A 207,553-nucleotide genomic window follows, 5' to 3' on the forward strand; every position below is an offset into this window, starting at 1 on the left:
TTTACTTTACTTTTAACTGCCTAAAATACTTGAGATGGAGTGCCTAGTCCAGGAAGAGAACTATCATCAGAGATAACTACAGAGAATATGAGCTAAGTATGGCAGCTGTGGGAAGCTCACCAGGGCCTGTTCCGATTCCTTTTTGGCTCCATCGTCTCTGCATCCCGTGGCAAACATTTACTTACCAACTACTTGCTCTTCCCATCTTCCATGTAAATTATCTTCCTCCCCTGTGAAGTCTCAGACCTCTACCCTCATCCCCATAGCTCAGGAGGCCTATAAGCCTCAGTTGCCTTACCACCTGGGGGTCTCATGTTCTTATGGGCCTTCTGTACGTATGCAATTAGATTTCTTTTTCTCCTCTTGGTGTGTTTTGTCGATTTAATTTTTTTTTTAATGTTTATTTATTTTGGAGACAGAGAGAGACAGAGCATGAACGGGGGAGGGTCAGAGAGAGAGAGAGACACACACAGAATCCGAAACAGGCTCCAGGCTCTGAGCGGTCAGCACAGAGCCCGACGCGGGGCTCGAACTCACGGACCGCGAGATCGTGACCTGAGCCGAAGTTGGATGCTCAACCGACTGAGCCACCCAGGCGCCCCTGTTTTATCGATTTAATTAAGTGACCCACCAAAAGAACCTAAACGGGTAAAGGAAAAGTTCTTCCTCCTCTACAGAACACGGTAGAGCTTACCCTGGATGGTAAAAACATGTGGAAATCCTACGAAAATGATCAGGACAGAAAAGTAATTCCCAGGTCCCATCCTGTATAGCATAAGGTTAAGCAGACAGGCTTTAGAAACAGCCTACCTGGGTTCAAGACTTGGTTCTGCAGCACACAAACAAAGCAACCCTAAGTAGGTTCCTCATCTTCTCTGCACTTCAACTCCTTACCTATAAAATGGATATAGGAATCAGCTTGGGTGGCTCAGTTGGTTAAGCATCCGACTTTGGCTCAGGTGAGTTCGAGCCCGGCATCAGGCTCTGCGCTGAGAGCTCGGAGTCTGGAGCCTGGTCTGCATTCGGTGTCTCCCTCTCTCTGCCCCTCCCCTGCTTATGCTCTCTCTCTCTCTCTCTCTCTCTCTCTCTCTCTCTCAAAAATTAAATAAACATTTATGGGGCGCCTGGGTGGCGCAGTCGGTTAAGCGTCCGACTTCAGCCAGGTCACGATCTTGCGGTCCGTGAGTTCGAGCCCCGCGTTGGGCTCTGGGCTGATGGCTCAGAGCCTGGAGCCTGTTTCCGATTCTGTGTCTCCCTCTCTCTCTGCCCCTCCCCCGTTCATGCTCTGTCTCTCTCTGTCCCAAAAATAAACATTGAAAAAAAAAATTAAAAAAAAAATTTAAATAAACATTTAAAAAATAAATAATATGGGCATAGTTACTGCTTTACAGAATTATGGTGAGAATTAACTGACAAAATGCATGTTAAGTACTTAGAAGAGTACCTAGCACATAGTGATCAGTATTATTATGACTGATAAAAAGGGGACCCTAGCACCTGTCCTGCCTACTTCTCAAGACAAATCAATTCTCTCAGAGACTTGAGGGCTCAAGCTTCTGGATCAGCACCTGTCCATCCCCTAGTCTTCCCTTCTCATTCATTTACTGAAGTCAGAGTCTCTATTGCTGGGTTCCCCAGGCAATTATTGGGCATTTTGCTTTAGATAACAGGAAGAAACCATTATCCGGGCAGGCTTTGTTGAGGGACTGGCCACCTAGGTTTAGCTCTTCACATCTTCCCACATCCCACCCCGACAAGCCCGTGAGCTCCAGTCTGGCTTCTTTGAAGGAGTGTAGTTGAGAGAAAAAGAAATCAAAAGCTTTCACAGCCATGCAGCTCCCAACAACTTCAGGTTGTGATCTGTATCCAGAAACCAGCGCAATCTTCTCCAGTCCATAAAAGACCAGTTCTCCCTTCACAGCAGTCCTTAGCACGGTGGACAGCTGCAATATGATGATTTATAAGAAATTTACATATGGGGCGCCTGGGTGGCGCAGTCGGTTAAGCGTCCGACTTCAGCCAGGTCACGATCTCGCGGTCCGGGAGTTCGAGCCCCGCGTCGGGCTCTGGGCTGACGGCTCAGAGCCCGGAGCCTGTTTCCGATTCTGTGTCTCCCTCTCTCTCTGCCCCTCCCCCGTTCATGCTCTGTCTCTCTCTGTCCGAAAAATAAATAAACGTTGAAAAAAAATTAAAAAAAAAAAAGAAATTTACATATATATATATATATATATATATATATAACCAAAATATATTTCTCATACATATTTGGTCTTCATCCATAGCTCCTGGCTCACAGTCCCCAAAACCCTTGGAATTTCCTGAGCAATAGGGCTATGGGAGCACAGCATCTTTTGCGATATTTGGTCTGTCTTCAGTTCCTGAAAACGCTTCAGAGCCATGAAGGTAAAATGGGTGTCTTGTTGTTCATAACAACCTCCTTTCCACCACAACTGGGTTTGTTAACAAAGGTGGCTTTGGGGGCGCCTGGGTGGCTCGGTCGGTTAAGCGTCCGACTTCCGCTCAGGTCATGATCTCGCAGTTCATGAGTTCGAGCCCCGTGTCGGGCTCTGTGCTGACGGCTCAGAGCCTGGAGCTCCCTTCAGATTCTGTGGCTCCCTCTCTCTCTGCGCGCCTCCCCGCTCACACTCTCTTTCTCTCTCAAAAATAAATAAACGTTAAAAAAAATAAAAATAAATAAAAAACAAAGTTGGCTTTGGGAAAGCACTTACGGATGGGGGCTGCTTCCCAGGGTAACTAACCATGAATAGTGGGTTGGAACTTTCAGTGCCACCTCCTGATTTCAGGGAAAGGGAGAAGGGCTACATTTTTGAGTCAATCACCAATGGCCAATGAGTTAATCAACCATGTCTATGTAATGAAGCCTCCATAAAAACCCCAAAGGAAGGAGTTCAGAGAGTTTCCAGGTTGGGGAACAGAACTGTTCCATGTGCCACCATGCCAGGGTCCCAAGCTCCAAGAACACAAAAGCTCCTTTGTTCAGGACATCACCATGTGTATCTCTTCACAGGGCTGTTGATTTGTATCACTTATTCTAGTGAGTAAATGGGTTTCCCTGAGTTCTATGAGCCATTCAAGTAAATTCATTGAACTCAAAGAGAGGGTCATGGGAACGTCTAATTTACAGCCAGTTGGTCAGAAGTGTAGGTAACAACCTATACTCACAGTTGGCATCCTGAACTGGAAGGGGGTTGTTGGAGCCTCCGATTTATAGCTGGTCAGTCAGAAGCACAGGTAACAGCCTGGGCTTGTGATGGTGGTTGAAGTGGAGGGTGGTCTTGTGGGACGGAGCCTTTTACCTGTGGAATCTGATGCTATCTTCAGGTGGATGAATTCTTGAGTTGAATTCTCGGATACCTTGTTGGTGTCCAAGATTGCTCGTTGGTGTGGGGAAGCCTCCACACACACATCAGAACTGGGTCCAGGAGGGGCGCCTGGGTGGCTCAGTCGGTTGAGCGACTGACTTTGGTTCAGGTCATGATCTCACGGTTTGTGAGTTCAAGCCCCGCGTCGGGCTCTGTGCTGACAGCTCGGAGCCTGGAGCCTGCTTCGGATTCTGTGTCTCCCTCTCTCTCTGCCCCTTCCCCACTAATGCTCTGTCTCTCTCTGTCTCAGAAATAAATAAACGTAAAAAAAAAAAAAATTAAAAAAAAAAAAGAACTGGGTCCAGGAACCCAAAAGAACATCCCAGGAATAGAAACTCCAGTCCCTCCACAAACCCACCCCTCTTCCTTGTAGGCTGTCCTGGGCCAACTGTCCGGAACCACATTTGGCTGGTTTAAGCCAGAGATATCAGCTTCCATTGACTGTTTTGGTGGTAGCTGCCTTTCCCAGGTCAAGGCCAGTTGTTGGCCAGATTCCATTCACTCCCCCATAGCACAGTCTAAACCCTGCATGGCTAAGCAGAATCCTCTGTTTCTGTACCTGCTTTCTCCCAGTTGCATGAAGTCAATGACTTAGCTCTTATTATTTTCTTGAAGGAGAGGACAGGAAATACATTCAGTCATCTACCGGACATTTGTCAAAGACCTGTTGTGTGCCCCTGACCTGGATACTGAGGAATCCCAGCCTAGTGTGAACAGCTAATATTAGGGTTATGACATCTATGCAGAAGTAAGCGTTGGCTTCTATTTGACTTTTCTGCCCCATCGTTTCAGAGTGCTGTAAAGCTTCTCTGGCCCCTGAGCCTTACATCAGAATATTGGACACCTATTGTCCCTTGGGTGGAGGTAGGGTGGTAGAACACAATCTAGAATGAAGCACACTGCCTGGCTCGGGGACGTTAATTGGGTGGAATCAAAGGTGATGCGTTGCTCTCACCTGTTTCGATTATGGAGCCCAGACCTTATCCATACCAGCTAGGTGGAAGAGGAAGGAGGGAGGGCTGCAGGGGTGCATGGCATGAAGCCAACTCCTAGGAGGTAGACAAGTAAAGAGGGGGGCCCTTATTATAGCCGTGCTCTCCTTGCTCTAAGCTCAAGTGGCAGGCCCTAACATTTGTAGGCCTGAGCAACAACACAAATGAAGATCCACTTACCATGTAGCTAAATTTGTATTAAGACAATACAAATGATACAAATACGGATGATCTAGCCTTCTATCACGACAAGCATACCTTCATCATCACCTGGAAGGCCAGGTTTGAATTTAGACTTCTGGCACTCCTTGAAGTGCTAGACTTCAAGGTCTGTGCTAGAATGTTCCCCAGTCTTGGTCCCCAGCCCACTACCTGCCTTCTCTCCCCAGGTGGCAGACGCACCTCACACCGCAAAGGGCTTCGTATATACTTATCAACACTCCAGCTTGCATATCCAAACTCCATCCCTCCAGCTCTCCAACAGAGAGCTGTCCCTTGGTCATCTCTCGGGGTTAGGAATGTGCACAGTCTATCGGGACTCAGAGAAGAGGGGAGGGAAAGTGGGCTTTGCAGGGAATTCTGGGGTCCTACGCGGAGAAAGGGCGCATCCCCTTGACCTGCATTCCATGGGGAGGGTCATGGCAGGGCCTTCTGAAGTGATAGTCCCGGGCACTGGGTCTCGCCCTCTTGCAGTGGGATTTTCCAGGCTCTGAGCTCTGATGATAGCAAAGGCAGCTCCCAGATCCTTCTCTGGCCTCTCCGTATCAGCCCCACCCTGAGAGGCGAAGGATAAACGGACAGACCAGTACAAAAGAAAAATACTGTTTATTCCACACAACTACATCCCCATCTTCCCCTCCCCACCCCTCACTCCAGCCCTCAGCAGGCTTTGCCCCATGTCAGGGAATAGTCAGAACCTCAGTGTCAGAGCCTGGCTTATGAGACAGGAAGCGAATCTAGGCATAGGAAGGTGATTGGGTTTCCAAGGACACAAAAACGTCAGGGACTCTCATTCCAAATTCAAGTGTGTTCCTCAGTCCATTTGGCCAAATTCTTTCCCGGGCCCCCGCTAGGTAAAATGCTACGGATAGTGCAGGGTCACAGACCCCAGCTGACTCACCAGGCCATAGAAATTTTGGTCTTCTCTCATTTTAAAACAAAGCAAACAATGCCACACACAGACCGTTAAATCACTTCTGCCCTTTCTCCTGCCTTTCCATGGCAAAGGAGCCACTAAGCTCTGGGTTATGTCCAGAAAGGTGCTTTCAAAACAAAATTCGTATCGACACCCCTCAGAACCTGATGCTATCAGAAGCAAAACAGAAAACCCGCCTCTGGTGGAGATAGCTGTTCCCCAAGGGCTCTACAGTGGGGGGAGGGGGGGAAGCGCGAGCAGAGACAGCCGGCCTGTGAGCTCTGCCTTGGGCACTCTTCAGGGACACTCTGCACCCCGTGCCTGGGGACTTCAGCCTGCAAAAATTCTGCCCCTGGTATCCTTCCTCCGAAAGACCTACTCATCCTTCCCGCAGGGGAGAAAATGGTGTCGTTCTAACCCAGCCCCGGGAAGACAGATTTAGACAAGGGAGGAGCTGAGAAAGTGTGGCCAGGCCTGATTTAGACCAGGACTTCATTATCTTCTTTTCACAGACCAGGACAGATGGTATTCTCCTGCGTATCTACTGCCACGGACACACCCTGGATTATACGCTACTCCCAGGGCTCCAGCTGTGACCCACTTGTCTCTCTCAAAAAAAGAAAGCCTATCTGAACACAAGTGTTTGCGGGCGCAAGCCTACCTCTCTCATTTATTGACGTGTAAGTCACTGAATCCTTCACAGACGCCAGCAGCCTGGGTCTTCTTACTGAAAACTTGTTTACGACGCCCGTCCCGAGTGAGCCCCTCATCTCGTTGACACAGGCGGATAACCCTAAACTTGAACGTGAAGCCTCCCCCTTGGAGACGTATCCTCTCCCGGGAGGCTTGGGGCAGGCAGGGTGCCCGCCTGCTTCCTCGTTCCCACCACACTCTGGAAAGTTGGGGTGGTCCGAACGCACTGGGGCAGGAGTGTGTGCGTACGTAGGGGGTTTGGGGGAAATCTGACACACAACCGTCCTCTCACTGGCAGGGCCGCCAAGAGGGGGGCCACTCTGGCATTGTAGGGCCTGACAGGGACCAGCTGTAGGCAGGAAAGGGAACACCACAAGCCAGAGGAAGCGCGACCAGGAGGGGACTCTGTGCCGGTGACCAGTGGGGTAGGGCTGTGCCCTCGCCTGGCAGCCATTTTGTCAGGGTAGATCCTGTGAGGTGCCGTGGAGGGCAGCTGCTGATCTGGCTCTGTGACTTGTGGCCCTTGGACACGGTCTACACGGTGAGTCTAGGTTCACCTAAGCACACCTCTTAGTGCTCGCCCGACCTCCTGGAGTAACATACTGAGTTCCAGGGGCCGCCCAGCCACAGCGAGGCTGGGAAACTCACTGAGCAGCTTGGATGGGGTGCCCGCCTTCAGTGTGCCATCTTCGTCCTCTCTGTAGGCAAGACCCGTCCTGCTTCGGGGGGATTCTTGACTCAGAGGAGCTCTGGCAGGCAGGGGTGGGGAGGACTGTTTGCACAAACACATGGTGTAAGACTCCAGACAAAACAAGATTTCTCCTCCAGTATCCAAGGCTCAAAGTCACCAAGAAAATTAGAGTTAAGTCACCTTCCACAAGAGACTTTCTTGGGCTGCCATCCATTCTTCCTGGATGGTGGCCTTTTCCCCAGGGCCTTGCTGTCTGGTTTAGGGTTTCGTGTGCCCCTCTGACAAGGCCCAGCACTGGGTTAGGGGTGAGTGGGAGGACAAGCTCTCTTCGGGGTGCTGCGAGCTTGGGCAGTGGGATTTTCCAGGCTGCCGGTTCTTTAACCCTCACTGTCTAGTGAGGGAGAGAGCCACGGGCAGAGTTTAGATTAAAATCTGGAAGGATGGGTTCATCTATTAAGTTCCCAACCTGCCGTAGACCCAGGTCAACTCCAGGACGGCCAGAGTTCAAAGCTGCTTCCTTCCAACCTGGGTCACAAATGAACAGGTTCTGCTTTAGTGCAATTTCCCCCCAAAGGAAGCAGGGATCACATGTTCTGGCCCCAGGGCTGCGAGAACCTTCTGACCTCGAGGGCAAGGCAGACACTGAGCCTGACCTGCTGAGCAGCTCGTCACACTTTTCGGAACTGTGCCCCTTGGGTCCTTTCGGGGACAGGGTGCCTGCAGGCAAAGGGTGGGAGTTGAGGCTGGGGTTCCGCTGCGCGAGCTGCTGCACCTGCGACACTTCCACAGAGGAGCACAGGGGAAGGGAGGGTGGAGAGAGAATGCCATCAAAGACAAGAGCTAAGGGTCAGTGGTACTTAGGGGCTGCCGCAGCCCTGCCCCAAAGACGGGGAGCTTCTGGTTCCCAACCAGAATTCACCCTTCGAAAACCACCTTCGCAAAGTGCTTCTTTAAGTGACACCACTTAATGGAAGGGTCCCTTGGCGTGACCGGCCCGGAGCCTGGAGCTCTCAGGTGGGCCCCCTCTGCCCTCCCCGTGACGTGAGCTACGTGGAGGAGAGGAGGGAGGCAGTGAACGCACATGCACACAGTGGAGTCTCACGACCCCAGGACAAGCGCAGCCGCACGTGGCAGAACGACAGGTGCCGTCACGGCAGTGGCTGCAGCCAGGGGCCAAGGGAAAAATACAAAGTGCTGGAACACAGGGCCGGGGGCGGAGCCCTAAGGGATCTGAAAGACATTCAGCTTGCTGGTGTTCTTGAGCGTCTGGCGCCGATTGCAGAACCAGACGCGCACGACCTCCCGGTCGTAGTTGAGCTCCTTTGCGATCTCGGTGATCTCCTGGCCTGTGGGCAGCGGGTTCTTCTCGAAGTAGGCATTCAGAGCCTCTATGGCCTGGGGGGTGAAGGAGGTGCGGCGTTTGCGTTTCTTGGAGGGCTCACCTCCCACGAACTCCATCAGGTTCTGCTGCCCTTCCTGGTTCCGGAGTTCGGCTTCATTCAGCCACTTTTCCAGCACTGGCTTCAGCTTCTGGGCACTCTTGGGTGTGATATCCAGCTTCTCAAACCTGTGGGTGACCCAAGCCCGGGAAGGGACAGTGAGAATGCCTTACTCCCCACCCTGGGGTGTGAGTACTCTCCACGAGGGGTTGCCCCTCTGAGGACCGGTGGGACCGTACTAAATGGTCCCCTCACCGCCCCCATCGGGACCACCCTGGCTCAGCCAAGCCCAGACTCCGCAGACTATCCCGTGAGCCAGGTCACAAAAGGGAGACCATTCCCACAGCCTCAGTTCAGTGGCGCAACGCTAACAGTGCAGCTGCTGTCTGAACAACTCTTCTAGAACGTTCACACCCAAATGAGTGAGGTCCTTTGAGGAGTTATCCTAAGAGGACTTCAGAGATGGCACATGGATGTCACAAGTGCCATCTCCTCCGATTTCGTCTCACAGTAGTGACGCTGAGTCAGACCGCTCTTCCTGGCCGAGCCCGGATGCGACTACAGAACCGCCAGCGTGACACCTGGTCTAGCGGTCACTCTTGTCTAATCTGGGAGCTGGCAGGCACCTTTCGGCCATCCCTGAGCCATGCACTCATTCCTGTTTGCAACGCTTTGCCCTCCTTCGATACTGGCATCAGAACCAGTCTGAACGCCGCACATCGCTTTATAGTCATGCCTTGGGAGGAGGGGGGATGGGAGCATAACAGCGGGGAGGGTGGGTTGCGGTGGACGGCTAAGTCAGAATGGAAGTTCCCACTTTTGTGACCAACGGCATAAGCTGTAGCCTTTCCCTGTAGGGTTCCTGAAATGGATTAGGGTCTTAGGTTCCCCCCAACGAAAGACCACGTACATGCTCAGGATTGAAGAACAAACTTGAGAGGGCCCTCAGACGGACTGGATCAGCCTCTGGCCACTCTCGGTGTTCCCGTCTACCCTTGGAACAACCTTCCTGGTCTGGAAGGAGGCAGGAGCAAGAGAGAATATGGAAAGGAGCCATGCACCTGGGTCCCAATGAGTGCTTAGTGCCATCAAATGCCTGAGCCGGCCTTGACCTTGTCCAGAACAGCCTTACTCACCGGCAGATGGCTGACTGGCTGTAGGCTGGGCCTTCCGTTGCAGTCAGAGCCTGGCCCACCTGAGTCTGTGTGAGGCCCAGGGACAGCCGCCGGATCTTAAAGTTCTTGGCAAACTCCCGGATCTCTTCCAAGTTGATTCCGTCCTCATCCAGACTTGGGGTATGCGGCTCTAGGTCAGAGGAAGGGACCAGGGGTGAGTGTGTAAGACGGATGATAGCCCTCCTTACCTAGCTTATTGGCCTGGCCTGGTGAACCAGTGAGGGATGAGGACATTTGACAAAAGGCCCATATACCCTTAACACCTTCACCACCCCTGTTCCCAAAGCAAACAAAACTTGAGGAAAAAGGGCCTGGACTAACCTGTCTGGAAGTAGGGGTCTCTTTTCTAGTTCTTCCAGCTCCAGTGGCTGACCCTCCCCCATTCTCCCCGCTCCTGGCCCCAAGCAGAGCTGAGCCACCCACATTCCTCAAATACTGGGTGAGAGGCCAAACGAGAGACAGCCCGTGGATTGGCTTCTTGAGGAAGTGGCCTCCACTGTCATCATGCCTAGAAGCCAGCTCAGCAGGAATGGGAATAAGAAAGCCAATGCCTGGTAGCGGGCCTTTGCCCTTCCCCTTTGGACGCTAGAAAGTTTATTAAGGAGAGCAGCATCTAAAGGGGCTAGGGAGTCCGAATACATGCCTCTCCTCTTCTCTACAACCTTTTTCAGGAGTCACTTACTGGATACCAACTGGCTGACAGTAGGGGTCTCAGAGCAGGTGATTGGAATGGGAGCAGAGGCAGATGGCTTGGCCGCCGGGGCTGGGCTGGTGATGACCACCGCTGGCTGCGGCACGGCTGGCGTGGGCTGGATGGGCTGGACCTGGGAGAAGAGAGCCAATGAGACGCTACTGCCCACCTGCCTGGCTCAGGGGGTGGGAGTCCCTGCACGGGCCACATGAAAATGGGCATGAAATCCTCACTCCCCCAGCACACTCCTACCCGTGCCCCATCACAAAGCAAGACTAGAAGCTACTTATTACACCCACCCAACGACAGTGACCTCTGAAGTAAGGACAGTAACATGCCCCACCAAGTTGGAGCCTCGCAGCCACCCGTGACACAGGCAGGTCAGAGGCTCCGAAAGGTTCAGTACAGTTGTTCAAAGCCCAACAGGTGTCCACCCTTGAGATAACTGCTCTCAAACCTTTTCCCTCAGAACAGAAACCTACACTTGATTCTAGAGGCTCCCAGGCCCCAAATGTCCATTAACAGGGAACTGGCAAATGACTCTGGGGACCTTTTTACAATGAGATTCTGTCTACTAAAAAGAATACAGTGGGGCGCCCGGGTGGTTTAGTCGGTTAAGTGTCCGTGATTTCAGCTCAGGTCATGATCTCACGGTCCGTGAGTTCGAGCCCTGCGTCGGGCTCTGTGCTGACAGCTCAGGGCCTGCAGTCTGCTTCAGATTCTGTGTCTCCCTCTCTCTCTGCTCTTCTCTGCTCACGCACTGTCTCTCTTTCTCACGTATAATATTAAAAAAAAAAAAAGTACGCAGTTAATCTCTTAACTAACCGACATGGAAGGAACTCTGGGTCACAGTGCTAAGTGGAAGAAAAGATAAAGTGAAAACAATTTTTATAGAATAACTCCTATAAAAAATACATATGAATTTCCAGGAAAAACAAAATCTTGAGACATATAAAGCAAGTTGTCTACATCAGCTATCTCTGGGGGTGGACTTGTAAGAGATTTTTGCTTTTTTCCATTACACATAATATTGGAATTTTTATAAAAAGTGTGTGTCAGGGCGCCTGAGTGGTTCAGTCAGTTAAGTGTCCGACTTCGGCTCAGGTCGTGATCTCAAGGCCCGTGAGTTCAAGCCCCACGTCGGGCTCTGTGCTGACAGCTCAGAGCCTGGAGCCTGCCTCGGATTGTGTCTTCCTCTCTCCCCCTTTCCTGCTTATGCTCTGTTTCTCAGCCTCTCAAAAATAAATACACATTAAAAAAAAATTTTTTTAAGTGTGTATCATATTTATCATCAGGAGAAACTATAAATATATCAAATCAGTATTTTTAGTATGAATTTTTAAAGTAAAAACCCGCAGCGTGGGGCTAGAACTCAAAACCCTGAGATCAAGAGTCGCATGCTCTACTTACTGACTGAGCCAGCCAGGCACCCCAGGATGATTGTTTTTAAAAGCTTCCTGAGGGGTGCCTGGGTGGCTCAGTCGGTGGAGCGTTTGGCTCTTGGTTTGGGCTCAGGTCATGGTCTCGCAGTTTCGTGAGTTCGAGCCCCGCGGCCAGCTCCATGCTGGCAGTGTGGAGCCTGCTTGGGCTTCTCTCTCTCCCTCTCTCTCTCTTCCCCTCCCCCACGCGCACTGTCCCCATCTCTCTCAAAATAAATAAATGTTAAATAATAACAATAAAAAAATAAAACAACTTCCTGGAAAGTGCACATTTCTCTAGGATGGGTCCTATTCCCTGGATTCTACCCTTTGGTAGCTCTCAAGCCCAGTCCCTCTTCCTCCCCAGGGACTTAGCCTTAGTTCAGGGCTCCTGGTTTCTTGGTAGAACTGTTTCAGCTGCCTCCTAACAGGTGACAAGGACTCAAGTCTCGCCACAGTTCAGTTCTTGGCTCCACCTGGATAACAGGTAAATTTTTTTTTTAATTTTTTTTTTAACGTTTATTTATTTTTGAGACAGAGAGAGACAGAGCATGAACAGGGGAGGGGCAGAGAGAGAGAGGGAGACACAGAATCTGAAAGGGGCTCCAGGCTCTGAGCGGTCAGCACAGAGCCCGACGTGGGGCTCGAACTCACGGACCGTGAGATCATGACCTGAGCCGAAGTCGGATGCTTAACCGACCGAGCCACCCAGGCGCCCCGGTTAATTTTTTTTTAATACGCATCTAATTAGCCACTTCCCTTCCATGACTCTCTGCTCCATAATAACAGTGATAAAATAAAAGCACCGTTTTTTTCCAGTGCTCCCTGCGTACAGAGTGTTACCTGTCTTACGCATGATATATCCATCAACGTTCATAACCTTCTGAGGTTGGTACTCTGATAATCTCCATTTTACAGATGAGGCCAGGAGGTTATTCACAAAGCCTGGAAGCGGCATGCTGCATTTGAGAGCCAAGGCCTCAACCTCGCCCGAGAACTTGCTAGAAATGCAAATTCCGGAGCGCCACTCCAGAACTTCTGAACAAGAAACTCCAAGGTGGGGGGACGTGTGTGCGTCGGGACTCTGCATTCCAGCTGTCCTTCAGGTGCTTCTGACACACAACTCTGGGAACCCCTGCTCTGACACCTTCTAATTCCTGCAATTACAGTAAAGGGGGGGACCCACTCTCCCGCCCACCGCATCCCTTTAGATTAGTGCCGCCTCTCTTCTCTACGAAGCTTTGCTGAATTCCCCAGTCGGTCCAGAACTCCCTTCTCGGGGTCCCTACAGCAGCTTGTCACGTCCCTGTCATAGTCTTTGTCACTCTGGCTTGCAACTGTCTCCAGCAGTGGGCCACCTAAGGCTAGGAAAGGCATCTTACTCGTCCCTAGATCTACAGCACCTGGAGTATAGTAGGCACTCAAAAACTGCTCCTGGAATGAACAAATAAAGGAATAATCAAAGCCACAGTGCAAGTGAAGGGGTGAGGCGAAGGGGATGCCGAGTCACCTCCCTGGGCTTTCCTGGCAATCGGTTCACCCTGGAGCCGATCAAGGCTCAGTTTGCTCTGACTACCTCCCTGGCCCTTTCAGCATGGCACTGGCCTCTGAGGGCACATACACTTGTTTTTGGGGGGGGGGGGGGAGTGCTCTGTCCCTGAACAGAGTATGTGGGGCCTTCTACTCTGGGATTTCCCCTCACTCTGGGGAGGTACTCTGTGTGCCAGGGGCTTCAGAAAATAGTCTTGTCCTGCCCTGCAGTCTTGAGGGAGGCACCCCCCCACCCTGCCCTCATCCCAGCCCAGCCCTTGTACCTCACTCTTAGCAGGGGACTCAGGCGTGCTTGCCTTCCGGACAGCCACGGGCGGAGGCAGGGGGCTGCTGGCCAGGGTCGCGATCACCTGGCCCTGGGCATTCAACAACAGCTGGGGTGTCACAGCCTGGACCTGCAGGCTTTGGGCTGGTGCTGGGGCTGCCACACTAGCCGAGTTCACTACCCACGGAAGTGCTCCAATAACCTGGAGGAAACAAGGCAGGGACCCCAGGTGTGAGGCCAGCGTCCAGTTCTACCCCCAACCCAAATCCCCACGTGGGCAGGGGAAGGGACCTCAACAAATCGTTGAACCCTTCCGGACCTCAGTTCCCTCATCGATAAAGCCGTTTCCTTTATTCTATCCCCGGAGCCAAGGTGCAGGAAGAATAGGTCTGCATGTGATTCACACAGCCCTGGATGTGAAGCCCTGCCCTGCCCTGCCACATTTTATTGGGTGGCTTACTTTCTCTGAACCTCGGCCTTCTCCCCCCAGAAAAATGGGAATGAAAATCTCCACCTAACAGACCTGTACTCAAAATGAGGTGAGATAATGTGAGAGAGCACCTAACACAGAGCCTGGTCACAAAGTGGGTGCTCCACGAAGGAAAACCCCAGACTAGAGTGAGCACCTATAGGCTGGGGTGGAGGTGAGGCCCCTGCCGGGGCTCAGCATCAGCAGAGAGCTGCCACACGAGAGATGAACGGCAGCGTGGCACCCCATCCGAGTTTCTAGGACCCTCGGCCCAAGTCCCGGCCCCCCCGCCCAGGCAGCCTCACCGCAGCCCTCAACCCTCAGCCCTGGCTTCGACCACTTGCCTGTCCCTGAGCGTTGGTGAGGATCTGACTGCTGATCCCTGGCATGCTGGGAATGGCGTTGGCAATGACCGGAGTGGTAGTGAGGGAGCCTAGGATCTGGGTCTGTCCCCCGAGGGAAGCAGCACTGATCTGTGGGTGGAGAAAGAGCCTTGCTCAGAGGCCACGGGGTGAGAAAGAGCCCAAGGCAGAGAGGAAAAGGCTGAGCGCTTTGGGGTGGGGAGATACGGATGCTGGGCAGGTGTGAATGTGGGCTGCAGGCCTATGTCCACCAGCTGAACAGCATCGAGGGCCAGGGGCTGCGGGGAAGGGGGAGGGGCACCACCACGGAAGAGTAACTCCGGCTAATCTTTCAGGCCAGGCCCAGGAGGACAGAAGGCCAGACTGGAGGGGCCGATGTGAATCTAGTCACATCCAACAGCTCCACTGCCCGAGCCGGGAGCCACACCGGACAGACACGGGCACGGGGCTGTGAGCCTCCAGCTCCACCTTAGTTACAGCTCACGAGTTTGCAATCCCCAGACATCATCCCACCCTCCAAGGCCGGTCCAGTGGTTCAGGTTCTGGAGAATTTGCCCAGCCCTCTTGGCGGAGATTGTCTGCTCTTGTCTGGGATGGATGGGCTGGCAGATGCAAGGAGAAGGCCTCAGAGGGAGCCATCTCTGCGGATGTGTTGGAAAAGAGCCGTTTTCCGGGGGGCTGGTCCTCCACCTCCTTCCTCCCCTGTGGGAAGGGCCAGTTCCACCCTTGGCCCGAGATTCGGTCCATCCCTGGTCAGCCCTGGGTGAGGGCAGCAGCTTACAATTCCTGGACTCAGTGCGAAGCCTGCAGGCTGGACGGTGATCTGTGGGGGGGTGTCCACTGGCTTGGGGACGGGGGCAGTAGCGGTGGCAGCGGTGGGCTGCGGTAGAATGGCCGGCGTGGTCTGCAGCAGCGGCTGGGTCTGGAACAGCGTCTGGGGCTGGGCCGCTGGCCGGGGCTGCGTGGGCGAGGAGGCCTGTACCGGCGGGACAGCTTGTACGGGTGTCGGGAGAGCGGCGTTCAGCACGGCAGCTGCTACGGAGCAAGGCAGAGACAGAGGCGCTCAAATGCCTAGCCGCAGCCCAGAGCGGCTCCAATCCCAAGGGATCTGGCCCAAGAATGAGAGGGGGGGTTGGGACAGCGGGGCAGAGGGGACAGGCAGCCGTGGTTCCCTTGATCCTTGCAGGGGCAGCGCGTGGCAGCATCTCTCATCCCCCCCCTCCCTCGGGCCTGCTGGAGACGCGTAGGTTCCAAAGCAGAAGCGGAATCTTCTTGCGGTGGTCCTTCTTAGGAGGCTGGTCGTGGGGCGAACTCTGGCGCGGTGGCGGGGGGGAGGGGGGAGGGGGGCAGTCTCGGTTGGCCGGAGTGAGAGAGGCCCGCTGGGCCGGCTCGGTGTCATGGCCTAGAGTCCCGAGGTGGTGCAGCAGCTCTGTGGCCGGGTGCCTGGGACACCGGATCCGGACTCCAGGGCTGTTGCCCCGGTGGGCCGCGTGTTCTGAGTCCAGCATGGCAAGCACACGTGCAGGGACAGTAGTGCAGGGTGGTGGGGGGCCTGGTGCAGTCCTGGGGAGAGTTGCCGTTACCTTGCAGACCGGCTAAAGGTGGCTTGAAAATTCCCCCCGTAGGAGAAGCAGCTGTCAGTCCTGGGAGGGCAGCCACGGTTGCTGTAGGAATTGTCCACACGGCCAGCCCCTGCTGACCAGCCACTTGACCTGCAATACTGATGGGGATAAGAAGAGGTTGAGTAACTGCCCCTGCTGGAACCATAACTCCTGTCAGAACTGTGGCTAAGTTTTCCTGAGTCAAGACCTGCAAAAGCAAACAAGATTTCAAAAAGAAAAGAAAAAATAAAAAATCAACATTGACAGCGCAAACACCAGGTCTCTCAGACCCAGTTGAGCACAAACAAAGCATTCTGAGGGCGGTGGGGAAAAGGCCGGGGAGGGTGGGGAAGAGACCAGCCCTAGCCGGAGGCCTGACCCCGAGGGGGTGCCTGGACCAGACTATCCTGCCTTCAGAGAAGCTGCCTGAACCGGAGACGGAGACGGGGCCTGGCCCCACCCCACTCACGGGACAGCAGAGGGTGTGCCGGCCTCCTCCACCACCGTCTGCTGCCTCCCAGGCCTTCCCTGGGCCCTGGCCCACACGACCAACGCTTTGTGGCAGTCGGGAAGCAGGGGGCGGGGGATGGTGGAACCAGGAGCTCAAGGGCCTACAGAGGCTTCTGGGAAGCTCTGACGGAGGATACCCCGCTGGATGCCTTGCAGATCTGTGCCTGTAGCAAAAGGTCACAGGGAACTCAGCACAGCCGGGGGACCCGGGAGGCAGCTTCTCGGGCGCTGGGGCGGCCCCCTGGCTCTAAATGAGGACTCTGAACGATCCATTAACTCTTCCAGGCATCTCCTGGAGGGGCTAACAAGGCTATTCACTCATTTAGTCATTAGATAAACAGAGATGCCTGTGGCATGAAAGAGTTAACGTTATCTCTACAATCTTTGCCGGACCCAAGAATATTAGTTGGCAAAGACAGATCTAATCTTCCCAGTGGGCCTGATCTGGGGTAGGGGAGAGGCCAGGGGTGCCCAGGAAGGGATTCCCTCCTTCAAGCCACAGCCCCTTCCCTGTTCTGCCCCGAGAAATCCCCAGATCCCATGGCCACCCCACACTGGCTGTCCCATGCTTTGCTCCTGCCCAGGGCCCTCTGTTCAGCTCCCCGGGGGGGGGGGGGGGGCCTTACCTGGGGGGCAGCTTGTACAGCCAGTGGCGTCAGGGTCTGCGATGCCTGAGGCTGGCTTGGGGCTTGGCTGAAGGTGGCAACCGCAGGGGCAGGGCTCGGAGGGATCCCCGGGAGAGACTTCACTTCATGTGGCATTGAGAGAAAGGACAAGGAGTGAGCCCGGTGTGAGTGGAGGGGTCACCGGAGTAGAACATCTGGTTGCAGTTTGGAGTGCTAAATTCTCAGGCCTACGTTGTTTTTCTGCATAACCCAAGGCCAATCACCAGCCTTCCCTGGCCCAGGAGGCAGCTTCCCAAATGCTACCGGTAGGGAGAATGGAAGGATGGGGGACCCTGTGCCAGACCTGAAAGGTGGGCTACCCTCTTCCCACATCTAGTTGAAGAAGATGCAGGCCTATGCACAGTTGCCTATCAAGTCTCCCATGTCCTGGCTCCAGAGGACATGGTGACCTATCACATAATCAGTAAAGGGGCCCTAAGCAAACGTGTGTCAGGGAAGGAAGGGGCTAGAATTGATGGGAGCAACTTCCCTTGACTCATCCAGCAATTGAACCATTGTTACACCACCTGCAGGTGACTTTGTGGATGCAGGTGCTAGCTTGGGGAAGGGGCAAAGATTCCTGTCGGGTGAGGTCCTTGAAGTGACAGTCCCTGAAAACTGGACAGGTCTTTGCCACACCCTAGAACACAGGGGCATTCCAGGCCAGGCAGCTTTTTTCTGCCAGGGCCTGCGGTCCGAAGTCCAGCCGAGAAGCCTCACTGAGCTTCCAAAAGAACTTCTTTCCTATGAAAAGGTGCTTTTCACCCAGCTGATAGCTTCCTCTTGCTACCTTGATTTAGTCCGGTATTGGAGAACCCCACCAGGAAACCTCTTCAAAGCCACACAACAATGAGGAGAAGGGTTATTATTTAATACACAGTAAAACTTGAAAAGGAATCTACATATTGGGTGATGGACGTTAGACCAGATTGGTGGCCTCTTAATATTGGCTGGGTGTAGATTTCCAGGCCCTAATCTAAGCCTACTGAATTGGATGTCTGGGAATGGAGGTCAGTAACCTCTCCTCTCTCTCTTTTTCCTTTTAAACCCACTTGTGATACATCATGCAGCCAGAGGAGGAACCACGGAATTAGACAGCCTTTCCACCTTGCATTCCCAGCCCACATTTTCATCTGGAAAGGCAGTAACCTAACTCAGGACTATAAAGTTCACAGTATATAATGAAAAAAAAAAAAAATCCAACTCTTTAAGGAATCAGAGAGAAAACAGGCAACAACAAAAGTCTTCTAAAATACAAACAGAAAACAAAACGGAAGGTTTATGTCCACTGTGGAGGGGAAATACAGGTCTAGCCACTGGAAAAAAAAAATCAGAAACATCACGATACTCTGAACCCACAAAAACTTAAAAAATATTTTGCTTGACAAAATGTTATGAAATATATAAAAAAAAAGCCAAGTGGGAAAATGGGAATGTGATAAACATGAATGAGAAAAGCTTATCATCTAAAGAAACGAAATGTTCATTTTATTAGGATTTATTTTCAAAGTAGGACTAAGGGTCCAAGGGTTTGCATACATTTAGGGCTTTTATCACTTCCTGCTAGACTGCTTTTCAGAAAGACTGAACCAATTCACAGAACCATCAATAATGTGCCCATTTCTCCACAGTGCCACCCAACTTAGGTTTTATCACTGTTTATTTATTTTTCTGGCTTAACAGCCATGTGGTACCTTGTAGTCAATTACTGGTCCTCTCTCATTGATAGATTTTGTACTTTTCCAGGTGATAACTTCCTCCTAGGTACACAACTGATTTCTTTTCGAAAGGAATTTGAGGGGCGCCTGGGTGGCTCAGCCGGTTAGGCGTCCAACTCTTGATTTAGGCTCAACGTCATGATCTCACGGTATGTGGGTTTGAGCCCCACCTCCGGTTCTGCATTGATAGCACAGAGCCTGCTTGGGCTTCTCGCTCTCGCTCTTGCTCTCTTTCTGTCCCTCCCCCACTCTCCCTCAAAAAACTAATTAATTTTTTGAAAAAGGAGTTTGAGGGGCACCTGGGTGGCTCGGTCGGTTGAGCATCCGACTTCCGCTCAGGTCATGATCTCTCAGTTTGTGAGTTTGAGCCCCGCGTCGGGCTCTGTGCTGACAGCTCAGAGCCTGGAACCTGCTTTGGATTCTGTGTCTCCCCCTCTCTGCCCCTCCTTCACTCAGGCTCAGTCTCTCTGTCTCTCAATAATAAGTAGACGTTAAAAATTTTTTAATTAAAAAAATTTTAAAAACACACACATGGACAAGGACTGGGTAGTAATTTAGAGTGATATAAATCACTAGATTTTTCTCATCCTGAAAGTTTCCCATTACTTAGTTTCATTTTAAGAGGAAACTGTTTTTGTTTTTTTTTGTTTGTTTGTTTTTTGTTTTTTTTACTTTTTTAATGTTGATTCATTTTTGAGAGAGAGACAGAGCATAAGTGGAGGAGGACAGAGAGAGGACGACACAGAATCTGTGAGATCATAACCTGAGCTGAAGTCGTATGCTTAACCGACTGAGCCACCCAGGCGCCCAAGAGGAAACTCTTCTTAGCCTCTGCTCTGCAATAGCATTATCAAGAAAGGTTCCATCAAGGCCGCAGTCTAAGTTGGCGGCTTCTTGGGAGGTACCATCAAAATACCTCCCTTACCTACCCGATGATCACTAAAATGCCTTTACAGAGAAAAGGACTTTCGTGAAGAGGCTTAAATGTACAAACCCCTGGAAGAAGATGCACAGTACCATAAACACTGATGCTAAGGTATAAATAGTTGACTTAGCATCCATTTCCGAGAGCAGGTTTGAACAAGAAATAGAATTAAGGCACCAGACAAAATGAGATATGGAAGATCGTTAAAAGAATAAAAAGGGAAATTGCCGACCCTGTGGGTAAACCTGGGAAATCTCCTGAATTTTCTGGAAAAGAGCCCCATCCCCACCATGGAAAGGAGTGGGAAGATCGGTCAGACGTAGAATCCTGGTCTTTGCTGCCTGCTCTCTGGGGCGCTGCCCTGTGGAGCACGTGACACCCCACCCTGGTCTCAACATGGAGCAGAGCATTTCCAGGCTAGGGGAAAACGGTCAAGCCTTTTGCCGTTCCTTTATTCAAAAGGAGAAAAAATAACCTAGGTCACTAGGGTGCCAACTGAATCTGCGTGCTGATTTGCAGGCAGAGTGAGGGATGTGAGGTCTCACAGTTTTCTTATTAAGGAGTTGCATGGGGCGCCTGGGTGGCGCAGTCGGTTAAGCGTCCGACTTCAGCCAGGTCACGATCTCGCGCTCCGGGAGTTCAAGCCCCGCGTCAGGCTCTGGGCTGATGGCTCAGAGCCTGGAGCCTGTTTCCGATTCTGTGTCTCCCTCTCTCTCTGCCCCTCCCCCGTTCATGCTCTGTCTCTCTCTGTCCCAAAAATAAATAAACATTGAAAAAAAAAAAATCTAAAAAAAAAGTCTAAAATTAAGGAGTTGCTATTTCCCTAAAGCCTGTCTGTTCTCATTTGCTCTCTTCTTGGCTCCTCTTCTTGGCCCACCCCCACCAGCCCAGATCTCCAATCCGGGGAAGGGAAGATAAGCAGAAGGCTAGGGGAGATGAATCGTGGAGTTCTGGGGGTACTAACTGGGGATCCCCAGGTTTCCAGCAAAAGACGTCTACTCTGAAAGGTGTCAATGAGGGAAGTCTATGACAGGGTGCCCCACAACCAGACAGCCATGCCTGGCACCTCAGTCCCAGCCTCTAGAACAGCCCTGGCTGTCTCGCAGCTATACTACAGGGTAATTAGGAGAGATGGTGTGGGTGGATCGTCCCTATCCATTCCCCTTACAGGGGAATCAAGTTCTTGCCCAAAAAGTCGTCTTTGGAGACAGCATAAATAAGACACCAGGCTTGACTCACGCCAGCCCAGCTAGGAGTAAGGAGATGGGATTCTGCAAGGTCCTACCTAACCTACATCTTTAGTGTGGGGTAGGTAACATGCCCTCCTGTCCCCAGCCGCTGGAACCTCCCAGATTCACCACAGAAGGTACTGGGTTAGAAAGGCTGTCGGGATCCTGAAGGTCTAGTCCTTTCTGCACTCGGCCTTTCTGGCTTGGACGTACAGCCCTCTCGGAGGTTAATTCGATCCCCTCAACTGAGCCCAGCTGCTCTCCTCCCACCTCACCCTGACCCATCCCAGTTTAGATGTGGAAGTGAATGAAACCAGAACTAAAGTTCCAGGGACATGGAGGGCAGGACGGCCCTAGCAGCTGAGCAGAAGTACAGCTGTGGCCAGAGGTCGTCCAGTGGACCGGAAGACAAGACCCTGAGGCCACCCTGGCCCTAGGGACTCACGCTGGCTCTCCAAGGAGACAGAAAGAGGGACTCGGGTGGACCAATGCCAAATGGGAGCAATGGCCTCGTACCAGTTGCCTCTGCAGAGGAGTCTGGGTTGTCTGGCCCAGCTTCACCAGCGGGTTCACTGGCTTCGGCCGGGCCTCTGCTCTGGGAGCCCTCGGCAGCGACACCCTCCAGTCCTTTGCCCTCCTCCTCAGCAGAGATCTGGGCATCCACTCCCACTTCCAGCACGCGGATGGTCTCGTGGCCTGACATCACGATGACCTGAAAACAGAGGACAGGGGACATTGCTGGTGGGGAGTGGCCAGTAGGCTTCTGGCTGGGGGAGAGAGGAGAGGGCACTTGGAGATGCAGACCGCTTGCCTGAGGGCTGTGTGCTGTGACAATTCCACAGCCTGGGGCAGGCTGCAGCTCCCCGATCCCAGGAAAGAAACTGGGGCCTGGTGACACGGGAAGGGCTTGACACACGCTAGTAAAAGCCCCACAGAGCCAAACCACTTGGAGATAGTTCTATTTGCTCCCCGTCCTGGACTCAGTTCAGGGAGTGGTTAAGTGGCCTATCCCACAGCCCTGCAAGGGCGTCCTCTTAGCTGCTAGGATACTGGAGGCCCCTAACTAACACAGCATCCAGCCTTAGGCTGGGCCAAGAAGCAGATCCCTCTTCACTTCTCTTGAAACCTTACAGGAGTTTCCTCAAAGACAAAGGGATGGACATGAATGCTCCACAATGCTGAGTAACTTTTTAGGCTCATGATTCCAAAACTCTGGGGTACAGGCCAAGGTTTCCAGGCAAGCTAACTTCCTGAAATGCAGGTCAGCAATACTGTAGAAGCAGCCACTGGCCCCACCTCCCAGGACTGGAGCCCCACCTCTCCAACTGGAGCCCCACCTCCCAAGACTAAAGCCCCACCTCTCTGGACTGGAGCCCCACCTCTCCGACTGGAGCCCCACCTCCCAAGACTGAAGCCCCACCTCTCCGGACTGGAGCCCCACCTCCCCGGACTGGAGGCTTGCACCCTGTGGAGCGGTGGGGCCAGCCCTGCCATCTGCAGGCATGCTCCGACCTCGAGGGGGCCTTCCATGTCCTCAGAACACTTGGTCTTCTTCCCCTGCTCAAACAGCCAGCCCTCAGCTCTTCACCTCCAGCACTGGCATGCTTTGAATTAGACCAATCAAGAATCAGGGACACGCTGTATGTTCAAAATCTGTGTCGAGCCTCCCCTGCACTTGGCCTGTACCCGAAGGCACTCCCACAACACAGTCCTCAAAATTGAACCCAGCCAGAGATTGCTGGAAAAAGTGACAATGTGACCTCTCAGGGGAGTATGAGTGAAATACACCTCCAAAAGCAGTTCCTTTTCTGATTTAAATTTGATATGAGGGACTTCAGTCCAATTACCTTTTAAGAAATGTTAACCTTTTTTTTTCCTTTAAAAAATTATGTAATGAATGTTCACTGCAAAAAAATTATAAAATATATTTAGGAAAAAATAGAGTAAATTACCTGATGTCCAAATCTTTTCCTTATGTAAACTTATACATATTTGTATACATATTTAAACTTTTTATTATTTTTATAAGTAGACTACCCCCAACGTGGGGCTTGAACTCATGACCCTGATATCAAGTGTCACATGCTCTACTAAGTCAGCTAGGCATCCCATACAATTTTTTATATTTTAATTTCACTTCTTTTTTTAAGTTTATTTATTTTGAGACAGAGAGAGAGAGAGAGCATGAATAGGGTAGGGGCTGAGAGAGAGAGGGAGAGAGAGAAACCGAAGCAGGCTCTGCACTGTCAGCACAGAGCCCAACAAGGGGCTTGATCTCATGAACTTCGAGATCATGACCTGAGCCAGAACCAAGAGTCAACTGCTGAACCGACTAAGCCACTCAGGTGCCCCTAAGCTGTGACTTTAAAAAGTGAAATTAAGGGGTGCCTGGGTGGCTCAGTCGGTTAAGTATCTGACTCTTGATTTCAGGTCAGGTCATGATCTCGTGGTTTGTGAGTTCGAGCCCCAAGTCAGGGTCTGTGCTGATGGCGTGGAGTCTGCTTGGGATTCATTCTCTCTCTCTCTCTCTCTCTCTCTCTCGCGCGCGCGCGCGCGCTCTCGCTCTCGCTCTCTCTCTGCCCCTCCCTTGCTTGGGCATGCATGCACATGCACCTCTGTTCTCTCTCTCTCTCTCTAAAAATAAATAAAATAAACTTAAAATAAAGAAATAAATAATAAAATCACAGCTTAAATCCCTGATCTCAGCCCCTGAGAAATCCTAGCTGGTAACTACATCTGGATGGGTGAAGTCGGCATGAATTTTGGTTAAGAAACAGATACTGACAGGCTCTGTGGAGTGTTCCTCCTGGCCACGCCCCAGGGTCCATCACCCTCACTCCCCCACCTCGTCCTGCCCCAGAACATACCTGCTCATTGACGGTCAGTGATGACTCTGGCCCGGCTCCAGGATCCATGGTCACTTAGGGTGGGGTGGGGGCCGGCCCACACCTAGCACAGCCTGTGGGATGACACGGGACGGGAAAAGCAAAGGCTGATGTGACACAGTAATACAATTTCTATACCATCTTGGAGAGTCAGGAGTAGAATGGTAGGAAGGGAGAAAAATCTAAGTTCTCCCAAGTATCTGTACAAGTAAAGGAAACAGGATTCAAAGGACCTGAAAACGGAAGTGTCTTGCTTCCTACAGCACCCCAAGAGATCCTACACTCAGGAAGAACCAGGGTGACAAGAGGAAAGAGAGGGCCAGGCATCCGTCCCTGGGCGTTCCCCAGTCTGCAGGGAGAGAGCACACCCAGCAGAACCCAAGCTGACTCTGACCCAGACATTCAGAGCCTCCAGAGCCTCAGACACAGGAAAGGAGCACTCTGGCCATCAGAGGGCTTCTCAGGGGAGGAGTCCGAGCAGACTTCCTGGAAGAGATGGTAAAGCCCCGAATAAATTGAAACAGTAGTCCCAAACCTGAATGTGCGTGATCACCACTTGGAGCGCTTATTAAAAATGCAGACCCCAGGTTCCCCTGAGAGTCTGATTCAGCCGACGGGTCCCACAGAAGCAGCTCTTAAGTGATTCTGTGGCAGTGGCCTAAGGATCATCCTGGCCTTTAACACGGGAGCCAGGACAACATCCCAGATGGTAGAGCAGCCTGCCAAATGCAGGGAGAGGGAGTGGGAGGAGCCCTCGTGAAGAACAGATTCACAGACCATAGAGTCGTAAGAAATAAAGGTATAAAGCGGACAAATAGGTTTAGATACTTATACAGAAAAGAAGGCAATTAACATTGACGTTGAGCGCCTATAGGGCTAAGTATTTCTATAACACTTACTCAAGCTCATTACTCATGACCGCTGGGGGATGGGAGAATTACCACCACCACGGTCCAGATGAGGGACCTAAGCTCAGAGAAATGCGCTAGCTTCCCCCTCTTTCGCCTTCCTCCTCCTCTTTCAACCCTGGGTTGGCTGACAGGTTCTCCTTCTTCGGTTATTTTATCGATTGAGGTAAAATCCACGTAACATAAAATTCACCATTTTAACCATTTTAAAGCGCAAAACTCCGCGGAATTGAACGCATTTATAATGTTGTGCAACCACCGCCACTGTTTAGTTCCAGAACATTTTCATCATCCCCAAAGGGAACCCCATACCCATTAGCAATTCCTCCCTTTCTCTGCCACCACCGGCCCCTGGCAGCCGCCAGTCGGCCTTTTCTCTATGGATGGGTCTATTCTCCATATTTCATAAAAACGGATGCATACAGTAAGTGGTCTTTGTGTCTGGCTTCTTTTAGCAAAAACGTTGTCAAGGCATGTGTCAGGACTTTGATCCTTTTTATAGCTATGGAATAACGGATAATATCGGGTGGGCTTTCTCTCTGGGGAGGGCTGACAGAGAGGCAAACTGAGGTTCCATTTCCAAGATGGAAAGCTCATCACGCTCAGCTGTGACTCGACCAGCCCTCCACAGGTGTGTGCCAATCCACCACCTCCCCACACAAGCGGTTCAAGAAAAAACCCTGTATGGGGCGCCTGGGTGGCTCAGTCGGTTAAGCATCCGACTTGGGCTCAGGTCATGATCTCACGGTTCGTGGGTTCGAGCCCCATGTTGGGCTCTGTCTGACAGCTCGGAGCCCAGAGCCTGTTTCAGACTCTGTGACTCCCTCTCTCTCTGCCCCTCCCCCACTCACGCTCTGTCTCCCTCTATCTCAAAAATAAACATTAAAAAAAAAAAATAGGGTGCCTGGGTGGCGCAGTCGGTCAAGCGTCCGACTTCGGCTCATGTCATGATCTCGCGGTCCGGGAGTTCGAGCCCCGCACCGGGTTCTGTGCTGACAGCTCAGAGCCCGGAGCCTGTTTCAGATTCTGTGTCTCCCTCTCTCTGCCCCTCCCCTGCTCATGCTCTGTCTCTCCCTGTCTCAAAAATAAATAAAATGTTAAAAAAATTTTTTTTTAATAAAAATAAAAAAATAAAAAAAATAAAAAATCCTGTAAGTGCAACACTTAGACAATGACTGAGGAACGGAAGATTTTCATGTAATCCCTGTTACAGCATGGTAAAATACCTCAAAGCAGAGAATGAAGAAAACTATCGAACCTTTTCAAAGAAACCGGCATCTTCTCCAGAAGAAAACTGTTTGGAATCTCAGAACTCTTTTTTTTTTTTTTTTGAAGGTTACTTATTTATTTATTAATCTCTACACCCAACACAGGGCTTGAACGCATGACCTCAAGACCAAGAGTCACGCGCACTACTGACGGAGCCCGCCAGGTGGCCCTGGAACTTTTGAGACCATTTTAAACACACAGATGGTAAAGCTGAAGGAAGGAAGCATTTGGAAAATACCTTCAAGAATTATCAGCGCATGTGAATCTAATGACTTGATACTGTGTCGTGCAATGGTCTTCAAAAACGATTTGGCGAATGAGAATTCCCAAACGAGGATCTGGGGGATGAAACTAGCAGAACGTATAGATCAAAGAATGATTTGTGTTAGTTACCCTTGTCTGAAAAAGAGGCGGAGAAGCCTGTAGTCAGTTGCTTTACGAGGTGCAGTCAGCTGCATCTGAGAACAAGACTCAGCCTTGCTCAGCTGATAGACCACCATGGGTTAGAGGACCAATTGCTACACTGCAACAGAAATGAAGAACTGGGGCACCTGGGTGGCTCAGCCGGTTAAGCTTCTGACTCTTGATTTCCGCTTGGGTCATGACCTCAGGGTTCACGGGTTTGAGCCCAGCATTGGTCTCTGCACTGGCAGTGCAGAGCCTGCTTGGGATTCTCTCTCTCTCTCTCTCTCTCTCTCTCTCTCTCTCTCTCTCTCTCTCTCTCTCTAAACAACATAAATAAGTAAACTTAATTTTTTAAAAAAGCATCTGACTCTTGATCTCGGCTCAGGTCACGATCTCACAGTTCATGAGTTCAAGCCCCAAGTCGGGCTCTGCGCTGACAGTGGGAAGCCTGCTTAGGATTCTCTCTCTCTCTCTCTCTCTCTCTCTCTCTCTCTCTCTCTGTGCCCCTCCCCTGCTTGTGCTCTCTGTGTCTCTCCTTCTCTCAAAATAAATAAACTTTAAAAAAAAAAATGAAGAACTTACAGGTGTTTAATTCATATGTTTTCTCTAGACTATCTTTGAAAATGATAAAATAATTAAAAGATACACATTTTTTTGATACTTACACACTTTAAAGGGAAGATATAAGCCATTAGGGCTTAGAGAACAGTATTCTGATGAACATCAATTTAGGGCACCGTGTTATATAAATATAAACTAAATTATACAATGAAAATTTATGTTTTTGGATAAATTTGCCAAAGACAACTTGACATTTAAAGAAATGTGGGAAAAAATTAATCACGATTAAAAAATCATTTGGACAATTCTGGAATTCCGTTTTAATTTTATTGTTTTTTCACTGTGGTAAAAAATTTTATTTTAAGGGGTGCCCTGCTGGCTCAATTGGTGGAGCATGCGACTTTTAATCTCAGCGTTGTGAGTTCAAGTCCCATGCTGGGTGTAGAGACTACTTAAAAATAAAATCTTAAGAAAGTATTTGTTTTAAATGTGTGTTTTTTTTTTTTTTTTTAAGTCCAACCTGGTGAACATCTAAACCTAAACCGCTCTAAAAATGCCTGCCTTTCTCCTAATTTTATGACCCTTGTTTCCATTCATTTACCACATATTTCCATCTGGATGGTCTAGTAGGTAATTAAACTCGTAGGTCTTGAAAAAAAAATCCATTGTATGGATATACCACATTTTGTCTCTCCATTCCTCGGCTGATAGATGTTTGGGTTGTTTCTCCCTTTTGACCATGTGAATAGTGCTTCAATGAATTTTTGTGTACAAGTTTTTGTTTGAATATTTGTTTTCAGTTCTTTGGTATATATGCCTAAGAGTGTTGTTGCTGGCTCACCTAAGAGGTTTTAGGGTCTTCACCCTTTGGTAGAATGTTCCCTGGCCAAAGAGGCAAGGGGAACCATGAGGTTCCCTCTCTCCATTTCCTTCCCTAACCACCTACAGTAGGAATGAAAGTGAGGGCAAGAAATTCAAGACACCTAGCAATTTGAAAAAAGAGGAAATGAGGCCTCTCTTTTTAGGTACAAGGGGGTACAGGAGGGGCAGATGAATTTGCTGGAAGAGCTAGTAGGCATCTTCCAACCTCACTGGGACTCTAGCCTCATTCCTGGGTGATGTCCTCCTCCAGATTTTGTACATGGGAGCCTTCTATGAGTTTTGCCAAGAACTTGACAATTTACCACCACTTCTGGATGGGAACTGGGATGAGCCATGACATTTGTTACATAAAGAAGTCTGGGGCACTTGGGTGGCTCAGTCGGTTAAGCGTCCGACTCTTGACCTCAGCTCAGGTCATGATCTCATGGTTCATGGGTTCGAGCCTCGAGTTGGGCTCTACACTGACAGTGCAGAGGCTGCTGGGGATTCTCGCTCTTCCCCCCAAAATAAGTAAATAAACTTAAAAAAAGAATGTCAATTAGCAAGTCATTTGCAAATTCAAATAAAAGGCAGACACCAAACTGAGAGGAAAGGTATGCAAAGTAAATCTGGGTCCATTATAGCTTGATATGTACATTTCATGGAGGAAGAATTTCCCAATCCCAAAGGCCTTTAGGTGGGAGGCCTTGATAGCCAGTCATTGTGGGGCAAGGGGCATCTGCTCAAGAGGGGCTCAAAGTCTGCTCATAGTCTTGTTATGGTCACTGGCTCCTTTCGGCCAGCCATGGCCACTCACGGGGAGTTGTTAGGTAACTATCCACTTTTGTGGCTGTGTTATTAGGGAGATTCAAGTAGTAGAGAAGGCTCAGGTGATTCTAAGATCCCTTCTGCCCTTGAGATTCTATGAGCTTATGTGGAGCGGGCTTGGTTTCTCAATGTCTAGTCCTTTGTGTCAAGGGCAAAGTCAGTCCTGGCTCAGAGCCTCTGGCCACACACAGGCCCACTCTAACCCACCAACCAGGCTTCAGCACACCAGAAATACAGGCAGAACAGAGACAAAGGCCTCCCTCATTTCAGACCCTAGAACACACTTGGCTTTAGTCTTGGCCTTACATGACTCCTTAGCCTTGGCTCTATAGGACGCCTATCAGAGATATGCATGGGGCACAAACACATCGCTGAGAAGTAGACACTCAGCATTTTGACTCTGAGCTGTGTCCTGTGTGTTCCCCTAGTTCAGCATCTGTGCAGACTTACTCCTGGACCTAGCCCCACCCCCTTGCCAGGAACTTTCCACATTCCTCAAGCCTTAGGCTGTGGCTTGGTCTCACTGACCAGACCGCCATCTTTAATTTGCTTTTTGACCAGTTCCCTAATGACTGGGGTACATACATTTGAATGGCCTCCTTTGAGCTCATGATGCCATGCAGGGTCCACAGCCTGACAGCCAGGGAGGAGAGATGATCCACAGTCTGTTTTAAGAGAAGGGACTCCTGTGATCACTTTGGCAGTAGAACACTACACACACAGATCACGGCAGAGCTGCTCTGGGTAAAGCTGGGACGGGAGCCAGCGCCCACCCAGAGCTCCTCCTTTGTCTTCTTTCTCCAGTGAGTGGCGTGAAAAACACCTGAATCAAACCTGGCAAAGCACCACGGCTGCTTACCAGATGGCTCATTTATCCCTCACTTTCCTGTGCTAACATCTAAAAACACAGGTAGCCTCAGGGAGAGAATGAACTGTGTGTGCTCAAGCATTTGCTCACAATCCGAAAATCCAGAGCTCCAGGACCATCAAGGAGTTCCCGGGGAGGGGAATGAGTTAGGGGACCGGGTTCTATGTATCATTCTCCTTTGGCAACTGCTCCGGGCTCGCTTAGGGCAACATTCTAAGACACCGGGGAGGAGCGTTAGGAAATCTCAGACAAATCCGAACCCCCTAGAGTAGCCAGAGATCCTATTGGGAAAAATTCTGAAATGTTTCATCCCTTATTTATTCAACAAATATTTCAGTGGCTACTATGTGCTGGGTGTTGGGGCTACAACGAGGGAAAAAAGCATTTGCCAGCTTTGTTGAGAAGCCTTCAGTCTGACGGGAGTCAAGGAAATAAAAAGATAACTACGTTACAGTATGTTTAAATGTCATGGTGGATAAATAGAAGGTAGTAGAGGGTTCACAGAAGGGATACCTAATACAATCTGGTGTGGTCCCTTTCCCCTTGTTCCATGAGAGCGTGTGTTTCAGACACGAAATTTTATGTATGAATATGGGGTGCCTGGGTGGCTCAGTCTGCTGAGTGGCCGACTCTTGATATCGGCTCAGGTCATGATCTTGTGGTCACGGGATCGAGCCCCGTGTCGGGGACCCCCTCCAACCCCCCACCCCCCTCTCCTCCACTGGGCATGGAGCCTGCTTAAGATTCTCTCCCTCTGCGCCCTCCCCCACTAGTGCTCTCTCTCTCTCTCTCTCTCTCAAAAATAAACTTGAAAAAAAAAATCTTACACCATATAGAGGAAAATGGAAGTTCTTATATGGGGTTCAGACTTTTAATTCGGACGCATTTCTGTGTTTTGTTGTTGTTGCCGTTGTTTTAGAGAGAGAGATAGAGAGAGAGATAGAGAGTGTATGCGTGCATGTGAATCTTAAGCAGGCTCCACGCTGAGTAGGGAGGCTGACATGGGGCTTGATCCCATGACCCTCAGATCATTGCCTGAGCTGAAACCAAGAGTCAGATGCCTCACCAAGTGAGCCACCCAGGCGCCCCTTCATTTCTGTGGGTTTAATCCCTCCCTTAACACTTAATGTGGTTGAGGTTTTCAAGGTATAAAATGCCTTCTCATTATCCAGTCATTCGGAGGGGCAGGATACGCTGCGTGAAGTTACTGGACCCTGAGGAATGGTCGATTAAGCTGAAATTAGTTTTCTGTATTCAATGGAAAGAAAGTCACATTTGTTGTGACACAGGGCGCCTGGGTGGCTCAGTTGGTTAAGCATCCAACTCTTGATTTCGGCTCACGTCGTGATCTCACGGTTCATGGGATCGAGCCTTGAGTCCAGCCCCGTGCTGACAGCACAGAGCTTGGGATTCTCTCTCTCCTTCTCCCTCTGACCCTCTCCCACTCACTCTCTCTCTCTCTCTGTCTCTCAAAATAAGCAAATAAACTTAAAAAAAAAGTTTTTGACATAATTCCCTCAGGCTAGGTTGTTTGTGGGCATTCTACACGGCTTTTATGTTTCAGCTATATACCCACTTACCTCTTGCAAAGCTGCCATTCAAAAAGGCCACATGACAGGAAGCAGGGGATTGGCAGATTAGCCAAGACTGGTAACTGGGGCCGAGCTGAATGGTGCCATGAACTCCTCACTTCCTCGCCAGGCGCGCTCACTCGGTCACACAAGGACCAAATCTCAATCTCTGGCCGGGACCTCCTCAGGGAACTTCAGCCTCATATATCCAAATGCCTACTGATTGTTCATATCCTCTCATATTCCACCTGTTCAAAACCAAACTCTAGATTTCCACCTCAAACCTGTCCCACCTGCATGCAGCCTTCCCCACGCCAGCCAATGGGCAACTACCTCGTTCCACAGATGCTCAGGCCAAAAACCTTGCCATCATCCTTGCCTTCTCTCTTACTGGTCACATTCACTCCTTCACCCAATCCCATTGGCTCTCCCTTCCAATATGGGTTGGGTTCACAATCTCAGCCTTGATACTTACTAGCTGTGGGCCTCAGGACAAATGGTTTAACTTTTGTGCCTCAGTTTCTTCATCTGAAAAACAAACGAGAGAAACAGCACCTACTTCATAGGGTTATAGTGAGGACTGAATAAATTAACGCGTGTAGGGGCGCCTGGGTGGCTCAGTCGGTTGAGCGACGGACTTCAGCTCAGGTCACGATCTCACGGTCCGTGAGTTCGAGCCCTGCGTCGGGCTCTGGGCTGATGGCTCAGAGCCTGGAGCCTGCTTCCGATTCTGTGTCTCCCTCTCTCTCTGCCCCTCCCCCGTTCATGCTCTGTCTCTCTCTGTCTCAAAAATAAATAAACATTAAAAAAAAATTAAAAAAAAATTAACGCGTGTAACTAACGCGTGGCACATAGTAAGGGCTCAGAAAATGGTAGTTATTATAAAAATTTACATACATTATCTCATGCCACTTTAGTGTAGCAGTTGAGAGCCTAGATTCACCTCTCAGTTTTAAGAGTTCTTCACTGTGATGGGGCGCCCGGGTGGCTCAGTCGGTTAAGCGTCGAATTTCGGTTTTGGCTCAGGTCATGATCTCATGGCTTCAGGGGTTTGAGCCCCGCATCGGGCTCTGCGCTGACAGTGTGGAGCCTGTTTGGGATTCTCTCTCTTCCTCTCGCTCTCTGCCCCTCCCCCACTTGCACTGTCTCTGTCTCTCTCGAAACAAATTTTAAAAAAAAATTATAAAAGATTTCTTCACTGTGAGAACCTTGGACAAGGACCTAACCTCTCTGTGCCTCAGTTACCATATTTGAAACAGGGCTAGGGTTGTAGTAAATTGCAAAAGGGTTCAATATATATTAACTATTATTATTCAATTCTGATGCCAGCCCCCCCAGGCCATAGAGCAAATACACACCGAAGCCTGACCAATTGTGTGACCTTCCACAGAGGGGCAGGTTACTTCTCTGTTTTCTCAGGGATAAATAATAAGAGACCTCACCTTGGACTTACTGTGTAAAACACTAAGAACAGTTAGCTATTATTGCTCTCACTTTTACAGATAGAAAGTTGAGGGTTAAAGAGAAGTAAGCATATAGGCTTTGGGAGGAAACCTAGACTCAAATCCCAGCTTGGCCGTGAAATAGCTGTGTGATCTTGGACAACTGACTTACTCTCTGTGAAACTCAAGTTCCTTATCTTTAACATGGTGATTAAATGGAAAGACCTTATGGGGGTTGTTATAACGGTGATACGAGATCATGTAAGTAAAATGCTTAGCATGGTGCTCTTATTACGATTCTCGGTTTTTTCGACAGGGAAATGGAGGTAGAGAAAAGTCCGGTGATTTGCCCAAGGGCACAGGAAAGTCCATGGAAGGTTCGAAATTGAAGTCAGTGTCCACCTGCCCCAGATCCCTATCCTCCTAACACAATACCAAGCCTCCTCTCCGGAAATGGAAAGGGCCTGTTCTGGCCCCAAAGGATCAGGACACATTGGAAAACGGAAGCTCTCAGTTCTCCTCCAGAGCCACGCCCCATCCCCCCCCCCCAATGTCATGAGCAGAGATAAATGGCTTGGCAAGCCATTGGTAAACCAGCTAGGTATACACATGGGCCAGAAGAAAGGGAAAAGTAAAAAGATAGGAAAGTAGCGAATGACTTTAATTCCCCTTTTCCAAATTACCATTTATAATCTTAGACATATATCAGCGAACAGTAAACCTAGTTTATAAGGACACATTTAGATTTAGTTTCTCCTCCTGTACCCTTTCCTTTGTGCCCAAACATGATTCATCCTAGGCAGGGTGAAAGGAGGGGGCAAATGAAATGTGAAAAATAAAAAGGAGTTATATTCCCCCACCAGACTGTAAGCTCCAAGACCTGTCCACTCGTTAACATACCCCAGTGCCTAGTACAATACCTCATACATGACAGGGGGTCAATGACTATAAGCCAAAAACATAAACTAAGAAATCAGGTCATATCATTTGGCTTCCTCATATTTCCTTCTCCCTCAAAACACAGATCCTATTTCAAAATTTTTTTTGCCCCCATTTGCAGTACTAAGACTACTTAAAAATTATTTCAAAGAAGTAGCAACAGGGGCACCTGCGTGGCTCAGTCGGTTAAGCAGCAGCCTTCGCCTCAGGTCATGACCTTGCGGTTCATGGGTTCGAGCCCCACATCAGGCTCTCTGCTGTCTCGCTTCAGATCCTCTGTCCCCCTTTCTCTCTGCCCCTTCCCCGCTTGTTCTCTCTCTCTCTTTCAAAAATAAATAAAAATTAAAAAAAAAAAGAGAGAGAGAGAAGTAGCAATAAGTTCTGGAGAACCCTGACCACACCAACTCTTTCCTACTGTGGCAATCCAGTTTCCCTCCCATTCCCTCTGTGGCCTCACTGACCCACCTTTTGCCACAGAAAGAGCTTGGGGCTTAAAGGCAGAAGACCCAGGCTGAGTACTGCTTCTCCTCAAGTAATCTCTCTAAGCCTCAGTTTTCTCATCTGTAAAATGGGGCTAAATTACAGTACCCACCTCATGGGTCATTGTAAGGATTAAACTGACAACACTTAGGTAAGGCATTTAGAACAGGGCCTGGCACACAGCCAACACTATGTAACTGTTTGTGACTATTATTTTTTCATCGAAGTAAAGCACGATATAAAAATGTTTTCAACTGCAAAGTGTTAAAAAATGTAAAAGATTACTATTATGATTTTATAGCCAGCAAACTGAAATGAAAACTCCATGACAAGGTCAATTCTGTCTGTACTGTTCAGAACTTGGCACATACTGGGTATTTTTGTTGGACCAATAAACAAAATGAAGTTCTATGGCACATATGCAAAACAACAACAACAACAAACCAGGTCACAGAAATATCACCCTGAGCACCAGGACTTCAATCAAAAGGGAATATATGGAATTATTCCTCATTAGGCCCTGCTCATCGATGTTGGCTGCCTTAAAATACCAAGATAAGGAGAGGAGGGATAGATGTCTATGAACAATTGAAGATCAACCTCTACTTTTGGAACAAGGAATCGGGAAAACTAGATGAGGCTCAAATCTTTGCAAAGAACTTCTTTTCGTTTGCCCAGAAAGGCTTCCTGACAGTATTTTATTTCTCCTTGCCCTGCAGCCAAGGCTATTCTGTGGTTTCAGGCTTCCAATTATAGCTGAGTGGGGGATCCCAACGCTAAAGTGGGGATTAGAAGACACCCTGGGGCTCCCTTGGCCTGGCCAGGTGAGAATGGCCAGGAAGCACCTAACGGGCCCATTATTATGACTATTTATTAATAATAATATTGTTATTAAATATTTATGAAGCGCTCATGCTCTGCTCGATGGTGACCCTCCCACATTCCCCCACCCTTCCAGCAACGCCTGGGTTCCTAACCCTGAGTCCCACCAGTGTACTGCGGCTGGGGAGAATTATGACAGGTCGCCTAGGCCGCCTCAGTTGACCTTAACCGCCAGGAACCCAGGCGTCCAGGTTCTCCTGCGGGGCAAGAATCGGCTTCTGGTCGCCACTGGGTCTGTGTACGTAACGTCCGCTCTGATCCGTACCCCACCAGGGCTCCAGGGGCAGAAACGGGGAGGGGCCAGGTCCAAGCACCCCACGGGGTCCACCTGGCGGCCGCCCCCTCCCCTCCCCGGGTCCCCGCCGGCCCGCGGGCGGACCAGGGCGCGGCCCCGGGGTCTCCGGCCCCAGGCGGGCGGCCGCGCGCTGTCCCACTCCCGGAGCTCCCCGCCGCCCCGGCCCGGCATCCCGGCACCCCGGCCCCGCGGCATTTTTTCTCTTTATCATAAATATATAAATTATGCTAATTACGGGCATTGCATATTAACCAAACCCGAAACCTCCCCTGCCCGGCCCCCTCCCCGTCCGTGCAAACCCCTCCCCGCCCCGGACCCCGCTACTTACCGGAGCCCGAGCCCGAGCCGCCTCCGCCCCGGGTGCCCGGCGGCCACCGATTACAGATTCATCTCACAGCCCGGGCCAGGGGGCCGGGGCCGGGGCCGGGGCCAGGCGGCCGCCGCCCGCAGACAAAGAAGCCAGTGCGGCTTGGCTGGGCTCGGCTCGGCCCGGGAGCCGGTCGGGACCCGCCGCCGCCCCCGGGCCCCCAGGCCGGGCTGGGCAGAGCCGAAGGGGACTCCGCGGGCTGCGCTGGGCGGAGGGGGGGCGGCCGGGAAGCGGGGTGGGGGAGCTGGGGGGGGGCGGGCAGGTATATATATTTTTCTTCTTTTACCCCTTCCACGGCCCCCCCTCTCCCTCCCCCCCCTTTTTTTCCCTCCTTCTGCTACTTGGATTTTTTTAGCTGCTGCGTCATGAGCATAATTTATGCAAAGAGCTTTGCCGCATGCTGCACCGCGCGCGCCAGCCGCCGGGGGCGGCGGGCTGGGCGGGTGGTGGAGGAAGGGAGGGGATCTGGGGAGCGGGGAACGAGGGGTGGGGGTGGGGAGGGCAGCACCCTTAGCCCCTGGCCACGCCAGGAGGCCCCAAGGGCTCCCTTCCTGGACTGGAATGGAGGGTCCGTGGGGCGGGTCACGCAGCCCCCTCGGAGGTGCTGCTCGAGGTGCTTTCATTTTGGAAGGTGCGAGAGAGGGAGCACGGGAGTCTGAAGTGGAGACCCTGTGCCACGGTCCCTTCAGCCTGGGGTTGGGGCGGTGACTCCCCGTCGCCGCCGCCTTTCCACTCTAGGTTAGTCAGCTGTGCCCCTCCTCGTCCGGAAAGTCAAGTTCAGGTCCATTCCCAAGCCCCAGGCCGGAACCCCACCGCGACAGAGGAGGGGGAACTCGTGGGCGCTCAGCCAGCTCCATTTCAGGGAGGGAACCCAGGTCCTGAATGCACCCTCCACCCTCACCCCAGTGGCGGTTGGTTGTGGGCTGTCTTGTCTAAAGACGACTTCCCTGTCTTCTTGTCCAAGTGGACAAGAAATGTAAAAAAAAAAAAAAAAAAAAAGACAAAGTTCGGTAAAATGGAGACAAACAACGTTGTGCCTTGCTGGTGATGGTGGTGTGGAGGATTTGGTTTCCTAGGGGCTTTTGAAGGTAGGGGAAGGGATGGGAAAAGGCAGAGTTGGGGGCTGAGGGAAAGCAGGTTGGAGAAGTAGTTGCAAGTGGAAGAGGAAGGAGTTGGAAGTCCCAAGGGGGAAGAGAAGGAATGAGGGGAGAATAATTTAGGGAGGCTCTAAATTCAGCGAATATGGATCCCTCAATGTAGGCGGCCTGCTGTTGGCCTGGATTGCACACCTACTGCCCGCCCCACCCCCACCCCCAATTTGGTGGATTTCGGGGAGAGCGGGAGATAGCGGAGTGACAGGTAGCAAGGGGAGAATCTGGAGTCCTCAGCCCTCCCCCGACCGTTCTTTAAGCCCCTTAGGGGAAGACCCTGCAGGGGAGGGGTGTAGAAGGGAAGCCGCACCAGTGGCTCCACAGGCTTTTCCAGAATGTCACCGGGAGCCTGCTCGCACCCAGAGGTCCTGCTCACAGAAGCTTCCCCCTTGAGGCCTGACGTCATCATCTGCTGGGCCAGCAGGGCTCAGGTGCTGTCCGTTTGCAAACTGTTTCCGTGTGGGGGTGAGGAGTTCCTGCTGGTGGATTAGGAGTCAGATAGTTGAGGTTTTAGTCCCAACCCTTCCGCTTGCAGTCCAGGCAAGTAGTTGAACTTCTTCATTACTTAGAAAATGAGGGTAATATCTATAGGCACTACTGCCTAGGGTTAAGAAGTTTAATAGTGGGGCTGTGTGTGAAAAAACTTCAAAAACTATAAGCTCTATACAGATGTATCATTACCTGTACAATAGTCTTATATCCACTTTAATGGCCTTGTGAAACTCTGATACATATCATGGTATTCTATCTCTTGGGAGTTCAAGAAAAATTTTTTTAAGTTTATTTATTTATTTTTGAGAGAGAGAGAGAGAGAGAGAGAGAGAGTAGAGGAGGGGCAGAGACAGGAAGAGAGGGAATCCCAGGCAGGCTCTGCACTGTCAGTGTGGAGCCGGATGTGGGGCTTGAACGCACAAACCGCGAGATCATGACCTGAGCTGAAACCAGGAGTGGGATGTTTAACCAACTGAGCCACCCAAGTGCCCTTCTTGGGAGTTTTGTTTGGTCTGTAGTCTCTGTGGTCTTTCCCCTCTGACTGTAAATTCCTTGAGAGCACAGGCTGTGACTTACTCATTTTTGTATTTCCCATCACTCTCTGTGAAGAAGGGGCACGTTCTTACTCTTGAACGTTATCACACGAAGGCAGAATACCCTTAGTCTATGCGACTTGGTTTGGTACTAGACACAGATCAAATGTTTTGAATGTAAATATGAAGGATAGTTTGAAGAAAGAAATGGACGTGATGGAAGGGGTTGGGGGGAGACATACATCAAAATGTTAATTGTGGTTTTCTCTGGAAAAAGGAAACCTCTAATTTGTATTGTGTATGCTTCTGCATTGCTTAAATTTTTGATGATGAGCATATATTACTTCTTTGTGTGTTTAATTTTTTTTAAATTCAGGTTTGACATGTGCACCCAGTAAAGTACCTAAGTCTTAAATGTACAACTTGAAGTTTTACATAATTATCATCACCATCCCAAACGAGATATAGAGCATTTCCGGGACACCTGGCTGGCTCAGTCAGTAGAGCATGCAATTCTTGATTTCAGGGTTTTGAGTTCAAGCCCCTCGTTGGGCATGGAGCCTACTTTAAAAAAAAAAAAAAAAAAAAAAAAGAGCACTTCCAACACCCAAGAAGACTCAACTGTTACCACTATTCTGAATTCTATCACCATAGATTAGCTTTGCTGGTTCTTGAACTTCATATAAATGGAATCAAGACAGTATGTGCTCTTGGGTCTGCCTTCTGTCACTGAACATATGTTCCTGAGATTCATCCATGTTGTTGTGCCTAGCAGTATTGTTTGCTCTTTTTTTGTTGCTGTATATATATTCCATTGCATAATTATGCCACAATATATCCATTCTACTACGGATGGGCATTCGGGTTATTCTTGTTTTTGTCTCTTATGGATAAAGCTGCTATGAACAGGGGCACCTGGGTGGCTCAGTTTGGTTAGGGGTCCGACTCCTGATTTTGGCTCAGGTCATGATCTTGCAGTTTGGGAGTTTGAGCCCCACATCAGGCTCTGCACTGACAGTGCAGACAGAGCCTGCTTGGGATTCACTCTCTCTCTCCCTCTCTCTTTGCCCCTCCCCTGCTCATGCTCTTTCTCTCTAAATAAATAAATAAATAAACAAACAAATAAATAAATAAATAAAAAGAAGGAAAACAACGTGATGTGAAAGAGAATAACACCGGGGGGGGGGGGGGGGGGCAGGGCAGGGGAGACCTTTCTGAAGAAGTGAAATGTAAGACAAACTTTAAAAGACAGGATAGGCAGGAGGCAGAAGGAACAGCAGAGGCAGAGGCCGGGCAGAGGCCATCTGGCAGGAAAGAACTTGGCATTCGAGACACTGAAAGAGGATCAACATGTGCTGCTGGAGCACAGCAGTGAAAATTGCACAAAATGGGGCTGGGAAGATTGGCAGGGCCCACATCAGGAAGGCCTGGCCATATATACCTCTAATCTTTCAGTTTAATTGCGTCTTTCTTCCTTTGTAAACTCCACTCGAGGTTTTATCTCCTGCAAAAAGCTTTCTTGAATAATACCATGTTGTTCTAATTAGTATTATTTTAGCTACATCATTGTTCCAATAACTTCATTATCTAATTTGTAGTTTATAGGCCATTCGTTCTTTTTCTGGAGAACATATTGGTTTCCCCACCAGATGTGGGGCAGGGCCTTCTGTTTCCTTTTTTGTCTGGTCTCCACCAAGCACTCAGCACATCAGGGGGATGGCAAGAGTCTGTTGACGGCTCCCTTGGCGTGGTACTCCATTCCTAGAAAGCTCTGGGAATCGAAGCAGATAGTCCCTGGTGTCCTATCTTCCCTGGCTTGAGAACTCACCCAGTTTCAGGTTTTCAGAATTGTGGTAGAACAACCAAATTTCCGCAGGATCCATGCCTGTTTTCCCAAACACCTTCCTCGTGTCCATAGTTAATCTTGCCCCTCCCCCCCCCCCCCCCCCATCACCAGATTAAAGGCATCACTGCTGTTGCTAAGGGAATGAGGTTTGGGCAGGTGGGAGTGAGTTGGAGGATGATACAGCAGGGAGTCAGGTTGGTCAGCAGGAAAAAAAAAAACCCTCAATTGGGAGGAGACAAAAGACAGCAATGCATTTCCAAGTGCTTCTCCACCAGTTTTTCCCCTCTGTGTGCTACCTGTTTGTTCTCTCTGAAAGCTTTTAGAATTTTTTTTAAAAAAACGTCTCTGGAATCTTAGATTTTGCCATGTTATGGCCTGTCGCGGTTGGCCAGTTTTCACGAAACCAGGAAGCTGCCATCCATCTTGACTGGTCATGTGGAAGCCCTTGGGAAGAGAATAGGTGGGAGAGGGGAAGGTCGCTGAGTACTGTTAACAATGCAGGGATATTTTAAGGTGAGAAGCCAGAGGTATTTTGCTGTCGTTGTTTGCTTGTTTTCTGAGAAGCCAGAGTTTTTGAAAACTTGTATGTGACAGAGTGTGGCTTGCAAACTCCAGTTTTTACAGACCTCCCACCCTGAAATGCATGTATTTTATTCTATTTACTGTAATCTTAGCAATGATGTAGGACTGTATTACTAAGCTGCTGTCACTCTGACGGATCACCCTACCAGCTCAAAGGGTAAATATGTTTTTTTTCCCATAATTTTTGTACAGTAACAAGGTGAGGAACATTTTAGCTCATAAATTATTTACCAAACCTCACAGGCATAATAGGCTGTGTGCATATTCATCAGGCCATCATCCATTATTCATAAGAAGTTCACTTCAACTGTTAGAAGAAAATGAGGTTGTTGATTGAAATGCAGAAGAAATGTGGTCTTTTGTTCTCCTCCCCCCCCCCTTTTCTCCCATCTGAGTAAGTCTAGAAGTTTCCATCAAAAAAATGATATTGTAGGAAACAGAAATTTATTTCTGACATGCAGATGTGTAGATAAGAGGGAAAGAAAAGCCTGGAGTAGGAAATAAATTGGCAGAATCAACCACCATTCATTTAACTTGGCTAAAGGCCCCTGATTCCTGCTTGCACAGAGATTGTGCCCAGGAAGTGGCCAGAGGGGGGTATCCTTCCTTGCAATTAAAGAGCAGCTTCAGTAAATCTGATAGAGTTAATACTTAGATTAACTAAGATACAGGCTGATTTCTATAGCTCCAGAAGTATTTATCATTTATCTTCTTATTTGACCTTCACACCAAATCTGTGAGGTAGGAATAATATTCAAGATGAGGAAAACTGAGGCTCAGAGAGGTCAAGTGACTTGTCTAAGGCCAAATAGCTGGTAAGGAGCAGACCAGGAGTAGAGCCTAAATTTTCTTTTGTGTTTCATGTTCTTCATATTCTGTCTTCCTAAGTCGTCTGGGTGATAAAGACCACCAGTCCCAAGATGGAGGCATTTTACAATGTTTTCCGCAAACCATTGATTTGATTATGCCCCCCCCTTTTAAAATATTTTTATTATTTCTGTGAACTACAGAAGCAATATAGGTTTGAAAGCATCGAATAATACAAAGTTCTATAGAACAGAGAATAACGAATGTCTCTGGGGCATGGACAGCCAGCCAACCCCCATTGCCACAGGAACAACTAGGAGACATTAGAATCCAATCAGATGCATAGATTTGTGTTCAGATGTGACCATGGTCACTTACTAGCTGTGTAACCTGGAACAGGTCTTTAAGCCGTAGCTTCCCATTTATAAAATGGGAATAACATTCACTCCTAGGGTTTTTTTAAGTGTTAAAGGAGATAATGTATATAAATCCAAGTGTCAGCATTTTCCTCCTCCCCCCCCCCCATATCCTTCCATTTTAAGGGTCACCTGTCTCTCTCTAGTGTATTTGGGGAAGTGGAATGAAAGGCAAGGTTTGTCTCATGCCTGTCTCTCAAGTCTTCTGCTTGACCTTCTGTTCCATTCGGTCCTGGGCCCTTCACCTGGCTGCTGGCCATGGTCTAAAACTCCTGGTGTGGTTCCTCTGGATGAAATGCAACCATATTCACAGTGGAGCAGAGCTGTAAGTTCTCCTCAACATGACTGTACAAAGTGTTCTTTGCCGAAGGGTTGGGGGAAGACTAAAGAGAATTGCAATGAATAAGGGAAAACACTAAAAATTTGCCTTTGGGGGGTACTTGGGTGGCTCAGTTGGTTGAGTATATGACTCTTGACTTCGGCTCAGGTCATGATCTCATGGTTTATGGGATCGAGTCCTGTGTTGGGCTCCGTGCTGATGGTGCAGAGCCTGCTTAGAATTCTCTCTCCCTCTCTCTGTGCCCCTCCCCAACTCCTGCTGTCTCTTGCGCGCTCTCTCTCTCTCTCAAAATAAAAATAAACTTTTAAAAAATTTTTGCTTTTGGGTGCCTGGGTGGCTCAGTCGGTTGAATGTCCAACTCTTGATTTTGGCTCAGGTCATGATCCCAGAATCTTGGGATTGAGCCCCACATCAGGCTCTGAGCTGAGCATGGAGCCTTCTTAAGGTTCTCTCTCTCTCCCTCTGCCCCTGTCCCCCGCTCACACTCTCTCTCTAAAATAAAATAAAATAAAATAAAATAAAATAAAATAAAATAAAATAAAATAAAAAAGTAAAATAAATAAGTTTGCCTTTAACTTTCCCTATAATCCAAGTGAAAAACAGCTAAGAAATTCAATCTTTATTAAAGGGTCTGTACCTTTCATGGATGTACCCCAAACACTAACCTGGCTCCCTGTCCTCAGGTCTGCTTCCCTCCCTAGAAACTCTTTCAAACCTGCACTTCTGGGGCTCCTGGGTGGCTCAGTTGGGTAAGCATCCGGCTCCTGGTTTCGGTTCAGGTCATGATCTCGTGGTTTTCGTGAGTTCGAGCCCCGCTTCGAGTCGGGCTCTGTGCTGACAGCACAGAGTTGCTTGGGATTCTTGGTCTCCCTCGCTCTCTGCCCCTCCCCCACTCAAGCTGTCTCTGTCTCTCAAAATAAATAAAGTTAAAAAAAATTTTTTTTTTAAAAACCTCCACTTCTTTCTGGGAAGCCCCAGGGCCTTCCTCCCTCATGTTCCTCAGCTACTGCCAGCAAATTTCCCTAAATCTGACAAATCCAGTCTGGAAGAGGTGAGTGTTGCGGGGGGGGGGGGGGGGGGGGGGGGGGGTGCTATGAGATGGACCAGGGGAAAGGCGCCACAGAGCATGTGTCCCAGTGAGCTCTGGCACACAGAGTTCACCCAGCAGAACTGTCTAGGGGCCGCTGGCACCGGAGTCCAGAATGCTTCCAGTCTCTTGGCCAGACTGAGATGCAGATGAGGCTTTATTCTTCTGACTGTCCTTTGGGAAGTAAGTAACCTTCGTGACACGTACCCGTACCTCGAAGAATAAAATGAGATCTCAACCCCAAACAGGCGAATGTGTGTTAGTATCACTGCATTACTTTGCACTTTTAATAAGCACGGAATGATTCTGGTGCAGGTGGCTTGGGATTTCACACTGAGAAAAATTGGTCAAAACCCCCAAAGAAGAGCCGCTGCCCCCGCCACGGAGGATTTAGCCCTTTGTATTATTATGCAGAACGGTGTTAGTGCCTCTCCTACAAAGGCTTGCCTGGAATAAGAAAGGAGGGTCCATTTCTGAGTCATATATCTTGTAATCCTTGTTCCCTTAGTTACACAAAAACCAGCCAAAGCTTTGAAAAGGCTGCTTCAAAGAGCCTGATTGGATTCTTCCACAAACCACTACCCTCCTTCTTTGGGCTGGGAAATAGGAGGTGGTTTTGTTCTTCCAGTTACATAAGTCAAGAGCACAACACATAGTAGGTGTTCAATTAAGGTACATAAAAAGGGGCGCCTGGGTGGCTCAGTCAGTTAAGTGTCCAACTCTTGACTTAGGCCCAGGTCACGATCTCACAGCTCTTGGGTTTGAGCCCCGTGCTGGGCTCTGCACTGACAGTGCAGAGCCTGGTTGGGATTCCCTCTCTCTGCCTCTCCCCGACTCATGCTTGCTCTCTTGCTCTCTCTCAAAATAAATAAACTTTTAAAAAAAGTTAAAAAAAAAAAAAAAAAAGGTACATAAAAAAGCTCTACTGGGCCTAATTGGAAGTAGGGACCAGCAGGAAGAGGCAAGGCCATTCTCTGAACCCTCAGACCACAGCTTACCCATCTGTACTCTAGCATTTGCTAACTTCTGCCCTAATTTTGCTCCACATCCAGCTCGGAGCCCGATGTGAGGCTTGATCTTATGACCTTGAGATCATGACCTCAGCCAAAATCAAGAGTCCAATGCTTAACCAACTGAGCCACTCAGGTACCCCTAACATACCTTTACTGAGGTATAATGACACACGATAAACTGGACATTTAAGATGTACAATTTGATAAATTTTGACACACATATACACCCATGAAAACCATGATCACAATCAAGATAATTAACATATCCATTACCCGCCAAAATTTTCCTGGAATCCATCTTTCCTTCCTGTCCCTCCCCCTCCCCCAGGCAACCACTGATCTGCTTTTTGTCACCGTAGATTAACTTGTATTTTCCAAAATTTTATATAAACAGAATCCTACAGTATGCGTTTTTTAGTTTTTATTTTTCTTTGGTCTGGTTCCTTTCACTCAGCATAATTGAGATTATCCAGTTTGTGTGCATCCATAGTTCCTTTTTTTTTATGTTAAAAAAACTTTTCATGTTTGAGAGACGGCGGTTGAGTGGGGGAGGGGCAGAGAGAGGGAGACCCAGAACCCGAAGCAGGCTCCAGGCTCCCAGCTGTCAGTGCAGAGCCCGACGCGGGGCTTGAACTCACAGAGTGCGAGTTCCTGACCTGAGCCAAAGTTGGACGCTTAACCGACTGAGCCACCAGGGCACTTCCATAGTTCATTCCTTTTTACTGTATAGCAATACTACAATTTGTTTACCCATTGGCCTGTTGACAGTCATTTGTGTTGTTTCCAACTGGGGGCTGTTACAAATAAAGCTGGTATAAATATCCTTGTAAGTCTGTGTGTGCCCACGCACTTTCATTTCTCTTGCGTTAACAGGATTGGAATAGCTGGATCATATGGTATGAACTTTAAAAAAAATTGTTTTGTTTATTGTTTGTTTATTTTTTATTAAAAAAAATTTTTTTTAACGTTTATTTATTTTTGAGACAGAGAGAGACAGAGCATGAACGAGGGAGAGGCAGAGAGAGAGGGAGGTACAGAATCTGAAACAGGCTCCAGGCTCTGAGCCATCAGCCCAGAGCCCGACACAGGGCTCGAACTCACGGACCGTGAGATCGTGACCTGAGCCGAAGTCAGAGGCTTAACCGACCGAGCCACCCAGGCGCCCCTATTGTTTGTTTATTTATTTCAAGTTTTTGTTTAAATGCCAGTTCGTCAACATATAGCGCAGTATTAGTTTCAGGAGTAGCATCTAGTGATTCATCACCTATACACAATATCTAGTGCTCATCACAAGTGCCCTCCTTAATACCCATCACCCGTTTAACCCATCCCCCCCCCCCCAGCAACCCTCAGTTTGTTCTAATTAAGAGTTTGTTTTATGGGTTTGCCTCTCTTTTTCTCTCCCTATGTTCATCTGTTCTTTTTCTTAAATTCCATATATGAGTGAAATGACAGGGTATTTGTCTTTCTCCGACTGACTTATTTCGGTTAGCATGATACATTCTAGCTCTATCCACATCATTGCAAATGGCAAGATTTCATTCTTTTTTATGGCTGAATAATAGTCCATTGTATGTATATGTGTGTATATATATGTGTGTGTGTGTATATATATATTTAATATATACATGTGTATATATACATGTGTATATACATATATATGTGTGTGTGTGTATATATATGTGTGTGTGTATATATATATATATATATATATATATATATATTAAACAACTTCTTTATCCATTCATCAGTTGATGGACATTTGGGATATTTTCATAATTTGGCTACTGTTGATAGATGCTTCTATAAACAATCAGTTTTTGTATCCTTTGGGTAAATACTTAGTAGTGCGATTGCTGGATTGTAGGGTAGTTCTATGTGTATGTTTAACATTTAAAGATCCTGCCATACTGTTTCCAAAGTGGTTGGACCATTTTATACTCTTACTAGCAGCATATGAGAGTTCTAATAGCTATACATTCTAACACTTGAAATAGTCGGGCTTTTTATATTAGCCATTTTATTGTATTTTTAAAAATTTTTTTAAGTTTATTTAGCCATTTTCATAGGTGTGCCAACATTGCTTTAATTTTTTGACTTGGTAAGCATTCACATGGTTCAAAAATTTTTATTTATTTATTATTTATTTTGAGAGAGAGAGAGAGAGAGCAGAGAGGGGCAGAGAGGGACAGAGAAAGAGAATCCTGAGCAGGCTCTGCACAGTCAGCGTGGAGCCCAATGTGGGGCTCAAACCCATGAACTGTGAAATCATGACGTGAGCCGAAATCAAGTTAGACACTTAACTGACTGAGCCACCCAGGTGCCCCAATTTTTAAAAATTTTAGAGGTTATACAGTGAAAAGTCTCACTTTTCCTTCTGTTTCCCCATGCCAACCAGTAGCCACTTTTTGTAGGTAGCTTGTATGTTCTTTCAGAATTTCTTTACTCAAATACTAGAGTATTCTTGGTTTTCCTGCTCTTTTACCAAAGGCGTCATGCTAACCACACTGTTCTGAAGCTTTCTTTTTCTTTCTTTCTTCTTTCTTTTTTTTTTAATTTAAAAATATTTTGGAGAGTTTTCTCATTCTTTGTTACAGCCACGGAATATTTAGCTGTATGGCTGTACTAGGATTTGTTTTACTGCTTCCCTATTATTGGGCATATGGGTTATTCCTAATCTTTTGCTATTACAATGCTACGGTGAACACTTTATACACAGTGTTTCTCATGAGTGCAAATATCTGTAGGAATCATTCCTAGAAATGGGGATGGTATGTGTATTGATAGATAGATATCGTGTATCAATAGATATTGCCAAATTAACCCAGTAGGAGTTATACCAATTTACATTTCCACCAGCAAGAGAGTGTAGTCAGAGAAAGACAAATACTGTTATGATTTCACTCATGTGGGATTTAAGAAACAAAACAAACAAGCAAAATGAAAACATAAGGGAGAGCAAGACAAATCAAGAAGCAGACTTAATTATGGAGAACTAATGGTTACCACAGGGGAGGGGGGCTGGGTGAAATAGGACATGGGGATTAAGGACTTGTGCACTTGTGGTGACCACCTAGGGTCATAGGGAAGGCTTGAATCACTGTATCATACACCTGAGACTAATATTACACTGTATGTTAAGTGAAATTAAAATAACAGCTTAGGAAAATAAAAACAAAAAAATAAATTAGAGTGTCTGTTTGGTCACGGCCCTGCAAACAGAGCGAAGTTAGCAAATGTTTGGATTTTACCAATCTGATAATGGTGTCTGCACGGTTTTCGTTTGCCTTTTTCTTATTAAATAGAATGAAGTTGAGGGGTGCCTGGGTGGCTCAGTCAGGCGTCTCTTGGTTTTAGCTCAGGTCATGATCTCAGGGGTCATGGGTTCGAGCCCACATCAGGGTCTGTGCTGACAAGCGTGGAGCCTGCTTGGGGTCCTCCCTCTCCCTTCCTCTCTCTCTGTCCCTCCCCCACACTCACTGTCTTAAAATAAATAAACTTAAACCAAAAAAGTGAAACTGAACATCATCTCATATGTTTAAAAGCCATTTATTTATATTTACTTTTCTCTGAACTGTCTGTAAATGTCATTTGCTACTTTTTCTAGTGGCTTACTGATCTCTGTGAGTTCTAGGACAGGTTGCTTAGCCGCTTGTGATACAAACTGCAAATATCTTTTCTCCAATTTGTCATTTGTCTTTTCACTTTTTGTAGTTTTCATCCCTCACAGTATTTCTCTTAACTAATCCTGGACGTTAATCCTGAGTATTAGCCTGCTTGTTTCTGCCTCGTAAAGAGTTCTGGAACGCCCTCCCCCCACCCCTGACTTCTTTCTACCCCACCACTATTTCCGCGGGCAGTCTGCTATCATCACTCACTTAAATTACTACATTGGTATTCTGACTGCTCTCCCAGACACACTTCGACTCTTGTCCCTTTCTAATCTAGTCTACATTTTGGAGGCAGAAAGCTATTTCTAAAATTAAAACAGGATCGTGTCACTTTTCTCTGAAAGCTCTTCAGTGGCTAACTGGTGCCCTTAGATAGAATCCAATGTCTTAAGATAGGATCCTCTGTGAGCTCCAAGGTCCCTTGCGTGGTCTGGTTCCTGTTGACCTCTTCAGCATCACGTCTTACCAGTTCTCACCTCCCATTCCACGTTCCCGCCATACTGAACTGTTTTCGTGTCCTCCCTCTCTGTAAGCTCTCTCACTTCCCAGGCCTTTGCATAAGCTGTTCCTTTGAGGAATTCCCTTCACTTGCTTAACTTCCGCTCACCCTTCAATCTCAAACATCACTGCCAGCAGGAAGCCCTACTTGACCCCAGTAGAGGAGATTAGGTACCTAGTCTATGTGCTCTCCTAACACCCCATACTGTCCTTATGTCAGCGCTAGTCACACTGCATTATGATTATCTGTTTACTTCTCTGTCACTCCCATTAGTTAGACTAAGTTCTGGGAAGGTAGGGACGAAGCCTGCTTCTCCACTATTGTGTCCCTAGTGCCTATCACAGGGCCTGGCGCATAATAGGTGCTCCATAAATAGTTGTTAAATGAATTCAAGAAAGGATGTTTGATAAATGACCAAATGAACATTTCATCTTGGTTGGGGGACCCTGGAGAATGAAGAAGACAGAAAACCTCTTGACTCTTGTCTAAGAAAGTAGCCACTTTCTCCTTAAGCCCACCTGCCAGAGAAGCTGTGGTTGTACCCTTCCATTTCTCTTGGGAATCTCATTTGGCTCTGCCCTAGCTTGCTCTATGCCCAGGTCCCAGAGTGGTAAGCAAAATATCTAACATCTTATAGAGGCAGCACTGACCAATCTGAGGGCAGCTTGCCTTCGCTGGAGGTAGGGCCTGGAGGCTTCCTGGGTGTCATAGTTTACCTTTTCATCACTGGACCATGGAGAGATCCTGGGCAGGAGATGGATTCCAGTGGGGGTCAGAGCAGACAGGTGTGCTTGGGGGACAACTTAGGACAATGGCTGTTTATCATCCAGTAGAAGTATCTGTGTGTGTGTTTTAATGTTTATTCATTTTTGAGAGACAGAGAGAGACAGACTACAAGTGGGGGAGGATCACAGAGAGAGGGAGACATAGAACCCGAAGCAGGCTCTAGGCTCTTAGCTGTCAGCACAGAGTCCAATGCAGGGCTTGAACCCATGATCCATGAAATCATGACCTGAGCCAAAGTTGGATGCTCAACTGACTGAACCAGCCAGGCTCCCCTGTGTTTTTGTTTGTTTGTTTGTTTGTTTGTTTTTGTTTTTTAAAGTAGGCTTCATGCCCAGCACAGAGCCCAACATGGGGCTTGAACTCATGACCCTGAGACTGAGCCTGAGCTGAGATCAAGAGTCGGACGCTTATCTGACTGGGCCACCCAGGCGCCCCAGTGTTTGAGTTTTTAACACTTGTAGGGCCTGACCAAAATGTACAACCTGATTATCAGTTCTGCCCACTGCCCCTCTGTCTTCTCAGGCTTCCCTTTGTTCACGTCCTTCCCTAAAACAGTCTAGAGCTGGAGTGACACAAGGATTGTGTGACCTTTTTGGCAGATGATAAAACTGAGACTCTTGGGAGGCGATGGAATTTAAAACAATGTAAACAGGTTAAACAGTGTAAATAAACTAAAAACGACGTTGGACAGTCACACAAACCTGAGTAGGACTACTGGCTTTGCAGCTGTGTAACTTAGTTCAACTACTTAACCTGAGATACTCTTTCCTGACCTGCAGCTTTCTTCAGTCTGCTAAAGGCCTTCAATGGATTACACCTGTAAGGTCACCGGTGCAGGATCTGATTAAGAAATAGTAGGGAAGGGCGCCTGGATGGCTCAGTTGGTTAAGTGTCCACCTCTCGGTCTCGGCTCAGGTCACGATCTCGGGTTTCAAGAGTTCGAGGCCCGCGTCAGGCTCCGGGCTGGCAGCGTGGAGCCTGCTTGGGATTCTGTCTCTCTTCCTCTTTTTCTGCCCCTCCCCCACTCATGCTATCTCTTCCTCAAAATAAATAAACTTTTTTTTTTTTTTAATTTTTTTTAACGTTTATTTCTTTTTGGGATAGAGAGAGACAGAGCATGAACGGGGGAGGGGCAGAGAGAGAGGGAGACACAGAATCGGAAACAGGCTCCAGGCTCTGAGCCATCAGCCCAGAGCCCGACGCAGGGCTCGAACTCACGGACCGTGAGATCGTGACCTGGCTGAAGTCGGACGCTTAACCGACTGCGCCACCCAGGCGCCCCAAAATAAATAAACTTTAAAAACATTAAAAATAAGTAAGTCGTGGAGAATAAGTGGGAGCTGAGTACAAGAGGACTAAAGTCAGCAGGTGACAGAGTGAGAACAGAACTAGTGTCTTGATTTAGGGACCACCTCTTATACTCTCATTGACAGACTGCTACAGTCAACACACTTTTAGGGTCTCTGAGAGCCCACAGAGAGAAATAAGGGAAGTTCCCTTTCCTAGGTTCAGTTCTGTATTTTCTGACACCTTGAGCGTGAGTAGGGGTTGGGATAGATTAGTGACTTCTCCAGTTTCAGGCTCTGGGGTGGAATCAAGTTAGGATCTGATTTGGAAAAGTTAGGGCACAGCGAAGGTGTGATCTGACCTTCAAGGATTTATTCACTCCCTGACTTCCCAATTACTGATCGCAAACTTCAGCCTAAAAAAAGGTGCAAGGCTCTGGAGATAGAAGTCTCCTAAAAAAGGTGTTTTTCAAACTGTGGGTCCTGACTTGTTAACGGGATGGGAAATTGCGACCAGATTTGAAAAAAATAAATAGAATATAAAACACTACAGTGCAGTTGTACATACAAGGATAAGTACGAGGTCAAAAAATTTTGTTGTAAACATGTGTGTGTGCTGAGTCATGATTTAAAGCATGTTATTGTGGATTTGTGGCCAAAAATTTTGCAAGCCCCTGCATAGGAAGGTGAGCTTCAAGAGTGCAAGGGCCTTGTTTTGTTTTAGAACAGTGCCTGGCATTTGTTAAGCGTTTCACAAAGAGGCTGAAGGAGTGAATGTCTAACACCACGCTGCCTTCAAGATTAGAGGCAGACATACAGGAAAAGGTAAATATAGGCTTTTCGATACTCGTCTTAATCTGAACATTAAAAATGTCTTGCTCAGTTCCATCTCTGTACTTGCACATTGTTGGCATATTTTAAAATGAAAGATGGAAGGAAAACCTTAATTGCTGTCCTGAAGGATGACATCTTTGCTCACCAGGAAAATGAGGTTAGAGGCCAAACACCGATATAGAGAAAATAAAGACAAAGCACCATACAGGTCACCTGTAATAAGTGCCGAAGTTAACGGCAGGGCCACAAGCACTCCTTGGGGACCGCGAGCGTGCCAGTTTTAGTGCTAGCTGCCGTGGGGGACGCACGGCAGAGCCTGCATGCCCTGCCTTTTAGTAACAAAGAAAGGACACAGAAGTAAATACGGACAGCCTGTCGGTGGAACAGACAAGGCAGCGAAGACTGGACTGAGAGTCTACCACAGAAAAGGCTAGATGACAGCTGGACTGGCAAAATACATCTTGACCCAGCTGAAGCTTAAGCTGGGTTTCCTAAGAGGGAAACTGCGCGATAGGCCAAGGTTTGGGGAGCACATTTCAGGCCGGTAGAGAAGTAAGTAGCAATCTATGCCCTTTATGGAAAGGCTGTTAAGGTGAGGTGACCTTGAGTTGCTGCGCGTAGGTGGAAAAAAGTTCCGGGGAACAGTTTCATGGTCCTGCCTCCGAGCGCCCAAAAGAGAAAAAAAAAAAAAAAAATCCTGTTTTGAGACAATACCTGTATTTGGTTTTCTTCGCGTCTTGGGACGCGGGTGGGGGTTGGAAGACAAGACACAAGGGGCGGAGCCAACGCGCGCGACGGGCGGGACCACGCGAGCCCTCCCTCTAGCTACTGGAGGCCGGGCAAAGGGGCGGAGTTTCCGGTAGCAGCGGCACTCAGGCGTCGGGTGACGCTAGGCGGACGAGTCGTCACGTGACACGGAAGTGACTACGAACAGGAAGAGGACGAAAAAAATAACCGTCCGCGACGCCGAGCCGAACCGGACCAGCAGCCACCATGAACAGCAAAGGCAAGGACAGGGGGCGGCTGGGGCCGTCGCGGGGAACAGCGCTAGCCTGGAGCGAGCGGGCCCGGACCCCAGGGTCGCCAAACGCCAAGCTTGGGGCGAGATGAGCCTCGCTCCTGGGCCGGCTGCAGTTCCGGGGGCTGCGCCAGAAGCCTTCGTCATCCCCGAACTACGGCTGCTCGCTCCTTCCCGGCCCTTTCCCCCTTAAACTCTGTGGCGCAGTTTGGAGCTGCGGGCTCGGGTGGAGGGGTGGGGGGTGGGGGGAAAGGCTTGTCATGATAGGCATGTGCAGGAGCAAATGGGGAGCTAGAGCAGGGATTTGGGCAGGCCAATGGAGAGCCAGCGGAGGCGGGGCGCCGCGCTCCGGAACCAGAGGCTGGCGCCCGGGCTTAACTAGTGAGGTGCCGGCGCTGGTGGGCGGGCCAGGGGGCCAGAAAGGTCTCTTTCACCTTTCCCTCCGATGGAGGCCTGGACTTCTCCCGGCTCCTGTGATTGCACTAGTGTTTATCAGAATACGATCCTTTGTTGTTCCTCAGGACATTTACCTGCTATCGGGTCTGAAGGTTCACTTCCACCACTCACTTTATTTGGAAGTCGACCTTGAGTAGGAAATCGATGGGGTAAATAATCGTAGCCACTGTGACTCAACGAGGTCTTGGCCAGTTACAACCAGGCCTATGAAGACCACCTAGAGCAGAGGCAGGATAGACCGTTGGTACACTGGCAGGCACGGGTGCCCAGACCTGCCCTGCATTGTGAAAGAAACTTGGGCCCAGCTAGACTTTCCCTTACACCAGTATGCTAACGGGAAGAGCGCCTTCCTGTCGATTGAGCATCCAGCATCTTCGGGTATAGGCCGGGAAGAGGGTGCAAAGAGAATGCTTATTTTCCTGGTTCCAGAAATCAGGCCCTCCAGAGCAGTCTGTTCCCACATCTCCTGCTTGTTGCTGCTAGGTTGGCTACCCAATATGCCCTGCCCCATTTTGGTGGTTCTGTGTGATAGGCAACATGCATTTTTCCCCACCCCTTGTCTTCCAGGTCAATATCCGACACAGCCAACCTACCCTGTGCAGCCTCCTGGGAATCCAGTGTACCCTCAGACCTTGCATCTTCCTCAGGCTCCACCCTACACTGATGCCCCGCCTGCCTACTCAGAGGTGCTCCCAGTTTACTCGACTTGAACTGAATACTCTTCGGATCACATTTTCAGCCCTGAGCTAAGCCTGACTTCACGTATTTATTTACTCTCCACAAACAGGAGAGAGTGCTGCCATGAATAATCTGAAACCCTGTACACTTCAGCAGTTTCTTTTGGGGTTGAGAATGCATTATCTGATTATATCTTTTGGCACAGGCTGAGGTTAAGAAGATGAGTATGTGTTCCTTGAGTCTAACATTAGCTATGGCAGGAAGCGATCCAGGAGAATATTGAGTGGCAATGGAAAGGCAGCCTGTGTAACTTAGAGTGTAATCTACCTAAGGAGAATTAAGAGCTCTAAAATTGGAATGTCATGAAGTAACATGTGGCCTTCTCTTCTGCCTCTTGTAGCTCTATCGTCCGAGCTTTGTGCACCCAGGGGCTGCCACAGTCCCCACCATGTCGGCTGCGTTTCCTGGAGCCTCCCTGTATCTTCCCATGGCCCAATCTGTGGCTGTTGGACCTTTAGGTTCCACAATCCCTATGGCTTATTATCCAGTTGGTCCCATCTATCCACCTGGTTCAGCAGTGCTGGTGGAAGGAGGGTACGATGCAGGTGCCAGATTTGGAGCTGGGGCTGCTGCTGGCAACATTCCTGTGAGTATGACCTTATCAGAAAAACTCAGCTCTTGTGCCTTTTAACTTTCTGAAAAGATTACGTATTCATCCTTTCGCCACGCCTGGGCAGTAGCTGTGGTATTGGTGTGAGCACTGATATCCAGGAGTCAGGTGTGAGGGGGCAGGAGAACTGTGGCAAGTCAGTAGCATCGGGCACATTCCCTGGGGTCTCCGTTAACCAGGTTCCTTTGTTTTCCTGTCTTAGGAGTGCTGTCTGCTGCTCTTTCTGCTCCATTCTGGTACCGGGCTAGTAATACTCCTTATTCATTCCATAAGCATTTACTTCGAATTTGCCATAATCCCTATTAAGTAGCATTTGGAAAGATACTAGAGATTTTAGTTATGTTTCCTGCTTCGCTCCCCCTTGCATAAGAATTAGAGCCCAAATGGCTCTTGCTAGGGCCACCCACTCAAAACCATATACTAGAAATGACGTGGGAATGCCTTTGGATGAGTGGTAGGCTCTTTCCTGTTTGCATCTTTGGGTTCACAGAAAATCCAGACCTGCTTTACAATCCAAATTGGTGGCAGAACTAGCTCTAAGATGTGATTGGTCAGCACACTGCCGTCTTCTTAACGGATCCCGTTTTCACCTGTGCCCACTTCCCTCGTCTCAGCTGCCCTATGCCCAGTCAACCTTTGTGTTTTCCTTTCAGCCTCCACCCCCTGGATGCCCTCCCAATGCTGCTCAGCTTGCAGTCATGCAGGGAGCCAATGTCCTCGTAACTCAGCGGAAGGGAAACTTCTTCATGGGTGGCTCAGATGGTGGCTACACCATCTGGTGAAGAACCAAGGCCACCTCTGTGCCGAGAAAGACATCACATACCTTCAGCACTTCTCACAATGTAACTGCTTTAGTCATATTAACCTGAAGTTGCAGTTTAGACACATGTTGTTGGGGTGTCTTTCTGGTGCCCAAACTTTCAGGCACTTTTCAAACTTAATAAGGAACCATGTAATGGTAGCAGTACCTCCTTAAAGCATTTTGAGGTAGGGGAGGCATCCATTCATAAAATGAATGTGGGTGAAGCAGCCCTAAGGATCTTCCTTGAATTCCTCTGGAGTAATACTGTACCATACTGGTCTTTGCTCTTAGTAATAAAACATCAAATTAGGTTTGGAGGGAACTTTGATCTTCCTAAGAATTAAAGTTGCCAAATTATTCTGATTGGTCTTTAATCTCCTTTAAGTCTTTGATTTCTATTACTTGTTATAAATGAAACGCATTAGTTGTCTGCCTTTCCCTTTCCATCCTTTGCCCCACGTCCCACCCTCAACCCTAGTTTTCCAGTTCCTTCCCGCCAATCTCCATTGAATCAATGGTGCAGGACAGAAAGCCAGTCAGACTAACTTCCTTCTCTCCTTGCACTTCTCCCCACTTGCCATCTTTTAACTAGTCTTTCACAAGGATCCTCTGAAACCCCTTCTGTGCCCCAAGCACGGACCCCATCACTTCTGTTTTTTGCGTCTCCTCAGGCAAAAGTGGAGGGTGCCTCTCGGACCTTCCTCGTAGGCTGTCTCTTCATCCGTGAACTAAACCCAAATTTGCTTCGGTGCCAGAAAACCTGAGAGCTGTATTTGAACAAAGGGTATCAATGCAAACTGTACTGTAAACAAGTTTGTTTAAAATGTCGGGGCAGGGAGGGGGATGCATTTCAAAAGCCTGATGACGTTAGAGCCAAATTAGGGGACGATTTCCCATCCAAAAATTGGTCACCATTTATCGTCAGAGTATCTGATGTAGGCACTCACGGCTCCCGAGAACTCCTAAGCTGGGTTAATGGGGTCATATTAGGAATCCCTCACTACAAAATGACTTGAGTCCAGTGAAATCTCATTAGGGTTAAGAATATTTCAGGGATCCTTAATATTTTGATTTTTGTTTTCTGAAATTGGATTTTATTTTATTTTATCTTATAATTTCAGTTCATCTAAATTTTGTGTTCTGTACATGTGATGTTTGACTGTACCATTGACTGTTATGGAAGTTCAGCGTTGTATGTCTCTCTCTACACTGTGGTGCACTTAACTTGTGGATTTTTTATACTAAAAATGTAGAATAAAGACTATTTTGAAGATTTGAATAAAGTGATGAAGTTGCATTACACCTCACTTCAAGGATTCTTTACTCAGCTTGTTTTTTAGGTTTCTTCTCTATATATCTTATATCCCACCTAAAATTCAAATAGGTACTGTTGTCATTCTGTTGGGTTTTATTTTGTTTTTTAACGAAGCCTTTGAAATAAATGCAGGAGTGTAAGGCCAAGATTTGACCATTTTCATGAGTCCCGTTCTAGATGTTTTCCTTTTCTTTATTTCCTAAGCTCTTTCAGATTTTTAGAAGCCTGTTATGCCAGAGGTATTCAGAACATAAACTTAAGGGGGCGCCTGGGTGGCTTAGTCAGTTAAGCATCCCACCCTTGGTTTTGGCTCAGGTCATGATCTCATGGTTCTGGAGACTGAGCCCCGAGTCAGGAGCCTCGCTGACAGCGAGAAGCCCGCTTGGGATTCTCTCTCCTCACTCCCCCTCTCTCTGTGCCTCCCCTTCTTGCTCGCTTTCAAAACGGGCTTGAGCTCACCTGATGTAGAACTCGAACTCATGAACTATGAGATCATGACCCGAGCCAAAGGCAGATGCTTAATGCCTGAGCCACCCAGGCGCCCCTGAGAAAAATGTTTCAGTATAACAGTTTTTGTTAAGTTCGGGGTGACCTTTCGATTTCACCAAAGTTCTGTGTGGAGAAATACTGAAAGCAGATTATCAAGACTGATTCCTCAACTCCTGGGTCTTAACCGTGGGAGCAACAGAGTTTGGATGATGGAAGCAATACAATTTATAGACTTCAAAGGAGATTTAGCTTAATTCCAACTAAACAGTACCTGGAGAGCCAGGATTCCTACTGAAACACTGTATCTTTTAAACACCTCTAATTTTGGGGACTAAGATCCAAGAAGCTTCTCTGGGCTTGATTCAAAGGACATTGGTGGGTAAAGTGGTAGGGAGGTAGTTCCTGGTGCCCTCCCTGTATACATAGAATGGGTCTGGGAAATTCTGGCCCTTTCCAGGATGGAAGGTAAACCAACTCATCACCCCAGGGATGTTTCTAATGACACTCCCCTGGGACAAGCTTCCCACCACCGTTTTTGTTTCAATCTCGTGAGATGGTTCTGGAACTTCTGAAACTTCCCTGGGGTTCTTACTGCTTGGGAGAGAACATATGCAAAAGAGTTAAATAAGAAAAAAAAAAAAAAAAAGCCTGGGGGTACCTGGGTGGCTGGGTTAAGCGTCAGACTTCGGCTCAGGTCACAATCTCGCAGTTCATGGGTTTAATTAAGTAAGCCCTGCATGGGGCTCTCTGCTGTCAGCACGGAGCCCACTTCAGATCCCCTGTCTCCCTTTCTCTCTGCCCATCCCCACTCTCTCTCTCTCTCTCTCTCTCTCTCTCTCAAAAATAAATAAACATTAAAAAAATTTAAGTCTGGATAAGTCAAAATATAAAGGTAGTTATTTCTTGCACACGAGAATCGGATTTCTATTATCAATAAACATTTTTAATTGTGAAAAAAATAGTAGCATCAGTGTAAGGTTGTTGGGGAATATGGAAAGGAAGAAGGCTCAGGAGATGGAGCACATTCATCAGGAGGTGAGGTCTCCATAGTCTGTCCCTCCTGGTCTGGCCTTTTACTGTGGTATCCAGCACCTGGCAAGAACTAGTATGACTAGACACTATCTCTGCTCAGGCTGTCAACTAGTTGACCAGGTAAGGGATAGGGGAGCAGCCAGCGACTCTTAACTGTCCTTCCCTTCGACCTTGAAAACACTGAAGATGATTGGGCACATACTCATGTTGTCTGGTACAGCACCACCTTCTTGGGCAGCCACAGAAACCCGCCATATTAGAAAGGCCTGGCTAACGACAGCATGAGCAGTTTCCTCTGTGTCCCTGGTGTCAGTGACGCTGGCATTCATTTGGGCCTGTGTCCTAGAAAGAGCTCAGGTTTGCCTATATCGATCAGTGCTTCTCACTGGTTTCAGATAAAACTTGCGCCTAATAAATTAAATAGTGTGTTAACACCGGAGCCTGGATAAGCTCCTTGGGGCCCGGGAGTCATTAGATGAAATATTCCTCCTTCTCCCTGCCCTTGGCTGAGTCACTCTCCATTTGGAGGATGGCGCTGGGCTCGCCTTCTGCAGGTTCGTAGGTGACGTAGCTGCCTTTGTTCTTGTACAGGTAAAAGAAGATCAAGATCACGACCGAGAGCAGGGTGAGGAAGACCACGGTGATAACAACTTGGAAAGGAGAGGGAAAATGCAGACATGTTTCAGGACTGAGGATGTCTCAGCAATTCATGGGGCCCCCTGAATTCGGCGATTCCCTCACTATTTATAAGCACCCTCACTATTTCTAAGAACCAGGGTTCTAATTAACCGGTGGCCACTTGCAAATCCATATTCCCCAAGTCCAACTTCCATGGTGCATGACCCCCGGAGTACCTTGGTACTTAAGCTAAGGACACAAGGCTTTTGATTTCTGACAAAACAACTCCCTCTCAACCGGTTCCTGATGATTAGGATAGAAACAGGAAGGAGGGAAACAGGAAATACCTTATCCCAAGAGGAAGGCATTTTAAAACCCACAGCCTCCTGCAGGGATTTCTCTGATCCCTCCCATCCTCTTCCTCACCCACTTGACAAACCACACACATCCTCATCTCTCCCCGCATAGTGGAGTGTAGCGCCCGTACGCGCTTACATCTGTTTGTGGCCGCTTCCCACATTTACCGGCAGTGTCTCTGGCACAAAGCCTCTAAGAGTCTTTTACAGCCTTGCGTGTGTGCGTGTGTAAGATAACCTATGTGCCCAAACGAGCCCATTACTGGATTTGGTCTCCAATCTGTGGTGCTTTCCTGCATAGGGAAAATCCTAGTTCAGCCACTGGGTTCCCCATCTGTGGAGTGAGATAGCCGTGGAATTCAAGAGGTCTCTCGGATTTGGCTCAGGGCGTTTGTTACCTGCTATGAGTGCTGTGCTGGCCTCGGCTTTGGGGGACAGGGCTTCAGTGGCCTGCAGGATTGGGGTGGTCATCGGCTCTTCTGGAAAATTTAGAAAAGTGAAAAGGGAAATGGGGTGAATTCTTCTGTCCTAAAACATACATCCGTCCTTCAAATTTTACCACCCCACCTCTTCCCTAATAAAGAAGTTATTCAACTCCTGTAGTAAATCCGTATAGAAAAACCTGGAGAATAGAAGAGAAAATAAACTACCATCCAAAGACCATGAACAAGTTGATGGGTTTCTCTCTGCCTAATATAGTGGTTAAGAGTATGGGCTCTAGAGCCTAAATGATGCGGTTCGAATCTGAGCTCTGTCCTTTACTGGCTGTTACCTTCAGAAAATTACCTACCCCCCCCCCCCCCCCCGCATGTGTCAGCTTCCTCACCTGCAAAATGGAGATAAAAGTATCTACTTTATAGGCTTGTTGTGACAGGTAGTAAGTAACTCAATAAAGGTAAGCTATTGTAGGGCACGTGGGTGGCTTAGTTAAGGGTTCAACTTTGGCTCAGGTCACGATCTCGCAGTCCGTGAGTTCGAGCCCCGCATCGGGCTCTGTGCTGACAGCTCGGAGCCTGGAGCCTGCTTCGGATTCTGTGTCTCCCTCACTCTCTGCCCCTCCCACACTTGTGCTCTGTCTGTCTGTCTCTCTCAAAAATAAATGAGTGTTAATACATGGTCTTACAAACTCTTTGTAAACATTATTTTAAAATAATGAAACGAATGCTCCTCTCTTATTAAAACCCTTTCCTACACTTCCAGAGTAGGCCCTGTAATTTAAAAGGTTCCAAAACAAGGCCTCTCCTACCCTAAAATACATCTCCTACCTCCTCCTGCTATTGTTCTATCCGTCCTTTAGAGCCTGAAAGTCCCGCCACTAAGGTCATTACCTAGGGTGGGGACACTCAGAACTACAGGTCTCCAGAAGTCCCTTTTAAGTGTTTATGCGGGCAGTCAGGGAGACGGAGCCCGTTTAGTTCTCGCCCCAGTTAGCAATTTCATGTAGGGATTTGAAGAGGCACCAGGTTCAGTTAACTGCAGGACAGAGGTATCCCGGGGAAAACAGGGGGCATTATTCAATATTCATTCAATAAATAATAGCAGCACTCATTAACTGCCTACCCTTTGCCAGGCACTGTGCCAGGCACACTGGAGATGTAATGGTGAGCAAAATGGTGTCCCTTCCCGGAGCCTACCCTCCACCATGCCACGGTTCACAGTTAATGACCGCGATACATGAAACAAAGGAAATCGCCGGGCACTCAGGAAAGCATGTGACTTGGGCTTGATCTAGTCTTCCAGCAGGCGCAGCCTCCACAGGAAGTAAGATTTGAGGTGGGGGCCGAAGCAGGGGTAGGTGTTTACAGGGGAAGAGGGACGAGAGGTGGGGCACATTCTAGGCAGAGAAAAGAGCCCGGGTCAGAGCTCTGAGACAAGAGCCGGTGCGGCTGGACCACAGGCCAAGAGCGTGACTCCTGTCTAATGCCTGACACCTGCAGCTTTCCATTCAGGGCAAGTGAAATGAAGTCACCAGCGGTGGGCCTGGGAGCCTGGGAGCAGTGTTGAAAGGGGCCAATGGTGGTGAGGGGTCTTTTTTTTACACAGGCCAAGAAGAGGCCTGAGGAACCTGGTCTTGCAACAAAGCAGAGGTGAGCCGCCTACAGCACCCGCCCTCCCCACGCCAGGCCAAACCCTTCTCCACTCTTCTCCACTCTTTCTTTAGGAATGGATAGCTCAGCCACTCCATGGCCTTGGGCAAATGGTTACATCCCTCCCATTCACTCAAGTGCTCTAGTGTTGCTGATGGGGGGTGACATTAACCAACTTTGCAGGGTGAGGGTGAAGCCTGAAAGAGCTCGGAAGCGTCACAGAGTGCTTACTACTTAATATATTATTTAAGGTGACTTTGTTTATGTGCTCAGTGATTAAAAGCTGCTCTCGGTTGGAACCCTGCACCGACAAATTACTAGGCAACCCTTAAGGAAGTTACTAAATCTCTCTGAGCTTCAGTTTCTTGATTTCCAAAATGGGAGCATGGTGGGCAGCTGGCGAGATGGCTCCAGACGATCCTTGCCACCTGGTATTTACACCTTTGTGTAAGCCCCTCTCCCTGTGCGTGGGCTGGACCGAGCGACTTCTAACAAACAGAAAACAGCAAAAGCGATGGGATGTCATTTCTGATAGATGCCCTGAACTTAACCTCCTGGTCAGACTCTGACTGTTGCCTCTTAACACGTACACTTTCCCCGCCCCCCAAACCTCCCAGGGCTGGCTGCACTCCTTTGCACTCCACCTTCTAGAACTCTGTACAGATGCTCTTAGTTTTTACTTTTTCTTTCTTTCTTTCTTTCTTTCTTTCTTTCTTTCTTTTTCTTTCTTCCTTTCTTCTTCTTTCTCCTTCCTTCCTTCCTTCCTTCCTTACTTTTTCTTCTCTCTCTCTTTCTTTCTTTTAAGTAGGTTTCACGCCCAGCGTGGAGCCCAATGTGGGGCTTGAACCCATGACCCTGAGATCAAGGCCTGAGCTGAGATCGAGTTGGACCCTTAACTGACTGAGCCACCCAAGCATCCCAGTTTTGCCTTTCCTAAACATGAGAAAACATAAGACATACAAAAAGCCCTGAGAAGAACAGTTTATGTACAGAATCTTAAGTATAAAAATTAAGAGGATTCCGTTCAATCCACCAACAGCAATTTACTTTGCACCTACTGGGTACCTGAGGCAGAGTCATAGATGCTGGGAAAGGTGACAGTGATGAGGTCAACCAGGGATCGGACCATGGAGCTCAATCTCAATGAGGGTTCAGTGGACAGATACATATGACTCCCTGGAAAGAGTCTGGGGCGGAAGATGATTCCTATTTGGGAAATTCTGCAAATGATCCCGATTATGACAGCTGCTATTTCCTAAGTCCCTGCTTTGTGCTGGGTGCTTTATATACATGCTTATTAATCCTTACAACATCAATCACTTCCAAGTAGGTGTTTTTATTTGCTAATGTGGACCCGGAGGCCCTGGGGGAGTTAAGTGACATGAGTCACGTCACACATGAAGGAACAGTGCATGGAGCCAAGCTCTGAATCCAGGACTACCGCTCCAAAGCCCGAGCAAGGTATTTACACTAACACTTTCCTCTTTTTTCCAATAGTGAAGGAGAGGAGGAGATCATGAAAGGTAACCATGAGGCAGCACAAGAAACTTTCCAGAAAGTTCAAGGGTTTAAAAGATACGGATAAAGGCGGAGGAAGAACCAGCTGGCCACAATCAACGACACACTGTGGTGCCAAAAAGAGTGCATCCTTAAGGGGAACTAGTAAGCGGGGAGTGAAGTCAGCGTGATGTGGGAGCCACGTTGCTTCATATGCAACCTCCCTGACTTTAATGTTGGATGTGATCAGAGGCAAGCTGGCTACAACTAAAGGGTACATTTCAGCAATAGACCTTCGCAGACAGAAGATTCAACAGAAGTGCCTTCCTTGGATGCCGTTCTTGGTCGGTTTCCATTTACGCATTCCATTTCTGCCTGGTGAGGCAGGAAGTACGAATGAAGGAGGTACAAAGAAATTTACCTCTCCATGAAGACAATGGATTAATGAAGAAGGCAGACCCAACATCAGATTTTTACTTCTGATGCAAATGGTCTCTTTTGGAAGTGAAGGCTCTTGGGAATCTACTTCTAAAAGGAGGAAGCACACCTCGCAGGAACAAAGGCTCATCCATTTTGTTGCACGTGTCGGAATTTCCTTCGTCTTAGGGCTGAATAATGGGACACAGGAAATTCTGACACGTGTTGCAAAATGGATTCCACTTATAGGAGGTACCTAGAACAGTCAAGTTCATAGGGACGGGAAGTAGAATGGTGGTTGTCAGGAGCTGGGCAGAGGAGGGATGGGGAGTTGTTGTTTAGTGGGTACAAGAGCGTCAGTCTGGGAAGACGAGAAATTTCTGGAGATGGATGGTGGTGATGGTTGCACAGCAATGTGAATATACTTAATATACACAATATTGTAAATGTTATGTATAATTTTACGATAGTTAAAAAAAAAACTCCTTTTCTTTATACAGTTTACATTCTGAGAAGGGAAAGATGGACAATAAACTAAGTAAGTTAAAGATATACTGTATTGGATGATGATTGGTGCTATGTGGAAAAAAAGAGCAGGAAGGGGGTTGGGGCTTGCCATGTGGATAGGGGTAGACGGAGAGTCTTCCTGATGAAGTGACTGGAGTAAAGACCTATGGAAGGCGAGGAAGGCAGCCAGGCAGAGATCTGGGCAGAGGGAACAGCAAGTGTGAGGTGAGGGTATCCACAATATTGGAAAGCACTGGGGCTGTAGAACGCTTGGCATGCGTTAAGGCATGGCATGGAGGTCATGGTGGAGGGGAGGATGCCAGCAAGAGGAGATGGAATTAAAGGGGCTGTATATTTTGGCTTTTTCAGTGACTGAAATGAGAACCTTTTAGAGGTTTTTGAGCAGGGACTGGATTTATGTCTCAAAGCAGTGCTTTTCAGCCTCTGTGGTGCATAAGAATCTCCCGAGGATCTTGTGAAGATGCGGATTCTGATTTGGTGGGTCTGGGGACGGCAGGGGGGTGGGGTGGGGCTGAAATTCCTAAGACCACACTTCTCCTTCTTCTTCTTTCCTTTTCCTTCTCCTCCTTCTTTTTTAATGTTTATTCGTTTTTGAGAGAGAGCGCTCAAGGGGAGGGGCAGAGAGAGAGGGGGGAGACAGTGGATCTGAAGCGGGTTCTGCACTGACAACAGAGAGCCTGACTCCCGGGGGCTCGAATTCATGACATGAACTGAGCTCATGAACACGATTACATGACCTGAGCCAAAGTCTGTCGCTTAACCAACCGAGCCAGCCAGGCGTCCCCAAAGACCACACTTTTGAAACGATGAGACCACCATGTTGTGAAGAAGCCCGGTGTAGCCCACAGGAGGATGAGAGGCTCCACGTGGGGAAAGTGAGGCACCCCACGGTCAGCTGACAGCTAGCAGCAGCTGCTAGATGTGTGAGGGAGCCTGTTTTGGACCTTCCAGCCTGGCAGACCTTCCAGCCAACTGAAGCTGCGGGAATGGGCACAGACGAAACCAGCAGAAGTATGCCAGCAGTCCCACAGAATTGTAAGAAATAATAAAATTGTTCTTGTTGTAAGCCACTGGTTGTTGAGGTTTGTGATGCAGCAATGGGTAACTGAAACAGAAGCTGATTTTTTTTTTTAGAGCCCCAATGTGGGGCTTGAACCCACAACCCTGAGATCAAAGCTTGAGCTGAGATCAAGAGCCGGACCCTTAACCAACTGAATCCCGACCCTGCAGGTGCCCCCAAACAGAAACTGATTTTAAAGGATCCCTTTGACTGCTGTGTGGACAAGGGGCTGTGGGAAGATAGGACAGGGGTGGAAGCAGGTTGTTGTACCCTCCCCAAGGCCACAGCTGCATCCACCCAAAAGGGGTGGCTTTTTCTACTGGCTTGAAAGCACTGACTGGGTCTAGCGGCAGCCCAGTGAGAAAGTGGTGGGATTCTGGCAAGGGTGACGGCAAGGTTTTGGGACTGAGTAACTGCAGGGAGGGAGGGCATGGTGTCACCCGAGATGGGAAGCCTGCAGGAGGAACAGATGTGGAAGGGAAGATCAGAATTCAATTCTGGACACGACTGCTTATTAGACATCCAAGTGCAGATGTTAAGACTGGAATTTTGGGAAGAGGTCTGGACTGGAGGTTTAAAAAGTCAGCATACTGAAGCCCATGAGAGTGTGTGAGATCACCAAGGGAACAAGTACCAATATGCAGGCCCAAGGGCTGAGCCCACAAAGGAAAGAGCAAAGGAGACTGAGGAGTAACAGCCAAACAGATCAGGTACTAGCATTACTGGGTTTGACCACGCAGGGCTCACATGTTGTCATGACCCGGACAACACAAGCTGTGGTGAAATCTGGCGTCAAAGGCCCTGGTTTACAGTGGATTCAAGGAACAAAAAAAAAAAAAAAAAAGGAAGAGGAGGAACTGGGAGCAGAATATAGATAAACTTTTTCCTGTAAATATGAGCAGAGCAATGGGGCTGTAGTGGGAGGGGGATGGGAGTTCAGGGTTTTTGTTTATTTTTTTAAGGATGGGAGAAATGACAGCATGTTTATTTATGGATAGGAATAACTCAGAGAGGGAACAGCTGGTGATACGTGAGGGAGGAGAGTGGCTCCAACCACGTCCTTGACGGGGACGGGACCCAGTGCACAGAGAGACTGGCTGGCTGCAGGAGGAGCAGAGATCTGGCGTCACTGACACGCACAGGGGCACGGGGGCAGGCGGCAGGTGCGCGGGGGCGGTGGGAGCCTCTGGCAGTTCTTTCTGAGACGTTTAATTTGCTCAAGAAAATAGAACGCAAGGTCATCAACTGAGAGTGACGATGGGGACTGGAGTTTAAGGAGAGTTGAAAGGTGCGGTAGGAGTAAATAGCCTCTTATCACAGAGCATGGGTAAGACTGTTTCTAACGTCCTGCGAAGCAGTACAGGCTGGCTCTAAGGCCTAAGTGGAGAAGTGATTGGCCATCGAGGAACGAAGTGATGCACGTGTAACCACAGGGCCTTCCGCTGGGATCTGACCTCGGTTCTTTCTGAATTGATACTATTATGTCAAACCACGCCGGTTCTAAATTTAAGGTCCCTCTGTAATTCAAAATAAAGATCTTATGTCGTAAGATAGGTATAAGAAAGTTCAATATCATTTTTCCCTTCTGATAGTAACTCTGCCTTTTTTGCTTGCCTTGTAAGACACTGCACGGTAAATCCTTTGCAAGATCTTTAGGATCTTTTTTTGGTGATCCGCGTTACTGGTGCCTTCTACACGAGCTCAGTGTGGAAGGGCTCAGTGCCCTTTGGGTAAAGGCAGACTCCTGCAGGCCCAGGGAAGGTTCCACAAATTTGCGCAAGTCTCCAAGCAAGAAGGGCAACCAGTAAACTGATGAACAGAGAGATTTCAACTGACTGCAGAAATGGGCCAAATTGAACAAGATGAGAATTCGACAAGAGTCCTCGGTCTTAGGCTCAGCAAACCAACTACTCACGAAGAAAGAAGGGGGGCGCCATGGCTTAGCAGGAGCATATATAAAGACTTACAGTGAGATCAGTGGAAAGCAACTGGCACTAGAAGGATATACCCCAAAATGGCAACAAGAGTGATAGCTAGGTGGGGGAATTTTCGATGATTTGTAATTTCTTCTACATGCTTTCCTTTATCTTCTCAATCTCTTACGGTGATAACTACAGTTGACCCTTGAACAACACAGGTTTCAACTGCGTGGATCTACTTCTCAGGAGGACTCCCCCCCCAAAAAATACAATATAGTACTGTAAATGTATTTTCTCTTCCTCATGATTTTCCTAATAACATTTTCTTTTGTCTAGCTTACTTTACTGTAAGAATACAGTGTATAGTATGCATAACATACAGAATATATGTTCTGTGTGTGTGTGTCTGTGTGTGTATATATATATATATATATACACATACACATATATACATATGTTATATGTATATACAATGGACTGTTATTGGTAAGGCTTTTGGTCAACAGTAGGCTATTAGTAATTAAGTTTTGGGGGGGGGAGTCAAAAGTTATACATGGATTTTTGACTGTGTGGAGGTTGGTGTCCGTAATCCCCATGTTGTTCAAAGGTCACCTGTTCTTCTACAATCTTAAAAAAAGTTAGAGGCGCCTGGGTGGCTCAGTTGGTTAAGCATCCGGCTTCAGCCCAGGTCATGATCTCACAGTTCATGAGTTCGAGCCCCGCACTGGGCTCTCTCTCTCTGCTGTCAGCAAGAGCCTACTTTGGATCCTCTGTCCCCCTCTGTCTCTCTTCCCCTTCTCTGTTCATGTATTTTTTTTCTCTCTCTCTCAAAAATAAAAAAAATAAATAAAAAAAAATTTTTTTTAACTTGCTGTCATCTTAGGCCCCCGTTAATATAAATATGGTCTCTAATAATGGAGGTAACAATGTGGACCTACTTTGTGCCACTCTTAGACTGCAGAGCTGCATCAGGGTGTGACAATTATGTGGTGAGCAGCCAAAATAATGAAAGGCTTGGAAACTGTATCAGATAAGGAAAGCCTGTAAGACAAAGTCCAGACAGAACACTTAGGGAGAGCCCAGAATTTGAATGCTATCTTCAAATATGCTGATGGATGGCCTGTGCAAGAGGACCACTGGCGGAAACTAATGGGAGAGAGAGGTCTCCCCTCCGGGCAGGAAGAGCAAAACGGGTCACATGCTTCATGGGGTACTGGAGAGAGAATTTTAGCACAGAATGGGTGGGTGAACTAGCTGACCCGCAGGAACTTTCTCAGCCTTAATTTTGGAATTAAAAAAAAAAAAATTTTTTTTAATGTTTATTTATTTTTGAAAGAGACAGAGCACAAGCAGGGGAGGGGCAGGGAGAGAGGGAGACACAGAATCCGAAGCAGGCTCCAGGCTCTGAGCTGTCAGCACAGAGCCCGACGCGGGGCTCGAACTCACAAACCTTGAGATCATGACCTGAGCCGAAGTTGGGACACTTAACTGACTGAGCCACCCACCCAGGCGCCCCAATTTTGGAATTTTTATAAAGTGAAAGTGTTCCTTTAGAATTTTCTTCGAAATCAAATTTCTGAACTGGTGAAATCTCAGTGAAGTCTCTAGTTTAGTTATCAGGATTATACCGATGTTGATGTGTTGGTTTTCGCAACGTGCCATGGTCGTGTAAGATACTGACATTAGGAAAACCGGCTGAAGAGTACATGGGAACTCTCTGTATTATTTTTGCAACTTTTCTACAAATCTAAATTCCTCCAAAATAAAATGTTTACTTTTTTTTTTTTTTTAAATCAAATTTTGAACTCCACTCCACTAAAGGTCACGGGGTATCCTAGGTGCTAATGAGCTAGGGTCTTCAGGCTTCAAGTGTCACAACTGTAACCTATGGGGGTGCCTGGCTGGCTCAGTTGGTAGAGCCTGTAACTCTTAATCTCAGGGTTTTGAGAGAGATAGGGAGCAAGCGGGGGAGGAGCAGAGAGAGAGGGAGAGAGAATTCCAAGCAGGCTCCAGCCTATCACTGCAGAGCCCAAAGACGATGTGGGGCTCAGACTCACAAACCTCGCGATCATGACCTGAGCCCAAGTCCAAGAGTCAGAAGCTTAACCGACTGAGCCACCCAGGTGCCCCTTAACCTCAGGGTTGTGAGTTTAAGCCCCATGTGGGGCATGGAGCCTACATAAAATTAAAAAAACAAAACTGTAGTCTATATTTGCAATTTATAAAACATACATTATTTTCTCTCCACCCCACGGTGGTGATGTAAGCAGGGTTGGTGTTATCATTATGTACGAGCTCAGCAAACTGCATCAAGCAGCCCAGAGTTACTCGGCAGTTGGCTGAGTTGGGCTTCAAATCTATCTCCTTATTTCAAGGTTCTTTCCACCGCACAGTACCAGCTCTCCAGGTTCTGGAAACATCTCCACTCTGCTCCCAGCTAACCATTTTGTTTACATGTCCACTGGGTTTGGTTCCCGGAGTTTTACTGCAGAACGGAAAGGGTGTTCACTGTAGCACTGTTCGCAAGAGTTGACACGTATCTGAATGTCTATCAGCAGGGGGATGATTAAATAAATTACAGGCCATTCATTCTGGAAACACTATACAGTTGTTAAAAGGAATGTGGTTAGATCTGCTATTACTGACACAGGATATACGGTTAGATGAAAGAAGCAAATTGCTAGGGCAGTAATGTGTAATATGATTACATGTTTGAAAAAAAGTAAATTAAAATGAAACTATAAACGTACACACACACACACACATATACATATGTCTGCGTATACACAGAAAAGGTCTAGAAGGCTACTCCTTAAGTGGCATGTCACAGCTTTTTTTAAAAAAATAATTTTTAAAATTGTTTATTTATTTATTTGGAGAGAGAGACAGACAGAGCGAGCACCAGCAGGGGAGGGGCAGAGAGGGAGAGGGAGAGAGAGAATCCCAAGCCAACTCTGTGCTGTTGCCGGGACGCGGGGCTCCATCCCACGAACCGTGAGATCACGACCGGAGTTGAAACCAAGAGGTGGACACTTAACCGCCTGAGCCACCCAGGCGTCTTGCATGTAATAGCTTTTTAATGAAAAAATAAACAACAGGGGCACCTGGGTGGCTCAGGCGGTTAAGCGTCTGACTTTGGCTCAGGTCATGATCTCAAGGTTTGTGGGTTCGAGCCCCGCATCGGGCTCTGTGCTGACAGCTCGGAGCCTGGAGCCCGCTTCGGATTCTGTGTCTCCCTCTCTCTCTGCCCCACCCCTGCTTGCACTCTGTCTCTCTCTGTCTCAAAAATGAATAAACATTGGGGCGCCTGGGTGGCTCAGTCGTTTGGGCGGCTGACTTCGGCTCAGGTCATGATCTTGCGGTCCATGAGTTCGAGCCCCGTGTCGGGCTCTGTGCTGACAGCTTGGAGCCTGGAGCCTGTTTCAGATTCTGTGTCTCCCTCTCTCTGACCCTCCCCTGTTCATACTCTGTCTCTCTCTGTCTCAAAAATAAACTTAAAAAAAATTAAAAAAAAATGAATAAACATTAAAAAAAAAAAAAAAACAAAAGAAAAAGGAAACAACAGCCAAGTAAACTTAAGTTCAGGAAGCCTGGCAAAAAAAGGGGGTAAATGGCTTATAGCTTTCCCACCATCATCTCCTGTTCCTACCCTGCTTCTCTCCTGTCTCCCTGTCCAAATAAAGGAATAATGATGCTACTCTCTTCCTTCCCTTCTCAGACACGGAAGGACTGTAACACCATTTTTCGTGCCTGCGGGAGGCTTAGGGTACGGGACCACAGTAAGATTTGAGGCTCCACCCAAATCCTAACCAACAGCAAATGAACTTCAAGATCTATTTTGCCTACTTACCCTTTTCTGGTTCTTGTTAACCCAGATACCTGTCGGTTTCCTTGTGACCCCTGTTTCCAGGCTAAATCTCTTATCACTGAGGCATCAGATCCTTTGCCACTTCAGTCTGCCAACCTACTTATTTGCTCTAAGCTTGCCCAACAAAGGGCGGCTCCCCCAGTTCTCTTTCTATGGGAACCCGCCCTGGAAGTCTGTTCCCTTTCTCCTTCCTTCTCTTTCATGTGCCTGGGCCAACGGGGTGGAGTGAGACTCTGAGAGCGATGTAGGATGGCAGAAAAAACACAGGCTTTGGAGTAAACCAGACCTGGCACAAAATCCTGCCTCGGCCTTTATTAGGCACATGACCTTGGGAGAATTTAATCTCTGTACATTTCTTCATTGCCCCGAACGTCAGTTTTTGCTTCTCCAAAATGAGAATAAAACCTGTTCACAGGGCTGTGAGTAGGAATAAGCAAGATGAAAAAGGTGGGGGGTCTGATTCAGAGTGAAGACAACCTAGGATGTGGCTGTGTAATTAGGTGGCAAAAGAGATGGGCTTAACCTGGCGAGGGGCAGGGGGAGACACAGCCCACAATGCCAGTTTCCACTCCACCCTGCTTTCAATAGGGCGGCCTGTGTGCTGGGCATAGCAGGCACAATGCCTAGGGTCTACAGTACTTTAGGGGCCCATCAAAGTGTTTTCTGAGGATTTTAATTGTAGCAATTTTAATTTCTTTTAAAATCAGAAGAAAAAAATGGAATGTTAGGTCAAGGACACTGTCATATTGTTATATCAATCAATTATTAATTATAAATATAAAATAATGGTTTCATTATATCAATATTACGTTCTTCTTTATACCAACACGGTTGTAAAACAATTTTTCAATTAGCAATAGTCACACCTTCAACATCATAGCGTTGGCTGTGATACAGCCACTACGCAAGCTTAAAAACTACAATTTTATGTAAATGTAAATATATTTTTTAATGGAGGAATGGGCTCACAAAGGCAAAAGTACCAAGGGCCTCTGAAAGCCATAACGTGTCCTCACTTTCAGCACTCCCAAAGGATCTCCTTTAGGACATCTTTATAGATTAGGGAAAAGGGATGTGAGGCGGCATAGGTGGGGAGGCGGGGAAGCCACAAGCAAGACTCTCAATTATCCCATCCTTCAAAGTACAAGCCCTCCCCCTGTCTGTGATTTCCCTGTCCCTGTCAAGGAACTTTTGTTTGCTTGAACCCCATGAATGGGGGGCTGTACGATACATCCCAGAATACCACTTCATTCATGTCGCTCGTTGGGTCAAGAATACATATATAAAACTCAACGACAACCACAAAACCAGCCAATTAAAAAACGGCCAAGGACTTGAATCGACATATCTGCAAAGGAGATATGCAAAAAAAAAAAAAAAAAAAAAAGAAGGAAAGAAGAGTGCTGTTAAGGATGCAGAGAAATTGGAACCTTTGTGCGTCGATGGTAAACAGTATGGCCGCTCCTCAAAAAATTAAACAGAATCACCACATGATCCAGCAAGTTCACTACTGGGAATGTACCCAAAAGAACCGAAAGCAGGTACTCGAGAAGTCATTCATATTCACAGCAGCCTTATTCACAGTAGCCAAAAGGTGAAAGCAATGTATTGATGGGTGAATGGATACACAAAATGATGTATCATATATATAATGATGTATGTGTGCTATTATTCAGCCTTAAAAGGAAATTCTGACACATGGTGCAGCATGGATGAACCCTAGACATGTTAAGAGAGCCAGACAGAAAAGGACAAATATTGTATGATTCCACTTACATGAGGTACCTCATCAAATTTCTACAGATAGAAAGTATATTGCTGGTCATTAGGCGCTGGAGGGCGGGGCAGTGGGGGTTATTGCTTAATCAATACACAGTTTCAGTGTGGGAAGATGACAAAGTTCTGGAGATGGGCCGTCACGATGATTGCACAACAGTGTGAATGTTAATCAGTATTTAATACCACTGGGCTACCAAAACGTGGTTAAAATCGTAACATTTATAGTATCTGTATTTTACCACAAATTGAAAAAAGGAAAGAAAAGAATTTACCCAGGTCCTAATTCCTCAGTTAGCTGCCCAAGCATCACCTCTTTTCCCTCGGGGAGGTTTATTCTCACGGTCCTCTGCCCTCTCCTCCAGAACACCGTCCAGGACAGATGCAGTCTTGGTGGTTTTGCACAAGGCACGAACCTGATCCGGAACACCCACTGCGCCCTTCTTGCTGTGTACAAACCTCATCGATTCTTTAAGCGTAAGTACTCCATCCCATTCCCCACTCACGAAGCCCTTGCTGACCAATCTGGACTTCTAGCCACTTCTCCCTTTCCTCATCTCTCACTGGACAACGAACATTGTGAATAGTGCGCATCATCAGTTACAGAGGACACTGTCTTAGACTTCCCTGGGGTTGTCACATGCCACATCAGTATAGTAGATAATGTCATCAGTATAGTAGATAATGTCGGTCCTAATGACGAATGAGGCTGTGTATATGAAAACAAAGGTGTATAGACCAACCAAGGTTTTGTCCCCCCCCCCCCCCCCGACCCTAAATGAGTACACAACGAAAACACAATCAGTGACTATCTGATGGTTTGTCTGGCTCAGCTTGGTTACGGAACAAAAGGCGGGAATCTGTTCTCAGAGTGAGGAGAGGTGGATCCCTGCCTGCAAGAAACAATGGGTTTTGATCCTGGAGCGTAGCATCAGAGGAGTGGAATTAAAAAGCAGGCAGGGGCACCTGGGTGGCTCAGCTGGTTAAGTGTCCGACTTCGGCTCAGGTCATGATCTCACGATCTGGGAGTTTAAGCCCCACATTGGGCTCTGGACTCTGGGCTGACAGCGCAGAGCCTGCTTGTCTCCCTCTCTCTGCTCCTCCCCCGCGCTCTCTCTCTCAAAAATAAATAAACATTTAAAAAAACAAAACAAAAACAGACAGAATTCCTTTCCAGGAAAATGTGGGTCTCTAACAAGCACTTGTTTGTTACCAATGTTACTGAATGCTTACTAGCTATGAGACACTGTTGCTAGGTGTTTTATATGTGGTATCTCATAATAACCTCGCAAGATAGGCACTATTTCCCCCATTTTACAGATGAGAAAACTGGAGCTTTGAGGGTAGATCACTCACTCAACGTCACAAAGTTTTAAGTGGCAGTGTCGGGGACCAGCCCAGGTCCCCGCGATTTCAGATTCAAACCGCACCAAAGTAACCACTCTGGTTGCCCTCGGGGCCTTCGAGGCCCTTTCGAGGTGAGCACGGAGATCTGGGCTGAGGCCTCAGGGAATTCCAGGCCTGGGCTGGGGGTAGACGAATGTCTCTACCATTAGTATTAGGAAAGGCCTTCACCTACCTCCTGGAGAAGGCGTGGTTAGCAGGCTAGTCATCGCAGCAAGTGGAGAGAGAGCAGATCTGTGGGAAGAGGGACAAAGACGGCATGAGGTGGATGGGCCCCTACCTGGCGCTGGAGAGCCTTTGGGGCCAGGTTTTCGTGGGTCCCTTCCCTCATGGGGCTAGTCCTAAGCTCTTCTCTTTGGGTTTCCCTGAGCACATCTTCGGGCTGGAGGTACCAAGAGCAGAGCCGAGATCTCTGGTACTTGGCGGACGCTGCCTTTGAACGTGCCACCCCGAGATCCTTTCACTCGGCCACCAACCACATTTACCTAAGGGATCTCTCCCGGCCTGAGAAAGTTAGGCGAAGGTATGCAAATTAGCAGCGCACCCAGTTTCGACCGGCCACAGGCACGGGTGCTCTGCGCTTCGCGAGCCTGGCGGCTGCGCCCAGCCGTCCACTAGGGGTCAGGAGAGGGCCGGGAGGGCAGGACGCACCGGCTCCCGGGCCCGCGTGGGGGCAGGGCCGGGGCCTGGGGGCGGGGAGCCAGGCACCAGAACGTGGAGGTGAGGGGCCTCAGTCGCCTTCGGGCCCGTCCCCGACCAGCCGCCGTCGGGCCCTGGCCCGCTCCCCTCAGTCGTCCCTTCCCCGTCACGCTGCGCCGTCCGCGCACCCCCTGCCGCACCCCGCCCGCCGGCCACTAACGCCGAGCCCCTCTTGGCCCCGCGCGGACGTCGGGGCTGGCGCGGCGTGGCCCCGGCGACTCGGCCTCGGCCCCGCCCCTCCAGCGTTACCGGCACACGGCTCCCGGGGCAGCCCGCGGCGCGTGGGACCGGCCGTCCGGGGCGGGCGTTTCCGAGCGGCCGCGACGGGAGGCTCCGGCCGCTCTGGGCTGGCGTCGCTCCCGCGGCCGAGGCGACTGCCGTGTGCTCGCGGCCCCCGGGTTCGGCCGGGCCTCCCGCCCTCCCCAGGTGCCCTCCTCCGCGTGCTCACCTTCCCAGTCGGACGGGCTGCCGCGGAAAGGGCCCGGCGCCGCTCCGCGCGTCCTTTTGAACTCTCCGGGGGGCGGGAACGGCGGAGATTCGCCGAGGGCCGCCGAGGGACACCGAGCGGGAGGAAGCCGCGGACCGGGGCGCGGAGCTAGCTGCGGAGGCCGGCCGGGAGTGGGGGTGGGGGGGCCGGCCGACTGGGTGGGACAGGAAAAGAGGAGAGAAACCGCCCTCTGCAGGTTCCCTCTGCCCGCCCGGCCACCGCTGCTCCCCCGGGAGGAAAGGCTGCTTTTCCTCGTCCGATTGTCACTTTCCTCTCCATCCGGAGCCGCTTCCTCCCTCGTCCCGAGGCTCCAGACGGCGTGGGATCGGAACTGGGATAACTGAGATCTGTCCGCTTTCCCCCGATCGACGGAATTTGAACTCCCAGCAAATGCGGAAAATCACGTTTGCTTGCGTTTGCGTATCATTTACGTAAACAGGTCCGCGTCCAGAAAGCTTGGAGCTTCCCGCGGCCGGGAAGCCGGGAGGCTCGGAGGGGGAGGGAGGGAAGCGGGGCCCCATCCGGATCTTCCTCCTCTGACATTCTTCCGAGGCTGTATAGTATAGAGGGTAAGAGCGTCACGGACTTTCGATTCAAACGGTCCCAGCGCCGCCGCTTGTTAGCTGTATGACTTTTGGGCGAATTACTTAACATCTCTAAAATCTGTTCTCTCATCCCTGGAATGAAGCCATTTCACGGCCACACTTCTAGCACCTGGTAAGAATCTCAACCTGTTAATCAGTGCCACCCTTAAGCCATCTTGACTCACTTCTCTGTGGCAGGAAATGTTCTCATATTAATGAACTCAATGACTAAGGATGTAATAGTATAAACACAGGCTCTGCCATCCGCCCTGCTGTGTGATCTTGGACAAGCGACCTTGGTTTCATTTCTCCGTCTAGGGCAGTACCTATTTCCTGGAGTTACTGGGGGTGGTGGAGGATGGAATGTTAATACACCTAAAGCATTAGAACATTACCTGGCACATAGTAAGTGCTCAATAAATGGTAGCCATTTTTATATTGACTTCCTACTTAGAACTCAAGTGGTTTATTCTGCCTTCCATTCCAGTGATACAGACTTCCTTGCTTCCTTATTCCAGTGAGGAGTTCTCTGGTTTTGGAAATCAGTATTTATATACACTGATGGACCGATCTTGTGCATGTTCATTTGGGGAACAAAGACTGACGGAGAAAGTCTCAGAGAATAGAGGCATAGTGTGAGAAAAAAAGCAAAGACACAAATAAGGATAGTTGCTTTCATTCCTAAAGATATTATTTGGTTGGTAAAAAACAGAGGGAAAAGAGTAAGTTGATGAAATTCATTTTATTTAAATATATCTTTAAAGGCACAGTAGGTATCAGTGAGGCAAAAGAAAGCCCATGTGTGGGGAAACTACCAATCCAGCCAAGAAAAGACAAAGAAAGTCACATGGAGGCAAGATGTATATAAGTTAGCCGGTGCCTGGGTGGCTCAGTCGGTTAAGAATCTGACTTCGGCTCAGGTCAGGATCTTATGGCTCGTGAGTTCAAGCCCCATGTCCAGCTCTGTGCTGACAGCTCAGAGCCTGGAGCCTGCCTTGGATTCTGTGTCCCCCTCTCTGCCCCTCCCCCACTAGCGGTCTGTAACCTCAAAAGGTTTGCACGTACGTGATTTTATCCGTGTTGGCACATACCTACCATTCATTTTAAAAGCATAAACATGCAGAAGAAGGAGATCCAATATGCATATGCTCAGCACCTAATTGAGCATAAAACAGCAATACCGTAAGCATCTGGTGTATTCTGTTCTTCGGTATAGCCTATATATCCCGGATGTGTCATGTTTCCAGTGTTCTCTAGGTATCTCACCTAGTCTGTCAATACTGTCCTTCACATTACTGGAAGGCAGGGACTGGGTGATGTTCTTGCAATTGATTTTATATGGAGATGCGTACAGACAGATGACGAATGGAGCCTCATTGGTGGTGAGTGTTCTCTAAGGATTAAATGCTAAACTTCAGAAACTGGAGCAGCCATTCTTTGGTCAACAGACCTCAGGGGCCTCAGGGCAGGGAATAAGAGATACTCATCTCTGCCCAAGGTATTGGCTTCTAGCCCCTTCTTGTGCTGCTGCCAGGACGGCAGTCTTCTCAATCCTAGCCTTTCCCCTGGACAACTTTACCGTTTTGTAAATCAGGGTAAACGATTTGGTTCCTCGTCGGGACTATCTTGCCTAAATAAGCAAAATTCTTCGTTAATGCCCAGCATACTGGCCCTTTCTTCCTGGAACCTCCTGTAGGACCATATGCAGATGAAGTGTCCATCGCACAATCTAGTAAATATCTGCACGTCAGTAGTGCCTCTGTGGTACCAGTTACTTTGGGTGCTTCCCCTCCCCCCCCCCCTTAAGACTATAAGTCCCTAGAAGTCCTCTCTGGCACACCCCTTTCCTAGGCAGGAAAGCCTTGCGGAGAAAAGGCATGAATTGGATTTTGCCAGATGAATGTGGGAGGGGCAAGTCCAAGCAGGTCATGGAAGGCCTTGGACAGCTAAGGGCCTGTATTCCCAGCGTCACCCCTGCCGGTAGCCCTGGAGCATCGCTTCCGGTTGTGATTCTGAGTGCCGCAGGGATGGGATGCCTTCTAGGAGAGGTGTTAAAATACAGGCAGTAGGGCTCGTACAGGGCGGCGTGCAACCTCTTGTCCGTTTTGGCAGGAGCGACCTTTGGAAGGCTTTCAAATAAGACCAGCAGGATTAGCTCTTAGAAAAACAACTCCTAGGGGCGCCTGGGTGGCGCAGTCGGTCAAGCGTCCGACTTCAGCCAGGTCGCGATCTCGCGGGCCGGGAGTTCGAGCCCCGCGTCGGGCTCTGGGCTGACGGCTCAGAGCCTGGAGCCTGTTTCCGATTCTGTGTCTCCCTCTCTCTCTGCCCCTCCCCCGATCATGCTCTGTCTCTCTCTGTCCCCCCCCCCCCAAAAAAACAAAAACGTTGAGAAAAAAAAAAAAAAAGAAAAACAACTCCTAAATACGAACACTGATTTCCAGCTCCCCAACAGACGCATTTGCTGGAAGGTCCTGCAAGTTCTCGAGCTCCTTGTAGCCCGTGGTTGTAGGGGACACCCAATAAACCGCGCAGAAAGCGTCCACTTTGATCAGTTCTGACGCGTGTGGGTACTCATTAAACGATCACAATACCGTGGATGTTTCCATCGCTCTAGAAGTGTCCTTGTGCTTCTTTGTCTTCCATCTTCATTACCACCGCCTCGTCGTCCCACCACCCCCACTGGTCTCCCTGTCATCGTAGACGCTAACCTGCCTCTCCATCAACTGGGCCAGATTCTTTCTCCAGGCAGTCTGAGTCTGCAAAGGACACAGTGGCGGAAGGTGATGGAGGCTGAGTCCTCCCTAAAGGACAGTCCACACATTGCTGCCACAGACACCCATGGGCTGGCTCTTGTCCTTTCCTGTTCTTTCGGTTCTGTGAGCTGCCTGATATCCCTCCAATGTTGTGTTTTTGGTTTTGGTTTTGGTTTTTTTTTTTTTTTTGATGTGGAGCTTGAACTCACAAACCATGCGATCATGACCTGAGCCGAAGTCGGATGCTTAGCCGACTGAGCCACCCAGGCGCCGCCCCCTCCAACGTGTTCTTTATTGCTCAACTGTGGCCGTTTGTTGTTTGCAACCAGAGAACCCGCACGCAGCAACCACCTTCCTCCCGTGATCACCATTTCAGAGAATGGCACCCCCAAATCCTTGTCTCTCAAGCCTAACCCAGAGTAATCCCTGAAAAACTTCAGTCATGTGTCCTCCTCTAACCCATTGCTAAATCCTGCCCATTCTGCTCCCTGATCAATATTCTGTCTCTATAAAGTTTTAGCTTCTTCCTCATCATTATTTGTCTAGTACCTAGTACAGTACTTGGTGCAGAGTAGGTACTCAGTAAATGCTTGCTGAATGACTGAATTGTGCCGTTGTCCATAACCCCAGACACAAAAGCAAAGAGGTAGGCGTGTGTGTTTTTAGGCTGGCAGGAAGTCGAAGTGAGTTTTTAATGTTTTCACAGAAGTAAATGATAGGACGTGAATCCTGGATTTCGGACTCTAAATTCAATGCTGTTTCCATTATATTATTGTATTTTGTCGGGAGTTCCATTTCTTCTTCCATCCTGCTGAGATGCCTTTTTTTTTTTTTTTAAGTTTATTTACTTATTTTTGAGAGAGAAAAAGAGCATGCAAGCCAGTGGGGGAGAGGCAGAGACGGGGACAGAGAATCCTAAGCAGGCTCCGCAGAGCCCAACGTGGGGCTCAAGTTCATGAACTATGAGATCACAACCTGAGCCGAAGTCGGAAGCTCGACCAACTGAGCCACCCAGGCGCCCTTCAGATGCTTATTTACGCCAAGGACCACATTGTAAACACTAGACACAGCTCTAAAATGCAACCCCTTTCCAAGGGCATTTGCTTATTAACTGAAAGTGAGAGAGGGCATGCAGTAAAGCGTCTGGATTGAGGAAAGGAACCTGTGCACCCCTACCCCCCCGCAGCATTCTGACCGAGCTGGGGGTCAAGGATGGGACTGACGCTTTCTGAACAAGGGGTACATGCAATACGACCTAAGCGGAGAACAGTGCGCTGGGCTGGAACAACTTTGTGTTAAAATAAGGATCCACACACGGTTCGAATGATACTTTTATTTAACTGTCTGCAAATCTGTTCTTCTGGCTCAAGGTCTTGCCAATGAGTGGTGAGTCAAAGATTTGTCCGCTGTTCTCTGAGTACGTGTGGTTATGGGTCTCTGTGCGGACGTGTCTGTGTCTATAGATGCTTTTGCTAATTTATGGTCATTTTCCGCCTACTTTAATTAACATATAAAGTCTTCTTATTTCTTATTCTGACAATGCTAAAGCCTGAGTTCAATACTCCCCGAGTCTAATGGTTTCTTCTCCCAAGCCTGCCTCCCTCCCTCCCCTAAGTCTGCTCCTCAGCCCCCATTAATGCTAGATCTTAAGTCCCTCTGACCTGTATACCCTTGAGCTGAGGAGCTTCTTGGGGAGGTGTGTGCTGCGGGGGGGGGGGGCACTCGGCAGTCCCTCTTCAGAGTTAGTCATTTTGCACTGTAGATACCTGGAGAACAAACAAACGTGATTGGGTTAGATGCCGACCTGCCCTCTCACCAACCACTCCCGGGGAGGAGGGGGTGGAGGAGCTCAGTTTGCTTCTAGCAAATTGTATTTCTTGTAAGGCACTGGACTGTACCCAGGGAGGCGATGTAAAACTGGTTGCTGGGATTACTGTAAAGACTGGGTGCAGATACTGTTCATCGCATCATTCGCCATCTCTTTACGAGGACTCACAGGGGAAACTTCTTTTCGTCTTAGTAACAAGAGCGGTTGCTCTCTTGAGGAGTGGGCAGCACGAACTAAATGAGCTGGTCATGTTTTCCTCTTCTCCTTGGATGTTAGAAAGTGTTGCAACCACCTTTGTGGTCCACCTTGGGTACTTTTATTTTATAGAATGCTTTTTTGTCTTTCCCTAGTTCATGGCTCCATTTTATGTCATGGTTACTAATATACTTCTGAGTATGCTGTGCGTGTGTACGTATTTACCTTTTTGTGTGCCTTTTATATATATCTCAACTCCTTTTTGAAATAAGTTCCCATACAACTAAACACATATTTAGGAGATAAGGCTATGGCGAGAGGTCCAGAGGTTCAAGGTCAAGGGCTGGGAAATGGGCACAGAAACCACAAAGGCCCAGGTTATTCTTGGTTCCTCTGGCTCCCACCTGCCTGACTTTGCCCGGAGGATACCGTTCACTGCTGGCTTCCCCCTGTAGCCAACTGTAACCAAACCTCTGTTCACCCCTAGTGCCCAATCTTCCTGCTCATCCCATTCTGTGGATCTGGCCTCCTTACCTCTTCTTGAGGCTCGGGTGCCATGACGTCGCTCTCTTCTGGAACTGCGGAGACGTGAAGCTGATCTGGGCTCTACAAAAAGAAGAGTTCTGCTGGTAAGAGGTGGATCCACCTCCCCAGCCTCTCCCCAGCTTAGAAGGGTCTTCTGTGCCCTACACTTTACAAGGGGCAAAGACAACACAAAGGGCAAACGTACAGTGTTGTTTCACTATGGCCTGAGAGCATCGGGGAAGGCTTTACTGTCATGCTCTGTTACAGATCAAGAGACCCAGATCCAAAGGTGAAATGACAGGGAACCGGGTCTTGGGACTCCCGTTGTCTCCCTGATCAGACACTGTGTGATCCGTGTGACATGCATCTGTATATAAATCTATGTGGGAGTCTAGGAGGGAAAAATGTAGGTCTTTTTTTTTTTTAATTTTTTTGGAACGTTTTATTTATTTTTGAGACAGAGAGAGACAGAGCATGAACGGGGGAGGGGCAGAGAGAGAGGGAGACACAGAATCGGAAGCAGGCACCAGGCTCTGAGCCATCCGCCCAGAGCCCGACGCGGGGCTCGAACTCACGGACCGCGAGATCGTGACCCGAGCCGAAGTCGGATGTTTAACCGACTGAGCCGCCCAGGCGCCCCTAAGTGTAGGTCTTAAAAACACTACCCACCACTTTTAGACTAACCCTCCTTGAGAACGCACTGCGGCTCTCACGCTGAGATGATCGTCGGCTGTGCCGGTTTGGAAAGGCCAAGTGGTATGATGGTTTCTTTGGGGAAGAGTTCTGGGTTCTGAGATGGGAACCCGAGGTACGGAAAGCCCTGTCCAGGAACTGCTAAGCCAGGGGGAGACCTTGGCATTCTAAGGTTTGGAGTGAATGTATTTTTTTAATTGAAATTTAACCTACACACTATAAAATTCACCCGCTCGAAAAGCAGGACCAACTGTCTAACAGCCACTTGGAAGTCTGTGGTTTCTCCTTTCAGGGATCCTTCTTCTTCTTCTTCCCTCCTCCAGGTCCAGGCTGTGAATTACCCCAAAGGTAATACTGCCTCCCAGAAAAGTACTATTCTTTCAGAGACCCTTCGTTCTCTCTCAGGCGATTAAGCAAAAATATGCCTCCTTAGCCGAGGACTGAGCAATCCCCCAGGAGAGGCTGGGAGTAAGGAAATACTATAAATCTCAAACATAAGGAGGGGAGGAGCGGGGAGCAGGTTGCGTCCTATATCTCTTTCCCAAGGAGGACAGTGTTACTAGCGCATTCCTCAAAAATAGACAGCATCTCGGCCCCTAGAATCGCCCCTCCAATAAGATTACTCCAAAGAGGCAAACCTGTTTTATCCGCCAGAGCCAAAGAGGCCATTCTATTGCTGACCCCATACCAAAATCACGTAATATGTTACAGTCACACTTAAATTGATCTTGGACCTTCCATGCCATTGAATTGCTCTTTGTGGTGCAGACAAGTGAAAAGTGGCTACACTTTACCCATTCAAAATCCCACGGTTAGCCTGCACTTATTCACCGTCCACAAGTCCTGCCTATTTCTCCCAGTCAGCAATAGCTTCCTCACACGAGAAGCCAACAAGGGGCAAGTTCTAGATCTTGCCCCGTTAGGACCTTCAGTGCCTCACGTGGATCAAGACCGAGGGCACAAGGGCGTTGACGACTTAGATGTTAGTACCTCAGGGGAGTCAGCGAAGCCCAGCTTCTTGTTCTCTTCCTTGTCTTCTATCTTCTTTGCCTTGTCAGACTCTGAAAAAACCTGTGGATCAAAGCGGACAATGTATGAGGAAGTCCCACGCCTTCACACCCTGGATGCCACCCTGGATGCTTTGTCTGTTAGCTGGTGCCCACAGTACTGGCATGGTGCCTATGTCCAGATACCAGGAGGCTCTCAAGGCAGCCTGGTCAGCCCTCAGTGAGGCACAGGCAGTCACGGGGTGGTGTGAACCGAGGGGCACCAGGAATCTCAGACTCCCAGATATCCACGTGGCTCATGCCCCGGCCTCCTTCATTGCCCAAATGTTTCCTTTGGCCACTCCGTTTAAAACTGCAATTTAGCCGGGGCGCCTGGGTGGCTCAGTCAGTTGAGCGCCTGACTTCGGCTCAGGGCATGATCTCACGGCTCCTGCGTTTGAGCCCCGTGTCGGGTTCTGTTGCTGACAGCCCGGAGCCTGGAGCCTGCTTTGGATTCTGTGTCTCCCTCTCTCTGCTCCTCCCCCACTCATGCTCTGTCTCTCAAAAATAAGTAAACATTAAAAATTTTTTTTTAAAAACCTCCGATTTAGCCTTCGCTCCCTGTGCCTTCCCCTACTTAATTTCTCTATCTCTTATCAACACTAAATTGTAATTTACTTATTTATCGTTTCTTGCCTATCTCCCTTATTCTCCCTACCCCCTAGCCACTAGAATGTAAGATGCAGGAAGGCAGAGAATTTTGTGTTTTGCTCACTGTAATATCCCACCTCCTAGAAGAGTGCCTGGCACATAGCAGGGACTCAGTAAGTAATTATGGAATGAATGAATGAATGAATGAATGAATGAATGAATCTCGGTGCCATCTAGTGAGGTGTCTCACCATAATCTTCTCTATAATGCACCTGACAGGTGATCATATATTCTTAGCTTTCAACAGCAAGGGACGGGGGCTATTTCTCAAGGTGGCCTATCCTATTTTGGTTTTTGGAAGTCCCTGTGCTTCCTTCTCCCTATATTTGAAATGGGTTTTCCATATCATTTTTTTTTTCAACGTTTATTTATTTTTGGGACAGAGAGAGACAGAGCATGAACGGGGGAGGGGCAGAGAGAGAGGGAGACACAGAATCGGAAACAGGCTCCAGGCTCTGAGCCATCAGCCCAGAGCCTGACGCGGGGCTCGAACTCACGGACCGCGAGATCGTGACCTGGCTGAAGTCGGACGCTTAACCGACTGCGCCACCCAGGCGCCCCTCCATATCATTTTTTAACAGAGCTAATCACTGAACGTTTATCTTATATTGATCCAAAATGTACTTGAAAAAAAAATTACACACAGTTCTGCCCTCAGAAATCTCATAGAACAAGTCAAATCTCTCTTTGATATGATATAGCCTTTCTGTGTAATTTGAATACAATACAACTTGATTTCCAGATCCTTTACAGAACTGGTCGCTCTCCACAGGTCTCTTTCTCTATTTTAACACAATCCTTTTCTCATCCATATCCTCACCTTTCAAAAGACAATCCCTTTTGCCTTACTTTCCCCTGTGAGTTCCTTCTTCTACGCCTGCCTCTCTCATCACAGAAGATGCACCTTGGACATTTGCAGATGCCATTTTTCTTACTGTAGTCACAAGCATGATGAACTGGAATGAGACCCTCCTCCCTGTCCCTACTAAAAAATGTAAAGCTCAGGGTGCCAGTTGTAGATTCTTTTTCTTTTAAAAACATTTTTTTTAATCCTTATTTATTTTTGAGAGAGAGAGAGACAGAGTGTGAGCAGGGGAGGAACAGAGAGAGAAGGAGACACAGAATCTGAAGCAGGCTCCAGGCTCTGAGCTGTCAGCACAGAGCCTGACGCGGGGCTCGAACCCACAAACTTTGAGATCATGACCTGAGCCAAAGCCGGACCCTTAACCGACTGAGCCATCCAGGAGCCCCGTTGTAGATTCTTTACCTTGGGAACTCCCAGAACTTGGGAGCAAAAGAAAGAAATGAATAAGAATCTGTTCATAACAAATGGGGCGCCTGGGTGGCGCAGTCGGTTAAGCATCCGACTTCGGCCAGGTCACGATCTCGCGGTCCGTGAGTTCGAGCCCCGCGTCAGGCTCTGGGCTGATGGCTCAGAGGCTGGAGCCTGTTTCAGATTCTGTGTCTCCCTCTCTCTCTGCCCCTCCCCCGTTCATGCTCTGTCTCTCTCTGTCCCAAAAATAAATAAACGTTGAAAAAAAATTAAAAAAAAAAAAAAGAATCTGTTCATAACAATAATAATAATATGAGAGATAAGCCCTTTGCAGAAGTCAACCACCCTGAGAGTACAGGTCACTAAATTAGTCGCTATGAATCTGTGAAACGATGCCCAGGACCAAAAAGGTGTCCGAGAATATCCTCGAAACTGTAACCTAATGACAGAAGATCTTATCACCTGGGGCAAGCTGACTGTAGTAAAGGTGATCTACATGGAGGGTGTAAGAGGGAATAAAGACTCAACCAGACCCAATCTCACCTCAGAGGACGTCAAGGTAGGGGAAGTACAAAGTTCTTCTGGGTCCAGATTGCCGATGTTCTCCTTTTCTCTGGCCTCAGGAGTTCTTACTGGCTTCTCTGGTGGCTGGGGGTCAGGAGAAGCCTCCGAGAGGGCCCTAGGACTGGTGGGCGAGCCCTGTTCAGAGGCTGGAGGGCTGGAGGGGAGGTTCCCCAAGGAGTGCCTGGGGCTGGGAGTGGCTCTGGGCGGAGGCGGCCTATTAGGAGGTGCGGAGGTCCTCTGGACAGGGGCTCTCTTCTTCGGTTGTTCGGACCCTTCACTTGAGGTGCGGGTTCGGAGGACCACTTCTGGGGGAGATGAGGGCTGTTCTGAAGGGAGAAGGGGTCCGCCTGGTGATGGAGATGGGGAGCCGGGGAGCGCTTCCTCTTGGGACTTGCCGTCCTCAATGGTGGGAGAGGGCTGGGCCTGGGCGGGGCCGTTGCAAGCTGGCAGAGGCTCTTCCTCCTCGGAGGAGCTAGCTTCAGACTCTTCCACTTCTTCTTCCTGGTCTTTTAAGGGCTCTTTGATCTCAGCATCATCTTCTCGCTGGGCCAGATCAGATGCCAGCTCTTCTTCACTTGCTGAGATGGAGTCCCCTTCATTCTTCAAAGCAAGCGCGGAGGGACTGGTAGGTGAGGTGAGAGGGCTGGAGACTGCGGATGTTCGAACTGGGGAAGAGATGACTAAAGAGCGTCTGCTGCTGCTAAAAAAGTAAGAGCGTTCAGATTCAGAAGAGCTGAGACCTGGAAGCAACCTAAATACCCCCACGTAAATAATGATGCATGCACATCATAAGAAAATAGAACAAAGCCATCTAAGATATGAGAAAGCTTGGGGATGGCCAGGGTGGCTCAGTCGGTTGAGCGTCCGACTTCGGCTCAGGTCATGATCTCACGGTTTGTGAGTTCGAGCCCCGCGTCGGGCTCTGTGCTGACAGCTCAGAGCCTGGGGCCTGCTTCGGATTCTGTGTCTCCCTCTCTCTCTGCTCCTCCCCCCGCTCATGCTCTGTCTGTCTCTCTCTCCTTCAAAAACATTAAAAAAATTTAAGACATGAGAAAGCTTGTATACTTTGCGATAATGCTTCTGTTATATGGTGCAAAAGAGGCTATAACATGTTATATATATCACGATCTCAATTACGTAAAAAAATATATAAAGAAAGCAAGACTGGAAAGAAACATAGCAAAATGCTGACAGGATGTTTTCTCTGGGGAAAAGATTCACTGGTGATACACAGTTGATTCTTGTGGACTCTCTATTTGCAAATTCACCTGGTCCCCAAAATTGATTTGTAACTCCAAAATGAACACTCACGATGCTTTCTTTTGCAGCCAGCCACGGACACGACGCGAGCTTTGAAAAGCGGGTGCCTGAAGGGCACTTTCCCAGCCAAGGTCTAACCAGGCAGCCCTCCGCCTGGTTTCAGCTCTTACAACCGCAAACATGTCCTTTTTGCCATGTCTCTCACAGTGTGCTTTTCGTTGGTGATTTTGCTGTTAGAATGGCCTCCCAAGTATAGCAGTAAAGTGCTTAGAGCGAGACGACTGTGATGTGCCTCACAGAGGAAAAAATGCCTGTCAGATAAGCTTCCCTCAGGGAGGAGTTATGGTGTTGTGGGCTAGGAGTCCACAACAAGGTGTCTTTCAACAGAAACACACACAAGACAAGGTTACGTACCGATTGGCTGATGAAAATGCTAGGAGTGGGGTCTTATGGGAACCTAACTCCGTGTCTCCCTTAGGAGTAATGGTTCAGTATTCGCTAATCCAGTGGTCACGGTGACTTTATGGAACACAATGACCATGAATAATGAAAACTGACTCTATGTATTCAGTAGGCCGGGCACTGTGCCGCGTGCTTGTATGGCCAACGTCAGCTTGAGTCCTCCTCACCTCAGGGGCCTCCTATGTACTGTCTACAAACTGATTAAGCAACCCACAGATATTTACTCGACAGATACCAATTATGCTGGCACAAGGATGGGAGATGGGAATAGGCAGAGAAAGAGAAAAACTTCGTTCTGGCCTTGTGGGAGTTTCTGATGTGAGATAATAAGCTGAGCGACAGAGGTTATTTCTAACACTGCCATTCTAGGGTCAGAAGCTTTAGAGGCCCAGGACATACATAGCCAGAAAAAAACCACATTTCCCTACGAGGTTCTGGGACATCTTGGTGTCAGTGCTAGTAAGTTGCAGACAAATGGACCACTACAGAGAATTCTGTCTCTAAATGCTGAGAAATGGAGAAACAGAATTTTTGGAGCAAAAAGGGAATTTGTCTAGGAAATCTACACTGACCCTTTAGTGATGATTTGTAATCACTAAACAAATTGCTGTAACAGATTGCTAAATGGATAATCCAAATAACAAATGTGAGCCTGATGCTTCCTTTAAGTCCCAAGATCAGTTTCACCACCTCCTTTAAAAGTCTACCCTGACCATCCCTGCAATGGCAGATACTTACTTCTCTGGAATTCCTACTGGTCTCATTGAGTACTTATGTGTGCAAGCTTATATTGTTCCTTGTCTCCATGGGTACATTTTCTGTCCTTTCAACTTTTGGTAAATCACTTCAGGGAAAGGACAAGTCTCCTATGTCTTTGGGTCTCTAACTCTCAGCATAAAACCTTGTACGTAGAAGGAATCAAAGGCTCCAGAATGAGAAAGTGATCACATTCTGAGGGACCACTGAACTGCTTATGTTTACCAGCATAAAGAATGTATGAAGGCAATAGACAACACACACACACACACACACACACACACACGAGAAGAAAGTCATAAAATTGAGAAGATATTTGCAATGCATAGCATTAAAGTATTAATATCCAGAACAAACACAAAAAATACCTCCTACAAATCAATTTTAAAAAAGGGTAAACAGGGGCGCCTGGGTGGCTCAGTCGGTTAAGCATCCGGCTTTCGCGCAGGTCATGATCTCACAGTTTGTGAGTCTGAGTCCCACATTGCGCTTACTGCTATCAGGGCAGAGGCGGCTTCAGGTCCTCTGTCCTGGTCTCTCTGCCCCCTCCCCAGCTCACGCACTCACTCTCACTTTCTCGAAAATAAATACACATTAAAAAAATTTTAAGAGGGGCGCCTGGGTGGCGCAGTCGGTTAAGTGTCCGACTTCAGCCAGGTCACGATCTCGCAGTCCGTGAGTTCGAGCCCCGCGTCGGGCTCTGGGCTGATGGCTCAGAGCCTGGAGCCTGTTTCTGATTCTGTGTCTCCCTCTCTCTCTGCCCCTCCCCCGTTCATGCTCTGTCTCTCTCTGTCCCCAAAATAAAAATAAACGTTGAAAAAAAAAATTTTAAGAAAAAGGTAAGCAATACAAGTGAAAAATGTGAAAACAAGGTTAAACTGGAAAGTCACAGAAAGGAACCTTAAACGGCCAGTAACACGAAAAGATGCTCAAGGTAACCAGCGATTGTGGAGTGTGAATTAAATTGCAAAAATTCCACTTCATACCCATTAGTTTAGAAAACTAAATAGGGCTGACAATGTCATATGTAGCAAGAACATGGAGCACTGGGGGGCTTTTACTACTCCTGGTGAGTTGTAAATTCCAGCAGTCACTTGGGAGAGCCATTTGACAATGACAATCCCTAGCAAGGCTGAAGCAGCCCATGCGCAGACTATGACTCAGCAATTCCCCCCCAAATGTACACCCTAAAGAAACTCTTGGTGATACACACAAAGAGAAATGTAAGATGTGTCCGCTGTAACATTATTTGTAATAGCAAGAAAATGGAAAACAACCCAGATGTCTATCAGCAGGAGGACAGAAAAATAAATTGTGGACAGCCACACAACAGGATCCATCACAGTCAGGGGAAAGGAAAGACAAGAGCTGGTAACACGTAGCAACAGGATAAACGAATGTCACAAACGGTATGAAGAGAACAGAAAGAAGTTGCAAAAGAACACGTCAAGTATGATTCCGGTTTATAAAGTTTGAAAACATGCAACACGGTATTTTCTGTGCATGCGTGTATGTGTATAAGAAAAGTAAAAAGACATGCATGGGAAAAAGAAATACGAAATTGAAGACAGTGGTCACCTTTGGAGAGGGGGCAGGAAGAAAAAGTGAGTGGGGAAGGGACACTGTGTGCTTCAATAATACATATAATAGCTGATTTCTTAAATCTGGTGGTAACTGTATGGCTATTTATTGTATTATTCTTTTTTTATTGTATTTTTTTATACCTTTAGTGATAGCTGAAATATTTCATACAAAAAAAAAAGAATTTATAGGAGGCATAATACAAACAACAAAGTTGGGCGCCTGGGTGGCTCAGTTGGTAAGGGTCTGACTTTCGCTCAGGTCATGATCTCGTGGTTTGTGAGTTTGGGATTCTCTCTCCCTCTCTCTCTGCCCTTCCCTCCCCTCTCCCCCCTCTCTTTTTCTTGCCTGTGTGTGCACACGCGTGCTCTCTCTCAAAATAAAACCAAAAAACCAAAAAACCAAAAAACCCAAACCCACCCAAACTCTTTACAAAAAACAAGTAACAACCAACATCATGCACATGACCGTGAAGGGAAGGCCAGGATCGGGGATGGAAATGGGAGTGCTCCGAGTGTTCACAGGACAAGGGAAGCAGCCAAGAGTCTCAGAAGTTGCTCACCTTGATACTCCCTTCACCACAAAGACCTTGTTGGAATGTTGCTTCTCCAGTTTGCTCATCACCTCGTAGAGACTGTGGTTCAGCTAGAGCCAGCAAGAGAGACGGGTTGCTAGCCAGAGGGAACCTGAGACTGGCATATCCCTTCTCTTCTCCCTTTCAGACAGTTCCCCAGATAAAACCTCCCCACCCTTAACTATAAAACTCCTCCTCATCTCTTTTGCACTAGTGTCCAGGGTCCTGTCCTGCCACCCCTTCTTCCTTGACTTGTCTGTGTCCTAAGTTCTGTCTCTTCCATCAGACTGGCAGCTCCCTCCCTCAAGGCTGGGTCCTTGATGTCTGATGTTTGATTTGAGGTTCTAGCTTCTCTCAGGTAATCCAGGCAATAAAAACCCATTGTAATATTAACGAGGCAAACCATAATTTAGCTCAAGAAACTGCGGACAGGAACATGTGGATGTGTGCACGAATTCAGTTAATGTCATAATAGCAAAGAGTCTTGGAATCCCAGGACTAGAAAAGACCCCATGAGGTCATGTTGTGTGGCTGCCTGTCACTGCACAGGACTGGCCTTCTCCATTCACGTCTAACTACCTGAGAAACCGACCTGTGTTTAAACACCGCCCTCCTTGGGGCGCCTGGGTGGCTCAGTCGGTTGAGCGTCCGACTTTGGCTCAGGTCATGATCTCACAGTCTGTGGGTTCGAGCCCCACGTCGGGCTCTGTGCTGACGGCTCAGAGCCTGGAGCCTGCTTCTGATCCTGTGTCTCCCTCTCTCTCTGCCCCTCCCCCGCTCTCACTTTGTCTCACTCTGTCTCTCAAAAATAAATAAATGTAAAAAAAATAAAAAATAAATAAAAAAACCCACCACCCTCCTTGCTCCCTAGCAACAGAAGATAAAGATTTCCACAGCCTGGGACTCCTGGCTGGCTCAGTCAGTAGAGCATGTGACTCTTGGTCTTGCGGTCGTGAGTTTGAGTTCTGCATGTGGCACAGTGTTTACTTAAAATAAAAAATAAAGGGGCACCTGGGTGGCTCAGTCCGTTAAGGAGTTCGTGAGTTTGAGCCCCACATCGGGCTCTCTGCTGACAGCCCAGAGCCTGGAGCCTGCTTCCGATTCTATGTCTCCCCCTCTCTCTGCCCTTCCCCTGCTTGTGTGCGCGTGCTCTCTCTCTCTCTCTCTCTCTCTCAAAAATAAATAAACGTTAAAAAAAATAATAAATAAAATAAATAAAAATAAAAGATTTCACAGCTTGGTTCCCCATGTCAGCTATTCCTTCCAAAGGCCTACCTCCTTTATTCATCTGAAGCTCAAGTTTGGCTGCCATTATTCAGTTGTTAATGGAGATGGGGAGGGGCCTCTGAGGTTGTGTACAGGTGCTTTAACCCAGTTCAACAATGTCAGTCAAGTGCTATTATCTCCTCGTGAGAAAAAGGTAAAAACCCGTGCTGCCAATATCAATATTTAATGAGCTTATGTAAGTTAGGGCTACTTTCACATTTCCTAGGAAGACCCACCTAGCTGTCCAAATTCGCCAAGATGTTTCTCACCTTGCTCATCTCCCTGTAGAAGACATCCCTCAGGTTGGAGATGTTCTGGAAGATGGTCACGTAACAGCCAATACGACTATCAGGGGCCAAAAAACAAAAACAAGACCACATGCAGGTGAGCGATGGTAAAGGAAGTCTTTGAGATACAAGGGAGGAGCTTAAGCCAACACCAGAGGACACGAAGAGTCCTCAGAGAAAAGCACCCTGCACCGTAGACTCAGGATGTGATCTGGATTTGTCAGGGTGAGGCCAGTAGCACACTGGGCTCTCAGAAGAGTGGGAAGGTCAGGGGAGACACTTATCGGCCCAGCCTGATGCCAAAACATGAGACCTCTAGGTGCGTGAAGCTATCTTGATCCAGGCCCTTTAGGTACTAACGTAGATATGAAAGTACTCTAAAGACTTTTTATTTCTATTTTTATTTTTTTAACGTTTATTTATTTTTGAGACAGACAGAGACAGAGCATGAACGGGGGAGGGTCAGAGAGAGGGAGACACAGAATCTGAAACAGGCTCTAGGCTCCGAGCTGTCAGCACAGAGCCCGATGCGGGGCTCGAACTCACGGACCATGAGATCATGACCTGAGCTGAAGTTGGCCGCCCAACCGACTGAGCCACCCAGGCGCCCCTCTAAAGACTTTTTAAAGTGCTGTAAAAATATAAGGCCATGCCATTATAATTATTATCATAAATAATTATTCTTTCTCATTGTGCAATACCTGGGCTTCGATGAAGCCGAAGGCAGACTGGCAGAATTCTACTGTGAATGAATGGGGGAAATTTACATTTAAAGAAACTGTATGAAATTGCAACGCTATTTAAATTAGGAGTCACATAACTGGTGTCTTAGAATACGTGTAGTGATTAAAAAGTCTCCACCAGGGGCGCCTGGGTGGCTCAGTCGGTTAAGCGGCCGACTTCGGCTCAGGTCATGATCTCACGGTCCGTGAGTTCGAGCCCCGCGTCGGGCTCTGTGCTGACAGCTTGGAGCCTGGAGCCTGCTTCACATTCTGTGTCTCCCTCTCTCTCTGCCCCTTCCCTGCTCATTCTGTGTCTCTCTCTGTCTCAAAAATAAATAAACATTAAAAAAAAAAAAGGCTCCACCATACAGAGACTGATATTAAGTGGCAATATAAAATACCGACTACAGCTGCCATTACAGCATATCTTGTACAATGAAAAGTCGGACACAAAGACAATTTCTACTCAGACGCCTCCTCCAAATGTGGGAGATTTATGTCTACAACATGTTTACCTCCTGTGAAGCAAAGACATCATTAATAGAAATAATCATCCCATGGCTTAGCGTCTCCATCGAGCCGGATGTTCGTGAGCCAAGCCGGCTTAAGACAGTACACACGGAACCATATACTCCTGGCTCGCGTGATGACGGCCATCTACTTGCCAAGATCGCTCCTGTCCAAGAAGCACCTTGCCTTTAAACTGGAAAAGCTGGCAGGGCAGGCGTGGTTAGCTCCGTACCGCCGGTGAAGTAAGCAGGGTCTGGGGCGATAAGGCAGCTTGCCTAATGTCACCCAGCAAGGTAGTGGCAGGGTTGAGGCTACACATCCCACTCTTGCACCAGAGCTCAGGTGACACATTTGGGTTGCCAGGTAACCCGGGCCTCCAGTGGCCCCGGGGGTCCAGGCCTTTTCTGAAGGTCAATCATTACCTGTGATACAGAGCGGGCAGTTCCTCCAGCAGTTCCTGGTTCAGGTCTTCAAACACACTCTGGGCTTTGTTGAACTCTTCCTCTGCCTAGGGGGTGAAACAGACAGGGCCATTGCCCTCAGTCCCGGGTCTAAGGCTGGAGAGGCTGTGCCTCCTTGATCCTCTGCGGCTTTTCAGGGACTTCCTGGGAACCGAGCCTCTCTTTCCCCAGACCCGTGCCCTCCCAAGCCACGAGTGTTTGACTATCCTGAGAGCATTGGTATCAGGGAACACAGGATTTCCTTCAGGACACGCTGGATGCTGGATTTATCGTTTCTTAAACCCAGCCTGGCCCAGCGGGAGGGCAGGAAGGTTTTATCAGGTTTTTTTTTTTTTTTTTTTTTTTTTTTTTTTACCTTGGCAGTCTTGGCCTCATCTTTCTTCTTGGCATTCTGCAACGCCTCCAGGTGGTGTCGGGCACTGTCATAGTCCACAAGTTTCCGACCCCGCTTGGCAATTCTTTCCTAGCCCAGAGGTAGGAGAGAGGCCTCGAGAGTCACTTTTCGGTGGCCAGGATGCAGGTGACAGAGTGTCAAACACAGAGGCACGATGACTGGGTCTTATTATCGCACTGCACTTTCTAACAGTTTTGTGCCCAAGGGATCTCCCTCGCTCTTTGGAAAGAATGGGAATTCTCGGGGGGGGGGGGCACAGTAAAGGGAAACCCTACAGAGCATGTGGAAGCCTGCACTAAACATCACTACTTCCTATAAACCCACTAGAATCTGGTTCAGCCTCCAGGAGACATGGCCTTGAGAATCTAACTAAATTCAAAGTCAGGGGTGCTGGGTCTTACTCCCAGTGCTGCCACTTATTAGCCCCATGATGGAGGGCAAGGCACGTCTCTTTTGGAACATCAGCAGCCTCATCTGCCCCTACGGTGTTATTTGAAAGCTCAAACGCGGACTATAAAGTGCTTTGCAAATCCTGAAGCATAATAAAAATAGTAACTTGTTACGTGCACTGAGAGACCATCTACTCAGTCTCATCCAAATTACATATTCAATCATGGGTTTTATTTTATTTTTTTTTAATGTTTTTATTTCTCTTTGAGACAGAGAGAGACAGAGCATGAACGGGGGAGGGTCAGAGAGAGGGAGACACAGAATCTGAAACAGGCTCCAGGCTCTGAGCCGTCAGCACAGAGCCCGACGCGGGGCTCGAACTCACGGACCGCGAGAGCATGACCTGAGCCGAAGTCGGCCGCTTAACCGACTGAGCCACCCAGGCGCCCCTCAATCATGGATTTTCAAAGGACTAGTGATGATCTGGCCCAGCTTCCCACTGAACACGTGGAGCTGCAATATCCCAAATAAGTAGTTTACCAATTTCTGCTGGAACAGAGAATGGACAATTCCCAACTTCACAGCAGATTTCATTTTTTGAAAGCTTGATGACAGACTGAAGTCAGGACCCCTCTAATTTCTCCCTATTAATCTAAAAGCAGTGCAGCGCCTGACAGAGTAGATGTGTAATAAATAGGAGTTGGGGCGCCTGGGTGGCTCAGTCGGTTGGGCGGCTGACTTCGGCTCAGGTCATGATCTCGCGGTCCGTGAGTTCGAGCCCCGCGTCGGGCTCTGTGCTGACAGCTCAGAGCCTGGAGCCTGTTTCCGATTCTGTGTCTCCCTCTCTCTGACCCTCCCCCGTTCATGCTCTGTCTCTATCTCAAAAATAAATAAACGTTAAAAAAAATTTAATAAATAGGAGTTGAATGAATAAATGAACTCTAACTCTGCTTTCTGGAACAGCTTAGAAGAGGTTGCATCCCACTTTTACCTAGCAGACTTCCAAGTATCGGATGTAGTTATCATGACTCCTCCAAGTTTCTTCTTGTCTACAATATACAGATGGGCTGGGTTTTTTTTCCACAAGTAAAAGGGATGCCCTGACCTAGATCTAATTCAAAAACAGCTCCAATCTTCTTCACCCAAATCTAATTCTAAACATGCCCTCCACACACCTCTAACCTTCCACCTTAACCTCCCGTCTGACCCCAGACTTTTATTTATTTATTTATTTTTTCAACGTTTATTTATTTTTTGGGGGACAGAGAGAGACAGAGCATGAACGGGGGAGGGGCAGAGAGAGAGAGAAACACAGAATCAGAAACAGGCTCCAGGCTCCGAGCCATCAGCCCAGAGCCCGACGCGGGGCTCGAACTCACGGACCGCGAGATCGTGACCTGGCTGAAGTCGGACACTTAACCGACTGCGCCACCCAGGCGCCCCTGACCCCAGACTTTTAATCCTCTTTCCTGAGCTTCATTCCCAACCGTGGGCTCAAACTCTATGTAGGACGTTTACCCTGTATGTTCTCTAACTTGCAGGGGCCACCCGTGACCCATCCTTGACTCTGCAAACCGATTACCTTGACCTCGCTGAACTGGGCTACGTAGTTTTCCATGGTTCTCACTGCCTGGTCAGCTAATTTCTCTTCGTAGTCTTCCCAAAGGAGATCATTGTTCTGTGGGGGCAGAGGCAGAGGGCAGTGGTGAGGGCCCCACTTCTCAGCAACAACCGCCTACCAGGGGAAAGCCCAAATTCTGCCTGCCACAGACTTCCTTTTTTGGAGCGCTGTATTTAGAATATCACGTTGGGTTCCGGTGAAGAAGTCAGGTGAAGGAACAGCCCTTTCCCCAAGGGGCTGCCCTATAAGACACTGGACGTACATTCAGGGATTAAGAACAGGAAGAGATGGTCAGAGTTTTGGACTCTAGAGCTTGGAGGACAGGCAAATTTGGGAGCACAAAACTGCATGAAGTTAACTTTCAAAACCAACCACTTGGGTTTTATGGAACGGAAGCTTCCGTAAGGTTTTAGGAGGGGGAGAAGGGCAACAACGGAGGAATCCGTAGACTAGGGAAAACTTGTTTTGACCTCCATAGTTATTGCTTTTTGCTACCGCCCGTGACCGAGGCTACATAAATGAACGATGCGGATTGGCTCCTTTGTTTATCCATTTGCTGGGATAGAGAAGCAAAGATGAGGCTGAGATGAGGGCAGGAGTCCGTGCCAGAAGAGGTGTCTAGCCCAAACGCTCTTACCCCTACGATGGCCTTCAGCTCGTCGTGACCGTCCCACTCGTTGCTGTAGATCTCCTGCAGGGTTTCTGACACTCGTTTTGAGCTTTCGTGCATCACTGAGAGGAGAGAAGTCACGTCTACCGTAAAGTTTCCCCCAAAGTAGGCTGGTATAATCATACGGGTGGACAGGCAAAATCAGTGGGTCTACTTCAGAAGGACGCAGACCAAGAAGGTTTGGGTTATCCGTGAGTTGCTCTTGCTCTGCCCACAAGCCCCAGGACTCAGGGGCAGGCAAGTAAGTGATCAAACGCCTGAGAATGGTTGTTTTTCTTTCCACGCTCAGACTTCTCAGGAGCTCGAATCCCCTGTGCTACGCAATACCCACCTTTGACGGCGCTAAGGAAGTTCTTCAGGTCCTTGTAGAGCTTCTGGCCTTCTGCCTGAAAGGGAGAAGTGCTTTCAGTGACTGAACAGATACGTTTGGAAAGACGCCTTAGAGGTCAAAGTTGAAAAGTAGGTTCAGGGGCGCCTGGGTGGCGCAGTCGGTTAAGCGTCCGACTTCAGCCAGGTCACGATCTCGCGGTCCGTGGGTTCGAGCCCCGCGTCGGGCTCTGGGCTGATGGCTCGGAGCCTGGAGCCTGTTTCTGATTCTGTGTCTCCCTCTCTCTCTGCCCCTCCCCCGTTCATGCTCTGTCTCTCTCTGTCCCAAAAATAAATAAAAAACGTTGAAAAAAAAAATTGCAAAAAAAAAAAAGAAAAGAAAAGTAGGTTCAAAGCAGACGTCAATCCTGGAATCCGCAAATGTTATAAATGAGCCTCTGTTCTCTTTACCAAGAAGTTGTAGGTTATCTTTTTGGGGGCGATCTTTAAGTTGGGAGATTGTTCCCATGGCACTGGCAGATTTTCTTTCCTCTGTTTGTTCTCCCATCCAGTGAACAAAAGCCTACGCCCCGGGTTCCTCTGCTGGAAATATGTGTCCTCCGTGACCCTGTGGGTTATACCTTCCTCTCTGGGTTAAGTACACTGCTACCATCTTCTTAAGACAGTAGGTCTTCTCCCTCCTCTGCACCCTGGCCATTCCTCTCCTCTCCTGATGTCCTTCTCTGCCTTGCCTCACTTTACCCTTCCCTCCCATCAGTTACATGCTTTACACTCTCCTTCAAACAGCCTCATCACTGATTCTCCTCCTGTTCCAACACCAATAGCTTCATCCATAGCTCTATCCATCTACCCAATTCTTTCTTTGTTCCTGTGTCTGAATTCTCATTTATTTATTTATTTATTAAAAAAAATTTTTTTTTAACGTTTTTTATTTATTTTTGAGACAGAGAGAGACAGAGCATGAACGGGGGAGGGGCAGAGAGAGAGGGAGACACAGAATCGGAAGCAGGCTCCAGGCTCTGAGCCATCAGCCCAGAGCCCGACGCGGGGCTCGAACTCACGGACCGCGAGATCGTGACCTGAGCTGAAGTCGGACGCTTAACCGACTGAGCCACCCAGGTGCCCCTGAATTCTCATTTTTTAAAAATGTTTATTTAATCTTGAGAGAGAGACAGAGACAAAGTGTGTGAGTGAGTGGGGGAGGGGTAGAGAGAGAAAGGGGGACAGAGGATCCAAAGGGATCCAAAGTAGGCTCCATACCGACAGCAGAGAGCCTGATGTGGGGCTGGAATTCATGAGCCATGGGATCATGACCTGAGCCGAAGTCGGATGCTTAACTGACTGAGCCTCCCAGGTGCCCCTGAATTCTCATTTTTTAAGGCTAGGACTCCCAAGCACAGATTAGATCTCCTCCCTATTAAAAAAAAAAAGGGGGGGGGGCGCCTGGGTGGCTCAGTCGGTTAAGCAGCCGACTTCGGCTCAGGTCATGATCTCGCGGTCCGTGAGTTTGAGCCCCGCGTCGGGCTCTGTGCTGACAGCTCAGAACCTGGAGCCTGTTTCAGATTCTGTGTCTCCCTCTCTCTGACCCTCCCCTGTTCATGCTCTCTCTCTGTCTCAAAAATAAATAAACATTAAAAAAAATTAAAAAAGGGGGGGGGAGAAAAGAGAGGAAGGTATCATTTAAGTTGGGAAGTTTTTCTCTCAACCCCACAGGTGACCCACTTCTGTTTTAACTCTGACAAATGTTCATTGAGCCTCTGCTTCTTGAATCCAGCAACCAGAAACTCGTGACTTCTTGCTGAGACTGTGCTTCAATTTAAAATAGCCCTAGGGGCACTTGGGTGGCTCAGTCTGTTAAGCGTCTGACCCTCAATCTCAACTCTGGTCGGGATCTCTCGGTTCGTGAGCTCGAGCCCCGTGTCGAGCTCTACACTGTCGGTGTGGAACCTGCTTGGGAGTCTGTCTCTGCCCTTCCCCCTGCACTGTCTGTCTGTCTGTCTCTCTCTCTCTCAAAATAAATACATAAATTTCAAAAAAAAGGTTCTATTAGAACTTTTGCCCACTGGTCTTAGGCTGGCCTTCTGTCCTCAGAGTAGATCTGCTTTCTCTTGCACATATGCTTGAAGACATCTGTCACATACCCCGCAGCAAGTCTTCTCTTTCAAAGGCTTCCTCTGTTGTTCCTCATGGTGTTATTTAAAGCTCCTTCCGACTCTGGTCTCTTGCCTCTGTGTGAACTCCAGTTTCTGGGAGTTGAGGCTAGACCATTGACCTCTTGGAGCCTGACTTCAGGAACGTGGGCTTGGACTGAAAGGTGCAGCCCACTTGAGGGGGTTTCCTGGGGCCAGACCTGTGGGTCAGGACAGTGACCTTCACGCCAGCTCAGGTGAAGGGGTATTTAAGTTGCAATGCATTATTATGAAGTATACCCATAAGCTACTTGTGAACTTGCTCATATATTTGTTTGTGGTCATCACTAGATAGGCTATTGAGCATACCAAAAGTATAAAACAAATGTATGGGAGGAAAAACTGAAAATTCAGAAAAGTCTAACAACTTAAACTTTTTTTTTTTTTTAATCTGTGGAAATCTTTGCAGGAAGGATGATTACTGTGAACACAGCAGAAAATCTAGGTCAACTTGGGGTCAAAGTAAACTGGACTAATTATTTCATCCATCTTTTTGCCTCCAGCGCTTACTTCTAAGCCAGTCCAAACTTAAAATTTTTTTTTTTAGCATTTATTCATTTTTTGAGGGACAGAGAGAGAGCATAAGCGGGGGAGGGGCTAAGAGAGGGGGAGACACAGAATCGGAAAACAGGCTCCAGGCTCTGAGCTGTCAGCACAGAGCCCGATGCGGGGCTTGAACTCACGAAACGCGAGATCACGACCGGAGCCAAAGTCGGACGCTTAACTGACTGAGCCACCCAGGCGCCCCAGCCAGTCCAAACCCTTCACCATACTTCAGGTTGAAAGTCCTGGGAGCTGGGATGCCTTTAAGCATCTGACTGCAGCTCAGGTCATGATCTTGCAGTTTGTGAGTTTCAGCCCCACATCGGGCTCTCTGCTGTCAGCACCGAGACCACTTTGGATCCTATGTCTCCCTCTCTCCCTGCCCCTTCCCTGCTTGTACTCTCTCTCTCTTAAAAGTAAATAAACATTGGGGCGCCTGGGTGGCGCAGTCGGTTAAGCGTCCGACTTCAGCCAGGTCACGATCTCGCGGTCCGTGAGTTCGAGCCCCACGTCAGGCTCTGGGCTGATGGCTCAGAGCCTGGAGCCTGTTTCCGATTCTGTGTCTCCCTCTCTCTCTCTGCCCCTCCCCCATTCATGCTCTGTCTCTCTCTGTCCCAAAAATAAATAAACGTTGAAAAAAAAATTAAAAAAAAAAAGTAAATAAACATTAAAGAAAAGAAGAGAAGAGAAGAGAAGAGAAGAGAAGAGAAGAGAAGAGAAGAGAAGAGAAGAGAAGGAAAGGAAAGGAAAGGAAAGGAAAGGAAAGGAAAGGAAAGAAAAGGAAAAGAAAAGAAAAGAAAAGAAAAGAAAAGAAAAGAAAAGAAAAAAGAAAAGAAAAGAAAAGAAAAGAAGAAAAGAAAAGTCCTTGGAGCTGAATGCCAGGGCTCTAGGGACATGAACACGCAGTCTCAAGGGCATCTAAGACACTGTCAGGGAGGTGGGAAAAGAACCTGCATTGTGCAATATTTCACAGCAAGTGAGGATCAGGAGAACATCAGAGAAATGACTGGGGGGGGGGTGGGTTCAGATGTTATAGAGAGGTTAGAGTACAGGAACAACTGGTCACAGTAACTGGACTTGGTAACTGGAGGTCACTGGTAATCTTGAGAAAGTGCTTTCAATAGCATGATGGAGACGGTCAGTCAGCCACCAAAATTCAGAAACACTCAGCGTTCATCAGGAAGGATGTTTCACTTCCTTCTTGCTTTTTCATTCATGGGAAAAAAGTTGACACAGCCTAAGATGTTAAACGTGCATAAAAGCTTTTAAAGATGGAAATGGTAGGTGGGTGTAAGTTTGAGAGTTTTAAAAATGTGACAGCCCAGGTTTGAAAGAGTTTTGAGGATTATAAAAATTAACAAGGATTTCAAGTTCCTTTTTTTTTTTAATTTTTTTTTTCTTAATGTTTTTTATTTATTTTTGAGACAGAGACAGAGCATGAGCAGGGAAGGGGCAGAGAGAGAGGGAGACACAGAATCGGAAGCAGGCTCCAGGGCTCTGAGCCATCAGCACAGAGCCTGATGCGGGGCTCGAACTCACAGACCGTGAGATCATGACCTGAGCTGAAGTCGGATGCTCAACCGACTGAGCCACCCAGGTGCCCCTCAAGTTCCTTTTTGAAAGAAAACAAAATGAACTCAACTTTTTACTTCACCATGAAGATTTGGTCTCCAAAGTACATATTGGAGTAACAAAACCTGTTAAACCATCTTGCATAATTTCTTTTTTTAAAAATTTTTTAAAATGTTTATTCATTTTTGGAAGACAGAGACAGAGCACAAGCAGGGATGGGGCAGAGAGAGAGGGGGGACACAAAATCCAAAGCAGGCTGCAGGCTCTGAGCTGTCAGCACAGAGGCCGACGCGGGGCTCGAACCCACGAACCGCGAGATCATGACCTGAGCCGAAGTCGGACGCTCAATGGACTGAGCCACCCAGGCGCCCCCATCTTGTATAATTTCTACAAATGAAATTCAAATTGTTTTTATCCCATTAGACATTATATGGCCCGACAAATCCGATCAGTAATCAAGGCTACCGTGCATGACCATGCACTTGTATGTATGCTGTTCAAAACCAGGGGGTTCTACTGATACCAGAGTCCATAAAATGTGAACGCCTTCTGCCTTCCGTGGCACCTCACAAAAGCCTAACTCCCCTTCTGTGTTTTAGGATCAAGCTTCCAGGTCAAAGTTCTTCCTTTAGGCTCTTGCTCTTTCCTTTGAGGAGATGAAGTGTGTGTGTGTGTGTGTGTGTGTGTGTGTGTGAGTGAGTGTGTGTGTGTGTGTGTGTGTGTGTGTGTGTATGGGGGGGGGGAGCGGTAATGGGAAGTGGGGTAGCGGGACGCCAGTGGGTGTCATTTTATTTCACTGACCTGCCTGCCCTCCTACCCTGAAATGTCTCCAGGCTGAAGAATCCTAGCCTTCTTCTTCAGGTGTGACTTTTACGGTCTTAGCTTCCTCCCTGTCTGTGAGTCAAAGACTTGCAAGTTATTCCACTTTTCCAGTTCCAGTTTCCTCATCTATAAATGTCGGTCAGACCATTTCTAGCCCTAAATCTTATCATTTTAGCACTTCCGCTCTCTGAATACCCGGCCAAATTCTCGGCATCACCATAAAGAGTCTGACTCGGTCCTTCCAACCCCTATATAAACAGCCCCAGCCTTCAGGTCACAGACCATTCGCTGTGGAAGCTTGTCCTAAACCCTCAGGTAGACAGAGCTGTGTCCTAAGAGACTGCGGTACTGAGGATGGAGAAGAAAGTCCCTGTCCTGGGGCTCTCCACTTGCTGGAGACAAATGGACTCAGAGAAACCCAAACGCTCAGCACAATAGTAAGTAGCCTGAAGGTCCAGGAGCAAGCTCTAGAAATGCTCCATCTAACGGAGGCCCAGAGCGGAGACGAGAAGTTGGATTGTTGGGTTTGATTTTAAAGGCAATGAATTGGAAGCAGCTGTCACTACCAGAAATAAGAGATTAAAATGCTGCTTGGGGAAAACAATTCTTCCTCTATAATATGTTTTGAAGAGGGGAGGGGGGGGAGATGGGGAAGTAAACAAAGCCTTCAAAGAAAACTTACCTATGGAAATTTGATTAGGAACCTGGGCAAGCGGCCAGGCCCTTGAAATCAGGCTGGGAAGTTTGGGAGTGATATTTATTTATTTATAAAAAAATTTTTTACGACGTTTATTCACTTTTGAGAGACAGGGAGAGACAGAGTGCAAGCGGGAGAGGGGCAGAGAGAGAAGGAGACACAGAATCCGAAGCAGGCTCCAGGCTCCGAGCTGTCAGCACAGAGTCCGATGTGGGGCTGGAACTCACGAACCGTGAATGAGATCATGACCTGACCCGAAGTCGGATGCTCAATGGACTGAGCCACCCAGGCGCCCCTGGGAATATTTATTCATTGATAAAAAATATACCTACAAGCTGACTGCGGTAAGGGACGGGGTACATGACCAACTGGTCCAACTTCTGGAATACTTCACTTTCAATCTCCTTGACCTTGTCTTTCCCCCCTCTGTTCGTCTGAGCTATCCGAGGTCCCGTCTCAGAGCTGACTGTGTTGTTACTGTCTTTTTCCTTAAACGGTGAATGCCTGAGGGCAGGCGTATTGTCTTCTTTGTGTTGAAATACCAGGATCTAGCCTGGCATACAGCAGGCTCGCTTGTTAAGTGAACTTTTCAGGCAGGCTCAAATACCAGTCACTACGGGTAAATCATTCTCTCGGGAGAAAAGCTTCCCTTATTCCTAACCTACCTCCATTTCCTTTCTCAAACAGACCTCCACCCCCCCTTCAAGTGACGTTCAGCTGGTGGGCTCACCCAGGAGATTCTGAGGGGACTGTCTCATCTGATCCTCTTACTCTTCTAGATGGCCCTTCCTTCATCGCTGACCCTTCCTTCCCACACACCTGCCATTGGTAGATCCAGCCTTTAAGGCCGAGAGGAGGAGAAAGGACCGAGCTACAGAAACCTGTCAACGTGGGTGTTGACTTACTGACTCCTGTTCTTCTCATACTGGGGTTAAAAGCCGAAGGGTAACCTTGATTGAGCAGAGGCCCAGGGAGGCCTCCTCGTGCGGTCCAGGGGGAAAAGCACCAGGGTTCACGCTTGAATCCTCGCTCTGTAGCCCTTGTGCTGTACCTTGATTAAATCACCTCCCTCTCAGATCCGATTCCCCGCCCCCCGCCCCCCTCCCCCCCAATTCAGACTAAAGTCAGTGGTTGCCAAATGCTGTTCTCAGACCGGCTACCACCTCATAATTACTAGAAGCTTAATATACAACATAGACTCTCCAGTTAATGATCAACTATGGCTGTTAGTGTCACATAAAAAAAAGATAAGAACACGTTATGTGCCTCCAGATGAGAGAATATCCCACCTAGAAAAATATCAAGTATTCCTGCCACCCAAACAAACAAAATCTGAATCTCATCAAACCTCTAAATCTATTCATTTATGGAAAATACAAGAGACACAGGATCATGTTAAACAGTACCACGGGGATTCAGTCAGCCTGCAGGAAACTTCAGGAAAACAACCCGGGATCAGCAAGTAAACCGCAAAAAGGGAGGGATTAGAAACCTGCAGATGAAGAGATTTAACTTTAAGGGACTTAAACATGTCCACAAGTTGCTGATTTAAACAAAACAGGGGAGGGGCGCCTGGGTGGTTCGGTCGGTTAAGCGTCCGACTTCAGCCAGGTCACGATCTCGCGGTCCGGGAGTTCGAGCCCCGCGTCAGGCTCTGGGCTGATGGCTCAGAGCCTGGAGCCTGTTTCCGATTCTGTGTCTCCCTCTCTCTCTGCCCCTCCCCCGTTCATGCTCTGTCTCTCTCTGTCCCAAAAATAAATAAACGTTGAAAAAAAAATTAATGTCAAAAAATAAATAAACGTTAAAAAATTTTTTTTAAACAAATCACGGGATTAAAAAAATAGGGGAGTGAACATTGGACATTTTGAATTATGAAATTATTGCTATTTTTTAAAAATTTTTTTAACGTTTATTTATTTTTGAGACAGAGAGAGACAGAGCATGAACGGGGGAGGGTCAGAGAGGGAGGGAGACACAGAATCTGAAACAGGCTCCAGGCTCTGAGCAGTCAGCACAGAGCCCGACGCGGGGCTCGAACTCACAGACCGCGAGATCGTGACCTGAGCCAAAGTCGGACGCTTAACCGACTGAGCCACCCAGGCGCCCCCAAAATTATTGCTATTTTTTAAAGGTATCACTTAATATTATGTTTTAGTGGGGTGATTAACCTGAAATATCTGAAAAGATATTTGTATTACATTGTTAACTGAAAAGGGCAAGTTATGAAACCATTACAAACAGAATAATCTCACTATTGTGAACCTTGTATTTATTTATTCTGGATTTACTTGGCTACCATACACATACATAGCACAGTGACCGTAAGGATATGAAACAAAAGTGGTTGTAGCATGGGAGGGTGCAAAATCATGATTTTTTAATTCATGTTTTTCTTGTCCTTTCTGGTTTGTTGTAATGAGTAAACGTCTTACAGAAAAATATTTTTAGGCGTGATAATGGCTCTGTGGTTATATTTTAAAAGAGTCCTTATCTTGGGGGCAACTCAGTGGCTTAGTCAGTTAAGCCTCTGACTCTTGATTTCAGCTTAGATCATGATCTCACTGTTCGTGGGTTTGAGCCCCATGTCGGGCTCTGTGTTAGCAGCATGGAGCCTGCTTGGGATTCTCTGTCTCCTTCTCTCTCCTCCCCTCCCCAGCTCTCTCTCTTTCTAAATAAATAAATAAACTTAAAAAAAATGTAAAAAACTGGGGTGCCTGGGTGGTTCAGTTGGCTAAGCATCCAACTCTTAGTTTTGGCTCAGGTCATGATCTCACAGTTTTGTGAGATTGAGCCCCACATCAGGCTCTGCACTGACAGTGAGGAGCTTGCTTGGGATTCTCTCTCTCTCCCTCCCTCTGCCCCTGCCCCTCCCCCTCCCCACTCACGCTGTCTCTCTCAAAAAAATAAATGAACTTAAAAAAAATTAAATTAAAATAAAAAAAGAGTCCTTATCTTTAGAGATTAATAATGAAATATTTATGGATAAAATGATATGATATGCAGAATGTCCTTCATAGTAGTCAAGGATGGGGGAAAGTGGGTGGAGACATAAATGAGTTGATTAATTATTAAAGCTGGGTGATGGGTACATGTGGATTAATCATACAGGTTTTCCTATCTTTGTGTATATTTGAAATCTTCCGTTAAAACAAGTTTAAAACTACGGATTCCCAAGCCCTATTACAGGTGACCTTGCATTTAAAAATATTTCCCAAATGATCCTGATATACAATTAACTGCTGAATTAGATTATAGCTAGGGGCGCCCGAGTGGCTCAGTTGGTTAAGTGTCTAACTTCGGTTCAGGTCATGATCTCATGGTTCACGAGTTTGAGCCCCCCATCAGGCTCTCAGCCGTTGGGGCAGAGCCCGCTGCAGATCCTCTGTCCCCTTCTCTCTTTGCCTCTACCCCGCTCATGCTCTCTCTCTCAAAAATGAACATAAGACAAAAGATTTCTATAGGATATAGCTAGTGTCCCTTCAATAGCATCATAAAGAATTACTTTCCAGGGGCGCCTGGGTGGCGCAGTCGGTTAAGCGTCCGACTTCAGCCAGGTCACGATCTCGCGGTCCGGGAGTTCGAGCCCCGCGTCGGGCTCTGGGCTGATGGCTCAGAGCCTGGAGCCTGTTTCCGATTCTGTGTCTCCCTCTCTCTCTGCCCCTCCCCTGTTCATGCTCTGTCTCTCTCTGTCTCAAAAATAAATAAACGTTGAAAAAAAAAAAAAAAAGAATGAATTTGGCTGGTCTTTGTCCCCAATCCTGGGAAGTTAACTTCTAAATCCTTGGGAATTCCTGAGTGATGGGAGTGTGTTCATTTTTCATGGTGGGCCTCTTCAATCACGTGTGACTTTATAATAAACAAATGGCTCAGGATGGTGGCTGGTCAGGCGGGAAAGATGAACCATGTGATTAGAGGGCTGGGGCTTTGAGACAGGTGATATCAGCCTGACCTCCAGCAGAAGGGAGGGAAAAGGGAGCTACGGATTAAATTCAATCATGTGGCCCATGATTCACCATGTAATGAAATCACAACAAAAAACTCTAGACACCTGATGCTTGGGTGAGCTTCCTTGCTGGGTAATCCTATATCAACGTGCTGGGAAGGTGACACATCTTGAGAACACAGAAGCTTCTCGTTTGGAATTCTCCTGGACCTCACCTCATGTCCCTCTTCACTTGGCTGGTCCTGATCGGTGTCATTTATAATAAAAGTGTAATTGTAAATAGAGCACTGTCCTGAGTTCTGTGGGTTGTTCTTGTGGATTACAGGAACTGAGTGGCTAGTAGGACCCCCCCCCCCCCAAATTTGTAGCATTGGTCAGCAGTGTGGGTGTCCTGGGAGCTCTGGAGCCTGCAGCTGGTGTCCGAAGCAAAGCAGTCTTGTTGGGGACAGTGCCCTTAACCTGTGAAATGTGGCCGAACTCTGAGCAGTTAAGTGTTAGGACCACATTACAACCGGGTATTCACATGAGTCAATAACCCCCTTCTATTACAAAGAGGGGACTGCAATCTCCAGGGCTCATGTAAGAATTAAGTGAGATCACGTGTGTAAAGCACCATGCACAATGCCTGGCACGTGGAGATGGAAAGTGAAATATCTTGGGGCACCTGGGTGGCGGGGGGTGGGGCTCAGTCGGTTGAGTGTCTGACTTTTTGGATCACGTCACAATCTCACGGTTGGTGAGTTTGAGCCCCGCATCAGGCTCTGCACAGACAGGGCAGAGCCTGCTTGAGATTCCCCTCTCTCTCTCCCTCTCTTCTGCCCCCCCCCCCCATTCGTGCTTACTCTCTCTCAAAATAAATAAATAAACTTAAAAAAAAAAAGTGAAATATCCCATGGAAGCCTACACCTATTGCCCACTTCTCAATGTAGATTTTCTGTAAGAGAATTACCCGTAGCAGCCAGTGAAGGTAGAAGGAACCGAGACAATAGGAGGTTTGCTGGTGAGAATGACAGGTGAAAGATGGACGGATCATCTAGAATTCTGGGCTTCGGCGAGGTAGATGTAGCGGCCAAAGAGGCAACAAGGAAAATCGGAGGCTACTACGATGGGAGAGCCTAGGGTGGGAGAGAGGCACCCTGAGGAAGTGATCAGCCAAAGACTAAAGTGGCAGGGGCTCGTTCCAACTTTGTCCAAGGACCTAGGGATGCCACTGTACCCCGGGGGAACCACTAAGAGGAAAGAACACTTGTCTGTCTCCCAAAACCCAGGGTCGGTGGGAACAAGAAAGGGAAGCGTCTCTGGTTCCCAGAGAAACAAGAAGCAGCAGGTTACTCCGTGGCCCTTGCCCCTCAACCCCGGGGGGAGGGTGGGGTAGGAGGGATGCCTGTTGGCTTGCCCAAACCTACTGTTCTTCTGCTACCCGGCCCTCAGGTCTCCCTTCTTCCTCCAAGCTCCCCCTCCCCACCCTCCAGATTACCTGTTGCTGGTGGAAGTTGTTGGCACTTTGTTCAAACCGTTCATCTTTGGTTTCCACAGTCTTCCCCAACTTCTGCAGAACCTGGGAATGTAAGTTGGAAAGGTCAGTGAGGTGGAGTCAAGTCCCTCTCATCTGTTGGCCTCCTATGACCCTAGCTTCTCAGAGTCTCAGATGCAATTAAAGGGCTGTACTCGTATCAGCCCAATGGAATTTAAAAAATATAGAGTGCACTGTTGGAAAAAAAATCGTATTTGGTGGTTCTTCTCAAATTGGGGTATGCCTGAGGGTATCTGGCAGTGTGCAGGGGTGTATATACAAAGCCCAGAATAAATATGGCATACGTGCCTGGAATGACATTATTATTTACAGTGGGGTTCCGGGGGTGGGCTGGGATAAAGTATTATATTAAAACAAGGATTAATAAGAATGTAAAATATGCAGCCCTAACGATAAAATATGAGCCTTGAAGGTACTTTTCACTTGAGAGATGGTCTTCCAGCCACAGCCCCAGATTCCTCTAGATAGATGAGGTTAGAGGCAGGCAGGAGACTGTTCTCTTAGGAGAGCCCTTGTGGAAAACGCTGAAGAAGACCGACACAACGCATTTAGAACCCAGCTCGAAATGAATGCTCTCTATCTCCTCTGTCCTGGGAGCCAACCACCATATTGGTCTCAGCACTAATGCAAAGGACAGGAAAATGAAAAAGATACGGTGCCTCTTCTCACAGGGGACACTGACTTGTACACAAGCAAGAAAGCCCTGCATCTTCCACCTGTAGCCCCCATGTTGGGAGGAGGCACTGTCATCACGCTGCCCCCGGGCCGAAGTTAGAATCTCAGAAGCTGCCCTCAACTACTTCTCCCTCACCTCCTTCATCAAATCCCTCAATATGTCCATCTCTGGAAACTGTCCCATGCTTTCTAGTCTCGCGGTCATAACTGTGTTCCGGGCCCGTGCTGTTGCTCTCCTGTATCTGCTTAAAACCTTCTAATGATTCTCCACTTGCCTGCTCAACAAATTTGCATGAAGTGCCCATATGTGTCTCAGTTACTCTTGATCTTGGGGTTGTGAGTCTGTGCCCCACGTTGGCTATAAAAGTTATTTAAAAAAAATTTTTGAACATGTATTTATGTTGGGGAGACAGAGAGAGACAGAGCATGAGTGGGGGAGAGGTAGAAAGAGAGAGGGAGACACAGCATTGGAAGCAGGCTTCAGGCTCTGAGCTGTTAGCATGGAGCCCAATGAGGGGCTCAAACCCATGAACTGCGAGATCATGACCTGAGCTGAAGTCAGATGCTTAACCGACTGAGCTACCCAGGTGCCCCTAGAAATTATTTACATACATACACACACTTTAAAAAAATTAAAAAAAAAATTCATACTCTATATCCTTTATGACACTTAACCGCTTTATCCCATTAATCGAGTTAATCACTCCCTTCTAAGTGTTTGCAACTTCTACACCTTGTAGACATTTCTATTACTGTTTTTTTTTAAATTTTTAAATGTTTTTATTTATTTTTGAGGCAGAAAGAGACAGAGCATGAGCAGGGGAGGGGCAGAGAGAGAGGGAGACACAAAATCCGAAGCAGGCTCTAGGCTCTGAGCTTAGCACAGAGCCTGACGCGGGGCTTGAACTCACAGTCTGTGAGATCATGACCTGGGCCGAAGTCGGACACTTAACCGACTGAGCCACCCAGGCGCCCCTCTATTACCATTTTATGATTTAGGTGTATCTAGCTATGTCTCCTTCTAAACTGTAGGCCCCTTGAGAACTGGGTACTTGCCTTACTCATCTAGATTTCTCAGTACCCAGCAAAGAGATACTTAATACTTCTAACAGGAGGGAGAGGGGGACTGACAACGGGAGGGGACCGACCAATGGGCTGGGACTAGAATTAAGATTTCGCTAGACTGGAATAGAGCATAAGGGGGGAGGGTGGAAAGAGGACAAAGTCACAGAAATACCCACCCACATTCACACCGCTTTGTGAGATGACTCAGCACGGCTGGTTTAGGGTGTGTTATGGGGAGTAGTGGGTAAGGGAGCCAGAAAGGGAAACTGGAGTCTCGTCATGAAGGGCTTTGAATCACGTGCAAGAGTGCCCAGGTCTTGGGGAGTGAGGAAGGCTCTACATAGATACTTGGGCCCACCTGTCCCCATTCTTTCATTTTTTTTTTTTAGAGAGAGAGAGAGAGAGCACACACAAGTTGGGGAGAGGGGCAGAGGGGGACAGACAGAGAATCTTAAAAAGGCTCTGTGCTGAGTGTGGCTCCATCCCACTACCCTGGGATCATGACCTGAGCCAAAATCAAAAGTTGGAGGCTCAACTGACTGAGCCACCCGGGTGCCCTGACCATATGTCCCCGTTCTTTTTTTTTTTTTTTTTTAATGTTTATTTATTTTTGTGTGTGAGAGAGAGACAGACAGACAGAGTGTGAGCAGGGGAGGGGCAGAGAGAGAGGGAAACACAGAACTGGAAGCAGGCTCCAGGCTCTGGGCTGTCAGCACAGAGCCCGACGCGGGGCTCGAACTCATGAGCCTTTGAGCCGTGAGATCATGGACTGAGCAGAAGTTGGCCGCTTAACCTACTGAGCCACCCAGGCGCCCCCACCCCGCCATGTGTCCCCATTCTTTTTTTTTAATTTAATTTTTTATTTTTTAAAATTTACATCCAAATTAGCATACAGTGCAACAATGATTTCAGGAGTAGATTCCTTAGTGCCCCTGACCCATTTAGCCCATCCCCCCTCCCACAACCCCTCCAGGAACCCTCAGTTTGTTCTCCATATTTTTGAGTCTCTTCTGTTTTGTCCCCCTCCCTGTTTTTATATTATTTTTGTTTCCCTTCCCTTATGTTCATCTGTTTTGTCTCTTGAATTCCTCATATGAGTGAAGTCATATGATTTTTGTCTTTCTCTGACTAATTTCACTCAGCAGAATACCCTCCAGTTCCATCCACGTAGTTGCAAATGGCAAGATTTCATTCTTTTTGGTTGCCGAGTAATACTCCATTGTATATATATACCACATCTTTATCCATTCATCCATCGATGGGCATTTGGGCTCTTTCCATACTTTGGCTATTGTCGATAGTGCTGCTATAAACATCGGGGTGCACGTGCACCTTCGAAACAGCACACTGTACCCCTTGGATAAATGCCTAGTGGTGCAATTGCTGGGTCGTAGGGTAGTTCTGTTTTTAGTTTTTTGAGGAACCTCCATACTGTTTCCCAGAGTGGCTGCACCGGCTTGCGCTCCCACATGTGTCCCCATTCTTAACCCAGCGGTTAGCATCTCCAACTTCTGGAGCGCTCTCTGTAGTGGTTACGATCAAGGGCTCTGGAGTCTGACAGATATGTGCCCCATCTTGGCCTTTCGATTTATGGCTCTAAGCCTTTAGGCAAATAAGCCTATCCGTCTCTTGAGCCTCTGTTTACACAACAGCATCTCCTGGAGTTGTCCGGAGAATTAAATGACATACATTCTCAGCGCTGCCCTTTGGCGAGTGCTCAATACAAATCCAGTGGCATTATGTCCAATTGCACTCCCTTCCCTATGAGTGCCTATTTCCTTCTCAGTTCAGCCACATGTTTGTCTGTGTCTCTGACTCCAGCTCATCGAACACCTGACCCTGGGTACACCCGGTCTGCCATCTTCCCTGCCCCCCCTCCACCCCCACCCCAGACAACAGAAAGTTGCAAAACCACCTTGTCTAAGTGGTAATTGCAGCTCTCACTTCCTTCCTGCTACTCCTCCCTTCCTTTGCCTGGAGGGGCTGGGGGGTGTTCTTAGGCGGAAGGGGCTGAAAGGGTAGTCAACCCCGGCTAGAGTAAATGTGGCATGCCCAATATCCCCAACCCCCAAAAGGCTCAAGGCAAAAAGGCTTAGAAGGGGTGTGAGTATGTGAACTGAACACTCCCACCTTCAACTGTGAAACTGAAAGACGAGTGTGATCGCCCTGAGAGCATAACCAGTGCCCTGGGCCCCAAGTCCTTTGTTGCCCTAAGCAACAGGGCTGCGTATCCAGGCACTTACGCCGTGTTGTAGATGTTCTCCCGTAACGAAAGTTCTCTGACGGAAGAGAATGTAGAGTGCTGAACAAACATCTGAAAGAATTAATACATTCTACCTTTGGTTCACTTCCTAATGACAGTGCACCCAATGCCAGTTCTCTGAAGTTCTACACTAAGAATTCTGCGTTTAGAGAGAAAGAAGAGGAACAAGAGAAAAAGCGATTACAAAAAAATTCACTGCAGATGTTTGGTGGCTATAGGTCCCTACCAGGACCCTTCCCCCTAATCATTTATGATATTTTAGTTAACTCTCTCATTTGAATAGGGCCTGGCTATTAGGGATGACAGATTTTTGTTAAAATTTTTTTCTTAGGTGTGATAACAATATTGCAGTTTCTGTGAGAAATCCTCATTTTCGGGATATACGTGAAAGTAGGCTTTTCCTGGGGCACCTGGGTGGCTCAGTCAGTTGGGCGACCGACTTCGGCTCAGGTCATGATCTCGCAGTCCATGAGTTCGAGCCCCGCATCGGGCTCTGTGCTGACAGCCCAGAGCCTGGAGCCTGTTTCAGATTCTGTGTCTCCATCTCTCTCTGACCCTCCCCCGTTCATGCTCTCTGTCTCAAAAATAAATAAACGTTAAAAAAAAAAATTAAAAAAAAAAAAGTAGGCTTTTCCTTAGCGTGGTCCTAAATTTACTCTCCCGTCTTTTCTGCCACCGATGCCTGTACTCCAGCTCACCTGCATTTCTCACTATTCTGCCTCAACGGTTTTCCACACTCCCTGCCTGGCTCATGCTGGCATTTCCTCAGCTAGAATGTGCCATCCCCCCCACTTGCCTGAGGAACTACTAATCGGCCATCATTCCTACCGCAAATTCCGCCTCTGCTATAAAACCTCGCTCAATTCTCCTCAGTTTTTCTCTCCTCTGAATTCCCACAGACTGCAGACCTCTCAGGTGACTCATTTCACCAATTTTTAAAAAAATTTTTTTTTTCAACGTTTATTTATTTTTGGGACAGAGAGAGACAGAGCATGAACGGGGGAGGGGCAGAGAGAGAGGGAGACACAGAATCGGAAACAGGCTCCAGGCTCTGAGCCATCAGCCCAGAGCCTGACGCGGGGCTCGAACTCCCGGACCGCGAGATCGTGACCTGGCTGAAGTCGGAAGCTTAACTGACTGCGCCACCCAGGCGCCCCTTTTTTTCTTTTTTTAACTAGACTGTAAGCATCTGGCAGGCGAGAGTGCCTCTTATTCATCTCTAAATTCCTTCCTGGGTCCAGCCCAGTATCCCGGGGCAGAGGAATTTCTCGGTTAAGTATTGTTGACAGAACCCTCTGGGAGACCGGTTGAGTAAAAGTCAGTAGAGGAAAAGACCAGCAAAGGAGGGGTAACACAATGCCCCTTCCGAGCCATTTGCCACAGAGCAATCGTGGATGGTGAAAGCACTCATTGGAACTGTGAAGACACATCTTCCTGTAAAGACACAACTCAGTCTCATATTGCGTCTGGGTGGAGACTGGAAAATAAAACAAGAACGCTTCATCTCCCTCGTGTGTGACGGTCACTGGACCTTCACGCCTAGATTTTCAGAGGAGGGGGACTGAGCAAAAGGTGTTTCTACTCCCAGCTTTGCTCCTGAGAGAGAGGGTCAGCAGGAAGTGGGCAGGCACAGATGTCACAGTGGTTTATCAGGAGGCTCGTAGAGAGAGCGGGCCTGAGGTTGGGATCCAAAGGCAGGACACCCGGGTTTCAGTGACAGTTCTGCCATTTGCCGATCTCTTTTGAGCCTCGCTTCTTCATTTCTAAAACTGGGATATTAATAACATGCACAAAGGGCGGCAAAGGTGAAATGAGATCCTATCACGAGAGCGTTGGCTCCATAAAGAGAGAGAGATCGGGTCTTTCCTGAAGTCCTCTGCCTCGACCATAATCGGCACTTGATATCTGACACATCTATTTGACACTGTGGTTGCTACGTATTACTTAGAAGATTACAGCCAAATGCTTATACAAAAACTACAAATTGTTCCAGGGAGTCCTTTCTTTTTTTTTTTCTTTTTTTTTTTTAATTTTTTTTTCAACTTTTATTTATTTTTGGGGGAGAGAGAGAGAGAGAGAGAGAGAGCATGAATGGGGGAGGGGCAGGGAGAGAGGGAGACACAGAATCGGAAGCAGGCTCCAGGCTCTGAGCCATCAGCCCAGAGCCTGACGCGGGGCTCGAACTCACAGACCGTGAGATCGTGACCTGGCTGAAGTCGGACGCCTAACCGACTGCGCCACCCAGGTGGCCCGGGAGTCCTTTCTTTTGACTGTAACTTTCTCCCTCTCTCTCTTGCCTTCAATAACGTGTCAAGACTCAAGGACTCGGGCAGGCTGGGCTGAGCTCCTCCTCACATTCCAGGCCATTCCCACTCTATCCAGGCAGCAGCCGCTGCCTCTACGGCGCCAACTGTACTGCTCCAAGTTCAATGTCTGCCTGCCCTTGTGTTTATGTCTAGGTTCAGAGCATCCTCCCGTTTTCTGCCTTAACCTGGAAAGGTCCCCAAGGCAGAGGTGAGGTAGCTCCTCTGCATTCTCAGGGTTCAGACCAGGAAGAACAGGTTACCTGGGTGGCTGGTTCTCCCTTTGGGGAATATTTGCTTCTGTGGTTCAAGGAACCCTCTCCCCTTTTCACTCTTGCATCCTTACTGCGTTGAATTTCCAAATCACTAAGCATCACCGCTCTCATTTTTACATGTGCAGAATCTGAAGCCCAGAGCAGGGACATTACTTATCTAAAGCTTTGGAGTCCATGCTTAGAAAAGGAGAGAAATCCCCAAGGGCATAGTGTTGATGATAGGTTGGATGAGGACAGAAGGTGAAACAGTGAGGTAAAGTCAACTGCTGTGTCTTTTAAAAATAACTATTATTGGGGCGCCTGGGTGGCGCAGTCGGTTAGGCGTCCGACTTCAGCCAGGTCACGATCTCGCGGTCGGTGAGTTCGAGCCCCGCGTCAGGCTCTGGGCTGATGGCTCGGAGCCTGGAGCCTGTTTCCGATTCTGTGTCTCCCTCTCTCTCTGCCCCTCCCCCGTTCATGCTCTGTCTCTCTCTGTCCCAAAAATAAATAAAACGTTGAAAAAAAAATTTAATAAAAAAATAAATAAATAAATAACTATTATTGGGGCGCCTGGGTGGCTCAGTCCTTTGGGTGTCCGGCTTCAGCTCAGGTCACGATCTCACGGTTTGTGGGTTCGAGCCCCACGTCGGGCTCTGTGCTGACAGCTCAGAGCCTGGAGCCTGCTTCGGATTCTGTGTCTCCCTCTCTCTCTGCCCCTCCCCCGCTTGTGTTCTGTCTTTCTCTCTCTCTCTCAAAAATAAACATAAAAAAAAAATTAAAAAAAAAACCCAAACTATTATCCATGAATTTTTTTGTCTCCTGGGTTTTCTTGTTTTTTCCAACCCGTCACGTAGCTGGTAGCTCCTTCTCTTCCACACCACTTCTAACTAGACCTTTCCACAGGCTCTGATCTCTATCAGATTTGTAATGAGACAGCCTTCGAAGAGGCTAAAATCGTGATCAAGGTGAAATCAGAGCAAGGTGAAGTAATGAAGTCGAGCCACACAAAATCTTGCCTTTTCCTCCACTCTTTCATACGACCCCAGCTTCCTCAAAGGCAGAAAAAGGAGATCCATCTATCAGAGTGTTGCTACGTGGACAGCAGAGGTTCAGGTTAAAAGGGAAGGACACACCCTGGACAGGTGGAAACAAGAATGTCATGGGGCGCCTGGGTGGCTCAGTCAGTTAAGCGTCCAACTTGGGCTCAGGTCATGATCTCGCAGTTTGTGGGTTCAAATCCCCACCTCGGGCTCTGCGCTGTCCGTGCGGAGCCTGCTTTGGATTCTCTGTCTCCTATCTCTGTCCCTTCCCCACTTGCACTCTCTCTGTCTCTCAAAAATAAATAAACATTAAAAAAAAAACAAAAGGGGCGCCTGGGTGGCGCAGTCGGTTAAGCGTCCGACTTCAGCCAGGTCACGATCTCGCGGTTCGTGAGTTCGAGCCCCGCGTCAGGCTCTGGGCTGATGGCTCAGAGCCTGGAGCCTGTTTCCGATTCTGTGTCTCCCTCTCTCTCTGCCCCTCCCCCGTTCATGCTCTGTCTCTCTCTGTCCCAAAAATAAATAAACGTTGAAAAAAAAAAAATTAAAAAAAAAAAAAAAAAAAGGAAGAAACAAGAATGTCACTAAAATGTGTCGAGGAGCGCCTTGGTGGCTAAGTCAGTTCTGCCTCAACTCTTGATTTCAGTTCGGGTCATGATCCCAGAGTCTGGGATGGAGCCTTGCCTCGGGCTCCAGGCTCTGGGCTGGGGGTGGAGACTGCTTCAGATTCTCTCTTCTTCTCCCTCTGCCCCTCCCCAGTTCATCCTTTCTCTCTCTCTCAAAGTAAATAAATAAACAAAAATAATAATGTGTAGAGAAGGGTTACAGGCGGACAGCCTACCTCAATGTTGACGCTGGAGTAAGGCCACCCAGAACCAACCAAGGACCCAATCTAAAAAGAGATGCTCCTTCATCATCCTGGACCGTGTACTTTCCAACGCACAGAAAGCAGATACGGGCTACTGCTCACATCAGCTTAAACACTGCCCAGAGGCCAGGCGGGGTTAGGTGACGGAGTCCTTGTGGACTGGGCGGTCCCCGCTGGCAGCACAGCTGGTCATCGCTGTCGTCACTTTGGGGGAGAATGCCCTCTTGCAGCCTTCAATTTCATCCTCTGTGAAACAGCACCCTGGCTGGGTTGCTAGGACAAATCTGCCAACGTTGGTTCCTTTCTCCCACCTTTCCTGGATCGCCTGAGCGTTACTCAGGGTTCCCGAGGGAGACTGTGGTCTCCTCTGCTTCCCTACCCTTGCCCAAGAACGGGTAGCTTTTTTCTGTTCTCTATCAACTCTTTGTAGTTTAAGGAAAATCCACTCCCATTCCCGTCTGCCTGGGACCTTCTGTTCAGCCCAGGCCCCCCGGACACCCCCCCCACACCCCCACCGCACACCGCTCTCTCGCAGAGCCAGGCCGGCCGGAAGGGCAGGTGGTGTGACCCGGCCACATACCTTCTCCTGGGCCCTGCTGAATTTCTTCTGCACCTGCTTGGCGAAGAGGCCGGCGGCGCCACCCGCCTTGCCCTCCGCCATCCTGCCGGCTCCGGGTAGACTGGGCCCAGCGACCTGTGGTTTTCTGGAGGCCCCCAAGGAGGAAGTGCGGTTCCCAGCATGCCTCGCATCCGGCCGTGGCCGTGGCCGCCCCGCCCCACGCCGCTCGAGACCCCCGCGGGCTCTCCGAGAGGCCCCCTCCCAGCGCCGCCACGGTGGCCCTGAGGCCCCCACGCCCACCGCCGCTCAGCACCCCCGCCCCGAGGCCACCGGACACTTCTGGAGCCCAGGTTGGGGGCTGCACCTGTTCAGGAGGAGGCTGGAAACTTGGGCCTGCCCTCAGGCGGCGCTCAGTCAAGCCCAGCGTCAGTGCTGCGCAGCCCCGAGGGACAGGCGCGCCAGCCCCAGGGAACCGAGTTTTCTCCTGCGAGCCAGGACACGTCGGCGCCAGAAAGCCGATTCGCCGAAACCCTCAGCACCGGGAGGCCACTGGAACGATGGGGTAGAAAAGATCGCGATCTCCACTTAGCACGGGAATTGACCACATCGGGGAAACGTGTTTCACGACCGCGGGCCCGTCTCCTGGGTTGTCAAGTAAAATGCGCTTCTGGTGCCAGGGATTTTCAAGATGGAAAGCCTCTGCGGAGAGGTTGGCAGTAAGCCTAGAACTGGAGGGATAGAGCGCGGAAAGGGACAGGACTCCACAGGCGGATTTGAAAGGGAGCAACAACTGAGCCAGAGGTAGAAATGGGGGTCCCCGGGAAAGGAGAGGATCTTACTGGAAAAGGACTGGGGAGGAGAGAATGGAAGCTCCTGCTGGGGTGGGGGGGAGGGGGCCTGTACTGGGTGGAGGCAGAGTGAAGACAGACCAGGAAAGTGGGGACGAGGCTGCTGAGATTACATCTGTGCCTTCCCGAGGGAGAAGGTTCCCGAAAGGAAGTTACTTCCTGTCTCCCTTGAGGGGATAGCTGGGAATTAGGAACAGTAGGTTTGGAGGAACCATTTACTCATGGATTTTACAGCGGAGGTAACATTCCTCCAGGAAGGGAAGAGGATCAAAATAATTTCCTGAGGAGTGTGGAGAGGGAGGCTTGTCTTCGATTGTTTTACAGGCCATTCCCCCAAACAGACATACTGCCCTCAGGGTCAGCTGTGTGCCGGGCATTGCTGGGTGTTGGAAAACCAAGATAAAATTAAAAAAAAAATTTTTTGGGGGGCGCCTGGGTGGCACAGTCGGTTGGGCGTCCGACTTCGGGCCAGGTCACGATCTCGCGGTCCTTGAGTTCGAGCCCCGCGTCGGGCTCTGTGCTGACAGCTCAGAGCCTGGAGCCTGTTTCAGATTCTGTGTCTCCCTATCTCTCTGACCCTCCCCCGTTCGTGCTCTGTCTCTGTCTCAAAAATAAATAAACGTTAAAAAAAATTAAAAAAAATTTTTTTTTTTTAACATTTGTTCATTTTTGAGAGGCAGGGGGAGAGGCAGAGAGAGGGAGACACAGAATCCAAAGCAGGGTCCAGGCTCCCAGCTGTCAGCACAGAGCCCCACGCAGGGCTTGAACCCATGAACTGTGAGATCGTGACCTGAGCCGAAGTTGGACGCTTAACCTACGGAGCCACTCAAGCGCCCCAAGATAAATTTTTAAAAATGCAGTCTCTGACCTCAAGGTGCTTGAAGTCTGAAGGTGGAGATGGGCTGGTCATCAGACGATTATAATATTATGTGCTTAACGCATTTATAGAGGTGGATACAAAATTGTCAGGTTCTACATCATTAGGGTTTATTCTGGATGTTCTTCGTGGGGCTGTTCTAGAAGGGGTGAGAGTACAGAAAATGGAAGGACTTGATGTTGGATGGGAAGAAGAGGGGAGAAGGCCAGAGGATGGCGGTGCTGTGGGAACACTGAGAGAAGATGGTGATGATAACAGGTCTGTCACTAGCAGAAGGAGGGCAACACCGATGTCACTCACAGGAGTCCACGGCATCCTCAGCCACACAGCCCCCAGCCACTGCTTCCTAAGAAACTCTCTTCCATGCCAGTCTCTTGGGAACTGAAATTGATGATCACCAAATCCTGTGGTTTTAGAGCACGGACGATCTTCAGAAGTTAACTAGAGGAGGAAAGTGAGTCAGAAAAAGCTGGTGACTTGCCCAGAGGCTCCCCGGTCCCTTGGTGTTGGAACTGAGATGGGGACGCAGACGTCCTGACCCAGCTTCTTACAGTGCATGCCTACGCTGTTCCAGAGGCCTCTGCTGACTTTGCAGCCTGCACATTCCAGGACCAGTCTTAGCCGGTTTCTCCTGTTACAATGTTAATTAACTACCTATTCCCTCCCGTCTGGTCCTCTGTGATCGCTATGAAAAGCTGCTGCTCAACCTCTTAGCCTTCTTTCGGTTCCCTGTTCGGTCGATTGTAGGCCACTCCAACAGACTGAGCCCCGGCCAGGATGAGGCAGAATTATCAGCTTCCCAGTTCTCTGTGGTTTACAGAACCCTGGATCCGGTGGTCTATTTCAGTCCTGGCCTTGACATGCTGACTCACACTTAGCTGGAGGCCCTGTATTGCGGTCTCTTCTCCCTTTTTGTTCTGCTCAACCCTTTCCTTTCTTCGTTCAGTATCTTCTCCTTTTTTTCCTATTCTCGCCTCCCTAGCCTCCTTTGTAATTTGTCACTTTCTTTGTCTGCTGGCATCTGACCTACTACTGAAGCCTATCCTCTGATCTGTAGTGTTTCCTAGCAGTTACCATCGCCCAGAACCGTGGGGCCAGCGCCTGTTCTAGGCACTGGAGGGGGGAACAAAAGAAGGATGAGCCCACAATCTACCTGGGAGAGTCAGGGCACGCTTCGTCACTCAAGAACATTCGAAAGCACTCTGTGCCTTTGCATATAGCAAATGTACATGGGAGAAAATACCAGGTGGGCAGATTAATGGCTAGGTGGGTCCTAAAAGGATGCAAAAAAGAGTAACGTAAAACCACTCCCACTTGGCGTAGTTTGTGAAATGGCAGTAAACAGAAGATCCAGCACAGAAATGTGAAATCCAACTTGGGTCCTATAACTCCATTTCCTCTAGAGGGCCTAATGGCGAACAAAAAGACTCAGGATGATCATGCATATTCAGTTTTATTTGCTTTTCTGGATCTGGCTCAATGGCCTCTCAGAATGTTTTTTTTTCTTGATGGCCTCAAGTCCTTTCGTGGGTCTAAGCATCATCTTGGGAAGGCCATGGGATTCAGGAAGACGTTCAGTTGGAAGCAATGACCTGAAGGAAAAGCCAATATGTCCACAGTCAGTAACTCCTGCCTCCCTCTCTTCTGTTTTCTTCAGGGCTCCTGGTTGAGTGTAGCCCGGCCCTGGGTTTCTGAGGGGAGTTGAGGGAGTTGGGTGGGGGTGGGGGGGCAGGGGAGGGAGGGTAGGGGTATGGTAGGAAGTAGGTCTCAGCTGTGTCAGGACAATTCAATGTTCTAGGCACGTATGTAGCACCTAGTGGCAAGCATAGGCCTTGAAATGGTTGTGAATCAAAGTTCACGCCACGAGACTCCAGAGTGTGTTTGAAGGCTAGAGGGCATAGGTAGGATGATTGTGAAGCTACCACTAGGTCAGTGTAGGTAAAGCCTCATCTCACCTTCAAGCATCATCTAAGGTAGTAAAACCTCTTGCTAAAGGGTAGAGCAGATTCTCATAATGCCCTTAGAAAGAGCTCATGGGAGAAAATGTTAGTGACTCTTCCCTTTCCCAGGTGCCCACAGGACTTTCTGAAGCTGTTTTTCTCTTGGCTTTGACTTAGGACAGCACTGCCATCTGCCCGGTTGAGGTCTGCTGTTGTCACCACCTTACCCTAAACAGTAAGCACTTGGGTGATGTCGGCTGAGCGGGTATGCAGAGGGGAACTTGGGATGGCAGCGTTATTGAGGGGAGATGCGTCATGGAGGCAAGGGAAAGGAGTAAACGAATGTCGTAAGGAAGATGATGGCCTCCCTGTCCAATTATCGCTCCCCAGCCCCGCCAGTGTATGGGGTCTCCAGGTGACCCTGTTTCAACCTGTCACTTGAGAGCACTTACATTATTGATCCAGGAGATGTAAGCAGAGACCCGTGTGAAGACTGTGGGCTTCCTGGAGACGTTACAGCCCAGACTGGACACGAAACTGGTCACTCCATGGACAGCATACTTGCCGTTCACAAGGCAATGGAGAGGGCCCCCAGAATCACCCTGCAGGGAGGAGAAGGAGGGTCCTAAAACTCCATTTAAAAATCTTTGGACCTTTGCTTTTGCTTATACCCTACTTTTGCATGCAAACCCTGTGCAGTTTTGAAGCTCCAGTTCAAATCCCTACTTCCTTCATATCCCCGCAATCCAGATGAATCTCATCTTCCTGTCCTTTCTTTTGCTGCATTTAGGTGATGTTCTGCCTTGTATTTTGGTTTCATAATTTGTTTCTACCTGCCACACCTATCTATGAGCTTTTTGAAACAGCTTTTTGAGACTGTGTCTTACTGACACGTTTCCTCTCCACAGTGCTAGCATAGAACTTTGAATATCTTTTTTTTTTTTTTAATTTTTTTTTTCAACGTTTATTTATTTTTGGGACAGAGAGAGACAGAGCATGAACAGGGGAGGGGCAGAGAGAGAGGGAGACACAGAGTCGGAAACAGGCTCCAGGCTCTGAGCCATCAGCCCAGAGCCCGATGCGGGGCTCGAACTCACGGACCGCAAGATCGTGACCTGGCTGAAGTCGGACGCTTAACCGACTGCGCCACCCAGGCGCCCCGAACTTTGAATATCTTAAGCTCAATAGCTTTTATTGACTTAAATCGAACCTGGGAGTGGGGGGAGTAGGGTGTCCTCATGATGTCTTCATCCCCAGCATTTAGACCAGTGGTTCTAATTAGACTTAGCCTTTAGACACAGGGTAAGTAGTCAACACATGAAACTAAACTGGGGTGAAGGGGAGAGAAAATGATACATTGGGTAATGGTTACATGCTCAGGCTTAGAATCAGAGGAACCTGGGTTTACCTGGACACGCTCCTCCTTACTCAGCTCCCAGGATGCCAGTTCTGTAATTCCAGACGGAAAATCAAAAGATAGTTCTCTGGAAAATCTGACCAGCACAAGAAGGAAGACCTAAAGATCCTGCCATTAGAGGTCCTCCACTGAAACCACCAGACCTTCACTAGGTCACCCAACAGACCAGTTCAGCGTGGATGATCCCACCGAAGGATCACGGCTACTGATCAGCTTTTTATTACCTCACTCTGAAATGAAAGCAGATGGTCAAGGAGTACCACACATCTGAAGAAAGCCTCTAAGATAAAAATAGAATTCAAAACGAAGAGACAAAGAAATAAACAAAAAATGAAGGGGCAGCCAAGGGTATGCAGGGAGAAGGAAACAAGCAATAAAAAGCTGTGATTAGTATTGCATCCATGATGCAAGAACAGCATACTGCAAAACGAAACATTCAGAAAACAAAAAGAGCCTTCGGAAATTATGAGTATGATAGTAGAAATGAAATGTTGCAAGGATTGGAAGATACAGTAGAACAAACAAAATATAGAGAAACTAAGGAAATAAGAGGACCGTCTAAGGAGGTAAATAGGTGAATAACAGAAATTCTAGAAAGAGACTATAAAAAATGGAAGGAAAGAAGTCATCAACAAACAAACATTTTCAGAACCAAAGTTCTGGAGTTTCTAAAATGAGAAAACCCACCAAGGCTCTCTCACGACGAATGCAAATAAACCCATACAAAAACACAAAATACTGGGGTCAGGAGAGGGTAAAAGAAGTCACTTAACAAATTAGTGGGGAAGTGTGGGGCCGAATCAGTGATAAAATGGGCATATTTTGCCGATTTAAAGACAGTTTTTAACTCCAGGGAAAACAAAGTTCTGCAGGAAATGAAAAGTGATTTTATTTTATTTATTTATTTTTTTAATTTTTTTTTTCAACGTTTATTTATTTTTGGGACAGAGACAGACAGAGCATGAACGGGGGAGGGGCAGAGAGAGAGGGAGACACAGAATCGGAAACAGGCTCCAGGCTCTGAGCCATCAGCCCAGAGCCTGACGCGGGGCTCGAACTCACGGACCACGAGATCGTGACCTGGCTGAAGTCGGATGCTTAACCGACTGCGCCACCCAGGCGCCCCAGAAAAGTGATTTTAGAATACAACATGGATAAGAGCTCAGGCCTTAAAACAGAAGGAAATCTTGCCATTTGAAACCATGTGGATGGACCTCGAGGGCAGTGTGTTCAGTGAAAGCAGTCAGAGAAAGGCAGATGCAGGATGATCCCTCTTACTGGTGAAATCTTAACACAAAACAAAACAAGCTCATAGATACAGAGAACAGAGTGGTAGTGGCCAGAAGGGGAGGGGGGAGGAACGGGAAAAAAAAAACAACCCCAAAACGCTTCCCTTTCTCATGAACTCACTGAAGGATTTGCAGCATCAAAGAAGAAAGAGAAATACAGGAACACAGGACTAGCGACCCACAATAAAGCATATGCGTGCTAGTGTGTGCCAAGCCTGTCTCTGAAAGGATGGAGACAGCCAGGAACAGCCGTCAACTCCATGAAGATATATGTAATCTCACTTATAATGCTGCTTTTGATCACAACGCACTCTTCCAAAACGTTCCAACTGTTAAAAAGGAGACAGCAGGCCCAAAATAAAGTCACTTATGCTAAACTCCACCAAGACTTAATACCTAACCTAACGGTAGCTTCAGTTTCTCCCAGGAATGTGACCTTTAACCAGCCAACCTGGAATTTTTAGGTCAACGCTAGGCTGCAGTGTGCTGATAGACCCCTTAGGAGGGCCACTTTGCCTAAAACAAGGCATTCTTTGCCACAGCTCAGTGAAGCTGCTTTCTGTTCGCTAGAGGAGATGCTATCTGATTCATGAATCATTGAATGAAGCTACTTTGATCTTTAAATTTACTCAGCTGAATTTTTGTTATTTAACAGATTTGGTGGCAGAGGCCAGAGCAAAGGGCACTTCTGACAGCTTTGGGGACACCAAGAAACAGGCATAAAACTCTGCAAACACTGAGTTTACTGTCTTTCTCACCATTTCCAAGGGCCATGGGTAAGTCCCTCTGTCAATTCCATTAAGAATGAACTCTCATCACATCTTTAATAATGGGCATTTCTGGTCTTTTATCATGTACAGAGAGTTACTGTTTTACAAAAGCTTCCTGCAAATGTGTTTTATCCTCAGAGAAATTCATGGAAAAGAATCTAACGGGTACTCTAGAATACAGGTTCCTGATAACTTTCAGATCAAGCAACTGAACTGGGGGAGAACTTCCAGAACTAGTGGGAAAAATGGATTCAAATAGGACAGATGTTAATTACATGGGCATGAGTGAATTGAGGAGGAGAGGATGATTATCATTTGTATGACTTCTTGTTTAAAACACTACTGGTTGTCTAATGTTTTCTTTTCCAGATTTTAGGAAACCTTTTTATCTTTTCTCTTAAGCTATCAACAATTTGGTAAGATATACATTTGTGACCAAAGGTGAAACATTTACTTGTTTTTTCCCTACCTGATCCCTCCAGAATTCAAAAATTCTCAAGTAGTCTTTTCATGACAATATACAGTTGACCCTTGAACAACATAGGGGTTAGGGACACTGACTGTCCCTCCCGGTGTAGTCAAAAATCCCTGTATAACTTTTTATTCCTCCAAAGTATAACTACTAGTAGCCTACTATTGACCGAAAGCCTTACTGATAAGAGAAACAGTCAATTAACACATATTTTATATGTTAGATGTGTTATATATGGTATTCGTGCAGTAAAGTAAGCTAGAGAAAATAAGATGTTATGAAGAAAATCATAAGGAAGAGGAAATACACTTACTGTTGTATATCTATTGAAAAAAGAATCCACATATAATGGACCCACACAGTTCAAGCCCATGTTGTTCCAGGGAAGCTACAGTGAGTTGTTTACATAGGTTCAATGAGAATCTGATCTCCTTGTAACAAGACACAATTAGAAACATTGGTTATATTACCAAAGCTCTGACTGGAATACCATATTTGAGAACATTATGCGTAGGCTCAGATATGACCAGACACTTTCAAGAAACTAAGATCAACTTGGGGTGCCTGGGTGGCTCAGTTGGTTAAGCATCTGGCTCTCGATCTCGGCTCAGGTCACGATCACACAGTTCGTGGGATCGAGCCCCACATTGGACTCTGCACCGACAGCATGGAGCCTGCTTGGGATTCTCTCTCTCCCTTTCTCTCTGCCCCTCCTCTTTCTCTCTCTCAAAACTAGAAAGAAAGAAAGAAAGAAAGAAAGAAAGAAAGAAAGAAAGAAAGAAAGAAAGAAAGGGAAAGGAAAGGAAAGGAAAGGAAAGGAAAGGAAAGGAAAGGAAAGGAAAGGAAAGGAAAGGAAAGGAAAAGAAAGAAGGAAGGAAGAAGGAAAGAAAAGAAAGAAAGAAAGAAACTAAGGTTGACTTTACAGAGCCAATAAAGCCTCATGGAAAGATTGACCTGGCACTTTGCTTGTAAGATTCCAGCAAAGCAGTCTTAAAAAGAACTTACGTGGTCAGTCACTATTCTTGCTGCACTTCTGTAAATAATCAGGCAAAGTTTAATGTAAACAAACTAATTCTTCTGTAAAAAAATGAAGGTAAGTGTAGAGAGAAGAACTTATGTTTACACTATCATCTGTATTAGATTCTAATCCTGTTGTCTCCGAGGTTCTATTACATACTTATAAACTGGATCCTGAATTCTTCTAGTTTCCTAAAAAAATCTGGCTCTGGCTCTTCAAATTAACATTTCCAATGCTCTCTCACCCTTTTGATTTGGAATCAATAAGAACACAGATTGCTCCTGAAAGTCCTTGGAAGGGACTACCCCAGGTCCTCCTCACCACCCAGATGGTGGTCAGACTCCAGGGACTTGGACATGCGTCTCACAGCTGAAGAAGGTCCCACCTGACATCGGGTCCTACACAAACACTGGAGATGTTCCAGCCAAAGTGACTAGGAAGAGAAGTAGCTGACATGGAGGTAGACTTGCTTCCTCCCAAGATGCCAGATCAAGACTTCATACTTTAACTGACTAAATACGAAACCCTTTCTTCTTCCCTTTCTTTCCTTCACCCTGGAGCTGGCATAGAAAGATAATGCCATCATCCATATCTCCTGGGCCATGGCTAAGGGGGATAACCTCTGGAACTTAGAACAACTTTTTATTTCAGGCTGAGAGAAGACCTGACTGACCCCTGGCTTGAATGGACAAATGCAACAATCCCTGAGAATGAATCCATTAACAGTGCCATCTTACTGAGAAGTGTTTTGTGCCCTGAGAGGGGTTGTCTTTGTGGTAATTATCACTCCCCTTGGGCCTATGAATGACAAGATAGCTAGCACATAGCCAGGAAATGCCTTTTAGGTTATCCAACCGTGCCCCTGGGCTTTCCACAAATGAACTAAGACACCTCATTGTACAATTGCCCTGGATTTACATCACCGAGTTGGAGAAAGAATTGAGTTAGAAAGGAGTCATCGAGTTAGATCATTGAGTTAGAAAGGAATTTTTCATGATTCAGGATTCACTTCCTTTGGCAGGGCTACACTTCCCTGGTTAGGAGTAAAGGTACATGAGCATATGATCAGAAACCTCTCTTTAACTCTTAAAGATATTGTAGAATCTGTTGCCAAGACAATAGCTGCCCAATAACAATCCTTAGACGCTCTAGCCAAAGTTCTTTTTTTTTTTTTTTTTTAGGGAGAGAGAGAGAGTGAGGAAGGTCAGAGGGAGGGAGGGAGGGAGAGAGAGAGAGAGAGAAAGAGAGAATCTCAAGAGGCTCCACACTCAGCACAGAGCACAGAGCCCAATGCGGGGCTTGATCCCGTGACCCTGGGATCATGACCTGAGCCAAAACCAAGAGTCAGACACTCAACTGACTGAACCACCCAGGCGCCCCATAAGTTATTCTTGATGATAGGATAGTCCTTAATTATCTTTAGCTGAGTGAGGGGATGTCTGTACTGTGGCCAATACCACCTGTTATGCTGGATTAACACTTCTGGAGAAGCTGAAACTCAATTATGTAGGATCACTGAGCAAGCCAACGTGGTTTACAAGGGTGACTGCTACAACAGGGTCTTTCTTTGACTTGCTTGATTTTGATTGGTTTGGATGTTGGGGACCATGGCTCCAAAGTGCACTCTAAACACTGGGAATTATTCTGCTTATAGTAATCATAATAGTCTCTCCTGTCCATTGTTATTCTGTCAAATGTTTTAAATGCATGTTCACAGCCACTAACCACCAAGAAAATGATCTCCCCAAAACAGGAACATCAGAAAAAGAATGAAGAGAACGAGCAACTTACAGATCGTTGAACCTGAAGTCATGGCCTGTGAACATCACAGAGATTAAGCAAAAAACCATATGACCTGTGAATACCACACAAAGGATCAACAAAATTTCACAAAAAGCTGTGAGAACTACAGGGCAGTTGCTGAGAGTAGCACTAAGGCCATAAATTTTTATCGTACCTGTCAGCTGAGAATCTGATCAAAAGCGAGGAATTGTTAAGGAGACAGTAGATCCAAAACTGAGTCACTTGTGCTAAACCCCACCAAGACTTAACACCTAATCTAATTGCAGCTTCAGCTTCTTTCAGAAACGTGACCTTCAGCCAGCCAAACTGGAATTTCCTGGTCAGCACGAGGAGGTAATCTGCCAAGAGACCCTCTCTGTTCCCCTTGGGAGGACAACCTTGCCTAAAACAAGGCATTCTTTACTAATAATTTCCTTTATTCCAGCCCACTCTCTGCCTTTAAAAACTTTTCCCTTTCTGCAGCTTGATGGAGCTCCTTTCTATTTGCTAGATGGGGTGCTCCCCAATTCCTGAGTCCTTGAATAAAGCCACTTTGATCTTCAAATTTACTCAGTTGAACTTTTGTTATTTAACAGGTACCTCTGTGAAAAAGGAAGAGAGATCCACATCACCCATAATGCCTGAACTGAAAAGTAGGAATACAAGCGTTTATTTTTATAGAGGTATGGAGACCCCAAAAGAATCAGCTGACAAGGGTTGAAAGCGGTCCCTTCTGGGGAGGGAGATCTAGAAGAGTGGAAGGAACACAATGATTGTTCTTTTCCATCATTAAACTCATAGTTTTATTTGTCACCTGAAGCAAGTTAATACATACAGCCTCGTTAAAAACTGAAGCTTAAAAGGAAGAGACACCAAAAGTTCAAATGGGGGATGATTCTTTTAAAAAGGAACTAGCCGTACCACACCCCCAACTACTGCTTAGGAAAAGGGGATGTTTTCTTTAGACTACTGCACTCAAAACAAATCAAACAAAACAACCCAAAAATCTTCCACCCAAATTCTAATAGAGGGTTGAGAGTGTTTCTGGCCTAGAGGAATGGAAGGTAATTAAATTACATATAACACTATCATCTTATGCTAATTGACTTGAAAAGAGACACAGGCTCTGGAGAGATGGACGGTGTGGCTGAGGATCTGAGGGCAGAAGGAAGAGCTGGGAAGGAGCTCGGGGGGAAGGAGTGGATCCATTCTGAGGTGAAGAGTCGGGGGACCCAGAAGTCTGAAAACCCAGAAGACACACTCTTGGGAAACTCCAGTGGCAAGGGATCTGGAGACACAACTGCCTCAGAGAGTTGTCAGTTTAGAGCGGCTGCAGAAAGAAAAGTACTCTACTTATTCAGACTTTAAGACCCTGAGAGAGCAGAGGGAAAGTGAATTAACTCAGAAAGGTTAAACCTTAGGGTAATAGGGGAAGCTGGCCGGTGAGGACCTGGAAGAGGACTGCTTAGCTATCAGTCTCTACCTGCATGTAGGGCTCCCAGGATACAGGACTTCTATATGTTTTCACACTAGCAAGGTCCTGGGCAAACTGGGATGAGTTGGTCACCTTACTTCCATGGTTCTAGGTGCTCACCAGAAACATTTGGTCCTTTGATTCTCCTCTTTCAGTCGGCCTACCATCCTACAGCTGGCTTCTCTTTTTCCACTTAGCTCGGACCTCGCATTTGGTCTGCAGTCTTGTCCTTTAGCTCCAGTAATGCAGGAAAACCCAGCCCTGGATTAACGCATCCCTGCAACTGGGTCTTGAGTAAAATGGAGTGAATCACACGCTCACTTGGTCATTGTGCGGTCTGCAACCTCACTCTATCAGTAACATCTTGGAGGTCAGTCATCGTCCTACTCACTTGAATTAATCCAGACCCATACAACCTTTGCACCTTCATTATCAGCATCCAACCCGACTCCTATTTCATAAGTACATAGACAAAATAATGCAAACACCTGCCATGCTCCAGCCACCCAGCCTGCATACTCTTTCATATCCGCGCACATTTTGGTGTCTCTCTTCCTGTGCTCTTGGTTCCATCGCTCCTCCTCTGGGATCTTGTGCTATCCGTTATTTCCTCTCGCTGACTCTACAAGATGCTTTCTTCTCTGCCTATTAACACACTCAATTTTAACATACTATATTCAGCCCCTCCATGACTTGTCATCCTCCTTAAAGCTACCAGACTTTTTTTTTTTTTTTTTTTGGTCCCTCTCTTTCACCCAAGATTCTTGGAAGAGCATTCTCCATTCCCTACTATGTTTCTTGTTGCCTCTTCATTTCTTACCTTCAGTAAAACTTCTGCCCCCTCCAGTCTACTGAAACTGTTCTTGCCAGTTACCAGTGATCCACCAACTGTCCAAGTCGGCACTTCAGTGATCTACTGTGGCTCCTGGATGCACTGTGTCATACTGTGTATGACACGTTAGTATTTCCTGAGACTCTGGAAAACCCTTATCACCTCTCATTCCTCTTAGGTCTTATGGGTTCTTTGTCCTCCACCTACCCCTGCAGCATTCAAGTATTCCTGTTATCATAGTTTTTCCTCAACTCACTGTTCTTTCCTCATTCTACAACCTTTCCCCTGCAGGATGGGGGTGGCTGGGGTGGGGAGTGGAGCTCATCTGCTGTATCTCTAGCCCAGCTCTCCCCACACTCTCTTCTTCTTTATATCTAATTACTTACTGGTTAATTATACCTGAATGTCCCATTGGGATTTCAGACTCAACTTGTTCAGAATCAAGTTCATCACCTTCTTTCCCAAATCCTATAAACCTTCTGTCATCGGAGGCAGCAAACCCCTCCCCTAAATCACTTAAACCGGATGCCTGGAAGTCACTCCAGATCCTCCTTCTTTCTCCCTCCTCTCCACTGCCCTAGTTCAAGCCCTCAAATTTATTGCCTAGATAATTACAGTAGTCTCCTAACCTGTCTCTCGTCCACCCTTCCCCTCTTCAAAGACACGCTTACCTTGTCATTAGACGATACCTCTAAAAGGCAACTCTGATAATGCTATTCTCCTTTTTAGAACTCTTCGATGGTTTCCCGGTGCCCAAGAGATAAAGTTCATGTCCCTAAGCATGTGATGGAGATTTAGGGCAGGCTGCCCCAAAATATACCACCTTGGGACATCGATTATTTTGAATTAAAGTTACTTAAGCACAGACAATGTAAGAAGGATATTCTAACCCTACTTTGTTTCTCGGAAAGCAGAAAATAAATGTCCCATGTGAAAGGTACCCCCCCCCCCCCACCAGGAGGTAAGGAGACATCCTTATGGCTGGATATAGGGAATTCAGGGCTATAGAACAAATCCTCTTACCTCACCTTGTTGGGTCTTCACTAATTTGCACCAAACCCAAACTTCTTTGTCTTGCCAATGCTTCACAGATTTATTATTTCTTTGTCTAAAAGGTCTTTGAGTCTCATATTTTTATGAGCTCCTGCACATATGAGATTAAATTCGTTTTTCTCCTGCTAATCTGTCCTATGTCAATTTAATTATTAGGTGAGCCAAAGAACCTAGAAGGAAGAAGGAAAAATTTTCTTCCCCTGCACATGGCACTTGAAGCCCTAAGTCATGTGGCTCCTGCTTGCCTTCAGTGTCCTCTCCAGACCTTCTCTGGTATGGTAATAGTTTATTTCTAGCCCAAGGATCAGCCAACTTTTTCTATAAAGGGCCAAATAGTAAACATTTTAGATTCTGCAGCCCGTGGAGTCTTTGTTTCAACTATTCAACTCTATCAAAGCAGCCGTGAATAATATGTAAATAAACAAGTATGGCTGTATTTGTTCCAATTAAATGCTCTTTAATGAACATTAGAATCTCATATTTTTCATGTGTCATGACATTATTTTTGTACATTTATTCCCAACCATTTAAAAATGTAAAAAGCATTCTATAGAATGGTTGCAGAGAAACAGGCCGTGGATTTGGAGGCTTGTGGGCTCTGACCTCTGCTCCAGCTGTAGGGAACGCCCTGTAATTCTCTAAGTGTTCTAGATGGTTTCTTGGCCCATGCCCTCATTGATGCTGTTTCTCTCTCTCTCTCTGAACAGCTTTTCCCCTTTATGCCTGGCTTTCTCCCATTTAACCATCAGGACTCACTACAGGCTCCACTTTCTTGGGGGGAAGCAAGTCTTTTCTGACCCCAACAGGTACAGGTAAGTGCCTGTCTTTTGGGCTCCTATATCACCCTACGCGTATCTTTATTATGACACTTACCCACGTTGTATTACACGTTCTATCATATGTCTGCTCCTGCCATTCCTCCACTAAAACACTGTATTTGAGTCATCTTTGTATCCCTAACACTTAGCACAGTGCCTGGCCTCTGATAGGTAATCAAGAACATTTGTTGAACTGCATCAAGAAATCTATAAGATGGTACGCTGCTGACTGATTTTGTCTAAAGAGAAGAAGATCCCATGTATCATATATATAAATGATTATAACACTATTTTGTGCGCTCTCCCCTGCCCCATTCATCCGTATATACTCCTGGAAATACTGCTGAGGTAAAGGGTTGGTGGAGAAGGAGGTACAAGGAAAGCTGGGATCGATGGGAACAGAGCTTTCTTATTCACAGTTACGACCACCACCACTCCAGGCTGTAAAAAGTCTAGGTGACAAACAACTTCCAAAGAACGCACACAGACACCAACACGCAAATGTTGGGCCACATCCAAGCCTCTGAGGTCAGGGTGAATTTCAGGAGATTCCTTGAGTGCCGAGTTCCTGGCACAGACTCATTCTCACTGAGACGCCAGAGTAGCAAGCGGAGTCTGGACAGGGGGTGGGAGCAGGTGTGGAAAAGGGAGTGAGGAATAGGTTGGGGGCGGGGGCTGGGAGGCCAAGAGGGGAGGGGCCCAGCCTGCGATTCCTGATGCCTCCTGCATGTGTTCACCTGGCATCCAGAGCGAATTCCGTCTCCTCCAGCGCATACCATGGTGCTCTTCACGGTGGAGCCCCAGTAGCTGGAACTGGAGCAGGTGGCGTAGTCCACACTGGGCAGGTAAGCCTGCTGCAGGGCCTGGGCCAGCTGCCCGTTGGCTGCACAGGACACACAGCGTTGGAGGTCAGCCCCAAACCCCCTCGGGGGCGGGGGGAGCCTTCCACACCCTCCCAAGCCTTCCCGAGCTCCAGTGAAAGCTGAACTCAGGGCAAGCTCCTTCCAGGGCGTGCCACAGATCCTCTCCCCTCCCCACTTTATATGCAAGCTACAGGCCCCTTCCTTCAGGGCTCATCCTTGATCACTGTTCCCAAGCTCCAAACCACCAACCTCCAATCTCCCTACTGCTGCTTAAAAAAAGGAAAGCACTTTAAAGTCACCGGAAGGGTCGTATTTGTCGAGAACTCCCCTGCTTTCACTTCACACTGTAAACCCCACGAAGCAGAACCGGGACCATACACCCTTCTTTTCATTTCCTAAGAGCTTGCTGCAGCTTTCCTTTATCTGGCTCTTTGGACTTTTCAAAGCCTTTGCACATGAATTACTTCTCTGCATCCTTACAACGATGCTTTCATGTTATAGAGATCAGGAGGTCGAACCACTATGATATTAAGTGAACTGAGAGCAGCTGCATTAGAAGCATGTCTGTCTGTCTGTCTGTCTGTCTCTCTCTCTCTCTGTCAGCTCCAGGTTTTCCCAGCAGACTGGCTGCTCGTGGCAAGGCCTTGCCTCTCCCCCAGAGCTCAAATACCGCCTCCTGGCTGACAGATGTCTGTGTCGGTCCTGATGTCCCTGCCTGTCTTAACCATCTCTGCTCATAGTCCGTCCTACCTTTCTGTGTTGTCTGGATGGCATTGCCTACCAGAACTCTTCCCGCGATGAGCAGAAGAGAGCTGGCTGAGTTCTCTTTTGCCTACACTCCTCTTGGACCTACGGCTACCTCTGGTTTATTCACCCCAACCCACAGCCCGGCGACTTTGGAGGTAGCGTGGTGGTTGTAACGACCACCAGAGTGGGAGCCAGGATACCCGGGTCCTGGCTCCAGCGAACTGGTTACTAACCAGTCACGTGGTCTTAATTTTCTTGGGCCTCAGTTTCCTCAGGTTATAAGGTGAGAGGCCTGTAAAAATACGCCGTGAGGGAAGGTGGTATGTTTTATTTTGTTTTGTTTCTCAGTTATAAGACTCTATGAATCTCTGACTCGACTGTTCCATGGCCTATTCTTAGCTCGATTTCACGCACCAGTTCTTCGATCTCTGGTTCCTCGTCCCTGACTAGGGCTGCGACCTAGGGCTACAGAAAAATGCTCCCTAGAAGCCCAGCTACCTACTCAAGCCCCGTGTGGTGGATTTTGCCAACGCAGGCGACTTACTCTTGGTCATGCCCCAGCCTGTGATGTAGCAGGGATTGTTGTTGGCCAGGATGGTTCCCGCCGCTGGCAGGACACCCAGCTGCACATAGTTGTTGAGGGTAACTCTCTGGGCCAGGCGCAGCAGGGCAATGTCATAGCTGTGGGAGGAAACGAGCCTGCTCAGGCCTTCCGTCAAGGTCGGCACGCGGGGCGGCCCTCACTAAGCCTTTGTGTGCCCATAGAATTCGAAAGGAACAACTCGGAGAAAGGGGGAGGCTGGTTTGCTCGGCCTCCGACTCAGTCAAACACAGCTGGATTGTAGGATATTACTTGTCGAACAGCAGCACCTGCTGGTGAGGTCTGGTGTTGTGGTCTAGCTGTGGCCTCTGTGACCTCGGTGGTGGTAGTGGGGCTTCCGTCTCTCAGTTATGAATGGGGAATCAGAAAGGAGCCGAGTGCTGTGATCTTGGCCGTAGAGAAGAATTCTCAGGGAAGAAAGACCTACCGTGCCGCGTGGGTCTGAAAACTCCGCGGCGATATCCCGGCTCCTTGAACCCGCTCCCCGCCCCCCACGCCCCCCAGCACTGACCACCATTTTAACTACCTCCTTTCCCAAAGCGTACGGCTCAGTCTGGCACAAGTTTTCTCAGATCGGATTCATTTTAAGACATTTACTTTTGCTGGCGGAGTCGATTCCCTAAAATGAATACTTAGTAACAGCAGAAATGGCAACCTTGAACGCCGCAGAGAAGGAGTTTCAGGGGACCCAATCACGCAAACCAGCCTAGATCAAACAAGTCACAAAGGCCTGCCAAAATTCTCAAGCCTCCCAAAAGCTAAATTCTCAGAGTCCTTCCGAATGAACGTGAGGGAAGCCAAGCCCCCGTTGCTGGCCAGTCAGCCCCCTCCCTCCAGCCCAAGGCCAGCCCAGCCCTGTCCCTACCCGGCGGCCACGTTATTGCTGTTCCAGTAGGGATGCACCACGATCTTCTGCACACTCACACGCTGCTCGGTGCCATCGTTCTGGCTCAGGTTGTGCTCTCCAGCCACCACACGGAAGGTCATTTTGCTGGAGCGAGAGAAGAGCAGGAAGCCCTGAGCGATCCGGGGGGGCTCTTTTCCCTCAGAGAAAACTTGGGGAAGCCATCTCACATCTTATCTTTAGAACAAGAACTCATCGTAACTGGCCCAGGCAGAGGGCAGATGAAAAAGCCTGGGAAGACGAGGAAGTAACAAGCCCCCTCGTTCTCGAATTTACTAACCTGTGGCGGTGACAAAAACTACTAGCAACTTCACTGCCCCGTTTTTCTTTTCTTTCTTTCTTTTTTTTTTTTAACGTTTTTTTTTTAATTTATTTTTGGGACAGAGAGAGACAGAGCATGAACGGGGGGAGGGGCAGAGAGAGAGAGAGGGAGACACAGAATCGGAAGCAGGCTCCAGGCTCTGAGCCGTCAGCCCAGAGCCCGACGCGGGGCTCGAACTCACGGACCGTGAGATCGTGACCTGAGCTGAAGTCGGACGCTTAACCGACTGCGCCACCCAGGCGCCCCTCACTGCCCCATTTTTAAAGCCCAGCAGCAGAGGCTGAGTATCTCATAACCTGGGAGAGGTATGGTGAACATAAATGAAATAATGGCTCTCAGCCCACAGAGAGATTTTGAGGGAAGGATAAAGAAATAGTTTAAAGCACGATCCCTGGGCCAGCAGCGCCAGCATAACCCGGAAACTTATGAGAAATGCGGATTATCAGCCTTCAACCTGAACCCACCAAATCAGAAGCTCTGATTTGTGCCTTCCAGGTGATTCTGATCCATGCTCAAATTTGAGAACAGTTGCTCAAGACACATACGAACAAAAATGATTGCCAGCCAGGCATTGACCAGGCACTTAAATATTTACCTACTTAATCCTCACAATAAGTCGGCAAAGTGGGTATTATGACCCCATTTTAGAAATAAGAGAATGAGAGCTTAGAGAAGCTAAGGAAGTCATCCAAAGGCACAAAGGTAGAAGGCGAAACGGGATGGGAACCTAAGCTTGCCTGATGCCAAAATCTGTACCTTTCATTATAGTCTACTACCTCCCCACAGGCCCCCCAACACCCCCTTAAAGGCTTGTCCTGAGTGCTCAAAGATACATCTTCCTCCAGAAAGGCCAGACTTCTCCCCTTCCAGAGGCTCAGCAAAGCTGGGGTTTGTTTTTCTCACCGGTCCACGCAGTGAGCAGCTGTCATCACCCAGTTCTGTCTGATGAGGGTCCCCCCACAGGTGTGATACCATTTGCCCCCAGAGAGATACTGGAGGGAAATCTAGAAAGGGAGGAGAGAAAGGAGGGAGAGGTTGGCGTTTCTTAAAAGGCTTTGCCCCAAACTGCATATTACACTTCTTTCCATTCCTTCCATCCTTCCAAACATTCTCCAGCTTTGTGGGCCAGAGATGGCAAATGGGTTTCATTTGACCTGTCAGTTTCTGCTGATCGGTCGCTATTGGCTCCTCGGAGTGGTGGTGAGAAGGGGTGTGGAGACGGCCCCGGGATCAGCAGGGAGTGCTCCACCGTTGGGTGATGTTTGCTGTGTACGTGGACGGGGGAGGAAAGGCACACACACAGCGTATTTGACATCCCCACTCGGGGTTGGTGCAAAGGGCCGAGAACCCAGGTCCTTTGACCTGCGTTCCCTCTTGGAAGGAAACGTGGCCATGGAATGGCTCCATCACCTAAGCCCACAGGCTTAGGTCTCCAGAGCTCCCCCTCCAATGACCTCCAGACATGTCCTGTCCCCCCACTTCAGGGAATACTCAGAACCACCACTGGAATATTCATTTTTATCAGTTCATGTCTTCCTCAGCACCTCGTATTCCACCATCGCTCTACTTCCGAAAATTCGGGTGCAAACTTCGGTGAACTGAATTGAATTCCAATTGGAGTGATTCCTCTCAAAGTGTGGTTATTCACCAGTTAATTTGCCAGTTTTACGCATTTAGAATTGCTTAACTCAAAGCCTAGCTGCCCTGTGACGAAAGTAGAAACGCTTTAAATAGCCAAATAAGCTACATGCTCTACTTGGGGGTGGGATGGGGGGTGTGCTTGAATGCAGAGGCACACAGTGCGGAGTGGTGTGTGTGTGTGTGTGTGTGTGTGTGTGTGTGTGTGTGTCAGGGTATTGGGACTCGGAGCTGTGGGTCTGGCATCCAGTCTTGCGCGTGCCACTGGGAACATACATGTGGTTTGGGTTTGGGTGCGTGCCTGGGAAAGTAAGTGTGGCTGGTGTTCAGATCCCCTCCCCCAAACCTTTTGTATGCTTTTTCCACCTTAAGCCTGGACCCGTTCAACCTTTTACCTCTAGAATCCAGACAGTCAGGGAACTTGTGGGTAAGGATGTGCACAAACACACATGATGTTGTATACCAGCACACATGCAGCTCTCGTTTTGTTGGAAGTCTGGGGCTGTGAAGGAACACCCACCTGCGAGGGCCAGGAATTCTTCCGGGCCTCGGTCCCTCCAACTACCCGGGCGTTGGTTTCTGGAAAGTCCTGGGTGCTGTGTCCTTTGTGGGGCAGAAGAAAAGTGAGTGATGACTAAGCATGGGGTCAGCTCAGGGTGGGGGGCAGGGTGGCTGTTGTGCTTTGTCTGCGAATTCACAGTTCCTCCCTAGCAAGTGAGGGGCCCAGCTGAGAGTTATGGGAGCCCTTTCGCCAAACAGGGGAGTCTGAGTGGCTTCTGCTTCCCCCCACCCCCCAGGTGTCCCCAGAACTCTGGCATGCTACGAAGGACCCATCTCACATCACTGGGCTAGGGCCCCAGAGGCTCCCTGTGGTCTCAGCCTTGCTCGGGGTCATCCCAATGGCCCGAGGTGACCTCTCACCCCTCTACCCACACATACGGTGCTTTGGCAGGATTCTCCAGGGGGCAAGGACGGCAGTGCACATCCCAGCCAGACACCTGCTGAGGATGTCTTCCTGTCGATGAGGGTGGTAAGGAAGCCCAGACCCATGAAAGGGGCTTCTCTGTTTCGTGGCTCAAGGCCCTGCCATCCAGAGGGTCCTGCATGGAGAGTGGCCCTCACTGCTCCTACCCTGGATTCCAGGAGGGTAAAGTTTTTGCTAGACCCACAGGGTGTCCCATCTCACCCTGGGATAGAGAGCAGGCCTGGACTTCAGGATAGCTTTTGGCTCTGCTGTCCAAATCCTCCGCCCTATAGAAGTCAGGCCCGAGGACCCACTTACCATAAAGGACCAGGGTGGCGAGCACCAAGAAGCGTAGCATGTTGCCGGCCGAGTAGACCACTGCCCCCTTGCCATGAACCAAGCCCTCTTTGTACTCCTCTTATCAGCAGCTTTGCTGACCGTCTTGCTGCCAGCTGTCAGGGCTGCAGATGGAAGGCCGGGGAAAATCACAGGTGACGTGGAAATACAAATGAAAAGATGTATTTTCAAGTAAACTAATTTATCTGTTGTTCAAAGGCAGAACAAGGTCAGGTTAGGGCTGACTTAAGCATCTGCATTCAGTGGAAAGGCATCCAGTGAACTCTTTTTTCAGAAAAAAGAGAGGGAACCAGGGCTGGTCTTTCCATCAGGGTGCTCCCTTCACAGTCTGTCACTGCCTTACTGTCCTCAGTGACACTGTAAGTGCAGAGATCCATTCAGTGCACCAGGAGGTGGAGGCAAGGGGTGGGTGTGGAGGAGGGAAGAGTAGTTAGCAAAAAGAAGAGACCACGACCTCCCCCTGCCCAACGAGGAAGGTTGGGCTATGCCTCCAGGACAGAGGTGTAAATGCAGGAGGACTAAACCAAGTAGGGATGGTGGAGAGAATTCTGGTGAATTCTAAGAAACAGGTTTGGGGAGACTCAGACAGAAAGCCAACCAGAGAGCTCCCAGAGAAGGAGACCATGAGGTGGGTTAGAAGGGGGAGCCGCAGGATAGGGAGATGGTCTGAGCGCTGTGAGCATGGAGGGCAGAGGGAGCAGGTGAGGAACAGGCCTGGCCTGTAGGTGATGAAGGGCCCTGACTGTCAAAGTCAGGAGAGGAGAAAGGAGGGAGGGGCAGGGCAGGGCGCCTTGAGGCTGGCAGAGGACTTTGGGTCGGGAGGCCCCAGAGCAGAGGGCCAAGAGCGGGGCTGTGATTTAGGCAGAGAGAAGCCAGGAAGCCTGGAGGGAGGCAGGAGAGTCATCCGGTTCACCTGGGGGTCTTTGTGGCCTAGACACTTTCCAGAATCCAAGGTTCATGCCTGCAGTTGCAAGAGAGGCCTGGAAAAAGCTGTAGGAAGGAGCTCCGTAGCCCATGCCATAGAGTTCGGGGCCATCACATTATGGCTCTCGGGGCACCCGGAGGACCCCCTTTCCAGTCTGACTGCCAGGATTCCAATAAAAGCAGATGGGGAAGAGGCTGAGCTGAGCTGGGCTGGGGAACTGGGCCTCTTTGGCCATCCTCTCCCCACCTCCCTAGTTAAGAAGCCAGCTCTAGCTTCAGGATGAGAAGCCCAAGAGGAGGCCTTTAGGGCCACCTAAACATTACCCCTCAATATCACATACTCCAAAGTAAGCCTCTAAGGGCGCCGTGGATGTCACACTCACCTAACCCTAACCCTAACCCTTGGCCTAGGGCCACCCAATCTGTGTTTGCATAACAACCAAAGTCTTCAGGGATGACACTTAAGGCCCTCGCAACCAGCAACCGGTGCCTAGTCTGCATGCCCCAGCCTCATCTCCACTTCTGGTCAGACTCCCATTTTCACCGTTCGGGCCAGACGTAGACAGTAGTTGTGGTTTAAATGTTGAGGCACTGTGTTTCTTCTGACCAAGCAATTCTAATTCTAGGATTGCAATCCTTTTGAAAGAGACACAGGCACAAAAATAAATGTACGAGGACGCGGGTTATGGTAGAGGTTGTCACCAAGTTGTCGCAGGATTGGGAAAAAAAAAAAAAAAAAACCCAAGTGTTCATCAGCAGGGAAAGGTGAAAGAAATTAGGTGTAACCAAATGATGGGGCACTCTCCAGCTTTTAAAAAGAATGAGTTAGACTTTAATGAACTGACATGAAAAGATGTCCTTGGGATATTAGATGAAGACATCAAATTGCAAATGATACGGTACTGGGTATGTGTGTACTTGTTATTCACAGAAAAAGGGCTGGGGCGCCTGGGTGGCGCAGTCGGTTAAGCGTCCGACTTCAGCCAGGTCACGATCTCGCGGTCCGGGAGTTCGAGCCCCGCGTCGGGCTCTGGGCTGATGGCTCAGAGCCTGGAGCCTGTTTCCGATTCTGTGTCTCCCTCTCTCTCTGCCCCTCCCCCGTTCATGCTCTGTCTCTCTCTGTCCCAAAAATAAATAAAAACGTTGGAAAAAAAAAATTTAAGAAAAAGGGTATGAAAGGGTTTATACCCGGAAGTTGGTACTTCTAGGGAATGAGTCAAGAGGTATGGAGGCATCGTGAGGATCAATTTCACTTCTTAAACTCATGTTTTTCGGTATCGTTTGGCTCCTCTACACCATTACTTTTGTAATTAACAATAAGAATCTCTCCTGGGGTATTTGGCTATTTTGGGCAATGGCGCCAATATTCTTCAAGTAGGAAATAGAGCCCCAGGAGGGACCAGCCATTTAATGCTACAGTGAGAGTCTTCGGGAATCGGGAGAGTAGCACAGCATCAAGGTTTTAAGCAAGATGTAAGCAAGGTGTTAAGGTTTTAGGTGAACTCTGAGAATGAGCAGAGGGGTGAATTTTAAGGAACAGGGCAGATACTGGGGTAGGGTGAGGCCAGCCCCAGCTAAGGGGAGGCCACAAAGTCTTGTATCACCCCATCAGTGCCCTCTCCCTCTCCTTGACCACCTATCTCCCCTAGTCCTCCCCTCACTCCCCAATCTGGACCTACTCTCTAGGTGTCGTATGTGGTTTCTTCCTCTCTTCTGCTGCACCTCTCATTCCCTGTGAGTTACTCTTAGCTGACTGCCCCTGGGAGAGATTATACTGCTTTTGCACAGGGGTGAGGAAACTTGGCACTCAACAGGCCACCTTGGTTGGGCGTGTATCGTAACATTGGCTGGAGAGCTGTTGAGTGAAGCCATAAGAGCATGAAGGATATGGGACAAATGGCAAACAATCAACACCTGATAAATGTTTGGACCCTTAATGCAACCAAAGATAAAGCAAGGATTAGAGTTGGGATCTCTGGCTCCCTATGGTTTACCCGAATTAGCATGGCCTTCAAAGTCTTCTCACTTGGGTCCCAACCCACTGTTCTGCAGGCCGACTTATCCCATAGGCACAGCAGGCACAGTGCCTAGGGCCCACAACACTTTTAGGGCCCACAAAGTTTTCATTTGTTTTAAAATCAGAAGAAATAAAATGAATACCATCGGCCTGGATTATATTCATTTTTATACCAATGCGGTTGTGAAACGTAATTAAAAAAAAAATTTTTTTTTTTATGAAGACAAAAGGGCCTAGGTCCCATGAAAGTCACAATGCGGTCCCCATCCTCTAGCTTCTACATCCACCACTCCTTCACCCTGATGTCCCCTTGGTTTGTCAGATCCACTTGTACCTTTGTCTCTCTGTGACTCTTCTGAGTCTCGATGGTTGCTTGCGCGGGATCCCACCTAAGGACCCACCCCTGAGGTCAAAGGTCAAATGTCACCATCTTTGTGAGGCCTTCCCTGACTCCCCTAAATGGAAGGAGTCGTTCTTTCCATCTCACCTGGCGCATCTCTGAACATCTCCAGGCTGGTCCTGACTTGCTTGCAGCTGCTTCGCCAGCTCTAGGGTATGAGCTCCATGGAGGAGAAGCCGCATCTTACACCTGCTCGTGTCCACATGGGCTTGACACACACTATGTAGGCTAGATTAGGGGCCACAGGGATGTCTGGGGACAAGAGACAGTGATGTGACAGAACTTTTCAGAGGTGATGTGTGTGGCTCTACACAGCCTGAGCCAACTGATTCTCCAACAGATCAGCTAAGGGACACTATGGGGGAGGAGGAACCAGTGGTAAGTTTCCTTTACCAATGCCATAAACCATTTGTTTTCCCTGGGACCTCGTGTCCAATTTTTGCCAGCAAGGAGTTTTTACTTTCCCCACCCCTGGCCACATCCTGGCCACTCTCCACTCTCCCTCTGGCTAGGCTACCCCCAGAATGTTTTCTCCACAGGGTCCTGAAGGCTCTCAGCAACTTAGGAGACCTCCTGCTGTGGGAGTTGTGCAGGGAGAGGCAGCTGCGGTCCCATGGCACCCTCCTGTGGTAATGCCCAAGATGACAGCCTGCTATGGAAAGTCAGAAGCCCTTCTGGAAGGAGTGTGAGTCTTCCTCTAGGCAGCTGGGCTCTCTAGTTCAGACAAGGTGGCCACGTATGGTGGGGTCCAACTTGCTCGGAGAAGAGCTGACATGGCATGCTGGGTCTGCTCGACGTGGAAACTTCATGTGGGTACAGCACTCAAGGCCAGTTAAGCAGTCATGCTCAATTCTACACACTGTCCCTACTTCCTCAGACTTCCCAGGGCCTCAGGTTGCCAATACCTTGCTGCGTGGCATTGGACAAATTACTTCCCTTATGTGGCCTTGGTTTCACAATATGAAAACGATGGGGCTGGACTATGACGATGGTTTCAAATGGTGCTCACAGACCTTTAGAGGTTCAGGGGCTGCTGGGCATTGCCCTCAACTTCACCCATTGCCACTTGGCTTTTCATCTACAGTATAGATGGGGCACTGAAACAAGGCTTCTAGGACTTAGACCTGAGAATCCCGGGCTCCATGAGCTGGCTTTCAACACGAACATCCCAGGATCCCCAAATATGGCCTCCCTCATGGCTACCTGGCTCCACCGTTCTAGGCTTTACAGAGACCCGCCAGTCAGAAGTGATCGGCATGGAGGGAAGAGAGAATGGGAAGGCTGATGGCTAGGTGTCTAGCATTCCTGTGGAGTGGTGGCAGGAGCGCTGGCTCAGCCGGCATTCCAAATCAAGTCTCAGTCTCCGCTCCCGCCATCCACTAGCTGTGGGACTACAGACAAGCCCCTTTATCTCTCCCTGCCTCTACTTTCTCATCTGTAAAATGGGCAAGGTGGTTCCCCTCCTGTCTTTCTCACAGGGTTACTATGCAGATGAAGTAAGCTAAAGGATTCTTGTTAGGGTGCTTTCTGTAAATTACTCAGCTCCGATATTCGCAGGGAGACTGCTGTAGACCTCTGTACTATTTCACTAGTTCTGTGGCTGCTCTACATGACCAGGGACCCAGGACGTGGCCTCAGAGGTACTTTTCTTGAACTCAGCATTGCTGCCCTGGGCCCTACCCAGCCTGTCTTCCCTGCTTGGAAGTATGTTTCTAGGACAGAAGGCAAGCTCTAAGCCAAGTATCACGTGTTCTGACTGTTTCTTCCATCAATGTGGAGCAAAGAGAATGGGCTCTGTGATGCTGCAAGGAATAGGAAGGTCCTGCCTTGATATCCACTGGGTTTACAAATCCATCTTTATACTCGACATGGAAAACCCGAAAGACTCCACCAAAAAACTGCTAGAACCGATACATGAATTCAGCCAAGTCGCAGGGTATAAAATGAACATACAGAAATCGGCTGCATTTTTATACACCGATAATGAAGCAACGGAAATCAAGCAATCGATCCCATTTACAATTGCACCGAAAACCATAAAATACCTAGGAATAAACCTAACCAAAGAGGTAAAAGATGTATACACTGAAAACTATCTAAAGCTTATGAAAGAAATTGAAGAAGACACAAAGCAATGGAAAAACATTCCATGCTCGTAGACTAGAAGAACAAATATTGTTAAAATGTCGATACTACCCAAAGCAATCTACACATTCAATACGATCTCTATCAAAAGAACACCAGGATTCTTCACAGAGCTAGAACAAACAATCCTAAAATTTGTATGGAACCAGAAAAGACCCCAAATAGCCAAAGCAATGTTGAAAACAAAACCAAAGCTGGAGGCATCACAATTCTGGACTTCAAGCTGTATCACAAAGCTGTAATCATAGAGACAGTATGGTCCTGGCACAAAGACAGACACACAGATCAATGGAACAGAATAGAGAAGCCAGAAATGGACCCACACATATATGGCCAACTAATCTTCAACAAAGCAGTTAAGAACAGCCAATGGAAAAAAGACAGTCTCTTTAGCAAATGGTGTTGGGAAAACTGGACAGTGACATGCAGAAGAATGAATCTGGACCACTGTCTTACACCATACACCAAAATAAATTCAAAAAGGATGCAAGATCTAAATGTAAGACAGGAAACCATCAAAATCCTAGAGGAGAGAACAGGCAACAACCTCTTTGACTTTGGCCACAGCAACTTCTTACTAGACGCGTCTCCTGAGGCAAGGGAAACAAAAGCAAAAATTAACTATGGGACCTCATCAAGATAAAAACGTTCTGTAAAGCGAAGGAAGCAATCAACAAAACTAAAAGCCAACCGATGGAATGGGAGAAGATATTTGCAAATGACATGTCGGATAAAGGGTTAGTATCCAAAATCTATAAAGATCTTACCAAACTCAACACCCAAAAATCAAACAATCCAGTGAAAAAATGGGCAAAAGACATGAACAGACACTTTTCCAAAGAAGACATCCAGATGGCTGAACACGCACATGAAAAGATGCTCAACATCACTCATCATCAGGGAAATACAAATCAAAACCACAATGAGGTACCACCTCGCACCTGTCAGAATGGCTAAAATTAACAACTCAGGAAAAAACAGATGTTGATGAGGGTGCAGAGAAAGGGGATCTCTTTTGCATTGCTGGTGGGAATGCAAGCTGGTGCAGCCACTCTGGAAAACAGTATGAAAGTTCCTCAAAAAACTAAAAATAGAATTACCCTATGACCCAGCAATTACACTACTAGGCATTTATCCATGGGATAAATGTCCATCAACTGACAAATGGATAAAGAAGATGTGGTATATATATATATATATATATATATATATATATATATATATATACACGCAATGGAATATTACTCGGCAATCAAAAAGAATAAAATCTTGCCATTTGCAACAATGTGGATGAAACTAGAAATGTATTATGTTAAGTAAAATAGTAAGTCAGTCAGAGAAAGATAAATATCATATGATTTCACTCATATGTGGAATTTAAGAAACAAAACAGATGAAAATAGAGGAAGGGAAGGAAAATTAGATAAAAACAGAGAGGGAGACAAACCATAAGAGACTCTTAAATACATAGAACCTGAGGGTTGCTGGAGGGGAGGCGGATGGGTGGGGGGATGGGCTAAATGGGTGATGGGCATTAAGGAAGGCACTTGTTGGGGTGCACCTGGCTCAGTTGTTTGGGCATCCAACTTTGGCTCAGGTCGTGATCTCACAGCTGGTGAGTTCAAGCCCTGCATTGGGCTCTGTGCTGACAGCTGAGAGCCTAGAGCCTGCTTTGGATTTTGTGTCTCCCCCTCTTTGCCCCTCCCCTGCTCACACTCTGTCTCTCTCCTCTCTGTTTCTCAAAAATAAACATTAAAAAAGAGAAAAGGACGGCATTTGTTGGGGTGAGTACTAGGTATTATAGTTTAAGTAATGAATCATTAAATTCTCCTGAAACCGTTATTACACTATATGTTAACTAACTGGGATTTATTTATTTTATCTTATATTTATTTTATTTTATTTTATTTTATTTTATTTTATTTTATTTTATTTTATTTTATTTTATTTTATTTTATTTTAATGTTTACTTATTTTTGAGAGAGAGAGACACACAGAGCACAAGCAGAGAGGGGCAGAGAGAGAAGGAGACAGAATCCGAAGCAGGTTCCAACCTCTGAGCTGTCAACACAGAGACCGATGCAGGGATCGAACTCACGAACTGTGAGATCATGACCCGAGCTGCAGTTGGATGTGGCTAAGCCAACCAGGCACCCATTAACTTGGATATAAATTAAAATTTTAAAAAATTATACAAAACTTGTGGAAAAAGTGTTTAATCACCAAGAAATGCACATTAAAACAATAATAAAATACCTTATTTTACTTTAAAAAAAAAAAAAAAAGAAACCCATCTTTAAGGCCTACTGAGAAGCCGATAATCAGGTTCTCAAACATCAGGTTCCCCAAAGTCCTGTTTCCTGAGAGGCTTGTGGGAACTCCTGTGGGGGTGATGAGGAGCTTAGACGAAGAGCCAGTGCTGGTGGGGGTCACTGGGATTGCAGGAGGCCATGGCTGGCTTTTTGTTCTCAGATGTCAAGCAGGTACCAGATCCTGAGTTCCTGATTAACTGGTCCTAAAAGATGACACAGCAAAGGGTCAGCCTGGGCCTCAGATCTCTAACGGTGCTACTAGGCGGGGAATTAGACAGGGGGCAATAAATAAAAAGCAAGGGAAATGCAGCAAGGCCCAAAGAGGACATTTCCAAATTTCTTTCTTTGGATGCCAGATACCCTGACGGCATGCATTCCTGAGTTTCCACCTGTAGCCAGTGTCAATTCCCCACTGCTGGCTTCAGCCTGAGCGGCTGGACTAGAGGAAGGCAGGACCGTGGGGCTCATGCTTCGAGAACCCCTCCTCTGGACGGCCAGGCTCAGAGCCCTGAGCCGCTGCTGCATACCCCCACTTTCTGCCTTTGATCATATTTTGACTCTTCCCTTCCGTGCAGGCCCAAAATTAGGTTCCTTTTCCCCTAAGCCAAGGCCTGAAGATTGGGGTAGGGTGGGGTACGGAGGCTCACTGGCGGTGCTAGTCTGGGACCAGTGTTGTAGAGATGACATTCGGTACCCTGAGGCAGTGTGGTGTACTAGAAAGAACCTGTGCTTTTAAGCCAGAAGGGTCTTGGTCTGAATCCCAGGCCAGCCATTTACTAGTGACGGGGCTCGGGCCAGTCACACACTTGCTGAGCTCCAGCTGGCTCATCTAGACACGTGGGGGCACCACCCACTTGGGAAGAGGGTCTGCAAGATCACCGACACCCAGTGTATGTACCGGCACACGGAGGCCAGACGGGAACCATAAGCGACTTCACCTTCATCTAGTTGGGTTCGGCCTAAAAATACTGGAGCCACGACAGAGATGGCCACGGACCACAACTGCTAACCCCAGCTCTCTATCAGCCGGAACTAAGACTTCACCGGACGCTACCTGGGCCCTGAGGACCCTGCCTGTGACCGAGCCCACTTTCTCCACACTCCCTCCGTCATTTTTTTTTTTTTTTTTTTTTAACGTTTTATTTATTTTTGAGACACAGAGAGACAGAGCATGAACGGGGGAGGGGCAGAGAGAGAGGGAGACACAGAATCAGAAGCAGGCTCCAGGCTCTGAGCCATCAGCCCAGAGCCCGACATGGGGCTCGAACTCACGGACCACAAGATCGTGACCTGAGCCGAAGTCAGACGCTCAACTGACTGAGCCTCCCAGGTGCCCCTCCCTCCGTCGTTTCGATCCACCGCACGGCATCTCAGGCACAAGGTGCAGAAAACGAGGAGGGGGGGGGCAGTCGCGGCCTCAGGTTCTAGATTCCGAGCCTCCCGGGGCTGCTGACTCACCTGGGTCAATTCCCACTCCTCATCCTTGGGGACTTGGCTGTTTTGGCCAGTGAAGTGACAGCTCCGCAGGCCCAGAGTGCCGGCACTGGCGTGTAGACACAGCTGCTTCGCGATGTTATGGCGTAGGTCCCTCTGGGTTGTGTACTCAAAGTACTAGGAGTCAAGACAAGGGGAGGCGGAGAGTTTGCCCACTACCTTCCGGGGCCAACCGCCCTAAGATTCCAGCCAGAGATGGCCTCTGAGGGAAGAGAGTGACTGAGTGCCAAGACCGCCGCGATCCCCGCGCCACCTTCGGGTCTCTTTACCGTATCGAGGCTTTACCAGAATCATCGTTGCTTAAGATTTTTTCTTTAAAATCATTAAAAACTGAACTCCATTTTACATGCGATCTGTGAGATCGTGGGCTTGATATGCTAGTTCCTTGGTTTAAAATTAAAAAAAAAAAAAAATGCTCGCCAACGTACCACCTCAAATCATCACGCACGCCAGCGGTACAGGAAATGGCTTATAATGATTTTGTTTGGATTGCGTATGTTGGCAGCCTGTTCAGTGTCCCTTGCCTTGCTTTGGCTCCGTGTCAGGTGCCTCTTACTTACCAAACACTGAGGGACTGGGCGGGGGGGGGGGGGGGGGGGGGAGGACTGAGGACTAGTTATTGCTCAGGGAAGCTCTGGGCACTGGAAAGCACGGGGTACATTCCCAGGATGCCAGGTTACTGTGACATGTCGGTAGATGGTTGTTTTGGGGTCACTGCTGGGTGCCAGAATCAGAGCGCTAGCTTCTGGGCAGGGGAGGCTTTGAAGCAGAGCGCAGGGGAGAGCAAGTGCTCAGAAAGTTTCCACAGTTCCTCTCAAACTTCGCTCGGTAGCTGGCACCCTCCAGAAGGCCTTCCTGATTGACAGTCGTCCCCTCCCACTCCCTCTCTAGCACCTACCACCGATGCCCAGTGCTCCCCAGATGTCCCTGCTTCATCCTTCAGACCTTGTCTGCCTGTATCATATATTTCCCCTCGGACTGGGAGCTTTCTGAGGGCAGGGGCGGTATCTCCTCCTTTCCCTGGATCTCCCCGACCCCAGTCCTCAGGAAAGGATGATTCTGAGCGGAGAAAGGGGACTATGAAAAGAGGAGTTGTTCAAGAAGCAAGCTTCTCTGGGGCCTGCCCGGTAAGGTGCGGCTGCGTACCTGGTTGCCACCAAGGCCGTGGCAGGTGTACATGATGAGGGGTTTCCCCCCATGGTTGTTCTCACCCACATCCAGGCACTGATCGACGCCGAGGTTCCTGATCTGCAGAATGGTGAGGACAGAGGGGAACGAGGATAACACAGTTAGGAATTTTCTGGTGTGCGGTGTGGGGCTCAGCTGGAATAAATTTGTTAGGGCTGGATTTCCCCTCTGTGATTTTCCTCCTCTGCTCATCAACCCAGATGCCAGGAGTTCATAGCGAAGTGAGGGGCTTCGCCTAAAGGCTGGGCACAGGCAGGCTGGGCAAGCTCCCGGGCTGCCAGGTCTCTGGGAGAAGCCCCTCAGCATGTGTAAATTTCCTTATGAGCAATGGTTCTCAAAGTGGGATCCCCAGACTGTCAGTGCCACCTGAGGACTTGTTAGAAACGGGAACTCTCAGGCCCCATTCCAGTCCTACTGAATCAGCATTCTGTGTGTGTGTGTTTGTGGGGGGGGGGGGGGTGGACAGAGGGAGAGAGAGAGACTGAGGGAGAGAATCCCAAACAGGCTTCGTGCTCAGCGTGGAGCCCGATGTGGGGCTCAATCCCACAACCCTGGGATCACAGCATGAGCCAAAATCAAGAGATGGATGCTCAACTGACTAAGCCACACAGATGTCCCAGCAATCTGTGTTGTAACATGCCTTCCAGGTGATTCTGATGCAGGTGAATGTTTGAGAACCACTGCTTATGGGCTGTTTCCCCCTTGCAAGGTTTGAGCTATCTCTAGAAGCCCCAAAGTAGCCTTCCAGTACTCCTTTGGATAAAGGAGTGTAGAGAGTAAAAATCAATTCTTGTTTGCCATCAGTCTGCGGGTAAGTGGTCTTGGACCACTCCTGGGGCTTCTGTGATGATGGGTGGGCAAGCTGGTTTTTAAGACTTACAGCTCCGTAGAAGGTGGGCTTCAGGTCGGGAACAAACATCTCTGGGTAGATGTTGTGCAGGAACCAGGAAAAGTTGCGACAATGTAGTCGTTCCTTCAGCTGCAGTCGTTCCGAAATGTCACCGAAGGATTTCTGTCAACCGAGCCAGCCCCCAAAGGGTGAGTACCACCAGCCTTGACCTTCTTGTATGGTTGAAGTAGGCAAGAGTTTCTGGGGCCACTTTCTCCCAGAATGGGTCTCCTGCTCATCCCTGCTCAGATCCTATTGGGGCTACTGGCTTAGCCCCACATCTAAACCCAGGCTCCCTGTCTTGGCTTTGGGATGCCCACCCATAGCTCCCTTCCTCCTGCATCTCCTGACTTTCCTATCAGTTTTCTCCCAGACCTCAATTCCGAGCCTCTCAGAGCAAAGCCCTTCTTAAAATGCCAAGACTCTCTAGGCGGGACCAACAAAAGCTCCTCCCACTCACTAGCCTTCAAAATCTGGCCTCTCTGGGCTCTAGCTCACAGGGTCTGAGGGGTAAAGGGAGGCACCAGATGGTAGCGATGGGTGGGCCTCCACCATTCAGCCCTTGACTATGGTCTGGGATTCTGCACTTCTCTTCACCCAAACACGTCCCGAGCACCATTTCCTCTCACCTCTTGGGCCATCTTTGCTGCCTGCAGATTTCTCCGATAGAAGATCTCCTTGTAGCTATCCATCCAGACCTCAGCCAGGCGCACTTGGTTGCGAGCAATGACACTGATGCCCTTGGGGAAGGTGTGAGGGCTCTTGGTGCGGAACACGTGGCCTACCACAGAGCAGGGGATGATCTCCATTTGGCCCCCACACTGCCACACCTGCCACAAGAGGACACCAGATAGGGCCTTCAGGGGAGTAGTGGGTCACTGTCCCCTCCCCCAAGTAGCTCTGTTCTGTTCCCAGGGTACTAGGGTCCCAGGTCTAAGAACTCAGGGCAATGTTGCTCTCTCTCCCAAGGGGGGAAAAAAAAAGGACATTGACCAGGATTCTTCCTAGGCCGTGACTATGCAATTCCTAGCTCTAGTGTTAGTTCAACTCCGATTTAAGCGAATGGAGATTTGTGGGGTCCTGAGGGTTGTCAGGGCCCACTGTAGAGAAAGGACAGTCGCCTGACTTTGTGTCTGAATACCTCCTCTAAGCTCTAGGCGCTTGGCGTGTTGACCTGGGAATGCTGAGTTTATCCGCTCACCCAGGCGTTACTGAAAACTCAAGCTCCCTCAAACCAAGAGGCTTGTGACCCCATCAGAGCCCTGGCGCATCAATCATAGCAAGGGTAGTCAACTCCCGGGTGCACTGTGGTAGTCGCCCGGACTTCTAGCACGTTAGCTGCCTAGGGAAGAGACTGAACAGAGATCTGAGGCTCATGGATGAACCTGTAATCAGAATCTTCTGATTCTGGTGACTGATCTGGTGACGCTTCTCTATGCCAGTGGGCTGGTTTAAGACATCCCTCCCACCCGTGTCCTCTCTTTCTTAGGTTTTAGATTAGTAAGCATGTTGTTATTCGTTTTAGTATAGCAGCGGCAGAGCTCCATGACCACAGTCACAGTCACACAGGCATCAATGATGTGATTAATCTGTGCAGGCACGGCGAGAGGTGACTTCATGAACGAGCTCATCTACTTGCTAATTACCTCTCCCCCGGTGCGGGGATCTGTGTGGATTTCACGGAGAGGAAATTCTTTCTTCCTAACCTAGTCCTGAGTTGCCTTATTCCTGGAATCCCTCAGAGTTCTGGGGTCCACGAGAGTTTGGGCCATCACCTTCAGTAACACAGAGCTTGCTGAGCAGAGGGTAGGAAACTTCCAAGGCTACCAGGGCCTGTGCCCTCTAACCTGGAAAGGGAAACCCGACTTTTCCTGAGAAAGGACAGCGACTGCTGACTGCCCTGTTCCACCTTTATGCTCACACTTTTCCCACAGACCTCACAAAAAAAGATGTCTCCAGTCCCCAGGTGTCCAGGTCCTTTACCACTAGTATCCCTTCTCTCTGAGGAGGTCTGCCCAGTAATTTGGTCCACGTTGTCCAATCTGATTGCCACGGACGGGGGTGGGGGAACCGAGGAAAGGGGTCGGACACCAGGACAGGAAACAGCCACCCTTCTAAGCCCTCTTCACTCTCACCCGGAAGGACATTTCCACGTTCTCCCCTCCCCAGATCTCCATCTGATTATCATAGGTACCGATGTGCTCAAAGTAGGACTTGGAGATGGAGAAGAGGCCGCCAGCAAACGTCGGGGATCTGGGGAGACAGAGGGAGAAGCATCTTTTGGCGGGGACGACACGTAGAAGCCTGGTGCGGAAAGCTGAGGACCCGGTGTTAGCTAAAGCCCGGCCACTCCCTGCCTCCTTTCTTCCTTCCTGGGATATGCCTTCCATGGACTCATTCCTTCAGCAAATATTTACAGAGCTCTGTTGTGTTCTCTCCACCTTCTGGGACCAGGTCAAGGAGAGATGTGATTATCATCACTCCTTCTGAAAGGCACTGATGCGTTCGCTCAAGGTAGGATCTATTAAGCACCGGCCACCAGGGCCCATGTGCACGTTAGTCACGCAGCCTAGAAAGCTCTCACTGTCTGAGAGCTCAGTCTAGAAGCAGACGGCAGAAGCACCATTGTCTGCTTTGGGGCAGCAAAGTTCCTAGAGCACAGTAGTAACTCCGTTATCAGAAGCCGGGTGAAATGGTCTTTGGAAATAGGATTCAAACCACGAACAAACGAATATGACCTGGATGGGCCCCCTTCTGTTTCAGAATCCCCGGTCCTTTCTAGGGATTAGAAAGGCGTGTTAGTAGGGCCTAGTCCTTCCGCACCAGAAATTTTAGCTTTCAGGAAAGCTGCCAGCTGCTTTGAACAAAGGAAACCGGTAACCGGTGCTCCTGGAAACAGAGTAGGAAGTGAGGTGAAATTAAGCTCAATTTGGACTAACGGGAGCATTTGGAGGTTCCAAGGAGCTTCTGGCTTTCAGACAAAGGCAGGGAGGTACAGATCCACTGTAGGGGAAACTGGTAGAAACGTCCCATTTCTAGAATTCAGATACCACGTTGCTCATAAGACAGGCGGGGCCAAGAGTTGAAGGCAGGGTCGGAGACTGAGGAAGACAAGGGGAGGAGTCTATATATAATCACTAGCTGTTGGCATCTGCACCCTGGCCAGCCTGGCTTGGATAGGGCTTTGCTGCCCTCAGTGGGCGGCTCCGTGTGCTACAATCAAGCAGAAAGATCCTAAAACCTTCTCTATCCACCTAGAACCTATCAAGGTGCTTTCTATGCAGCAGGGGCTCAGTCAGTGCTCACTGGACTGATTGGTCAAGGAGCCTGACCTTAGTGTTACCCTATGGATGCTCTTGCCACCCTGGAGTAGGAGTTGGCTCCCAGAGCCACTTTCTGGAAGGACTTTCAATCAGGAGTCATGCTCAGGCAGGCCTTCTGTCACTGCTTCTGACCTCTCCCAGGCATCCTAAGCCATCCCAAGTAAGGCCCGGAAAGCCTCAGAAAGCCCTGGGACTCAGGTGAGCACTTTGGAGCTAACCTGCTTCTTCTTGAGGGTCTCCCTCAATTTACTTATTAAAATAAAATAAACTTGTGGTCCCTAGCAACACCAACCGGCAATCCGGAGAGGGAAGGACAGGAGGTGAATGAGGGGCAGGCCCAGCTGGGCATTAAACAGAGGGTAAACTTTTAAGCATCCACCCTATAGCTCAGGGGTAGGCAAACTATGGCCTATGGGCCAGAGCTGGCCTGGCGTCACAAGGCTCTGGGCAAAGAAAGGTTTCTGCCTTTTTAAATGGCTGTTAAACGAAAGCAAACGAACAACAACAAAAAAACCCCAAACCAACAGAGAGTAACGTGCAACAGACTGCATGCAGCTGGAAGGTCCTAAACTATACGCTATCTGGCCCTTTACCAAGAAAGTTCAGGGCAACTGTACCCAACTGCAGAACACTTGTCCATTTTCTTTTAATACGTTTTCAGTCTCTTCAAAGGTGGTGACCTACAAGAGTTATTCAACAGTGACCTCTACCCACCATCTCTCAGCACCTCTGCAGGCGCCAGGCACAGCCTTCCACGTGTGGAGAGGAATAAACAGAGAACCTACAGAAAGCCTTCGGTCAGCACCTGGCACACACTAAATCACTAGGAGCCTGTACAGCAGCCCGTACCCACCTCAGAGGGGGTGAGGATTAAGGAAAATATGTCAAGTGCTTCCTAGAGTGCCTGATAAATGTGGACGTAAGACGGTCCAGGTCCCCCGGGGCCGGTGTGGGGCTCAGCAGGCCATGGTCCTTACTTGATGGGGTAGGTCTCATCTTTGCGCCTCTGCTTCTCATGTGCGGGCAGAGCCTCCCAGCCAAAGGTCAGACTCCAGTCAAAGTTGCCACGGCTGTGGACCCTGCCCCTCGGGACAGGCTTGGAGAACTCGAAAGTGTTCAGGTCGATGGTGACGATGTCTGGGCTCACCACCACCGTCTCGTCCTCAGCAATGCGAGCCAGGAGGGGCTCCAGCCAGCCATGGAAGCACTCGCCTGCAAGCCGGGACCGGGAGACAGCAGTCAGGGTCGCACCCACAGCCAAGCCCAGGCCCCACGCCCGCAGGGAGACTCGGGAGGACGAGAGAACCTTCCACACACTCCCTAGTGTTAGAGAAACATAGGCAAGCTCCACAGCTATAGGAAGCAGAGAGAGGTCTCCCGAGACCCTCCTCTCCGGCCCCCGCCCCCAACCAAAAGGCGGAGGTAACTCTGAAGAGAAGGGTGGAGGGCTGGCTGGGAGTAACATGGTCAACTCAAACGATCCAAAGCACAGGGAAGGCCCCAGATGGGTGACTTCAGGGTTTCTACCTATCCACTGTGTGGATTTCAGAAGGGGGTGTCTCCTGTCCCAGAGGGACCGCACCCCAAGCTCCAGCTCCACTTGTGGAATAATAATCCCTTTCACTTGTCTGGCCCTTTGAGATCTTCAGGGAACTGCATAGATTGCTTTATTTGGACTTTGGAGTAGTAAACCTGTTGGTGAGTAAGGTCGACATCCTCGTTCCCACTTTACAGATGAGGAAACTGAGGAGGTTAGTGACAGAGTCAGAAGGCAAGCCCAGGTGTCCTGACTCCCAGTCTAGAGCTTTCCCTAATACATATCACCACTTCTAGGGAACAATTTCTTTCCAGACAATGGCAGGGAGGTGTTTGGGTTTGGGGCAATGGGGGGGGGGGGGACCTTTTTGTCCCCATGTGGCCCTGCGGGAAAGCTCCACGCAAACCGCTTCCCAGGGGTGACGGGAGGCCTGAGGGGCTGAGCTCAGAATGAGGTACAGAACAAGCAAGGGAGGGAGAGAGGAGTCTGGGGCTCCAGAGCACAACGCCAGCAATTGTGGGGTCACCGTTGTTTTAAGGCCATGGGTGCCTGCTGGTTAAACATCCTTGGGATTGGGACGAGAAGAGGGCACGAGAAGCCGACGTGAATCCCAAGCCACCTCCAGTCCCAGAACGGCAGGGGCCTCGGGGATGCCCACCAGGGGGCGGGGGAGGGGAGCAGCCACTTCCCCACCCCCACCCCCTACCAGGTCCCCCCATACTCACAGTGGGCGTCCAGGAAGGTGAGCACCTCCGCCTGCGCCACGCTGGCGCCCAGCAGTCGGGCAGTGATCAAGCCCTTCCGCTCCTCCTGCCGCACCACCCTCACGATCTGCAGCTTCTTTACGTACTGGTCGAGTTGTTCCTTTAAGTACTCTGGAAGGGACAGGGGCATCGGTGCCAGCTCACTGCCGTGTGGCAAACCTAACCCCCTGTGAGCGCCAAGCCGGGCGCTTTCGGGCCCCCAGCAGGCCTGAACCCCTACCGACCTAAGCAATCCCACGGGCGCCGAGGATGGGAGGGGGTGGAAGGAGGAAGTCCCGCGTGTGGCCAAGCAAACCCTGCCACCCCGAGCCCACCGTGCGAGGAGACTGGCCGTGCCGTGCCGATCCTGTGCCTGTTGACCTAGGAACCTTCCCTAACCTCCGAGCCGGGGCCTCCGAGCTGTGTTTCTTTGGTCTCAAATCAAGTTTAAACTTCCGACAGAGGCTCCCAGCTGCCCCTTGGTCTCTGCATCCTCTGGGTCACCATCTCTGGGAACCGTGATTCCGGCCTCCTTTCCACACCTGGAGGTTGTGGCAGTCATGTCTCGGTATCTAGGACTCCCCGTCTCCCAGGCTCCTCTGAGCGAGCCAACAGAGCACACACCAATGTCGATTTCTGGCTTGCTGGATCGGCAGCCAGAATCGTACTCGAATCCTCTCTATTACCTCCTCTGCATGGAGGAATCTTTAAGAAGATGAAAAGACACTGAGCCGCTTTTCAATCAAATTTAAAAACCAGGTACCAAGGGCCAGCCCTGTGCTGGGCACAACGGTGAGCCTGTTGCCCAGGGAAGTGGCGATTACAGGGCAGGTAATCAGTGACCTGCCGGAGGTAAGTGCAGGGCTGGGGGTAGCCTGCAGCCGTTGCAATCATCCTGGATTTGGGGAGAGGTGGGGAAGGCTCTCTGAAGGGAGGGAGGGACAGCTCTGCTGAGATCTCCAGTTCCTTCTGAGTGCGGGCTTACTTCACAACCCTGTTATCCATTCTGAAATCCTCAGGGCTTTAAAAATAGCTCTATTCTGAAACAATCCATCCTGAAACCTATTCCAGATCCTCCTTACGTCTTATTAACTGCTATACTGCAGTGGCCTACAGTTTCAGAAGAGGAGGTTGAAGGCAGATGTGACAGATGAGTGTGTCCTTTCTGTTTTGGGCTGTGGGATCAGCCCAGGGCTTAGGCCTTGCTTTACATGCAGTGTTATTACACAAATTGTGGGGCCCCAAATCAATTTGGGGGATGTGTGATTGATATCTCTCTCTCTCTCTCTCACACACACACACACACACACACACACACACACACACACGCTATGCCCAAATACCTGAGCGCCTACTATGTGCCAGTCATTGAACTAGGTGCTTGCACGTTGACTTTCTTAATCTTTTCTACGAAGATTAAAACGTTCTGAAATATGGAGTACTGTCCCTGATGTTTATAAGTCAAAATTAGCCTCATTCGGCAGCTTGAGTCTAGCACTCACTCAGCAAACACATGCTAACACACTGCCCAGGTGTCAGACATTATCCAGGGCAGAGTCGGGCCTGGTCCGTCTCTTGCCCTCAAGGGGCTCCTAGACTCATCATCTAACCATAGCCCCAAGGGTCGGCTCTAACAGGAAGGAGGAGGGAGGAACCCCAACCAGGAGCCTCACCTTCTCAGCATGGCTGATGTTTCCCCTTAGGGCTTAACTGCGCTCAGAGGAAGTTCATGGTGGTGGAGATAACCCAAGGACAAAACATCACAGGAAGTGGGTTTTGTGGTAAGAGACTGCAAAGTGCTGAGCTGTGAACCCCACGGGGTGCTGAGCTCTACAAAGCCCTTCTCCCACGCCTTCCTTCCAGTCTCAGGTGGTTAGGCTGGACCTGGGGAGTCTGAGCATCACCCTCAGGCCCTCCTAGGGGTGGGAGACAACTCCCCTCCTTCCTGTCATACCCTTGGACCCACTGGACACATGCCCCAGAGATGAGTATAGCAGAGCTGAATGAAGGTGGAGACGCAGCTGAGCCCATCCATACTCTCTTACGTCCCCTAGATGTTATCCTCCTAATTCAGGTTCAAAACCCCACCACCCCAACCCAGCTCCGTTCCTCGTGGCTGGAGTCTATGAGACCCCTGTGAGCTCTAACACACCTGCCTGACTCAGTCCCATGGTTTGAAATACCATCTCTCTGCAGATGGCTCCTAGGTCTTTTTCTCCTGGCCCTGCCATCTTCACTTGGGTGTCTAACAGAACCACAAACCTACCACGCCCAAAATGAAACTCCAGATTTCCTCCCCTCTCTAGTCTCCCCATGTCAGCCTGTGGTAGCGGCATCTCTCCAGCTGCTTTAACCTAGGAGTCACGCTGGACTCTTCCCTCTTCTCACCCACCACAATCAGTGCATCAGCCAGTGCTGCCAGTTCGTTCTCTCCACCCCCACGGTCACCCCAGCAATGATGTCTTAGCTGGCCTCCTGGCCTCTACTCTACACCACTCTTTCCAGTCACTCCTGACATAACAGCCGCAGTGAGCAGCAGAGTTATCTCTTCAAACTATAAATCAGATCATCGCACTGCTGTGGCTTAAAATTGCACTTAAAGGGGTGCCTGGCTGGCTCAGTTGGTGAAGTGTGCAACTCCTGATCTTGGGGTTGTGAGTTTGAGCCCCATGTTGGGTGTAGTGCTTACTTAAGAAAAAAAATGCACTTAAAAACAAATCTGAACAGTATGGGGGCTCCTCAAAACATTAAACACAGAATTACTCAAGATCTAGCAAAGGGTGGATGAATCAATAAACAAATGTGGTATATACAAGCAATGAAACATTCAGCCTTTAAAAGGAAGGAAATTCTGCCATAATCAATTGAGATTTACCCCAGGGATGCAAGGATGGTTCAATATATGCAAGTCAATCAACAAGATACACCACATTAACAAAAAGATGGTTAAAAATCATACAGTCATCTCAATAGATTCAGAAAAAACATTTGACAACATTTAATATCTACTCATGATAAAAATTCTCAACATTAAGTCAGTAGAGAGGGAATATACCCCAACACGATAAAGACAATACATGACAAACAGACAGCTGACATTACACTCAATGATGAAAAGCTAAACGCTTTTCCCCTAAGATCAGGAATAAGACAAGGGCACTCTCACCACTTTTATTGCACACAGTACTGGGAATCCTGGCTGCAGCAATTAGACAAGAAAGAGAAATACAAGACACCCAGATTGGTAAGGAAGAAATAAATCTGTCACTGTTTGCAGACACGATATTGCATATAGAAAACCCTAAAGACTTCACCAAAAATCTATCAGAACTGATAAGGGAATTCAGTAAAATTGTGGCACACAAAATCAATAAACAGAAATCTGTTCTGTTTCTATACACTAATAATGAAATAGCAGAAAGGAAAATCGCAAAGACAACCCCATTTAACACTGCAACAAAAAGAACAAAATACCTAGGAATAAATTTAACAAAAGAGGTGAAAGACGTGTATTCTGGAAACCATCAGACATTGTTGAAAGAAATCAAAGATGACACAAATAAATGGAAAGATCTACCATGCTTATGGGTTGGAAGAACTAATATTGTTAAAATGTCCCTACTACCCAATGCAATCTTCATTAAAATACCAAAAGCGTTTTTTTCACAGAACTAGGACATATAATTCTAAAATCTGCATGGAACCACAAAAGATCTCAAATAGCCAAACCAATACTGAAAAGAATAACAAAGATAGAGGTACCACAATTCTAGATTTCAAACTATACTGCAAGCGATCGTGTTCAAAGCACAAAAACAGACACATAGGTCAATGAAACCGAACACAGAGCCCAGAAATAAACCCATGCTTATATGGTAAGTCGATGACAAAGGAGGCCAAAATACACAGTGCAAATAAAATAGTCTCTTCAATAAATGGTATTGGGAAAGCTGGACAGCTACATGCAAGAGAATGAAACTGGACCACTTTCTTACACGGTGCACACAAATAAAATCAAAATGGATTAAAGACCCAAATGTGAGACCTGAAACTATAAAACTCCTAAAAAAAAGACACAGACAGTAATCTTTTGGACACCAACTTTAGCAATATTTTTCTGGATATGTCTCCCCAGGCAAGGGGAACAAAAGCAAAAATAAACAAGTGGGATAACATGAAACTACAAAGCTTTTGCACAGAGAAGGAAACCATCAACAAAATGAAAAGGCAACCCATGAAAGGGAGGAGATATTTGCAAATGATATATCCAATAAGGAGCTAATATCCAAAATATATAAAGAACTCCTATACCTCAACACCAAAAACCCAAATAATCTGATTAAAAAGTGGGCAGAGGACCTGAATAGACATTTTTTCCAAAGACAGATGGCCAACAGACATATGAAAAGATACTTAACATCGCTACTCATCAGGGAAATGCAAATCAAAACCACAATGAGATAATCACCTCACACCAGTCAAAATGGCTAGTATTAAGAAGACCAGAAATAAGTGTTGGTGAGCATGTGGAGAAAAGGGAGTCCTTAAACACTGTTGGTGGGAATGTGCACTGGTGTAGCCACTATGGAAAACAGTCTGGAGATTCTTCAAAGAACTAAAAATACAAGTACCAAATGATCCATTCATTCTACTTCTGGGTATTTACTTGAGGAAAACAAAAACACGAATGCACCATTATTTGCAGCATTATTTACAATAGCCAACATATATATGGAAGAAACCTAAATGTCCACTGAATGATGAATGGATAAAGATGTGATATATATACACAATGGGATGTTGCTCAGCCATAAACAATCATGAAATCTTGCCATTCTTTTTTTTTTTTTTTTCAACGTTTTTTATTTATTTTTGGGACAGAGAGAGACAGAGCATGAACGGGGGAGGGGCAGAGAGAGGGAGACACAGAATCAGAAACAGGCTCCAGGCTCCGAGCCATCAGCCCAGAGCCTGACGCGGGGCTCGAATTCACGGACCGCGAGATCGTGACCTGGCTGAAGTCGGACGCTTAACCGACTGTGCCACCCAGGCGCCCCGAAATCTTGCCATTCTTGATAACCCAGACGGACCTAGAGGGTATCATGCTAAGTGAAATAAGTCAGTAATAGAATGCTAAGTGAAACACTGTCTGATTTCACTCATGGGGAATCTCAAAATCAAAACAAACAAACAAACAAACAAACAAAACAAAAGTAACAAAAAAGAGAAAGACTCATAGACACAGAGAACAAACTAGCGATTGCCAAGGGGAGAGGGGTGGAGGAACAGGTGAATAGGTCAAGAGGATTAAGAGGTATAAACTTTCAGTTATAAAACAAGTCACAGAGATGAAATACAGCATAAGGAATATAGACAATAATATTGTAATAAATTTGTGTGGTGATAGATCGTAACTATGCTTATCGTGGTGAGCATTTCATAATGTGTATAATTGTCAAATCACTATGTTATAAACCTGAAACTAACAAAATATTCTATGTCAACTATACTACAATTAAAAACTTAATAAGGAAGGAAATACTGACACATGCTTAAACACGGATGAATCCTGAAGACATTATGCTAAGTGGAATAAGCCAGAAACAAAAGAAGAGATAGTGAATAATTTCACTTACGTGAGGTACTTAGAGTAGTCAAATTCATAAAGAAACAAATGTGGAATACTGGTTGACAGTGGTTGGGGGGAGGAGGGAATAGGGAGTCATTGTCTCATGGGTACAGAGTTTCAGTTTGGGAAGATGAGGGAGTTCTGGTGATGGACGGTGGTGATGGTTTCACAATAATATGAAGGTATTAAATGCCACTGAATGGAGGGGCTCCTGGGTGGCTCATTCAGTTAAGTGTCCGACTTGGGCCCAGGTCACGATCTCATGGTTCGTGAGTTCGAGCCCCGCATCGAGCTCTGTGCTGACAGCTCAGAGCCTGGAACTTGCTTCGGATTCTGTGTCTCCCTCTCTCTCTGCCCCTTCCCCACTTGCACTCTGTTTCTCTCTGTCAAAAGCAAATAAACATTTAAAAATATTTTTTAAATGCCATTGAATGGCACACTTAAAAATGGTTAAGATGATAAATTTTATGTTATGCATATTTTACCACACATACACATACACACATGAAACATCCAAACACTGACCACTCTTTACAAAGGTGTTGGGATTCAGTTTTGCTCATCTTTGAGCTCACTCCGTACCGGTGTTCTTTTTGTCTCCTTGCTCACTTCTCTTCAGCCATGCTTGTCGTATTTCTGCCCTATTAACACACCTAGGCTGAAGGCCTTTCTACTGGCTGTTCCCTTTGCACGGGACCAGAGTAGTCTTTCCTGGCTACCTTGACTAAAAGAGCTCTGTAATTATTCACGAGCTCATCATCCTGCATCTTTTCTTTTTTTTTTCCCCCTCTAATTTCTTCATAGCCCTTATTACCCGAAATTATTTATTTTCTGTCTTTCCCATTAAAAAAGTAAGCTCTAGGGGCACCAGGGTGGCTCAGTCGGTTAAGTGTCTGACTTCAGCTCAAGTCGATCTCACGGTTCGTGGGTTCGAGCCCCACATCAAGCTCTGCACTGACAGCACAGAGCCCGCTTTAGATCCTCTGTCTTCCTCTCTCTCTGCACCTCCCTCACTCATGCGCACACACACGCTCTCTCTCTCTCAATAAAATAAAATAAAATAAAATAAAATAAAATAAAATAAAATAAAGGGTGCCTGGGTGGCTAAGTCGGTTAAGCTGTGGACTCTTGGTTTCAGCTGGGGTCGTGATCTTGCGGTTCCTGAGTTCAAGCCCCACGTTGGGCTCTGTGCACATAACACAGAGCTTGCTTCAGATCCTGTCTCCCTCTCTCTGCCCCTCCCCCACTTGTGCTCTCTCCCTCAAAAATAAAATGTTAAAAAAATTAAAAAAAAAAAGAAAAAGTGAGCTCCAAGAAGATAGAGACCTTGCCAAACTGTTCACTGCTGTACCCCCATGGCCTGGTGCCTGGTAGATAACTAAAAAAAATACTTATTAAGCAAATCAGTGAATGCCGCCTTTATTTACTGTTCTCTTGTGGGCTGTCCCCCTCTTCCTTGGCTTCTGAAAAATCTAGAAAAGAACAAGAGAAAGCCTTTCTTGTAGGGAGGACTTCCTCACTAATTTTTCCTGTTTTGTTTTTATTCTGTGTTCATGCCCATCTGTGTTTTATTCAGCCTTGAATCCAACTGCAACTGGGAGGTTTTTCTTGATGAATCCATTGGGAAGGATAAAAGGAGAAGTAAACGAGTGTGACACCCCGTGGGAATATCCTACAATTCACGGGTCCAGATAGAACATGTGGACACAGGGCCGTACCTTCAAACCTAAATCAAGATTCGCTGTCGGCCGCTTTCCGTTTCCAGGTGTAAGGAGTAGACTGGCAGATGAAATTAACATGTGGGAACAGAATTTCTTTATGGGCAGAAACGGAAGAAAATGTGGAAATGGAAACCTTCCCAGAAAATCCAGGACATAGAGTTACTACGGAGAAGTCTTCTTATATTATAAAACAAGGACAGAGGTAGGAGATAAAGGTGATAAAGCAACTTTACCTGTTGAAATACACACCTGAAGTTGTAATTCAACTAAAATCAGAGGCTTTGAATAGTTTCTGACTTGCATTGCTTAGGAGTTTAGGAGGCCACGAGACGACCTGCTACTTCAGTTCTGAGCGGCAAGTGGAAGTGAGGGAACTCTTGGGCTAAACCAAAGTGCTCCCCAAATGTCTCCTTCCCTGGGCTTTGCAGTGTATTTCCTGACTTCAGGGCTGCCTTTCACCTGCTTCCCTTCCTACAGCACCCCCTGCTGCCCAACGGCACCTCCTAACTCCTCTCTCCGTGAGCAACTTGCTCACTGAGAGTCCTGTTCATTTCCTGACTCTCTGGGTCCTAAGTGTGTCTGATTTCCTCCCATCCATCTAGCAAATTCCCACAGGATGAAGGTGGAGGTTCTCTCCCCCTCCCCCTCCCCCAGGGGCGGGGCAGGACTTTCAATATAGGGATGCCCGGTTGGGGGCACAGTAGACCCATGGGCCTCGAGGGCCAGTTTCGAGAAGCTTGTAGAGCGTGCCAGACCGGGAGTGGACCTGGCCGCTGACCTGGCCATGCAGGAATGAAATATGTGCCTGGGCTTCAGACTCCAAAGTGGGAAAGAAAAAGTTCCCCAGCCTGGCACCAGGCCTCATCTCCCGCACCCTAGTATCAAATGCCTGTATAGTCATGGCCATAAATCTGCTGCCAGGTGCCTGGGTAGGAGGGCAGGAGAGCATGGACATTGTGTTTCAGCAGAGACACAGCCCTTGTTTGTGCGTGTGTAATGAGAGCCAGTTAATCTGATCAAACGGCCAAACACGGGAAATTGTATCCCGCGGTGGACTGTGGAGATTTCTGACCACGGATCTGAGTTTCTTCCTTTTCCCCGCTGATCTGAACGTTGAAAGTATGTCTAAGAGTCCAAAAGCCCTCAGGGTGGGGTTGTTTATCGTAGGGTCCACAAATTCCCTGGAATCCCCTGCAAAAATGTGGGTGTGTGCACACTGATGTAGCAATTGTACACTATTCTAGGGAGGGGGCATAGTTTTAACAGAGTCTCAAAGAGGCCAGGACGTAGAAAAATAAGAATGACTGCCTTAGTTTTTCAGGCAGGTGATTCTGAGATACTGGACCAGGCTCTGAGACAACCAGAGAGAATGGGAGCACGCATCCGGTGGCCGGCGAGGGGCAGGCCCTTTGGAGGAGCCACGGGGGTTGCTGCAAAGTCCATCCTACCAGGCATAGGCTGCTGTGCCATTCATTCATTCATTCATTCATTCATTCATTCATTCATTCTTCATCAGAGAGAGCACAGGCAGTAGAGGGACAGAGAATCTTAAGCAGGCTCCGAGCTCCACACCCAGTGCAGAGCCTGGCAAAGGGCTCAATCTCACAACCAGGAGATCATGACCTGAGCCGAAATCAACGGTCAGATGCTCAACCGACTGAGCCACCCGGGCACCCCTGCTGTGCCCTTTAGACACCACCGATGCCAGGCTGGCCTGATGTTGCTTGTCTTGCCTGGTCGGAAGGGTTGTCCTTTACGGACGCCCAACATTCTGGGTGGCAAGGTGAAACAGTTTGGAACTGCCACCACATGTGAGTCAAGCTCAGCAGCTTCTGCGGGATGGGCAGCACAGGGTTGGGGGGAGAAGGGTTTCCTGTTCGAGAGGAAGGGCAGCTGGTCCACCTGCTCTCGCTCCAACCATTCCATTGCTACCGAGTTTCCCTGCAGGAATCTATCAAGAGATCCCTTCCATCTCTGCTAAACTCTTTGTTCCTCCCTTCTGGAAGACTGATCTCTAGCTCCTTGTCCACTAGACCTTCCCGTTGCATCCCTGAAACGGGCTCGGTCCTTGCTTTGTAAGTGCTGCTGCCAGGTGTCTGTTCTCCCTGGGGAAATGTGAACACCCTGACTCAGTGGGGCTCACACTCAGTTCCTTCTGCTGCCTTCCCTGGCCCTGTTCCATTTTTTGGCATCAGTCCTACTCGAAGGCAGGAAGGAGACTGGGGAAGGTAAGGGGACAGCGGCTCTACTGGAACGGCCCCCGGGCACACACCGGGAAGTGTGGAATCAGTTCCTGCCCTTGAGAAGGGAGTGTGGGCCCTGGAGGCCAAGCTGGGAGAGCCACAGATGGCTGTGGGCCGCAGAAAAAGGAGGAGAAGATGCCCAGTGCCACAGTCCCTGTCCTCTTCTGGCCCATCATCCCACTCTCGGGTGACTCTAAGAACTTCCTCCCCGGAGTTGGGGTCCTCTGCCTCCCTTCCTGACACTTTCCCTCCCCCCAGAACGGCCACCCTTCTAAGACAACCTTCATTGAGTCTTCTTTTTTTCCTAAATACTTTTAGCATGGCACCAATTTCAATGCAGCATCTTTTATAGTGTCATTTCCTACAACGAACCTAAGCTCCGGCCAAGGCAGACCTCTCAATTTTTCACAAACACACCTATGTCTCTAGAACATTCTGCTACGCCATTCTCTCTTCTAGAAATACCCTCCAGTGCCTCTTCTCTCCCTAGACACTCCTGCCTAAGGGCCCAGCTTCAACCTGGTCTCCGCTGTGGACGGTCCTCGGCATGCCACGCAGAGATAACTTCTGGCTAGGTGCTCCCACAGCGCAGCATTCCCATACAAAGGGTGAACCAAAACTAATGCTTACAGAGCCCTTCCTCGACACTAAGCACTCTTTGGCACACGGATTGTCTCATTTCTTCCCCATCTCCGATTCCTCGCCCAACATGTGAGGGAGCCAACTGTCTTCATTTTCAGAAGAGGAAACGGAGGTTCAGAGAGGGTAAGTATCTTGCCCAAGGTCACAGAGCTAGGAAGAGTCAGGGCTAGGATCTGATTTCCTGGGTGTCAGACCCTCAAGTCCATGCTCTTTCATGCGTGTTAAGGCCGTGTTATGGGCTGTATGCCGCCATGACTGGTGTTATTAGAGGCCATGTGACCTGTGGGGGTTGTTGGCCTTCTCACGGCAAGATCTGTCCCATGTCATTCGCCACTGCAGCCCCTCTGCCTAGGTCAGTGCCGGGCAGCGTATTCAGTGGCTGTCTGCGGAACTGCTTTGAAGGGTGCAAGTTTGGAGAGCAACCTCACCTACCTCTTACCGACTACCGCAAAGAGAGCTTCCGAGGTAGATTCTCCCAAGAGTAGAAGAGGAGTTTAGCAGGTAGGAGACAGCGGGGAAGGCCCATCCCCACCATCTGCCCCGACTTCTCCCCGCATTTCTGACTGGGGGTTGGGCCTGGCAGCTCCAAGGGAGTCTTAGAAGCCAGAACTGCAAAGCTCTTGGAGCTCTTTGGCTGAAGTGGGAATAAAGTCCAGGCTCTAAGAATGTGGTCTACCTGCCCCCTGTCCCCTACCTTCCTGTCCCTCACCTGCCTTCTCCCTGCTCCTGGACTTCACTCCTGGTGAGCAGTGACGCCAGGCAACAGGTGGTGAGGGTGCCTGCTCCCTGGAGAGAACCTGCCCTCCTTCCCCGAGGACCAGGGGAGGCACTGGCCCCCTCCCTGGGGCCCCCTCCGGCCTTACCGTCGGTGCTGGCATCATCCACCAGTATGATCTCCTTCAGCAGGATGGCGGGGCTGGTGTGCAGGACGCTGTACACGGTTCGCAGCAGCGTGGACCAGGCCTCGTTGTGGAACACAATGATGACGCTGGTGGTGGGCAGTGGAGGGCAGCGGCGGAACTTCTGGTCGACACACCTGGACGGACGGAAGCATACAGATCGAGCTCTCCAGGTCCCCGGGAGTTCCAGGGGCGGGAGGGCTCTGTCCGTAGGTTTCCGTAAGCATCCTCTGCTCTCTGCTGCGCTTGGGCATGGCTGTTCCCTGTTCCTGGCTTACTCTGGTTTTCTACCTGCTCTGAGCCTCTGCACAGGTCCTAGCCGACCCACTCCGCCCCACAGCTGGCTGCGTGCACCAGCCGCGATGCGGAGGGGCTCCCCTGCCCGCTCCCTACCCCCCCCCCCCCCCGCCCGGCTTCCCTCATCTGCTCTAGGACGTCCTAGGGCTGACTCTCTCTTCCTCAGTAACATGCGTACTGCATAGAGTGTAATCCAATCCAGAGGTCCCAGGGGGGGAGTAATAGAGCGCGAGTTTGACATCCGAGGAAAGCGACTACAATTTCCACCCTCAAGGAGAGAATAAGGCTCTTCTCTTTGCAATGTACGGTTCTTCTCTAACCCATTTCCTCGTTAATTACCTGTCATCTGGTGCTACTATCACACATGATTTCCTGTGGCCTCTTCTCCGCCTTCATCTACTCCAGCTACGCTGGGCACGTGGCCACACCGCTGCCCTCCTGATATTCCGCCTTGGGTGGGAGTGGGAATGGGTGAATCCCGGATTATCAAGGAATCACGTGGCCTGACAGCCTCTCTTATCCCCCTCTGCGGGTCACAGAGATTTCTCATGGACCCTCCAGAAGAGCCTCCCCAACTTCCTCCACTGGCTGCCCTCATGCCTGACACCCCTCCCTGCTGAGGAGCTCCCGATAACTCCGAGTGGCTCCACCTTCTAGGACTAGACTAGTTGGTCCAAGTCCGAGGAACCCTAGGTTCACAGCCCGGAGGAACCCTGAACCTGAGGATGGGAGCTGCCACATGAGAAAAGGCCAAAAGGGTGTATAACTCTTGCATTGGGAAAAAACAACCTCTTTGACTTGAGGGCGGTGTGAACACGGCCACGGCAGCCTCAGTGTGAGGTGGCCGAGCAGGGATCCAAGTGCTGGTCCACTGCCCAGGACTGGAAGTACAAATGGCTTCCTAGAAAGGTTGGAATGAATTCATGGCCCCGTGGGCCTTCAGGGCAGGAAACCAGGAGGTGCTGGGACAGTCCTGACCATCTGGGCTGCCGTCAGGAAATGTCCCTTTCTCAGCAGCTCAGCGGCAGAGTGCTCCAGGCTCAGGTAGGCCTCAGCAGAGGGCAAGGCCACCGACATCGCAGCCTGGAACCAGCCCTCCCAGATACCCTTGTGTCAGGCCCTGGCCCCAGGCCCTGAGTCCCTCCTTCTGTAACCTGTCACTTTCATAACTGTAACTTCATAATTCATCATTTCACTCGCACAGTATCCCTGGGCCTCCGGCCTGACCACAATACCAACCACCAGCATAAGGGCACTGGCCAGGAAAAGAAGGGAGGGCTTAGAGGAAATCCTTGCCCACATCATAAGATCACCATCAGCTCTTTAACCTGGCATTTGGCCCGTGGCCATGACCATACCAGCCACGCTTTTGGCGGAGCCCTGGCCTCACCCCAGGACTTTGGGTGCTACTTACTCAGGGGGTCGGGTGTCCGGCCCCAGGGCCCTCTGCAGGGAGATCCGGTCACTGGCAAACGCATTGAAACAGTGTTTCTTATAGCCTTCTTCCTTCTCCTGGGTCTCCAGACTGGTCCACTTGTCCTTCTGAAATGCTTTTCCATCTGCCCCAGGGCTATTGGGATCCTGTGGTGGCCGTTCCCAGAAGGGCCTCAGCTCTGCTGGGGTATAGAGCCCAGGGAGGCAGGACCGGTTTATGGAGACCGGTGTCTCCTGGGGCTCTGGGGCCCGGATCTGGAGCTTAGGCATCGAATCTCGAAGGTTGTTCACAGCCCCCAGCATGAGGTCCAGAACATGGTCCTTCTGGCTCACCAAAGACTTCAGCCACGGTTTCTCTGTAGCCTGTTCCGTGCTGCTGACATCCCTGTGCATGATGAAGAGAAAGAGCACGAAGGCACTGCCCACCATGGCCAGGCGCACGGGCATGTGGCGTCTACGGAGGAGACGCATCCTCGGGGACCGATGGGGACCCCGGCTGGGTCAGCTCTGAGTGCCGGGCCCGACCCTGGAAATAGCTTGATCTGTTGCGATGGCCACACCTTGGGGCCTCAGCCTGAGAAGGGAAGGGATGAGAGAGAGAAATGAGCCAAGGCACAGGTGTGGAAGGGGCTCGAGGTTTGAGGCCAGGCTCTGTTGCTCAATGCTGACAACACCCTGGCCCAGTCACTTCACTTTTCTGTGCCTGACTTTGCTCTCTCCATAGAATGAGGAGGCCAGACTCAGTGTCTCTTTCCTGCTCTAAGACTGTGCCACTCATGGGTCTAGGACACCGAGACTCTGCATGAAGAGGTTTAATCGACGTCACCACCTTGGGAAACAATGTGACATTATCAAGCAAAATCGGAAACGTACACATCTATGACCCCGCAATTCTACTCCTGGTTTCACATCCCAGATAACCTCCTGCACACGAGCCAGGAGGCACGCGCAGGAAAGCGTCTAGCAGCGTTGACTCAGATGGCACAAAGGAGAAACAAGCCAAGTGTCCATCCACAGAACGAATAAGTGTGAAATACCCACGGAACAGAGGATTCTACGGCAGTGACACAGGACGAGCTGCTTCCACAAGCAGCTACACGGTGTAATTGGTGAGTCTAGACAGCAGGCTGCAGAAAGATACATACGGTATGAATCCACTTACAGAAAATTCAAACACCTAAAACTAAACAATATATTGCTTATGAATATAAAAATGAACATGTAGCGGGGTGCCTGGGTGGCTCAGTCGGTTAAGCGGCCGACTTCGGCTCGGGTCATGATCTCGCGGTCCATGAGTTCGAGCCCCGCGTCGGGCTCTGTGCTGACAGCTCGGAGCCTGGAACCTACTTACAATTCTGTTTTCCTCTCTTTCACCTTGCCTACTCACACTGTCTCTCTCTCTCTCTCTCTCGAAAATAAATAAACATTAAAAAAAATAATTTTTTTAAATGAACATGGTGGTAAAGCTATAAAGAAAAATGAGGGGGGGAAAAAAACCCTGAAGGAATAACAAAACCAAAATTTCTGGAGATGGAGGAAAATGTATGGGAACAGAGGCGCACAGTGGGCTTCAAAGTATTTTTTTTTTTAATTTTTAAAAAATCTTTATTTATTTTTGAGAGAGAGAGACAGAGTGTGAGCAGGGGAGGAGCAGAAAGGGAGACACAGAATCCGAAACAAGCTCCAGGCTCTGAGCTGTCAGCACAGAGCCAGACGCAGGGCTCAAACTCACCAACCGTGAGATCATGACCTGAGCCAAAGTCGGACGCTCAACCGACTGAGCCACCCAGGCGCCCCACAAAGCATTTTTTCTTAAGTGGATGGTGGCTGCTGGTAGAACTGTTATTCTTTATACCCTTACATATGTTTTATAAATATTCTTTTCTATCTACTCATATTTAATTTTTTAATGTTAAGTTTTGAGAGAGAGAGAGAGAGAAAGTGGGTAGGAGGGTAGGGGAGTAGGGAAGGAGCAGAGAGAGGGGGACAAAGGATCTGAAGAGGGCTCCACGCTGATAGCAGAGAGCCTGATGTGGGACTTGAACTCTGAACCACGAGATCAAGCCCTGAGCCGAAGTAGGATGCGTAACTGACTGAGCCACCCAGGCACACCTATCTACTTATATTTAGTTAAAAACAAACAAACCAACCCAGGGGCGCCTGGGTGGCTCAGCTGGCTAAGCGTCTGACTTTGGCTCAGGTCATGATCTCACGGTTCATGGGTTCGAGCCCCGCGTTGGGCTCTGTGCTGACAGCTCAGAGCCTGGAGCCTGCTTCGGATTCTGGGTCTCCCTCTCTCTGCCCCTCCCCCGCTCACGCTTTGTCTCTCTGTCTCTCTGAAAAATAAACATTAAAAAAAAACAAACAAACCACAAAAAAAAACCCGAAGGTTCTATAACATCTTCCAGACAGAGATGGGCTTATAGGTTTACCAGCTTCTGTCCTCAGGCACGTGGTCCCATGGCTCAGAGGATGAATGTTTGCCAAACTTTCTGTGGAGAACTCTAGATATTGGTGACAGTAGACCTGGGTACAAATTCTGTTCTGCCTCTTCTAGCAATAATAACACCTACCTTCTACGGTCGTTGTAAGGATTAAAGTACCATGTAATAATTCATGGAAAACGTTTAGCAGTCTCTGCACATAGCAAGTTCTCAAAAAGGGTTAGTTTCCGTTATTAGCATCTTGTGTGACCCTTGGACAAATTCATCTCTCGAAGGCTCAATTTCCTCATCTGTAAAGTGGGAGGTAACTAATACCTAACGCACAGGGTCACCATGAAGATTAAATCAGCGATAATGTAGGTACAGTGCTCGGCAGAGTGCCTGGCACGTACTAAGCCCTCAATAAATGCTATCAATTATTTCTATTATTATAATTAATAAATCCCTGCTCAGCTTCCCAGCAATTATCCTTGAGTACCTGGTCCTTGGCCAAAGCCACACTCATTACCCGTAGCGTGTCTTGTTGAAAAGTAATTCCAGTTGAGCTACTTAATGCTGTTATTTAAACACACAAGCTCCTTCCTGCCTGTGGGGAAAAGCCTCGTGTCTGGAGTCACTGGGATCTGTGGAATATGCATCCATCATGATCTCCAGAGGGAGCGGGGCTACACAGGTGGTTTTCTTTTACAACGTCAGATTCGACAGCATCAGCAAAAGTCACATAAAACGAAACCTCTTTGAGCAACTGTTTTGTATCAGGAGTTGTCTAGGAGACAGGAGGGGAAATGTGTTAATTCCGCCAGCAGTGATTGAATAGGGCAGGTACTCAGCCAGCCAGATTGGGGATGGCGAGAAGTGGGAGCTGATGCACTGAAATAAGAATATGCGGATTATGACCTGCGGAATGAGGTGGCCCAGGCCACCCACATGGCGTCTGTAGGTAGCTCCCTCAGCATCTGAGGTCCCACTTGGGGGAAGTGAAACCCGTGGGGTTATTCTGATTGAAGGCCGAGTTTCAACACACCCACACAAAGGAAGCAGAGGCACAAGATTTGTTATTACTTACAGGTCCCAGAAGCGAGGGGGCGCAATGAGCCAGGGGGAAGGGCTGTCCTCTGTCTGGGGTCACCAGGAAGCAGGAGACAGACATAGCTAGCTAGCACCTATACTTAAAGGCGACCGGGGCAGAGGTCACTATCTTCTCCCAGGCTTAACTCTAAGTAGTTATTATTTTTTTTAATGTTTATTTTTGGAAGAGAGTGGGAGCAGGGGAGAGGCAGAGAGAAAGGGGGACAGAGGATCCCAACTGGGCTCCACGCTGACAGCAGAGAGCCCGAGGTGGGGCTCGAACCCAGGAACCGTGAGATCATGACCTGAGCTGAAGTCGGATGCTCAATGGACTGAGCCACCCAGGCGCCGCCTAAGTGGTCATTTTAAAAGGTGCCCTGCTAAAAGCAAAGTGGGAACTTTTGGCAGGCATCCTGAACTTGAGTCCTTATCTAAATGTCCAGGCTGTGGATGTGAGTAGGGTTATCATACTGTAAAATGCCGAGGCAGCAACTCAGAAAAACAAAGCCTTCTTTCTCGAGAGCTGTTTTTCGCATCACACTGGGGGAGGCAGTGATGGGCAAGTCCAACCTTCAAGGAGCATACAGTCAATTGGGGAAGTCAGATTTTTTTTTAATTGAAGTATAGTTGATCTGGGAAGTCAGATTTTCAATGGAGATCAGCCAATGAGACAGGCATCCTGGGTGCCCAGGGAAAGTGGATGCAGGAAACTCAGCAAGTGGGGGAAGGTGACGTCTGTGAAGAGGTCTCACGGGGGGAGGAGCTTGGGCTGAGCACTGACTCACAAGTAGGAGCTGGCCAGGCCAGGTGAGTACCTTTCAGGCAGAGGGAACAGCACCAACTACGGCCTGGAGGTGGGAGAGAGCATGGCCAAGCAGAAAACTGCCAGTAGTTCGGTATGGTGGGAGCATGAAAATAGCCGAGGATGGGCCTGGAGAGGTGGCTGCAGGTAGGTCCCCATGCCAAGGAGTTTGCCCTTGACCTGAGGTATGGGAGCAACAAAAGATTAGCCAGGGCCCAGCATTACAGGGAAACAGCATGACAGCTGGTGGAGGGTGTCTAGGTGATGGATCTGATTGGCAGGTGGATGGCCAACCGAGAGGCGTGTCGGTGGCGGTGAGGGTCTGACCCAAGACAGCAGGAGTGTGGATGAGGAGGCAGGACCCGGTGCTAGGAAAACTCCCTTGGGTGATGGGACGGGACAATTTGCCCCAGTTGGGACACAGAGGGGTACAGAGCGGTATGAGAGAATTCCTCTCTCCAAGAGATCTTAAAATCTAGTTGGAGAATAAGAATTGCCAGCACTGGGTCCAGGTAGCACCTGTCCAGGGAAGACACGGGAACAGGAAAAAAAAAAAAAAAAAGGTCTTTCACCGAACACCCTTCTGCACTTTGAACCCTGACTACATTATCTACTCAAAAATTAATAAAATTAAAACTTCATAATAACAGCACAGGCAGTAAGGGCTGAGCTGGGAGACAGATCTCTCTGTGGGCTTGAAGGAGGCTTCAAGGAGGGAATGGGGATTCAGCGCAGACACAGGTTTCTGCCCTAGAGGTTGAGCCGCGCTGGGCCAGCACAAGGGGTTGAGCTAGACATCTCCTCGATTCTGGAACTGCCCCAGCTAAACCCAAACAACAGGGCCCGTAAGTGGGGAAGTGTTTGCCATGACAGTGTTGCCCCATCCTGCAGGCTGCATCTTCCCTGATGTTTTCTGTGTACCTTCCGACTCCAGCAAGAAAGAGGGCGCACAGTTAGGAACAAAGGCTTGGTAACAGCTTAGTTACCAGCTGCTGCCAAGTGCTCAAGACTCACCTCCTCCAGGAAGGCCTCCCTGACTGATTCACTCAGAATCACCCAGGTCACTCCAACTCCCTCGTCCTGGCATTGCCTCGTGGTCCTTTGCAGTGGGGTTCACCTTTGCTCCTTTTCTTTCCCCTGGAGAAAGAGACCTAGGGTTAAATTGAGTCCTTCCCAGGCATCCGCTCTCTCTCAATCCAGTCTGCCTGTCTAAGCCTTGCTCTCCGAAGTCTGCAGTTCCTCAAGGTACTAACCACATCCTGAAATGAAACGAGACACCTGTGATTAGCCGTGGCAGGAAGGGACTAGGTCTCTAGTTCGTTTGCTCAGCATGTGGGCAATAGGAAAGAGTCCCTTAGAAGAGACACACAATCGGATGGAAACTAGAAGACTTTGGGATGAAGGATTCCTGGCCTCTGCGTAGGAGATTCCCAGAAGTGTGGTTAGCAGGACTGGGGAGTCAGCCCTCCACCAGCCTGGTGAAGGAGTCGTCCCTAGTGTATGTAGTACTTGGTGAAGTCCAGGGCTTCCCAGGATCCTCACCCCAGTGTCTTCAATTGCCCCTCACCTTGAGGCTCCCACGCCTGACCTACAGGACCACTGGGCAAGGATGCCCATAGCCCTCATCCACTCATTCCCCTCCTGCTACTGCTGCACATTCATTCCCAACTCTTTTCCCTCCAGCCACCCTTGGTATTGCCACACATGGAACCATCTTGGTTTCAGTACTGAGAGGACGCCGGAAATCCTCTTCTTCCAGGAAGCTTCCCTAGATCGAACAAATGCAACCTGCTTCTCTGGCCCCACCAGCCAGAACACGAACTCACCTTCTGTCACTGGTATAAGGGACTTGAGGTTTTACCCACCCGAATGCCTGTCTAAGCACTGATTACAACCCATCATAGGATTGTGGAATAAATTTCAGGTGTTGCAAATCGGCATGAAAAACATTCTTTAAAAGATCAGAATAAAATAGAACAAAAAAGAAAGTCTCAAAGTGCCTCATATGCAATGGGGGTGAGTATTGTTTTGTTAAAATTTCATGTCAGTTATTACATATACATACAGTACAGTGAGTGTCTTAGCAGTTTGAAGCTTTAACAACTTCAGAAGGGTAAATACTACAAACTTAACATCAGTTGAAAATTTTTTACCTGATTTTTATGAATTTTGAATAACAAATTTTTGTTTTCATGCTGTTCTCCACCCATTGGAGACGATAAACATATCCCGACACAAAGTCAAAATGAAAAATGTGTTATTTAGGGGCGCCTGGATGGCTCAGTCGGTTAAGCGGCCGACTTCGGCTCAGGTCATGATCTCACGGTCCGTGAGTTCGAGCCCCGCGTCGGGCTCTGTGCTGACAGCTCAGAGCCTGGAGCCCGTTTCAGATTCTGTGTCTCCCTCTCTCTCTGACCCTCCCCCGTTCATGCTCTGTCTCTCCCTGTGTCAAAAATAAATAAACGTTAAAAAAAAAATTTTTTTTTAAATGTGTTATTTAAAATTCATAAAACTTTGGGGCGCCTGGTGGGTGGCTCAGTCAGTTAAGTGTCTGACTTCAGCTCAGGTCATGATCTTGCGGTCTGTGAGTTTGGGCCCCACATCGGGCTCTGTGCTGACAGCTCAGAGCCTGGAGCCTGCTTCAGGTTCTGTCTCCCTCTCTCTCTGCCCTTCCCCCACTCACTCTCCCTCTCTCAAAAATAAATAAACATTAAAAATTTTTTTTTAATTCATAAAACTTAAAGGTTAAGGAGATTTAAATTATTACCTTTTATTTAAAAAAAATTTTTTTTAACGTTTATTTATTTTTGAGACAGAAAGAGACAGAGCATGAACAGGGGAGGGGCAGAGAGAGAGGGAGACACAGAATCTGAAACGGGCTCCAGGCTCTGGGCTGTCAGTACAGAGCCGGATGTGGGGCTCAAACTCACAGACCGCGAGATCATGACCTGAGCCGAAGTCGGTCGCTCAACCGACTGAGCCACCCAGGCGCCCCTAAATCATTACATTTTAAATGAGGCTTTTTCTAGGGGTGCCTGGGTGGCTCAGTCGCTTAAGCATCTGACTTTGGCTCAAGTCATGATCTTGCAGTTTGTGAATTCGAGTTCTGCATCGGGCTCTGTGCTGACAGCTCAGAGCCTAGAGCCTGCTTTGGATTCTGTGTCTGCCTTGCTCTCTGCCCCTCCCCCGCTCAAGCTCTGTCTCTCTCTCTCTCTGTCAAAAATAAATAAACATTAAAAAAATGTTTAAATGACGCTTTCCTGTTAGTTTGTAGAATTCATACCTCTGACGTGATTACAGTGTAAAGGTGGGACTTTGGGGATACGCTGTCACATGGAAGCGGGCACTAGGTCTTGTAAAATGTCTTTCTTAGGGGTGCCTGGGTGGCTCAGTTGGTTAAGCGTTGGACCCTTGATTTGGGCTCAGGTCATAATCTCCTGGTTTGTGAGTTCGAGCCCCACGACTAACAGTGTGGGGCCTGCTTGGGATTCTCTGTCTCCCCCTCTCTCTGCCCCTTCCCACTTGTGTGTGCGTGCTCTCTCTCTCTCTCTCTGTCTCTCTCTCAAAATAAATAAATAAACTTAGGGGCACCTGGGTGGCTCAGTCGGTTAAGTGCCCGACTCTGGCTCAGGTCATGATCTCATGGTTCATGGGTTGGAGCCCCGCATCCGGCTCTGTGCTGACAGCTCAGAGCCTGGAGCCTGCTTCGGATTCTGGGTCTTCTCTCTCCCTGCCCCTCCCCCACCTGTGCTCTGTCTCTCTCTCTCTCTCTCTCTCTCTCTCTCTCTCTCTCTCTCTCTCTCAAAAATAAATAAACATTAAAAAAAAATTTTTTTAAATAAACTTAAAAAAAAATGTCTTTCTTATTTTGGCCCAGTCATAGAAGTTTGAAAGCAGGGCTGCAAGATCTGTTCTGTCACACCTTTGTGAACTCCTGGGCCAGACAGGCAGGTCGTTTTCACCTTTGTTCTCACTTGCAAAGCCTAGCACAGGGTTTTTTTCTGGAGTAGATGTTCCCTAAACTCTTGTTACATGAGATGATGCCTGAGGGGTTAAAGTGAGCTGTTCAAAGCTCCGAGGGAACGCGCTGCACTGGCTTCACCGAAAGATATTTTGGATGCGTTTACCACAGCAAGCATGTGAGTTACAGGATATTCTGTGGTCACGCATCAGCGTGCCGCTTTGGCTAGGTCTGCCCGCGAGCCCAGCACCCTCGTTTTACAGGAGAGGCCAGAGTGGCCAGGTGACTTCTGTAGTATCACACAGCCTGTGGCTCCCGGGGGCCAACGCCAGTCTCCCAGCTCCCAGGCCACTGCTCCGTTCCCACCTTCTGACCTCCCGGTTGTAGGTCGCCTGGGGGAACTGGAGACCGGTTTAGGCTCTTGCGCCCCAGGGGCCAGGCTGTTCCCGCACCCCCCCCCCCAGCCTCCCCACCACCCACTGCTCCGCTCTTACACTGCCCCTCCCCTCCCTGGCACCTGCCCTCCCCCAGATCCTACCTAGGACTACCGACAGATGCTTTAAAGATGCCAAAATTCTAAGTCCCAGGCAAAGTCTCAGCTTTTGTGAAAACCAACGGCAGCCAACCAGAACACGCCCTGGCCGGCCAGGTGGCCTTTTGGTAACAAAGTTTCTTTCTGTTTATCAGCAAAGCTGCTCACCTCCGGGAGACGTGGCAGCCAGGAAGTAGGCAGTCGACACCACCGCGGGGATGTTTGCTCAGGTTACTCACCCTACAGCTCAATTACAGGTTCTTCGACAAGTGCCGACTGTTGCCATTCTCTCACCGAGGGCACAGGTGTGTGGAGCTAGACATCCCGCTGGGGAGGGGACAGGTCAGGCTACTGGCGAGGGGGAGGGGGACCCGAGAGGCTGTTTGGGGCCAGAGGATTCTTTCTTCGCCACCAGCACTTCTTGCCATCAAACAGCACGCATTTCACTTCCTCTGTTCTCATGAGTAGCAAATTCTCTCCTCCAACCCGCCCCCCTGACCCTTCAGATTACAGAAGGCTGGGAGGTTTTCACTTTCCCCATAATTACACCTTCAGGGCACTTCAGCTGTTCCTTAAGACTCAGGCGGCAGTCCTGTGGCTTATTTTCCCAGAAAGATGCCCCGAAAGTTATTTCTGTAGCTAGTCTATCAAGTTTTTTTCCCCGTGGTGTCTAGGTTCGTTTTATGTTTGCATAAAATGTTAAGCCTAAGTTACCCAAACACGGATATTCCATTGAAAAACCCACCCCAAACTGGCTCCCAGGGTATACCTCGAACGGTGCTCGGCGAATGTTCGCTAATTTACTCCGAGGCTGTAAAAGCCACTGCAAATCAAAATAATACGTGACCGTAGTTGAGCAGCTCACGGGTTTTTCACCGGAGGGCCTCCAGGCCTGTCGGGTGGGGGCAGGGACTGAGCCTGGAGACTGCTGGCTCCTTCGGGGGTGGGGGGGAGGGAGGATGGAAGGGGGGGAGGGGTGGGGGAGGGGTTAACCGGAAGGGTACTCCCGAGGGCTTGGGCTGGTCCCCAGATTTGAGGAGGGGGTGGTGAGGGGAGAGGGCAGAACGGAGGTTTCTCCTTCTCTCCTCACCGCACGCTTTGCTCCAGGCTGTAGGACTGCGGTCCAGGACCACCTATCCTCACACACACCACACCCTGAACTCAGGGTCTATACCCTGCCCCCTCGGTGGGCCGGCCTTCCCAATTTCCCCAAGGCTGCCAGGAACATCGAAATCTTTGAAACGGCGCCTGCCCTTGCCCCGCTCCCAGGCAGGTACAAGGGCTCTCAGTGCCTTCTCAACGTCAGGTTCACTCCACGCCCACTCCCGGGTCCTGCTGATTCATTCCCTGCCTCCTGGATCCTCCTCTTCCTCTCTCTCACTCAAAACCGTCCTCTGAGACTGAATCCTTATCTCCCAACCTCTGGAGGATAAGCAGAAGCTGCCGGCGGCCTCCTTTGCCTCAGGCCTCTCTCCCTTTTACAATCTGAACAGCTGTATTCTTATTCCTTTAGTGACATTTGATTGTAGCAAAGACAGGGCCTGGGCTGTCAGCTTCCTGCTTGCCACTCGCCCTCATTGGCCTACCTTTTCCTCCTCACAGCCTTTTCCTTATATTCTTCTTCTTCTTTTTTTTTATTTTTAAAAAATTTTAAATTTTTTAATATTTATTTTTGAGAGAGAGAGAGCACGTGCGCGAGTGGGGGAGGGGCAGAGAGAGAGACACACAGAATCTGAAGCAGGCTCCAGGCTCTGAGCTGTTAGCAGAGACCAATGCGGGGCTCGTGAGATCATGACCTGAGCCCAAGTCGGATGTTTAACCGACTGAGCCACCCAGGTGCCCTTCCCTTATATTCTTGCTCAACAAGCTGTGTTCTATTCTCTTCAAATTCTTCCTCAGGCTCCCCTCCTCCAAGAAGCCTTCTTAGACTAAGGTGCCTCTTATCGCCCTCAGGATCCTGGTGCATTTGTTTCCAAATTTCACTGCCCAGGCTTCCCCTGGTGGGACTTCCCCACTAGATTTTGTGAGAGAGGGAGAGCCGGTAGGCCTAGACTCAGGTTACCTACATCCTGTTTGCTTTCTCCTTCCCAGTCCTTAAATCTCCTGGGCCTCGGTCTTCTGCCTCCAGAATGGTTTTCCCCAACAAACCCACCGAGCCTTCTAAGCCCCAACCAACCCACCTAAGCCTTCTAAGCCCCACAGCATCCCACAGCCCTGGGGAATTTGGTTGTGCTATTCTACTGCCTTGTTCTGTCTGTCCTTTGTTCTCTCTTATGGGTAGAGCTGAGGGTGAGGATTGGGTTTCTTCCTTCCTTCAAATCTATCTAGGGCTCAGGACCAGGTTGCCAAGGGTGTAGGAGAATAATGTGACCCCACAGGGCTCTCAGGTGCCACAAAAGAGTCTTCTGACGGTCCCTTTTCTCCCCAGACTGAACCCAACCTTGTTCACTGTGCAAGCCTTTGACACAGCACAATTACAGCATTGAGCACAACACAGAGACAGGCACTGCCCTGCACTTGACCTCTCATTTATTCAAACCCTCACTCTCATTCCCATTGAATGAGAACGGACATTTTGGGCTTTCTCAGAGTGGGCCAGAGGGCTGGATGAAGAGCCAAGTTCACCCAAGTCTTTGGCACGGCCATTCATTGGGTCCCTCTGGTGTCCGGACACCCTCTCTGATCCTCAGCTTCACTTCCAGAGCTGGCGAGGTCTGCATGAGCCAGAGGAGGCTAAGGGCAATACCACCACCATTTTTAATATCACCGCTCACCACGTCAAGTCAAGGGACAGTTATCTTTTCCATTTTACACAGAAGGAAACTGAAGCACAGGGAGGTTAAGTAACTTGACCAAGGTCACATAGCAAGGAAGGGGCAGAGGCAGGGTGTGCACTCAGTCCCACATCTCCAAAGCCCACTGTCTTCACCATGACCCCGCACTGCCTCCCATTTGGCTGGTGCTTGGAGCTTCGCCAAAGCACTTTCACATACACCTTCCATTTGCTCCCCACCCAGGGAGTGTTTATGTGACTTGGCCAGAGTTAGACAGCTAAATTAGAGACAGAGCTGAGTCAGCCGCCTGGATCCACAATACCTACTGCCTCCCTGCACGGGGAGACCCCTGGTCCTAGGGTTAGCTGCCCCCTCCTATTCCTGACTTCGGTTCTAGGCAATGGCTAGCTGGACTAAGACTGTGGTCATATCTCCTGTTCGTTTATCTCCCACCTGAACCTGGGCTAAGATGTTTCTGATCTCAGAGGGCATCCAGCATGCATCCGTGCCTCCCCTTATCAGCCGTGATGTTTCTCCATGCTGCTGTGGGTGGGCGTCTGCTGTCCTGAGCAGTGGTTACCAAGGACCAGGCCATCTCGGGCAGCTCAATATCCTTCACGGTTCTACCAGCTCCAGATGAGCTCTTCAATGTCTTTGACAGTCCTGTCCTTTCCGTCCCGACACCCCTGAAAGTAGTTTGCTCTTGTTCTGTGTGTCTAATGGTTGAAGAACAGGAAGGAACTGTTGAGGAACTAGGGAAGTACCTGCAAGGATACTGGCTTCTGCAGGATAATTTGAACCAACATCTATTTCAACCCCCTCACCTTACCTTGTACTATCCATGGCATGAATTTGCCTGTCTCATCCTTTTTACCCTTCCTAGGAGGGGTAGGGGATGAGGCTCCTGTGTTGGAGAGGTGAATAGGGCCTGTGTAGTGCACACACATCTCTGGCAAAATGAGCCCCAGGTTCTTTGGTGTGTCCAGAGTTATTAACCTCACCCAGTGCCTGTGTACTGCATCTGTGGGTCTGGAGGGGCAGCATTAAAACCTTTCCTGGGACCGTAGCCAATAGAGGGGGTCTGTTTTAAGCTTTGCTGGTAAAATGAACCCCCCTTCCTCCATAGACACAGGACAGCCCCATCCTACCCTCCGCAGAAGTCAGGGTCTGGGGTGACTAGCTTTGGGGGCAAGTAACAAACTGTTCCTCCTTTCAGTTAGCCTGGGGCTTGTCGGAACAAGTGACGGGGAAATAGGGAAGTTGGGGACAGTCACAGTCATGAACACCCAGCAGACTCCCTTCCCATAAAAACCACACAGCTCCCACTCCCCCAAGGCCCAAGACTCCAGAGAGAGGACATCTGAGACCCCACCTCTACTCAGGAGCAAGGTGGCGCTGGCAGGAGGATGCCTCTCTGAAAGATTTCCGAGGTGGAGCACGTGGGGTGGCCCACTCTGGGAAGAAGGGGGACGGAAAGAATACGGGGACGTGGGTGGGTAAAGGGAAAAGGCTGTAGAACCCCGGAGGGGCTGCTGTGGCTCGTCCCTCTCCCACCCCACCCCTTCACGTCCCAAAGGTCTGAACTTTTCATTCGTCTTTAAGCGAGGCGCGGAGGTGGGGGGGGGGGGGGGGTCGTACCGAGGGAGGAGCTAGAGGCCGCCACCACGGACGAGGACCCGTCTGGCCCAACCCCTTCATTTCACTACTGGGGGTGGCGAGAAGGAAGTGGTAAAGGAGAAGGTCGGCGGAGGAGGGAGGTGGGGAGCAAGGACCTGGCAGAAGCCAGTCCGACTAGGGGAAAGTCCCGAGCAGCGGGAGAGCTCTGAGCTCCAGGCCCGGCGGAGGGGGCGGGCGGAAGGGACGGGGGGAGGGGGTCGTCTATCGCGAGGGCCTGCGAGGGTCGCCGGCAGCTTCTGCCACTTACCTGGCGCGCGGAGGGAGAGCCGCAGCCGCTCGGCGGTGTGGCTCGCGGGTTTCCCGACGGGACGTCCTGGAGGGCGGGGCCGGGGCGGGTCCTGCACGGCCGCTGGGGCGCGCACTTCCCGCCGCTCCCGGGCTAGGGGCAGGCGGCCACCCGCAGCGCCCGGAGCTCTGCCGCGGGCGGCCGGGAGGCCGGCGGCCTGCTGGGGCGCGCCCCCTGCCCCAGGCTCCCCCTGCCCCCGCCCCGCCGCTGCTAGAAGCTTCTCCAGCTTCTCCTGGTCTCAGCCCACCCAGGGGTACCGTCCCCGCGGCCAGGCTCTCGGCGCCGAGAAAGATCGGAGGGTCCTAGTGGCTCCGAAGACTCCGAAGACGACAGGCATTAAGCCGAACCGCCGGCGGCGCGGAGCACTGTGCGCAGGGAACCGCAACGTGCGGCGCGCCGGCTCAGAGCGCTCGGGGCCGGGAGGCGGCGGCGCCGGAGGGCCAGAACGCGGCCGGGCGGCGGGAAGCCCCGGGGCTCCGTCCCAGGTTTGCTTCTCATTGGCGGGGTGGTCTCGGGCACATGACTCCTCCCCTCCATCCCCCGACGACTGCAGGTGTTAACTGTGGGCCGCGAACAACGCTCGGGGCTTCTGACGCCAGCTCTCGAGTCAACCCCAATCCCAGCGAGCGCGAAGGTTATGAGCCAGAATGTACCCGGGACGCGGCTGATTCCACAGCTAGAGTGCTGCGCTAAGTGTGGTTTCCGGAGCTGCAGCATCAGCATCCTCCGATAAGTTGTTAAGAGACGTAGATTGTTGGGTCCCACCCCAGACCTAAATAATAGGAAACTCTGGGGGATGGGGCCCGGCAACTTGGGTTTTTAAAAGTCCGCCAGGTAATTTTGGTGCCTGCTCAACTTTGAGACCCACTGAGTAAGCAGGGGCAGGGCTAGAATTAGAATCAATACATTCAGTTCCGAAGCACAAGCTCTGAATCCCCCTGCCTTAGCCTGGGGCTGCCCCAGAATTTCCCTCCAGCTGTAGGGTCCTGTGATGTCATCTTTTGGGTCCTTTATGGCAGTAATAGAGAAGTAACGTGGATGACCACAAACAGCTAGTAATTTAGAAATTTTCTATGGTAGAAACTTGGACCACTAATTCTGGTTTTCTTTTTGTTCGAGTGTTTATTTTTTTTTTAATGTTTATTTATTTTTGAGAATGAGAGAGAGAAAGAGGCAGAGTGTAAGCAAGGGAAGGGCAGAGAGAGAGGGAGACACAGAATCTGAAGCAGGCTCCAGGCTCCAACTGTCCGGACAGAGCCTGATGGGGTGCTCGAACCCACGAACCCCGAGGTCACGACTTGAGCCGAAGTCAGTCGCCCAACCAACTGAGCCACCCAGGCGCCCCTTGTCTGAGTGTTTAAATGCATTTGTGTTTCTAAGTCTGTAAGGCCTGGGAGCCATCGTGTACACAAGGGGTAAATCTGAGCAAGAAGACTGCTCTCAACAAGAACTGGGAAGGGCAGGGAAGCCCCTTGGGGATCCACGGTGCACCTGAGGGAAGTAATCTTGTTTTCAAATCTGGGACCCCGAGGCAGGATTGAGTTATTCAGAAGGAGGCCGGAGGTTTTTGGGTGATGGAGTCTGGAGAGATGAGATGAGGCCAGCGGAGGCTGGAGAAGACCTTGCCCAGCCATGAAGGATGGACTTCCCCAAAGGAGGCGAAAAGGGAGGCACCCATTCACTCTTGGCATGGTCCCCTCTCTCCTAACTCCAGGCCCTCCCATCCCCAACTCCCTTGCTTTCACATTAGACCCTGGGGTGTAAGCTTCTGAAGACAGATCTACAGAATTTACTTTGATCCTTTACAGGCCCTCAGGGCTGGAAGTCCCACCGCTCCAGCTGCCACCATTCTTGTCACTTACCTTACTCGACAGGTGTCTTACTCAGACGAATGGCATCTCCTGTGAAAGACTGTGGGCTGTTGCCCCTCGTTTGTGCTTTCTGGGGCTAGACAGTCCTGTACCATCTGACCCTTCGGTCTTTGGGGTTCCTCTAACTCTGCTCTGGGACCCTTGGGGTTGTGTGATCCTGGCCCAGCCCTTGGGCTTTAGCCGGAACTCAACTTGACCTGAGGGTGATAGGCTCGGCTGGACTCACAGCCTCCGTTCTTCCCCCAAGTCATGGCAGAGTCACAACCACTAACCCTAACCCGGAGTTCCCGAGAGGGTGGTGTCGGGCTTCTCAAGGAAGCCTCATCAGTCTGCGTCGTGTGCGCCGCATTCCAGAAGCAAATTACTCATCCCATTTTACTTCAGCTGACTCAAATTTCAGACATGACTTTGAGTCCTTAGAATAATTAGCTGCCTAATTTGGAGGTGCATGTAGTCTGCAGGATACGTGACCCACCCCTGATGTGTCATACACTGAGCTATTCTCTCCTAGCTGGAAGGATGGTGTGGAGGTCAGGAAGGTCTGGAGGTGAGCCGCTGCAGAATGGTGACCGTGACCTCAGGCAGCCACTGGTTGCAGCCGCTTAAGAAAACTGTTCTTTTTTCTTTTTTAAAAACGCTCATCTATTTATTTTGTGTGTGTGTGAGAGAGAGAGAGAGAGAGAGAGAGAGAGAGAACACAAGCAGGGGAGGGGCAGAGAGAGGGGGAGACAGAATCCCAAGCCGATTCCACACTGTCAGCACAGAGTCCAACGCGGGGCTCCCATTCACAACCGTGAGATCATGACCTGAGCCAAAGTCAAGAGTCTGACGCTTAACCAACCGAGCCACCCAGGCGCCCCAAGAAAACAAGTTTTCTTTAATTGAAGAACTTATATAGGCATGTGGTTAAAATGTTTTTTTTCAAGCACTATAAAAAGGTATGCGGTGCAAGTGACATTTTTTCCCTCCTTAGACCTTTAGTCCTCTCCAGAAATCACCGCTGCATAGTCATCCACTATTCCTCATCACTAAGCCCTTCTGTAGAACAGGTCTGAATTCCTTGCTCCTCAAGAAATCCTGTGAATTTCATTATTTTCTCACAGTCTTGTTTTTATTTCTCGGTCATTTTAGATTCTGTTTCTGGGCGTTCTGAGTTTTGCTTTTTACATTATTGTGCTTTGGGGATTCCCCCCAGAAGGCAGGAAATGTGGGGGAGAGCAGATCGGTTGAAGCAAGCGAGACAAGGGCAGCTGACAGGACATCAGCTCGGGCCCTTATCAGGTGTCTTCCTTCCACATGTAGTCCCTGGTGAGGGGGATGCCCACCTCTAGGTGGGGCAGAATGACCGAGACTTGCCCATTAGGGCAAGTCCTGGCTGCACTTCGCAGGCCAGGGTTACAGAGGAAGCGACCATGACTTTGCCAGGCAGGTAGAAGTGGGGTTAATGATGCCCAACGTTTCTGTAAAGCTTGAGCAGATAACTGATGTGAAAGCATGATAATTTGGTTCTTCTGTTACATCTGTTTCTTTATCTTCTCTCCCCATATTCCCCCTTCCTCCTTCTCATCTCATTTCCACGCCCCAAAGAGAAACACGCCAGGCCAGAAACGTTCTAGGATCCCAGGCGGAGCTGTCCCAAATTCTGCCACAATCCCTCATGTGGTATAGTTCACTCACCTCCTAGTTCAATAGGAATTACAGATAATTTCCTTATCTGTAAAATGGGTACTAGGGTAAGGTGAGTGAGGTATTTGCCTTAGGTGCAGAATTGAAGGGGACATCAAACCTCAGTTAATCGAGGAATATTTAATATGATATTTTAATACACCCAAGTTAGTGCAAAAAATCTATCTTGAACAAAGTATCAACGATGGTCTTTTGAAATGTTAGAAAGTTTCCATTTTTTCTGTTTATTTTAAGAGAGAGAGAGAGAGCGTGCGTGCGAGCGAGTGGGGGAGGGGTAGAGAACGAGAGGGAAAGAGAGAATCCCAAGCACTGTCAGCGTGGAGCCCAGTGCGGGGCTCAAACTCATGAACCGCGAGATAGTGACCTGAGCCGATGTCAGACACTTAACCAACTGAGCCACCCAGACGCCCCTGGAAATTTTTTGTAATTATGGTTTTTTTTTTTAATTTTTAAATGTTTATTTTATTTTTGAGAGAGAGGGAGAGAGAGAGAGAGAGAGACAAACAAAGTGTGAGTGGGGGAGGGACAGAGAGAGAGGGAGAGACAGAATCTGCAGCAGGCTCCGGGCTCTGAGCCATCAGCACAGAGCCCAACACGGTGCTCAAATCCACAAACCATGAGACCCTGACCTGAGCGGAAGTCAGGTGCTTAACCGACTGAGCCACCCGGGCGCCCCTAATTATCTATTCTTATTAAGCACCAGCTTAATATTGCAGAACACTTCAAATTATCTTTCAACAACCCATTCTTCCCTCCCTCACCCAAATTCTTTATAATAAAGAGCTCTTGAGGTAAAGACACACTCCCTTGTCTCTGTATAACGCTTTATCAAATAAAGGCCAAGAGCCGTGTACATCCGCCCTCAAATGCTGCCCCCGGCTGTGGAGGCAGCGTCTGCCCAGACTCAGAGCCTGAAAGACTCTGTTCAGGAACTGTGTCTTTACAAAGCAGGTCCACCACTTGCTGGGTTTATCATCCTGAAGGTCAAAACCTTTCTCGGCGTCTCAGAGCCAGAGTCCAGTCTCTTGCCTTAGCTGCTATACGTGGGCCCTCATCACTTCCCCTTCCCCTTTGTTGACAAGTTTGGCATAAACCGCATTAAGTGGAAGACCGGGTTTCCAGGCACGGGAAGACTAGAGATTCCCAGGGTTTGCGTTTCTCTCTCACCGTGGCTTTTGGAATCGCATTTTTGGGGTTCCTTGAGACACCAAGATGCTCCAAAATGTAGAGTTCTGTATACCAAGTTTCTGTCAGCCTCATTCTTTTTTTTTTTTTTTTTAACGTTTTATTTATTTTTGAGACAGGGAGAGACAGAGCATGAACAGGGGAGGGGCAGAGAGAGGGAGACACAGAATCGGAAACAGGCTCCAGGCTCTGAGCGGTCAGCACAGAGCCCGACGCGGGGCTCGAACTCACGGAGTGTGAGATCATGACCTGAGCCGAAGTGGGCCGCTTAACCGACTGAACCACCCAGGTGCCCCACTGTCAGCCTCATTCTAATCTCACGGTTTCTGAAGAAGACATGGCCTCCAAGCAACAGATGGCTTCGTCCGTCATATCTACATCCTTTTGTCTCTCTAGCGGTGGGTTGTCTGAACGGACTTCTGATAGGCAGCAGCGCCGTGAGTCCAATGAGTTTGGTGCAGGGCTCGCGACAGAAGAGTGATCAGCTGACATCTTGGGGGTGCCCCGAAGTATCAATTTAAAATAAACGATAGTGACCTGCTGGGCCATATAGAAGCCGGAGGCAAAAAGAAAAGGTGTACCTCATATAGCTTTAAAAAGATTTTTTTTTGGATGCCCAGGTGGCTCAATCTGGGAAGCATCTGACTTCGGGTCATGATCTTGAGTTTCATGAGTTCCAGCCTCGCATCAGGCTCCTGCTTGGGAGTCTCTCTCTCTCTCTCTTTCTCTCTCCCTCTCTCTCTGCCTCTCCCCCATTTGTATTTTCCCTCTCTCAAAATAAATAAATAAACTTAAAAAAAAAACAACAACTTTGAAGTCTACAGCATAGAAAATTTGCCTGAGTCTCCAGCCTGCTGGCCTGCCCTGCCAGTTTCGGACGTGCCAGTCCCCACAACTACGTGAGCCAATTCCTTAAAAGAAATCTCTCTCTCTCTCTGTATATCTTGTGTCTCCAGAGAACCTGACTCATACAGTGGTTATGCATGAGGTGAGACTGCGGACATCGGGCGAGTGTGGAGAATCCACTGGAAAGTACGGCTGGTCACAGGTTTAGGCCCAGCCTTCTAGGCCTCTGCCCCGTTTATGGCAGAACTGGCTGGCGTCTTCATCCTCTGTGGAACCTGGTTTAAAAAACTTTTTTTTTAGGGGCGCCTGGGTGGTGCAGTCGGTTAAGCGTCCGACTTCAGCCAGGTCACGATCTCGCGGTCCGTGAGTTCGAGCCCCGCGTCAGGCTCTGGGCTGATGGCTCGGAGCCTGGAGCCTGTTTCCGATTCTGTGTCTCCCTCTCTCTCTGCCCCTCCCCTGTTCATGCTCTGTCTCTCTCTGTCCCAAAAATAAATTAAAAAAACGTTAATAAAAAAAAACTTTTTTTTTAAACATTTATTTATTTTTGAGAGACAGAGACAGAGCAGGAGCAGGGGAGAGGCAGAGAGAGAGAGAGAGAGAGAGAGAGAGAGAGAGAGAATTCCAAGCAGGCTCCTTGCCGACCTGGGGCTCAGTCTCATGAACCGTGAGATCATGACCCGAGCCAAAATCAAGAGTCAGATGCTTAACTGACTTAGCCACCCAGGTGCCCCCATCTCTTGGTATTTTATATTTGGGGTGCTGTTGTAAATATTACCTACTGCAGGAAACGCTTGGTCAGTTTGTCTGCTGTATAACAGAAGCCTCCTTCTATCATTCAATGAGTAATTTTTCTTCTCTTGGAAAATCACATGGGATTGGTGAAGGGTGACTATGGACTTTTCTAGTTACATCACACAAGGGCTTCTTAAAAGCACTAAATGTTGTATGGAAACCAATCTGACAATAAATTATATTAAAACAAAAAAAGCACTCAAGATGCCCAGGATCTATCTTATGTGGACCTTTGGCAAAAGAGAACTTTAATAATTGCAAAGAATAAAGCATCTAAATGCTCGCAAGGTTTTGCTGTGAGAACATTTTCTGCCCCAAGTTAATGATATCTTATTGTTTAATAGCTTTCCTTAAAAAAAAAAAAAGAGAGAGAGAGAGAGAGAGAGAGATGCGCATTGAACCTTCTGAGACAGAGGTAATTGGATCTTAGCCTGACAGTCATTTTATCCAGAGGGGAATAATAAAAGGAATAATAAACTGTCCCCCAGGTGACAGCAAAATCTTTGTTAATCTATTCCGAAAAGATAGAAGAGGTTCCTATCTTCTTAAACATTTGAAAAAACAGTAAATGTCATTGGAGAGGGTTGAAATGCTATCTGATATCATCTGAATGTTGTTTAATATTGTTTTAGGTTGAAAATGATTGAGAGGTGATAGAATAACTCAACAGTAGTTTTTTTTAATGTTTATTTATTTTGTGTGTGTGTGTGTGTGAGAGAGAGAGAGAGAGAGAGAGAGAGAGAGAGACAAGGAGAGAGGGAGAGAGAGAATCTCCAGCAGGCTCTATGCTGTTGGAAAAGAGCCCCATGTTACCTGAGCCGAAATCAAGAGTCTGATGCTCAACTGAGCCACTCAGGTGCCCCAACTCAACAGTAGTTCTAATGTCCTTTTATTTTTATTTTTAAAAAATATTAAAAAAAAAATAAAAGGACATGATATATATATTTTATTATTTTATTTGAGAGAGAGAGAGAATGAATTTCAAGGAGGCTCCACACTCAGTGCAGAGCCCTGGATGCAGGGCTCGATCTCACGATGGTAAGATCATGATCTGAGCCAAAATCAAGAATCCGGTGCTTAACCGATTGAGTCACCTGGGTGCCCCCTAGTGTCTTCTTAATATCCTGAACTTTTAGAAAAGTTTATTATTATTATTATTTTTTTTTTTTAGTAATCTTTATACCCAATGTGCAGCTCGAACTTACTACCCTGAGATCGAGTCATATGCGCTTCTGACTGAGCCAGCCAGGTGCCCTGCACTTTTTGTCTCACTGCTTATTAATCCTGTGGAATTTTGATTTTCAATAGGTTACACATTCATATGGCACAACAATCAGACATTGAATAGTGAGGTGTGAGTTTCCCTCCTACTCCATTCCTGGTCGCTTAGGTTTGCTCCCCAGAGGCAGCCACCGTTACCAGTTCCTTTTGATTCCTTCCAGAGATAGAGCCCAGAGAGGGAGTCACCTTGATTGTAGCAGTTACCTTAACTAGTAAATTGTTTCACTATATTGTCTGAAATGGTTAAAGTTGTTATTAAAAGAAGTCAGCTGGGGCGCCTGGGTGGCTCAGTCGGTTGGGCGGCCGACTTCGGCTCAGGTCACGATCTCGCGGTCCGTGAGTTCGAGCCCCGCGTCGGGCTCTGGGCTGACGGCTCAGAGCCTGGAGCCTGCTTCCAATTCTGTGTCTCCCTCTCTCTCTGCCCCTTCCCCGTTCATGCTCTGTCTCTCTCTGTCTCAAAAATAAATAAAACGTTAAAAAAATTAAAAAATAAAAAAAAGAAATAAAAGAAATCAGCTTACTGAGCTCTCTTTGTGGCTCTGCTTTTTAACGGATTCTCTGGGGGTTTCTATTAGACAGACATATCAACAGCATATAAGATTGGCAAGGTGGAAACAGTTTTGGAGCGAGAACTGGGTTGAATTCTGGCTCTCCCAGCTACCAGATGTCTGATTTTTAAATCCAGCCTTCATAAAATGTAGCGCTCTCCAAAGGCAGTGTGTAGGTACAAAGTGGTCCTTCCTTCCCAGGTGTGGTAAGGAGTAGGCAGAGGCCACACAGGGCCAGGTCCCACCCCTCCACCCCCTTCTGGGTTTGTTCAACGTGGACCTGTGGATAAATCCGGGGCGCTTTGATCTCGGTCATTTCTAAACACCCCGAGATCAAGAGCGGAGCCTGAAAAGGCAGCCCTAAACTAGAAAACCTTTTCTTTCTCCGTGAAAGAGTGGCGGTCACGTTTGCTGAGAGCAGGTGAAAGTGGATTTTATTGTTTAAAATTAAAGATTTACAGAAACTCGTTGAAGAGCTACTGACTATCAGTGAGGCCCTATGAACTCCCCACAGTGGTAAGTGGGTAGAACAGTTGGACACAGTGGGAATGTGCTTGGGTTTTCTTAGAGGTGGGACCTATTGCCAGAGAGGGGGTTGGTATTTAGTGGGGAATGGCATAAGAAAAATCCATGCTTAGTGAGGGGAAAAAAAAAAACCCACATATTCTTACTGGTCCGTGGTGTTTTATCAACTTGAAGGGATGCTCCAGAACATCTCAGGGACTCCTGATCCCTTTAACCACTCCATGGTAAAAAATGATCTGGGATGTAGATTATCTCGTTTACCTACACGACATGATTATTCTTGCAGAACCTCAGAGAGGAACAGGAATGCACTTCTTCATATCTTCTACTAAAGAAGACGGGCCTGAAGAGGTGCCTTTATATATGCGCATTCTGCCAGACTACAGTAAGATGTGACAGGCGTTTTGCCACAATAAGGGGTGAACTCAAACTTTGAAAAGGTACTGGCTCCACTTATGAATGATCAAGACTTAAAATAGCCTGGGGTTCAGCTGTTCTAAGAGGTTCATGGAAAACTATTCCAGGCTTAACCAAACCCAGTGACTTAGCAGGTACAGAACAAGGATGCCTCAAGCATAGAGGCATCGGGGGGGCCCCCTGCAGGGAGCTGGGGAGGGAGTTTTAGGGCCCTGATGGACTCTGTGATGTGTTATCCTGTCCTGGCATTTGATAGCTTGCTGAACCCACAGGTGCTAAGTTTCAAGGTAAATTAAGTTCTTGGCCCCACTTCCAACATACGCTCATACATGCATGGGCATGCGTGTGTGTGTGTCCATGCGTGCGTGCCTGTGTGTGCGTGTGTGTAGGCTTCCTCCCAGCAACAAGTGGTTCTCAGACACCTGCTGGGTATCCTGCAATTCAAGTCAGTTCTGAAGACAGTGACAGTATCAGATTCACAGGTTAGTGGTTCCATCTTATAAGACTGCCCCCCTCCTCCACTTCAGAAGCCAGTTGCAAGCCTGTGTTGTTACCTGTGCTTCTGATGGACTGGTTATAAATCAGAGGTTCCCAAGACCCCCTTTCTGGCTTTGATTAACTTGCTAGAATGGCTCACAGAACTCAGAAACATGTCACTTGCTAGATTACTTGATTATTGTAAAAGGATATAACTTAGGGATAGCCAGAGGGAAGAGTTGCGTAGGGCAAGGGATGTGGGAAGAGGTGTGGAACTTCCAAGCCCTTTCCAGGCACCCCACTCTTCCCAAATTGTGTGCTCACCAACCTGGAAGCTCTATGAACCTTGTCCTTCCGGGATTTTATGGAGGCTTCATGATACAGGCAGGGTTGATTAAATCATTGACCATTGGCGAAATGATTCAACCTCCAGCCCATCCCCCCTCCCTGGAGGTCACAAGGTAGGACCGAAAGTTCCAACCCTCTGATCACATGGTTGGCTCCCCTGGCAACTAGCCCCCATCTTTAGGTGCAGTGCAAAAGTCACCTCATTAGCATTACACAAGAGACACCTTTAAGCTCTCAGCACTTCCGGGAATGGCAAGGGTTTTGGGAGCTGTGAGCCAGGAACCATGGGTGAAGACCAAATATATCTATTGTTTCTTTCTTTTTTTTTTAAACTTTATTTATTTATTTATTTATTTATTTATTTATTTATTTATTTTCAACGTTTATTTATTTTTGGGACAGAGAGAGACAGAGCATGAACGGGGGAGGGGCAGAGAGAGAGGGAGACACAGAATCGGAAACAGGCTCCAGGCTCTGAGCCATCAGCCCAGAGCCCGACGCGGGGCTCGAACTCACGGACTGCGAGATCGTGACCTGGCTGAAGTCGGACGCTTAACCGACTGCGCCACCCAGGCGCCCCTATTTATTTATTTATTTAGAGAGCATGCTCATGAGTGGGGGGGGGGGGAGAGAGAGAGAGAGAGAGAGAGAGAGAGAGAGAGAGAGAATCCCAAGCAGGCTCTGCACCATCAACGCCGAGCCCAATGTGGGGCTCAAACTCATGAACTGTGAGATCATGACCGGAGCTGAAATCAAAAGTCAGACACTTAACTGACTGAGCCATCCAGGTGCCCCCCCCCCCATATATATTTCTTATCAATCATAATATCTAGAGTGGTCTGGGCACTTTACCCCTTGGCATTTATTGGTCCCTTGGTGATTAATCTAAGCTCAACCCTGTGGTCCCATTCTCCTTGCCAGGGATGGGCAAAGAAGAGTATCTGCTGGGGACCTCTGAGAAAGCTCTCGTTCCTTTTGAAAAAACAGATTCAAGAATAAGACAGCCCCTCAGAAGCCTACCTGAGAATAAAGCCCACACAATGTCAGGGTGGAGCAGAGGGACAACAGAACCGGGGTCCCTGTTGACACTGTTGAGCTGGAGCTGATGCTGCTCACGGGGTCCATCCCTCCCTGGTGTCTCTGATATGAGAGAACCCAGTGGGCTGACTGGATCAAAGGGAAAACTGAGGGCACCAGCCTAAAGGACCTAGACCTCCTCTGTGGGCTTTAAGATTTTGCCTTGAGTCTGCGAAAACTAGAATTATCTACAGAACCCATAATGCAACGGGGGAAACAATCCTACTTGGGAAGTCAAAGGACCTCAGAGCCCCAATGGCTCAGAAAGTCATGTCTGAATGGGAACTGTAGCCTGCTGCCCGTGTGAGCGGCTTCTCTGAGACCTTGTAGAGGAGTCCATCCTGGAACTGGGGCTCAGGCACTTCTCGCCTTTGGAAGCAGAGAGTTCGAGTCCAGGGAATGATCTAGAGGAGCCAAGTCACTTCACCTGGGTTATCCCATGGCTAGATGCTATGGGAGAGGCACAGCTCGGTATATGGGGCTGGGTGGGGGGGAGGGGCTGATAGAACTACCCCCAATTCAAGGAGACAGAGAGTGACTGCATGAAGTCCCTCAGTTGCTGGTGGTTCTATAATGTGGGCAAGTTGTTTAACTTCAGAGATGATAAGGGTCTGCTGTGAAATTTAGATGAGATAATATTTACAAATCGCTTACTTGCTCAGAGATGATAAACACTCTGTGTTCAACAACAACAACAACAACAACAACACAGGCACGCCAGGCCACTCCTCTCTCCCCACCTAAGGAGAGCCATTGAACTCTACTAAAACTGCTGGGGCCACTCAAGCCTGAGTAGGACAGTCAGTGGAGCCAAGGTGTGGCTTTCTTGGTAGGTGACTATAACTCCACCCGAAAGTTTTATTTACTCATTTTCAGAGTTTCAGTAGGAGCCTTGCAGCTCCATGAGCTTGACTGGCCCATGAAGTTTGGTCTGGGATTGAGAGTGGGCAAGAATGACCACTTGGATCCTGCTCAAAGTTCTTTCATTTTGGTTTACTCCTAAAGCAGCTGAAAGCAGTGCACAGGAGGGAAATGAGACAAAGGTACATCCAGGTGGGTGGCTGCCACTCCCCACGGCCTCTTGTGTCAATTCCCAGGGAAACACCTCACTCCAGAGTTTGGAGGTGTCGGCAGTCAATGGGGAGCAAGACGTTGGCCAGACCAGACAGCACAGGACCGTGGGTTCGTTACCTTTCTACCTCTGCCACGTCATACCCAGGAACAACAAAGATATCTCATAAAGCAATCATTCTGATACTCGAGTCATGTCGCTTGGGTCTAAGTCCAAGCCTTGAAATTCTTCCTGTATCACCCTTGGTGCAAGCACTCCTTATCTGTACCTATGTTGCATACAGGTGCTTATTAGCCTGGAAGGAGCCTGGTGAATTCTTAAAAGCTGTATGAATTGTGAAAAATTCCCCCTTCCTCTGGGCCAGTGCAGAACTGTGTCAGGACACAAGCTGTACAACCACATGTTGGACAGAGTTCCCGTTTCTGTCCAGGGCCTGCCGTCGTGGACTCTGTCTCCGGGTAGACAAGGGAAGCGGGCTTCACTCAGGGTGAAGCCTGACTTACGGGCAAACTCTAGGAATCCCACTGCTTAGTCAGTGTTGCTGTTTCCCTAAGAATACACCCAAATCTGATGTCAGGAGCTGCATGGAGCCTGATGACAGCTTTGGAACCCGGGGCTGCCTGCTGAGCACAAAAATGTTAGTCTGTGGAAGTTGACTCCTGACCAAATGCAGGAGAGATTGATTGGGAAGCTTGACTGTGCACAAGGACACACAGGGATTGGGACAGTCAAGTGTAAAGGACCACACCTTCTTTGTCTAGCATATCATCAGGGGACTACCTCCCTTTGATTCTTAGTCCATGAAATTCAAATGAGGCCCAACTCACTCCCCAGCACCAACAGTGAACCTGTGATCCTTTGGCCACAGTGTTTGGGTTAGGGTTAGGCGTAGTACCCACAGCAGACTACTCAGAGCCTCCTCTGAGATATTTCCTGAAACCAGCATAAAAAACAAAACAAAACAAAACAAAAAACGCTTCCCTCCTGCCCATACTTCCTACCCTCCACCCACGTGACCACTGTGGACTCATTAGCTGAGAAGAGGATTAAGTTGAGAGCTGCTAATGGCCAGCTATCGTGGCCATAGCAGGAGAAGGGGAGTCAGCCTGAACATGAAGCCAATACTGAGAAAGCAGACAATAAAGGAAAGAGTGAGAGGAAGTGTGTCTGAAGTCATTTATTCCTAGACTTCTCCCTTTTCAACTTTGTTTTCTCTCTTTCTTTCTTTCTCTCTTTCTTTCTTTCTCTCTTTCTTTCTTTCTTTCTTTCTTTCTTTCTTTCTTTCTTTCTTTCTTCCTTTTTCTCCTTCCCTCCCTCCCTTCCTTTCTCCATCCCTCCCTCCCACTCTCCCACTCTCCCACTCTCCCTTCCTCCCTCCCTCCCTTCCTTCTTTTCTTTCTTTCTTTTTAGAGAGAGAAAGCACTCACAGAGGGGCAGAGGGAGAGAGAGAGAATCCTAAGCAGGGTCCATGCTCAGCTCAGAGCCCAATGCAGGCTCAATCCCATGACCCTGGAATCATGACCTGAGCTGAAATTGAGAGTTGGATGCTCAACCGACTGAGCCATCCAGGCACCCCTTCGACTTTCTTTTCTTTCCTTTTTCTTCTTTCCTCCTTTCCTTTTCCTCTTTTTTCCTTGTTTCGGTTGAAATTTTTTTGAGTGTGTTTTTGTTACTTGCAACCCAAATAAAGAATCTGACCAATAAATAGTGTGTGCACTGAATTAATGTATTGCTAGGGCGGGGAGCTATGTTCACTTAAAACCAGGCCTGGCAGGGAGGAAGCAAAGAGAAACTCCCAAGAAAAACTTAGAAAATGATGCTTTTGGATCTCTAGGGAGCAGAGATAGGGAGCTGAGTGGTGACTCATAGTGGAGAAGGTGGGGACATATTCGATTGGGAGGGATGGACCACCCATCCTTCTAGGCTTTATCCTATGAGATGCCCTTGAACCAGCCAATCTCCCTGGTAGAACTTGGAGATACATGGGAAGCCAGGAGAACTGGTTGACTTTCCCTTGGGGGGTGAGATGACCCCAAGACTAGAGAGGCAAGAGACTGGTCAGGTGTCTGGCCTATCTCCAAGCCACTCAGGGCATGCTGCACCTCAGTCCCTGTTAGTGCTGGCCAACCTAGGGACATCACCATTTCTCTACTTCATTACAACCTTGGGCTCAAGCCTGTTGATGTTCTATAGCCAAATATGTCCCTCATGTTTGCTTTGGAAAGGTTATACCCAAATTCCCCTCTAGAATCTCGTCTGTTGCATGTAAATAGTGCTGCTGTAAACCCCCTGGGTGTATGGCTCTGGTCATTTTCCTGGGGTAAACTTCTAGAAGTGGAACTTGTTGGGTCAAAGGCTATGAACATTACCAAGGTTTTTGATTCTTATACCAGCAGAAAATATTATCCATTACTAGAAAACAGACATACAGCTTTCCACCCTTGTCAACTAGGAGAAGGCTGATGGCCAAATAAGTAATGTAAGAGGTGACCTGTTTTTCAGAAATACAGACTCATGTCACAATGTCTATAATAAATTAAATTAAGACCATAATATGTGCTGTGGATGCAGCAGATCACATGGCATTAAACAAATTGGACTGCCTGGTTCCCTGGAGACAAGGGCTAGAAAGCACCGGAGAGAAGTAATGGGGTTCTCAGGGTGCCTCCTTGGAAGTAGGAAGTGTTGCAGACAGCAGCTGTGGTTGCATTTCCTGAGGGTAACTTCGGGGCAAGTGGGGGTAGCACCAGAGGAAGGCAAAGGACATTTCTCTCAGGGAACTCTTTGATGAGGGAGATCACCAGCTACAAACAAAATGATCTCAGGAGAGAGATTTTGTCCTGCAACAGGCGAGAATGTTCTACCATTCTGTCCACAGTTGGAAAGATTAATGTATTTGACAATGTCTTCAGAATGTGGGAAGAGCTGTAACAGAAGAACGTATGTAGGGGATCCGGGGGAGGCACAAAGGAGGGAGCCATTAACTTCGCCTGTTGGAGAAAGAGGGGCCATGATCTGGTTTGTGAAGAAAGAGTAAAAGTTTGCCAGGTGGGTGAGTGGGAGAGACGCAGGTAGAGTGAGGGGCGTATGTGTCACCCGGGTGGCCCTTCCAATTTGGGCTACAAAAAACATGCCCCGGCGAGTCCACAGAATTTAGTGCTCCAGGCACCATATGCAATGATGTCAGATCCCGAAGTACAGTCTGGGGTCCTCTGAGGCCCACTCTCTCCCCAAGACCCTCGGGTTACCAATGTTGAGTAACCACAGGGCCAGTGTGGTGCTGGCCCAGCAGCCTTGCTGCAGCACAGGGCTGGTAGTCAGCTAGGGACTGACTTCCACTCGTCAGTCCTTAGGTGGAAGCTGGGTGAACTGGAGGCATTTGAAAGGACAAAGGTACTGGGGTGATGTCATGCCCTGAGGGTGTGCCTCTCAAGCTTGGGCTCCTTGCTTAGGAAAGCACACTCTTAGCTGAACTGGTCAGCATTCCCTGTTTAAAACCCTCTGTTTTTCCACCAGGAGCTCCGTTTCCCGCCCCGGTGGGGGAGAGTGCACAGCTTCTGATCATAGACGTGTGTTAATTTCCAGGGCTGCTATGAGACAAAGCACCACAAACGAGGTGACTCCAAACAGAAATGTATTGTCACACAGTCCTGGGGAAATCTGCAGGGCCACGCTCCTTCTAAAATCTGTAGTTGGTGGGGGGTTGGTGCCTGCGTGGCTCAGTAGGCTGTGTCCGCCTCTTGACTTTGGCTCAGGTCATGAATCCAGGGTCCTGGGATCAAGCCCTGAGTTGGGCTCTGCGTTGAGCGTGTAGCCTCCCTCCCTCTCTCTCTCTCTCTCTCTCTCTCTCTCTCTCTCTCTCTCTCTCCCTCCCTCAGCTCCTCTCCCCTGCTCACATGTGCCCTCACTCTCTAAAATAAAATAAAATAAAAAATAAAGCTTGTAGGAGAACGCTTCTTTGTGGTTCCTAGGACTGTAGACACAACCCTCTAATCCTCAGTGTTCACGTGACTGTCTCTCTGTGTCTTCATATGGCTGTCTTTTTATAAGGACACCAGTCATATTGGAGCATATTCCTTCCAGAACTGGTAAGGAGTGAGGAAGGGATCTCACTAGATACTTGGGGTTTTTTTGTTTTTTGTTTTTTGTTTTTTTTCCTGAGTTTCCTTGGATGTTTTTGCCCTTAAAACAAATAGAGAGTATTAGTATGGGGCACAGTGCTATGTGCTAGGGAGCACATATCAACCCAGCTGATAAGTTTATTGTGTTCTAAAATGTATAGATGAGTAAAAGGAAAATTAACATCTTTAATAAAATAAAAGTTTTTCCTACCAAACAGGGTGTGCCTTTTGGTTTAGTCAAGACTTTTGTGCCACTCGGCAGTACTTGATTTTTTCCCTATAGTTCTTGCATATTACTTGTTCGCTAAGGCCTTTGATCTCTTTGCTTATTACTGTAACAAGAATCTTCTCTTGTTCTAATCAGTTGTGCTTTGTGTTAATAGGAAAGCTATTGAGTTTTGTATAATAATCTTGTGCCCAGCCACTTTTCTGAATTGCCTTATTGTCTGTGGCAGTTTTGATTCTCGTAGGTTTTCCAGGTTTACGATTACATAGTGTATTCCTTTATGATTTTTTATATGTTCTATGTTTTTCTGTTATTAATGTCCATTGGCTAATCCCTCCTACCCATTAAGTAATGAGGGCGACTGTGATCATCCTTAACTAGTTTCTGACTTTCCTGGGAATACTTGTAGTGTTTTCCTGCTAAGAATAATGTGGCTTTGTTGTTCTGGTTAGAGTCACACATGAATGCATCTGGGCTTGAATTCATTCATCTTTTTTTTTAATGTTTATTTTTGAGAGAGAGAGAGAGAGTGATGCATGAGCTGGGGGAGGGGCCCAGAGAGACAGAGAATCCGAGGCAGACTCCAGGCTCTGAGCTGTCAACACGAAGCTGATGCAGGGCTTGAACCCATGAGCTGTGAGATCATAACTTGAGCCAAAGTCAGATGCTTAACCGACTGAGCCACCCAGGTGCCCCTCATTCATCTTTTCAGTGGAGAGTATTTGAAACTTTCTTGTCTCTCCCTCTCCCCACTGCCATCCACTGGATTTTCTTTTTCTTCTAACAGTCTTCCTTTTTATAGAGCATTTGCCATTTAATTGATATTTTTACTTACACAGAGTTGAGCAAAATTTCTTCGCATCAAAGAAATAGTCTCATTTACATATTCTTGTTTACTATTTTTTGCATTTATGTTTTCCCCTTTACCTACCCTTCCCCCATGCTATGATTTGGTTAGCTGATGGTTTTTTTCCCACCAAAGAATTAGTTTTGAGGGGCACCTGGCTGGCTCAGTCAGAAGAGCATGTGATTCTTGAGCTGGGGGTTATGAGTTCGAGCCCCATGTTGGGTGTAGAGATTACTCAAAGGAAAAGAATTAGTCTTGAGTATATATTTTCCCAGATTTATTGAGATATAATTGACATAAAACTTTGTGCAAGTTTCAGGTGTACAACGTGATGATTTGATACAAATGATTTACAAAATGGTTTACAAAATGATTACCACAATAAGGTTAGTAATACATCCATTACTTCACATAACTTTGAGGTATATAATACAGTCACCATGCTGTACCTTAGATCCCCAGAACTTATGTATCTTATGACTGGAAGTTTTTGCACTTTGGCCGACACTTCCCCATTTTCCTTACCCTCCAGCCCTTGGCAACCACCATGGTACTCTCTTTCTATGAATTTGGCATTTTTAGATTCCACACATAAGCGATACTCTACAGTAGTTGTCTTTCTCTGTCTGACTTATTTCACTCAGTGTAATGCCCTCAAGGTCCATTCATATCGTTACAAATGGCAGAATTTCCTTCTCTCTTTTTTTTTTAATTTTTTTTTCAACGTTTATTTATTTTTGGGACAGAGAGAGACAGAGCATGAATGGGGGAGGGGGCAGAGAGAGAGGGAGACACAGAATCGGAAACAGGCTCCAGGCTCTGAGCCATCAGCCCAGAGCCTGACGCGGGGCTCGAACTCACGGACCGCGAGATTGTGACCTGGCTGAAGTCGGATGCTTAACCGACTGCACCACCCAGGCGCCCCCTCCTTCTCTCTTTTTAATGGTTATATAAGCTAAGTAATATTCCAGTGTGTGTGTGTGTGTGTGTGTGTGTGTGTGTACATGACATTGTCTTTACCCATTCATCTGTCTATGGATACTTAGATTGTTTCCATGTCTTGGCTATCGTGAATAATGCTGCAATAAACATGGGGACGCAGGTATTTCTTAAACATAGTGATTTCATTTCCATTGGGTATATATCCAGAAATGGGATTGCTGGATTATATGGTAGTTCTCTTTCTAATTTTTTTCTTTTGAGGAAATATCATGACTCTCTTCCATAGTGGCTGCACCAATATATATTCCCACAAACGGTACACAAGAGTCCCCTTTTCTCCACATCTTCACCAACACTTGTTACTTGTCTTTTTGATAATAGCCATTCTAACAGGTGTGAAGTGATAGCTCATTGTGGTTTTGTTTTGCATTTCCCTGTTGATTAGTGATGTTGAGCATCTTGTCATATTCCTGTCGACCATATGCATGTCTTCTTTGAAAAAAATGTCTGTTTATATCCTTTGCCCATTTTTAATTGGATTTTTTTTTTTTGCCGTTGAGTTGCATGGATTCCTTATACCTTTTGGATATTAACCCCTTTACCAGATATATGGTGTGCAAATATTTTTTCCCATTCCTATAGATTCTACTTTTAATTTTTTGAGATTTTTCTCCCGTTGATTGCCTTTTCCTTTTGTTGGTAATTTGCTTTGATGGGCAGAAGCTTTTAAGTTTAATGTAGTCCTACCTATTCATTCTTACTTTTGTTGCTTGTGCTTTTGGTGTCATATCCAAAATAATCATTGCCAAGACCAATGTCAAGGACCTTTTCTCTATGTTTTCTTCTAGGAGTTTTACGGTTTTAGGTCTTACATTGAAGTCTTTAATGCATTTGGAGTTAAGTTTCGTGAATGAAGACTTTCATTCTTTTGCATGTGAATATCCAACTTTCCCAACTGCATTTATTGAAGAGACTATTTTCCCCACTGAGTATTCTTGGCTTTCTTGTCAAACGTTAGTTGACTGAATATGCATGAGTTTATTTCTGGGTTCTTGATTCCGTTCCATTGGTCTATGTGTCTGATTTTATGCCAGTACCATACTGTTTTGATCGCTATAGCTTTGTGATATAGTTTGAAAAGTTCCCAAATACATTTATAAGCTCTATTGTTTTTCTGTTTTCTCATTTAAGTTTCTAGTTTTATCTTTAGGAAGTCTTTAGTTTTTCTGTGGCTCCTTCTTTAACTTTGTGAGTGGGATGTTTAATTCATTTATTTTCATTTTCACATTTATGTGTTTTACTATTTAAATCAATAAAATATTTTTGTCTCCAGTCTTCTGCAATTTCAGTTTTAATTTCTCTTCTTATGAATTAATTACTTAAGACTTTAAAAAATTCCATTTAGTAGAGTTTAAAAAACTTTGTGTTACCTATTTCAAGTTTAATTACATTATCATAATAGAATGTCTATTAAGCTATAGAATTTATTCAGTTTTCTTTTGGTCTAATAGTCGATTCTGGTGAATTTTCCATAAGCCCTTCAAAAGATGTATTTTTTGTTTTCAAAGTATAGAGTTCAATATATATCAATTAGATCAATCATATCAATTTTGTTACTCAAGTGTACGTCTTTATTTTTTGGTATTGTTCTGTCACAGGCTAAGAGGGGTAAAATAAACTCTTACAATAATAATATGTGTGTTGGTTCCTTCTTGTTTTTTCAGTAAACTTTGTTGCTATGTTATTTGGTTGCACAGGTATTTGTTAAATCCTCCTGGTAAAGTAAATCTTTTTTTCTTTTTTTTTTTTTCTTTTTTTTTTCAACGTTTATTTATTTTTGGGACAGAGAGAGACAGAGCATGAATGAGGGAGGGGCAGAGAGAGAGGGAGACACAGAATCGGAAGCAGGCTCCAGGCTCTGAGCCGTCAGCCCAGAGCCTGACGCGGGGCTCGAACTCGCGGACCGCGAGATCGTGACCTGGCTGAAGTCGGACGCTTAACCGACTGCGCCACCCAGGCGCCCCTATTTTTTAATGCTTTTAAAAAAAATGCTTATTTATTTATTTTGAGAGGCGGGAGGGAGGGGCAGAGAGCGAGAGGGAGACAGAACCACAAGCAGGCTCCTCACCGTCAGCACAGAGCCCAATGCAGGGCTCGAACCCACAAACTGTGAGATCACGACCTGAGCCCAAATCAAGAATCGGACTCTTAACTGACTGAGCCACCCAGGTGCCCCTATGTGGCATACTTTTGCCCATCCTTTATCTTTAAAACGTACTGAGTCATCTTGCTTTGGGCGAGACTCTTCTATTTCGATGACAATCTGTACTTTTGTCCTTTGGCCAACTCAGGACAGCGATGTCCTGAAGTAGTGCCCACTGGCCTAGGGATTTGCCTGTTTGATGGAAGCCTTTTTTTTGTTTGATTATTTGTGTTTTTGAAAATGTCTTTATTTCACTTTCATCCCCTGCCTTTTTTGGCTATTTCCCGACATTTTTTTTTCCCAGGAGAAAATTGTGTTTTGTTTTAAGAGCTAACGGTGTGATTTTAATATTTTAAAAAATTGCAGTATAATGGATATAAAATATTACATTAGTTTCAGGTGTACAATATATAATTAGATCCAACAATTATATACATTACAACTTTTAATTAGGAAAATTTCAAACATAGTGGGGAGATGAAAAACAAGGACAATTGGATTCCAGAATTGTTAACATCTTGCCATATTTACTTTATTCCTCTCTCTCTCTCTTTCTCTCTCTAGGCATATCTGTTTCTCTATCTATATTGATCTATCATTCATTTTTAAAAGTTTATGTATTTGCTGAGAGACAGAGGCAGAGAGAGGAGAATGAGAGAGAAGAGAGAGAATCCCAAGCAGGCTCTCCACTGTCAGCGGGGAGCCCGATATGGGGCTTGAACTCATGAACCGTGAGATCATGACCTGAGCCGAAATCAAGCATTAGACGCTTAACCGACTGAGCCACCCAGGCGCCCCTATATTGGTTTATCATTTAAAAGTAATTTGTATAAAATTTACATACATATGTTTTGTAAGTCCCTTCCAACAATTCTTAGGGGACAGGGACCAGAAGTTCTGGAGAGACCCAAACTAATAGGTCAGAATTAAATTGTGCTGGCATTAGTTCATTTTGCTTATCCCAAACAAAGTTGATTGTTTCTATATCTGTTTTAAGGCTGGATTTTTTTTTTTTCTCAGCTCTTCATTGGCTGACCATCTCATAGCTCTGGGTGTCCTTGGTAAATCTAGCAAACACTCTTTCTTATATTTTATGAGAAAAGACCAGAGAACCTCTGCCTTCTTTAAAAAGGAAGCTGGCCTTTTCAACGTGGCACAAGATTAGGGGTAGAAAAAGACATATCAGGGAAATACGTTCAAATTCTGTGTCTGTTCCCTTTTGCCCCAGCCCAAATGTCTGAATGGGTCTCTTTTTTATTAACTGCAAAATAAAAGGCCTCAAGGGATGTTACCCTAGGAGCAAGAGTAGCTTGGCTTGGATTTATATCTATGTCAGATAATGCGATTCTAGAGATAAGTAGTTACGAGTTATTTTGAGAACTTCGTGAGAGTTTGTTCAGTGAGCTAATGAATGGGTATCCCTGGCAAGCTTTCCAAAGTGGAAACGATATGAAACGGTCATCTGCTGGGAAAGGGTAACAGAGGAGGAGCTCTGGGCTTTTGCTATGGGGAGTTCATGTTAATTCTAAAGGAGATTCACATTGTCGCAGTTCAACTGAAACCAATTCAATTTTATGCAGGAAGTGGCTGAGTGGAATTGTATTTCTAGGAAGCCACACAATGAAGTGCGAAGCATTAGTAGTTCTTGACCCAGCTCTGCTATTAACTGGCGTGGGCAAGTCCCTATTCCCGCCACACTTCAGCTTTAGAATCTGTCAAATGTTCTGTGTACATTTACAGATCCAAATAAACAAACAAACAAACAAATAAATAAATAAACAGAACTACCATATAATCCAGCAATCCCGTTTCTGGATATATACCCAGTGGAAATGAAATCGCTATGTTTAAGAAATACCTGCATCCCCACGTTTATTGTAGCATTATTCACGATAGCCAAGGCATGGAAACAACCTGAGTATCCATCCATAGACAGATGAATGGGTGAAGACAATGTCAGACAGATCCAGAGAAGGGGATACAGAAAAGTTAAGAGTATATAGAATTCTAGGAATGTGAGCTGTTGAATGTGCTGCCACCTTAAGGATATCCTAGGCATACTGGCTAAAAGGGAAAGGAAGAACTTCCCTGCCTAGTATAATAACAAGCTCGAGAGGTCTTATCCCCAAGCAGATAAGATGTGGAATGAAACTGCCTGATTTCTAAGCATCTGCGTTTGACTAGAAACGGATAAGACAGATGTATTTCATTAATACAGATGTGTTTGGATCTGATATCAAGGACTTGGCAAATGGATCTTGGTTAACACCCACTTCTCCTAAATTCCTGAATGATCGCCCACCTGGATCTGGAAATCTCAAGGCTTCTTTCCTCAAAGGCCTGCTTTTCTCTTGCGGTCTGCTCCCTCCTACCTCTGCCTCTGTGCAGATATCTTACTCGTGATTCCACATGAGGCAGAGTGTTGGTTTTTGCCATCTTATGGGGGTTTCCTCTACTTGGTCTGGAGCAAGGTGTGAATGAGTACAGTCTGGGGAATTTCTGTGGACCACGTTGATGATGACGAATGGCGGGGGAGGGATTTTCCCAGTCAGGAGTCCACTTTCGTGGCGTTTCATTGTTCTTCCCTTATGATGTGTAGTGTTTCAGGCTGGCAGCAGGCTGTGAACAAAGAAATTGTATGCGGTAGTCTCTTCCGATATGCTGTGACTTGGCAAAGGGCTGAAGGCAAAACCATGCACCTGCATGACCTTTTTAGCTAGACAAAGAATCCTCTCTCCCCCCAGCCCCCCAGGAAATGCTCCCAGACCACAGCACAAACAAGCCCTAATTAAGTCTTTCCTCGGATCCTGATGTCTTTTCCTCTAACCTTTCCTTGGGTTTAGATGTGTAATTAAGAAGAAAGGGTGGGGGAGAACAGAATCAGGTATAAGACACAGCTGGGAATTGGGAGCTACTTAATAGCAAGTGAAGTCTGGAATCTGTTCTGGTGGCTCTTTTGATGGTTTGAACACAGCAAGGGATATGGTAAAATGATGGGGAAATTAAGATGCTTTTGATGAAAAAATTGGTTGCAGTTATGTGACTGAGCAATTTGCTCAGACATTTTGAGTTTCTTGTGTTTTTGCCTTTTTGTTTCTGCATAAAAGAATTTCAATGTTTTCCAGCCAATATTTAAAGATAATATAGGTGCTTGGTGCTTCCCTGGGAAGGCTGTGAACACACCCTTACAATTATATGCAAAATTTGAGGCTTTGTGTAGTTATCTGAAAAGAGAGTCCCATAGATTTTAATCATGTCCCCAGTGGGTTCAAGACCTGTTCTCTTCCCCCAAAGTTTAAGAACTACTGGAATTAGGGGCACCTGGATGGCGCAGTCGTTGAAGCGTCCAACTTCCGCTCAGGTCATGATCTCGAGGTTCGTGAGTTCGAGCCCCGCGGCGGGCTCTGCGCTGGCAGTGCAGAGTCTTCTTGGGATTCTCTTTCCCTCTCTCTCTGCCCCTCCCTGCTCGTGTGATCTCTCTCTCTCTCTCAAAATAAATAAATAAAAGCTTGAAAAGAAACCCTGCTGGTATTAGAGAAGGATCTGGAGACAAAATCTGGAAGGATAGCCATATTTGGAAGCCATGGAGACATGATGGAGCCTATAAAAGTTGGGGAAGGAAGCAAGCCCCGGACAGACCCATGGGAGGCAGTGAGTGGTTAAGCCTGTGTACTCTGGAATCAGATACACCTGAGCTCAGAGCTTAGCATCCTCTTCACTTATTAACCGTGCTGGCTGTATGATGGGGCAAGTTGTATCTCTAAGCTTCAGTCTTCAGTTTTCTCATCTAGAGAATGGGATGATAGAACCTACCTCGCAGAGTGATTGCAAGGATTGAGGTCATCCATGTAGCATGCCTCCTTGCTTCCCTGTGGACGTGTGTGTGCACGTGTGTGTGTGTGTCTTTGTCTCTACTCGTACTTTGCTTTTTCCTGTGCATCGTATGCCTCCTTCTGGGCCAAGCACCTGTATAGGCCTCAAGAGGCCGTGCATTCGATCCCACTGTTTTTTCTGCTTTCTTTGGAAAAGTGATCTTTGCGATGTGGTGTCCTTGGCTGAATATCCTCCTTCCAGCTCCTCTAGAGACCGCTTTGCTGGCCGGGTTGAGAGCTGCATATTTGCACTTTTCCAAGCAGTTTAGGGAGAATTAGAGCCTAGGAGCCTAGAGCCTGGAGCGTGGAGCCAAGTGAGCCAGCCTCCTCTGGGAAGGAGAGACCAAAATAGTGCTGCTAGGGGAGAGCCTGTCTTCTGCAGCGCCTCAGATAGAGGCTGCCTCAGGCAGCCTCAGAGGCAGGTTCTGTGGCCTAATTCCTTTTGTAATTTGCACAATAGACCAGAAGATGGGGCTCTTGACCTTGGAGTCAAGGGCCAGAGGCTCTGACTTTTTCCACATTTGAACTGCAAGAAAATAGACCCACCAGAGCTCCCAGGAATGGTCTACCTCCTTAGGCCTCTCCCTACTCTACCCACTCGTGCCCACTCCCACAGCTGGGAGCCGTATTTCTGGGGAGTGGGCAATCTGGGGGCACATCTTCCCTTTGAACACCGTTCTTGGCTCCTCCTCAATTACCATGTTGCCAGAATCCTTCCATCTGACCTCCTGCCCCAGGTTTTCCCCTGCAACCCACCTTGCCCCTGTGGCGGATCCCAGCCGTGTTGCGTAGTGGCCGAGAACTCCAGAGTCAGACAGGCTCATCCCTGACTCACGTCCTCAGAGGAGCTCACCCTACCCCCCCTTGCCAATTACCATCTATCACATAGCCTTGCTATTGAGTTCCTAGCAGCCGTCATGATCTGTGATTACTGTTTGTTTACTTGCTTACTGTCTCCCCACTAGATCCTAAGGCTCAAGAGGGCATGACCCTGTTTTCTCATTCTTTCTCTGCCGTGTGACACAGGCCTGAATACACAGGTTCTCGGTAAATGTATTTTGAATTAATAAATGACCAAAGCCCAGCTTCACACCTGCCCGACCTTAAGAAAGCTGCTGAACTTCTCTAAGCCCCAGTTTTCTTACCAGTGAAACGGAGAAATAATGGAGATATTGTAACTATTACATAATACGATGCATGTATACCACAAAGCCTGGGGCCTGGTACACGGAAGCACGTTCCAAAACCTTTAGCAGTGTCTTAGTTGCTATCATATGAGAAAAATAAAGTCTGAATTAATTAGCTAGTTCTCCATAATTTGGCCATAGGTTTTATTTATTATTATTTTTATTTATTTATTTTTTAACCACAATTGGTACTTCACTACTACTCTTCTCTATAACTTTTTGCTTTGGCTCAAATCATGGCTACTCTGAATGGGCCACGTACATTTCTGTTATTAAGCCTTTGCCCAGTAGCTAAGATGCTTGCTCTCCTTACCTTGGCTCAATTATTTGCAGATTTAGCTGTAACCCATGTCCTCTGTGTCATGTTCCTGAAGTGTCCCAAGTCATAAAGATCATTTTCTTTTCTTTTTTATTAAAAAAAATTTTTTTTTTAACGTTTATTTATTTTTGAGACAGAGAGAGACAGAGCATGAACGGGGGAGGATCAGAGAAAGAGGGAGACAGAATCTGAAACAGGCTCCAAGCTCTGAGCAGTCAGCACAGAGCCTGACGCGGGGCTTGAACTCACGGACCACGAGATCATGACCTGAGCCGAAGTTGGACGCTTAACCGACTGAGCCACCCAGGCGCCCCAATCATTTTCTTTTCTGACTGTTTATTACCTTTGTTGTCGACATTACTCCTATCACTCTTATTTTGTGAAAAAATTTTTAACATTTATTTATTTTTGAGAGACAGAGCGTGAGCAGGGGAGGGGCAGAGAGAGAGGGAGACACAGAATCCGAAACAGGCTCCAGGCTCCCAGCTGCCAGCACGGAGCCCGATCTCACAAACTTTGAGATCATGACCTGAGCTGAAGTCAGTTGCTGAACTGACTGAACCACCCAGGCGCCTCACTCCTATCACTCTTATTTTATGTCTTATCTTGTCGTTATGTTCACATGTCTTCTGTTTCCCTGATTAGATTGTAAGTCTTTTGGAGATAGTATTATATTTTAAATTTGTCTGCATCTTTGGTGCCATTTGGGCTTGTAAATAGCAGGCATTCAAAATATTTTCAATTGAATTAAAAGCACGTATATTTGTTAACTACTTTCTGTATGTCTAGCCTTCTTTGAGACTCTGTGGAGTATAGAAGGACATAAAAATAATTACTATCTTCAAAATACTTACAATATTATTGTAAGTTAAAGTCAACATATACTAAAGTACTTAACTGGGGGCACCTGGGTGGCTCAGTCGGTTAAGCGTCCAACTTCAGCTCAGGTCATGATCTCACGGTTGGTGGGTTCGAGCCCCGCATCAGGCTCTGTACTGACAGCTCAGAGTCTGGAGCCGGCTTCAGATTCTGTGTCTCCCCTGTCTCTGTGCCCCTCCCTCACTCACACTCTGTCTCTGTCTCTGTCTTTCAAAAATAAATTAAAAAATAAAGTACTTAACTAACCACAGCATGGTAACTGATAGAAGAAATGTATGGAATGCTATGAGGATTCACAGAAGGGAGAGATGACATCTCTAAGAAGTGTTGGAGAGAGTGGGATAAAGAAAGGTTTCTTGGAAGAGGTGGCCTTTGAGATTGACTTTGAAGGATGCTTAAGATTTTGATGGGCAAAAATGGGCGGGGAGGGGGGTGAATTCCAAATTCAAGACAGGATTAGTGAAGAGATAGAGACTATGGCAATGAATGAATGCTAAGGCTCAGAAACAGGACCAGGGGCTTACACAGGAGATCAGAAATATGGTTCTGCCCCAGGGACACTGAAGCACAACCTTGTTTCAAATTTTAGGGCCAATGCAAGGTGTGGTATGCAGGGGTTGAAACTTTAGCGTGGACCCGACTATGTTCTCCAGATGGAGTTTCTTTCGGGGCTAAGGATTATTTGCAACCTTTTTTCCTCCTCTCTGATAATATGGATTCACCTACAGTCTGATGTTATAGTGCGTGTAGAGCAGA

The 207,553-nt window shown here is 48.3% G+C and overlaps 6 protein-coding genes and 2 long non-coding RNA genes across 35 annotated transcripts; 2 read left to right on the top strand and 6 right to left on the bottom strand.

Moving 5' to 3' along the window:
• Positions 1 to 6,152: 6,152 nt before the first annotated feature.
• Positions 6,153 to 35,697, bottom strand: POU6F1 (POU class 6 homeobox 1). Of its 8 annotated transcripts, XM_023257071.2 has the most exons (14): positions 35,435 to 35,696; positions 31,544 to 31,596; positions 31,078 to 31,316; positions 29,215 to 29,294; positions 23,780 to 23,871; positions 21,429 to 21,624; positions 17,002 to 17,123; positions 15,848 to 16,073; positions 15,046 to 15,299; positions 14,247 to 14,375; positions 13,432 to 13,635; positions 10,191 to 10,332; positions 9,470 to 9,638; positions 6,153 to 8,461 (listed from the first exon to the last, which is right to left on the bottom strand). In XM_023257071.2, exons 5-14 carry the CDS (start codon positions 23,825 to 23,827, stop codon positions 8,116 to 8,118), a joined length of 1,836 nt encoding a protein of 611 aa, XP_023112839.1. In that variant the 5' UTR covers positions 23,828 to 23,871; positions 29,215 to 29,294; positions 31,078 to 31,316; positions 31,544 to 31,596; positions 35,435 to 35,696; the 3' UTR covers positions 6,153 to 8,115. The 8 variants fall into 8 exon arrangements, with proteins under 8 accessions (XP_023112839.1, XP_023112843.1, XP_023112838.1 ...); XM_023257075.2 differs by lacking the exon at positions 31,078 to 31,316 and having other exon boundaries at positions 15,046 to 15,296; positions 35,435 to 35,697; XM_023257070.2 differs by lacking the exon at positions 31,078 to 31,316.
• Positions 35,698 to 50,045: 14,348 nt separating this feature from the next.
• LOC109501576 lies at positions 50,046 to 52,859 on the bottom strand. Its single transcript, XR_002159739.2, has 2 exons — positions 52,365 to 52,859; positions 50,046 to 51,740 (listed from the first exon to the last, which is right to left on the bottom strand). It is a non-coding gene; the product is annotated as an uncharacterized LOC109501576 (long non-coding RNA).
• Positions 51,669 to 55,747, top strand: DAZAP2 (DAZ associated protein 2). Of its 2 annotated transcripts, none has more exons than XM_003988703.6 (4): positions 51,669 to 51,822; positions 52,858 to 52,976; positions 53,369 to 53,614; positions 54,292 to 55,747. In XM_003988703.6, exons 1-4 carry the CDS (start codon positions 51,810 to 51,812, stop codon positions 54,418 to 54,420), a joined length of 507 nt encoding a protein of 168 aa, XP_003988752.1. In that variant the 5' UTR covers positions 51,669 to 51,809; the 3' UTR covers positions 54,421 to 55,747. The 2 variants fall into 2 exon arrangements, with proteins under 2 accessions (XP_003988752.1, XP_011282244.1); XM_011283942.3 differs by having other exon boundaries at positions 53,369 to 53,537.
• A 1,413-nt stretch (positions 55,748 to 57,160) lies between these two features.
• SMAGP (small cell adhesion glycoprotein) lies at positions 57,161 to 74,980 on the bottom strand. Its single transcript, XM_045062667.1, has 5 exons — positions 74,972 to 74,980; positions 73,755 to 74,146; positions 72,982 to 73,040; positions 58,649 to 58,729; positions 57,161 to 57,926 (listed from the first exon to the last, which is right to left on the bottom strand). Exons 1-5 carry the CDS (start codon positions 74,978 to 74,980, stop codon positions 57,748 to 57,750), a joined length of 720 nt encoding a protein of 239 aa, XP_044918602.1. The 3' UTR covers positions 57,161 to 57,747.
• Positions 74,981 to 78,647: 3,667 nt separating this feature from the next.
• Positions 78,648 to 115,885, bottom strand: BIN2 (bridging integrator 2). Of its 9 annotated transcripts, none has more exons than XM_045061813.1 (14): positions 115,731 to 115,763; positions 106,629 to 106,709; positions 106,101 to 106,266; positions 95,390 to 95,444; positions 95,026 to 95,120; positions 94,350 to 94,445; positions 92,339 to 92,446; positions 91,945 to 92,030; positions 90,273 to 90,348; positions 88,726 to 88,808; positions 84,084 to 84,804; positions 81,561 to 81,641; positions 79,887 to 79,958; positions 78,648 to 79,095 (listed from the first exon to the last, which is right to left on the bottom strand). In XM_045061813.1, the coding sequence occupies exons 3-14, from the start codon at positions 106,182 to 106,184 to the stop codon at positions 79,072 to 79,074; spliced, it is 1,581 nt and encodes a 526-aa protein (XP_044917748.1). In that variant the 5' UTR covers positions 106,185 to 106,266; positions 106,629 to 106,709; positions 115,731 to 115,763; the 3' UTR covers positions 78,648 to 79,071. The 9 variants fall into 9 exon arrangements, 8 of the variants coding, with proteins under 8 accessions (XP_044917748.1, XP_019690498.2, XP_019690496.2 ...); XM_019834939.3 differs by lacking the exon at positions 115,731 to 115,763 and adding an exon at positions 115,124 to 115,399; XM_019834937.3 differs by lacking the exon at positions 106,101 to 106,266 and having other exon boundaries at positions 84,084 to 84,801; positions 115,731 to 115,885.
• Positions 115,886 to 115,961: 76 nt separating this feature from the next.
• LOC102900212 lies at positions 115,962 to 130,589 on the top strand. 5 transcript variants are annotated; one of them, XR_006600713.1, is made up of 7 exons: positions 115,962 to 116,510; positions 119,552 to 119,609; positions 122,736 to 122,856; positions 126,094 to 126,476; positions 126,719 to 126,805; positions 129,638 to 129,754; positions 130,189 to 130,589. It is a non-coding gene; the product is annotated as an uncharacterized LOC102900212 (long non-coding RNA). The 5 variants fall into 5 exon arrangements; XR_006600712.1 differs by lacking the exon at positions 126,094 to 126,476 and having other exon boundaries at positions 127,794 to 129,754; XR_002159741.3 differs by lacking the exon at positions 126,094 to 126,476.
• CELA1 (chymotrypsin like elastase 1) lies at positions 118,871 to 136,718 on the bottom strand. The gene is given in 8 exon segments (NM_001009389.2): positions 118,871 to 119,026; positions 119,827 to 119,976; positions 131,037 to 131,182; positions 132,454 to 132,590; positions 133,376 to 133,501; positions 134,640 to 134,740; positions 135,895 to 135,977; positions 136,657 to 136,718. Coding segments are annotated over 8 exon segments (801 nt in total). The 5' UTR covers positions 136,697 to 136,718; the 3' UTR covers positions 118,871 to 119,008.
• Positions 136,719 to 144,381: 7,663 nt separating this feature from the next.
• Positions 144,382 to 182,235, bottom strand: GALNT6 (polypeptide N-acetylgalactosaminyltransferase 6). Of its 8 annotated transcripts, none has more exons than XM_045061818.1 (13): positions 181,939 to 182,235; positions 171,861 to 171,983; positions 167,570 to 167,659; positions 166,513 to 167,106; positions 164,766 to 164,938; positions 153,650 to 153,799; positions 152,365 to 152,599; positions 150,200 to 150,317; positions 148,694 to 148,894; positions 148,056 to 148,187; positions 147,134 to 147,235; positions 145,952 to 146,104; positions 144,382 to 144,696 (listed from the first exon to the last, which is right to left on the bottom strand). In XM_045061818.1, exons 4-13 carry the CDS (start codon positions 167,001 to 167,003, stop codon positions 144,583 to 144,585), a joined length of 1,869 nt encoding a protein of 622 aa, XP_044917753.1. In that variant the 5' UTR covers positions 167,004 to 167,106; positions 167,570 to 167,659; positions 171,861 to 171,983; positions 181,939 to 182,235; the 3' UTR covers positions 144,382 to 144,582. The 8 variants fall into 8 exon arrangements, with proteins under 8 accessions (XP_044917753.1, XP_044917754.1, XP_044917750.1 ...); XM_045061819.1 differs by lacking the exon at positions 181,939 to 182,235 and adding an exon at positions 180,038 to 180,173; XM_045061815.1 differs by lacking the exon at positions 167,570 to 167,659.
• Positions 182,236 to 207,553: the final 25,318 nt, after the last annotated feature.

Source organism: Felis catus, chromosome B4 (assembly GCF_018350175.1).
Source record: "Felis catus isolate Fca126 chromosome B4, F.catus_Fca126_mat1.0, whole genome shotgun sequence".
NCBI lineage: Eukaryota > Metazoa > Chordata > Mammalia > Carnivora > Felidae > Felis > Felis catus.

What these genes read in the sequence shown, in the direction of transcription:
- POU6F1 (XM_023257074.2), bottom strand. Translation starts at nt 23,827, where the DNA reads ATGGATCCTGGAGCCGGGCCAGAGTCATCACTGACCGTCAATGAGCAG. An exon ending in ACCTTTAGCCGGTCTGCAAG is followed by an intron (nt 15,300 to 15,847) that starts GTAACGGCAACT and finishes CTTGCTCCGTAG; the next exon opens with CAGCTGCCGTGCTGAACGCC. An exon ending in TCGCACTGAGTCCAGGAATT is followed by an intron (nt 14,376 to 15,045) that starts GTAAGCTGCTGC and finishes CTCCACCCACAG; the next exon opens with ATCAGTGCTGCTTCCCTCGG.
- GALNT6 (XM_045061815.1), bottom strand. Translation starts at nt 167,003, where the DNA reads ATGCGTCTCCTCCGTAGACGCCACATGCCCGTGCGCCTGGCCATGGTG. An exon ending in CACCTTCCTGGACGCCCACT is followed by an intron (nt 152,600 to 153,649) that starts GTGAGTATGGGG and finishes CCCGGCTTGCAG; the next exon opens with GCGAGTGCTTCCATGGCTGG. An exon ending in ACGTGGAAATGTCCTTCCGG is followed by an intron (nt 148,895 to 150,199) that starts GTGAGAGTGAAG and finishes CTCTTGTGGCAG; the next exon opens with GTGTGGCAGTGTGGGGGCCA.
- SMAGP (XM_045062667.1), bottom strand. An exon ending in GCCCCGGGAGCCGTGTGCCG is followed by an intron (nt 73,041 to 73,754) that starts GTAACGCTGGAG and finishes CTCTTCCCACAG; the next exon opens with ATCTGCTCTCTCTCCACTTG. An exon ending in CAGCACAGCACTCATAGCAG is followed by an intron (nt 57,927 to 58,648) that starts GTAACAAACGCC and finishes CTCCTTTCCAAG; the next exon opens with TTGTTATCACCGTGGTCTTC.
- BIN2 (XM_045061812.1), bottom strand. Translation starts at nt 115,811, where the DNA reads ATGGCGGAGGGCAAGGCGGGTGGCGCCGCCGGCCTCTTCGCCAAGCAG. An exon ending in ATGAGGCCAAGACTGCCAAG is followed by an intron (nt 92,031 to 92,338) that starts GTAAAAAAAAAA and finishes TTCACCCCCTAG; the next exon opens with GCAGAGGAAGAGTTCAACAA. An exon ending in CACCCGAGCCTCAAGAAGAG is followed by an intron (nt 79,096 to 79,886) that starts GTAAGGAGGCCA and finishes TTTGTTCTCCAG; the next exon opens with GTATCTACAGTGCAAAATGA.
- DAZAP2 (XM_011283942.3), top strand. An exon ending in CCCCGCCTGCCTACTCAGAG is followed by an intron (nt 52,977 to 53,368) that starts GTGCTCCCAGTT and finishes TGCCTCTTGTAG; the next exon opens with CTCTATCGTCCGAGCTTTGT. An exon ending in TGGTCCCATCTATCCACCTG is followed by an intron (nt 53,538 to 54,291) that starts GTTCAGCAGTGC and finishes TTTTCCTTTCAG; the next exon opens with CCTCCACCCCCTGGATGCCC.